The 273,288-nt window shown below is 47.4% G+C and overlaps 65 protein-coding genes across 65 annotated transcripts; 38 read left to right on the top strand and 27 right to left on the bottom strand.

Annotated features, from left to right (window-relative positions):
- Positions 1-4,204: 4,204 nt before the first annotated feature.
- Positions 4,205-4,643, top strand: SLD-1 (Delta 8-(E)-sphingolipid desaturase; the record flags this gene model as incomplete). The annotated part of the gene is made up of 2 exons (XM_036637626.1): positions 4,205-4,470; positions 4,517-4,643. 2 exons carry the CDS (start codon positions 4,205-4,207, stop codon positions 4,641-4,643), a joined length of 393 nt encoding a protein of 130 aa, XP_036498565.1.
- Positions 4,644-4,835: 192 nt separating this feature from the next.
- Positions 4,836-5,219, top strand: SLD-2 (Delta 8-(E)-sphingolipid desaturase; the record flags this gene model as incomplete). The annotated part of the gene is made up of 1 exon (XM_036637625.1): positions 4,836-5,219. The coding sequence occupies one exon, from the start codon at positions 4,836-4,838 to the stop codon at positions 5,217-5,219; it is 384 nt and encodes a 127-aa protein (XP_036498566.1).
- Positions 5,220-10,724: 5,505 nt separating this feature from the next.
- On the top strand, positions 10,725-11,555 carry CGCS363_v005775 (uncharacterized protein; the record flags this gene model as incomplete). Its single annotated transcript, XM_036637624.1, has 1 exon — positions 10,725-11,555. One exon carries the CDS (start codon positions 10,725-10,727, stop codon positions 11,553-11,555), a length of 831 nt encoding a protein of 276 aa, XP_036498567.1.
- Positions 11,556-18,303: 6,748 nt separating this feature from the next.
- On the top strand, positions 18,304-19,639 carry CGCS363_v005774 (uncharacterized protein; the record flags this gene model as incomplete). Its single annotated transcript, XM_036637623.1, has 4 exons — positions 18,304-18,378; positions 18,438-19,197; positions 19,252-19,575; positions 19,632-19,639. 4 exons carry the CDS (start codon positions 18,304-18,306, stop codon positions 19,637-19,639), a joined length of 1,167 nt encoding a protein of 388 aa, XP_036498568.1.
- Positions 19,640-20,701: 1,062 nt separating this feature from the next.
- Positions 20,702-22,875, bottom strand: dotC-6 (Efflux pump dotC; the record flags this gene model as incomplete). The annotated part of the gene is made up of 9 exons (XM_036637622.1): positions 20,702-21,011; positions 21,074-21,127; positions 21,183-21,248; positions 21,301-21,658; positions 21,707-21,906; positions 21,980-22,155; positions 22,209-22,458; positions 22,509-22,642; positions 22,699-22,875. The coding sequence occupies 9 exons, from the start codon at positions 22,873-22,875 to the stop codon at positions 20,702-20,704; spliced, it is 1,725 nt and encodes a 574-aa protein (XP_036498569.1).
- A 1,239-nt stretch (positions 22,876-24,114) lies between these two features.
- On the top strand, positions 24,115-25,987 carry cysM-0 (Cysteine synthase B; the record flags this gene model as incomplete). The annotated part of the gene is made up of 5 exons (XM_036637621.1): positions 24,115-24,500; positions 24,584-24,707; positions 24,759-24,849; positions 24,905-25,326; positions 25,391-25,987. 5 exons carry the CDS (start codon positions 24,115-24,117, stop codon positions 25,985-25,987), a joined length of 1,620 nt encoding a protein of 539 aa, XP_036498570.1.
- A 1,505-nt stretch (positions 25,988-27,492) lies between these two features.
- SANT (S-antigen protein) lies at positions 27,493-29,066 on the top strand (the record flags this gene model as incomplete). Its single annotated transcript, XM_036637620.1, has 3 exons — positions 27,493-27,561; positions 27,637-28,587; positions 28,665-29,066. The coding sequence occupies 3 exons, from the start codon at positions 27,493-27,495 to the stop codon at positions 29,064-29,066; spliced, it is 1,422 nt and encodes a 473-aa protein (XP_036498571.1).
- A 232-nt stretch (positions 29,067-29,298) lies between these two features.
- FUM6-1 (Bifunctional cytochrome P450/NADPH--P450 reductase) lies at positions 29,299-32,816 on the bottom strand (the record flags this gene model as incomplete). The annotated part of the gene is made up of 6 exons (XM_036637619.1): positions 29,299-30,719; positions 30,776-31,268; positions 31,331-32,186; positions 32,236-32,515; positions 32,603-32,683; positions 32,738-32,816. The coding sequence occupies 6 exons, from the start codon at positions 32,814-32,816 to the stop codon at positions 29,299-29,301; spliced, it is 3,210 nt and encodes a 1,069-aa protein (XP_036498572.1).
- A 1,659-nt stretch (positions 32,817-34,475) lies between these two features.
- On the top strand, positions 34,476-36,878 carry FUM8 (Aminotransferase FUM8; the record flags this gene model as incomplete). Its single annotated transcript, XM_036637618.1, has 2 exons — positions 34,476-35,245; positions 35,303-36,878. 2 exons carry the CDS (start codon positions 34,476-34,478, stop codon positions 36,876-36,878), a joined length of 2,346 nt encoding a protein of 781 aa, XP_036497626.1.
- A 9,803-nt stretch (positions 36,879-46,681) lies between these two features.
- CGCS363_v005768 (uncharacterized protein) lies at positions 46,682-47,995 on the top strand (the record flags this gene model as incomplete). The annotated part of the gene is made up of 1 exon (XM_036637617.1): positions 46,682-47,995. The coding sequence occupies one exon, from the start codon at positions 46,682-46,684 to the stop codon at positions 47,993-47,995; it is 1,314 nt and encodes a 437-aa protein (XP_036497625.1).
- Positions 47,996-51,753: 3,758 nt separating this feature from the next.
- Positions 51,754-53,294, top strand: CGCS363_v005767 (uncharacterized protein; the record flags this gene model as incomplete). Its single annotated transcript, XM_036637616.1, has 2 exons — positions 51,754-52,078; positions 52,135-53,294. 2 exons carry the CDS (start codon positions 51,754-51,756, stop codon positions 53,292-53,294), a joined length of 1,485 nt encoding a protein of 494 aa, XP_036497630.1.
- Positions 53,295-53,793: 499 nt separating this feature from the next.
- Positions 53,794-55,107, bottom strand: FAL1 (ATP-dependent RNA helicase FAL1; the record flags this gene model as incomplete). The annotated part of the gene is made up of 3 exons (XM_036637615.1): positions 53,794-53,852; positions 53,902-54,942; positions 54,999-55,107. 3 exons carry the CDS (start codon positions 55,105-55,107, stop codon positions 53,794-53,796), a joined length of 1,209 nt encoding a protein of 402 aa, XP_036497629.1.
- A 493-nt stretch (positions 55,108-55,600) lies between these two features.
- sap61 (Pre-mRNA-splicing factor sap61) lies at positions 55,601-57,148 on the top strand (the record flags this gene model as incomplete). Its single annotated transcript, XM_036637614.1, has 1 exon — positions 55,601-57,148. The coding sequence occupies one exon, from the start codon at positions 55,601-55,603 to the stop codon at positions 57,146-57,148; it is 1,548 nt and encodes a 515-aa protein (XP_036497628.1).
- Positions 57,149-58,304: 1,156 nt separating this feature from the next.
- Positions 58,305-59,300, bottom strand: sid1 (Serine/threonine-protein kinase sid1; the record flags this gene model as incomplete). Its single annotated transcript, XM_036637613.1, has 2 exons — positions 58,305-59,127; positions 59,179-59,300. The coding sequence occupies 2 exons, from the start codon at positions 59,298-59,300 to the stop codon at positions 58,305-58,307; spliced, it is 945 nt and encodes a 314-aa protein (XP_036497627.1).
- A 4,872-nt stretch (positions 59,301-64,172) lies between these two features.
- Positions 64,173-65,684, top strand: SLX1 (Structure-specific endonuclease subunit SLX1; the record flags this gene model as incomplete). Its single annotated transcript, XM_036637612.1, has 3 exons — positions 64,173-64,408; positions 65,475-65,612; positions 65,681-65,684. The coding sequence occupies 3 exons, from the start codon at positions 64,173-64,175 to the stop codon at positions 65,682-65,684; spliced, it is 378 nt and encodes a 125-aa protein (XP_036497634.1).
- Positions 65,685-72,122: 6,438 nt separating this feature from the next.
- Positions 72,123-77,787, top strand: lid2 (Lid2 complex component lid2; the record flags this gene model as incomplete). The annotated part of the gene is made up of 6 exons (XM_036637611.1): positions 72,123-72,539; positions 72,640-72,688; positions 72,737-73,549; positions 73,803-73,894; positions 73,952-76,605; positions 76,653-77,787. The coding sequence occupies 6 exons, from the start codon at positions 72,123-72,125 to the stop codon at positions 77,785-77,787; spliced, it is 5,160 nt and encodes a 1,719-aa protein (XP_036497633.1).
- A 3,521-nt stretch (positions 77,788-81,308) lies between these two features.
- On the top strand, positions 81,309-82,087 carry CGCS363_v005761 (Succinate dehydrogenase cytochrome B subunit; the record flags this gene model as incomplete). Its single annotated transcript, XM_036637610.1, has 3 exons — positions 81,309-81,348; positions 81,429-81,510; positions 81,643-82,087. 3 exons carry the CDS (start codon positions 81,309-81,311, stop codon positions 82,085-82,087), a joined length of 567 nt encoding a protein of 188 aa, XP_036497632.1.
- Positions 82,088-82,602: 515 nt separating this feature from the next.
- Positions 82,603-84,041, bottom strand: taf6 (Transcription initiation factor TFIID subunit 6; the record flags this gene model as incomplete). The annotated part of the gene is made up of 2 exons (XM_036637609.1): positions 82,603-83,597; positions 83,651-84,041. 2 exons carry the CDS (start codon positions 84,039-84,041, stop codon positions 82,603-82,605), a joined length of 1,386 nt encoding a protein of 461 aa, XP_036497631.1.
- A 1,077-nt stretch (positions 84,042-85,118) lies between these two features.
- On the top strand, positions 85,119-86,481 carry CGCS363_v005759 (uncharacterized protein; the record flags this gene model as incomplete). The annotated part of the gene is made up of 2 exons (XM_036637608.1): positions 85,119-86,248; positions 86,319-86,481. 2 exons carry the CDS (start codon positions 85,119-85,121, stop codon positions 86,479-86,481), a joined length of 1,293 nt encoding a protein of 430 aa, XP_036498752.1.
- A 120-nt stretch (positions 86,482-86,601) lies between these two features.
- Positions 86,602-87,507, bottom strand: CGCS363_v005758 (uncharacterized protein; the record flags this gene model as incomplete). Its single annotated transcript, XM_036637607.1, has 2 exons — positions 86,602-87,169; positions 87,233-87,507. 2 exons carry the CDS (start codon positions 87,505-87,507, stop codon positions 86,602-86,604), a joined length of 843 nt encoding a protein of 280 aa, XP_036498753.1.
- A 1,965-nt stretch (positions 87,508-89,472) lies between these two features.
- CGCS363_v005757 (uncharacterized protein) lies at positions 89,473-89,928 on the top strand (the record flags this gene model as incomplete). Its single annotated transcript, XM_036637606.1, has 2 exons — positions 89,473-89,576; positions 89,628-89,928. 2 exons carry the CDS (start codon positions 89,473-89,475, stop codon positions 89,926-89,928), a joined length of 405 nt encoding a protein of 134 aa, XP_036498765.1.
- Positions 89,929-90,825: 897 nt separating this feature from the next.
- Positions 90,826-91,998, top strand: vrdA-1 (Versiconal hemiacetal acetate reductase; the record flags this gene model as incomplete). Its single annotated transcript, XM_036637605.1, has 3 exons — positions 90,826-90,854; positions 90,916-91,423; positions 91,501-91,998. 3 exons carry the CDS (start codon positions 90,826-90,828, stop codon positions 91,996-91,998), a joined length of 1,035 nt encoding a protein of 344 aa, XP_036497035.1.
- A 674-nt stretch (positions 91,999-92,672) lies between these two features.
- On the top strand, positions 92,673-94,015 carry laeA-6 (Secondary metabolism regulator laeA; the record flags this gene model as incomplete). Its single annotated transcript, XM_036637604.1, has 4 exons — positions 92,673-93,015; positions 93,066-93,088; positions 93,153-93,907; positions 93,958-94,015. 4 exons carry the CDS (start codon positions 92,673-92,675, stop codon positions 94,013-94,015), a joined length of 1,179 nt encoding a protein of 392 aa, XP_036498650.1.
- A 1,308-nt stretch (positions 94,016-95,323) lies between these two features.
- GLX3 (Glyoxalase 3) lies at positions 95,324-96,080 on the top strand (the record flags this gene model as incomplete). The annotated part of the gene is made up of 2 exons (XM_036637603.1): positions 95,324-95,404; positions 95,469-96,080. The coding sequence occupies 2 exons, from the start codon at positions 95,324-95,326 to the stop codon at positions 96,078-96,080; spliced, it is 693 nt and encodes a 230-aa protein (XP_036498651.1).
- A 188-nt stretch (positions 96,081-96,268) lies between these two features.
- Positions 96,269-97,105, bottom strand: CGCS363_v005753 (uncharacterized protein; the record flags this gene model as incomplete). Its single annotated transcript, XM_036637602.1, has 1 exon — positions 96,269-97,105. The coding sequence occupies one exon, from the start codon at positions 97,103-97,105 to the stop codon at positions 96,269-96,271; it is 837 nt and encodes a 278-aa protein (XP_036498648.1).
- A 485-nt stretch (positions 97,106-97,590) lies between these two features.
- On the bottom strand, positions 97,591-99,207 carry CGCS363_v005752 (Non-reducing end alpha-L-arabinofuranosidase BoGH43A; the record flags this gene model as incomplete). Its single annotated transcript, XM_036637601.1, has 1 exon — positions 97,591-99,207. The coding sequence occupies one exon, from the start codon at positions 99,205-99,207 to the stop codon at positions 97,591-97,593; it is 1,617 nt and encodes a 538-aa protein (XP_036498649.1).
- A 532-nt stretch (positions 99,208-99,739) lies between these two features.
- fmqE-3 (MFS transporter fmqE) lies at positions 99,740-101,442 on the top strand (the record flags this gene model as incomplete). The annotated part of the gene is made up of 4 exons (XM_036637600.1): positions 99,740-99,851; positions 99,913-100,283; positions 100,336-100,526; positions 100,578-101,442. The coding sequence occupies 4 exons, from the start codon at positions 99,740-99,742 to the stop codon at positions 101,440-101,442; spliced, it is 1,539 nt and encodes a 512-aa protein (XP_036498646.1).
- A 5,872-nt stretch (positions 101,443-107,314) lies between these two features.
- ITP1-6 (Itaconate transport protein) lies at positions 107,315-109,344 on the top strand (the record flags this gene model as incomplete). Its single annotated transcript, XM_036637599.1, has 5 exons — positions 107,315-107,755; positions 107,810-108,050; positions 108,112-108,180; positions 108,239-108,688; positions 108,746-109,344. 5 exons carry the CDS (start codon positions 107,315-107,317, stop codon positions 109,342-109,344), a joined length of 1,800 nt encoding a protein of 599 aa, XP_036498647.1.
- Positions 109,345-112,698: 3,354 nt separating this feature from the next.
- Positions 112,699-114,387, top strand: CGCS363_v005749 (putative MFS-type transporter; the record flags this gene model as incomplete). The annotated part of the gene is made up of 2 exons (XM_036637598.1): positions 112,699-113,105; positions 113,184-114,387. The coding sequence occupies 2 exons, from the start codon at positions 112,699-112,701 to the stop codon at positions 114,385-114,387; spliced, it is 1,611 nt and encodes a 536-aa protein (XP_036497723.1).
- A 208-nt stretch (positions 114,388-114,595) lies between these two features.
- Positions 114,596-115,875, bottom strand: tauD (Alpha-ketoglutarate-dependent taurine dioxygenase; the record flags this gene model as incomplete). Its single annotated transcript, XM_036637597.1, has 3 exons — positions 114,596-115,152; positions 115,209-115,544; positions 115,590-115,875. The coding sequence occupies 3 exons, from the start codon at positions 115,873-115,875 to the stop codon at positions 114,596-114,598; spliced, it is 1,179 nt and encodes a 392-aa protein (XP_036497722.1).
- Positions 115,876-116,923: 1,048 nt separating this feature from the next.
- Positions 116,924-117,515, top strand: CGCS363_v005747 (uncharacterized protein; the record flags this gene model as incomplete). Its single annotated transcript, XM_036637596.1, has 2 exons — positions 116,924-117,345; positions 117,398-117,515. 2 exons carry the CDS (start codon positions 116,924-116,926, stop codon positions 117,513-117,515), a joined length of 540 nt encoding a protein of 179 aa, XP_036497726.1.
- A 1,393-nt stretch (positions 117,516-118,908) lies between these two features.
- Positions 118,909-119,247, bottom strand: CGCS363_v005746 (uncharacterized protein; the record flags this gene model as incomplete). Its single annotated transcript, XM_036637595.1, has 2 exons — positions 118,909-119,038; positions 119,153-119,247. The coding sequence occupies 2 exons, from the start codon at positions 119,245-119,247 to the stop codon at positions 118,909-118,911; spliced, it is 225 nt and encodes a 74-aa protein (XP_036497725.1).
- Positions 119,248-121,869: 2,622 nt separating this feature from the next.
- Positions 121,870-123,621, bottom strand: CGCS363_v005745 (uncharacterized protein; the record flags this gene model as incomplete). The annotated part of the gene is made up of 2 exons (XM_036637594.1): positions 121,870-123,369; positions 123,421-123,621. 2 exons carry the CDS (start codon positions 123,619-123,621, stop codon positions 121,870-121,872), a joined length of 1,701 nt encoding a protein of 566 aa, XP_036497727.1.
- A 1,647-nt stretch (positions 123,622-125,268) lies between these two features.
- Positions 125,269-128,831, bottom strand: cta3-1 (Calcium-transporting ATPase 3; the record flags this gene model as incomplete). The annotated part of the gene is made up of 3 exons (XM_036637593.1): positions 125,269-127,669; positions 127,719-128,327; positions 128,428-128,831. The coding sequence occupies 3 exons, from the start codon at positions 128,829-128,831 to the stop codon at positions 125,269-125,271; spliced, it is 3,414 nt and encodes a 1,137-aa protein (XP_036497160.1).
- Positions 128,832-149,412: 20,581 nt separating this feature from the next.
- Positions 149,413-151,847, top strand: CGCS363_v005743 (uncharacterized protein; the record flags this gene model as incomplete). Its single annotated transcript, XM_036637592.1, has 3 exons — positions 149,413-149,723; positions 149,782-150,067; positions 150,123-151,847. The coding sequence occupies 3 exons, from the start codon at positions 149,413-149,415 to the stop codon at positions 151,845-151,847; spliced, it is 2,322 nt and encodes a 773-aa protein (XP_036497729.1).
- Positions 151,848-152,299: 452 nt separating this feature from the next.
- CGCS363_v005742 (uncharacterized protein) lies at positions 152,300-153,387 on the top strand (the record flags this gene model as incomplete). The annotated part of the gene is made up of 2 exons (XM_036637591.1): positions 152,300-152,570; positions 152,618-153,387. The coding sequence occupies 2 exons, from the start codon at positions 152,300-152,302 to the stop codon at positions 153,385-153,387; spliced, it is 1,041 nt and encodes a 346-aa protein (XP_036497162.1).
- Positions 153,388-153,606: 219 nt separating this feature from the next.
- On the bottom strand, positions 153,607-154,053 carry CGCS363_v005741 (uncharacterized protein; the record flags this gene model as incomplete). The annotated part of the gene is made up of 1 exon (XM_036637590.1): positions 153,607-154,053. The coding sequence occupies one exon, from the start codon at positions 154,051-154,053 to the stop codon at positions 153,607-153,609; it is 447 nt and encodes a 148-aa protein (XP_036497165.1).
- Positions 154,054-155,566: 1,513 nt separating this feature from the next.
- Positions 155,567-157,366, bottom strand: qutD-12 (Quinate permease; the record flags this gene model as incomplete). Its single annotated transcript, XM_036637589.1, has 4 exons — positions 155,567-155,952; positions 156,017-156,096; positions 156,161-157,124; positions 157,240-157,366. The coding sequence occupies 4 exons, from the start codon at positions 157,364-157,366 to the stop codon at positions 155,567-155,569; spliced, it is 1,557 nt and encodes a 518-aa protein (XP_036497164.1).
- An 828-nt stretch (positions 157,367-158,194) lies between these two features.
- Positions 158,195-159,084, top strand: ALMA1 (Dimethlysulfonioproprionate lyase; the record flags this gene model as incomplete). The annotated part of the gene is made up of 3 exons (XM_036637588.1): positions 158,195-158,481; positions 158,544-158,967; positions 159,079-159,084. The coding sequence occupies 3 exons, from the start codon at positions 158,195-158,197 to the stop codon at positions 159,082-159,084; spliced, it is 717 nt and encodes a 238-aa protein (XP_036498750.1).
- A 2,485-nt stretch (positions 159,085-161,569) lies between these two features.
- On the top strand, positions 161,570-163,268 carry HGT1-8 (High-affinity glucose transporter; the record flags this gene model as incomplete). Its single annotated transcript, XM_036637587.1, has 4 exons — positions 161,570-161,594; positions 161,653-162,030; positions 162,090-162,556; positions 162,606-163,268. The coding sequence occupies 4 exons, from the start codon at positions 161,570-161,572 to the stop codon at positions 163,266-163,268; spliced, it is 1,533 nt and encodes a 510-aa protein (XP_036498751.1).
- A 393-nt stretch (positions 163,269-163,661) lies between these two features.
- Positions 163,662-164,040, top strand: CGCS363_v005737 (uncharacterized protein; the record flags this gene model as incomplete). The annotated part of the gene is made up of 2 exons (XM_036637586.1): positions 163,662-163,739; positions 163,804-164,040. The coding sequence occupies 2 exons, from the start codon at positions 163,662-163,664 to the stop codon at positions 164,038-164,040; spliced, it is 315 nt and encodes a 104-aa protein (XP_036498663.1).
- A 21,117-nt stretch (positions 164,041-185,157) lies between these two features.
- On the bottom strand, positions 185,158-188,314 carry CGCS363_v005736 (Satratoxin biosynthesis SC1 cluster protein 4; the record flags this gene model as incomplete). The annotated part of the gene is made up of 8 exons (XM_036637585.1): positions 185,158-185,597; positions 185,808-185,817; positions 185,868-186,115; positions 187,139-187,599; positions 187,659-187,840; positions 187,901-187,971; positions 188,028-188,064; positions 188,114-188,314. 8 exons carry the CDS (start codon positions 188,312-188,314, stop codon positions 185,158-185,160), a joined length of 1,650 nt encoding a protein of 549 aa, XP_036498665.1.
- Positions 188,315-189,955: 1,641 nt separating this feature from the next.
- CGCS363_v005735 (putative hydrolase) lies at positions 189,956-192,124 on the bottom strand (the record flags this gene model as incomplete). Its single annotated transcript, XM_036637584.1, has 4 exons — positions 189,956-190,226; positions 190,282-190,357; positions 190,415-191,834; positions 191,912-192,124. 4 exons carry the CDS (start codon positions 192,122-192,124, stop codon positions 189,956-189,958), a joined length of 1,980 nt encoding a protein of 659 aa, XP_036498666.1.
- Positions 192,125-194,638: 2,514 nt separating this feature from the next.
- CGCS363_v005734 (uncharacterized protein) lies at positions 194,639-195,809 on the top strand (the record flags this gene model as incomplete). The annotated part of the gene is made up of 3 exons (XM_036637583.1): positions 194,639-194,957; positions 195,019-195,218; positions 195,273-195,809. The coding sequence occupies 3 exons, from the start codon at positions 194,639-194,641 to the stop codon at positions 195,807-195,809; spliced, it is 1,056 nt and encodes a 351-aa protein (XP_036498667.1).
- Positions 195,810-196,337: 528 nt separating this feature from the next.
- Positions 196,338-198,519, bottom strand: CGCS363_v005733 (Trichothecene efflux pump TRI12; the record flags this gene model as incomplete). The annotated part of the gene is made up of 3 exons (XM_036637582.1): positions 196,338-197,622; positions 197,898-198,295; positions 198,352-198,519. 3 exons carry the CDS (start codon positions 198,517-198,519, stop codon positions 196,338-196,340), a joined length of 1,851 nt encoding a protein of 616 aa, XP_036498652.1.
- Positions 198,520-199,731: 1,212 nt separating this feature from the next.
- On the bottom strand, positions 199,732-200,437 carry CGCS363_v005732 (uncharacterized protein; the record flags this gene model as incomplete). Its single annotated transcript, XM_036637581.1, has 2 exons — positions 199,732-200,281; positions 200,340-200,437. The coding sequence occupies 2 exons, from the start codon at positions 200,435-200,437 to the stop codon at positions 199,732-199,734; spliced, it is 648 nt and encodes a 215-aa protein (XP_036498654.1).
- A 3,091-nt stretch (positions 200,438-203,528) lies between these two features.
- NpI (Extracellular metalloproteinase NpI) lies at positions 203,529-206,294 on the bottom strand (the record flags this gene model as incomplete). Its single annotated transcript, XM_036637580.1, has 4 exons — positions 203,529-203,885; positions 204,567-205,422; positions 205,475-205,872; positions 205,932-206,294. 4 exons carry the CDS (start codon positions 206,292-206,294, stop codon positions 203,529-203,531), a joined length of 1,974 nt encoding a protein of 657 aa, XP_036498748.1.
- Positions 206,295-223,412: 17,118 nt separating this feature from the next.
- Positions 223,413-225,440, top strand: hypBA2 (Beta-L-arabinobiosidase; the record flags this gene model as incomplete). The annotated part of the gene is made up of 1 exon (XM_036637579.1): positions 223,413-225,440. One exon carries the CDS (start codon positions 223,413-223,415, stop codon positions 225,438-225,440), a length of 2,028 nt encoding a protein of 675 aa, XP_036498749.1.
- Positions 225,441-226,272: 832 nt separating this feature from the next.
- On the top strand, positions 226,273-226,551 carry CGCS363_v005729 (uncharacterized protein; the record flags this gene model as incomplete). The annotated part of the gene is made up of 1 exon (XM_036637578.1): positions 226,273-226,551. One exon carries the CDS (start codon positions 226,273-226,275, stop codon positions 226,549-226,551), a length of 279 nt encoding a protein of 92 aa, XP_036497784.1.
- A 722-nt stretch (positions 226,552-227,273) lies between these two features.
- CGCS363_v005728 (uncharacterized protein) lies at positions 227,274-227,838 on the top strand (the record flags this gene model as incomplete). Its single annotated transcript, XM_036637577.1, has 3 exons — positions 227,274-227,462; positions 227,554-227,716; positions 227,834-227,838. 3 exons carry the CDS (start codon positions 227,274-227,276, stop codon positions 227,836-227,838), a joined length of 357 nt encoding a protein of 118 aa, XP_036497783.1.
- A 1,802-nt stretch (positions 227,839-229,640) lies between these two features.
- CGCS363_v005727 (uncharacterized protein) lies at positions 229,641-230,635 on the top strand (the record flags this gene model as incomplete). Its single annotated transcript, XM_036637576.1, has 2 exons — positions 229,641-229,946; positions 230,003-230,635. 2 exons carry the CDS (start codon positions 229,641-229,643, stop codon positions 230,633-230,635), a joined length of 939 nt encoding a protein of 312 aa, XP_036497782.1.
- A 627-nt stretch (positions 230,636-231,262) lies between these two features.
- CGCS363_v005726 (Lactose permease) lies at positions 231,263-232,600 on the bottom strand (the record flags this gene model as incomplete). Its single annotated transcript, XM_036637575.1, has 5 exons — positions 231,263-231,929; positions 231,985-232,082; positions 232,140-232,267; positions 232,381-232,401; positions 232,459-232,600. 5 exons carry the CDS (start codon positions 232,598-232,600, stop codon positions 231,263-231,265), a joined length of 1,056 nt encoding a protein of 351 aa, XP_036497781.1.
- Positions 232,601-233,676: 1,076 nt separating this feature from the next.
- hpcH-2 (4-hydroxy-2-oxo-heptane-1,7-dioate aldolase) lies at positions 233,677-234,827 on the top strand (the record flags this gene model as incomplete). The annotated part of the gene is made up of 5 exons (XM_036637574.1): positions 233,677-233,744; positions 233,841-233,961; positions 234,049-234,177; positions 234,266-234,605; positions 234,673-234,827. The coding sequence occupies 5 exons, from the start codon at positions 233,677-233,679 to the stop codon at positions 234,825-234,827; spliced, it is 813 nt and encodes a 270-aa protein (XP_036497780.1).
- A 613-nt stretch (positions 234,828-235,440) lies between these two features.
- galD (putative galactose dehydrogenase GalD) lies at positions 235,441-237,040 on the bottom strand (the record flags this gene model as incomplete). Its single annotated transcript, XM_036637573.1, has 13 exons — positions 235,441-235,494; positions 235,548-235,657; positions 235,708-235,835; positions 235,923-235,962; positions 236,024-236,030; positions 236,079-236,112; positions 236,168-236,279; positions 236,333-236,358; positions 236,425-236,464; positions 236,517-236,590; positions 236,647-236,719; positions 236,862-236,909; positions 236,959-237,040. The coding sequence occupies 13 exons, from the start codon at positions 237,038-237,040 to the stop codon at positions 235,441-235,443; spliced, it is 828 nt and encodes a 275-aa protein (XP_036497779.1).
- A 457-nt stretch (positions 237,041-237,497) lies between these two features.
- On the top strand, positions 237,498-238,752 carry CtBP (C-terminal-binding protein; the record flags this gene model as incomplete). The annotated part of the gene is made up of 4 exons (XM_036637572.1): positions 237,498-237,566; positions 237,619-237,827; positions 237,897-237,979; positions 238,031-238,752. The coding sequence occupies 4 exons, from the start codon at positions 237,498-237,500 to the stop codon at positions 238,750-238,752; spliced, it is 1,083 nt and encodes a 360-aa protein (XP_036497778.1).
- Positions 238,753-239,659: 907 nt separating this feature from the next.
- Positions 239,660-241,029, top strand: CGCS363_v005722 (uncharacterized protein; the record flags this gene model as incomplete). The annotated part of the gene is made up of 6 exons (XM_036637571.1): positions 239,660-239,737; positions 239,829-240,028; positions 240,094-240,200; positions 240,262-240,611; positions 240,685-240,739; positions 240,803-241,029. The coding sequence occupies 6 exons, from the start codon at positions 239,660-239,662 to the stop codon at positions 241,027-241,029; spliced, it is 1,017 nt and encodes a 338-aa protein (XP_036497777.1).
- An 8,266-nt stretch (positions 241,030-249,295) lies between these two features.
- CGCS363_v005721 (Na(+)/H(+) antiporter 2) lies at positions 249,296-250,817 on the top strand (the record flags this gene model as incomplete). The annotated part of the gene is made up of 3 exons (XM_036637570.1): positions 249,296-249,413; positions 249,511-250,676; positions 250,728-250,817. The coding sequence occupies 3 exons, from the start codon at positions 249,296-249,298 to the stop codon at positions 250,815-250,817; spliced, it is 1,374 nt and encodes a 457-aa protein (XP_036497776.1).
- A 403-nt stretch (positions 250,818-251,220) lies between these two features.
- On the bottom strand, positions 251,221-253,592 carry TRK1 (High-affinity potassium transport protein; the record flags this gene model as incomplete). Its single annotated transcript, XM_036637569.1, has 3 exons — positions 251,221-251,777; positions 251,844-252,041; positions 252,110-253,592. The coding sequence occupies 3 exons, from the start codon at positions 253,590-253,592 to the stop codon at positions 251,221-251,223; spliced, it is 2,238 nt and encodes a 745-aa protein (XP_036497775.1).
- Positions 253,593-255,030: 1,438 nt separating this feature from the next.
- Positions 255,031-256,292, top strand: CGCS363_v005719 (uncharacterized protein; the record flags this gene model as incomplete). Its single annotated transcript, XM_036637568.1, has 2 exons — positions 255,031-255,941; positions 255,992-256,292. The coding sequence occupies 2 exons, from the start codon at positions 255,031-255,033 to the stop codon at positions 256,290-256,292; spliced, it is 1,212 nt and encodes a 403-aa protein (XP_036498792.1).
- A 406-nt stretch (positions 256,293-256,698) lies between these two features.
- CGCS363_v005718 (uncharacterized protein) lies at positions 256,699-257,970 on the bottom strand (the record flags this gene model as incomplete). Its single annotated transcript, XM_036637567.1, has 2 exons — positions 256,699-257,087; positions 257,151-257,970. 2 exons carry the CDS (start codon positions 257,968-257,970, stop codon positions 256,699-256,701), a joined length of 1,209 nt encoding a protein of 402 aa, XP_036498793.1.
- Positions 257,971-259,144: 1,174 nt separating this feature from the next.
- On the bottom strand, positions 259,145-262,683 carry nit-4-6 (Nitrogen assimilation transcription factor nit-4; the record flags this gene model as incomplete). The annotated part of the gene is made up of 6 exons (XM_036637566.1): positions 259,145-259,691; positions 259,795-260,133; positions 260,181-260,220; positions 260,278-260,494; positions 260,541-261,124; positions 262,104-262,683. The coding sequence occupies 6 exons, from the start codon at positions 262,681-262,683 to the stop codon at positions 259,145-259,147; spliced, it is 2,307 nt and encodes a 768-aa protein (XP_036498553.1).
- A 385-nt stretch (positions 262,684-263,068) lies between these two features.
- glkA-1 (Glucokinase) lies at positions 263,069-264,824 on the bottom strand (the record flags this gene model as incomplete). The annotated part of the gene is made up of 3 exons (XM_036637565.1): positions 263,069-264,451; positions 264,500-264,621; positions 264,695-264,824. The coding sequence occupies 3 exons, from the start codon at positions 264,822-264,824 to the stop codon at positions 263,069-263,071; spliced, it is 1,635 nt and encodes a 544-aa protein (XP_036498404.1).
- Positions 264,825-265,926: 1,102 nt separating this feature from the next.
- CGCS363_v005715 (uncharacterized protein) lies at positions 265,927-267,381 on the top strand (the record flags this gene model as incomplete). The annotated part of the gene is made up of 4 exons (XM_036637564.1): positions 265,927-266,009; positions 266,059-266,461; positions 266,516-267,083; positions 267,137-267,381. 4 exons carry the CDS (start codon positions 265,927-265,929, stop codon positions 267,379-267,381), a joined length of 1,299 nt encoding a protein of 432 aa, XP_036498551.1.
- A 152-nt stretch (positions 267,382-267,533) lies between these two features.
- GNPDA1-1 (Glucosamine-6-phosphate isomerase 1) lies at positions 267,534-268,663 on the bottom strand (the record flags this gene model as incomplete). Its single annotated transcript, XM_036637563.1, has 4 exons — positions 267,534-267,902; positions 267,962-268,333; positions 268,391-268,539; positions 268,600-268,663. The coding sequence occupies 4 exons, from the start codon at positions 268,661-268,663 to the stop codon at positions 267,534-267,536; spliced, it is 954 nt and encodes a 317-aa protein (XP_036498552.1).
- Positions 268,664-269,361: 698 nt separating this feature from the next.
- HNM1-8 (Choline transport protein) lies at positions 269,362-271,137 on the bottom strand (the record flags this gene model as incomplete). Its single annotated transcript, XM_036637562.1, has 5 exons — positions 269,362-269,797; positions 269,852-270,150; positions 270,206-270,606; positions 270,666-270,974; positions 271,029-271,137. 5 exons carry the CDS (start codon positions 271,135-271,137, stop codon positions 269,362-269,364), a joined length of 1,554 nt encoding a protein of 517 aa, XP_036498482.1.
- Positions 271,138-273,288: the final 2,151 nt, after the last annotated feature.

Here is a 273,288-nt window from a genome sequence, read left to right as displayed (position 1 = left end):
TAATCTACCGTTTTAAGTGGAGTATTTGCAAGCGTCATGTCATTGTATTGAAAGACGCGCCTGAATACCGGTCCCCAGGGTCGCAAAAAGTGATTTTACTTCCATAGCTCCAGACGCTTCAGGGCTGCCGACAGCAAGGAATGCATCCACATCCCGCTGAGCCCCAATCGTCCTAAACATAATGAGCTTGACACCTAGGCCGACTGAAGCATTTCGATGTTCTGATTTGATGGAAGTATGCACGCTTACGCTGCAGCCAACGTGTGACAAGCCTCGAGCCTGCGCAGCCTGCCTTCTTTCTCATCCGTAACCAATGAGCTGAAGACGCGTATCCCGGCTTGTTTTCTGTTATTTCATTGGGGATGTTCTAAGAGGCCAAGACTCTAAGTCCCTAAGGCTGACTTCGTGACTAGTGTGAATATTGTTCAAGACACCTACAGGCTGCTGCTACCCCGCAGTTTATATTCCTACTATCGCATCCCTCAATTCATTCATGCTCTCAAACGCCAAGCGATTTTGGCCAGTTGCATGCAAGCTAGAGTGTTCCTTGTGACGAAGTGCATTAACACGTACTAATCAGAATCAGCAGTCGAATCATCGGGTCGCGAAAGCCAATGTCCAGGGTTGGTTCCGCGCTGTCGGAGGCGAATTACTGAAGAGCTTTGGGATCTGAGAGAAGATAGCTACATCCGCTCTTGTTCTTTGCAAGCATTCCCGTTGTATATTCCCTTCTATTGTTCTCTTGATTATCCTGGCCGTTATCCCCATCTTCGCCTATATCGTTCATATCCGGCGAGATAGAGGAAATCGCGCCATCAGCAATCCTTGTAACGTTCTACGAAAGGATGGACTCTGAAGAGACTGAGATCCATGGAGATCACACCCAGTCTCAGCTATTGAAAACACGGCGAGACCTAGCGCAGTTGGCGCAGGAAAGTTGTCCTTCAAGGTTCAAGAGGATTCGTAGCTATCAAGAGGAACATCGCGATTTACAGGTATGCATTATGAACGAGTACCGAATGCAGCTGCTGTTCAAGCCCAGTCTTCAATACATCTACAGGATCGCTCGGCAGTCGAAACTCATCGTACGATTTCCAAGAGGCCGGGAGTCTTTGGTTCTGCATGGAATGCAGTCAAACCATTCGCTAGTACATTGAGGCAGAAGCAAGAAATCCACGATGCTGCAGATAATGGATCGTCTTTTCCCAACTTGAGGCATCGTCTTCCACACCAAGCTTTGACCAGCAAGGTGCGGAGAGAAGGCACGGTCATCTTTCCAGTGTCACATCTCTCGCTGGAAGGTAATGAATACTTCGATAATGTGCTCAACATGACATATTTTGACTCGACGTATGCATTGTTCGAAGGCGGCACTTTCTGGTCCAGTGGGCCTGAGGAGGTGGTAAAGGGGCTCTATGGGACCCAAATGAGCACAGGACCAACATCAGAGACCTTCATTGTTCTGGGGAAGCTATACCCCAATCGATTCTGGGCTTTGAGGGGAACGAATAGCTCCAGCTTCAGTGTAAGTTACGTACGGTGTGATCCTTGTAGCAGATGAGTGGTGAACAGTGACGCAACATCATAAACCATCTTACCAACCAAGGCTGACTCTCTCAAAAAGTTTACCCTGAAACGCCTGAGCAAAGGCATGACTCCGGAAAGCTTTCGTGCTGAGGTTCGAGTACTTGAGCGCATCAACTCCGCCCGGCACCCTCATACTGTTGAGGCACTTGCGGCCTTTTCTGACTTGTTTCCTGAAAAGCCCGTGTTTATGATTGCCTTTCCCACAGCGTTGGGAAGTCTTGAACAACTCTTCCAAGGGGCCTTTGATAGGACGGACGTCGTATCATCCGTAAAATCAGCTGTGCGGCATCAATTCCTAGGACTCGCAAGCGCTCTTGCACATCTCCATGAAGTTTGTCACATAGCACACGGAAACATCGAGCCATCCAGTATTTTTATTTACGATGGTGGACAAAAAGACGAGCTGATCTTAAAATTGGCCGACTTCGGGATCGCTATTGATCTGAGCGGTATTATTGCCGATGAAGCAGCGACAGCGAGGTCTGGATTACCATCATCGGGTGTTACGAACTCTTACAGGGCCGACATCCGGAAAAAGCATACGGCCTCTGACGTTTGGAGGCTGGCCTATGTCTTGACTCAGCTTTCTGTCTTCGCGGACCGAGGCTCCCATGGAGTTCTTGAATTCAGAAATCGCCTTCCTGTAGGATCCGTCAGAAACCCAATTGTTTCCTCGGCCGAGAGGTGTAGCAGTAAAGAGATGCACCATTTCATGGAATCATTAAAGGATTGCGGTATGGATCTAGAGACACACATTGCACTTAGTGCCGGTGCTTTTCGCAACGAGGAACTACTCCCCTTGAATGCCATTCTCTTTAGGCTGCTGGGGAATAATCCCGCGGCAACGACCGCTCGAGAGTTCTGCGAGCGTTTACTCAAGGTAACTACTACCCTATAGGGATGGATCTCTGGCTGTGAGACTTCAGGCAGTTTCGTGAAGGTGCTGCCGACAACTTTCAGCTAACAGTATTTCTCACCTCAGGTCCAGGGGCAACGCCACTACGATGGCAGGCGGCTCGTTCAGCTTTACGCTTATGTAGACGAGCCGAGAGTATCTCATGTGGATCGCTTGCGGTTACAAATAGAGCAGTGGGCGGGAACCCACATAGACTGGTCGCCACTGCCACCGTTGTCGAGGCCATGCTGTCCGGGGGAATTGAGAGTTGACTGGAAGGCAAGTCAGAACTTGTTGTCTCCTATTTCACATGCAACTGGGAGCTAACCGATAATTTACTTATGTATTAGTATGGTGGAAGGACTCTGTCAGTAACTCTATCAGCCGACCAGGCTGATCGCTATAGAGCATTCTGTTTCCCGTCGCTGAGGGATGGAAACCCAATCCTCCCGATCTCCCAGAGGAAGGACTCGGGAAACAAAGATCCTCATCCAGTAACTGTCCAGCCGTCACAGAGACCGATTCTTGATGATCCGGAAGCAGGGCCAACGGCAGCCGGCCCTGTATCCAGCGACACAACACCACCCAGATCTGTAACGAACAAGCCATTGATGTCGAAAGAGGTTTACTGGTGCGTGGATAAGTTTTTCAGTGAACCAAAAGAGATGATGCGCGAACCAATATCTCTCACGGATGTCTCGACAGATGATCAGTTCTACAACCATACCAGACAAGCTCTTGGTCGAACAAGAGGATCGCTTCTGAGCGGCTTCATTGGTGGCTTTGACTGGCTTCGAAATCGCTTGTCTTGGAAGACCTGTGTTGGCGTCGAATTCACGCAGGTTAGCATTGAATACCCCTAATCATAGATATTATATGGACTCAGAGGCTCGTGGTGTACTTTTATAAAGGTGGTACATCATCTAGCTAACAATTAATGTTTTAGTTCTACATCATCAAGGACGGTCATGACCAGGTTTTGCTTGGCGACATAGGTCTTCCCCCTTTGGAGAACTTGGGGCCGGCCCGTGATTACGAACACGCCATTCACCCGGCAGACGATATACAGATGAAGTTGGTCGCCGCTCAGATCGTCTCCGGGCTAAGACACCCTGCTGGAGTTCAGGGGCAAACGGAGATGATATCCCTACTGCCGAACAAGAGGGTCCCTCCGGATTTCAACATGAAGATGAGGACGATGGGTTGGGGAATGCACGCGAAAATGGGTATTTCTGTGAAGAAGATGCTTTGGTGGCTGCTGTTCTGTATTGTGTCCCTGATCGTGTCTGCTGCCCCATGGCTCATATGGGTGGACCGCTTTGATCTGCAGAACGCCTTCATACCGGGAAGCACTATCCTCGCAGTGCTGACGATCGGCGTTGCGGTTGCGCAAACAGTCGGTTGAATGGAGCTTTCATGTATTGGACTGCGCCTGAAATTCTATGTTGATTAGTTTTAGACCAGAAGAAGTGTGTACCGCTCCGATGGACGAATAATTGATGTGTGTGGCGTTATGCAGAGAATTGACAGACGTCTGACCATGGTCCTGTTCCAACACCTAATGTAAATTTACCTAAGCACCCAGACGATCAAGGTGCCTGATGCATCCAGAGAGGCATTTCGATTCAGCACTCACCCTTACTCCCGTCAACCTCTCTCATCGGTCGCTCTGTGGTCTGCACAATCACACAACTTCTCTGCGGCACCGCCGGTCTGCTAGCCATGCGCGAAAACAACGGGAACACACTCCCTGTGCTGTCCAGGAAGGATGTGGAGACGCTGATTGCCCAGCGCCGCAAGCTTTTCATCCCCGACGACTTCGTCATTAAGGCAGACGCGTGGATTCCCTACCACCCAGGCGGTGACAAGTCGATCCTTCACATGGTCGGACGAGATGCCACAGATGAGGCCACGGCGTTGGTTCTCCCACGAGTTCACTCTCGCGTGCCGAGTTCGTGCCCGGATGCCACCGAGCACGCACTTGTTGAGTAAGATCGAGGGATGGATCACTTGCTGACTAGCAATGCACCACAGTCTTCACTCGATCGAGGCAAAACAACGTATGAGCCGCTACCGCATCGGGACTATTCATGGCAGATGGGAGAAATTCGTCCCGCCTATCCAGGGTGGCAAGTTCCGCGGCCATTCTGACAGTGGCTGAGATGCCTATCATCATGCCGACACCGCATAATCTCTCGCATCATCTCCCGCCTCTTCTTGCCGCTCGAATGTCCCTGACAGCGACAATTCCGATGGAGTCAGCTCCATGCACCGGAAGAGCCGCACCACAGGCAAGGCTTCCAGGTCATCCTCTTTATCGTCGGTTACTTCTACCCACACGAACGACGATGCCATGGCACACCTCGATTTCGTCACTAAGCAAAAGATCTCCCTCGACCTCGAGACCTACTCTCCCTTGGATCACGCTACCCAAGACGCCATCGTCGCCGCCTACCGCCGCCTCGATGACCGCTTGAGAGCTCAGGGCCTGTATGACTGCAACTACAGGACGTATGCCATTGAAGTCTCCCGATATAATATGCTCCTCGCCGCCATGCTGCTTTTCTTGCATTGGGGCTGGTACGTGGCCAGCGCAGTCTGCATGGGGGCCTTCTGGCATCAGATGTCATTTGCTGCCCACGACGCTGGCCACATAGGCATCACGCACCGCTTTCACATAGACAGTGTCCTTGGAATCTTCGTCGCCGATTTCATGGGCGGTCTGTCCCTCGGCTGATGGAAAAGGAGCCACAACATCCATCACATCGTCACCAATTCGCCCGAACATGACCCGGACGTCGAGTACCTACCCTTCCTGGCTGTTTCGCATCGGTTTCTGGCCGGTCTGCGATCTACCTAATACGACCGTGTAATGGAATACCTGCTCATGGGTCAGGCTCCTCGAAAGGGCCCGGCATGGTGGCATAGGTATCTAGAAATCGTCGGTCAAGTCTTGTTCTGGAGCTGGTACGGTTATTATGGCATCGTCTATAAGTCGATTCCTGATCACATGAGCCGGCTCATCTTCTTTATGGTCAGCCATGTCACCGTACTTCCTCTCCACGTCCTGGTAACCCTTTCGCAATTTGCTATGAGCACCGTCGACCTCGGCCCGCAGGAATCGTTTCCACAGAAAATGCTCCGGACCACTATGGATGTCGATTGTCCTAGCTGGCTCGACTTCTTCCACGGTGGCTTGCAGTTTCATGTGATCCACCATTTCTTCCCCCGCATCCCTCGACATAATCTCCGCCGTGCACAAAACTTGGTACAAGAGTTCTGTAACGATGTGGGCATCCCCTATGCCCTGTATGGTTTCGTGGAGGGAAACGAGAAGGTCATTGGCCCTCTGGAAGAGGTATCAAGGCAGTCTGCCATTTTTTGCAAAGTTCCAGAAGGAAGTTGCAAGCCGTGGTTATAACCTTTCTGCACATGGTCTTTGATGAGGATGCTTTGCGAGGGAACACGCCTCGTACCGGGAGGAACTATCATCGACATTTTCAAGACTTGCATTATTGCGGAAGAAGTGGGTTGAGTCAGTTTGTCACGTATGGAATTACGACTAAGATTTGGAGTTCTAATACCAAAAGAACACGACATATATCAGAGTCTGACGTCCCATCGACCAGACCTAACAAGATCTCCCTTAAGCTAAGGCAAGCTCATGAAGAGTTCGAACATCTCAGGAAACTTTGGAGTTCCCAGTCCGGTAACTGGGTCCCACCCAGGCACCGCAGAGAACCCTTTTGTGTTGTTCACGATGAACATCTTATACTTCAGCATTAACTCCTCTCTAATTACACATCGTCGTAGAGGGAGGCCTGGAATCTCTCTTGATCCAGTCGTGCCCTTCCCTGTCACTAGACCAGCCTGATCTTTGTATCGTTCTACCTATGGCAAAGTGATCATTCTAGCCGTCGCTCCATTCATAGTCCTTCCGCAAAGCTTCCACGTTGTAAGTGTCGCCCAATTTGATAATAACAGGCTCCCACACCACTCCTAAAATTGAACCCCCCTAGAGTCACAACTTGGATACTTAGTCACGATTTGGGTGTTTAAAGTTCCAAGAGCCTCATTTCCCATCAATAGCATGTGCTCACAGTGAGCCGTGTGGTTGTAGTTGCCAATGTAACTGTCGATAAAACCTCCCGCTCCAATAGCACGATGAAGTTTCTTCCACATGAAAGTACAGTGTGCCCGGTGGTAGGCGAAGGAGACAAAAAGGACGTCTGTCTCTCCCTTGAGAACGTCTGACTTTGCCACTTCCTGCGTCCCACCGGGGTCAGCGAACCACTTCCATGGCTCAAACATCTCGAATTCTTTGGTGAGTTCCTCATCGAAACATGCCGGGGGCAGCCAAGAAAAGCTCATCAGATCGAACCGGCAGCCACCCGTCCTTGCTTCTTGGAACGATGCACCGCATGTATTATTCGACTGAGTGGTGGGATACGCTGATGAGCGTAGTATGAAAATGAGCGCAGCAGCCCCAAGTGTTGTTGCTAAGGCCGACAACATCAATTTTCGCGACATCTGGGAATTCCGTTGGCGTCTTGAGCTGCCCGTGGTTTCAGTCGATTCATCTGGTTCGAGAGCCTCGTAGGCGATAGTATCGACATGTTGACAAGTACTCGACATTGCGCGTGAAAGAAATAAGGAAACGTACAGCCTGAGTAGATCTGATCAAGAGATGGTAAAGAAGGAAAAGCTGCAGTCTGCATATCACCGCGACACAGGGAATGATTTGCCAACAAGCAAGACTGATCTGCAGTGATGCGTGTTTCTTGAAAGAGGGCACGAAGTTGGAGTATCCGATCTTGCAGTGGCGTCGCTTTCGTGCCGACAGGAAAGTACTCTTCCCTGATTCGACCCCTCCCTACAATCTCCGATGCCGCATTAATTTCAGCTAAGAAAAGGTAGCATAGAACATAATATGTGTTGGTACGATGTTGCATCGAACTTTTGTCCCCCCCTGCGTTCAAGTTTCCCCGCAATCGTGCAGCTCACAGCCACCGGAAGGCTAGTGGAACTTTTGGGAACCCTCTACGAGGCATTTTCAAGTTCACTGGGCACTGCCGCCTAGCATTCTCGTTTTGGCAAGATTGTGTTTTCTAACTTCCCTTTTCTGGAAGAGGATTTTACTCCGAGGTAAAAGATGTTAGCGGAAAGATTCACACGTGAAGCTGATAGCTTGTTATGCGACGCCAACGTGAAATACATTACGTACTGAGAATGATGCCTTACAAAATGTCCCGTACGGTGTTTATGATACTGTTAGATTTATTTTGATCTGGCGCGGAGAGACATAGTCACCCACGGGAAGGTTTTACTCAGAAATCGCGAGCAGAAATTCAATTGATACTGAAGCGATAAGTGGTTGGAAATTCCAACTCAATCAGACCAGATCGTTAGGTACATAGATTGTCCGATCAAAGTGAATAACCTTTCGTTCCTTAGCCCAGTCCTTTACAGCCTCGAAATCCCGACATGTGTGCAACACCCGAGCAACTTCCTTTGACTCATGCTCGCTCTCAACCCAAACCCACGGAAGTGGTGTGATATCCTAAAAGAATGTTAGACGTCAGTATCTCCACGATCGAATGTCCTACGAACTGAAGCACACATAAGCGATTGGCGTATGGCATCGTAGCAGTGCTCGAGGTGTTCAATTCCCATGAGTTCGTGATCAGGTGGGTATTCCGTTTTATCGTACAGGCTTTTTCGCAGCATATTCTAGCGAAAATCAGCGGCCTTCCCCTTCTGCGAATCTTGTCTACTCTGTTGTGTTGGCTTCCGTTCTTACAAGGCAGTGGAGCTGGTGAAAGACGTTGAGTTCGATTACATAGCTGCCTTCCTCGCCGGGCAATGGGACAGTCTTGTTGATAAGCTTAGCAGCAGCATCGCGGGGGATTCGGCTGATGCCGACTTGGCAAAGCTTGTGAGACTCGGCAGCGACTTGGCAGGCGAAGGCACTTACACCCGTACAAATCATCCCACAATGCATTGCGTTCTGGGGTAGGCGGACCCTGATACTCAGTTCGTTCTTGACCAAAACCGCTGGTGAAAACAATATTTTTATATTGAATGGCCGATATAGCAGGTGCTGGAAACTTGTGAGCAACCTTGAATAACATAAAAAGTCCTTCAGCCTGCTTGAACTTACAGTAGACCTCTTCGATGACTGGGCTCATATGTCGGACATGGGCCACCAGAGAGATACATATGACCCCTAGGATAAGGTTTGCAACCCCGAATATCCCAAGGAAAAGCCTGTAAAGCCTCAGACAGCTGGCGTCTACAGCTGCCTTTGGAACTGGTTGATGATCGCTCGCAAGGAAAGGTTCATCCACACTTTGACGAGGATCATGCTGGAGAAATGATGCTAAAGGGAAAGACTTCATGTTTCGTGTGATTGAGAAAGTAATGAAGCTCAAGAGTGCCAGGCGACAAGTACTGGCCAAGAGAAAGCTAACAAGTAGATGTCAATGTTCTTGATGTCAACTGAAAAGTAGGTGGCCATGAGATGCAGTTCTTTCCCAAGATGACGTCGGACTCAGAAAGACTTCCCTGCGCGCCCAGGGACGAGTCAATTTCCTGACACATCAAATGGTTAGCTTGCCCTTATCTTCTGCGCAGTTGTACCCCATGCCTCCAGGCCAATTTTGGAAGAGCGGAGCGCCGGAAGCGATAACCAGGAGATCGATTGAATTGGCGATAGAACTTTTGAGAATTAATTCATCAGGTGTAAAGCCAATGGCACCAACCAGCCTCAAGAAGTTGGTAGAACCAAGGCGTGCGATTTCTGATCATGCAGTTGGTTTTCGCCAATATCCTAAAATGGAAGTTGTTCAGAATAAACTGATGCACAAAACTGACGACTCTGCAGTTAATTGTTGCGAATATCTCAAAAAGGAAGTTCCTTGAAATGAGTTGGTCCACAGAAATGACGACTATGCAGGAGGTTGTCGCTAACATGGATCCTAGAAAGGAAGTTGTTCGAAATGATCTGATTCACGAAAACGACGTTACAAGGGGTGTTTCGATCACTGTCACTCAGAGTATGGACTGACCGTGTGTGTAACTTCGCTCAGCTAGCCAGAGGTCTCGATTACTCACTCTACCTTCGATCTCAGCGCAGACGGCAGACGGCCCGCAGACCACGCGATAAGTCTCGGCTACTCATTTGCAGGTGTGCACCAACAACCGAAGTAATATCCCTGAGCATGGGCTGCCTGCCTCAGCTCCACAGCTAGACAAAAGAGCTTCGCGATCTCCGGGCGACTGATAATCTACCCCGCATGGTGCCTTAATGGACCGCGGCCAGATTTGATCCGGTTTTAATTTGGTTTCCCGAGCGCATGATGGAGCTGGTAAAACGTATGTACGTATGTGGCGGTGCATACGGGGCCTGCGGGTACACTCCGTTGCGTTGACAGCGTCCGCCCCCCTTTTTTTTCCCCGCTTATGCAAAAACATGAAAAAAAGCCAATTTTACGCTGTGACGCGCATTTCTCTGCATCGCACGCAAAACGCGTCAAAGTCATCACCAACACCTCAATTGCCGTCAATCACTATAGTCCCAGTAGTATTCAAACGTATAACTACACGATAGAGACATAAGGTGTGTATTTCATGCTTCCGTAGCAGTCAATCTACCCATCGAGGCATTGCCAACCCAGCTAGTCACCTCATCCCCATACCATTCGACCAACAAAAGGTCTATTTTCGTCATGAGAGATCAAGATGACATTTGCTGAGGAACAGAAGAAGAGACCTGCTGTATGACTTTATATATCTACTCAGCATACGGTTTGTATGGCTCTGAGTAATATATAAGCATACCAAGGGGCTTGATACGGTTCTTCAGAGCAAATGCTTTGGCAGTCAACAGGATTAATGACTCTCCTGATAGCTCAGCTTGTTCACGATATTGAGCAAGAGTCTACTGCTGTATAGATTGTGCCCTGTTACTTACAGTTTGCCGCTGGTCAGTACATGTCCGTGGTTTATTATATCAGATACATCGAGAAAGACGCCGGGCGACGACGACGATACAATGGCGCCCAGAATATCGAATCTACAGCTATCGACGATCGCGATGATACTGCCATTCGAAGACCAAAAGACCCACGAGCTGGCAAGTATCGTTGGCTGTACCGAACGAACGATTCGACGACATAGATCACGACGTAATATCACTGGCGAAGTGCAGAGATATAAGAGGTGCCGCCAGAGTCGACAAAAGATGGAAATATGGCATCGTACAGAGCTTCTTGAACTACTGCAGTACCGCAGCGATCTATCTCTTGAAGAGATGCAAGATTTCCTATTTGAAGCCTTCGAGATCCAGATCAGTCGTTCTGCAATCAGTCGACAGTTAAACTCAGCTGGCTGGACGAACAAGAAGTCCAAGATTATTGCTGCTCAGCGAAGTGACGAACTACGATACGAGTACTTGTACCGTATACGACGATATCGCCCCGACCAGCTGGTATTCGTCGACGAATCCGGCGTCAATAAGGATACTGGGATACGGAGGACTGGATGGGCGCCGAAAGGGCTTGCTGCGTTTCGAACTGCAGAGATTGATCGGTTTCAGAACTCTCGCGTACAGATCCTGCCAGCCCTCACGTTGAGCGGTATCCTACACTTGACTACGTATTATGGTACGACTGACGGCGATGGGTTCTTTCGTTGGCTACAGGAGTGCCTTATCCCGAAATGTGGGCGTTTTCCAGAGCCAAACTCTGTCATCGTTATGGATAACCTCTCCTGCCATCGTATACCTGAAATCGAGGGTTTATGCCGGGTATCAGGTGTCCATCTCGAGTTTCTGCCTCCGTATTCACCAGACTTCAACCCCATCGAAGAGTACTTCGGCGATCTAAAGCGATACATCAGGAAGACGTATTCGAAGTGGAACAACGATGAGAATGACACTCGGGATTTCATGGAATATCTACGTGACTGCGCTATGGAGATTGGGTATCGTCTACCCCAGATCGAGGGCCATTTCCGCCATTCGTTCGTCAACTTTGATGGGACAGAGCATATATTTGACGATATCGAACTATAAAAGGGAGGATTTGCTGCCAATATTGAACATCAGCAAGCAATCCAAATTTTCATCGTGCGTTCGCGCGCAATAGATCTTAATCGTGTCGTCATATGATGGTCAATCATCAAATCCATGATTGTAGCCAACAAGATTGCCAAAAGGTTAGCCACAAGCGCACCAGAACACAAAAAATATACCGTCGTCCATTGTTTTCGTCGGTAGCTACGTATACATATCAATTTTGCCTGTATAACGGCTGAAACGCGTTGTTGATGCTTGTGACGATGATTTGTGATGATGACACGTCATCACGATCAGAGACTTCAACCATAGTCAGAGACTTCAACTGCCCCTAACCAGTATCGGGATGGACCGAAGTGTATTGTTTGCAGATCCAAAATAACAGTAATTCTATTGCTTTTATACGTATAGAGCGGCAGTGTTGAATCTACGGCTATGGGTAGACTTTTCCGTGGTTGAACACGTCATGCAAAAAAATCGCGCATACAGTCAAACTTCACACCACTCTTGCTGTATCACTCTTCTTCGTTATCCTCCTCCGAGTAATACGTCTCTGTTGACGACGTATCACTCGAGATTTCAATCTGATTGTCCTCATCGCCTTGCTCGATTTCGTCTTGTTCGATCTGTAACTGCGTGGGCAGCATCTGCGACGCTGACAGCAGTGGTGACGAAACGAAACCAAAGAGTTCCGAAACGCCTACAAAGTTAGCCATATTCGACAGTAAACAGCTCTATATACACTCACCACGTCGACCAACTTCAACTGGCGTACCACGGATCTCTTGCTCGATGGATTGACGTGGCACTAGGGCGTCGATATGTCGGGATGACCCCAACTCGCCTGAAACTAGCGCCGCAGAGTTTTCAACTGGCGCCGCCGCCGTCCCTCCTGGCAATCCAGCGTATATTCTTGTATAAACATCTCCTTCTGACTCTCGATGGTTTGAATGAAGTTCAGAGTGAGATACCACGTCGGAGAGGGCGTCAGACTGCCCTCCGTAGTAGGCGCTGTTGTCTATGAAGGATTTGATCGAGTTCCTGACATCTTCGGTAAGATCTTGAGTAAAACCCTGTTCAGTAAACCAAATATCTGGTAACTTGCGAATTGCCCGCAAGCTACTGTCTACTGATCGCAGTTTCTGTAGCTTCTTTCTGAACCCTTCGTCGACGTTATATCGCTTGCCGCGGACGGATATAAACCACTTGATGAAGCTGGCCACTTGATCTAGAGCTTTTCGAGGCGAATCCGGTACCACTGGCGAGGACGAACGAATCGGGAGTGCGATACTTGGTTGACGAGTGCTTGGAAGGTTCAATGGCGGAAGAGTTGGCAACGAATACTGTGAGATGTTCGCATATGGCCAATATGCCGGCGGCGGCGGCGCCGGCGGCGGCAGCTGTACGTATGGGTTAGGATATTGAAGATGACGATCTGGCGCCCCCGCGTTGCCGTATATATTGACGATGGCGTTGCTGTTGGCGTTGGTTAGGCCAGATCTTGACCCTGATGATGGAAGTGCGGCATTTTCAGCCTTCTCTTCCGTCATCACTGTCGTCTCCTGGTTATCATCAACCTCCACGATATTCTTACTTCTCTTGCCCTGGCGTTTCTGATCCTCTATAAACTGGTCGTGAAGAATCTCACCAAGCAGTTCTTTAGGTGGTTCCATATTGTCAACGCCAGCCTGTCCAGTCATAATAGCCTTCGCCCACTTCTCTATATGGTGAGATTTGATCTTGTAGTGCTTCTGGCCTAGTATATAGCACCAGTTGAACTTCTCGTCGCCCGAACTATTCTTACATCTCTGGTACTCTGGGCAGATGTGCGTACGGAGAAGTTGTCTGTGCATACCCTCCTTCCGACGCTCGACGTTTGCAGGATCGTTAGCCTCACGATCGATCGCCTCTTGCATGCCGGCTGAAACGCCTGCTCGGCCACCTTTTCGAGGCGTTCGTACGCCAGTCACTATACCACCAGAGATTGGTACGGCGCTGTATTGCCACTTGACGGTGAGGTGGACTTCACCCCTCTCTTCAGCTTGTTCAAGAGAGGGGACAATATCAACCCATGGAATACTTGGCCAAGTGACCCCTCCAGTAGACGGATAGACCCGAGTGAAGATTGGTGTTGGTTTAGATGCGTTGGTGGGCTTCCTCCAAGCAACGACAACAGCGATATTGGCCTTCTTCACAATATACGAGTGAGCCACTTCTGCCTCAAGTTGGGCGCCGCTGTCTGCCTCCCAGTCTCTACTATTCGCATCTAATACAGGAGCAATACTGAATCTGTTATACGCGATGCTCTCGATGGTTAGATCGAGAACAGGTAAACCGTTACCCTTGAGCGCTGGGCCACGGGTAACCTGGATTTGTAGCAGAGTTGGTTCCTCGTTACCCATATCGTCCTCCTCTTCAAATACATCGTGGAACGACATAAACGTATCATCAGCGCTATGGCGAGGGGCCGTAGGCGTATCGTCCGCAAATCGAGTGGTTTGACGAGGGGTTGGGTTAACTGGGGTCGAGTCTGGTCGAAACGGTGGCATCGACGAAGGCAGAGTACTTCGGAGCCGGATCGTATGCGGCGGATCCTTCTTTCGCTTCCTCTGCGTTGTCGTTGCTTTTTGGCGAGAGGACGCTTTTGGAGCTCTTCGTGATGACGGAGGGGCTATAAGTACACGCTTTCTTCGCGATGTAGACTCAGCCGCCACCAAATCATTAGTCTCGGGTCCAGCCTCGGCGACGATAACCTCCTCGGCGGCCTCCTCGGCGGCCTCTTCGGCGGCGGCAGCCCGGCGAGCCCTCTCGGCGGGCGTAACGATCCTGATCGACGGCGAGGCAGAGCGTTGAGGAGGATCTCTGGCGGCGTCCTGTGCCAGTTGTTGTATACGTCGTTGTTTCCGCGTACCGTTGGCGATGGGTGACGGACGATGCCCAGAAGGGTCATCATCCGCCTGCCGAGCCGCGCGGCGGCGTTTAGGAGGCATCACGATGCCCTCAGATAATGAGATTCAATAGAAATAGATCAATTGAAGCCATCAGAATAGGTCAATTGCCGTACTACGAATATCTACGTGGCGTTGGGCAAATTTTCATGTATATACAGGGATTATGCGTGCGTAATTTCGGCAAAAAGGGGGGGCGGACGCTGTCAACGCAACGGAGTGTAAGGGATGACAGAAATTGCCTCCCGCGAGCTGTTATCCCAGACCCTCAATTTCGACGATCTTCACAAATGCCACCTACCCGTGGGTTTGAGAACACCACCCCCTCCCTCCTCCCCAAAGAAACTCATGAGCGTCTTTGGCCATTCAGTCTTCTTACTTGGACCCGAATTCTTTGAGCGACTGAGCGAAACTTCTAAATCATTATTTTCACCATCATTTCACTAAGATTTTGAAGATGAAGCCCCAGACCTCATCCAAGTACCAGGAGCTTCACGGCGAGCAAGAGATGTCTGACTTCCAACCGGAGCCGAGAACGTCTTTTGAGTCCTCGGAAACCCCATTCCTTGGCTTGCAGGACGTAGACTCGCTGGAGCGTAGCTCTGCTTCTGTGACAACAGTTTGGAAGACAGCGGTGCGGACAATTCTTGTTCTCCTTCTTTCGATTAGCTGTTTCATTGCCGGATACTTGTCCCGCCCGGGCTCTTTGGACGAAGAAGCATGTCTTGACACTGCTTGGGGTAAGTCCAGAGAGTGAAAACGACACATGCAACAGCTAATAGATTTTGCTCTTGTCAGACGAGGTGCGCGGCGCCATGTCTTTCAAGACTGTCGAATTCAATCCCAGATTTACTGGGCCGCCATCCCCTTATATGGGCCCCCCAACACCTGAAGTCGACCGGCTTTGGTATGATCTCTCTGAGCGTATGCAGACATCCTCCGGCTAGAATAGTTCCGAAAAGCTACTTGTGCTGACGCTACTTCAAGTCCGTAACTTTGGCGTTGATCGAGATACGCTGGCGAAGATGAACCGAACCAAGGGTGCTGTTGAGTTTCCAGGGACGAAACGTTTTCAAGTCGGCATGGAAGCATTTCATCAGCTCCACTGCTTGGTAAGTATTCAGTTCAGCGCATGAAGCTGAGAGGCTGCTTATTGTCTTCTTCAGAATTATCTTCGGATGTACTCATATCGAGATCACTATGAGAAGGTGGATTTTGATATGATCGCAGAGACGCCAGAAGAGCGACGAGATCACAAGGATCATTGCGTTGAAGTTCTGCGACAAAAGTTGATGTGCAATCCTGTTCGTGACAAAAATCTTTAACCCTAAGCTTATGAAGGTCAAGGTATTGAAAAAGAAACACTGACACATCACAGGATCTAAATGTATATTCGTACCACTGGGTCAACAGACATGAGGTCCCTTGGGGTAACCTTTACACGAGCCATAGATGCGTAGACTGGAACAGGTTCTATAAATGGTCTCAGGAAAACATTGATGGCTCAACACCGCTGTCAAAGCCTGATAACTCTGAGGTATGGGACTAGGAGATGCGTGAAAGTAGACCCGCCATTGGTAGATATGTGAGGATCGCCACGCCTGCTCGTTTGAACCACAGTCAGGAAGATTGTATTCAGACCTCAAACGGCTGTAAAGTAAATTCAGTACCTCCAACACGAATTTAGTGAACAAATGCAGTAATCTATGCTACGAGGGCATTCCCTTACTTCCTCGTTCAAGAATGTTGACCCTCATAAAATACTACGTCTGAATTTCTCGGGGTCTACTACGGTCCCGTGATAATTTTGCACTCAGAAGCCGCGCGAAATCTCAAGCGTAGAAAAGAAATAAGAATAAAAACCAAAAGGTCTCTGAACCCCCGTGGTCGTTTGGCACAAATGACGGACTGGGTGACTTCGACCCTGACCCTAGTATGCAGCCTTTTCTGGCAGCTTCCCTCCAACAGCTAATAAGTTACGTATACATGATGACAAAAGCCTTATGGTGTTGGTGCATGGATGGATCGGGTAAGGTTCCTGCGGTTGCTGTCTTGCTGTCTTGCTGTCTTGCATCGCATAAACAGGGATGTGATACGAAGTCAAAGGGAAAGTATTGGCTAGTGAACGACAGAACTTACGTTTCCCCTCCCACAGCCAGCACGTTCGTTATATCATTAGCTTTAAAATGGTTGGTAATCTGAAATGGCCAAGCAGGGCCCAAACAAGTATCAGTGCCTGATCAGGCCAAGTAACGTGCGGGCGTAAAGTTCGGAGCAAGCTCGCATGTAGTCCTAAGTCGCACAGGGAACCGAAGAGGTTGCTCAAACAGATATCGGACGCAATGGCGTGATGAGGCACTGCGCAGCGCATATAAATAGCCAGTCGTGTCTTTGCTTTGCTCCAGCAGCCTCTGGATTATCGATAACATCACTGGAAAGTGTCTTACTCGAGCATTGTCTGCTTTTCATCCACCTCCCGCTTGCCACATAGAAATCATTCATAACTCCCAAGCTCCTCCTCCACTGCATCATGAAGCTCAGCACGTCTCTTGCAGTCGCCATCCTGGCGTACACTGGCCTAGCTGCCCCAGTCTCTAAGGTATTTGATCCTTTTCCGCGAGACGTCCCTTGAGAACGAGACACAAGACACTAAGACTCGTATTCGATCTAGGACCTGAAGATAGTTGCTGGTAATGACAACAACGTCGATGCTGCTGCTACTCGCACCGGCTGGTACTACATCAAGGCACGTGATGGAGGTTCCACTGAAGGCAATGGGAACAATGTGGATGCCGCCGCGACTAGGACTGGATGGTACTACATAAAGGACAGGCGTGATGGCGTCGCAGAAATCGAGAGCTCCGACAACAACGTGGACGCCGCTGCCACTCGGACCGGCTGGTATTATATCAAGGACAAGCGCGGTGGCGGCGCTGTCACGGAGGCCCCGGATAACAATGTTGACGCTGCGGCGACTCGCACTGGGTGGTACTACATTAAGAACCGCGAGGCTGACGGCGAAGCCATTGAGGAGACCAAATAAACAGGTCTTCCTGGTCTTCGGATGCCGCGTGCAATCGTGCCTGAAAGCGCTTGAGGAGAGATAGGAGCATTGTGATTGGCCAGGTCGTTCTGAAGCTGGACGAAGAGGTCTTGCATAGCACAATTTTCTCCGTAATAATACGTATAGAATCTGTCTCATCAATCTGAGATCGCTTTCACTATTTCATGACAATGCGCCAGTTCAGTGGCCGCGTTCATAAAAATTCCACACGCTACGACGCTCCCCAGAAAATTAAAATGGGAAATTCGGATAGATCGGCGCCTAATTGCCCTTCACTGGCCTATTCTTGTCCAGCGTTTTCTTGTGCCAACATGAAGTTACAGGCAAAGTGGCGCCGATTGATGCAAGGGACTTTAGGAGCTTTGAACAACGGGCGACCAGCGTCTGGGTCTTCTTGGTCGCCGGGGTCAATCTGCGCTAATGGCACGATGGCGGGGATGATCTTTAGTTCCCCACCGGTATCATACGTCAACGGGATCTTTAGTGCTACTTGCCCCTTTAGGCAAGTGTTTGACAAATAAGCCCACGGATGTAAATTAATCATCCCGTTATCAAAACTTTGATCGGAAGTCACTCTGCGCCATGAAGTACATCGGGCTGGAGATACCCAACACCGTGAAGCCTATAAGTAGACATTGACTGCCATGAAAGAGACACAAACTACCAACCTCCTATACAATATCTGACGTCGATTTGCCTCTACATTGTTTTCTGCTCTTAATACGACCTGATCATGAGTGTCAACCAAGAAGGATACGAGCTCCGACTTCAAGTTGTGCAACAAATTCTTGCACAATTTGGCTTGAAGGTAAGCCTTTCCCATGATTGGTGTCGTCTCTTGACTAAAACCATCGTCGATACTTCTAGTCTACAAAAGTCACTCCGGTCGCCTACGTCGAGCATAGCCCATTCCATTTCAATAACTTCATCTACAAGATCGACCTGGCTCAGCCGGCATTCCCCAATTCTTTCCCTGGAAAACAGCCAGGAACGTCGGCTGCCCCTGCAGAAGGCATCGCCACTTTAGCAGTTCGCCTGAGTAACGCACGCGCCGAAGGCTTGAACAACACAAACAGAGTGGAGAACGAAGTGGGTGCACAATACCTGGCTCGGAAGTCCCTTGAAGCTGCCGGCCTAGCTCCTGTTGTTCCTGCCGTGTATGCGTGGTCACCTTGCCGATACCTCGAGGTTCCTAATGAAAACGGGTTTGGATGGTTTGTGAGCGAGTTCAAAGACGGCGAAGACTTGGACAGCCACTTTTCCTCCCTTTCAATTGCCAACAAGAAGGAAGTGATTGGGCAGATTGCCGACTTGTTCGCCGCCATTCAACGTGCTCAAATTCCAGAGGGAGTGACTGGCTTTGGCGCTCTTACGTTTGACGCCCATGGCAATTTGGTCAGCGGCGAAATGCCGTTATTGACCGGAGGGCCATGGCAGTCGTACGCTGAGGCGTGGAAACAAAGGTTGCAGTCTGAACTCCGGAACGCTGAGAAAAGTCAGCTCCTCCGAGGATGGGAAGATGAAGGCCTCAGGAAAGAACTAGATCAGTTCTTGGAGAGTAGGGGCGTCGAGAAGTTGCTCACTGGAGTGGATATCAACCAAAGGACGCTGGTTCACGGTGACTTCAGTACGTCCCAATCTTCTTCCTATGGCTAACTTGCCAATTGACTGACATGCCTAGCCATGAACAATATGCTTTTCGACAGCACTACCAAACGTGTAACCTCAGTGTTGGACTTTGACTGGTCGTGCGTGACGCATCCTGGTGAAGAATTCTTCTCCGGGCTGTGGGATTTAGGTGGAGGCTTTGATGATAGAACGGAAGACATCCAAGGCTCGATTCTGACTGGGAATTTTGACACCACCCATGAATTCGCATCTGGGCAAGATGCTGAGAAGTGGGAAGTGGCAAAGGCCTGGAATGAAGCTGCTTCTCGACGAGGGATCTTGAGGCCGAGTTCTATTCGAGGAATGGAGAATCTTCTGGCTCTGAAGGATCTAGAAGGTATGCTATGTCCATTCGCGTTGAGTAATGAACACATGCTCCGGCGAGCTTCAGAGCTGGATAAGTGTCAGCAGAAGGAGGACCTAGAAGAAAAGATCCGTGCGTGGCTAAAGGTGCATCAAATTTAAGATTTTAGAGTTGTAGTGCATTATTACGAATACATAAGGTGTTGTGTTAATTTAACAGGCTGGTTGATATAACTAGAAATAATGTAAAGTAGAAGCTTTAATAGTAATAAATCTAGCATTATTAGCTCCTATTATAGCCTCTAGCTAGCTATTATGAATTTTACTTAGAATCTATATTACAACTATAAAGTTCAGCCTTGATTCTGGTTCCCCGTATGGTCTAGCACGGATTTCCCCGGATTAGAACCGTGGTCGGCCGTGCCACCCTCCAGAAAAGATCTTTGGCGACAAGATACGTGTCGTATCAATTGGAATTCGGATTTCATACACCTTACAACCAGGTCAATTGACCCATGTAAGGTGGGTTCGCCTCTGGACTGGTTACACACTGTCAATAATCTTGTTGTCCCAATGGCATTCCCTCTTCCGCTGGAAACTCTTCCGGGCATCTCAGAAGAAGGAGACCCATGGGTCCGGGAATTGAAAGAAAGATTTGTAAAGCTGAACGTTATAAAGTCCACGTTTTAGCTTGCAAGGTCCCCATCTCCACATCTATTGCTGCGGCCAAACCCGGTCGCACTATTCACTTTGATGGACAATTGGATAAGGCTTCTGTATTGAACACATACATCGTGGCCGCAAGGGACTTCTCGGGCAGATCTGGGCTTAAGATCAACCGGGGCCTAGATTATCAAGAGGCAAGGCTGGCATCATGCCTGCCGCTAAAATAAAAGGGCAATGAGTATCAACATTGGGCCGGTCAGAATCATAAACTAATTCCATGCATCTTGCTCTGGCAATGTCTGGTATTTCAATTAAATAGAACGAATAAACGGAAACATCCCCATGTGGTATGATATCACGAACCACCGAGATTGTACTAGAATAAAAATATATCGTTGTGAAGCTTAATGACCCTGCATCCAATGAGGATTAGGCGAGTAAGCCATTCACATCAAGAATGCAACTCAAATTTCACCAAGTTGGTTAGTTAACTACTAAGATTCGGTCTTTTCGTCTTCCGTCCTCTTGCGTGCAGCGTCCTTCAAATCCTTGTCGTCAGGTCGGCTCAACTCTACTTGTGGCATCAGGAAGAATGCAACAAAAAATGCCACTGAAGCAAGCCCAGCCATGGCGAGGAATATGATGCGGAATGCTTTTCGATAACCTGGCAGAAGGACAGCTCTTGCCTGATCTGCGTCGGCTTGAGACATTTCTGACAGGACATGCTGGGGATTGGCAAGAAGTCTTCTGGCTTCATCATCTGCCAGACCAAGACCAGCGATGCTTGCTGACAAGATATTGTTACTAATTAGTTTCATTAGCCATCAGGTAAGCAAGAAGAGAGCCATCAGAATAGAGATACTTACATGAGTGTACCCGAGATTGCCAAACCAATCGTGCTTCCAAGGTTTCTGATAAAACTAAAAACAATGTGAGTATGCAACAGCATGCGATTCATAACGCATCATGACTTACTTGCGGAACGAGGTTACTACGGCCATGTCTCTGCGGCTAACGCCTGCTTGGATCGCAATCAAGGCGCTGTCGGAAATTTCAGCGAAGCCCAGGGTACGACACATCGGAAAAGACTTACGGCTGAAGAGTATTGCCAACACCAGCTCCAATGAGTAAGGAGTACCCTACTTGTTTGCCAACACTGGAGTTTTCATCCAGGGTAGACATCAGACCGACGCCTACAGCCCACATTACCCAACCGAGGAGAATGCATTCCCTGTATCGACCGATCTTATGAACAACGAGACCAGACAATGTGCTGAATAAGGTCTGTGTCAGAGTGACGGGAAGCAACATAGCGCCGGCTTTGGTTGCTGAGTAGTTGTACGCCAGTTGATAGAAGGCTGGGATGTAGTAGACCTGCACAACGAAGTTCCAGCCGTTGATAGCCATGGTAATACAGGCGCCGTTGACGATCTTAGACTTGAAAATATGCACTAAAGCTAGTCAGCGAAGATATTTCACGACGAAGGACAGTCACCTACAAGGAACGAGTGGGAACTTGGCCCCCTTCCACTGCCACATCACAAAAGCAACGCAGACGACGAAGCCAACAACAATTGTGGCTATGACATGCGCCGAGTTCCATGGGTACTCGCCGCCACCCCATGTCAGACCAAGCATCAGAACTGAAGTGCCAGCCAAAGCTAAGCCACTGCCGACGAAGTCCACTGCCTTGAGCTTCCTGGATTCGCACGGACGTGAGCGACCCTTCACAACAATGGACAAAAGGAAGGGTGACGCAATGAAGAACTCACATTTTCCAATCTCCTTCCACCTTTCTCAGTGGCATAAAGAAGATGACACAAACAGTGCACAGTAGGGTCAGAGGCATGTTGAGACGGAAGATCCATCTCCAGGAGTCTCGTGACTGCGAAGCTAAAGCACCGCCAATAACAGGACCAATACCGTTGGCAATCGCCACAACTGCTCCCTGGAGAGGTTGTTAGCAAGGAAGAATATCTACGCGTAGGTTTTGTTGCTTACCAGAATTCCCTGATACTTTCCTCGTTCTCTCAGGGGAACTACGTCACTGACAATCATCTGTGCCACAGTCATGAGCCCACCGCCACCAATACCGGTCCATGCTCGAAATACGATGAGCTGGGTACCGGTCGCTGCAACGGAAGAGGCTAGAGATCCAGTGAAGAATATCGCAAGACCAATCAAAAGGATAAATTTGCGAGACCAAATGTCAGACAACCGACCATACAGCAGTTGACCTGTAGTCGATGTTCTAACCTTGGAATTAGCGGTTGATGACGCCTTCGTAAGATCGAAACCCACATGAAATAGCCACTTGCAATCCAAGCGGTCTGGTTGCTAGAGTTGAGAGCATTGCCGATGATGTTCAAACTGGCGGCCAATGTCGTCTGGTCCATGAGGGCCACCAGATCAACGGTGGCACAAGCCAGGAAGATCTAAGCGTCGCAAAGCCATCAGCATAGTTCTCGAGTATTCTCTGCAATCAACTTACCGTAATGATTGTTCTTGGCCGCACATAATTCGTCTGCTCATTGAAGACATGAACGGTGCTCTTCTCTTCGTCAGACTGATTCAGCGTCTTGCTGCCATTGTCCGAGTTGGATTGTTCCATCGCCGAATTCCTCGGGTCGTCTGAAGCGAGGACTCCGCTCGGCTGTTCTTCCTTCATGATGAGGGATATTTTTGGCGACAAACTTGGAAGCTGATCATTCAAAGCATGAGCCGAAGAATATTTCGCATGCAGCGGCTGGAATCAAAGCAAAAGAGCACAGGAAATTGAAGTAGGAAAACACGGCCGGGATCGGTGCCAAACATCGGAGACCGAACGCTGGCCATCCGGGTAATCGGCCAAATAAGCATTCTCGCTACTGCTTGACGTTCTAGGGCCATTGAGAGGACAGAGACCCTTGTTTCCTGCCCTTAGACTGCCGGCCGCCAAGTCTGAACTATTGTTGAATCCTACGATCGTCATCGCGGTAAGTGGAGGCAACCCCCGGTCTAGAGGGTCTGATGCGCTGGGCAATTGACAGGGATTAGGACGGAAACAAGAACCCTTGCGGGTTGCTCCCGTGAAACAAGCTCAACTGGGGAACCTCCCGAAAAACCAGCTCAAACTCTCTCTCTTAGAGCGTTCAACTACAGGGCTTTCATATAACATCGTCGAATCAGCCGACTCCAAAAATGCCCCCCGCGGCTACGCGGCATCTTTGCGATAATTTGCGTCTGAAGCTATGAATTGCGCACGACACTCGACGTTGCAACCTTCTCATAATAGATCACCAGGAAAAAATTAGCGACGCGGCCCCCCCTGGCTGACCGACATGAGCGTTGCATGGTGCCATCGAGACGCCGCAGGCTCGCAGCCGACCTTGATGAGTGCTGCGTCGATCAATCCTCTTCAACGCCGCGTTTCGTGATGTCGACATGCTTAAAGCTCGGTGTTAGTTTCGGGATCACAAGCCAATCATGCTCAGAATGGACGCAAACCCCAGGCCCTAAAGAAGGACGGAGAAGCCCGCCCAAATACTAGCGCAAGTAATCGGTTCTCCAGCCTGCCGTAACGGGCGTCATTTGACACGTTTCGAGACTCCATCGTCAGAGTTATGTCGATTTCACGCATGTTTATCCCATGTCAAAGTGAGAACATTTACGGCAAATGTAACCCCACGGAGGGGTTTCCCCGATTCTCTTGTTCATCCGGTGTCGATGTGACTTCAGCTCGTGCGTCAGCCTACTTTGTGCGCCCTAGTGCGTACCAAGAATGCTGAATCTCTGCAGCAGTTGATCTTGCAGGTATAAATCTCCTTGTGCCAGACTTTCGTTATCAGATTCCTTCAACCAGATACCCGGGCAGGATCAATAACTTTATTCTTACTACTCCAAACGACTTGAGAGTAGGTCTTTAATCATGGCAGAGGTCAACCATCTTAACGTTTATAAAGGTCCTGACGCCGTCAAGGACTATTTCAACCCGGATATTGCTCCTCCTCTACCCCTTGTCGAGATCCCCGATTGTCTCAACCCATACCGCAACGATGGAGTCCGAATTTACGCCAAGATGATGTCGATGCATCCCGCCAACAACGTCAAGGCTATGCCAGCACTGAACCTGCTCCAGAATGGTGTTGTGCCTGGCAAGACCGAGACGGTGGTTGAGTATAGTTCCGGATCGACGGTCATCTCGATGTCATTGATTTCAAGAGTCTACTACGGAAACTCGGATGTTAGAGCATACCTCAGCAACAAGACAAGCCAGGCGAAACTGAGGTTGATGCAATTCTTCGGACTGGATATGTAAGTCACAAACCGCTTTCCCTTAATTACGCACTTCCAGGGATCACCACAGACCAGCTTAGCTAACTCGGTGCCTTTCCCAGTACTTTGTTCGGCGGCCCATCACAACCCGAACCTGCAGACCCCAGAGGCGGTATTCGAGCGGCGAAGGATATTGGCGAGAAGTCAGAAACGGCCATGAACCCGAACCAATATGAGAACGACGATGTGAGTGGTCAGAGGATGGCTTGCTCAGTTCACGACTGACGAATTTTGTAGAACTGGAAGTCACATATCCGTTGGACCGGTCCTCAAATCCTCAGACAGCTGCCTGAAATCAACCTTATCTGCGCCGGCATGGGAACTTCTGGTAGGTCAAACCTTTGAATACGAAACCACACTTCGAACTGACATCCAACTTCCAGGAACCATGACCGGTCTCGGAACGTACTTCAAGGACAACAAGCCTTCTGTGTATCGTCTTGGTGTTTGCACAGCTGCTGGCGACCGCGTGCCGGGCCCGCGCTCATACGCACTTCTCCAGCCCGTGGAATTCCCGTGGAGAGCTGCTGTCGACCACATTGAGCACGTTGGATCGCATGACTCCTACTCATACTCTCTCAACCTCACTAGGGAGGGCATCGTCTGCGGCCCTTCTTCTGGGTTCAATCTCAAGGGGCTCTTCCAGTTCCTCGACCAGCGCAAGGCTGCCGGCACGTTGAGCGAGCTTGCCGGCGAGAATGGCGAGATTCACTGCGTCTTCGTATGCTGCGACCTTCCATACCAGTACATCGACGAGTATTTCGCCAAGCTAGGCCCTGAACATTTCCCAACGATCCACAACGAGGTGAATACCCAAACTCGCAAGATTGGCGAGCCTCACGGAGTCCACATTGCTAACAGTCGCTCAGAATCTCCAAAAGGTGGACCTTCACCGGTATGATGAGGCATGGGAGAAGGAGCCTGCGGAGGCGTTCATGCACATTCCCGAAAGCGTAATCCCGAACGAGCTCAGCGAGAAGCTGCCGAGCACGCCTCGATATGTGGATACGAGCAGCGCGTCCCTCATCCCGAGGTCCCCCAACACCGTCATCGTTGACTTGAGGCGCCAAGAGGATTATCAGACACATCACATTCCCGAGTCCGAAAATGTTCCCGTTGTGGAGTCGAAGGACTGGGAGCCCTTTTCAGACGCAAAGGTTCTTGAAACCCTGTGGCTCAAATTGGAAGCAACATTCGAAGCGACAAGCGAGGTTGGGAAGAAGATGGAGCAGCATCGCTCAAAGCCGATATTGCTCCTCTGCTACAACGGAAACAACGCGCGGGTTGCCGCCAGCGTTTTGAGAGCGAAGGGCTTCGAGGCAGACTGCGTACGTGGAGGCTTCAGCTCGTTGGATGATTTGCAACAGAACCAGGCTGTTGAGCCTCCGTCCTTGGCTAAGACCAATGGACATGTCCACGTCCAAGAGTTGGTGGCGGGTGAGAAGCCTTACCTTAGGCTAGCATGAGAGCTGAAAAATGGATGGTGAAAAAGAATACGACGAGGTAGAAAAAATACCCAATTGCATGTGAACGTTTTGCTGAATAATTTCCTTTATGGTAATGGTGAGGTCATTATTTGTTCGTGTAACCCTTATCAAGTATGCGCAGTGAAACGATTGAAGTCCTCGAGAGTCTGCTCAAGGACGTTAGATCTTAGTACGGGCAGAATTTACTGTCCTTAAAACCCCTCGTTGTGGGTTATCGTACGAAGCCAAGTCTTTTAGCGTGAGTCATCCGCATGAGGCTAAACGTTGTCGCCCGAGACCCTTGGCGACGTCTCCGCGCTTCCGTCTGGAATGGTGGCTTCATGAGAATGGTGGCAGGTCTCGGGCTGAGCTTTCAGCTAACCTCCTCGGCCAGGGTGTTCTGGAATGAACGCTAGACTTTCATGAGAACAAGCAGGTCCTTGCCTAGCTTTCAAGCTGCAAGTAAGGCTACCAAGGGGGAGGCGCTGGAATCGTTGATTCAATCTCTCACAGCCTATAATCCTTCCCACGCGCCATGATGCCATCCACCGCCCGACATTCTTGATTCCCCGATGGTGCGGAGAACAGCTCCGGCTAGCTACTCGACATGTCTATACGAGACTGGCCGTCAGAAGTGGCAAACGCGATGTTGCAGAGAACATTCCGAGTGACATTCGGGCTGAAGTCCTCATCATGGAAACATCGGACCATGGCAATAACGCGTCTTCCGCGTCAATGTCTGTGTTTATTTCGAGAACGCCTTGCGGCTACTTGCGTGATTTCCTAGTTCCCGCGCGGAGCGAGCTAGCCACGAGGTGTTTTCAACTCCACAAGAGAGCAAGATCGTCAGATCGTGAGACAAGGGAGCAGTCCGGGTGGGACCCGCTTCCCCGGCCGCGCTCCGCTACCTCACCAGCCACCCACACCGGCCGGATGTCGCCGACCCGCATGCCGTGCATGCCCCTTCATCGCAGATGGTTAAGGCTGCGGAGGAAAATCCAAAATTTCAGGAAGCAGGAACCCAAGTGAATGCGTCGGCGGCTGGCTAGGGATATGCTGTCAGGTTCCCTGATCTACAGGGGGAACTCCGTAGATCCTCCGTGAAAGAACCACCAGGACCGTTGAAAACTTGCTTTTTGACTGCCATATTTTCGGGGCAACGTCTGTCTTGCATCCTTCTGTTCTGGAGAAGCGACAGCTCGTGGCTCTGAGTAACGCGCTCAACATTTGCTAGTCGTTTCATCCCACAGGTTTGGAATGTGACGATGTAAGACCAAGTGACTGAGGCGAGACTCTCACAGCTGAACCCAATAGCCTCCCCCAACTACGTGTGAATTGGAGGCTCAGAAAGAAGACTAGAGTTCAACACCGTTTAATTTTTCTATATAAACTGCCTTCGTGGCCCTCTGATCAGTTTCTAAGTAGCTCTTCATCACAACGACCACAGTCATTCACTACCCTAGCTTCAGACCCCAACACCCAAGCGTCACTCGCTCTTCGCTACAATGAAGTACCAAGTCTACCTCGCAGCTGCTGCGGCAGCCTTTGGCGCCGCCGATGCCCAGTGTAACGCAGTAAGTCCACAAACTCAACAATAGAACTCATGTCGTCAGCTTTTCGTCAGCTGGATACACTAACTCAACTGATAGAACAACTGTGCTCGAGCCGTTACGGGAACCCGACTTGGTCCCCAGACTCAAGCTTCCCGCAGGGCCGACTGCTCATCCTTCCAGAGGACTACTATCACCCGCTTTGAGACGACCACCTTCGTCACTGTCACCTCTTCCGCCACTTTTGACGTTACTCGCACATTCGCCCCTTCCACTGTGACCGTCACCACCACCGTCCCGCCAATTATCATCGATCCTTCTTTCTCCATCGGCCTCCCTGAGCCTCCTGTCGTCACCAGCTTCTCGGGCCCTGACCGCCGTGACCTTGAGGGCCGTCAACTGGTTTCCTCGGCTATCTTCCCCCCTGTCCCGTTCTACGCTTCTGCATGCAGCGGTGCGTCTGCTTACCGCTCTGCTTGCTCTTGCTGGGGTATCACTGCCAGCTTCGTCACCAACAGCTTCCCGGGCACCACGACTATCACTATCACCTCGCTTGATATCGATACTATCTCCGTCATTGGAACTGGTGTGACGACCACTACTGTCCGCATCACATCTACCCCAACCAGCTTCGTCTTGCCCTCGTCCACGTCGACTGATGACGACGTTTCCGAGACCGTGGAGCCAACTTCCTCTGAGACTGAGGGCCCCTCTTCTACCGACGCCGAGCCCTCCGTCACCTCTACAGATGAGCCATCGTCTACCGAGACTGACGAGCCTTCTGCCACTTCCAGCGACGAGCCTTCCGCCACTGAGACTGATGAGCCTTCTGCTACCGCCACAGACGAGCCCTCGGCTACTGAGACGGACGAACCCTCTGCCACCGAGACCGATGAGCCCTCGGCCACCGAGACTGATGGACCTTCCGCCACCGAGACTGACGAGCCGGTTCCCTCCACCACCGATGTCTTCCCAACCAGCGTCCTCCCGGACCCCACGACCTTCGCCACCAGCCTTCTTCCCGCGACCTCTGATGAACCCACTCCTACGGTAGGCGAGACCTCGATTGAGATCTCGCTAGAGACCTCGATCACCGGCCCCACGCTGACCATCCTCCCCTAATCTAGTCCTCTGACGTTGAGCCCTCCTCCACCGCCGGCCCTGATATCTGCACAACCTTCGGATCCAGATTCCCGTACACTCCTTCCACGCTCTTGACCTTCTGCTCTTGCAGCTACAGCAACCCCACCTGTGCCGAGGGCACCAGCCAGAACCAGCGCACGCTTCCCCTCATTCTCACCATCGAGATCTGCGCCAACTCCTGCGACCTCTTCGCCAACTGCGTCGCCTTCTCTTACAACGCAGTCACCCTGGAGTGCCGTCTCCTCGACGCCGACGGCTTCGGAACCACCACCGGATCCAGCGATTGGGTCCTGGTCGACCGTACCAGCGGATCTTGCAGCAGGGACACGTGCGAGCCCGGCACGGCCTCCCCCTCGCCTTCGGCTACGCCCTCGACGCTCCCTTAAGCTCCTGACTATGAGCCGACATCATGTTCAGCCTCTTCGGCCTTTTCACACCCACACTCGTTAGCCAAAAGCTGCTTTCTACATCGCTAGATATTTGACTTAGTTGGGGTCTGGGTCTGCAATACATGTCGTCGTTGTCTAAATCATCTCTCTCCAAGTGACTGTCGTGAATGGTAAAGTACCTCCATAATTTTAGTGCACTTTTCTTTTAAATGAAAATACACCATCATGTCTATCGTACAGAACCATTAGTTGAAATCTCGACTACATATCGATTACCCGGGATAGTCTTGTTCCAAGTGTCAATGTCAACGGCAACTGGCTGCCCAGGTTCCATCTCCGCCTCAAGCAGCATTGGTCGCAACACCTCGAACACCGCATCGGCAACTTTCTTTGCACCACATACATAGACGCGTGCTCCATTCTTCCACATTTCTGAAAGTTGGTCCTTGAAGCTTGGCAGCTGATCAACGACGTACTTGTGTGGTGCCCCTCTTACCCGACTGAAGGCGCGGACGACTGTTACCACGCCTTCTTTCTCAAAGTTGTCCAACTCATCACGATACATGTCATCCAGTTCGGGTCCGCGGCAACCAAAGAACAGAATCGCCGGCGCCAAGTAAGCCCCTTCCCGCAGTGCAATTGCGCGGTCCTGGACAAAACCCCTGAAAGGGGCGAGACCTGTGCCTGCTCCTATCATGATCACCGGTGTTGAAGTCCGGCTGTGAATATCAGGGAGAGTGAAGTTGAGTGTCGCGGGCATCAGAGAGATTTTCACCACATCCCCTGGACTCAACGATGCGAGATAGTTTGATGCAACGCCCTTCTCCTCAACGGTATAAGTCAGCGTCGCAAAGCCAGACTTCCAGAAAGGCGAAGACGAGAAAGAGTAGGTTCTAGGGCGCATCTGCGGCAACATGGAGAGAAACAATGTGAGTGAAAGCTTGATGTCGTGAAAGGTCATGAGTAGGTCGACGATGGTAAGACGCTTGTCGCGGATGTCGGAAGTCTTACTCGACAGGGTCCGCAATGTAGCGCGAGTCTCCCCTTTCTCAGCCACTTCTGCCAAGGTTTCGATGCTTCTGGGCGTTGCTGTGCGTGTGAGTTCAAGGTGGCTGGCAAAGAGATCCCAGGCTGTGATGGGCTTGTTGAGAGGCAGGCTGGATGAACGGCCCGATCGAGATGTGATCGTCAGTAAAGCGTCTCCGGTAATGTTGAACCTAGACAAGACTTTCTGGACCAGCTGTGGATCATTCTGGGGCAAAACCTGAAGATGACCGCCGGCTTGGTAGGTGACCCCTTCTGGCAGTCTGAGTTCAAGATGTCGCTTTTGAGGGACAGCTTTCGCTGACAACATGCAAGATTCTTCGACAAATGCTGGTATGAAGCCTTTGCGTACTGTGGGTTGGAATCCATTTCCAAGTTTGACCTCAATATCGACATCAGGGCTTTCCTGATCCACAATTCGCCCATGATTGTCTAGCAGTGCTGGCCAAAGGTGGTTATCGAGCCAGCTTTCGAGCTCAGAGAAGACATCACAGGTCGCAGTATCTGCGGTGCCCAGAGTGGCCAGTCTCTGAGCTCCAGCCGCACCCAACATTGCATCCAGCGCCATTGGCACTTTGAAAAGTGTAGCAGGCCAGTCTCTGTGACCTGAAGGGATGTTCATTAGCACGCGCCACAACAGAGCATCATGAGATTTCGCTCACCACAACCAAAGACGGCGAACCGGACGCCTTTCAAGTCGCCAGCTTGAAGACTCTGGGTCCAAGAAACAAACTTAGTCGCATCCCGCGATGGCAGTCCGTTGTAAGACGCGGTGATCATGATGACTGGGCCATCCGAAGGTAGACTTCCCGCAGCATCGTTCATGGACATCGACTTGGGGGTAAAGCCTCTTCTGGATGCTTCCATGACCAGACGCTGTGCCAATGCTTCACAGGTGCCTGTATCAGATCCGTACAAGACTGTCATCGGGCCTTTTTGAGACAAGACGTGTTGCATAGCCTGTCTTGAAGGCTCTTCGACACCACTCGAGCGAGCCCTTAGGCTTTTTAAGAAGTCAGTCGGCCTCTTGTCGTCTCTCAAGCCGACGCGAACCTTGAACCCGGCTGGCTTGATTGTAAGAAGATGCTTGACCTTGAGCTTGTATCCAGGATCATCCTTCTTGATGTCGAAGTTGCGCAAAAGCATCGCGATAACCTGCAGAAGCCGTGTGTGAGCACCCGTGCCTTTCTCTACCTATTTGTTGCGGTTTTACTCACTAGTTGCGCCTCCTGCCAAGCGAACGCTCTCCCAATGCAACCTCGCATGCCATTACCAAACGGCTTCCAGGCATGTTTTGGAATACTGTCGAGGTTCCTCATCCTGTCTGGTTTGAATTCTTCTGCATCTGCACCCCAAACTGCAGGATCTCTGTGAAGGGTATGCAACAGCACACATAAGGCCTCGCCAGGCTTGACGAGATACTGTCCCCCGATGATCTCATCCTTGAATGGGGTGACATAATACCCAGGCGCAGTCGGCATCAATCTCAATGTCTCCCGGAAGACTGAATCGAGGAAAGGAAGCTGTTGCAGATGCTGGACGTTAATGGGCCCATCTCCAATAACTCGGTCGACTTCCTCACGAGCCTTCCTCATTTCCTCTGGGTGCTCCACAAGATAGTAGATGGAGAAGGACAGGAGACCTGACGTAGTCTCGTGACCTGCGACCAGAAAGGTAATGATGTTGTGAACGATGGCCTCTTCACTCAAGGAATCCCCGGTCTCGGGATCGCGACCATTGAGCATGGCGTTAAGCAAGTCATTGCTCCGATCTTTGGTGGATGACTGACGGCGCTGCGCGATGATCTCGCGGCATGTGCCTTGCATCTGCTCAATGTTCTTCCTGAATCTGGACATTGCTCGTGGTCGAAATAGACTGACAAAGTCTGGGAGGACAGCTTGAAGATCGGCTTCTCCAAGTACGGCAATCATGCTCTCAACAAACGGGTGCGTCTTCTTGTCCAGGTAGAAGCTGTTGAAGCGGTAGTCCATTGAGCACAGCGCTATGGTGTCCAGGGTCAGGCGAGTGAAATCATCAGCGACCTCGATTGGCGCTGAAGGACCAAGACGAGCCCTGGAATTGGTAAGCTGATTGTGGGCGGACGTGGGACCGGATGACTGACCACTTCAGGCAAAGTTGTTCAGAGAGATCATTCATCTCGTCAAACATGCTCCTGATCTTCAAAGGACCAAAGACTGGCATCAAAATCCTGTGCGCGACACCCCAGGTGTGGTTGTTGTGCTGTGCCGTGAAGAGACCATCACCAGCAGCCGCCCGCATGGTCTCAACGCCACTGGTGACGAGCTTGCAGAAGCGAGTCTCATCGGAGACTTCCTCTACTAGTTCGCGGCTTGAGACGGTGATTTCTCTTTTACCAGCAAAGGTTAAGGAGAATATTGGCCCTGATATGAGAAGTCAGGCATCATCTTATTGGTTAAAATGGCCTCCTGCGACAAGGGCGAAGACGACCAAATGCGAAAACCACATACCATGCTTTGCCACGAGACTAATCAGGGAGTCCAAGGGACTGACGAGGTCGATGTCCAAGATGTTTCCTAGAACCGGCAACGCTAATTGTCCAGAGTCAGCATTGAGAGATAGGGTGAGGGATAAGCAGCACTAACGTCGCGGCCCTGGTATTGGTAATATCGTGTCAGGAAAGTTCTTCTTGGTATTGGATTGGATGCTTTGATCTTCTTCCATCGTGTTTGCTTGTATAGAATGAGGATTTTTCAGAGGCAAAGTTTAAGTCGCATCCACGCTCCGGATGTCTTGAAGAAGGAAGACACGCAAGACTTGGCGAACTCCCAAAGGAACATCAAGGGAAAAGTGCGCTGCCTGAAGATTGATGAATCGCGGCGGGCTTCGATGTGTGGTCTAAGCTGCGCAGTCATCCCACGTGGCTGCCGGTATCCGCAGAACGTTCCCAGTGGTTTCTCATGATAATTCCCTCACTTCCTGAATGCATCACTTGACCAGCAAGAGTCAAAAGAAGAAAACTTCTCACCGCTGCATTGCCGATGCCGAAGCGAGGAACCATTGTAACTTTCACGATGCGTACAATGAGGCTCCACGGTGTCGACATGAGATATCCCAGATTGCTGAAGGTTTCATTAGATCATTCGCAGAACTCGACGATACGACCTCAGTGGACTTCGCAAGCCAGAATTGAGTCCGAATCCAGATTTTGCGCCGTGATGACAATGGGGACTGGGTGGTTGGTTGCGCGCGTCTGGGGATCCATCAACGCGTGCGGCTTTTGTGTAAGGGATACAGAGCTGCATTGCATGTTTACACATAATATCCACCAAAGACAAACGAGGAAGGTGGCTGTGCCGTCAAAGACGAGAATAGCTTGGGGGGAAGAAAGGTATCGGTTTGAGGGGTTTTGCCATGTGACAGGTACACTCCCATCATCGTGAAAAGCCTTGTTTACATCCCAGAGGCCTCCAGATACACAACCAGCGTAGCCCACATCCTCAGAGCGGGAAGGGCACATGAGATTAATACCGCATTGCATATGTGCACAACGTCCTTGCCTTAACCCCAGACAAGGGAGTTGAAGGACGAATGGGAGCAGTCCGGGGAGACTAACATGGTCCCAGAAAAAAAGCTTGGTCCATTGCGGGAAGCGCCCGTACGAATCCCAACCCCAACCCACTAACTCCTGAGCTGCCAAGACAAATCCCTCATACAAAACCTCCGCAGATGCTCCCGTTGTACTTATCTAAATCTCCAGAGCTCATGATACTTTCACTCGAACAAATATTGCCCGTCCAACGCTTAACTCCCGCGCAAAACAGCCTTTTTCTTTTCTGGACAACCGCACTATCCCCGTCGAGTCATGCCGTGCGGGCGCAATGCTGTCGCAGCTTCAATGACAGATCTTTCCAAATGTGTCTGAAATCGCTCACGAGGATCCAGTGCAGCAGGCACACTGCTGCATGCGTTCAGTGAAGAGAGAGGAAGCAATGGAAAAAATCACGGAGATTACACAACGGAGCATGGTCTGGATGAGGCGGCTGAACGGGTGATACTCTGTAGACTGGAGGGTCTCGTGCGAGCGCTTACATGTTCCCATGCTGGTGGTCCTCGTGCTCATTCCCTCGTCCCATCACGTTCACCGCCAAGACAACGAGTTGCGATGGGTTGGCCAAGACTGCGGAGTCTAGGATGCAAGTCATCTCGCGACGATTAGAAAAGTCGCCCTGCTTCCATGAGGTCATTCCCAGCTACCCAAGTCGACTCTCTCATTCACTCAACACCCGGATCAACCTCCTATTCTCCCCCTTTTTCAACTTTACCCCTTGCAACTTTCTTGCCTCTTACCAGGGCTGAGTCCTCCTCGCTTGTTGAACTGATATGGGAAACGACAAAGCTGTCACCGTCACCGTAACCGCCGTGGCCGGGGACACAGAACGCCGAAGGACGTTCTCGACCCTGTCAACAAGCACCACCTCGAGCCTTGTCAAGTCGCGCCGTCCACCTCACGTGGGGAGCACTGAGAAAGTGCGCGAGCTCGTCCGACTTGCACTCACTCGTCTCCGTGTTCTTCTCAGCGAACGCAAAGGCACTCGGAAACCCATCTCCCAGAAGGGTCTCTTCGCTTACAACTACGTTGAGCCTCTGTTCAACTGGTGGGGTGCCAACTACCGAGTCCTCCTCACCCAGTGCCTTGGCCGTGTTGAAGCCCGTGACGCATTCGGATCTGCGACCAAGCTGGTGAATGGTGCCTCGCACAACTATGCCGGCTTCTACAAGGCCACCGCCGAAGCCGAGAGGCTGCAGCGTTTGTGCCTCGAGATGCTACCCGTCTCTGAGAGCGACGCAGTTCCCTTCCTCAGAGACGAGACACACCATGCCATTGCCAAGTTTCTCGGTGCCGACTTCTGCTTCACCACGAGCACGGGCTACGGCTCAAATTACATCGCCCTTCCGCCGCTCGTCGACTGCGCTACCGTCGTCATTATGGACGAGAACTGCCACAACTCCATGTTCACTGGTGTGTTTCTTGGGATCTGCCCCAACCTTCGCAAGTTCAAGCACAACAACATGGACCACTTGGAGACGCTGTTGAGCGGGTGTATTGATGCGACGGACAACATCATTGTGGCAATCGAGGGTCTCTACAGGTTTGTACATCTGAACACCATCGTCATGAACTGTTTACTAACTTTAAATGATGACAGCATGGAAGCCGACGTGCCACCTTTGGACGAGATTCAACGCCTGAAGAAGGAATATGGCTTCACATTATACTGCGACGAGGCGCATTCTTTCTTGTCACTCGGCAAGACCGGCCGAGGATGTTTGGAGTACTGGAACGATTACCATCCGGAGAACCCCTTACCTTGGGACCTCATCGACATACGCACTGGCACCCTTTCCAAGGCTGTAGGGGGTATTGGAGGCATAATCGTTGGAAAGGGCCAATTCCAGGAAAGTGTTAGAGAACGCATAGAGAACCTCGACGAACAGGAAAATGCCTCCCTGCCCAGTTCCACCATGGCGCAGACTCTCTGGGTTCTCGGACAGCCTGCCCGAATCAGCCGCAGTCTGCAGCGTTTGGCCAACATCTCTCGCTTCTGCCGGGAAGAACTGGAACGCTTCGGCATCTTTGTTTATGGCGACATTGGTACACCTGTTCTCCCCGTTTACACCGGCAGGCCCAGCGTCTCAGCCAAGCTATCATATGCTCTCCGCTGCGCAGGTCTCCTCGCCACGCCGGTTTGCACTCCGGCCGTCCCCTTCTGGGAAAGCAGAGTCCGCATCAACCTCTCAGCAGATTTCACCGATGAAGAAGTCAACCGCCTCGTCGAGGCAGTCATTCGTGCAGCCGCCAGCGTCGGTATCTGCAGATCCCCGAGCACCGTTCGCTTTCTCTTCAAGACCGACGAAGAATCTTTCACGGTGGAGGAAGATCCCGAAGAGGCGGAGAGGTCGTATGACTGGGTGCGCGGTTTGATCAAGATGGACGCGACGATGGGTCCAACGAGTCAGCAGAGACAGTTATTCGACACCACATGTGGCCCCAGGATTCTTGAGATAGGTCACAAATCTCGCGTGCAGTATGGCATCGGTGCCGGAGGTGCACGCTGGATCTGCGGGACTTTCCCTCCTCACCTCGCAGTTGAGAAGCTCATCGCCAAAGCAACTGGCATGGAGGCGGGCCTGACCTATGCGGATGCATCAATCGGACTCGCATCAACCATCGCTGCACTATCGCGACCGTTGTTGGGATACACCAAGCACTATCTCCTATTTGAGAGGGGCGCAAGCCAATTTGTTCGCGACGGCATCGTGATGGCACCAAAGAAGGATGCACCCACTCTGCTCAGCTACATCGACTTATTCCAGCTCGTGCAGCAAGTCAGAAAGCTTTCGCGCAGCAACCAGAGACTATGTCTCACAGTTTACGTTCGCGTCGGCGAAGACTCGGCTCATCACTTGCTTTCAAACGTTCTTGAGGAGATCGCGACCATCACTGGTCCAGAGTCCTCCATGACCATTCTTCTTCACTGCACCTCTCATTACCTGAACCCAAGGGAGCTCATCTCGTTCCCTTGCAGGTCTAACATCCATGTTCTTGTGTGTGGTTCTTTCAATCGCATCTTTGGTCTGCCGGCGGGTTTCCTTACTGGCCCAGAGAGTCTCATCAGGGAGTTGAGGTATACGAGTAGGGGGTACATGTTTACCACCTCACCACCCCCATTCGTGATGGATATGCTGCGTGCTGCGTTGGAGTGGAACTTGTCGACCGATTAACTTTTTCCTGGGCATCACAAGCGTAGCATTTCATGTTGCTGTCCTTCAGGTTAGGCGTTGAGGCATTCGTGATGTTTTCTAGTCCATCAATTTTATTTTTGGTTTGAGCGCAGTCCACACGTTTCCGAGTCGGTATCGATAGTTGGCGCGAGTATGTCTGAGATTCATAATGATAAGAGGCAGCCTGACGTAGCCACGACCTCCGCAAGTGTAGAAATGCCTGCATGTCACCACATGTACCTTTTGTCTTAACCGCCAGCCAGCCATCAGGCTGTTCCCGTCTCTGGCGAACCACCCGTCACTTATGGCGAACCACCCGTCACTTATGGCGAACCACCCGTCACTTATGGCGAACCACCCGTCACTTTTGGCGACCGTCCCCGTTTCCTTTTTGGCGGACTGATGTTCCAGACAGCAGCTTTCTCTATCCCACGTCTTTACTCGATCTTCAAGACACCAAACTCGTCTCTGTGCCGCATTCTGTCACGTCTACAGCTTTGCACAATGGACAAGGTCTGGTTCAAGCTGCGTCAGACCGACTACCCGCCGCCAACCCCGGAGTCGATGGGTACGGCCAAAGAGACCGGTCCCTTGTGTCTAGGCCATTTCATACCCGACCTCCGTCGGATCGATTTCCCCATCAATCGCGACGAGATTGAACCGTTTCCAGCAAGCATGCGGGTGTTTTCAACCAGCGCGGTTAAGTTCCAGTGGGAGGATACGCGAACATCTGAGCATGGCGGCGCCTTAAGCGGTGGCGCTCCTGTTCTGGCTGCGTTAGGTGCACCGGTTACCGCCAAAGCAGATATCAGTGCAGCTTTCAAGGCCTCCGTTTCAAACTGCGAAGCTTACGACAGGCTCGATACCTACATAGTGCAGGTGAATCCGCTGTACGTCGATGATTGCTTGGAAGGGAACAAGATCTCTCAGTACACGAAGCACAATGCCACATTGGGAACCTGGTCCATGTTTATCATCACCGGAATGAAGATTGCCCGGATAGGTTCGAGGTCGCTGTCCTCGTCTCGCAAGGTTGAGCAGGGATTCGGGGTCGGAGCGTGAGTTCATTATCTTCTGCCGCTTGCCACATAACTCTTCCGCTGTACCGTCGTCCGTTTTCAGGGCTAATAGCTAGGTCTGTATTGTAGAGACCTCGCAGGGATTGCTTCCGCCGACATCGGTACAAACAACAGTCGCGAATGCGAGACAACTATAAAAGCCGCCGAACAATCCGATTTCGTATGGGCTGTTAGATTGGCCAAGGTGCATAAGGGATTTCTTAGGACTGACTGGTCGATTGGTCCATACACAAAAAAGGCAACCTTCGAGGACACCGACGGCAAAATTGACGTGGAGAGCATCGTCTCTGCTGAAGGCGAAAAGATGTTTTACGTGTTTGAGGATGATCAGCTGGACGAAGCGTTCGTTATCCTGAATAATGAGACGCACGAAAAGGATCAGGTTATCTCGTTGAATTGAAGACTTGGGGATTTCAAACTAGTCATTCAGTAAGAGTTTCCCTGAGCTACCTACTAACTACTCTGCATCCTGCAAAGCCCTGATAATAAACTCGTGTACATGTGCTCTTTCAATCTCCCTTTCGCCGATATCTTCTTCATTGCACAGTGAGAGCAACTTCTTCGGGTGGATACAGTCGTAGTTCTCACTCGAAGACGCCATCGCTCTGAATACTGCTGACATGCCAGCCTTCGAATTCAGCATCCATGTGTTCTTTTGCTTCTTCTCAGGCACATAATACCTTTCGAAGTCAAGAATTCGACCTGCCATTCCCGCTGCCAGCGCCGTAGCTGCTGAAGTTCCGCTCACACGGCCGGAATGCCCCGGCAACTCGATGTCATGCCCAAGTAAAGCGAAGTTATCCGCATTACGACGCCACTCAGGATTGATGTCTCGATGACTCTTCAAGTTTCCCATGGTAGCAAACATGCATAACACGTGATCTTTCATGCGAGCAGGGTAAGCGACTCTTTCTGTGTTGCCCCAGTTGGAAGCCGCGGCGAAGACAATGATGTTGGCAGCATGTGCTTCGTGGATAGCAGAGCGAAGTCTTTCGGTAGCAGTCGTGAAACCAGCTGATATACTAATGATTTCAACTTTGTGGGATATAGCCCATTCGATAGCCTAAATTCTTGTATGAGATTGTTTCTTCCGGAACGAGTTTTAGTCAGAGATTCAATACCTTGGCCATGATGTCTGGCGCCGTTCTCTCATCCGCCTCATCACTTTCAAATACCTTCGCTGCAAATATTTCAGCCGTGTCATACATACTCAGAATGAGTCTTATCGATTGTGTTCCATGGAGCAGCTTCCCTTCCTCGGGGCGCTGCGGTTTTCCTGTGCTGTTCACGAAGTCCTTGTATCTCAACGCGATCTCTGAAATCGCATCAATGCCTGTGTCTATGACAGCAATCCGAATTGGTCGATAGGTTTCTTCGTCTTTGCGGACGCTCTTCGGGGTTTGCAGAATGCGCGCAACACGATGCCATTCATCGAACCATCTTTTAGAAGAGATAAGCCCCTCCCTAGAGCTTTTTCTTAGTCACAGTCGTTCTTGCTTCGGATTCGGAAGTCTGACCATAGGAATTCGAAACTCACCTTGAAGCAGCCGTGCCTGCGAGCGACTCAGGGGGTATAGGTGAGATCTGATGCGATTCTCTTCTGTCTTTCCAGTCCAATAGCTCATGCCACGTCATTCTTCTGATGACTGGTTGGGCTGATTGAGTGTACTTCAGCACCTGAAAAGCGCAATCAAACACTCCAAAAGGCTGTCCATCCCTTAGGTCATTGATCCATGATAAAGGGACTTGTTAGTGTTAGAATGGAACATGTAATCCCGAGTCAGTGGTGCTCAAACTGACACGTACCTGCCCAAGTGATAGTACCAGGATACCTGTTGTGACTCAAAATTATTCTTAATCCTCGGATCCCTTTGCTTGTGGCTGTTTCCTTCACTATGGCAACATGGGTTTCCGTCCTTTTCTCGTCCTGTGGCAATGCAGAGTTGGAAGGGCTAGAAAAGGGTGCGCAATTGGCTGTCAGTCTTGAGTATTTTGATGTCTGGTGGTCTCACCTCTGAAACAGAATACTTTCACCCAAAACAGCGCTCTGGGCTATCTTCTCGAGTAGGATATTGCGCATACTACGCATGCATGCCAAAAAGTCATCGGCAGCTATTTCGAGAAATATAATTAGTTTGACTGTTAAGAGGGGGGCCATTCCACCGTGCAAATGACTGACCAGAGATACTCTGAAAAGTGAGCTCTACTCGATTGCAAGGAATTGATTCCCTCTCTTTGCTATCGATGACTTCGAAACAGTCAGCTGCTTGAAAGGTTACCTGGCGGCCTTGAGATTCGACAACGGTGTCTTTGTGCACTGATTCTTCGAAGTCAGTCACGTTTTGATTGATTTCAACGATTCATTACCCTTGATCGTGAAGCTTTGGTTTGTTGTGTTCCCCGTGCTCGGGGAGTTGGAAAGTTCCCCAAGAAAAACAGAAAGATAATCCTCATCAATAAAGAGAGATGGGCAGTCAAACATTGATGCAAGCTTCAACCACCTCTCATTCGCGCAACGATAGTGAGAGATCTGCACATGACATCGTTTCCATGGAACGGGAAAAATGTTCTTGCCGACAGAAAAACGAGCACTCATGAGGCTTCCAGCGTGTTTGTTGGTGCTATTGAATGTAGTAGCTTCATGCCGTTTCGTTTCAAGTTTAACAGTAACAGACAGTGAACGGGTTTACATACGCTTTTGAGCACAGAACTGACACTCGATCTTTGGCCACTCGGAAAAGTCTTCCATCTGAGGGTGTGGTCTGTACTAGGTTTGAGTTCACATAAGCGAGAATGTTGCGAGCCGATCGGCTCCATAACGACCTCATGACTGCGCATTCTGAAAGAGGTGAGAAAGAACATCAATCTCGCATAGAACATTATATCACTTCGTTGCCGCACCTTGTATTCCAAATTGTCTGGGACGTATCCGAAGTAACACAGGCCTATCATTTGATCGGGAAGCCATGTACCACGTGTATTGCGAGTCGGCTTGTATCTCTAGAACCGGTACACCTTGACCAAAAGGCACTATCTCCTCAATTGTCAGTCTACCCGCAATTACAAGAGAAAAGGGGCTGCTGTCTTTACTTACACTGAAAATACAACGAAGCAGTATGGTCCTCGCACTCACAGAGACACATGAGCTTCATATCCGTCGTTGAGCTCTTTTCCGTAAGCTTAGCCAGCGGACAAACGTTTTGGTAAGTCGGTGGTTCCTTTCCCGCACTCCTACTGACTATTCCAGATGACATGTCGCACATGCTCACGTGACAAAGTGCGACTGCATCTTCGAGCTTCGAAGATGAGCTCTGCGAGTCTGTTGACACTCCGGCATTTGATCGGCGTACAGGAGAAGACAACAGCGTGCCTAGAATATCCTGCTCCAAAATCCAGTCACAAAATGCTTGTAGACCTTCTGTCATGCGCGGAAGTAATTCGATGCTTTCATTACTGCTGGCGCAGGTTGATCGTTAGTCTATATCCAAATTATATAAACGGCTGAGCATTGACGTTATACTCTTTGCACTCAAGAAAGTACGCGATGAGAGTGAGGCTGTTGATACTTGCGATCAGTCTCTCCCCAAGCGCGTGTATAGTCGTGATCTTTCTGTTTGTTTGCTGCTGCCTTTCAGCCATATCGATCAATACGCGATCATCATCCACGAGAGCTTCCCGGAGCCCGAAGAGTATATTTTGGCATGATGCGAGTGCAGCTTCGACCTCTCGATTGCCGTTTGGCGGACCGTGGCTTGTGTCTGGGGGCGTCCAGACAGGGTCCCAGTCCGACTTCAACGCAGCAATGCTGGTGAGAACATCCCTCAGGATAGTCAGCTGTTTCTGGTAGATGGTAGTATCAGCTTCGGTTGCCTTGCTGAATGTGACCAGAGCAGAAAGCAACTTCTTCGATATTGATGACAGTAGAAGAGGTCCTTGTAACGTCCTGGTGGTGTTCATTTTGATTTGCACAAATTTCTCACATTTGTCTTGTGGGGATACTAGCGGTTGAAACCGTCAGTCTTTTGTAGAGACATGCTTGATGCCTATTTGTACCATGAAGTCACTTCTCAAGCTAGCGTATGTCAAGTTCCCACGGCATGCAGGAGATTGTCGCCTAATGTTTCAGCATGCGTCGTAATACTGGGTAATAGCATGTAGGAAAGCTCGACATCGCCGTTCTTTGGGTCAGCCATGGCTCTTGATTGACTGGTCTTGCAGCCCGCAACGTTACATTCAGGCAGGCTGACTGCATAAGGCATCAAGCTCGTCCTACATGAACCTCCCTGCCGTCAGGCAACTAAGACAATGGCAGAAACATCTCAGCCACCGGTATTCTCGTGTGCTGCATGGCAAAGGAAGAGGCCCAATCACGATGCGTGAGGTTAGCGGCACAAAAATTGGAACTCGGCACGCGACCCCGCAAATGAGAACGGCGTGCGTGGACGGAGTCACTGTTGATTTTCGAATTTATACACCGCCCGAATGGCCTTTTTGGATGTTTGAGGCCTGATCTCTGCTTCCTTGATGACTGAAATTAGCAAAGTCTCAGCTAATCATGGCTCCCAAATTCCGAATTGAACGGCTTCCATCAGGGGTTCGCTATCCGCCTAGGGGGGACATCGCTCATCCCGCCGAAGAGAAAGGGCAATCACGTCGTTCTCCGCAAGTTTACGTTTTTAAGGGTTCTGTCAGCACGTCTTCGCTGGACAATTTCGATGATAGCAACACTCGCAGTACCCAAGGCCCCAAGCAAGAGCTTTGGGGGTCGGCCGCACCCAACTCTACCTATGGAGCTCCCAACCCCGATGTTTCCGAGGCTTTTGCTATCGCCATGCACGTGGGTGCACCAGCCCAAAAAGAACACAATCCTCAGTCGCCAGTTGATGGCTCTTTTTGGACACCGGAGAGCGGCTCCGATTATCCATTCACTCGCTCGTCACGCTCAACTTCACGACGACCGCCCCCACCGCCACCACCGCCACCAGAACCCCCGATGGAAGAGGAGTCGTCCGATGAGTGTTTACCATTACTCAAAGTGAATGCGGACGTTCTTGTCGACGGCAACATTTCTCGGACAACACTTCTGCAAAGATTCACCAACACCACGAAAGAGGCTATCGGCGAGGCACGATATACGTTTCCATTGTATGATGGCGCTGTCGTGGTAGGATTTAAATGTACCATTGGCGAAGACAGGGAGCTCACCGGCAAAGTGAAAGCCAAAGATGAGGCTAGGGCGGGTTACAAAAGGGCCGTGGAGATGCAAGAAACTGCGGCTCTGCTGGAAGAACACACACCTGAGATCTTCGAGACCATGATCGGAAACATTCCAGCGGAAACAAACGTGAGCGTACAGCTTGAGTACATACAGGAGATCAAGACTTCCATATTCGAAGATGGTGGGGAAGTTCTCGAAGTCATCATTCCGATGTCTATTGCTCCACGATACGCCGACTCTGAGGGGGTTCTGAACCATGCAGGGACCAAGATGGAAACAGATGGCCTTGATGTGACGGTCAAGGTCATAGACAGCAAACGGATTCAGAAGCTTCACTGCAACCACTACGCCAACATTCAGGAGAATGTTCCACTAGTATCTACGGAAGTTTCCAGCTTCTCTGACCTCGGCACAGCCAAGGAAAAGTTGGCTGAGGAGTCTCTTACACAAACTATCGCCACATTCACCTCAGATTCGGCGATCATGGACGAGGATTTCATTGTATCCATTGAGGCCCACCCATCTCATCCCATTCGTTCTCGTGCCATTCTTTCTCCTCCCAACGAAGATGGTCTCGCTGCTCTGATGCTAAGCATCAAACCTGCAGAGATATTTAAGGGTACAGCCTATGCAGAAAGATTCAACGGTGAGGTCATCTTTGTGTTGGATCGCTCTGGCTCCATGGGCTACTCTATACCATACTTTCAAGGGAGGCGTAAGACGACCAAAATATCAACTTTACGGAAGGCAATGTCTCTATCGATTGCAAGCCTTCCCAAAGGTTGTCGCTTCAATATTGTCTCGTTCGGGACTGACACTGAGTTCCTATGGGGACAATCGCAGAATTACACACAGGCCAATCTCGAATACGCACGAAGCTATGCAAAGGCCATCAAGGCCGACTTTGGAGGAACACGTCTTGCTTTTGCTCTCAAGAATGCCGTCGACTCACGTCGTGCAGGAGAGGCTTCCGCACAGATCATTGTTATCACAGATGGAGAAGTTGAGCCTGAGAGCATCCTGGAATATGTCTGGGAAACGCGTCAAGGGCTTGGAGAAAAGATACGCTTCTTTGCACTCGGTATTGGGCACAATGTCCCCCACCGTTTGATCGATAGGATCGGCGAGTATGGTGGTGGATACGGCGAGGTTGTCGATATTGGGGAAACCCCACACTGGGCCGGCAGGCTCATGCGAATGCTGTCAGCCGGAATCATGCCAAGTACCTGGAAATGCGAGATCGAGTTGGGCGAGGGATTTGAAAGACGAGATCTTCTGTCTCATCCTTTTGGATGCAGATCACATCAGCAGCAGCCCGACCGACCGAATGTTGTTCCGTTCATCCAGGCTCCTCATCCCACAGCCCCTCTCCATCCCTTCACATTTCGATCAACCTTTCTACTCTTTGACCTTCACTCTGGAGAGGCCCCGACCCACCTTATTTTAAGAGCTACAGCTGACCAGACCCGGATTGAAATGAGCCATACTTTGGCTATAGAAAAGTGCACAACTGGTTCTTCTGACATCAAGTACCTTGCAGTAAAACACGCGTTACTTGATATGGAAACTGCAATTGAGCGTCAGGGTCTTGTTCGATCTCGTGAAGACTTCGCAAGACAGAACGCCGTTAGACTTGGAACAAGGTACCATGTTTCAAGCCGATGGACGAGCTTTGTCGCTGTTGGAGAAACCATGACGAACCTGTACGAGATTGACTTTTACAAAGCCGGGTTTATACAGGGAGACTTCAAGGACTTTGCGTTCCCTCGGAATCAAAGCGTATCACCCTCGTCAACACAAGACAGAGGATTTCCAATCGCTCAGTGCTGTTTTCCAAGCAAACATTCAGGTATGTCATCAATAAACTTCCAATGGTCCTATTTCTACTCGCCCACAGGCTGGACTAAAGGAATTTTGCCAACAGTTCTAAGCTTCCACCTCAGCCCACCGATACCTGCTTCTCCGGCGGTTCGCATGCCAATCCTTTCGAATATGAATTACGATTCCGCTTCTCAAAGCTATCCATTGATCAGACCTGCACAATCCTTTCCATTCGTCAGTCGGCCCTCTTATGGTGGCTTTGGCAACGATGTCAATAATGGCCAGAGGACCAATTCTAAAGCTTCTCATGCCAATAAGTCTCAAGGCATAGCAGGTTTCAAAAAGGGACACGTCACTTTGGAAACGGTGGCTGAATCACAAAATGCTATTGGCCTTCTGGATCTCCAAGAGCTACCTTTTAGGAGGCTAGAGAGTCACTTCCATCAGCATACAAGAAAAGTGATCGCCCAGCTTCTGTTGAGCTCTTTTTCTCAATTACAAGGAGTGCCTGTTGAGAAGCACCTCGCTTTGGTGAAAACGGTCATGGTCATCGATTATGTTCGATCTCATCTGGCTTTGGAAAAAGGCCTCTGGGCGATGATCATCCTCTGCAAGGCAAAAGCAGCGGTATTGGACGCCATTGGTGAATCGGACGCGAGAGATTTTGACGAAGTGGAGAGCACTCTGCGACTTGCCTCCATTCATGAGCACTTGGACAAGTATGTGAACGAAAATGTGGCTCAAGATTGTTGTCCATTCTTACTGCCAGGAATGGATGTCTGTGCTTTCTGCGAAAAGCCGGCTCCATCGGATGATTTTGATGATGCTCAAGCATTCAAAACTCAGATTAGACAGTGTACTAAAGATGGGTGTGACTTTGCTGCAGAGGGAAGGCATGCAGTTGATCAGTTATGGGAGCACATGGTCAGTGAAGGACATCTATGCCGCTAGGAAATATGGGGAGGCAATTTTCATCGGGTTCTTTCTTCATTGCCTATTTCTTGTGCTTTTCACCAGGTTAGGTTTGCGTCCCGCCGCCCGCCCTTAGATTGACAGCAAGTGCTTGCTGTATCGGACAGAATGCTTGACTAGGAGATCTTTCAATTTGATTGCATTCAGAACCCAACTCTTCATTGGTTGCCTATAATAGCAAGCCTTTTATACGTTTGGAGTCCTAAAAGAGTCGCATCGCAATAAAACTCCTCTTGTTGACCTTCTGACCGCTTTCTTCCACGTTGGACGCCCAACTTCCCTTAAGAGGGTGGCAAACACGCGGTCGCGGCTGTTTTCATCACGCTTCGTACGCGAACTGAACAATTTAACGCCTCATGGCATCGAGCACGATGCTAACTTAGTCTTTCTCCGCGATGAGCTTATGTCGTTAATAGAGTTTGGGAAGATGCGGAGGTTCCAGACCTCCATTGGGCCATTTTCGCCGCTTGCGGAGCACGGCACATGGCTAGTCAATTCTTCATTTTTTCCGAATACCCATTCCCCATCATAAAGGGATTGCATTTAGAAAAATGCCATTGAACCGGATGCCACGTTCTCGGATGTCTCAGCGCCACGCCTCATCCAGGCCAGCTGAAGCTTAACTACGGAGTTCAACTGCGGCGGCACGCCACATCCGGATGCAATTCTCGAGCCTGTCTTCATGATATTTAAATATCAGCAATAATCTCACGATGCAAGAACTCATTCACCAGGCCACAGCACCATCCTTCCGAAGCACACAGCTCAACATCATGCATATCTCCATCTCCCTCATTGCCCCGGCGCTCTTGCAGCTTGCCGCAGCGGCATCGTGCCCTGCTTCAGGATCTCCGACCTATCCCGAGGCCACTGAGAAGAACACCGCCTTGATCCCTTTTGTCAATACACTTCCCCTGATAGACGCAACACCACTACTCGACTTCAACGTTGCCGCTGAAGTCGACTCGGCAACCAAGACGCTCTCATTCCCCTCGACTGGCATGGACACTGGTTCCACCGGGATCATGATCGGCGCCGGCCGGTTCGGCATCAACAAAGACTCCAAATTCAACATGACCAACCCCGGAACGGAGTACCTCTCTTCCAGCCAGAGGCTGTGGGAGGGATACTGGGTCGAAGCCGACATCACATTCCCCGTCACGCCTGCTACACGACGCGCGCTAAGCAAAGACGTCGTCGCAAGGGTGCCTATCATGATTGTGACGAAGGCCAGCATATGCACTACGTGGAAGGCGAATGGCGGCAAATGCACAGATGCACAGAAGACGAACATTGAGGAGTACCCGAAGGACATCACCGCGAGCGGTGCCTATGTGGGTGTCGGGTTCGGACGATCTAGCGACGAACAGCCTCAGGCCCTGCCTGATAAGGTCGCCTTGATCAACATTGTTTCCATCGGTGGCCAGGCGGTTGAAGATATGCACCAGGGATACATCCTTACCGAGAAGGGCGTTGAGGTCGGCCTGACGAGTGCCAACACCGAAGGCTTCTGCACCACGAAGCTGGGCCTCATGGCCTCCAAAGTAGACAAGGACTGGGCTCCGCCCAACGCGGCTATCAGCGTCAACAGCACGTCTTACGACCACGGCACCGCTCTCTTGGACACCGGCATCCCGCAGTCGTACGTGCGCGTAAGCCAGGAGATGTACAAGAACACGAGAACCATCAGGTCAAAGTACATGCCGAAGCACCCCAGAGTCCTGGTGAAGGGAACCCGGGTGCTTGTCGCCATCCCCGACGAGAAGAATCCGATTGCAATCTACGACGTCACTTCTCAGGGTGCTGGCGCGCCTCAGGCTGGAACAATGCAGCCAGCTGGTTTCGTCAGGGAGAACTACACCATCCCGTCTACCCCGTTCATCAACACTGGAAGGATGATCTACAGCAAGTTTGACGCAATGCTTGACGCCGACTGTGGCTGGTTCGGAATGGCTGAGCGTTCGGTTAGCACCAAGAAGATGAAGAAGAGGGCAGCGTGCCCTTCACCTGCATCAGGCGCTAAGTGATTGTTGAGGAAATGGATACTGGAAACCATGGAATTTTGGAGCGACGAAAAAGACCGAGGGGCTAATGAAAGTAGTTGTAGGAGTTATCATAGGTAGTTTGAAAGAATAACCAAGAAAAAGTAACTTTAATAACAATGATATTGGAAGCTGAATTGATAAGCACCTGCACCTCGTACATCTCGTTCTGTTGACTTTCGTCGGGCCGTAGTTGAGACCATCGTTGTCATTCGCTACTTCAAGCTCAGTCTCCAGAGAAGTATTCCACTATTTACTCGCGAATCAGTGTACTCGAGATCAATCGGATTTCTGTCTTTTCTCTCACTGTGAGGACTTCACGGAGACCTGCCGGACACTCGCAGCCCGGACCCACACATCCGGCGCCGACGCCCGGATTCAGCAGGAGCTTAGGCGGTGTATGCAGCAAAGCAACGTCCGGCCGGCGTGGTTGCCGAGAGCGGTTCGTCTGACCGAGGGAAAACCCACCGCCAAGGGTTCATCGTTTCTGATCTCTGAAACACTCGGAAAAACTCCACATCATCGCTTTCGAATCAAATTTCCGGCGGACCCTCTCTCGCGAAAGACATGCTTAAGACTCCAAGTGCCGCGGCTTAATTTTAGAGGGCGGTTAGCGAAGTGTCAAAAGGTCATTTTTGTGATCTTTCTGCTGCTGTGGTCGTACGATCGCCGTCAAGTGATCGTACTCTTTCGCAAAGTGTGTTGGATAGTCTCCTTGAGAGCAACCTTCATCTTTCTCTTCAGACTTGGTAACTTCCGCCTCCAGAGTCCGCCTCTGTATCCGATCATCGTGCTGCTTATTTTGGGAATCACAGCCTGGGAATACGTGTACACAGACATCATAGCCCCTCTCGTAGCAATGCAACGTATCGGTCGATTGACGAGCCTCCAGAGCCGAATGCAACAGCATTCTACCTGTAAACATTACCCGTGAACGTTTCTTGATTCTGCCGTCCTTCATCTCAAAAAAGAAGAAAAATCGGAAGAATGGGCGACGGGAATCTAGATCTTGTGCGGTCGGACGTTCCCAAGACAGCGGTTGCTGGAGCGTAATTAACCCAGCCTGCCAACGGCGGCAACGAGCTCATTAATCTCCCGCGGTTGGCGTCCCAGGAACGGTTTTGGAGCAGGGGTGGTGTGCGTCCCCGGCGACGGACCGGGGTCTTTTGTCGTGCGGCGCCGCTTTGCTTCCTCTTTCTCCCAAACAGAAATGGACCGATTGTGTGTGCTTGTGTGTGTGGCCGAGCCGCGAGAGTTCCCACTGCACGGATCACGGCGAGACATTCTAGGCGCGAAGGTGACACACGTCGATGAGGCGGCAAGGCTGATTTAAGTTCAACACTGCCATTCTTCCATTCTTCTAGACTTTGGGACCACGCGGCCGTGTGCTGTCTTAGTGGTTTGATGTCGTGTCAACTATTGCTTCTCGCTCGCGAAGGGTGCCCGGCGGCAGTTTTCCTTGGTAGCTAAGTCCTGACTGAGTCAAGACCACGAGTAACATGCGCGCGCCGAAACGGTTTAAGCGACATAGGGTATCCAGTCCGCCGGATTGGGAAGAGTCAAGGCAGAAAAATGTCCGTTCCCTTGGCGCTATCTCGCAACGTATCCGAAATGAGACGTAGCGAGAGGTGAAGATGCCCAGAAAGAGAAAAGGACGAAGCGCGGTTCTCACGGTTTTCAGGGGGGGCTGGGAACTGAGATGATACCGTGTAAGCGACGGTTCAAACCACACCGCAAAAACGGTGCTCTCTGCTCTGCAACAACAAAAACTCCCGAGTCCCAGTATCCTCCGACTTCATCGCCCTCTGGCAAATCCTCGGGAGATGTTATTTTGGGGCCAAACACCGCGCATGGAAAGCCTTTGGGCTGCCGCTTGAGCCCACGCGGAGCCGCGTCAGTCGGCTACTGGGCGATTTTCAGGGGCAACGGGCCACCTGCTGGCACCATTTTACTTCCGAGAAGGGGACCAGGGGAGTGTTGGGAAGGATGACCCCTACACGCACTGTGTCTCAGTTGACACTCGCTCTCTTCTCAGGTAGAGGCGGCGTCTCACTCACCCTCCATTATTGTCTCTCTGTCGTATTGGCGGCTTTCTCCATCGGTATCCGTACATGCTTTCGCTATCGATCTCGGGCTGAGTGTTCACTGATGGCCGCTGCTCTTATGGCTGTCGGCTGAAAGTCTAATGTATTACAGGCCTGCCAGATCCGAACAACTCGAGATGCGTGTCGTGGTGGACACAAAGCACAGAAGAGAGGTCATCCTCGACTGAACCGGACGAGGCTTATACCCTCCCAGCCTCTTCCAACTCGTCGGGACCCTGTGGATCGTGAGCTGAAACGGCCTCACCGCTCGAGGCCGCTGTCAGTCGTAGGCATAAACCATCAGTTGCCGCGCAAAATATCCCGACGAAGGGCAGTCCCGGGCGGGCCAAGCGGCTTCATGCTGGCGGTGCCTGCGCTCATCCAGCCCTAACTGGACCCGAAGCCGTCGGGAGGTCTCCGCGGGATATCTTCACTCATCACGGTCAAGATGGGACATTTCAGAGACGAGCAGATTCGCTCCCGGCATTCTCGAAAGTCCATCCGTCCGGCCTGAACTCTGTTTCCACTGACATGATTCATCGTTAGTGAGGAATCACGTCAACCAGAGCTGGGGTCTAAGCAGATCTGCACCACCAACCGGCGATGCTCATATCCCGTCATGCTCATCTCTGTTCTCTGCCAACTTTCATCCTGCAAGCGCGCCAAAAGAAATGTCTTATTGATAATCAAAAGACCTCCAAAACCAACACCCAATCGCACCCTCGCAGCCGCGCCGCATCACGGCAGCCCAAACATGGCACCACAGTCACATAGATGCAACCAAAGAGCGGCACATCAACCCTCCACATCCCTTCACCAACCACGCTTCTGTGAATCAATCCCCCTCCCCCCCTCCATGACCTTGGGAGCCGATCCATGATCCATCCCGCTTGGCCTGGACCACCAACCAACCCGTTCACCCCTTCTCAGCCGCGGCCAAATTTGGTCACGCCCACCAACCATCGCACGGGATCCTCTCCCGAGAAACCTGGGGACCCGCAGCGAAGCATGAACAAGGATCCTGCTGGCCTGTCTCCCGTCACAGCCAACCGAACCATCCTCCCCACCGATGGCCCCTGGCCGCAGGTCAATCCACATCGCGGGCCCCCTCCCCTGGAACAATGGGGAGAGAAAGAGTGAGTGTGAGAGGCAAAGAGGATGTGTGGCTTCGGTATATCTACGAGGCAGACCCGCCATGCGACCACCCCCTCCTCCGAGGTCGTTTCGATCTTGTTCCCCCTTCTCGTCTTCGGAGCCGGTCCATTACTTTCTCTAAAACCCAACTTTTCGATTCTTGACGAAACAATTTATTTGAACGAGATACGAAAAAAAGAACCATGACGAGCTAGCATCGTCTTTTCCAGGCGAAAATCAAAACGGAAGAAAAAAAAGGAAGAAACCAGAAAAACGTACCGATTCTTACGAAACGAAACGAGAGCAAGAGAGAGCCACTGGTGGCGGACGGAGACGATCACAATTCCATTCATTCATTCATTCACTTCTCACCAACAACGACTTTCATTCAGCAAAACACCACCGACGACTTCACAAACTCGGACCTCTTTCGAGCCAGACACAGCCAAGCCATGGCATCAAACTGAACCATTCAAACTACTTCACAGTCTTTTCATTCATTTATATATACTTTTATTGCACAAAATGCCTCCAACAGGCGCCTTTGCCCTCCTCGCCCTCCGCGCCACCGAAAACGCCGCCGCCGCTGCCTTCACATCACACACCAACTCAACCGACCAATTACTCAACACCACCGCAGCAGCAGGAGGAGGAGGAGAACCGGGTCACCGCGAGTGGAATGGCGGCTCCGTCGTGCCCGTTGCCGTCATCTCGGCCGTGCTGTCGACCGCCTTCGTGGCCATGCGCTTCTACACCCGCATCTACATCCTGCGCTCAGTCAAGTGGGAGGACTGGTTCATCCTCATGTCACTCCTCTTCGCCATCGCCACGAGCGGGGGTATGATAGCACGTACGTTCAGCCTCCCATATCACATTCATGAGCCCTTCAACTAACAAGAACAACAGAACTCAACTATGGCCTGGGCCACCATTTACGCTCCGTCGGCGCCTCGTTCCCCGTCTACATCCAAACAGGCATCCTCACAAACCTCTTCTACTCCATCTCCCTGACCCTCACCAAAATCTCCATCCTGCTTCTCTACATCCGCATTCTCACCTACGACCTCGTCCGCCTCCTCGGCAAGGTCCTCCTCGGCCTCGTCATCCTCACCCACACCTGGATCATCGCCTCCATCCTCACGACCTGCATCCCCCTCTCCGCCGCCTGGTCCTACGACCCCGCCAACCCGCCCATCTACTGCCACCCGGTTCCCGTCTTCTGGCTCAACGCCGTCCTCCACATCCTCACCGACTTCATGATCTTCATGCTGCCCCTGCCCGTCATCTCCAGCATGAGCCTGCCTCGCAAGCAGAAGACAGGCCTCTACTTCGTCTTCTGCCTCGCCTTCCTCGTCTGCGCCATCTCCATCCTCCGCCTCGTCGCCGTCTTCCACACCGACGAGTCCAACGCCCAGGTCGCAGACGTCACCTGGTCCGCCGTCCGCGTCGCCAACTGGACCTCCCTCGAGGTCCACATCGCCATCGTCACCGCCTGCCTGACCACCCTCAAGCCCCTCCTCAATGCCCTCTTCCCGAACCACGCCTGCGGCGCCACCGTCAACGACAGCCCGCTGCCGCTGAAGACGACCAGCCCCGCGGAGGAGGCTCGCCGCCGCAAGGACTTTGAGGAGAACTTCTCCACGGGTGATGTTGATGGGTACCGCCGGCCGCTGACCATCGGTACGAAGTCGAACAGGCCAAAGGTCAGGCGGGACACGTTTGCCAGCCTCGTCGCGGACCGCAAGAGCACCCTGGAGCACTTGGAAGTCGCGACGCCGACGTCGGCAACGAAGTTGTCTGATAAGGAGGGCGAGGAGTTCAAGCTGCCCGAGGTCCAGCCGCCGTCGCCTTTTGGCAGGTTTTCGAGTTGGACACGGGGTTCGAGGTTGCAGATCCCGGGTGTGACGAGAGGTGCCAGCGTAAAGCACGAACGCTTCGGGTCAACGGCGACGACGAGAGGGAGGCATGAGCGGTTCCCGTCGAACGTCACCTGGGCTTCGACTCACCGACGGTATGAGTCTATTGATGAAGAGGTGCCACAGGTGCCCGGGAGGAGGCTGATTTAAGGCGGGATTTTGTACGATGGACGAGGCGTTGAGTGCTTTTGAGCGAACATGTATACCAAGCGAGTTTATGAGGGGCCATTGAGCCCTGGTTTGGATTTCAGCGCGGAATGCGCCATCATGTATATATAGCATCACAGTCGACGGCGTTGAAGGGACGAAAAGGTGGCAAGGGTAGCATGCTGTTGTATACCCCTTCAGCGCGGCACGCGGCTGTTTGTAGTAGTACGAATAATGACATTTTCTTGCGTCATCCTCAATCCCAGGATCGCTTGTGAATTTCCATGCATCCGTACACCAATTTGGTTTATAACAATCTGATATCTTGCGAAGGATATGTCAGCATCATCGAGAATACAGGCTAGGGTGAGAATATGCTCACCTGCTTCGAAATAAAGCCCCCTTCCTCCACGTCTCTGGGCCAAACGACCCTTTCGTCTGCCTTTTTGGTTTTCATGGCCCGTCAAACTGACGGAGCCTCATCTGGTATCAATCTTCTTGCTTAAGAAATGAGATCGGCCACGTTCATGGGCATCTCATCAATCTGGGTAGAGTAGTACACTGCACTTGTTAGCATCCATGTACGAGTTATGGTTCGGGCAATACTGACACTCAATGTCTCTCAAGATGCGCACATCCTCGCTAGTAACGAAGTTGATAGCGACACCCTTCCTTCCAAAGCGACCACTCCTACCAATGCGGTGGATATAGTTCTCACGGTTGCTCGGCAAGTCGTAGTTGATCACCAAGCTGACCTGCTGCACATCGATACCGCGAGCCCACACATCCGTGGAGATTAACACACGGCTGTTGCCCTGTCGGAAGTCCTGCATAATGCTGTCGCGCTCCTTCTGCGGCATGTCACCGTGCATACTGCTGACCGTAAAGTTGGCCTCGCGCATCTTATCCGTCAGCCAATCGACCTTTCTGCGCGTGTTGCAGAAGATGACGGCCTGCGTGATGGTGAGCGTGTCGTAGAGATCGCACAGCGTATCGAACTTCCAGTCCTCCTTCTCGACCGCGATGAAGCACTGCTTCAGGCCCTCGAGGGTCAACTCGTCACGCTTGACGAGGATGCGCACAGGGTCGGTCATGAACTTGGTCGTCATGTCGAGCACGTCGTACGGCAGCGTGGCTGAGACGACGACGACCTGCGTCGCGGGGGGCAGATAGCGGTACACGTCGTAGATCTGCTCGCGGAAACCTCTGTTCAGCAACTCGTCCGCCTCGTCGAGGACTAGCATCTTGATGTGGCGGGTGCGCAGGTGTCTGCGGCGGATCATGTCGGCGACGCGGCCGGGGGTGCCGGAGACAATGTGCTGGCCGTAGTCGAGCTTGCGAATGTCCTCGCCGACGTTGGTGCCGCCGATGCAGGCGTGACACTGGACGTTCATGTAGTCGCCGAGGGCCATGACGACGGACTGGATCTGGGTCGCGAGTTCGCGGGTCGGGGAGAGGACGAGGGCTTGGGTCTCGCGGACGGCCGTGTCGATGACTTGCAGCATGGAAATGGAAAAGGTCGCGGTCTTACCCGTGCCGGACTGGGCCTGGGCGATGGTGTCGCGACCCTTGCAGACCTGGACGATGGCGCGGGACTGGACGGCGGACGGGGACTCGTAGCCGTAGGCGTAGATGCCGCGGAGGAGGTTCTCTACGAGGTTATCGTCAGAAAATGATTCAATTGTTCGTGATGATGGGGAGCCTTACCCTTCAGCGACATGGACTCGAAGGTCGGGTGGACGGTCACTTCCTTAGAGGTGGAGAACTCCATCCTCTCGTCCGCCTTACGGTCGATTCCGCTGCCGCCTTCAGCCATGATGATCTCTGTTGTATTTTCGGGGAGGTGTTAAGTGGTTGTAGTGGTTGTTGTTGCGACGTCGAGGTCGAGGGTCGTGATGTACAGGTGCAGGCAAGGCAAAGTCGAGGGCGAAATTTTAGAGGGGCGCGCCAAAAGCTTCAGCGCGCTCTGCTGCAGGCTGCGAGTCGCAAACCAGACGACAGCTGTCTCGGGCCGGAACATCCTTCTGCCGGCCTGTAAAAAAGACCAGACGCAGCGCATTGCACCTCATTAAAACAGTGCATCTAGCGCTTTTCTTACCAAAATTGGGGAGCTAAAGCAGGCCTTATTCAGTGGACCCGACAACACCAGGCACGCCGCGCCAGCCTTCCGCCGCGATTTTTCCAGAGGCTGCGAAAGCCGCGCCAAACACTCGATCTCGACAATCACCTACCTACACAACTCTCCTCACTCTCCCTCCCCCGCCCACGCCGCGCGTCGCCGACAGAAACACCCCCTTCGGACCGCGAAAATGGTCGGCATCCTCGAAGAACAGCGCTACATCCACGAGGACCTCGAGCGCCTCGAGCAGGGCATCGCAGACCGCATCGCGGACGAGCCGAAACACATCCGCGACCGCCTAAACCGCGACCACGAGGTCTCGCAGCTGCTCGACCAGATCCAGGCGCAGTCCGCCAAGCTGCTCGACATCTACGCCGACGCCGACGGCCAGCGCTCCCGCGAGATCCAGAGCATCGGCACCGGCGACCCGTTCGAGGAGTTTTACGCCCAGATCAAGGACGTCCGCGAGCACCATGCCAAATACCCCAATGAGCAGGCCGAGAACTCGGAGCTGCGCTACCGCATGAAGAAGGAGGACGACGGCGAGATGATGCCCTACATCATCGACCGCATCTTCACCGGCGAGGAGGGCTTCGGCCGCTTCTTCGACCTGCACACCTGCCACGAGAGCTACCTCAACCTGCCCAACGTCAAGCGCCTGTCGTACCTGCAGTACCTCGAGGTGTTCGACAACTTCGCCCCCGGCTACGGCGGGCTGAAGCGCAGCGAGAAGCTGACGGACCAGTACTTCAAGTACGTCGGCGAGCTGGCGGGGTACCTCGAGTCCTTCATGCGGCGCACGCGGCCGCTCGAGAACCTGGACAAGGTCTTCCGCGGCTTCGACAACGATTTCGAGACGGCGTGGGAGAAGGACGAGGTGCAGGGCTGGCAGGACGACGCGGCCGCCGCTGCTGCGAGGGAGAAGAGCAGCGCGGAGGCTGTCTGGTGCGAGGACTGCGAGAAGGAGTTCAAGAACGAGAACGTGTACAGGTCGCATCTTACGGGGCGGAAACACATCAAGGCCGCCGAGGCGCGGAAAGCACGGCAGGAGGAGGACGGCGGTGACGCCGCAGCAACATCAACAAATGGCGGCGGCGTCAGGGTCTCCGCGACGAGGTTGAAGGAGCGCGCCGTCGCGGAGCGCGAGTACCGCGTCAAGCGCCTCGCGGCCGCCATGTCCACGGAGCGCGGCGACACACGGGTCAACGTGGAGCGGAAGCAGGGCATGACGGAGCGCGAGCGCCAGCAGGAGCTCGAGAGCTACCTCAGCTTGTCCTCGGCACCGCCCGGCGGCGGCGGCCAGGTCGCGGGGGGCGACGACGAGGAAGGCGACGAGGACGGCGAGGACGGCGAGGAGAAGATCTATAACCCGCTCAAGCTGCCGCTCGCGTGGGACGGCAAGCCGATCCCGTTCTGGCTGTACCGCCTGCACGGGCTGGGCGTCGAGTTTCCCTGCGAGATCTGCGGCAACTTCGTGTACATGGGTCGGCGGGCGTTCGACAAGCACTTCAACGAGGCGCGGCACGTCCACGGCCTCAAGTGTCTCGGCATCACCAACACGGCCCTGTTCCGCGACATCACGAGCATCGACGAGGCGACGAACCTCAACGACAAGATCCAGCGCGAGACGAAGAAAACCAAGGTCGACGAGGGCAGCATCGTCCAGATGGAGGACGCGGAGGGCAACGTCATGCCCGAGAAGGTGTATTACGACTTGCAGAAGCAGGGTCTGCTGTAAAGGACCTGGTTCTAATCACGGTGAGAGCGGTCATGAGGAGAGCGGCGCACACGGCGAAGAAGCAAACTGTCTGCCGGGGCGATGCCCTGAGCTGCAGGCACATACGGAATCTGTAAATGTAGTAGACACAGCCGACATGGCTTATCGTTTTCGAAAAAGGCATGAGATTGCACTGTAGAAGGTATGATGGAGTCAAAAAAAGGGATACCATTTCATCAGCACTCGTTCCTCGTTCGTCCCACAATCTGCCTGTTATTGGGCGGCGTAGATCAGTCCGAACCACAATCAAACTCGACAAGCATCTACCATCGACAACGTACCCAGCTGAGCGCATTGCGACGACGCGATTCAGCCGGACCCGTAGATGCAGCGAATTTCCACAAAAATCGTTTTCTGGCTATCCGATTCATACATGCACCCTTCTGATGGAAAGAAATCTCTTCAAAAGGTTGCTTTGATAACACAAAACTCATCAATGTGGCAAAACTCAGAAACATGCGCTCTCCACCACTGATGTCATACCAAAACCCCGACGTCAAAGCCCCCCCTTTCACAAGTTTGCAACACGGGGTTTTCACATGAAGGTCGATTGAATGCAATCAGGTCCTGCGACGCCAGATGGAAGAAACTCCTGCAGATGTTGAACTAGACGATCACCGAGTGGGAAAAGGGGACAAATGATGCAGTAAATCGCGCCATTCTTTTTGATATGGCTGCATCCGGTCGGCTTTTCTCGCCAATCTCGGTTTTGTCTATGTTCTAGTTTCTATGTACAGTACCGCCGGGGCTTCTTTTTTGTAGTCTTGATCCTGTACCAAGCCGAAAACACGCCCAAATGACTTTTTGTGTAGTCTTTTTTCTGTTTCCTTGTATACCAGTAGAAAGCAATCCCAAGTGCCCAAATGCAGGGCTCGCTATATGAATCACACAAAACCCGACCGTTTGTTCCCTAAAACAAATGGAATGTTCCGTGGCCCTGTCGCCATTTTTTCTTCCGCATTAGGTATCTCTATGGTGTAATCATCCCCTGTTGTAAAAAGGCTGTCTTTTGTGACGCCATCAAGTAGTCGCTTGCTTTTATCCGTTTTGATCGGATCTTCTTAATCCCGTAGGATCTCATTCGTAATCGTAAAAGGAAAGGTTGGTGAGAGGTTTCTTAGTCCTCGAAGAGGCCAGACATCTCCTCCAGCAGCTGGTCGGCGGTGGGGCGCTCAGCGGCGTCCATGCGCATGATGCGGTTGATAAAGTGCGATGCGGTGCGGTAGTCAAGGGGCTCAACCTTGCGGCCGACAGTGAGAGCCTTTGCAGCCATGGCCTTACCGGGACGGGCACGCTCGAGGTAGGTCTCGGGGATGGCACCGAAGCGGCGGGATTGCTGGCGGAGGACCTCGAAGATGTAGCTGCGGTCATGGTAAGACGCGTTGGTCGGGCGGAAAGGGTTGTAGTCTCCGCCATGGAGCAGCGCAATCATCATCGATCCAAAAGCCCAGATGTCGCTGGCAGTGCCCCAGGGAACCTCCATCAACACCTCGGGGCTGGTCCAGATGGGAGCACCGATCAGGAAACCCTTGCGCGCGACATCGGAGTCGACGGAGTAGGAAGCACCAAGGTCGCCGATCTGGACGTCGGAGAAGCGAAGGTCCGGGTCGGCTTCGGATTCGGAGGCGTAGTTGACGAGGATGTTGTCAGGCTTGATGTCTGTGTGGACGTAGCCATCCTTGTGGAGGGTGGACAGGCCGCGGAGGACAGCGCGGGCGACGAAACGGATCTCGCGGTTCGTGAGAGGCTTCTTGACGGTTGCCTTCAGAAGAGTGTCGTCCATATGGCGGAGGACAATCATGGGTGCGTCTTGCTGGATTTCGTCGATAACCGGGCGGAGGAAGGGGTTGCCCTGGAATTTGCGAAGGACATTGTGCTCGTTCTGGGCGCCGGAGATGCCTTGAACGCCCTTAACAATGGACTTGTTGCCCAGAGGGTTTCTGATGAGAGTTAGCTAGGGAAAGACACAATGATATTCGCAGCTGACTTACGTAGCAATCCAGACACCCTCGCGGATCTTCTTCTGAATGGTGTACCTGCTGGCGTTTCCGAGCAAGATTTGGCCAATCTCGAGGGACGGGGTCCCGAAGGCGGCGAGACCTCTGGGGATCATTTTCGGGGATGTGTGAGAAAAGTCGTCGGAGTTTGAGAGTTGCGGAGGTTCGAAGTATCAGGTGTTCGTAGTTCGTGATATTTCACTTCCTTATGTGACAGCTTCGAGTGGCTGTCTGAGAAGGACCAGGTCGATAATGGTCATTAGGTATATACCGGATCCGATTCGTAATGGAGAAAGGTCTAGCACGCGATTCCGGTCATCTAAAGGAACCTTGTCGAAATAAACCCTCGAATAAAAGCAGGTTTATTAAAAAGACGGAGTCGTCGAAGAGATTGAAGAGTCGAAAAGGTTGAGGTGAGTTGGATGTCTGAGCAGAGTAGTAGAGCTGGAGCAAGTTGAGTCGGAGGAGCAACGCTTCTTTAACGGGCAGCCGGGTACTTTCCTGCGGTACCTGACCGACCTAAGGGCAGGGCGACGTGCAGGGGTGGCGGAGGCGTGGGTGTGGATGCGGTGTGGGTGGGGAGTGGACGCGGGAGTGGATGGGGGTCCTTTTAGCGTCAGCGGAAGGCAAAGTGAATTTCTAGGAACGGTACGTACCTCCAAGGGCGCTGAAATTGGAACACACAAACACCACACACAAACAGCAAGGTAGAACAGCCAGCAAAAGACAATGGGAGAAGCCCCAGCACCTGGAGGACAAGCCTTAGCGTTCGTGGGATTGGCAATGGAAGGTTGTGTGGCACCCAGAGCAGCAGTCCAGAGTCAGACTTGACTCCCCTGATTGCAGCAGGATTGGCAAGCCGGACGCCGGAGTTAATTAATGAGTAGTAGCATACACCGGCCGCTGCAGTGAATATGGCGGCGCCTTGCCTGACCGAACGACCATCCAGACCGAACATCTCGCTGCCCTGAGAATAGACGTCTCCCGCCTGTCGCGATGAGTGCCGGCTGGGCGCGGCTTGGCTGGCACTCAGCACTGGCTTCTTCTAGGTAGCTTTGGACCATGGACCAGCCATCGTCTTTGGGTATCAGCACTGGCACTGACACTGGCCGTGGCCATCGCCCGGAATAGTAGCTGGCAGCAGTTCAGCGAAAGAACCAGCGGCTGCCACGGGGCGTGCGCGACCGTCAGCGGTGAGGCAAATGAGTTCGCTCCGTTTAGTTCCAGTGGACTTGGGGGGGGGACACCAGTCATCCGGGTCCAGAATAATCAACAGCCCCCTCCGCTAGGAAAAAAAAAAAGATTTTTCTTCTAGTGCTCGTGTCGGACGGCACCCATGCCAAGGTACGTGCATGGTTCTACTGCATAGTAGTGATCGGACTGTGTGATGGAGGGTGGCCTATCGGTCTATCGCCGTGGCATTGGCCGTCGACAGCGGTCTAGATCGTCCTGCTGCCCGGCGGAAACACTTGCAACGCACAGTGTCGAGCTGTTCGCAAACAGCAGACGGTAAGCCATTGTTGGAAGGTCTGGAGCTGCTTCACCTTGGAAGAGGAGTCAAGACGAGTCCAACGAGCACTGATCTGCAAGGATGAACCACAGCGGGAGAAGCTTGCCGTAGGGGTCCCCTCCTCCTTTTCCAGGTACGCGCCCACCTCTGCAAGCTCTGCTCCAACCTGGACACCCTCTCACCACACGAGGACACCATCAGCGGCCACGGGTTGATAAGGTGTGACTCCGTCAGCCGCCCTGGTTGGCTGGCACGTCGCTGTCACCGACAGACCGGACTGCTTCCGTTACCCTGAATGCCTGTTGTGCCGGAGGCTGGACGTGTTCGGTGCATACCCGGATTTTGCGACTCGTTCTGCTGTTGCATTCGCTGCACCACCATCTGCATCTGAAATGCCCGGGAGGGTGGTGTGCTTCTTTCGTCGGCTCCGGCTCCTATCTGCCAGACTGCCATTCCAGCTGCAGGCTGGGTTCCGTGATCTTTAGGTCCAGATAAGGTGACTGGTCAAACGACGACAAAAGGAGGCTCTGGTGGACAGCAACCCGCGAATCGTCTTCCGGGAGCCGGCCACGTCCACAGCGGCCACAGTCATCCGCCATGGCTTGCATAGGTGGTAAGCCATGCTCCGCAAGCGTTACGCCAGTCAGTTGAGGAGGCTTTTTGGGGCGCTTTGCTGGGGGAACAGGCCAAAGGATGTGCTCGTTTGGCTGGTGCTTGATCTCCTTCGGGATTAGGAATAGAACAGCAAGCTCAGCTTGGCAGCATCTGCGTTCGCTTCTGCAGCTGCACTTGCACTCGCAATCTGCATGCCAGGGGCCCTGGTGTGTCCACAGCAGCATTGTCCACAGCGGTGTCCGCATCGTCCAGTGTCTCAAACTCGGTCAAGAAAACCCCAGACTCAGAGTCAATCAAGCGTGGGGGGGCCGGCGTCGGAGGCGAACAATGGCGACATGGCTTGTAGGTCAGCTCCAGAGTCGGAATGCTGCCTCCACGGCACACCTCATTGATCGGCAAGCGAGAAGCAATACGCAGCGAGAATGCCACTTGAGAGTGACAATCGCCCGTGCTCCAATCATTTGCGGAGGACTGGAGAGGATCGCATGCGGGTGAAGGTGGTTCTGTAGGGCAGTAGTGTAGGCCAAAAAATGATGTGCGCTGGGACACCATGATGCAGCTCCAGTGCCTATCGACAAGTTTGAGTCTGTTCCCTGGGATCTGATCTCTGGGGCTGGCAGAAGAGAAAGAGGGGTCAAGAGTTGCACAGTCTGTCCTCTTGGTGCTCCGGCTCGTGTTCAGGCTGTTCTTCCAAGCTGACCTCTCGCTTCGGTCTGGTCGGGTCTCTCCAGTCCGTGTCTCTGGAAGCCTCGATCGGTGCGACCGGCGGTGGTGGTGGTGGTGGTGGTTGGTATGCGTAGTAAGTGCGGTCGGGCACTGTAGCCGGCCACAACTGCGTAAGCACCAGATCATCAGGGCAATGAACAGCCTGTTTCTATTTTGTGAAGACGAGTGAGGCACTGCACTGACGCCATGCTGGTGGTGCTGGGTAGGACGGCTTTCCATGCTTGGTAATAATGGACAGGATGGTGTGATCTGAATTCATCATCTTGATTCCTGAGAGGCGGCCCCGTGCCCTGCCTGACCTGATGAAGCTGAAGTGAATCTGATGCTGATGCTGACCTGACGCTGAGCCTGGCATGTCGGCTGGGCTCTCGACTCGTCTCGATGAGCTTCGTTCGGTCACTTGGGCACTCTGTCTGTGGCATGCCATTATTGGATACTCATCAGGTGTCTGTCTGGCGCGAGTCTCGTGCGTAATTTTGTTTAACAACAGACGGCAAGGGGGTCGCTGATGTGAAACCGGCATCGCGGGGTGCATCCGCTTGGAGGTTGGACAAGAGCTTGAAGCTTGCACGTCTGGCTGGTTTTGCTTGGCCGTGTTGCTTCCATTTGCTGCTTTTGGGGGACAATTGCTGGCGACTGACTGCAGACGGGATGGTATGCTGTTCAGTCGGTGTGTCGGCGGTGTGCCAGCCAATTGGCAAGTGACGGGGTGGTGGTGCGGCGTGGGAGCTTCCCTTGTCGTGACCCCCGTGCCCCCCAAGGTTTGCTCATCACGGGACGAAGTGTTGCAACATGGGAATTTTAAAATAAAATCATAAAAACATGGGGGAAATGGATGGGGCGGGGAATCGGGGAAGACGAGGAACGAAGCCGGACCACGATGCCAACCCACGGGCAGTGGACACACCTGCCAACGGGAAGGCGTGCCTTGGCCATGCGGCAGGCGGTAGCGGTCCTACCTTACTTGCCTAGCAGGTAGCTGCCCGTAAGGAAGGAAGGAAGGGAGGGGGGTGGCTCTTTCTTACTCTAGACTGATCCAGCCTCCAGGCCAGGCTGGTCCTTCCTTTTGTCTCTCTCTCTCTTTCCCCTAGTGACTCTTTCCGTGGGTTGTGGCTTCCTCCCAAATTCTGCCCTTGCCCAAAATTGACCACCTGAACTGCCACAGCCCCCCGAAAAAGAACTAGCGCCGTTCAACTCCCGACGGTTCTATTTTGGATCCAATAGAAAACAAGGCCGTCACAAAACATTCCAACGGCAGCATTGCATTCCCTTCCCCGATTTTTCTCCCCTCTGACATTTTTCCCCCAAGAATTGCTTGTTTCCCCTATTTCGGTTTCTTTTCCCCTTTGATTCATCCTCATCTCACCCCCACGACAGCACCGAGATCCCCTGCTTCGCCTCCTCTGTCATCCAGCGTGCCAGTCACTGTGTCTCGCTGCCACCCCGGCCTGCAGCTGCATCGTCTTACCCCAAGCTCGAGATTCATCAAGACTCAGATGCGCACCTGACCATTGTCCATTTGTCGGTCCCCCTGCCCGAGTGCGACCCCGACGCCAGGGAATCCGAAAATCCAATTCCATCCCATTCCCCGGGGGCAGCTTTAGCTCTAGCTACCCGAGTCTCCGACGCCGACATCGCTAAGGCATTCGTACCTGCAGTGCTGCAGCACCTCTTTCCTTCTCCCACCGGACTGGCAGCTGCAACCGCAGTCGCAAACCGGCTTTCACACCGCTCACCGCTCACCTTCGCTGTCACCTTACCTCCCTCACCTTACCGTCACCTGGTCATCGGCTTCATCTTCCCCGTCGTCAGGCCCTGTTCGCCTCACCGCGAGCCACAAACAACACCACCAAGACCGACACGAGCACCACCGCCGTCGCTATTCACACCTCCTATGCTAGCACCAGCATAGGTAGCTAGCTCATCATCTGCATTACTTCCTCACCGGTCCCCGACCACGCCGACACACGCCCAAAACCGCGGCCACGTACGCTCCTCCAACTTACAGCTTACAGCCCGGAGTCTAGGCCCAGGCCTGTCCACTGCACAAGCGCAAGCACAACTCACTCATCCTCCCTCTAAAACACGTCGCACAATGTCCTGAGTCCTGACTCCGTCCCGTCTCCCCTGCCGAGTCATGCCCGTTCAGTCCAAGCCCATCCCCGCCCTTTACACGGTGTATATCCTCCGTTCCACCGTACGCCACGCGTCTCTCTACATTGGCTCGACTCCCAATCCCCCCCGCCGTCTGAAGCAGCACAATGGCGAGGCTCGCGGCGGTGCTGCTCGCACATCTCGTCTGAGCTTGCGGCCCTGGGAAATGGTTGGCCTGGTCTCCGGCTTTCCGGGTAGCATCGCTGCTTTGAAATTCGAGTGAGTACACTTTCCCCTCCCGTCCCGTTCGTCTCGCACGCTACTGCCGCTTATCATGCCTCCCTTCCCTTCGGACGAAGTCTCCCCGAACCACCCCTCTAGCTTACCTTTCACGATGCTCCCTTGCTTTTAGCATATGCTGGTGCCCGTGCTGATCAAAAGACAAACAGGTGGGCGTTGACCAATCCCCATCTCTCCTTGCACATACCTTCTGCGTCGCGAATCGCCGTTTCGACTGGAGTTAAGAAGAATGGCCACCCGCGCCGACCCCGCGCGAGCTTAGCCTCAATTCTCTCCAACCTGCAACTCTTATTAAGCGTTCCGAGCTTCTGTCGGTGGCCGCTGAAAGTCCACTTCTTCGCACGGGATGTATACTCGGCTTGGCAGACCGCCGCTGCGGCCTCGACACAACCCCTCCGGAACTCCCTTCCTGTCGTCACCGACTTCGGCCCCGCCCCCGCGGCATCTTCAGACGAAGAACCCGTGCCTTGGGGAATCCATGCCTTGCCGCTGGACCACGCGCCTATGAAGGAATACGTGGAAAAGGGTCAGTCGATGACTTCGTTTGAGAGGGAGGGGAGCTGTGTTATCTGTAAAGAAGACCTGCCGCATGGCGAGGGCCTGGTTGCCATTTGTCCCAACGACGGATGTGAAGGGGCCGGCCATCTCTCATGTTGGGGTCGTCATTTCCTCCGTCGCGAAGAAGGCGCCCTCCAAGCTGTTGTCCCTATTCAGGGTCGTTGCCCCCAGTGTCGGGGTGAGGTGCGGTGGGTTGATATGATGAAAGAACTGACGTTGCGGGAGAGGGGCACCAAGGAGATTGAAGCCCTTCTCAAAAAGAAAAGGAAGCGGGCGAAGAAGGCGTGAGCCGAATCTCCCACAGAAACTGTGAGAAATCATCAAAATTCTGGCCCTCCTCAGGCAGGTTTGCTTTCTTGAGTCGCAGTGTCAGCAATTCCTTATGCTTCTTGTGGAACAGAGAACAGCTTGTTCGACTGCAAGTTTGCGGTCGTGTTTGGCCTTGATGAACGCTCTGCTCTCAGGTTTGTTCTCAGATTCATTGCAGCAACGCAAGAACAATTCACCACTCCGCTCTTGTCTTTGAAAGTATCGACGGAGCTCGCGATCCGGACTCGATTGTCGGCGCCCACGTTGATCCTAGTACGAGTCTGAACAGCTCCCCGCCATTTGTTGGCACTGGAATGTACGGTCGGGTTGCTAGATGGAATTAAAACCCCCTTCCTAGCAGACCTGACCGATTGCCGGGTGTAGATGATATCCAGCGCTCGGTCGACAAGTGTCGCTCCAGCAAAGTCCGTCTACAGACAAGCTCGACAACGAAGTCAAGACGGCGGGGGATCTGCAACGTCGGTGAGCTTTGGCGCCACGGCTTAGGGTCTCCTAAAGCTAATGCCGCGAACGCTGTAAACGCTGCCACTAGCTGGAATGCGAGTGACGATCGGCGTCCGATAAGAAACATCTTTCGTAGAAATACAAATCAATCCAATCAAGAATAAACTTCCACAAGATTTACGCTTCCGGTTGACTGAGATGTGTCTTGGGAAGGGGAGGCTTTTCCCCGCGTTTCTGGTGTCTGGTTCACCAATGTCTCTTTTCCCCATCTGGGGCAGTCTTGCTTCGTGGTGTCTCGACGCTTCTGGCTGTTGATGGGAATGCTGGGTGACTCTCCGGATGCACATCATGAGTCCTTCGGAAACCCTCCATCTAGCACAGGTACCTGAAGGTCATGAAGTATCGGAAATGTTCAAGAATCAGTTTGACGTATAAAGTGTTGTCTTGGTTTTGTCCGGCAGCGGTGGTCTCTTAGGCAATTCAAATCCAAACCAACAAGTCACTGAGAGTTGTTGCGTCCGGGGTTGTGCTGATTGGCTGGTAGCACGGCCGATGTCTTTCGTACAGGTCTATTGCATCGATGGGGACTCTGTCGTGAGATGTTTTGAAGAAAATACTCAGGCGATGGGCGGGATGAAGGATGAGGCCTGCGCCTGGCGGGATGGTCCTCTCGCTTTTGGTGGAAGCTCTGACAGACGGTTTCCGCTGCTTGCAAAGCTTTAGCTCATGGAAGTAAGATTCCATGCGAAAGATGGCGGTTATTGTGGGCTTGTTGGTCATTCTATCAACCCGCAGATCTGACTTTTTATATGGCACTCAACACATTACCGGCCACTCAGCCAAGGGGCCATGTCCATAGTTCGGATCTCGGCAGTGCTGCCATCGCGATGATGAAGAGCCTCGTCCGGGGAAGCCAGATATCTGGTTTAAAGCGGCGCATTCTAGACCTCTGGAGTTCCGGGAAAACACAATCTCTCTACGCAGCTGAATTGCTCCATGGCGATCGCCCATTTCTGTTTGTACGTCGACGACGCCATAGAAGGGTGGCCGGCGGAAAGGATTCGATTCAGAGGAGTATCACTTCTGAGGTTCTATTGAGAATAATGACGAAGAGAATACACGCATGCCGACGCGGATGAGGCAGAGAAGTTGTGGGTTCAGGATTTGCCGTCCGTGCTTGCGACAACGTGTGGTTGGCTTCCATGCACACTTGACTTGGAGCTTGAGCAGAACATTTTCGGTCACTCTCTTACAGCCTCACATATTGCTGGCCGCTTAATGGAAGGCCTGCAAGCAGATCTTTATAGCTTCCGAGGTGGTTTTCGTAATGCAATGGGCGTAGATCTTCGGCGAGTGGCTGATCAAGCCTACGACAACAACCATGCGTGCAGCAGAAAGGTGAGCGACAGTCTTTGATTTACAATACGCCTAGACCTTGGATATGAATTTTGTATCAAGCATGCTTTTCGGTTGGTAAAAGCAGATGAACAGGGATGCTTTTTCTGGTCGCTTTCTCTCCTCGAACACATAGCTCGTGACCATCCCTCGCAGTTGAAGTCAGGGGGAAGAGGAGGAATAGCTTGCATTGTGTTCCTGTCATACTTATCACGATGACAGAGCATATTCGCGTACATTGTTTGTACAGAAGACCTAACACCTTGAACGCCTTTACTAATGGCGGAAAGGGTCATTAGTTGGTAACTCCGGGAAGCTGTGTCTACTTGTTGCGAAGCGACTTACCTGCGATCAACGTTTCAGGGACAGAGACGGGAACACTGTCATCCCTCCATGGACCCGACGAACTTGCTTATAAGCCATGCCGTGTATCTGAAGTGACTCTTCAACCAATGATGACATGGCGGTTATCGTTTTGATAACCCAAGGATGAACAACGAGGACCAGTTGCATGACCAGTTGCATGACCAGTTTGCTAAGACCCCATCCCCCCTACCACACGAGTACGCGTGACCTTCTTGGTGTTTGATCAAGGTATCTTTCCGGCAGTATTCATTTCTATTCAAGCCAAAGAACGACGATGTTATCAATGAAGTCACTGCATCCATACCTTGAAGGCTCTCATGGGGCTGGGTGATAGATGCCCTCATGCCGCGCGTGCCGATGCCAGCCTGAACAGCCGCATGAGATCTCGTTGTCTCTCATCGGTGTTTGCTTGGTTGCAAGAGAACGTTCACAGGATCTCGCTCTGTCTTTTATACGTAGACCCGACCCCCACCCCAGCACTTAAGGAGGCAGAAGTAGATGAGGCGTCTATGGTTTATTACTTCCGATCAATCGAGAGACGATGTAACTGAACAAGCAAGTTTACTGACCACCCGGTTTCTCGCCATGGCCCATTTGTCTTCGGCATCTCTTCTCGGTCACAGTACAGAACTACAAGCTTCGACGACATCTTTGTGGGCTTCTGAGACCTTCTGCTAAAACTGGCTGCATTCTATAACCTTTACCATGCACGAATGATTTCTCTGCCCGATATCTACTTGACTTCTCTTTAGTACCTGGAGCTCATGAGGTATTTATAGCTAATGCTTCTACAGACTACTACTTCTTCTTGTTCAACAGCGGAAGTGAAGGGGCTGAGCTAACTTCTACGTAGATGAGCTTTGCATCTGTACTGTCATGCCCTTGTCGTGCTTGAAGTGACTGTCCCAGACTCTACGCGGTACTTCGAAGATAATTTGAACGTCCATTGCGTTTGATGGTCACAATACACAATGGGTTCTGACGACGGACGAGGGCATGACAAGATCAACGTAGATGTGCCAGCCTTCCACACAGAGTGTATAGCGAATTCTGGATGGGAAACTGGGTCCTAGCCACAGCATGTACAGGTATGTATCAGTTTCATTCTGGCTGTTGTGGTCATCAAAGCTAGACAATGCTCTTTGGGTATTTATAACGCTCCGGGGGCGAGCCTGGAGCGTTGACACCCCTGGATGTACTATGCCGCTGGAAGCAAGCCTAATACGTATATTACGAGGCTGTCCGTGACAGTGTAATTGAACGCTCTGCAGTTGCCAGACCTCCAGATCGATTCTTCAAAGACTTGATACCGGTACGTGATGAAGAGGGTGACAAGACACCTAAGACGTCACTAGGGCACATCAAGCCGAGAACTGCGGATTATGCGTCGCGAATGTGGGTTTGACATACTCTGTTCCAGGTGCCTGGCATATAAGATGATATGCTGAAGACCCCAGCTAAAGATTTTCCAGACATTGTTTGTGTGGTCTGCCAGGAATTCATTTTCGAGTAATCAATATATCAATACCTATTGCATCTGCTGCCTCGTCCCACAAGCAAGGCACCAACACTAAAAAGCGGCTGTCGGCAGTTTCCTCTGACGATTCCGTAGTAATAGCCATCCGATAGCACCCCTCTGGTAGCCTAATGGAACACGCATGGCTCTACATTGCCCGCCGGGTAGATTCCTGACTTTTCAAGCCCGGCTGTTTATAAACAGACTGATTCTAGCTATCCATCGGCCATATATAGGCCATATTTGGCGAAAGGCTGACTAGTACTCCCATTGCGTCTTAAATATGCATAAAGACATGTGTATGACAGTAGTTGACGGTCACATAAGGAAAACACCACGAACCAAAGGACCTGATATCGAAACCGACTCCCTCGCGGCGGATGACTAAGCCGGGCCAATTGGATGCTTGAAGGCCAGAGATGAGGTGCAGGCCAGGTGTGCTGCAAAGATGAGTCGCCCGCCCCCGCAAACAGGGCTTATCCTCGGCCTTGGACCGATCTGGGACGCTAGGCGGGTTTCTCCAACGTCATACGGATATGATTGGTTCGCTAAGCGATTGATAATGGCTAATCCCTGTCGAGTCAGTGACGGATATCAGATGCTCACTCGGTTTTTTTTTGCTGCAGTTTTTTTCACCTGCGCGCGAGTGGCTCCCCCCCGGCAAGGGAGACTGGAGGTGGTGGTCCGTGGCCACCCCGTGGCAGCGTGGACGCCTGGCACCACCACGACCTGGTCGGCCGCCCCCCGCGAGCCTTGCTGTTGGTGATTTTGGTGGAGGGCGGAGAATATCGAGATGCATCACTGCAGTCACTGTCACAATGCTGACCATTTTGTGAGCAGGCCGTTCGGTATGACGGTGAATGCTGCGTAATCTTTGGATTATTGTCGCATGCTTCCCGACAGTCGCCAATCTGTCCCAAACACCATGGCCTCATCATTGCCGCAATTGACTCCGGCAGGCAGGGCGGTATCCAGGATGATCGCACGAACGGCTTCCATTGGTCGAGTCGGTGGCTCGGCCAGTAGCCGAATGAGCGTCGGACGATCAGCGCAACGACAGCCGGGGGGGATTGAACGACGACGGACTTCAGAGCGCGCACCTAGGAGGCTAGGAGGTGACCTGACCTCGCCGACGAGCCAGATTGAGCAAAGAGTGCTGCAGATGTGCGACCGTGCGCCCATGGAAAACGATTCATGGAACCTCCGCTGCGACGTCGTCGGCCCTGAGTGCGGCGGGTGTTTGTGTTTGTGTGTGTGGTGTGTCTGATGTCGCATGTTCCAAGGTTGGATGTCAGCTTTTGGGGGCGGATGTACCGCGGTACCTGGGCGGATCGGGTGTTTTATGTACCAGCATACTCAGCCTGGGGCAATTGGGGACGGAACTCGAGGGTTAATTTGTCTTTGGGCAGGTGTTTTCAAAGGGAAACGAATAATTATGTACTTTTGGAGGAGATCGATTATTTTGGCGCATGCACTAGGTGGGCTAAACGACGGCTCCCTTTGACATGATGCCCTTTGAATTCGATGCTGCTAGCCGGGTCTGGCAACTGGGACTCTTGTCTAGCTGGGTGATTTGCAAGCATAGCCCAGCATCTCAGAGGATGTTGTCAGGCACATACTCTTTGGATTGTCAGTGGATTGTCAGCGACAGTATACAAGTCGGGTAGCAATTGAAGATTTCCAGGTGAGGCTTCATCTGAGCCCGGGGAGAGGGGAAGGGAGAGAGAGGGAAGAGGGGAACACCACTCTGCAGTGGAGGAGTCGTCTGAGGTGGACTTGGTGGCTTCCATGTGGACGTCATGAAGAAAGTATCGGGTACCTCTTCCCACTGGCGGAGTGGAGACTTGAAGTCCAGTGTGGACCCACTTGTAGTGGGATTTTGCACCGACAGACGTGAGCTGTCCCTTCCGTTCCGCGCCCATTTTTGCCTTCCTGCCTGCCCCGTCACCACCGTGAATGGAGGAGGTGCACACTGCACCAGACCAGCACCAGGTACCCGCACCCGCACCTGCCCTGGGCTGTGTTTCTCCCACAGAGAGGCAGCACCTGCACCTGTGACTGCACCTGTTCTGCTGCACCTGCACTTGCTTTCTTCTGGCATGAGGAAAGAACTCCATTCTTTCTAGTCTTGCGCCTGTGCCTCTGCCTGCCTTGCCTTACTCATTCAGGTGCCCTTTCCCTCCCTTTTCCATTACCCTCTCCCACACACACACAATCTCTCTTGTTTGGTGCACTCTCCTGGTCTCTCTGCCTGTGCTTTTTGGCGCCTCACCTGTACTTTAGTGTAGTGTCCTTGCCTGACTTGTCTCCCGTAATCCATTGCCTTGCCTGCCTTCAATGCCCACCCGGCCCGGCATCCATCCACATCCACATCCACATCCACTTCCATATCCGCACCTGCACTGCACCTTCCCTCCGTCCACCCTTCCCTTCCCTTCCCTTCCCATACCTTATCCACACATCCCATTTCCACCAGCTCCTCTCCTCCCCCGGTTTCCCTCCTTCACACATACACCCATCTGACCTACATCTACACCAACACCACACCTTCATGACTCGGCCTGCCACCAAATCCGGCCTTTTCTCAAGGTGACCAACACACCCGCTCGCTCCCATTTCAATGATACGCACTGCGTCTTCTTGACAGTGAGCCACGTCCAGTGAGTTGCCCCCAATATTGCCTGGTGCATCCTCCACCTGCTGGTGGTACCTCTGTTCTGCGCTGCATGCTCTTTAAGCTTTTCCGCCTGTGCCAAATATCTGACTTGCCTCTCTCTTTTCTGCAGACGCGATACTTTCCTCATACACCTCTGTGGTATACAATCGACTTGTGGCTTCCAACATCCAGCATCCGCCGGTTTTGCCGACTGTCTTGTCCGAAAGCCATCCTCCTTACTGGATCTGTAATGCGACACTCTCCCTAGCCCACACTTCTCCATTCGCTCGCATGATCACCTCCGGCACCCTCCGCCTGCCCGAGTACCTCTGACCCGCGACACCACCGAAATCCCTCGAGTCCTCCAAATTCAACCAGATCGCCTCTGCGCCTGTTGAACAGGCCTCTGGCCCCCCAATCCAACCATCATGGTGTCTGCTGCAGCAACCTCCGCTGCCAACGGCACCGGCAGTGCAAATGCCAGCTCCAGAGCCTCGCCGGCCGTCGGAGCCACCACCGCCTCTGCCAAATCCAAGGCCGCCCAGGTCAACTCCAACGGTTACCACCCGACGAACCCCCAGATCCCCCTGAGTTCTATGCGAAGTACGCCCCTCGATCTGACCTCGGTCGAGCGAAGAGGCCAAGCGACCGCGATCAAGGAGCCCACCAAGAAGAAGTCACGCCCCCACGGCCTCGAAGATGCGCCTACATACTGTCCGACTGAGGAGGAGTGGAAGGACCCGATGGAGTACATCAAGAAGATCTCTCCCGAGGCCCAGAACTACGGCTTGTGCAAGATCATTCCTCCCGACTCGTGGAACCCCGAATTCGCGATTGACACCGAGGTGGGTTGGCAATTCTCTGGCGTCGATTGAGGGCGCGCTACGTTGCCGGTCCCAAGACGACGCTCTTTTCATGAGACGACGGTGCTGACGAGAATCACAGAGGTTCCACTTCAGGACGAGGAAACAGGAGTTGAACTCGGTCGAAGGAAGTGAGTCGCCGCGCTTGCGCTCCTCCGAGGCGACACTGACAGATGCAGGCACTCGAGCGAACATCTCGTACCTCGACGCGCTCGCTAAGTTCCACAGACAGCAGGGCAACAATCTGCACCGTCTTCCCTATGTCGACAAGAAGCCTCTTGATCTGTACAGACTCAAGAAGGCGGTCGAGGCTCGCGGCGGCTTTGATAAGGTTTGCAAGCTGAAGAAGTGGGCTGAGATTGGTCGTGATCTGGGCTACAGCGGCAAGATCATGTCTTCTCTCTCCACCTCTCTCAAGAACTCATACCAGAGGTGGCTTTGCCCATACGAGGAGTATCTCCGTCTCGCCAAGCCTGGGGTTCACCAACAGCTCGAGCTCGAAAACGGCGGTCCGTACACGCCCAGCCCGGCTGTGACCCCTATGAAGCGTTCCAACGTGAACACACCTTCAAGTGCACGCGCCGACTCGCCCGCTCGGCATGCCTCAGACGCCCTTCAGGCGAGCATCAACGGGCTCAAGAAGGAGGCTGACCGGGACACTCCCATGTCGGATGCGCCGCCCGCGCCAGCTCCGGCTCCTGTAACCTCGGGATTTAGAGCCATCAACTCTGGCGGCTTCACGGCTGTGAACTCGGGGTTTACAAGTGTCAACCGCCCCACGCCTCAGAATGATGCGACAAGCACGCCTCAAAAGTCCTTCAGCCCGCTGAATTCCGCCAAGAACACCCCAGAGTACAGACCTTCGAGTCTTGGACCTGCGGCCCTGAAGCGCCAGAAGTCCTGCGACAGTCTCAACTCCGCTAAGAAGGACGACAGCGCGGACAAGGACGACGCGGATAGCGGGAGCAGGCGGAGCAAAAGACTTAAGAAAGGTGAGTGGCTTCCCCTCATTTCTGCACAACCCCCGATCGGCAATCGTCTCATGTCAGCGTCTGCGTCGCCCAACGTGTGCTGCCGTCCCGGCTGGCTCTGAATGCAATCAGCTACCATAGCTGCATGCGCCGTGCAGGGGGTTTGCCGTGTACTACGATGAATCAACCCAACTGCGGCAGACTGCCCCGGGTTTTCCACCGTCTACTGAGAATTTATTGGCTGCGTATCCTATGCTAACATATTTCCTTACAGATACCGTTCCCACAGTGGCCGGATCTCACATGTCCCTGTTCCGCCCATCGGTTCCCAGGATTCCCCGAGATGAGGCAGCAGCCCCCGGCGAGGTAAGTTGCGATCAATCGTCCCAACTGTTGTTTCAAGGCACCGCTGACCCCCGGCAGAAATGCGAGCAATGCGGCAAGGCTGAAGAGGGAGGTCCCCTGATTGTTTGCGAATCGTGCGACCACGCCTACCACGGCACTTGCCTCGATCCTCCTCTCAAGCACAAGCCCGAATCCGAGTGGAACTGCCCCAGATGCCTGGTTGGCGACGGCCAGTACGGTTTCGAAGAGGGTGGTCTGTACTCCCTCAAGCAATTCCAGCAGAAGGCGGCGGACTTCAAGCAGGGCTACTTCGAGAAGAAGATGCCGTTCGACCCTGTTCTCAGCTGCCACCGTCCGGTCACCGAGGAGGACGTTGAGACCGAATTCTGGCGTCTCGTTGCCGATATTGAGGAGACCGTCGAAGTCGAGTATGGCGCCGACATTCACTGCACGACTCATGGTTCTGGCTTTCCCACCGTCGAGAAGCAGCCCAATAATCCCTACTCGACCGATCCGTGGAATCTCAACTTGTTGCCCCTCCACCCTGAGAGTTTGTTCAGGCATATCAAGTCAGACATCTCCGGCATGACCGTGCCTTGGGTTTACGTCGGCATGATCTTCTCTACTTTCTGCTGGCACAACGAGGACCACTACGCCTACTCCGCCAACTACCAGCACTTTGGCGCCACCAAGACATGGTACGGTATCCCGGGTGAAGATGCGGAGAAGTTCGAGGCCGCAATGCGTGAAGCTGTGCCTGAGCTCTTCGAGACCCAACCCGACCTTCTCTTCCAGCTGGTCACTCTCTTGACTCCTGAGCAATTGAAGAAAGCTGGCGTTCGAGTGTACGCCGTGGATCAGCGCGCAGGACAGTTCGTCATCACGTTCCCTCAGGCATACCACGCCGGCTTCAACCATGGCTTTAACTTTAACGAGGCGGTCAACTTCGCTCCTTGCGATTGGGAGCCTTTTGGTCTTGCTGGCGTCGAGAGGCTTCAGGTGTTTCGCAGACAGCCCTGCTTCTCGCATGATGAGCTATTGTGGACTGCCGCTGAGGGCACGACTAACGGCGGCCTCAACATCCAGACTGCGAAATGGCTCGCACCAGCACTAGAACGAATCAAGAAGCGTGAGGTAGCGATCCGGTCCGAGTTCAACGCGAAACATCTGGAGGCCCAGCATCACAACTGTGCCCTTGTCGATGGCAAGGGTGAAGACACTTGCCCGTTGAAGATTGAGATCAACGACGAAGACGTGCCCGAAGAGGAGTACCAGTGCTCTTACTGCAAGGCCTTCTCCTACTTTTCTCGATTCAAGTGTCTGAAATCCGGCAAGATCCTTTGCCTTACGCACGCGGGTTACCAACCGTGCTGCGAGATGACTGAGCCGCAACGCTTCAACGGCGAGAGACATGCCCTCATTCTCAGGCAGACTGAAGAGGACATCGAATACGCCTATGAAAGGGTTTTGGAGAAGGCCCGCACGCCGGAGGCATGGGAAGAGAAGTACAATGCACTTCTGGAAGAGGAGGCAACCCCTCCTCTCAAGACTCTGCGGACTCTTTTACACGAGGGTGAGAAAATACCCCATGAACTGCCCTCACTCCCTTTGCTTCGGGAATTCGTCGAACGATGCAATGATTGGGTGGACGAGGCCACCAACTACATAGTCCGGAAGCAGCAAAACAGGCGCAAGAGCGAAAAGTCCATCATCAACCGGAAGAACTCGCTGGACCAGAAAGAAAAAGACGCGCGAAATGTTTCCAACGTGTATCGGTTGCTCAGCGAGGCAGAGCAAATAGGATTTGACTGTCCTGAGATTACCCAGCTGAGGGAGCGGGCTGAGGCCATCGAGGCCTTCCAGAAGAACGCAGCTAAAGAACTGGAACAGATCCACAGCGCAAACGTCGCAAACATCGAAGATCTACTTGAGGAAGGCAAGACTTTCAACGTGGATATGCCCGAGATCGACAGCCTCTCCCGCGTGCTGGAGCAGCTCAAGTGGAACGAAAAGGCTAGGAACAACAGAGGCTCTACCTTGAACCTGAACGAAGTCCGCGAGCTTATCGAAGAGGGCAAGGTCCTGGAAATCCCGCCGTACAATGACCACTTGGCGTACTACATCGACCAAATGAACGCGGGACAACAGTGGGAGAAAAAGGCAAGGGAGCTGATCAACGCTGAGGTTGTTCATTATCCTCAGCTGGAGGCCTTGTCGATGCAGGTTCAGCAACTTTACCTGCCTGTCTCATCCGAGACCTTGGCTGCTGTTGACCAAATCCTCTACAAGCAGAGAGAGGCCCACAAGCAGATCGTCGACTTGACTAACCGATCGCGTGACCCCGACATCCGCAATCGTCCCAAGTACGCGGAAGTCGCAGAGATTATGCGCAAGTTGGATGAACTTAACTCGAAGCCCAATGGCACGCTTGACCTCGAACGCGAGCAGAAGCGCCACGAGGACTGGATGAGAGAGGGCAAGAAGTTGTTCGGCAAAACCAATGCGCCCCTTCACATTCTCAAGAGTCACATGGATTACGTCCTCGAGCGCAACCAAGACTGTTTTGACATTGTCAATGATAAGCCCCGTATGCCCGCGGAACCTGCCTCGAGAGAAGCCAGCCCGGATGGCAAGGTTCACCGGTGGGAAGATCCTCGATTCCGCGAGGTCTTTTGCATCTGCCGAAAGATCGAAGCTGGCATGATGATCGAGTGTGAGCTTTGCCATGAATGGTGAGAATCCCGTCTGTGACTCTTTTGTTCATTGCTAACACGTTCAGGTACCACGGCAAGTGTCTCAAGATTGCCCGCGGCAAGGTCAAGGATGAAGACAAGTACACCTGCCCAATCTGCGACTGGCGAGTCAAGATTCCGAGAGACGCTGCGCGCCCCAAGCTGGAGGAGTTGCTCGGTTGGTCCGATAAGATTTCAAGCCTGCCCTTCCAGCCCGAGGAAGAGGAAGTTTTGCAGAAGATCATCGACAACGCCCAGGACTTCCGGAACCACATTGCTGGGTACTGCAACCCTGTTGTGTCGACCGAGTCGGAAGCGGACACCCAGCGATTCTACTTGCGCAAGATTGAAGGTGCCGAGATCCTCCTCGCCTATGAGACCAACTTCTTCAGGCAGGAGCTGCACAAGTGGTGTCCCGTCGCGCCAAACCCACCCCCCGTTCTGGAAGTGTCCAAGAGCACCCGAAAGCCTCGTCCTACGAAGCTGCAGAAACTCCTGGCCCAATACGGCGTGGACGACCCCGAAGACCTTCCGGAGAATATGAAGGCCAAGGCCGCCAGCCTGAAGCGCAAGGCTCAAAACGCCGAGGCTGCTGCAGCGGCAGCGGCAGCCGCTGCGGCCGCTTCTGCCTCTGGCGCAACCGTCATTCCCGGCCTCCATCAGTCGTATAACCGCAAGTCGGAGCACTCGTCAGCCACGCCTCCTGGTACTTCTCACGGCAGCGCACACCGTCAATCCATTGGTAGCAAAGACGACCCCATGGATATTGACAGCGGTCCGACACTTCACCCTGGTCTCTTTGGTGGCCGCGGCCCTCAGCTTGTTGTCGACAATGCATCAATGTCCCTTGAAGAGCGCCTGCTCCAAGGCCAGGAAGATGGTCTTAACTTGCACACCGAGGCTGGGAAGAGTAAGGCTCTCGAGATCCTGCGCCGAACCGAGGTTGGTCGCAAGCGGGCCGTAGAAATGTTCGGCCCCGACGTGTTCAAGGGCGACGTTGGCATGTTGAACGGCAGGGAGGATGCTCCTCGGTCACGAGAGGACGAGGTGGCGGTCAACAGAATGTTTGACGATTTGACGAACCAAGACGACGAGAAGAAGGAATCCTTTGACGGACCGATCACAGCCGAAAGCCTTGAGAGCGAGCGAAATGGCATGGACGCCTTGCTCGACGGCGATTAGGATTTGCGCGTTGCTCCTCCCCCGCCTCCTTCGCGGGTGCAATACCCCTTCTCTGAGTGCTACCGCCCGGTATTTCGTTGGTGACGCACCGGACTGCATTGGCGTCGGGTGGCATTTGTTATTTGGGAGTTTTTATTCTAGGCGGAGAAAATCTGTATGATCAGGAGTCCCAAGGGTACGGCATACCACTTTGCATTAGATTAAGAGGCGTTTGAGATGCAAGATGCATCAGTTAGTTGGCGAGCTTTAGTTGTTCTTTGCGTGGTCAGAAAAGTTCCGACATGGAAAAGTAATGCGTTATAATGGGACCTCGACTTGGTGGTTCCGAGAATTGACATTTTATTCCTCAGTTTATGCTTGACAGGATGATGTTCAATATTTTTGTGACGGTGAAGAACCACTGATTGACTTGGCTGCCCTCGGCTACTCTCTGGTGCATCTGCACAAGCCTTGCAAACTGGCGAACGGGCGAGGACGAGACAGGCCTTGGGGTACAAAGCGAAGAAACAAAAACAAACAAGAGAATGCTTGAGAACTGACAGTGAAAGGCTGGGTGACTGACTGGATCGCGAAAAGGACGAAGAAGTTGACGGACGAAGCTGGGCCGGTGTGTGCAAGGCTACCTAGGGCAACAACTGAGCCATCTGTCCAACAAACCAGCTGGGTTCAGCCGCCCGGCTAGCTCAATCGGTAGAGCGTGAGACTCTTAATCTCAAGGTTGTGGGTTCGACCCCCACGTCGGGCTCAATTCCCGTCAGCGATTGGCATCCAGCATTTCTTTTTGCATTTTTCTTGAGTTTCTTCATCGGTGAGATTGGACGAAGAATGAAGCTGCAACAGCTTTTTGGGCGCTGATGGTATATAATGAAGGATTTGAAGCAAGGTTTTGGAGGTTCTAAGACGAAAATCGCATATTTCTTCGTGAACAATAGGTTAGGAGGACAGGATGAGACGCACAGGGAATCGATCCATGAAGAAGAGTATTTCTTGAAGTGGTGACCGAGTGGCTGTGTGTTCCTTGCTCTTCTCTGTCCCAACTTGCCGGCGTCTCCCGTATATTCCATCAGAAACTAGAGGGGCCGTGGGTGCGCTGGTGAAATCTGGGTGGAGAGCGCTGGCGGCGTGACAGGCAGCGGACGTCCTGGTGATGACCGCCTTAATGAAGCATGCGAAGTCTCATCTCCCTACTTGCCCGCAGATCTTTTGGGCAGAACAAAATCGCCTTCGGTGATTAGGAGGTTATGTTATATCACCTATATGAGGCCGACCAACGGGGCTTTTGCGCCGCATGTAGCGCGCTGCTGTTAATGGGCATAAAAAAGGCTAGGCCGGTACTGTGCAGGGAGCAGATTTTCGCGGGCAGGAACACAAGATCGTCGAGTATATCTTGGTTTACATGCGATGCGTCAGGCTAGGATACGTCTGCCTGTATGTATGACCGTGGACATTCTTTCGCTTTCGCGATAGTGCTGGCTTCCGGCGCCGATGGCCGTCGGCGTCCTCTGCTTGTTCCGATCACAGACGTCTCGGGGCCGCTGATGCCGTCGCCTGCAATACCGGGTTTGATTTTGCCTGCTGCGCTTGCGAACGCTGCATGGCCTGCGTTAATTTAATCGAACATATGGCGTCACTGTCGATTCCATTTGACGGACGAGGAATCCCTTTCTTCGGCGTGGTTATTTGTAGTTCTGCCGTATGCTCCTCAACTCGTCGCCGTGCCTCTTCCTGGTGCATGCCCTGGCTTCGGTGAGCGCACGACGCCATATAAGAAGGGCGCATCCAATCCGTATGGAACTCACAAACTAATTCCATGGTGCCCTTTCAAATAGGTAGTACGGATGATAAGGTTCGTGCCTGTCTGAATGGACGCAAGAGGCACCCGCTTCTTCGGCGGCCTACAGGCCCCCGGCCCCAAACTTGCCCACGGATTGCGAAGAAGGACCCGCGGCGTCCGTCATGGGCATCGTCCGTTGCTTATTCCACCCGATATCATTGGGAACGCGAGTGGAAAGTACATTAGAAGTATCAGAAGCATTACGATAAAACTGGATCTTCTTCATTCGCAAAGTTCCGCCAGGCAACTCGAGGCCTCGTTCCAACGAGGCACGCAGAACGGCTATATTTGGCGTGCAAAGTTCGAGCTTTCGCGCGACGGGAGGGGAATTTATACGTAGTCATGACATGATGATGCATTTTTCTGCCTGCCGTGGGTTCATCGACTGTGGTGGCCACGGCCTGATGGCATATGTTTGGCTGCGACCGTAGAAGGTATTTCTACAGGTCCGTCCTCAATATTGAATGCCCGGCACAATGAAGCCGATGGTTCTTGCGATGTCAATGTGTAGGGTCGAAGACATTAGCTGCCATCCACAAAGTCGATGCTCATCGCGAGCGATCCTTCCTCCAGAGGCGTCCGGAAGCCATGCTTGCGACAGGTCTACCACCGGCAGTGCTCTTTCCCGTTTATCCGGCCCGGAATACGAGACGGGCGACGATGGCTGCGACTTCACGCCGGAGACTCGGTGGTCTGGGATAAATCCTTTTCCTGGTCCAAGGGTCGGTACATTCGGGCATGGTATTTCGGATGTCGCGAAGAACGACACATGGAGAGGAGAGCTCATTGGGTTGGTCTACGGGTAGATAGACGTCCCAGGTGCAAGTGATTTTATACGTATCGCCTACGAACCTTTGTGTCGTCGTTCAGGCGTGTTGGCGCTAGTGCCTGCCTTACGCTGTGCCAATATTCCCGCGGGTTCGTGGGCAAACATAGCGTGAGGTACTCGTGACGAGCGCAAGCAACCAACGATTATTGACGAGGCCTGCATACTGCCGACAGCTCATCTACGACATGGAACGCACATCACAGCAGGGTCATCAGGCGAAAGTATGTAGATACCCATAAATGAAACGGTTTCCAGACGGGATTCAACCAGAACCGAGATCAACGAAAGGATCCATTCCCAGAATTACTCTCTGGTCCCCCCATAGCCCAAAGGCTTACCAGCAGCGTCTTTCATCAGCTCCAGCCCTTCCCAAGGGAAGAGCCTTCGCCATTAGATGTACTGCGGCGGGCGGCCATTATCTATCTGAGGAGAGAAAAAGAAGAAGAAAGGGAAAAGAACTTCTCCAGGTCGCCGGCGTTTTGAGGCACAGCCAGAATTTTTTCGGGTGGTCTGTGCTTCGATGCGTGCTTAGCTAAGATATAATCCACCCGACCTTGAGCAACCTTCCGATGACCAGGGATCACGTGGGCACTGCAGCTTAGGAAGTAGTCTGCGCTGATTGGTCGATCGCAGCCGAAAAGCCGAGGGGATTCCCGTGTCTGGTCGGGTTCCACTGGAGCGCCTGGCTGCTGCCATTGAATCCTTGGGTGTGTCTCTGGGAAAGCTTGACATCAACACTTTTTTGCAACCTCACCCACGCCCGAGCCGCTCCAATCCCCCGCGAAACGAACCACCCGCGACCGCGACCCGAACTTCGATCTTAAGAGCAACGAAACGACTCGAGTACATTCAGCCAACATGATTGCGCAGCGGGTGGGCGTGTCGGCCCTGCGCCGAGGTGCGTTTACATCATTGAAGTCTCCTGCGGGATAGTTCGAGAGGAGAACGAATTGCTGACGATGGCGATTGGCACCACAGCGGCAGGAAAGCCCTCCGTCTTCTTCAACTCCCAGATCCCCAAGGCCGTCGTCGCCTCCAGCATGTCCACGACGCAGATCCGGTACGCAAACTACTCCCCCCCGTCGACAATCCCTCGAAACTATTCCCTCAACCCAAACCTGGAACCTTCAAACCTCCAACACATGCACGTGAACCCCAGAAAGTCACGATACTAACAACCCTCCCCAAACAGCCCCGTCGCAACCGCCAAGGTCTCCGTCGCCGACGGCAACGAGATCCTCGCCAAGCAGCGCCTGCACCGCCCCATCTCCCCGCACCTGACAATCTACAAGATGGAGCAGACGTGGTTCGGCGCCTCCATCTGGACGCGCATCACCGGCGGCGGCCTCTCCGCCGCCTTCTACGTCTACTTCGGCACCTACCTCGTCGCGCCGCTGCTCGGCTGGCACGTCGAGGCGGCCTCGCTCGTCTCCGCCGCCGCCGCGGCGCCCGTCGCCCTCAAGGCCGGCCTCAAGTTCCTCGTCGCCTGGCCCTTCACCTTCCACTTCTTCAACGGCATCCGCCACCTGACGTACGACTTCGCGCTCGGCTTCGCCAAGCCTGAGATCAACAAGTGGGGCTGGGTTATCTGGTCCACGTCGCTTGTGTCGGCGCTCGGTCTGGCTTTTGCGTGGTAAAGGGGGAGAAGTTGGGTTTCGGGTTTGAGGATGGTGGGTGATGAGTGGTAATTGGGGACGGGGAGAGAGACGCAGGAGAGCGGAAAGTGTATGTGGGTGTTGATGGTGGGAGACGGCGATTGGAGTTCTGATCGGATGGCACTCTGCTGGAAGATTGTCTGGCGCAAGGCCCTCCCCCCGCTGCTTAAGGCGGGGGGATTGTATAGACTGGAAGCTGTAAAATGAGTTCCCTTGAGTATCAAACAAGTTAAACCATTGTTCCCGTTCACAAAACGTGCAAGTATTGGTGGCACGCGATCAACTCCGAACTTCGGAGGGTGAGGGCAGCAGGACAGAGGTTTAGAGACCCGTGATCAATTATCTACATCAGGTCGCAAACTAAAGTGGTATGCCTCCTAATCCTGTTTTACCATGTCCAGCCCAAACGCCGATGCGCCTCCCAGATATTTAATCACTCGAATGTATCCTCACATTGATCTCGGGGTCATCGGTTGACCGTACACCACATATCGATCCTATTCGATGTTTCGGGCATCCAAAATCTGTCGGATCACCCTCGAGTTCCCTGAGCTGAGCACACGAGCGCCAAGAATGGGACCGATAAACTCGTTGAGCTCGGTGGCGTAGTTGTCGACGCTGCCGTTCACCCCGTTGACGGGGGTCTTGTCGCTCTCGGCCATGGTGCTGATCGCTTTCAGAATGCCACCGACCAGCATCTCAAAGTCGATCCCCTCGCCCTTCTCCTTCAACGGCTGAAGGATGTTGTCGTGGTACGCCCTCAGACACTTAAGCACAAGTACCCGCACCGCTTCAGGACCGCCAGCTGACGCGACACCAGAGATGGCGCCAAAGTGCGCAGCAGGGGGCTTATCCGGGTCCATGAAGAACTTCAGACACGTGCGCACGAGCTTGGGTCTGAGGAGGTTATTGGAGGCCGAGTACTTCCGCGCAATCTCGCCGAGCAGCGACGCTGAGAACTCGCGTAGCTTGTACTGCTCCTTCACCGCATCAGAGCCGTCCTCGGCGCCGATCTTGCGGCTGAGGATGCAGGTCAACACGGGGGCGGCAATAGAATTGGCGTAGGGGTCGAGGAAGAGCTTCTTGTTTTGGATGAGGGCCAGCGTCAGCTCCATGGACTGGCGGAGGATGAAGACATCGTCGAGGCGGTGGGTGACTTGGTTCGCGACAAAGTTGATAAAGTAGGGGATCAGTTGGTGTAGACCAGGGTCGTCGCGGACGGAGGCAAGAGCGGCCTGGCGGAGACGCCCAACTTCCTCATCTGGGTTGTCGTCGAGGATGGCGTTCTGGACCTTTTCGAAATAGAGGATAAGTTCCTTAGAAACAACGTGCTTGACGGCGGGTCGGAAAGAGATGGAGTCGTTGCCGGCAAGGGCGGCCAGGGCGGGGTTAGCACCGGGGCCCTTGGGGACGAGTTCTTGGGATCGGGATTCGGCTGTCGTCGGGTTCTGGGGGATGGACGGTTGTACGCCTTCGATTGCGAGCCAGTGAGCTGTAATTACAGAGTTAGCTGGAGTAGGCACATATACAAAGAGGAAGGCGCACCCGTGAAGCTCATGTCGCGCGGCACCTTGGGCAGGGGCGCGTTGATGAGCTTCTCGAAATCGACCTCCTCGTCCTCGATGTAGAACAGCGGTTGGCCAGGGCCAAGGCTAGCCTCGCCGAATCGCAGCGGACGCGTCGAGTCGTATCCGTACAAAGGTTCGATGTTAAGAACTTTGAGAGCGGTACTGATGTCGTTGACGGTCAGAGTGGTGCGGCGGGCAGCGCGCATGAAGCGCAGGGCCTCGACGAGGACCTGGCCGATTCGGTACTCGACATCCTGGGTGAGGCAGCGCAGGGCTTCGTCGTTGAGGTTCGGGATGCCGACGGACTCGGCGACGTCTTTGACGTTGTCGGGATTCCAAAGGAGCTTTGGCGCGTCTTGGGCCGCCATCGCGTCGCTTGTTTGGGGTGGTTTCGACGGGTGGTGAGGTTGCGACGAGGCGCCGTTCGAGGTGCGGAAGTGAAGTTGGACGCGAGGCTGAAAAGTTGGGGTACCTTCCACTGACGAGGTGTGGTGGAGACCCCTAGCTGCGGAAGCTACAGTGGACGGGGTACCCTACCTACACTTGACAGGAAAGTGCCTGACTGGGTCGCACTTGCCCAAAGTTCCTGCATGTTTAGTGGGTTATCTACATTCACGACTCAATTTTGACAGCGCCAAGCTCATGCTGGCAACACAGCTCTACCTTCTCACCATTCAAATGGAACTTTCTGATTTATCAATGGGTATCTCAAAGAGGATGAATGCCGTCGCATTTCTTAGTCAACTTTCAGTGTCACGAGCCAAGCCAGATTGACAACAAGGCTGTACCTCGACCGTCGTCTCCCTCGGCGACGTGCTCGAAACTCGGGTTTGCTAGGCGCCGTTCTCTCATGTGAAGATGTGATGGGATTTGTAAAAATGCTGTTCAATTCGAACCGCATTTGGAAGATTGATCCATATCGCGAAAGCATTGCTTCAACCCCAATGGCAGGCTCCCCTCTGTATGGCATCTATGGATTACGTGGGGCTTGCGGCACCAAGACAGAAACGACACCAAATTCGCACCTGGCAGCCTCAAGTCTCACAAGAGGACCATTTGAATGGTTACTACAATGATAACAACTCGAGGCTGCATCTCCCTGCCATGCCTGGACAGCGATTCAGCCTGCGCTTGGCTTGAAAAGAACCGGGCTCAGCTGAACTTGTCCAGCCACAAGCTGCGCACCTCGTCTGATGGCGGCTTATCTTCATCCAACTGGTGGCGTTCAGCAAGACACAACATGGGCTGCTGGAAGCGTAGCCGATGATAACTTCCAAGACACGGCACAAGTGCCTTTACCCAATCGATAATCAGGCTGCGATGCTTCGCTAGTTATAAGTACTAGATTGATGCTCTTGGCTTGTGAATTGCGCGCTTATCTACAGTCTCTAAGCCCAATTACCAAGGAAATCTTCCAGCTTCTGTCTTCGTCATATCTTTTCACCATGGGTGGTGCTGTGTCATCTCTCAAATCTGCCGCCAAGGGCACTGACGATGCTGCACACGCCAGCTCGCCTGGCAAACAGGCCGACTCTGCTGTTGCGCACGCTGCAGGTAACGGCCTCCCTTCAAACGCCAAACCAGCAGGTGAAGATGGGCCTGGCTATGCAACATGGCTGGCCATAGGAAACACCGCCGCATATGGCATATATGGCACATCATCTGATCCAGGAGAGCTTCCTCCTGTTCCGGTAGAATGGATCATCGCCCCCAAAACCGTGTCAGCCGGGCAATGTCCATCCGTTGGCCACAATATCACCACATTTATTGTAACGGATGTCGTTGCTGGCATCATTGCTGCCGTCTTCTGCTGCAGACCAATTGTAAAGAAGATAACGTTTGGTCGTTTCGGCAAACTTCCTAACAAAACATCTCGGTGGTGCAGCTCCGTCTGGTGGACATGGCTGATAAGCTTGTTGCTGGCGCTTGGAGGGAACCTGGGTGTCACTCTCTTTGTGGTGAATGCTGAGGGATACACGCATCTGTCTAAGCTCATCATCTTTGCGCTGTATGCTTCCCGCCCGCGCATCAACATGGTGGTCGTGGCTCTGCTCCGAGTCCTTGTTGCCGTACGCACGAAAGACTGGTCCAAGGCCGCAAGCTACAAGCCTGTTGAAAAGGAGGAGTTGGAGAGCCAAGACACGACGTACTCCGGCTCTGAACCTACGACCAAAGAAGGCGCTGGTGACGGAAGCGACTCCGAGAAACTCATCATCAAGATTTACGATGGAACGGGAGCTTTGGAGAAGGAATACGTCTACATCGACTCCTACCGGAGCACCGTCGTGGCCGAGATAATACTGAATACCATTTCAGCAGTTTTCGTCGGCGTAACCTGGGGTCGCTTCCCCAACCAAACCATCAAAACCTACATGAACCCGAAAACAATATTCATGCAAACTGCCCCGGCAATCTCGTTCGTCGGCGCCATTTTCGCTATACCAGTGTATTGGAAAAGAGGCAGATATGTGGACGACAAATGGGTGAGGGGGCTAGCTGGGGCTGCTTCCTTTGGCACTGCTTATGCCGCGCCTTGGGTGTACTGGTACTACTTCTTGCAGCTTCCCGGGGCTTTGTAAGTCTTCGATTGCATTGCTATCCTGTTTGGATCGCAGTCGTAGATATGCGGACTAACATGATCACAGGTGGTGCCCTCCCAAACTTCCCATTCAGGCAATCATCTGGACTGCATTCTCTCTGGCCGGTTGGTGTCCGTTATCTCTCAGATATAACGAGCTAAAGAATATTGACAAAGCACAGGAAACATTCTGGCCTAATGATTTCGACAGCGATCTCAATGACAGCTAAAGATGGGTTGCTGGAAAAGCTTGGCGATAAGGTTTTGAAGGAAAAACGGGAGCGTTGAGCTGCCTGGCTCCGGGTATCAAATCTAATGGTATCAAAATACACGACTGCAATCAGAAACATCTATACCCTCCGCTCTCCATACGCTGTATTCACCGCCTCCCCGCTACTTCTTGGCTTAGGTCCAGGCCCAACCAACTCATCCATGCTGGCCCCCTTATCCTCGCCCTGTCCAACCTTCTCGTGAATATGTAGCCTTTCCAGACCCATGATGGTCCAGACCACAACCCCCAGAATCGCAAACTCCATCAAGACGGTCATGCCGAGATACGTCGCCGTATCCCCCTTCACAGCGCTGAACTTGTCGTCTCCGGTACTGACGTACGATATCGTGTATGCGATGCGGACGACCATGAAGGGGAAAGATGCGCCGAAGCCGATCATGGACCTCTTCTCGCCCTCGGGGACCAGTTTCCACTTCTGCGCCAACCATACGTAGAGAAGGACACCCCAGAAGTAGAGCGCGGCGAAGAGGCCCACCCCGGCCTTGGTCAACGAACCAGGCGCCATGGCGTTTTCCGTCTTCTTGCTGGCGACAACGTAGTCGGCGATGGATATGGCGAGGCCGGCCCAGCAGATGAGCTCCGGAATGCGGAAGTGCCACGGCGTGAGGACCTGGACGAAGTGGTTTCTGGAAGAAGCACCGAGTTAGCATGCGAGGGGCGTATCAACCAAAGATAGACGGGCAACTTACACTCTCTTTAACAGGTCCAGCAACACAAACGTGAGAAGCACAAGTCCCAAAGATTCGCAGACAAAAATGGTCGCCCAGAGGCCCCTCGAGTCGTTGAACATGGTGCCGAGCATGCAGCCCGCGCCGACAATGCGTATCGTCGAGATGAAGGAGATGCCGAACCAGCCCATTCTCTTTTGGAGCTTGAAGAGAACACCAAAGACGAGGAAGACGGAAAAGACGGCGATCTGGGCGATGGCGACGCCGTCGCGGAAGCGGAATGCGCGCTCTGCCATTGTGTGGGACTCTGGTGTAAGTGACGAACCGTCTATGTATCTCTGGGGGATCGAGGATGATTTTTCTGTATGTGTTGGTATTGAATATTGTCAATCAGTCGTGACTCTTTCATCATGAAATTCTGGCGAGGAAAGAATATAACTCTTTTAGCTTTGTTGAACCCCGATTACCTGGACGGGAGACCTCCCATCACCGCCACTCGGAGAGTCAGATCGGGCGGACCCCTTGATCGTTCGGCGCCCGGAGGCAGCTTGTGCCCCACAGAATTGGATTAAGCGAGTGCGAACGCCGGGGGTTCGGGTGCGAGAGCGTGTATGTCGTCCAATGAGACCGCCGCGCGGGATCAGTCCGACAGCAGATTGAATCCTACACCTCAGCCCTGCTGACGAGATCTGCGTGGCTGTTGTGGTACTAAGGCTTGGCTCAGTAGGTGTGAGAAAGTCCAGTAAGATTGCGTGCGTTGTGATGCTATTGAGTCCTACTTTAGGCGCTGAATTCTCACTAGCTGTCAATGGCTGCGGTGACGGTTGAACTGATAGAGAATAGTAGAAGGCAGCATAAAAACTCGGATTCTTGTTGGAGATACGACGAATGGTTCAGCTGAGAGGGAATAGAAAACGCGACAGTACATTCAGACTGGGTGACAGGGCTTGGTACCCAAGAGGAATGCCTCCCTAAAGTCTATTCTCCTGTCATCGCAAGTTTGAGATGAACCTCCGTTCGAACGAAATCACTTACATCATGAACCGGACACAAAGGACAGTAACGAAACTCCAGCTGAGTTAAGCACACGATACGTAACAAATTGTGGCAGTGGACCCTGAGATCTCACTGTCGACATGCTCTGCCCCGAATGCCAAGCCGAGGCGACCACGCTCTGCATACTCGACTCAGCTAATGCTGTGGCACTTTAAGCTTGTTGCCTGTCAATCCCGTCACAGCCACACTCATAATGTTTTTGCGGGTTTGATTCTTACCTGTCTGTCATTGGTAACTACAGCTCTTCGCATTCGCTTAACTCCTGAACTCCTGTAAAGCTGACAATGGTTATGGACGGCGAGAACCCGCCGAATACTTGCCCAACATAGCTCAAAGCCGCACACGGCAACCCCGGCACCTGTGCCGGACCCGAACAAGGCCCCACACCACCAGCATTTCGGAGGACCGAAGAATCTTTTCCATCTCGGTCCTCGGTGCCAATCCTATTATTATGGCTTTTGGAATTTTTGAGAAACCGGGATATTCCTTTCGTCCAATCCTGATTGAAGAGACCTTACTTACCATAGCGAATTCCAAACACTGGCTTCACTGGCTTTTTGTCTTTCGTCCCTATTCAACCTAATGGCTTGCCCCGCATTCACTTCTCGCCGACGCATGCAACCACGAAATGAAGCCATCCAGCCCCGCCATGCCCTGCCCTACCCACCCACAACACCGCCTGACCTTCATATTTTTCTTTTCCGCCTCGACCTCCAACAATCACTGGTTTCGTGGTGTAGTTGGTTATCACGTCAGTCTAACACACTGAAGGTCTCCGGTTCAAGTCCGGGCGAAATCATCCTTTGGGCGAATGGTTTAGTGGTATAATACTCGCTTAGCATGTGAGTGGTCCAGGGTTCGATTCCCTGTTCGTCCACATCTTTTGCTTTTGAGTGTGAAGGAGGCTTCCTTAAGCTGTGTTCTCCCTTTTGACACCTGGGAGAAGTCTTCAAACGGTTGGATCGCTGCGGTGTAGCATTTTTTGCCCGGGTGGACCTGCTGCAGTATCCCCGAAAACGCCGGTCAGCAGGCCCCACTCCCGCCCGGCCTCTCCTAACCCTCTTCAGCGTTCGCGGGGGGAGGCTGTTTCCTTCTCTCTTCCTTCTGGAACGATGTCAACGGATTTCGGTATGGACTTTGAGATTTTATTTTGCAGATTTATATAACAATTCCGCCACCCGTTGAATACCGAAACCCTTGCCATCATGCTATGCGATGTATGGGAACCCGCGGACGTCTGGACCGGCATCTCCGACCAGAACCGTAGAAAGAAGCTGCAAAACAAACTCAACCAGCGTGCTTATCGTCAGTAAGTCCCAGGGCCTCGTCACCTTCATAAGCCTTACTTCAAAGCAGGTAGAAGAAGGAAACAACCCACCGTAGACTGCGATGATCAGCACTCATCGCTGGCAGCTCCGGGCCAAGACAGCATCCTACCAATCCTCCTCGGCGGATGTGCTCTTATCAAATGCCCCCAAAGGCTTTCTCTTGCCCAAAGCCGCGTCAAAGAAGTCTACGAGGGCTACTCGCTCCACGCGCCGCGGCCGTCGGCACTGCACATCCTCATCCGCCTGCGCGTCCTCGCAGCACTAGCCCACAACGCTGCCGCCATGGGGTTTCCCCCACAAGGCCTCTGCCGCGACGACTTCGTTTCTCCATAAAACCTGAGCGGACCTCTGGGGCTAGAGAACTTTGATTTGACGACACCCGGCCGCGAGAGTCTTCGTCCGACGGACCTCCAGAGGAGAGTCCTCCACCACCCCTGGATCGACCTCTTCCCGTTCCCCGTCTTCCGAGACAACGTGCTGCTTGCGATGGAGTCGGGGTTGGTGGACGACGACCAGTTGTGTGCTGATATTCTCGAGGTGAAGAATGAAGACTTGGCTGGCAGGCCGTCGCTCATCGTCTGGGGTCAGTCATGGGATTGTATGGCGTGGGAAGCCAATGAGGCCTTCTTTCGGAAATGGGGGTTCTTGACGCGGGGGAGCCCTGAGATGCTGGAGGCGACTAATTACTGGAGATCTAGACGAGGGGAAAGAAGGATCATTTATGAAGTATGACGTATGTGTTTTCATAGGCCGAAGGTGAACATCCCGAGCGAGCGAACATTGAAACCGCAAATGCAGTCTTTGAAGGCCGAGCCAAGCTGCGGCAAGTAAATTACATGGCCTCTCAAGGTTCTCTAAGGATATACCTCGTCCTACAGGCGGGACACCCATATCTCGGGATGTCAGCAACCTTCCTTATCTCCAGATGCGGGGCCGGGGGCGGCGGGACGGCGCTAATGCACTTGGATTATTTTGTGGACCAGACCCGGAGCTGGTCCCGGGCATCGACCTGTGCTCACGGCATCTGGGTGGAATGTTTAGATGCCGTCAAGCTTCGTACCGAGACCGAGTCAACGACCTCGAAGGTCAGAAAGAAGACTTCTCAGCCACGTATAAATATGTAGTACTGGAGGGACTCATCTATCCTCGAGCTTCGTCTTCCACGCAGCCACTCAAAGCACTCTCGCCGTCTTTCTAAACGAACCTCAAGACTACACTCGATATCTCACAATGGCGGAACCATCAATGAAATACGTCCGGTGAGTAACTCCACCACCTTCTTAACCGTGAGAAGATCATTAACAGGTCGCCTCCGTCCAGGGTGGGCAAGTCCGGCCTCAAGGTCTCCCAGATCATCCTCGGCTGCATGAGCTTCGGCAACAAGAACTGGCAACCATGGCTCCTCGACCAGGCCGAAGCCCTCCCCATCCTCAAGTACGCCTTCGACCGGGGCATCAATACCTGGGACGTCGCCGACACCTACTCAAACGGCCGCTCCGAGGAGATCGTCGGCGCCGCCATCCGGGAGTACAACATCCCGCGCTCGAAGCTCGTCGTCATGTCCAAGTGCTTCCAGTTTGTCGACGACGCGCGGGGCCCCATCGACCCGGCCAATCTGACCAGCAACGACGGCCCGCGCGTCAACCAGGTCGGGCTGTCACGGAAGCATATTCTTGATGCTGTGGACCGCAGCGTCGAGAGGCTGGGGACGTATATCGACGTGCTGCAGATCCATCGCATGGATCGGGACGTGCCGCCGGAGGAGATCATGAAGGCGCTGAATGATGTCGTGGAGAGCGGGAAAGTGCGGTACATTGGTGCTAGTTCGGTCAGTCTTCACATCTTTATCTACCTGGACAATCCCCCACCACCCGTCGTGATAATCGCTGACTAGTAGATGCACAGATGGCAGCCTGGGAGTTCCAGATGCTCCAGAACGTCGCGAAGCAGAACGGCTGGCACCAGTTCATCTCGATGCAGGGCCTGTACAACCTCCTCTATCGCGAGGAGGAGCGCGAGATGAACCCGTTCTGCAACGCCGCCAGCGTCGGCCTCTTCCCGTGGTCGCCCCTCGCCGCCGGCGTCCTCGCGCACCCGTGGACCGACCGCTCCGACCCCCGGGAGCAGAAGGACCCGTTCCTCCAGATGCTCTTCCGCGGCGTCGAGAACGGCGCCGACAAGGCGATTGTCGGGCGGGTGGAGGAGCTCGCGGCCAAGAAGGGGGTCGCGATGGCTCAGGTCGCGCAGGCGTGGCTGATTTCGAAGGGGTGCATGCCGATTTGCGGGCTGGAGACGCGGGAGAGGATTGACCAGGCGCTTGGGGCGTTGGAGGTGAAGTTGAGCGAGGAGGAGGTGAAGTATCTTGAGGAGATGTATGTTCCGAAATTGCCCATGCCGTTTTAGAAGTGGAGAAGATCTGGCGCGGCAAGCTGTGGCTTGGGATAAGCACTGGCTTGGCTAGATCTGATCGATTATTGTTCTTTGGACGAGATCGACTTGGCACTTGAAGAATAGACCAAATAAACACAAGAGCGAAATTTCACAGCCGCCACAAAGACAGGAGGGCCAGGTCCCGTCAGTCCATATGTCTTGGGGACGTGTATGTTCATGCCTGAAGATGAGGGGTCACCCATGACCGAATGCACGATCAACTGAAAAAAGAAACAACCCTCCCAGCTACCAGGAAGATCATTTGGCACTACGTCTAGCGCGGCCAAGGAAGTGACACACTTCTCCAAATGCAGCCGACCATTCGCCCGCTTAGACACAATCCCGTCCCAAAGCATTGAGTCGATGACAGTCTGGAACCCAGGCTACGGTTGGACCAACAGCAGCTCCTCGGCTGCAAATGGCTGATGGGAAGATGGCATTCTGACGCCATGGCGTCGACCAGTAGCCCGTCTGCTCCTGAAGATGTTAGGTGGCGCCCATCGTTGCGGTCGCATTTCAGCCGCACGATGCCATCGCGACCCTCATAAACTGACGTGGAGCTCGACCTTTTATCGTCGGTTGCATTGGGTTGGAACATTGAGAGACTTTCGGAGCCTGTGTCAACTGAGAAGAGCCATTTCACAACGATGGAGAGTTTGAGTGCGCATGACGGGACCGACGACCGGGTCGCACCGGCGCAGGTGTCGGCGGATCGGGACGGCGGTGCGCCGTCTGAGTACCCGGCGGGACGAGACGACGTGCCAAGAACGAGCATAGCATCTTTCACGGAGCAGGACGAGGTGGAGTCTACGCATGTGCCGAGCACCTCTGCTTCGTCTGTGGAGCTCAGCATCGACTCGGACATGAGCGACGCCGACTCGGCTCTGGGGCTTGATGGAGGGCGGGCTTCGTCGTCTGCGTCGGTCGCTTCGAGTCTTTACCGATTCGTCGAGGAGTTTGGTCGGACGTATCATAGGTACAAGGAAGGGAGTAAGTTGTTCATTCTTGTCGATGTGAGAATGCCCGCTGACGTTGAGAAGAGTATTTCCTCCCCAACGATGAGGTATGACGAGTCTTGGTTTAGAAGATGTCTATCACGCCGACTTCTGACATGCGAAATCCTGCAGCAAGAGCAAGGCCGTTTAGACCTGCAACACGCCATCGCCCTCCGCATTCTCGACGGGAACCTCGGCCTGGCGCCCGTGGACAAGCCGCACCGGGTGCTCGACATCGGCACGGGGACGGGGATCTGGGCCATCGAGTTCGCCGACCAGAACCCCGAGTCGGAGGTGCTCGGGAGCGACCTGAGCCCGATCCAGCCCGAGTACGTGCCCGCGAACTGCCGCTTTGAGATCGACGACGCCGAGGACGAGTGGATGTACGGGCAAAAGTTCGACTACGTCCACGGCCGGTACATGTGCACCTCCATCTTTGACTTCCCCAAGCTGTTTGGCCAGATCTACGACAGCCTCAACCCCGGGGGCTGGGTCGAGTTCCAGGAGACCGTGATTGACTTCCGGGCCGTCGACGGGACGCTGGAGGGCACGGCGCTGCGGCGGTGGAACGACCATTTGCTGGAGGGTATCCGGCGGGCCGGGCGCGACGCGTTGTCGCCGTTTGGGTTCGCGGCGAAGATGACTGATGCGGGGTTCAAGAACGTCCAGCAAAGGAAGTTCGCGGTGCCGTCTACGCCGTGGGCCCGGGGGAGAAATCAGAAGATTCTCGGCGCGATGCAGATGACCAACAACCTCGAGGGGGTTCAGGGCATCACGATGAAGATCTTTACACAAGTGCTGGGCTGGACTCGGGAGGAAGCTGAACTGCTGCTGGTTGACGTGCGCAGGGATATGGCGGATAGGAACATCCACGCATACCTCACGATGTGAGTTTTTCTTTCTGATAACCTTGCGGTAATGAGCTGACCATTCGAAGTATGGCTGTCTGGGGCCAAAAGCCGCACGAAGGGGAAGAGCATGCCGCCATGTCGTGATTTGAGTAGCCCGGAAGAATGTCTTAATCGTTGTGTACATCCAGCATGGAGTTTGAAGTTAACGCTTTCGTCGCATCTTGTTGGTGTTGAACTCCGCCAGTTGCGGAGTTCATCTTGTTCGTTCTCGGGTCACGATCCACGTTGTGATAGCTGTCATCCCAAGAGTATCTAGATGAAATGCATGCACGACACGAATCATGTCCGACTGAATGCAAGAAAAGCGCAGGAACGCTGAGAGTGAGCAAGTGACATGATCCCGCAATAACGGCAACATTGCACTGCGCAATGCATGCGAACCGCGGCACGACCCGGTGCGGCTTGTAACCGCTCCCTTTATTAGAAAAGAGAAGAAAGATGCCGAGGCCGTTGTGCTAAAGATCCACACTTGATGGCGGCCTTGAAACCGATAATGATAGTCTCCCCGTGCCAAGTGTTCCGATGGATCGGCGAATGCGTGCCGGGAGCGGCATCAAATCCGCGGGGGAACGGAACACGGGCTCCTTTTCGAAGAATTTCTAGGCCACAGATCGTCGGCGTTATGACACGCCGCCCCATCGGCTTTAATCCTCGTGTTCCTCTCCCAGTTCCCTCTTCTGGACTCCCCCTCCGAGGTCCCCCACTCGCTCTCGCCGGTCCATCCACTCGGCGTCCTCCTCCCGCCCCCAGGTCCCTGGCCCTCCGGATGGCAGATTGCTGGTTACGGCAAGGCCATGGCAGGGCATGGAAGCAGCCGGAGAGTTTAATCGTCCGCATGCTTTGTAAAACGGGGTGTGGAGTTCGCCCTGGCAACCCGCTGTGGCATTGATGACTGAAGAAATTTTGCAAACCCGCGCTTGTGTTGTTTCTGGAATCGGTGGAGACTTACTGGTTGATGAGCGAGTCAATCATGCTCCATGACCCGACACATGTCACTGTCTCTGCCCATCTGGACCACGGAGAGACGCCAAGCGGGAAAAGGAAAACACATCGGTGTGACGTCAAGCTGACCAATTGCATGGCGGGGTGAAGCTCTCTTCCATGCCATGCCACTCTTACCAACACCTTAGAAGCTCCCCTGACGTTGGTGGGGTAAGCTGGAGAGCGCGGAATTCTACCGTGATGGCCAGACCACCATTCGAAACTGGATCGATGATTACGGGGGCGGGGGAATGCGAGTACAAAAGAGCTTGACACCCCGCGATGGAGGACATCTAGTTATTCTAATAATCCAGCAATATCTACTCTCTTACGCTTTGATACCCATCGATACCCCTATACACTCAATTCCTTTATTTCAATCCTCTCAAACAAACCACAATAACCGTCAAAATGGTCGCTAAGAAGGTCCTCGTCGTTCTCACCTCTTGCGACAAGATCCCCAAGACTGGCAAGCCCATCGGCTGGTACCTGGTAAGCTCAATCCCAACGTCATCACCGTCTACGCCGCGAACCCAACTGACTTTGCCACTTCCAGCCTGAGCTCGCCCACCCCTACGATGTCCTCAAGGAGGCCGGTGTCGAGATGACCTTCGCCTCCCCCAAGGGTGGCGTTGCGCCCCTCGACCAGGTCTCCGTCCAGATGTTCGGCGAAGACCCCTCCTCCAAGAACTTCCTCGAGAACCACAAGGAGATCTGGGAGAACACCAGGCCGCTGTCCGAGTTCGTCGGCAAGGCCTCCGAGTTCGACGCTATCTTCTACCCGGGCGGCCACGGCCCCATGTTCGACCTCGCCTTCGACGACGAGTCGCTCAAGCTCATCGCCGACTTCGCCGCCCAGAACAAGCCCGTCGCCGCCGTCTGCCACGGCCCCGGCGCCATCGTCAACGCCAAGACCCACGACGGCGAGTACCTGATCAAGGGCAAGAACGTCACCGGCTTCTCCAACACCGAGGAGGACCAGGCCGGCTTCACCCCCGAGATGAACTTCCTGCTCGAAGACCGCATGAAGGAGGTTGGCGGAAACTACGCCATCGCCGACGCGCCCTGGGGCGAGAAGGTTATCACTGATGGCGTTGTCATCACCGGCCAGAACCCCGCTTCTGCCCACGGTGTCGGCAAGGCCATTGTCAAGGCTCTTGGTCTGTAAGGAATGATTGTATGACATGATGACGACAAAAAGGTTACGAGGGATACAAAGTAATACCAATTCAAAGCGATTCTGATCATCATTTTGGTGCCTGATGAAGCCATTACTTTCAAATTCGTGACTGTTGTAATGCCATCTGAGGTTCACTTTTATGATACATGGAGAGGGTTCCGTAGCGGCCGTCCATCTCACGCCAATTCCTGAATTTCCATCTCCTCAATGTCAATGTTCCGCCGCGGTATGGTCCACTGGTCCATATTAGTGGTCATCGACACGCCATCCACATACATGTCCATCGCCTCCTCCGCATCCAACACCTCAAAGGCCATCCGCTGGGTATTTCCCATGTAATTAGTGTCCACGACACGAAAATCGAGAAAGACAACTTCGCCAACTTGTTGATTCAGACCTATGCGCTCAATGTACCGCTTCGAGATGCTCGGCCTCGAGCTGTGCATCTCAGCAGTGACATGCACCGAGCCCCTGGTGCCGTGCATGGAGACGGTCCCATTCGGCATGAAGATCTGCAACTGAACGCGGTTCTTGCAGACGGACTCGCTCCAGTGGAAGAGGAAGCAGTCGAGAATGTAGTACTTGTGGTAGCCGAGGTCTCTGGGGTCGTGGCCTGCGCCTCTGAATTGCGACACGATGTCGTCCCAGCTGCGGAGGGGAATGCGCTTCCTGACACACATGAGAGCGAACTCTTCCAGCTGTTCCTTGTAGTCGAATAGGCGGGGGCCACGGCCGCCGCGACGGATCGGATACTGTACATCGCGAGACGACCTGGGTGTTCTGTTGTGGAACCGGCAGTAGTATCGGAGATACTCGTCGATGATCTTTCCCCTATGACGGTCGAAGAACTCGGGGTATGTGAAGTCGCCGAGCTCTGGGACGGCGTCTTTCCAGCTGCGAGGCATGGGGCGGATCTCTGCTTGCATGACGGCCGCGCATATTCCGCGTGAGATCCGGGACATGATGTAGGCCGTCCGCTCGCGACTTTCGAGAGGTGGGCTGGAGAAAGGCATGTTGAGTTGACGGTGGCCTGGGACAGGTGGCTTTGACAATCTCTGTTGATAACAAGCTTCTCTCGAGGGCTCATCGTCTACTGCTGCTACCATGAGCACGAGAATGGACCTATTAAGGAGCTTTAAATACATTCCCTGGTGAGGTGATTCACCGAGGAAGATGGCGAATGCTCAATCTGCTTCAACATATTCACCTCGCAGAAAAGTAAACTTGAGATGAATTGGGCTATTCACCAGGTAGAGAGACTTTTGCAGACTTCGTATTTTCTGTCGTCGCGTATAGTGTCCTCAGAGGCTTCTCAAAGTCAAGAGGGCTCCGTCTGCAGTCATATGTCTTTGAGCCCAAGTCCATGGTTTCCACAATCAAGTCCTCAAACTACTCAACCGCGGGCACACCAACTCATGCAACCTTATGAGCTCATTTCGATCATTGCTAGACTCATTGATAAGTTGATCGTAATATTTATTGTACATGTTACTCCAGCTTACTCTACCCTAAAGTGCCTAAATTTGACCCAACTGGCCTCCCTTTTCTCGTTTGCACTATCTAAGGATGCGTAAATCCCGTACAAGGTGCCAGTCATATCATAACCTGAAAGAAGCACTGGATCTCCCTTTCCCTGACTATGCCATTTTCTCTCTCCATCACACATCGTAAAGCGACATAGGAACTCATAGCTGTCGGGCAAAGTCTGGATACGCAGGTCGATGGCGACTGTGCCGTCAGGAATCTCAGTCGATCCCAATTCGATGATCTCGGACTTTTTGTCCTTGATGACATTCAAGAAACCTGTAACCCTGGAACTAGGGCCATCGATCTGAATACATCCGTGGCGCAAGCTGTCCTTATAGATGGCCAAGCCGACCAAGGGGAGCTCTTGAATTCTACCAGAGCCCAGTTCCACGGTCGTGGAGGCCGACCCAGAGAGTGACCTCTGCCTTCGACCGACAAATGTCGACGTTCCGAGGGGATCTGTTAGAGTCGACGTTTGAGCGCACAGGGAGTAAGTATCTTCTGTGGCCGAGCAGGAGTAGTGATCGACGTTGGGAGTGCGGATGTAAACATCCTCGAGCTGTTCATTCATGATTTTGTACCCATGACCTTGCGCCTCACCAGACTCTCCTTCTGAACCAACCACCATCTCAAGCTTAGTCTGTGCTATACGAGGCCAGTCCCCAGAGGGCCATTCAACTGGTGTAAGGAAAGTCTCGCGACCAAGGGGATGCCGCTGAACGTTGGTGTGGTCGTGTCGTATGCCCAGATGGACACAGAACCACCTTCCCTCCACGTCTTGGAAGAGGTCACCATGACCAGCCCAGCGGATATCCTCATCCTTCTCAAAAGCAGTCAATAATGGGTTGCTTAGACAGCTCTCATAAGGCCCCCATATGTCTTTAGATCTTGCGATGTTGATTTGGTGGCCCTCGAATGTGGACGCTTCAGCAGTTAAAAGGTAGTACCAGCCATCTTTGAAGTAAACATGGGGCCCCTCAGCGTCGTCCTTTCCGGCTGCACCCTTCCAGAGGAACTTGCACTCTGACAAGGCTTCACCAGTGTCCACATTGATCTCGAACTGGCGGATAGAGCAGTCTGGGGCCCAAGGAGGCCCGGTCCGATAGGAGCCGTGCAGATATGCCTTGCCTGATGCCTCGTCAAAGAATAGACTGGGGTCAATCCCGGGGAACTCGAAAGGTACAGCGTCTGACCACCCGTCGTCGGAAAATATGGTGTCCTCATGACATCTGAGCAGGAAGTTCTGAAACTCATGCGTCCCGTCTGGCTTTTCGAAGGCATAGGTGCAGACGAGATAGAACCTGTCTTTGAAGTGTCGAAGAGTTGGCGCAAACAAACCGCCGGTTATGATGAGGGGAATGCCGTGGGGGAGCGGGATGAACTTTGTGAAGGCGTTTGATAGAGATAGTTGGGACGGCCGGGAAAGTGCATGCCCCTTGAGCTCCCAGTTGACGAGGTCCCGTGACGAGTAGATGGGAAGTCCAGGGAACACGTGGAAAGAAGAGTTGATTAGAAGGTAAGTGTCTTTGAAGACAGCTATGGTGGGGTCCGGGGCAAATCCGGGGATGATGGGGTTCGTGATCTTCATGGTGGTAGAACTTGGCGCACTAGGGTATGTCAAGCCAACAACCTTAAAACCTATCATGGCTCGGACGATAAATAGTATTAGTATCTGGAGATGATTGGGCGGATGTCTTTCATAACTCGGAAAGTCCGAGTGGGATATGTCACGCTTTGGGCAGACGTCCACCTTCATTGTTGACGTCCACCCTGTTTACGTCCACCCAGTCTCGCGACTACCCATGATCATAGCAATCACAAGTTGACAGTATCTCCACATTCATAACAATCATTATTCGCAGCCTGTTCTCTGGAGGGAATGTCGTAACGGATTTCCCGACAAGTATCAGTATTGGGCCCTTAATGTTACCCCGGATTTACCCCAGAAAACCCCCAAAAAGTCTCCCCGGATATTCCATGACCAAAACTGCTATCGCGGACATTTAATCAAGATCCCACTCCGCCTCCACTCAATGATTGATACCGGTATCCGATCATCGACAACATGGCTTCACCCGACGTTGACAAGCAAGCCGTTTCCCGAGTCCAGTCATCTTGAGATGGCGACAAAACCCGGGCTGGAGGGCCACGCCGGCGAGGCCATTGTCCGCGAAGAGCTCGCTCTCTCCATCAGCGAAAATGCCAAGAGACACTGGCGAGCCTTGCTAATCTGTAAGACTGCTTGCCCTCCGACTCCTAACATGACATGAGATGTAAGCTGACTCCCTCCAAGCATCTGTCGGGTTTACCGCCGGCATCGCGTTCGCCTACGATACCACTGCCAACGGAGCCTCCATCTCGATGCCTTCTTTCTTGCTGTACTTCGGAGACATTGGCTCCACTGGACCCTATCTGCCCTCGATCTGGACTTCGCTATGGACGGCCATGTCGTCTCTGACCCAGGCTCTCGGCGCCATCCTCGTCGGCTTCATCGCGGATAGATACGGTCGAAAGTGGCCATCTTGTGCGGCAGCGATCTTGACACTTATCGGGGCGGCTGTCCAATACATCGCTGTGCAACAGGCGACTCTGATGGGAGGGAAGATGATTACCGGCCTGGGCATCGGTGCAGTGATGGCTACAGCGACAACATACATTAGCGAGGTACGATTAAAGCAAGGGGATGTCTAGGGACCAGGACTGATATGCCACTCAGGTTGCGCCCTTGAAGCTGCGAGCACCGCTGCAAACTGGCTTAGTAGTGTTCGTCATCTTCAGCCAAGGCTTGGCGTTGGCCATGGTCCGTCTTTTCGTCCCAGACATTCGAGAGCAAGCATTCAGAACCGTTATTGCGATTCAATGGGGTGTGGGAGGTCTAGCTCTGCTGGCCTGGGCTGCGGCCCCTGAGTGGGTTCCGTTCCCCTGAGCGACTGACACCAGTAGTGCTAACAGCACAAGGTCCCCCTTATGGCTGGTTAGAAAGGGCAAAATCGAGGCTGCTCGGCAGGTCATGCGAAAGATTTATGGCCCTAATCAACCAGATGAGCGACTCGAGTACGAGATACGTGCCATCCAGGCCGAGCAAGAGTTCGAGGCCAACAATAAAGCCACGTACATGGCTTGTTTTCAGGGGACCAACCGGAAGAGGAGTCTTACTGTCGCGTTTCTCTACTCTACGGCCAACATCGGCGGCGCCTCGTTCCTTGCTCAGAACATCTACTTCCTCATCACAGCTGGTCTTGAGGCGGTGCACTGCTTCGATGTCGGGATTGGGGGCTTCGGACTGGCGGTCTTGATCATCCTGACGAGCGGAGTCTACCTGAAGTACGTCAACAGGCGCAACGTCGTGTTGATAGGCTTGGTTCTCAACCTGTTGGTGATGGTGATCATCGGCGCCCTTTACTGGGCAGACAAAAAGGGCGGCCTATGGGCTATTGCTGTTCTGATGAACATCCTCATCTCTCTGCAGTCCAGTCTGCTCCAGGGGGCGGGTTGGCCTATCGCCGCTGAAATCCCCTCGTATTCCCTCCGAGCAAAGACCCTCTCCATCGGCATTTGCGCGCAGACATTCACCACTTGGGTCTTCAACTTCATCACCCCGTACATGTACAACGTCGACTCTGGGAACCTCGGCGCAAGGACAGGCTGGATCTATGCCGGGACGTCGGTGTTTTTGTTCATTGGTGGCTGGCTTTGGATACCGAATACTACTGGGATGACGACGGAAGAGATTGATCATGCGTATGAGTCGGGAGTGGCGCCAAGGAACTTTAGGAAACAGGCGTTGGTTGCGCCAGATGGAGGCAAGCGGGATTCCGTTTAGAATCTCACGCTGGCGTTGTTAAATTTGCAGATAGGACATCGCGCTCAGAAGAGCTATCTACGTGCACCATACGCGTATTGGTTTCAAAGAAGTGACCAGATTAAGCGTCATGCAGGTGGTTTTTGTGATCTTTGTAACGGGAATGGCGTGCAAGGGCCTGCAATGATTCCAAGTTGGATTACTGGAAGTCCGTAAAGTTTGCGCTCTACGGTCTACCGTTTCTACTGCCTTTCGGTCGTGATTTACTGCTGTGAGGTTTACAGGCATGATCATGGCTTAGCACTGGATTCAAGGAGGCGATTATGGGTCGAAGTCTCAACAGGCTCTGGCTTGTAGTCGCCGATCAACAAGCTCCCCGCTGCTTCTCGAATAACGGGGCCATCGCTGCGTGGACTGGTAGCTTCGAACAACAACAGATGAATCCGGCAGTGTCAAAAGGAATGCAACTGGCCCCTGTCCTTGCCGACTCTATTTAGGGCGTTTGAACTGGCCACGGCGCCGGGACTGGAGAGCGATGGGTCCCATCAGGGATGAAAGGCCGGCCTGTAGATGCGATGAATCGTGCGCCACCGTTTGGTCCGAGTTATTACCGAGTAGTCTGTCATCGAACGAGTGATGGACGGACATGAAGTAGCCGAAAGACGTGACAGTCTTGAAATGCGAACCTCTGGCGTCTCAAGTCACTAATCATTCATCATGGCACAAGATTACAACGAAATACATGTGTGCTGTAGTAAGGGTCGCTGATATCACTACTTGCATCGCCTGCATAACTGACATCACTAGAAAGAAACAAAATCAGGTACAATTGAGCGGGGGAAGGACCTCCAGTTACAAGATTTGCGGATGCCTTCATTTACCGCCTCATCAGCCCGTGTTGAGAACGGCCCCAGTTATCCATCATCCATCTGTGACGGACGACTTTCAATCGATTCCAATACATCCATTCGTGACATGCCCAGTTCTCTCAGACGACCTGAAACCCGGCGCCGAGTTGAAAGTGTGCCCATGCCGGTGGTACAAGTAAGCTCCTGATGTTGATAGTGCTGCCGCAGATGTACGCGTACCTGATGAGAAACCTCGCGGCCCAAGACAACCTCATGGTTTCATGTGGGCAAAGGAGGAGTCGCAAAGCGACAGAGGGCCTTCTTTGATTGTGATGTGATGATGGAATTTGTGACTCCCGAAGAAAGCTGCTTGCGCATGTAGAATCGGCGGAGCGCGGTGAGAGAGAGAGGTTGCTCACGTGGTGCGTTTGAAAGGGGGGACAGCAAGCGGCGATGGGTGAGTATTTAAGTGTGCATTCTAGCGAATGCGAGAAATCGCAGTATCAACTAAAAAGCTCCTGGCATATCAATGAAGACATTGTTGACGCGTCGATGCCACATTGGCGAGAGCCTTCAGAACGCCGAGGTCATGAGCGAATGGTGTACAGGATAAATGGGATTACGCCGGTTGGAACCAAACCGGATAGGATGGGTAAACGCGGGGGGATAAGCTCACCAAGCCTCCAAGCCCCTTACTTCCCATAGCTTCGGAAATCGTAGCCGACTTGCAATCTGGGGCACAGCGCTCGGGCGAGCTGCCAACCTCTCCAGCTACACCCCCACGCCAGAGACATCGTCCCCGAAGGCCGATAGAAATGGCGGCACAAAGCTGGCTGCGCCTTCTCCTTGTTCCACACCAAGCGAAATTTGGATCGTTAATGATACTGGTCGTGATCGAATTAGAAATCTATCCACTTGTGTCACTTGTTCTCGAAGCCGTCGGATTGGGTCTCTGCCGGTGTAGAAGGCTCCAAGGGTCACGGAGTGCGGGCTTGACCAAGACGCCGCGTAAGTTTGACTCGGCGTAGTTTCGGCTGTCAAGTTCGAAGATCGACGCTCGAGTATTTACAGAACAAGCTTACCGGACATCACTGGCATCATGGTTGGCCTTGTTTCGTCTCATACGCTTGCCCAGTCAGTAGTCGCAGCGCGCCCAGCATTTCCGAGTAGATGCTGTAGACCCTCATCAATAACAACAGAGGCGGTACTAAAAGCTCACGTGCCTTGTTGTAGTACATTTACGGCGTTCGTGGGCAGCAATTGCGAGTCCTGACCAAGAAATAGTTGGTGTTCGGAGGCTAGACCTGAGCTGGTATTCCAGGTCGGACCTTGCTGTCGTAGATGAACAGCATCCTGTCAAACCACAGCACTGGTAATATATGTGATCATGGACATATTGTCAATGGCGAGTCATGCCGGAAGAATACGGAGAATACGCAGAGTTGCTCGGACAATGATGCTGAGAATTTGGGCCCTGAAGCACGCGATACCAGCGACTGTAACTGTCTACCTGTCACGTCAAGTTACAGTGCACTTGGCATCCAGAACAGCCCATTTCTGCCCAAGAGTACACGAGGCTTCATAACCGAGCTAGGATTGAGACCTTATCGGGAATTGGCATTCATGGCTGTTTCATCAAGCAGGGCGAGCTTTCTTTTGGCTCGGATGAGGCTACGCTGAAGCTCCCTTCGACGTGGACCCATGAAAACACAAGACGAAAATAACTAAAACGAAATTGTGACCGGGTCTAGAGAAAGCCAAAAGGGATGAAGGGAGATTTCAGTATCAGCACGGTCTTGTATAGCCCCCCGTACGGGTCTGATACCATCGTGTCGCCCTCGGAGACCTCGGCGGTACATGGATATCACCGAGCTAAGCCGAGTTTGCTGCCCACAACATAGCAGACTACGCAACAGAGGGAGATCACTTGGATTCGCAAACGTAATTGTCCAACACGTGTTGGTAGTAGATTTAGCCACTGGCGAGGGGCCCTGTCAATTGGATCTTGATTGTGCACTTCTACTGGTCCTTATGCTAGGAGAAGGGAGAACATTGCTCCACGGAGCAGAGGTCGGAGTAAACGCCGGTAGCTGGGCTGCAATTTTCTACCGTCTAGACTGCGCTCCTCGATTTGATCACGTCTTTCTATGTCAAATTTCTAATTTTAAGGGGATTTGATTTCTTTCTTTTTTGTGCTGCGGACAACCGAGCCCTGGTTGTTCTGCCATTCCTTGACATCCAACTACAACATCGCTCCAGTCCGAATCAAACCGTCTCAACATGAAAGCTGCATATCAAGTTGTTCTCGGTACCAAGACGGGTGGAAGCAGCATAAGTGACACCTGGGAAGGCACGTTGCCTTTCCTGGTACATCTCTTGGCTGGTCTACGCTCATGGTCTCGACAATAAACAGCCCCTGAAGATCTTGCAGGCGACATTGACTAGAACTGTGCTATAACCTCGCCAACGTTTATGATCTCTCACTTTTCTTAGATAGGAAGGAAGATCTTGGATGGTTGGTATCGTTTGCCACATGAAGCTCTAGATGAGATCATTGTTGGAACCTTCCACATCTGTCATCGGCACCTCATAGATGTCAGTTCGTCTTTAGTGTTCAGACGGGATAGGCTCAGATTCTGCAGATATCCACGTTCAATACTTCATGGGAGCGTACAATGACACGTGAAAAAGTCATGGGATGAGGCTTTCAGATGCAACTTGGGCGATGTGATTCTCTTACGTCCGACTTACACCCTGATCCGCTTCTCGAAGTTCACGCACAGTCCCTCTCACCAAGGTTCCGTGACACGATCCATGCCCCGGCTGTGCCGACTGATAGAATTTTCTTTTCGGATTGCCTCTGGGTTTCGAGTCAAGCGCTACTACCGCCCTTGCATGTGTAAAAGCTGTTCATCCCACCCGTGTCCTACAGTCGTCGGATGTCTGGGAGGGCTTCACTATTGCGAGGTGAAGTTGCAAGGCTCTTCCCTTAAAATGATGCTATAATAAGACTAAGATATGTTCGAGGAGGAAAAACAAGTGAGGATCTCCAAGCCTGGATACTAAGATTCCGAAGACTGTCGATCGGGAGACACAGACCTACTTACGATAAGCAATTTTCTGACGCGTCAAACTCTCGTGGACACTCCCCCGTCCATTAAACCGTCAACGCCTTCATGTGCCCACGCCAAGAAAGGATATTCTCAATTATTTCTTGGCAACGGCTATAAGCGATTGGGCACCTGAACCAACGCACCTTGACATCAAGTAGTGGGACGGTGGACAGCGATCTACGCCCGTATCCGCCGCACCGCCGCATGTTTACACACAAAGACTGGGATCTTTCACTTGACACATCATAAGTCTCACCGAGTTCGTTTTCAGTCTAGGAGGATGCATCTGAATGTACAGACCAGCGTCTTGAAAGCGCTGATACCCACATTGCTGCCAGACATTCAAGTGATCTGTGAGGGATAGTGATCTCCCGGGACCACTTGGGGTCGTTCGTCTCGGAAGAGCTCCATATATAGTATCATCGCTCTGTCACAACAGCTTATCTAAGTAGCGATTTAGGTTGCCCCGGCTGGGGTGTGGCTCCCATTGGACCCGCTCGGAAACTTACCCCCCAAAACGGAGCATGCTCTTAGCATCCCATTTGTGAGGGATTCATGCTTAACTCCACCACGACGGACTGTTCCATGATGTTGAATATGATGAGCCATAGGCCGGAGACTTATATTGCGCGGCTTCTTTACATGTGCAAGGTGTCTCCCTGATCCGTTTACATGTCGAGCAAGCTCTTGGTTCGCTGACAACCGTCCAAACTGACACATCAAGTATATTTCTCTCGCTATCTCAGGGGTGTCTGTTTACCATCGTACCAGGGTCAGCACTGCCACGGATATGATGTGTTCAAAGGAGTGAATAGATTACGCGCCTACCTGCTGTGTCTCCCTGCCATCCGTTTCCGCCACAACATGAAGGCTCCCGCAAGGATCGACGCTCCCGCTGTTTTCAAGGGGAATCAGAAACAGTAGTCTTGCAAATGAGCTGACCAGGGGGGGATATTTTACCAACACTGCCCAATATCACCACTAGCACAACACCCGTGCTGGGTACGTATGCTGAGCGCCTATCCATTGGCTAGACTGGTCGGAAGCTTTTCAACGGGTGTGGGAAACCGAGTGGAAACCGTGAAATCCTGAGATGTTGGGGCGGATCAGAGACCGGTGATGTTCTTGCCTTGTCCTCCACATTTGAATGACGTGCCGGCGCCGACTCTTACGGTTTAAGTACCCCTCATGAAAGTCCACATTATCTCGACTTTCAGATCCCGATGTCAAGCCAAGACTTCATGATCTATCAAGCCCAATCAACGTATGAGGGGATTCAGGCGCCAAGAGGGGGCTCGGCGGTGATCGAAACGATCTTGAGATACCGGGAGGATGCGGGCAGGCCGGTAGTTGCAGCCAGCGGGACGTTTCGGGGCCCGCACAACAAGGAAAGATATGAGCTTGTTTAACAAGACTCTCCACTGAGCATGATTGCACACGCTCAGCCTCTGGGTCGTCACAAGCGAAGATACGGTGCCGACCAATGGCGCGTGCAACCTGCAACACGAGAGAATATTCGCTGAGACCTGGTAGACCAGATAGACCTGCCCGTTTCCGATTAAGGCAACCGAGACTCCCCAGCAGACCCACGGAGGCCGCGGGTGGGACCCAGCCATCCCTGGTAAATACGGCGCCGGTCCGTTGAAGCGGCTGAAGACTTGCGTGGCTGCTACGCTACTACGTTGGCCCACTCGATGCCCGTGCTCCGTGAAAGCTTGTAAGACTGGAACGGTTACTTATCTTCATCGGCGTTAAGGAGGTTTAAGACGCCATATTAAGGGGGCTGTTGATATGAATTCGACATGCTGTCTCAAGATATCCTCGATCGTTACGCTTCGTTCTTCTTTCACTTAAAAGTTTGTGCTTGTTTTCTGAATTTCTGCATCTGTCTTTTGTTCATGCTCCTCATTAGAAATCTGACTTTAGACTGCCATGGCGCTCCCTCGATACCCGAGCGAGTACATGGAGATGACCGACAATGTGGCTGGTGAAGCTTCGAAGAATTCCAACGCCCAAGGCCGCCTGGCGCGGGACTTGGGCCATAGACCTGGCAAATCCGATGGTGTTGTCTTCCGGGAAGACTCATACATCCCCGGCGATAACAGCAAATACGACTTCTTTCCGCGAGCCCAGAACCGTCACAAGTCCCTACCGCCGCTACCCTTGGTGTACTTGTCTTCCAGCAACCGGCCAGAGAAGCTCTATGACTACGATTCGTCTGGCGCATCAACACCTCGCCCATCGCCCGATCCCCCCTATCACGTCTTTTCGAAAAATGAAAAATGGATGGTTATTGTGATCATTGGGGCCGCTGGCTTATTCTCTGGTCTTTCATCGAACATCTACTTCCCGTCTCTGGACGCGATTGCTCAGGTGTGTTGGAGAGGTGACATGAAAACAACTTCAGCTAATCAGTCTTCACTCCAGGATCTGAAAGTTAGCTTAAACATGGTGTCTCTTACCATCACATCGTACCTGATCATTCAAGGCATATCTCCATTGCTTTGGGGGTCCATATCTGATGTTCTCGGCCGACGCCCCATTTACATTGCTTCATTCGCTGTCTACATTGTTGCCAACATTGCTTTGAGTTTCTCTCCTAGCTTTGCAATCCTGTTGGTCTTCAGGGGCCTTCAGGCAGCAGGAAGTGCTTCGACAGTCAGTATTGGTATGATATGCAGAAAGAAAGTACAAGTCATCGAGTCCTCGGGCACTAATGCACTACATAGGAAATGGCGTCATTCAGGATATCTCTCCCTCTTCCGAAAGAGGAGGTTTCATAAGCTTTTACCAAGCGAGTAAGAATAACATATTCCTTGAGCTGGTTCTTGATCATTGCTCATGGGTGTGACACAGTTCGAAATTTTAGCATAGCCGTCGGCCCCGTCCTCGGCGGATTACTCTCCAACTACTTTGGCTTTCGTTCGATTTTCGTGTTTCTCCTCATCATCTCAACCATCACTCTCGCCGTCATCATTACGTTCCTTCCCGAGACCATGCGCAGCATTGTCGGCAATGGTAGCATTCGACTCGATGGAATGTACAGACCCCTCGCCCGATACATTCGCGGAGATCCTGAATACGTTGAACAGGGCTCGGTGAAGTCTTCGCCGCGAAAGAAGGTGACTTTCATGACATTCGTCGAGCCTCTAAGGCTCTTGATCCAGAAGGACATTCTTATCAACCTCGTTTTCGGCGGCATCATCTACGCCATTTGGAGTATGGTGACATCCAGTACCACGGGTATCTTCAAGGAAAGCTTTGGCCTGAACGAGCTCCAAATCGGACTCTGCTACCTGCCCAATGGTAAGTCTATTCGTCTTTGTAAAAGTCCCTAATAAGTACTCACCATCCCTCACACAGGCCTCGGAACTATTGTTGGATCAACAATCGTTGGTAAACTGATGAACAAGGACTTTGCTGCGGCCGAAGCGGCATACAAGTCAGCTCGAAACGAGCCATCCAAGAAGAAGCTATCATCGAAGGATGTGCCGGCAGACTTCCCCATTGAACGAGCACGGTTACGAAGACTTCCTTGGGCTGTGGTAATCTTCGTTATTACAACAGCTGGTTACGGCTTCAGCATGGCGTACCCCTCGATCACGAGCCTCGCTGGCTGGATCGCAGTCCCGCTAGTGTTGCAATTTTTCATTGCAGCTACCAGCAACGCTGTCTTCGCTCTGAACCAAACCTTGGTATCAGACCTCTGCCCAGGCAAGGGCGCGAGTGCTACTGCCATCAACAATTTGGTTCGCTGTAGCTTGGGTGCCGTGGGCGTTGCCTTTGTTGAGCAAATGATCGCTCTTGCGGGAGTTGGACCGACGTTTCTAGGCTTAGCGCTGATCACGGTATCCGTGACGCCGTTAGCTGTGATTCATTGGAACTGGGGCCAGCAGTGGAGAGCCGAGAGGATGATGGCTAAGGAGGTGGCAGATGAGGAGAATGCCAAAAGCAAGAACTGAACTGCTGGCAGACTTGCGTCTCGCGCTAAGATAGAGCAGTGAAGGCTTGGTTTACATCGGAAGATTGTAGATATGCGGAAAGGAAAAGACAACAAGGATAGACAAAACCATACAACACATTTTCATAGATAGATATAAACTACTGATAGAATCTAGAGCTCACTGAACATCTTTCAGGTGGATTCCACTTCGACCTCTACCACGCAAAAGTATCTTCTTCGTGATGTCCCTCTCCGACAAGACGTAGCATTGTGGGGCGACTTCGAGTGCCCGCAGTTGACCACAATCCGACCTCCGGACGAAACACGGCCAGCGAGGAACATATTTATGTACCGGCGTGCTGCACCACCAGGCGCACGAATTCGGTTCCGTATGGCATGTTTGGTCCAGAACCCAAATTTGTATGATTTCGGACAGATGCCATAAAAGTGACCTGCGTTCATTGAGCTTCTCGAGCCTGCTGTGACCATCCCATGACGACATGTCTTCCACCACCCAATAGTCAAGTCTGCAAATTGGGGCCGTAAGATTCCAGATTGCGCCTGTCACAACATTCTGGATGTTGGAGAACCAATCAAACTGGTGCGAAAAAAAAAGTTTAGGATCGAATGCAAAGTTAATGAAATCCGTGTTCCAGTTGATGCGAGGGTCGGCTGGGATTTTGCGCTGATTCGTCCATGGGACAAGGGCACCACGTGAAGGTACCGAGGACCATGTGCGGCAATTCTCATCATCATATTCTCGATGATTATATTCGTGGAATAAGGACCATGTGGGGAGCCAGAACCGGGGGCGAAGACGGGAGGCCACGGAGCTGGACACTCTATCGATGGTAGTGTCGATGTCGTTGTAGTGTTTGCTCGAGGAACTTGCTGCGTGGAAACACCATGTCAACGTGTTGAAGGTCCAGGTTGACCAACGGGTATCCGACTTGCTAGGCAGCCCTCTTTTGTCGCCGTTGTTCCACTGATACTCTTTGATCATGAAGTGACGAGGTTCGAGGTAGAACTGTTCCCAGACCAAGAGTTTGATCTCTATCGGAAACTTCGAGAATTGAGGAAATGATCTTTCTGTCATGCCTACGACAGCGCCGTTGAAGGCCAGGACAACTAAAAGAACGGACTTTGTAGGAATCGTGTCCTTGTGAACACATCGCTTGCTCTTCGGGAGGGGGAAAAATGGATTAGACACAGAGACTGCCTCAGGGAACACTTCGGAAAAAACTCAGTTTGTTAACTTTTCATTGAACCTCTGAGCTCTAGCTACTAGCAGCCGTCAAGGTGACAATGTCATGAGCCGAGCAGCAGCCACGGCAGCTCTTACACGCAGGAGTGGAACGTCAAGCGCGAAAGAAGCAAAGTACGCACAACGTCAATTGAACCCATCTTCGTGAAATCAAAAAAAAACCTCTCTCTTGAGTTTCTCAATCACTGCAACTCCAGACAACGCCATCCTGATCTTTACGAGAGTATATCTCTTGCGGCAAGTAGATGCTTCCGCGCAATGATCAGCCCCAGTTATCGCCAGTGCCGTAAACGCCACTTTGATTGAGATAGACCCGCAGCACCGTTGTGGACGGCCCGCAGCGTTAGATCTGCCCCGGGCACGCCACTAATGGCCCTGATAGCCTGTCCGTGAATTGGCGGTCTCTACCGGCGAACTCACGTGGCCTAAAAGGCAAAATGTCACTCTAAAAAGAGTGCTGAGGCGAAGAAGCGCATGCGAGTATGGGTGGGAAGGAATTGGGAACTACAAAAGCTAGTCTCCTGTATTAGGTACGTCGAATAGAAGGTCCAAGTATACCGAAAGTGGCTGGCAGGAATGTTCTGAGTATCGCACCCTTTCGCCGTACCTTTCTAGAGCATACACTACCTTAGGCTTGGAGATTCAATCCTATGGTTTCATTTCACACGTCGCTTGTGATGACCGATCGCGTGTCCAGCCCGATGGTCATTCAGACGTGAACATCTCACGTGGATACAACGCACCATGTGCTGATAAACCAGACCTCTCCGGCTGGCTCAATATGTCAACCATCGCCATTCTTTACCCCAATATCACCGACTCATATGTCACTGGCGGATGGAGCATGTTGCGAGAGTAGAATCAGTTCACACACTCAGATCTGTAACCGCCGAGAGTGGCGCAGAAAGGCCTCGGAGATAACGGAATACGATGAAGCAGCACAGTTGGACGGGTTCTGAAATTGTGACGAACCTTTACGAGCTGAAGTTTTATTGCTTCAATGGGAGAGTTACTCGGCTTAGCTTGAGTTTGTCGATCTTGAAGTAATATCCCGAAAAGATGCCCATAAGAGGATCTTGGTTGCCCACCTAACGTGAAATTGGACAGGGAGCTCCCCTGAAATAGCGTGTTCGTGGCCTTGAACTCCATAGCTTAAATCTGAACAAGCCTTGGGGCCTCTGCGGTGAGCAGCATCTTATATAGCTTGGAGGCGTGGTCAGTCAACCCAAATATGCCTTATCCCCAGCCCGGGACGTAGTCTGATAACCGCCTCGGATCTCTTGCACGAGAACTGAAGCACTCAAACACCAAGAAGCATGCTCAACTAGCCAAGTGGCTCTGTCCAAAACCAAGGAAAAGGAGAAATTGCAACGGCACATCTTTCATACAACGACAAAATCGCCAAGCTTTAGGGTTTCGAGGCAGCTTCTGGCCAGAAGAGGCGCAGGCATCACTCAAAGAACGAGAACGAGCAAGCAGCGGAGTGGCGATAGATTATAGCAAATCCAAGTGATTTTATGATGCAATCACAACTCGAGTGCACCCTTTTCCTTAATGAGGGTGCTACCAAGTGGCGGAGGGAATATCGGGATCATAAGATGAAGTGGTCATTTATGCCAGCGGTCTTCCAAGTAAGACACCTTCAATGTGAGCGTAGACGTAGTTGGTCGAAGAAACAACACCCACAAATAAATACCGATGGCCTCTCTCTTTCAAAATTTCTCGCTGATGGCGATGGCCCCCGCTCGTCCCAAGTTTAGAGAACTCAAGGCGGGTAAATCGGCGGCACTTGGGCCACGAACGGGTTGTTTTGTGTGTATGCACGTTTCAAAACGGACGTGTACACCAACCTTATCTGACCGACACACGAAGTATGCCAAAACGAAGACAGCCCCAGGTGAGTTCGGAAAAAAAGAGTTCATACAAGTGGCTATATTTGGCACCGTTTCAAGTCGGCATGTAGGGATAGTGACGTAGGAACGGCCTGTCAATGTCAGTCTTGCTCCCGCCGTTGTGATGGACGAGGGGCCGTGCCTCTTATAACGAACGGCCCGTCCAGCATCCCACAGCCATGGAAGTGTGCTCCCTCATCCTACGCTGCACGAGACAATGGACGCCAAGGACAACCAGACCTACCCGCGCAACGCCATCAGCCTGGAGTCCCTGCATCCAGCTGAGCCAAGCCCGGAGGTCGACAGCAAGAAGGACAGCCCGGTTACCTCGTCCGCGTCAGCGCCGCCTACCATCGTGGACGTTCCTGTTGACGATGCAGATACGCCAGCAGATGCAGATCCGACAAGTGAGGCTGATGCGAAGCTGAAGAGATGGGCCCGATGGGCTCTTTTCGTGATGGCGTTCTTCATGGGTGACGTTTCAGACGGTCTTGGTCCCTTCCTCGGAGTTTATCTCCAAGAACACGGGTGGGCTCCGGGGTTGCGCGGGTCAGTTCAGACAGTGAGCGGCGTGGCTACCATTCTGGCTACCGGGCCCATTGGTGCGTTGATAGACGCAACAAAGTGAGTTAGCTGATGCACCGCAATGCTGTGAGGATCGAACTAGACAGTGGCAAGTTGACTGATACTTGAACTCTCTAGATACAAGCGCATGATGGTAGCCGTCTGCGCCCTCCTTGTTGGTGTATCCCAAGGACTCAACCTCCTGTCTACACATCCTGCTCTCGTGTTCCTCACGCAGATCGTGTCCGCCGTCGCCGGCACGAGTATGGTGCCTTTGCTCGTCGCTCTCACACTGGGCATCTGCTCCGATGACAAGAGCAAGCACAGCTTCCGCACGCTCAATGGTCGAAATCAGGCGGCTAATCATGCGGGGAACATGGTCAGCGCCGGTCTGGCTGGGCTTCTTGGCTCGCATTTCGGATTGACGGCAGTGTTTTACCTGGTCATGGCATTTTGCGCGGCGACAATTGGCGTCGTATTTCTACTGCCAGAGCGAGCAATTGACCACAGAGCCGCAAGGGGAGGAGGACCTTCCCCCGATGATAACGGTAATCGAGAAGACATGCAAGAGAGGGGAAGAGCAGAGGCAGATGGAGAAACAGCCAGGGACATCAGTCCTCCAGTCGAGAGTCCCATGACCAGTCCGAAAGGCAAGAAGGAAAGGTTCACGAGCAAGTTCACCCAAAGGTTCAAGAACAGGGACCCATCGAAGCCTTCCAGAAGTGGGTTCAGGGGAGCCAGTATCCTGCTCAAAAACAAGCCTTTGGGTGTCGTTGCCATCACGATATTCTTGTTCCACCTCGGCAACGCTGCAATTCTCTTCCTCTACGGCCAGGCTCTCGTGGCCACAGGCCAGGGCGACCCCGCCGGAACCACTGGTCTTACTGTCATCATTGCACAGGGTACCATGATCATCATGTCATTCCTGACGGCGTGGCTCGCTGGCCGCTCCGGTTACTGGTTTGCCATTCTAATATCCTATGCTGTCTTGCCTATCCGTGCCGCCGTCGCCGGCCGGGTGATCAAGAGCTGGGGCGTTTGGCCTGTACAGATCCTCGATGGTGTTGGTGCAGGTATTCAGGGCGTCGCAATACCCGGACTGTTGGCCGTCATGATGGCTGGGACAGGGCGGGTTAACTTGGCTTTTGGTGTCGTCGGCGGTATCACCCGCCAGACGGGTGCATCTATCTCGCATTCGTTGGGAGGCTGGATAGCGCAGGAAAGGGGATACAGCTTTGCGCTGTACATCCTGGGTATCTTTCCGCTTTTCTCGCTGGCAATATGGGTAGGGTTTGTCAAGATGTTACGGCCGCTCATAGATAAGAAACCTGAAGAGGAGTGAGGACTAGACGAAGGGCAATTGGATCACAGAATCACGAAGGGATACTAGCCATTGTGCTTGAACTTCAACTATTGAGCCTGACTGATGTTGTCCACAACACTATCACCAGCACTTCCTTACTGCACCTCTTTAATACAAATGTATTTATCTAAGTATCCAATTACTAGTAGCGTAGTTGTTGATAATTGTACTACCCTACGTGAAGGCTTCAGGCCCCAGTCTCCTTAGCAAGAGCCTCAGCACGCAGAGCCTCTCGCCTGCTCAAACTTTGCGGGTCAAGGTATGGTCTCTCTCCAAGACTAACACTCCTTGAGCCAGACCTCTCGCCATAATCTCCTTCGAGGTAGTCGGGCGTAGCAGCGTGGTACACCGAGCGATTATCCCAGATTGCTACGTCGTTGACATTCTGCCAGCGGTGCCTAACTTGGAGGTCGTGGTTCTCCAACACGAGCTGCACGAACCAGTCCAGAAAGTGTTTTGATTCATCCTCTGACAGACCATTGATCTTCTCAACGTGATGACCAAAGGCGAAGACGCTCTTCCATCCGGTCACGGGGTTTGTGCGGATCACTGGGTGTATGGCCTCGAGGATCTCACCGACGTTCTCGGGGGCACCGCGCTCGGAAGAGAAGAGCTTGAACCCGTTGTTGTCAGCGGCTTGTTTGAATCCCGGCTGTGCGTATGTTGCCGTCAAGGTTTCGAGGAACTTCTGCAGAGGTTTAGAGATGCGATCGTACACCTCATAGCCTGATGCCCAGAGGGTGTCTAGGAATCTGTTAGTAAAGACCGCAGTCGGTGAGCGAAAGTGGGATACAACATACCTCCTCCCGTCTTTGGAAGTTGGGTAAGCCGTAACAGGGCGTAGTCACTTGGAACAGGTTCGAAGGTGATGTCGGAGTGCCATTGCGTCCTCTGGGTCTGCTTCTTGTTGTAGTTCAGGTACTTGTACAGGGACAGCTTCTTCGCGTTCGCGGATGAGATGACGCTGATCTCGTCGTCCTTGTCGTTTCCTCGAGCAGCATTGTTAACGGGATGGATGTGGAGCTTGGATGTAGCCGGCTTGCCCGAAAGCTCGCCGAGTCGCTGGACAAGTTCCTTCTGGAGGTCGTTGTCGATGTTGTCCTGCTTTCGGAAGAACACAACACCACGTTGTGAAACTGTAACGATTAGTACGAGGGCTTGTGGATGGAAGGAGTACCTACTGGTGATGGCGAGATCGCGAATGAGGTCATCGGAGTTGGGCGCTCTGAGGAGCTCCTTGATGTCGAGACTGGGGAATTCGCGACCGATGATTGGGGTGCTGTCGAAGTGCTCGTACTTATCCAATGCGCCACTCAGCTTTAAGGGCTCTTTGTGACCAGTGAGAACCTTTGGAAGCTCCTCCTCTTGGAGTTGAGGATTCTGGACGGCCAAAGACTCCTTGATGGGAATGGTCTTCGAGGGAGCCTCTTCGGGCTTCTGAGCTGTCGCTGTAGCTGCCGGCGCCATTGTCAATAATGCGAGAGCTGAAATTGGCTGTATCAATATTAAGGTTGCAACCGCCTCGCGCAGAAGAACGGGCGCTTTCCATTCCTTATAAACAACAGCAGTCGCTCCCACACCATATCCGCCGCGGCATTGCTCAGACTTGGGACGAGTTTACGCGATATCGCGCGATATGCAACTTAGATTTTGTCATGGCTACACATCAGACCTTGGCACCAATAGCTGTCTTCAGCATCTATCATCATGGGCGAAAACGAGCCCAGCGGAACTCGGCGGCACATGTCCACGCCGAGTCGGAGCCGTCAACCCGGCCCGCGACCCTCCATCTCGCCGCATCGTTGGTCTTGGCCAAAGTATCACGATGCGGGGAACCAATGGCAAGGCAATTGTTTCGAAAGGCATGTTGGGATACCGAGCAATCAGATGCGAGTTGTTTGCAAGAACCAGGGATCATGGGTGCCGCCGGTGGCGCAATTTTGGGACTGATCGCGAGCCGCGAGTGACCCCGCGACGGCTGACCAATACTGTCAAAGGGATTTGCTCGGGATGCGGAGATATTTCGTCTCAATTCTGAGTAACGCGACTCGTTGAAGATTGGAATGTGCATTGCTTGCCATGTGCGCGGGGTCGACAGCAACTTGGGAGTCTTGGGCGTCGTGGCTCAAGAACATGGTGGCTGGAGTGTGGCTAGCCCCTGGGCTCCGTATCTACTCACCTTGCTGAGATTTCATGACAATTGCTGCTGATAAAGAAGAACAATTGATTGTGGCCCGCGATGACGATGATGGGCCCGGCCTTGGGGATGTGGCCGCTGTCATTCAGATCTGCCCATGCGAACAAGCGCCGATCTGAAATCGCGCGCCCGCCGACGTCATCGATCTGTCACTGATATGAGCGCAGCTTTCGCAAGTTATACTGCACCAGCGTCATGTCTTCAGCGATTCATTCTGAATATATGTGCTTTGGTCATCTTCTCAAGACTTTCATATCTTAAGCCAAGAACTCAATCATTAAGAACCTAGTAAGACATTAGCACTGACAGCCCATTACGATGTCATCCGCAGCACCATCTCAACCACCCAAGGCCGAGGCCTACACCACTTCAGCGAACCCAACATCCCGTAATCCTGCCGAGAATGCAGCTGCACAGCAAAGCGAATCGAGCGCCCGCGATGCAGTCCTCGGCCGCACGCCATTCCCACAGTCGCAGTCGCGGTCCGCCGACGATGCGGTGCCTAGCTCCCTAGGACAGGGTGTGCATTCCTCTGGCCCCGTCGATGCCACGGAGCAGCGCAACACGGCATACAGCAGCACAGGCGCCAGCCAAGGGCCGGAGAACCCGAACGTCGAGGCCGAGCAGATGGAGACTCTGGCGGAAGGCAAGGTTGCGGATGCTGTCGATCGGAAGAGCGGGGCGCAGAAGGTCCCCGGGCAGGACGTGCAGTTTGACGATTACGCAAGTGGTCTCGAGAAGTGAGTTTACTTGGCGACTACAGGATCCCAGGATGTCGCTAATGATGAGCAGGAAGAAGCAAGAGCAGCAAGAGGCAAGGCAAGCTGTAAAGGATGCCAGAAAAGAGGGGGTCGACGTTGACGGCGGGATGGGGCAAAGAGATTGGAATGAAAGTGGCAGAGATGTCTGAGTACAATACTTCGCCCAGAACTTCAGGAATGAGAGCGGAAACATGATAGATGCCACTGTCACACCGCCAGCGAGAATGAGGGGCAATTGAGTTTGAGACCATTGCAAAGTCAATCGGACCGTCCCGGTCGCATGTGCTAGACGACAAAAGTGTTGAATGGTCATCGAAGACCAACAGCGGAGGAAGTTGAGAACCAAGTCAGCAAAAATGCAAAAGAACTGGTTCTCCCCTTCCAGAATCGAACTAGAGACCTTTCGATGACAATGATACCATTACAGTCGAACGTGATAAACCAACTACACCAAGGGGAGTAACGGGGCTGAGCCCCGCTCGGTGTGATTTGTTGAGCGTAAGGCAGAATTCAGACACTAAGTACCGCTGGGTCTAGGGCATCTTGCAAAGCCGCAACTCCTCATTGCTTTCCGCTCCCATTCTCTGCGCTTGCACCAAGTGGGGGAGCACAAAGTGAGGGGTTCCATTCCACTGCGTCGCGAGTCCACCCGCGGAATCCACAGAACCATTTCCCCGGCCGAATTCAGACTCGCCTGCAGCCCTCAAAGCCAGCACCTTGATCTCCAATTGGGCGCGGATTTCCCAACCGGTTCCGATGCTCCATCGAAGCCATCACCTTAGAAATGGGCGTGTAGCTCAGTGGTAGAGCGTCCGCTTTGCATATCCTCAGCGATGTCTGCGGAAGGTCCAGGTTTCGATCACCTGCCCGTCCATCCCAGTTCACAAACCATTGTGATCTGTTTCTTTTGCCTTTTTGCTACCTCAAGCGTGATATTTCGCAACATAATGATGCGCGGGTGACGATTACTCAGCCAAAGTCAATTGGAGTCCGGTCCACTTTTCGTTTTTTCATCCGTGGACCGAGATCCATGGATGTCAAAGCTACTTGACGGGGCTTGATAAGACAGATGCTATCCATGGATCGATGACAGGTGTATCTTAATTGCATCCTTTATCTTACCGTAGGTGATGCCCTACGTATTGGATCCAGAAGCAAATACAGCTTTGACAACCACAACCCAGTTGAAGTCTGGCGTTAAAATCGTTTAGAATACATAAGTTACCTCAGGTTTGGGAGATATTTTCTGCCGAAGAATGCCTCGATCACCTGGGATGCAGTTTCCACTAACGGTTCTGGGTTGTAGGACGTCGTGCGTGTTAAAGCATTCCCTGACTTCTCAAGGCCAGCAAATGCAAGTTGATCAGTGAACGCCGACAAATGCTGGTTTACGAAACCGGCATTTAGATACTTGAAAGACTCAGGCGAAAGGCAGTTTGATAGGAAGTTTGCTCTTTTGTCTGTATCTGCTCTGTACTTGATTGGCAACCTCATATTTAGCCCATAGACTGTAGCCCTCCATTTGGACATAGTCTGTCTTATTCACGGTTTACCCCCCTTCTTGGGGCCGTTGACATTGCCATAGTGGGCAAGATTATACACAGCCACATTTCCGCTATGGCCGTGATCTCCCGGATAATAGGTGCCCGTACCCATGCCGGGAACTTTCACGCTGGCACGATGTTAGATTTAAGTCATCTTGGTTAATGGAGAGCGATGGAAGATCCAGCAACTCCATTAGAACGGTACGGGCGGGATAAAAACAGGGTGAAGAAAAGAAACATACTGGATGGGCTTCCCATTGTGCTTCTGCTCGGCGACAGGAACCGCAGCTGTAAAGGGAACAGCGAGGAGGAGGAAGAGGAGACTTTGGGAGTACATTGTTCTTTGTGAGGGATGGGCTTTCGTTGGAGATCCTGTTTCTCAGAGAGTTGTCAGAGCCGTGCAGCCTGATCGCTCGTTCTCGCTTACGGGCGAGGAAGTCGCTCCTCTTATATACTTATCTGTCAAGCTTAATGAGAGCGGTCACGGCACACCTTGTCCGTGGCTGCTAGATCTCATGGCGTCGGAAGTTGCCATCGGGAGTTAACACACGGAGAGGTTTCCCCTTTCGGAGTGCTTTTGGAAGGAGGATGCTGGGGCCTCGATTGAGTTAAATCGCAAGATGCTTTCAGTAGTGTCTACCCTTTATCATGCGCAAGATAATCATTGTGGGTCAGCGGTTTCTCTCCGAACGAATGGTCTACGGCTAGGCGCAATTTTAGACTATACTATTTATCCGGCGGGCACAATTGGACCTACATATGATCATGACTTACGTTCGAAGCTTGGGCAACGCCGAAAGACGCCTGGGTGAGGGATGAACTTGAGTCAGGGAACAAAAGGTCTGCTAGGCTTCCTCAACTATGGTAACCTTTCGTAGTCGTAAGCAGTTCCCAACTGAAACGCGAATTGGCCAACAACTAACCAAATACATGCATGAGTGCTCCGGGTTATTTTGCATAGGCTCTGAAATCCGCTTAGTCCGTACTCTGTTTTCCGAAATACTCGCAACAGTACGCGCGCACTTTCGGGCAATTCCTCCTTAGTGCCGCCCGTTAACGAGTCAGAGTACTCAGATAAGATAAGACATGTCAGGTGATGTTAGGCGTCACTGCGATTGGCAAATTGGGATGTAGGAAAAATCGACTTATGTTTGTTAACAACGGCCTTTAATAAGCAACGTGCTCAGTTCCAGCTTGCTGCTTGATGTGGTCAATGAGACGTTGGCCATGCTAGTTGTTTCTGTTTTCCCGACAATGTACATTATAATGATCCATTGCATCATAGATAGCATCTAGATTATATCTTTAGGAAGACCCGCAAGACCAAAGTATCTATATTGTAAATTGAGATATCAACCTGTAAATGTGAAGAAATTGATCAGGGGAGCAGCCGGAAGCCCAACTGAGACGAGTAGAAAGGCAGCGCATTCCAGAGGCAGATTTCAAGTACTGACGCCTCCACATTTTTAATGCAAGATTAATTGATATTGAGAACCTTAAGAATCATTTCTTCCTACCTATTGAAAGCTTTCAGTGTTTTGGTCAAACCTCGCCTGCTGCCCTTTCGGCGGTCATGAATTCATGCTGTAATTAGGCTGTTCTCGCCAAACCAAGGTGGGATGATAGCTTTAGCTTGAATAGCAAAGTCCCCAAAATTAAACCCAAACCACAACCTCATATCGAATCTTTCAGAGTGCACTGTGTTTTTGCTTGTGGAGCTTTTCCCCGTTCACTCCAGCTGCCAGAGTTCTGACGCACGAAGACCCCATCCACTTCTCTCCACTCCCGAACCTTCGCGCCTTTCTTCTTTAATTGTCTTATGATTCTGCTCATTGTTCCTTTGCCGATGGCGTTCTCTTTGGCGTTACCAGCGCCGTCTTCCGAGCTTCTTGCACGCACCTGCAGGGCGACTAGAAGAACTGAAAGACGACTCCTCTCCGTGACACGTTTCGAGAAACCCTTGTAGTCTTCTATATATGCGTTTGGGTCTGCCCCATATGCTGATAAAGTCTCTAGGACTCGTGACAGTTCAGGTGTCAGATGCCAGTACCATGCCTCGTGCCACGCATTTTGCCAAGGACTGAAGCCGTTGAATTTCTCATTTGGATCCGCGCCGTGTTGTAAGAGAGCTTCGACAACTCGAAAGTCCCTACCTCTTAACCACACGTCATATGAGGGTTTTGGTCTACAAGCATAATCCAGAAGTGGTCGACCTGGTTTATCAATAGATTGCCGACCGTGGATCTTAAGCCTGGCTTGAACATAACGCCTTAGACCGTAACGAACTGCAAACGAAAAGAAGTTGTCGTGCCAGGTAATGGGCCTGATATAGTCCTCTTGGTAGGTATCCCACCAGTCCAGCCCACACCTTTTCGTCAGCGCTGTCTCCAAAGCATTTAGCATGTCTAGCTGATCCGTTCCACGCTCGTCTTCCAGAGTGCGAGCAATCCTGAGGGCTGTTGCCACCAGGTCCCATGGCAATCCGTTCCAAGAACGACATTTGTTGACTTCGTAGGAACATGCTTTGGCCTGCATGGCCAGACTTTGGAGGAAAGCAGTGCCGGCATGGAACCCTTCATGATCCGTCTGTTGAAGGATTTCTTGCCACACATCCTCTTTTGATATGTACTCTTTCACAGACCGGTGTATGAAATGTAGCTCTGAATCCTCCCAGTCATCTGCTTCATTCTTGAGGGCAATGGTGGACTCCATTATGGAACTCAGGTAAGGATTGTAATAGGCTTTCTCAAGAGGTGCTCTAAGCTCAACCAAGCCAGAGCAACAAGTTTTCAACTTTGCGTCGATAGACCGAATTTCCTGAAATGCCTTTTCTGCAGTGAGCTGGCCAATCTGGGCTTCCATGACCTCCTTTGATTCGAGAATCGCGAATTTCAGGCCCAAAGCGGTCAATGGCACTATCTCTGTGTCAAGCATTTGTTCTTGAAGATTAGAGTCGAGCTCAGACACTCAAAAGCTGGAATATCTTCGACATCGCTTGCTTATACCTGTGCGGAACTCGCTGAAGCATGAGTCGAAATAGATCCTCCAGGTCGGTGGGTAGTTCATGAAGTCTCTCGACCAAGGTACCTATGTCGTCATGATTCTGTAGGCCCTCTAAAAGTGATCTGACGACGACTCTCACCCAAAGAAACACTCCCTGGGCGGCTCCCACAATTTCCTCAACAAGACTGGCTGTCTTATCTGGGGCCTGAGATTCAAGCTGGATCATCCGAGGGTGGGCGCGAAGGTTCTCGTTCACATATTTGACAACGTCATTGTGAGTGAGAAGGTGCAGTCTCAGGTTGGGACAGTCTACGAACGCGTCCTCAAATGCGTTCTCAGGCCGGCTGGATAAAACAGCTTTAAATGATGATGAATTCTTAGCTGCTGTGAGTATTGCAGCTAGCTCCGCATGGCTCATTGAACCAGCGTCAAACTCATCAAGACCGTCGATGAAGAGGGCTAGCTTTATTGGAACCTGGGAGTCGTCTACCAAACCTGGAGCTGTTAAGGAGGCAAACGCTCGTGTAAGCTGTTGCATTGTCGGGCAATGACGGTCGCTGATACGGTGTTCGAAGCGATCCGGGAATATCTTTTCGGCCAGCTCGGGGCAGGCCTTGAGAGCTTGGGCAATGATGGACCTGAGTAGCCCTTCCAACGACTTCTGTAACGGCGTACCAGGGCTCCAGAAGTAGAATGAGAGGATTAGCAGACGGCTACCAACGCTCCATTTGAGGAGAGCAGCGCGACTTCGCTCATCCGTACCCAGAAGTTTCATCAGCGTGGACTTTCCCGACCCGGCCTTTCCTGAAATCCAGTAGATTCCGGCATGGTGTCGCAGCCAGTCGTCAAAGTTTGACCAGGTTGCCTTATTTGCTGCTGAGGGAGAATCCCTGAAAATCCACTCGAAAGTACCTTTATGAGCAGAGTTGATGTCGTGAAATCGGTCATATTCTTGACGGAAGTAGAGAGAAGCCAGTAGGTCATTTAAGACCAAATCCCTTGTTTTGCGATCACTGTCTCTCATTGGGAAGGTGCCAAGTCGCGGTTTCACGTCACGTATCTCATGAAGAAGAGAGACGATTTCAACGTGCCGCTTGTCCTGAACGGCAGCGTACTCTTCGTGGAAGGCGCGAAGTCGCTTCTCCATGGCGTCGCTTGCGTCTGCACCTGCCCTTATCTCGCTCAGAAGAGTCCGAGTCTGAGTGTTAATGGCAGCCTTGTCGGGGATGGTGTTGACTCTTCCGGCTATGGGTACAACAATATCGAATAGTAGCTGTGCACGAATTGCTTCCAGTCGAGTTTTCTTCGCTTCGATCTTGCTGTGGCTCCACATTGTACGAGCTGTGACCTTGACCCTCGTCACCAGCGCACTCGAGCTTGTGACGGAAAGTTCGTCTGCGAGGCGTATCAACTCCTCGGAAAGGCTCTGGCATTCCTCGACGAGGTCCTTGAAAACCTAATATAATACTTAGCTTGGCTGGAATAAAGGTACGGTGGGGCTCCTCACCTTATCATCACCATCAACCAGCGGGTGAAGTGTAATATTTGCGTTTGATGCCTGAAGGCTGCGACTGATGCTCACAATATTTTGTGTCGCAGCCGAGGAACCAGAATCTTTGATTTGCCCCAGAGTCTCGAGGAAAGTCTTCGAGAAGTCGACGACGGCCAACACGTTGACGGCCAGGCCGAACGCTGAAACTGGGTCCATTGTGTTGAGCGCAGGTTACGGCTTGCTATCCAGGGCTCAAGGTTCGAGACCCAGCGATGTCAGAGCATAAAAAAGTTGGAGAGGAGATGAATTTCGACGTGGATAAGCGCCAAATTGGAATGCCCTGCATGCAAAGGGGGCCTTTGGCCGCAGGCCTAGGCTGCACCGCGTCAGGTGATCACCAAGGCTGGAAGATAACCGGCTGTTGCGGTCTTCTAGGGTTGTCGACCAATCGATTGTGATACTTCCACTCAGGGATTGAAGCGTGTGCTGCATCATGCATGAGTGGCTAATGAGGCAGTGCCCGAAGCAGGGTGGCCGGCACAGCAACCTCAAAGCTTTGAGAAACGCCGACAAGTTCTTTCGGTACAGATTGAATGTAATTTTTGGTGTCTTTCAATGAATGAATTACTCTGTAAGCTTCACACTCGCCTGAATTATCGCAAGATTAGAACAGCTGGAGGAATTGAAAAACAAGGCTCCTGGTGTGACTGACGAACAGACCGTAGACGCCCTGCAGGCCTGCGGCACAATCAACCCAGGCAGACCACCCCAAAAGAAAGTCAGACAGGGCCCCGAATTGACGGGGCGTCCAAATAACATGGGAAATGTACTCCGTCCTTTCCCAAACCTATAGTCATACATCCTCGATGGGACCTCTAGCGCTGGCATATGCCATCGGAAATAATCACCGCCGGGTCTACAGGCCAAGAGACAGCCATGACATCGCACCTCCGCCACCAATATAAATGCAAGACTCAACGGAATTTCGCACCTACCAAAGAGAAATTAGAGTGCTTTAAATAACCGTTTGATACAGATTGTCTTCCGAACAGGACAATCTGACTATGCTGTCGACTCTCTCGTGGAGCCGCACCCTAGGCAGCGCCGCCGCGCCCGCATGTGGCCTTGCCACTCACCTCTCTCACCACAAAAAGAGCAAAAAATACACCGAAAAAAGCGACGAATAGATCGAGATAATGATATTCCGCGTCCCTCAACCTTGGCACAGATTAGGTTGGGTGACGAAGTCTAGAACTGTCGTTTCAGCAACCAACAACATCCTTCGTGGCTATGATTGCGGTTCTCCGTGAGAAGTTGGAAGAAGAAACATTAGATCCAGTACTTTATATATTTGATGAAGATATCAAGTCGGGTGCGACATCCGATGTTGAGCCCGCCCTGGTTTGCGTAGCAGGCATTGCGGAATTCCTCTGGGAATAGGTTTTGTCCAGCCTCAGATATGAGAGACAACGATAGTAGGCACACGGGATACACTGTTGTCACAGACGAACAGCGAATGGGCAACGGCAAGTACCTTATATGGGCAGAATTTGATTATTAGGTACATCCTATTAAAACGACAAGACAACCAGTTCCCTCCTCCACCTCGATGCAAATCTTCACGTCATGATGCGAGGCCCCTTCAAGGCCCGCTCGACTGCCCCTCATCTCTCAACTCGACATACCCTCCTTCACCTCTGGGTATCAGCCGTTGAATCATGACTCTAGCTTCTAGCTTCTTCTCATGCAACGTATCATCTTCGTGATAGTGGTATCATGTACTCTTGTTTCGCACAAACATGTCAACAAAACTTTGACACAAACTCGACAAATACAGTTTCGGTATCTCAAAATTCAAATAATTCAGACCTTGTCGTCCGCGCTGGTGTTGGGGGAGCCCTCGCCGGTGCGGGTGTCGCCCGACAGGTTGGTGTTGGTGCGCAACTGGGAGCGGCTGCGGCGGCCTGTGGACTCGCCGGTGTCCTTGCGACCGAAGGAGGCCCAACTCTTGAAGCTGGACATGGTCATGGTCTTCTTGAAGTCGCGGCCCTCGTCCTCACCACCCTGGCTGAAGGCGCCGCGGACAACCTTATGGTCCTCGAGCAAGTGGAAGGTACGCTTGACGAACTTCCAGGCCTCGACACCGACGACGTAGAGGATGGTGAAGCCGACAGAGATGCCCCACTCCCAGGTGATGCCAACGTGCTTGAACAACTTGGTGTTAAGCTGGGGGATGTAAACAACGGGGAAGACAGAGAGAGCGCCGAGGACAACAGCCCAGAAGAGGAACTTGTTGGCGTAGAGGTCCTTGAAGAGGGGGAACTTGCTCGGGTCCTCAGGGTTCAGGCGGAACATGGAGCGGCGCAGGTTCTTGAACTCCCAGGCGGAGATGAGGATGATCCAAGTAAGCTCGGCGAAGACGGCAGCACGGGCACGGAAGACAGGACGGCACGCCTCGCTGAACTCCTTGTTGCAAGCAGAACCAAGGTTGCCGTCGTTGGCTCCCCAGACGATGATAACGAAGGTGCACATGGTCAGCGCGCCCATGATGATACCGTAGACAACCATATCCACAAGAATCTGGTTGGTGAAGACACCGCGCTTCTTGTTCTGAGGGGGCTTGCGCATGACATCCGCGGCAGCTTCCTCACGACCGAGACCAAAGGCAGGGAAGGACGAGGTAACCATGTTGATCCAGAGAATCTCGAGAGGCGAGATGGGGAAAACAGAGAGAGAGTCACTGTCCCGGAAGGCAAGACCGCACACCAGGAGAATGACTTCACCAACGTTGGAGCTGAGCAAGTGGAGGATGAATTTCTGGATGTTGTCGAACATGCGACGACCCTGGCGAATGGCAGCGACAATAGAGTTGAACTTGTCGTCAGTGAGCACGATCTTGGAGGCAGACTTGGCGACGTCGGAACCAGAACCCATGGCAATACCAACATCAGCACGAGCAAGGGAGGGGGCATCGTTGACACCATCACCAGTCATGGCCATGAAGGCATTGCGACGACGGAGGGCGTCAATCATGCGAGTCTTGGTCTCGGGAGCGCAACGAGCGATGACGAGAGGCAGTTCCTCAAGAGCATCGATCTCAGCGTCGGTCATCTTGTCAAAGTCGGTGGCCTTCTGAACAACAGCCTTGGCGATACTATCGGGTAGGACGCCGAGGTTCTTGGGGATGATGCCGACTTCTTTCGCAATGGCCTTGGCAGTCTCGGGGTGGTCACCCGTGAGCATGTGAACCTTGATACCGGCAGTGGAGCATTCGGCGATGGACGGCTTGGTCTCGCGGCGAGGAGGATCGTAGATACCGGCGAGACCGAGCAAAGTAAGGCCCTGCTCAACCTCTCCGCGGAGCTCCTCTTCCTTTTCGGTGGGGACAGTAGACTGGTTGGTGGTGAACTTGCCGTTCCAATCACGGTAGCCAATGGCAAGAACACGCTGGCCCTGAGAAGCAAGGTTGTTCATCTGCTCGAGAACTTGTCCCTTGAGCTCCTCAGTAAGCTCCTGCTTAGCGTCACCAAAGCCGAGATGGGTGCAAAGATCCAAGATACGCTCAACGGCGCCCTTGGTGAAGACGAGGCTGTTGTCGTGGCCCCAGATGTCGGCAGTCTCATCGTCGTGGGGGATATCGTAGATAACTGACATGCGCTTGATGGAACTGTCGAAGGGGAACTCAGCCAATTGATGCCAGCCCTTGCCCTCAAGGAACTTCTTGCCGAGCTTGAAACGGTGGGAAAAGACTTGAAGCGCAATCTCGGTAGGCTCGCCAGTAGTTTGCCACTTGGCCTCGTCCTCATCATATCGAACGGTGGCCAGGTTGCAAAGAGCGGAGGACAGAAGGAAGGCCTTCAGGGGTGGAGTCATCTCAGCATCAACCTCAGGCTCGGGTGCCTTGGCGGGCTGCTTGTTCTGGAGCTTCTCCTCGGGGACGTCGAACTTGAGAACGGCAGCAGAACGCTCCTGGTCATAGTCACGCTTGGGTGCTTCGTCAATCTTCTCCTCCTCCTTGGACTCGGTGTAGGTGACCTTGCCCTTGGTAGGGTCGGAGGGGTTCTGGGAATCGCGGACAGTGTAGGTGTGGGACATGGGGAGCCAGGCCTTGCGAACAATCATGGCACCCTGAGTAAGGGTACCGGTCTTGTCGGAGCAAATGTTGGTGACACCGCCAAGGGCTTCCAGGGCAGACAAGTCTCGGACAACGACGTTCGCCTTGCGCATGACAGTGACGGCAACAACCATGGTGATGGTGAGGACGCTGTCGGATTGTTAGACACGTTTCTTCGAAGGCTGGCAGGAGGACTTACGCAACAAGAGATTCGGGGATAATGGCAATACCAAGCGACACGGCGTAGATGATAACTTCACCAGTAACGTCAAACTTGTGGGCACCAAAGACGATCATGGCCAAGATGATGGCACAGCCGAAGAGCAGGTAGGCCAGAGCAGCAAGCTTGCGCTGCAGAGGAGTACCCTCGGTGAGACCCAAGAACTTGCCAACAGCATCGTAGACACGCTTCGTAAGGCCGACAACAGGCTGACGCTTGCCGTACTTCTTGTAGTTCATGGAGCGGCCAGGCTTGCGGACCTTCTTCTGGGTAGAGGCAGCGATCTTGCCGACCTCGGTCTGCATTCCAGTAGCGATGACAATGCCGCGACCACGGCCCTTTCGGATAATGGTGGTGGCATAGCAGATGTTGAAACGGTCGCCAATGCCGACTTCACCCTCCTCGGTGGCGGGCTTCTCGGTGCCGGGGACCACAATGTTGGCTTCGGTGGTCTTGTCGACGGGAGCGGCTTCACCAGTCAGGGACTGCTCGTCGCAGGACAGGTTCATAGCCTCGAACATGCGCATATCTGCGGGCACGGTATCACCCATCTTCAGCAGGATGATGTCACCGGGAACGACTTGAGCACTGTATCACGGGTCAGCCGTGCGCCAAGAGGAAGCCAAGATGGCCGAAAGCCAAGAAGGCAAAGTGGGGGAAGTGCGCGCGTGCGCATGGGTGTACATACTTGGGGATAACCTGCGTCTTGCCGTCCCGCAAGACATTGGCAGAGGGTGCAGACAGAGAGCGCAGCGCGTCCATTCGCTTTTCAGCGCGATACTCTTGCCAGAATCCGATGGTGACGTTGGCGACAATGACGAACGCGAGAACGCCGCCCTCGATGTAGTCGTTGATCGCGAAACTTAGAATCATGGCGAAGATGAGGACCAGCACCATGGCATTGAAGATCTGCTTGCTGAGAATGGTGTACCATGGCACCGAATCGCCGACTTCGAACTCATTCTCGGGGTACTTTTGCTGAGCCTCCTGGACCTGCTGGGACGACAATCCCTTGTCGACGTCGACTCCCAGGGCCTTTGCGGTCTCGTCGACCGACAGGAGGAAGGGGTGCTTCGGGTAGTCACCAGACATGATGTCGAGTCTCTGCTGGCGACGACGGGAAAGGCGGTTCAATTGGTTTCCATGTACGGGGAAGGTGTGTGGTCGGAACGCTTGAAAAAAAGAACGATGGATGTCGCGATAGAGATTGGCCTCGTGTGGTGGGTGAGGTCAAAAGAAAGATTGGCTTTGAAAACCAAGAAGCTTCTTCGCAGTGGAGAGAAGTGTGTTGACGAGAAGTCTAGACCCGGACGTCGAGAGCAACGGGGAACAAGGCTACCTTTATAGCACGACAGCGACGCGATGGGTAGACTTGGCTGACGGGGAAGGTTTAGAAACCTTCGGAAGCTTCAGACTTGTGGCTCACAAGGTTTCTAGGATTGGGAAAAAAAATCTGGGAGACGCCAAGGCTGGGCAAGATGATAACACGCCCCCCTTCACCCAGCCTCTGGAGGCGTGAGAGGCGTGAGTAGCGAGGCATTCGGTCATTGTGCCGACTGGAAGGCTATGATTGGGCATCAAGACGTTGACCAAGACGGTAGACAAGGGATTTCAACTTGGCAAAAGACCTCTGAGCAAAGAAGTACGCAAGGGTGGTGAGCTTCTTGGCTTTGGAGACGGTTCCAGCGCAAGAATTTGGAGAAGAAAACAGAAGACAGAGACGGACCGGTTGGTGGTGGTTCTCGGGTGACGATGACCTTGGCGGAGCTCTTGGCGGAGGGAAGCGGCGTGGACGGGAGTGGGGCACCGCAGAGGAAGTGGGGACCGGCTCGAGGTGGGTCAGGAAGGCGCGACCTTGACTTGGAGGAAGGTACCTCCTTCTCGTGATGGGTACTTTCTGTGATGGACGGGAAGGCGCTGCTGCCGTATCAGCGGTAACTACCTACCCCAGGGAAAGAGCGAAGGACGGCAGCCGGGGAGAAGGGAAGGAAGGAGCGGGGAGGAGAGGACCAGCCCGGGGAAGAGAGACATGCATGGCCATTGAGACGTGCCTCATCAAATGATGGGAGACTCAGAATCTGCCTCTTCCACTCTCATTGCTGCGGTTGAATCCGTTTGCTTTTTTCGGTGACACAAACGACGAACGAGGGACCACCGTCCAGGCTGACAGATGTCGCACAACACTGAGTTTGACACCGAAAGTTACCTACGCCACGGCCAGCGACGGGACGAACCACAGGCCAGAACGGCATCTCCAGACGGAGCATCAATCGATCTGGAACCGAACGGAGCCCGGAATCGCAGCTTGCAGAAAACAGAGTGCCGCGCTGCAGGACGTACGATATGACGGCAGCTGCGACAGTCTCTGGTGACGCCATTGGCTCCTTCTCAGCGAATAAGGTTATTTGACGCGAAGAACCAATGGCAAACCGCGACTGCGCCATGGGGAAGGTCCATCACGTGCAAGAGCACCTGCTCTGCCTCGATGGCGCACGGACGGTCGGCGATACCGGCGGGGTCTGGGGGCTATCTGTGTTGTGTGATTGGCTGCTGCCTCCACCTGCTGTGATCCCTCTGCTTCTTGGCTTAGGCTTGGGAGCTCCAGCGTGCATTACAGTGGGTGGAAGGTACCTTGACAGCCAAGAAGTATAGCCACGGTACTTACGCACCTCAGCGGGCTGGCCGCCTGTGTAGACGTCGCAAGGGGCGATGATTAGCGCCTTGGCTGCTGCGAGAACCCACAGCAACCACTGAGAGCCGCTGGACGAGGTGCTGTGTTTTTTCTGTTTGGCTGTTTGCGTTGCACCTTCTCACTTCTCAGAGTCAGGAAGGAAAAAAAAATGGAACAAGTTCCATGTTGCATGTCGTCGACTCTTCCTCAACAAAAAGCCCCCGAAACACAATCGACCACCTCCTTGCACACCAGATGCCTGGTTTCGGTGGATTGCCCTTGGAGAACTCAATTTGCCTTGTCTGACTCTTGCAACAAGGTTTGATATCACGTGTACGCGTCAGCTGACCCAGACGGCGTCCCATTCGGGACATCTGACAGGCTGACGGAGCGGCGATAGTTTACGGTCGTCCAAGATTGAATTTCAAATTCCGCCCGGCGGAGCGACACCGGACAGCCACCGGCACGCCACTATTCAGTCACTTTTCGCCTGCTCCGTCCGCTGCCAAGACCTCACCTCAACACACCACGCTGTCATACGCGCGACCGCAACCCGGTCGGGATTCACAAGTTCAACGCGACGAACTCCTGGGGCCTGGGCAGCCGGGCGAAGCAGGAAGCACATGGTGGGCAGAAATTTCACAGCTCCGGGTGACAACTACCGACGGGCACCGCCGTGATTCCGGGGGTGGTTCGACGAAAAAGAAACCGCCTTCCGGTTGACGGCGATGACTATCTCGATTATCGCCGACTTCCTTCATTACCCGCGGATTCCTGCCATGCCCCGCGCAAGTTACGGATCAAGTGTCGAATCCCTAGAAAATACGACGCACACGACCCCTCGCTCGTCGCTGCGCGTGCGGCCTCGTATGGACATGATGGCCACCCACCGCTGCGACTTTGCCTGCGCCGGCTCTACTTGGCTACTTGGCGTACCCTTGGCAAGTCTTGTCCTACGACTCAACAACGTTGGATTCGCTCCAACGTGGGATGACGGTTGCTGGGGCGCGGGCTAGACATTCCAGACTCTGGGTTTTCGATTTTATCCAGATGCCATCATGCCATGTCGCAGGCGCCGCATACGGGACCCCGACGACACACGGCACCAATTGACCACTAATGACGCTCCAATTCGGACCAGACGCACGGAAATTTTGAGCTGCTTCTACGATTCGAACCAAGCGACCAACTGCTCCAGGTCACACAGACGTTATTGAGGGGATTCGGAATACGGAGGGGCGTGTCGACGATCCAAGCGCAATTGCTGATCCCAGCTGTCGGTTTCCCTCATTTGAGCCGCCCGACGGTCGCCGGCTCGACGTGCATTGCCAATCACCTTCACCTCCCGCCTACCGCGCGACCACCATCCCGGCCGCCTCACACAGAATATTGCTCCCGGCGGCTGTTCGTTTCTTTGATCTCAAGATTCTTCGCCCTCCATCACCAAGCAACTGGCCCAAATTCCAGTTCTTGGTCGTCCTCGATTTTTGTTCTCCGCATGGTCTGACACAATCACAATCATTGTGGTGGAGTCGCCAAGCGCTTGGCTCTCGCGACCGCGCAAGATGGTGTGGACCAGCCAAGTGACGTAAGAACCCCACCTAAGCTATGGATCACCCCCCACCTCAGATCACCACTTTTACATGCTTTTAACCTACTAACGCTATAATTATATTTTTACGTTCTATATAATTTCTCTATAGTTTTATAATAATAATATATAATTTTATACTCTCTTTATTATTAGGAGATTTACTATTAATTAATATTATTTCTAACTTAGTAAGATAGTTTTATACCTCCTATTTCTTCTTCTAAATATCTTTAATTACTATAAAGTGTATATTTAGCTTTAACTTAACTTTACTACGTTTAATAAGCTTATACTTCTTTAGCTAAACTTCTAGAGATTAGATAACTTATTAGTTATTTACTATAGCTATATTATTAAGGTCTAAAGTTTTCCCTAACTTTTTAAAAAAGAAGATCTATATTATAAAATTAATAGGATAATCTCTCTATATTATTAACTTTAACTTATTACTAAAAAGCTATTATATCTAATATAAATTAGCTAAGTTCTTTAGTATTTTAATTATAATACTTTAAGAGGTTTATTTATTATTTATAGGTCTTAAATACTATACTAATACTTATAGAACGTTAGTTAAAGTAGAGATATAAATAAACTAGTTTATAAGAAACTTTATAATATTAATAAGTTATATCTTTATTATTTTCTATTTTAATTTAATAATATATAGTTATAAAGTATCTTAATATATATATAAATAATATTATAAGAAGTTCTATTTACTAATTAGTATAGAGTTAAGTAAGTAGTTTTATTCTATAAAATAGGTTTTATAGAACTACTTTAGAGGTATAAATATTAATATATTAAGGAGCTATATAATATAAAATAAATAAGTAAATAAGTAAGCTAAATAAATATTATTAATATAATATTTCTATATAAAGTTATTACTAATATAGTTTTTATAGCTATTTATAATAAGTAGATATTTAGAATATAATCTTTTTACCTCTATTACTATCTTTAGTATAAATATATTCTTTAATTAGTTAATACTAATATTATTAGATATCTAACTATTTATAGTTAATATAAAGTACTATAAGTTAAATTTTAAGAGATCTTTAGGGAACTATTAGTACTAAACTATCTTATTCTTAAAGATAACTAAAAGTAAGAGATAATTACTATTAGTATTAATATATTTAACTATAAATATCTAAATATAGTTATTAGAGCTTTAAATAAATATAGAAAGCTTCTTAGAATATTTTAATACTAAATTATTATACTAAACCCCCTCTATAATACCTATTTTATCTATATTATATTATAAGCTTATAGGGATAATTTTAACCTCTAGAAGATTAAGTATTATAAAGAACTCTTTTATATCTTTAACTATAATATCTTTTATATATTAAGTATTAATCTTATATACTTTTAGAGTTTTAATAGATAAGTAGTAATATAAGAAAGCTTCTATTTAGTATATACTAAAAGGATATATATTACTACTAGTATATATAATCTATATTATAAAGAGATAGATATACTTATAGTTAGGTATATAGCTTAAAGTACTTTACGTAAAGATCTAAGTAGTTAAAAAAGCCTCCTATTTAAAGCTAAAGCGTTATTAAGTAGCTTTTACCTCTACTATTATCTTACTACTATTAATACGTTATTATAGGGTTATATATAATATACCTTAGTCTTTAGTAGCTTTTTAGAGAGAGTAGCTATTATATATAGCTATAATTACTATAATAATATTAGTAGGGGTATATAAAGGTATAAGATATATATTAGTATTTTTAAAAGAATTTATTTTATGCGTTATAGCGTTAAAAAAGTAGTGTTAACTAGGATAATATATAATATAAAGTATATAGAAGATGTGTTTTTAAGCTAATCTGAGGTAGGAGGTAATCTATCCTATTAACTATTAAATAATGCTAAAAACCCTAACCTATAAAAATATCTACTTTTTCCCTTTATAGAGGTAGTATATCTAGAGATATTACTTTTCCTTATAATTTTATCCCTATTTTTATACTAAAATTATTATTTTAATTAATATTATAATAAGTTTAAATAACTTTAATACTTCTATAAAGTTTACTTTATTAGTCTAAAGCTATATTACTATTATTATCTTACTAGAGGACCTTATTATTACTTATACTTTAGAGTATACTTTAAAGTATTATAATAATATTATAACTTAGCTTTATAAAGCCCCTAAAACTAAAACTAAAGCTTTAAGCTCTTTCTAACCCTTTAAAATACTATTTTAAAATATTAAGATATAAGATCTACTAAAAATACTATTAAACCTCTTCTTCTACTTTATCCCCTAAGAGCTTATAGAGTAATAAGCTAAGTAAATAAATAATATATTAGTACTAAAATCTTAAAAGTATTACTTAAAAAGCTATAATTAATACCTTATTTTACTAAAAGAGATCTATTTATACCTTAATATTCTTCTTTATATAGGAAGCTATATAGAAACTTTAATAAAGTAATATTAGTTTAATTAAACTAAAAAAGAAGATCTTATCTATTATTTTACTTAATATATCTCCTAAAACTAATTCTAACTTCTTTTCTAAAAGCTTTATATATTTAATATAACTAAGTTTAAAGCTATTAACCTTATAGTATTAATAGAAAGTTAAAGTTAAAGCTAAAGCTAGCTAGTTAATATAGAAATACTAAAGATATATTAATAAGTTAATAGCTAATCCTAATATATTTAAGAAACTAAAGATAACTTCTACTATATTAAATTAAACTTCACTATTAATAAGACTATAGTTTAGTTTATAAGCTAGTTACTAGAGATAATAATAATACTAAATAAGCTAATTTTAATTAGCTTTAAAGTTTAAGTTCTAGCTTAAAAAGGATACTACCTCTAGTAACTATAGTATATATATAATAAGAAGCTATATAGATTAATCTTATAAGCTTAGCTAGCTTAGAATAATAATACTATAAAATAAGTAGTATTAACTTTAATATAATAAGTTATAATAACTCTTTTAACCTTACTTCTAGCTAATATCTACTATATATTTCTTAATAATTTCTTTACTTCTATTTAGCTTCTCTAAGCTTTCTAGAAAGTAAATATTAAAGCTATAAGGATTTATTAGAAAGATAGAGGTATTAATAAGATCTTTATAGCTAAAAAAGAGGATAATAGTAAAAGTATTCCCTAAAGTAAAATTTATTATATCTCTACTTTAAATAGCTAAATATAATTATAAAACTACTACTTATATATCTTTTTATATTAATTAGCTTATTTATTATTTTCTAAGTTAATTAGTTTACTTAAAAAAATAATACTCTTATATTATTCTTTATAATAGTTTATTAAGAGACCTTTAAAGTTATTTAGAAGTAGTATTAGCTTATTAAAAACTCTATTATAAAAAAAGCTATATATAAGGTCTTTAAGCTTAATATCTAAAAGGATTTTCTAATACTTATAGTAATTAATAATTATAACTATAATATAAATAATATTAATAAGAGTAATTAAATAAAGTTATACTACTTATATAGTTATCTTATTTATTATAGTAGCTAATAATTATTAGCTTAAAACTTCCTACTTAAAGTTATTATTATAAATACCTTCTTATTATAGCTATAAAAGTAAAATAACTAAGATATAATTAAGAGCTAAATATAATAGTATTAAATACTTTATACTTAGCTATTTTAGCGTTTTAAGTTATTAGTAGAAGTTTATAGAAAAGGTTATCCTTATAAAGTAACTAATTAATATAATAATAATCTTCTATAGTAGTATTATATATAAAGTAATTATAAGGTTAACTCCTCTTATATAGTTTATAGTAAGGTCTCTATTATAAAAAATTAAATAGTTATAGCTAAGATATCTAGGAATAGCTTCACTTAGTAGCTTTATTATAAGTATATAAGATCTAGCTATATTTATTATAATATAGTTCTATATACTAAGGGAGATTACTAATATAACTTCTATACTTAGAATATATAGAGAACAGAAGTACTAAATATCTAGCTAGTTTAATTAAGTAGAAAAAAAAGAAAGCAGGCCTCTAATTAGTACTACTCTGCGCGAGGGGTTTCTGGCGTTATTCGGCAGTCAATGGGATAGCTTAGGTGGGGTTCTTAGGAGGTCCAACCTAGCCGCGCTCCCGTCTTGCTCTCTCACTCGACTCGGGTTTCCTGGTCTACTTTGGCTCGGACCAAACCGCCAGACAGGTTCGGTCGAACGCTCTTGGCAACGAAACATTTCGCCTCCCGTCGGCTTGGCCCCTCGAACCGTCGATACCCAGGTCGCATCTAGAAACCGTCCCCGTGGTCCTCTTACGAGATGATTCCAGTTCCCTCCAATGCCGTCACCGATCTTACACCCCGCGCTATGGCCTCCGAACCACTCCCTCGGAGCCGCCGTCTTTCGATATCGTCAGACCATCAACGCATTCTGCGATTCTAGTGGCCTACCCCCGTTTGCGGTAATCTGGAAAATGAGACAAACCACCTGCTGGCCACATGTCGCCGGCCGACACAAACAGCCGCCTCGAGACACGGCACACCACCAAAACGTGCCTGCAACGATGATCAGCGCCGGCATCACGACCTAAGCCTTCCACCATCCTCCATTATCCGTCTTGTCCGTCTTGTCCTTCCGAAGCGTTTGCTCCACGGCTTCCCATGAGCTTGAATTACGGCACTACGCATGCACCCAAGGCTTGGATGATGGCATATGCCCCTTCGCGTGGTTGGGGGCGGCACCTCCAGAGTCCACTCCAGCCTCTACCATTTGTCCGTCGTCGGTTTCAACGCCGTCATCCTACAGCAAAGGAGAGAAAACCCCGCTGGATCTGTATCGATGCGGTCAAAGAGGGCCCAGGCCGCATTTCTCAAGGGTCCGTTTGCTTGGTTTTTGCTTGTGTCTGCATTCTGCATCGACGCCCTCCTCCACCCGTGAAAGAAAGGCTTGGGGCGCTTCTTGGCCCTTGGCATATCTGACGTGCTGACCAACGGCTCGACCTCACACTTTTGTCCCACGCCAAGCAAGGCGATCAGCAACAATGGCTGTCAGCTGAAAGTTTCAAAACCAGCTCGACCGCTTCAGATCGACGTCCTCTGCTTGCCACACCTTATCTCTGGACAAGCCTGGGATGTCTGGGTTGCTTCAGATTCATCGCCTGATGTCTGATTGATGCTATTGGTGGTCCATCGCAGCCAAGACTTTGGCCGAGATTGGTGATTGAGTAACGGTGATGATGCCCATTGGTCAATGGAACTGAAAATCGCAAGCCGCGATACTTCATAATGCTGGCTGTTTGTTGACTTTCAATGTTTAAGACTTTTCCGTAAAGCTGTGAGTTGACAATAATGACTGCCAAAGCCTGGGCAGAAGGTTAAGATGAATAAGCCTCACTTTATGGAGATCTCAGCTGTTTATGACAGAACCCACTGCATGCCATCCAGGTGTTTCTTTGGAAGCATACCTATCCAATATACTCGCAAGCCACCATCCTTGAATGGCTTGATTATCGTGCTTCTGACATGTTACTTGTGGCGACGAAGAAATTGGGAAGCAATAAACCGTGATCAAGTGCCTGCTATAAGACTGCTCTGCGGCAGTTTTGATTCCCATTACAAGATTCCGGACATGTACCGTGATGTCGCCACTCTGGTACGAGCCGCAGCCCCTGCAATATGGCTACGGTGAGTTCATGTGGGTGCAATATTCGTGTGATGCTGCAAATCTGTCACCTGGTGTATTTCAAGAAGGTGGTTCAGCAACACTTTTTATTTACGTTATTGACATAGATGCGCACGTGGCACTTGACTTTTCGGTGTTGGACCAATATATGAAACCTTCAGCCTGGATCGGCAGCTCAGGGGCAGACACCTTGACACGGGCTCGACTTGGGTGACAACGTGAGTCGCTCAGCAAACAGTTGAACAAGCGTCCTAGTTGAGATGATCATCCAACCCGTACCGGGGCATAACGTCTAAGTTACTAGGGTTCTTATATTGACCTCTTTATTGAACCTACCAGTAAGGAGGGCCTCAGTGTCAGCTATGCCGTGTAAGCCACCCAAACGAACCATTTCTCCCCAACCATAGAGCTGAACCAAAGAGGCTCTCATAGTTACAGGCATAATATCCTGCCACCTGCACGCTCACTGCTGTGTCAAGTTATCATCAAAACTACCCACCACGAAGCCGTTTACCAAGACAACAGCCGAGAATGCGCGCCGTTACACTCATCGCGTATCTCTGCGCCGCGGTCGGGGTGGCCAGTCAGCCGGGTAAACCTCTCCCCCCGAAAACATCACTTTGGCTGGTTTGAATGAGGAGGTGCTAACGCCGCGAAACCCAGTGAATGGGGATGCCTCGATACCACCGAAACTACCTGCAACTAACTACCAATTTTGTAGAAACTTGCAGAACGGGAAGATGCCCGTGGATGTGGAGTCGTGTGTCTGCAGAATCTCAGCGATAGGTATGGAGCTGTGCGAAGTCAAACCGCGGATCGTCACATACGCGAGGCCTTTGCCTACCACGAGGCGTAGGTGTGTTGATCTTCGTCAGGATAACCGGAATTGCGGCAAATGCAATAACGAGGTATGTGTTCAATTGTCACCCTTTCTGGCCTCTGCGGAGGGGCAATCACGACACGACGGATGTTTGGAGGAGATCCAGGAACGCTGTTGTGGCTGACTATGGATGATGCAGTGTGGGCTACGGGAGTCCTGCGTTGATTTCAAGTGCGTCCCGAAAGTCCTCGAGAAGCCGGCGAACCAGACCGCGCCCGCCAACGGGACGAATGCCGCGTAAGAGGCTGGGGTCAACCTGCCCGAGCCCTGCAGTTATTATCACTGGGATCAGAAAAAGAAGGGCAGATGCAGACCTGAATTATGCCGCGACAGATTTCCCTACTAGAGTCATACAGCAGTCTGAACGGTGTGCCCACAGGCAGCAAGCTGTGACAACGAAGAGTTGGAAGGGCTCAAAAAGGCCGCAACGGGAGAGTCTGTCTGTTTGGAGGTTTGTGTGGCTGGCTCTGAAGCGCCTGGATGATTGCGATGTACGGAATACTGCTGTAGACCAGCCTAACTTACAAGGAGGCACGTTGCCTCTTTGGTTTGGTTACGCCTTATGTCGGTCTGGCAATATAGCAAGGTATCATTCTAGGGCGTATGAGGCAACTGAATAGGGATCGGCATGGCCAGCAGACAATATACGAGATAGCAATGAGGAGACTAATGGTTACCAAAGTGTGGCACCTAGAGCTTTGTGTTGTGTCTCTTGACTTGTATTACACTGGATCTGCCAGCACTGGGATATGTCATGCATGGGGACGTTGAACCAACTATAGACCCAGGGAAAAGGTCTTCGGCATCCCTTGAGCGAACTTCAACGACCGCTGCTTACGATATGTCCAAATGTTACCTGCGTTGTCCATCATCCAAAAAGGGCAGGTGAATGGTGAAGGAAGCCGGAGCTTTCCTACATGATTCAACCATACCCAAGCTGATGAACTCAAGTATCATTCGGGGTTTGAGTGGCTTGCTTCAAACTTTGCTCCGGTCCAATTCAAAACTACCATCATCGCCACCAAGGACCGGCCGAGACGCGGAGATGCGGCGACTTTTGTGCACTTCAGCGGAGGACCAACGAAGCTTGAAGACAGGAGCTCTATCCCAACGGGGCGATCCCACGAGAAAATAGTTCAGCTAAAGAAAACAGCCTTTGGCGCCAGCAAGGGAAAAGAAAGCAGTCAAAGCAACACCACGCCATTCCCAATCCAGGGATCACGATCTTCACCGTCTCCCTCCGCAGCCTGATCGATCCGGCAAGAGCTTAATTCGCTGGACCGCCGCATCGGAAGCTTTGGCCTGACGTGGTCTGCACCAAGACCCGGACCCTGGGACGGTCCCTTCGTAAAGTCAAAGTGGTTCCAGCCGCGCGCTGGGCAAAGTGTGGCCGGGGCGGAGGCGGAGGCGGTGGTTGGGCTAACGGGGAGTTCTGTCCGTCCACCAAAGCCGCCCGCTTTGTGGACCGGCTGGGCTGTACACTAAGGAAGATAAATAGATTGCGGCAAGGATATTGGATGAGCTTAATCTGATGACATGGAAAGAGCCGGGAGGGGCTGGTTCGTCAAATCGTGGAGGCGTACGTGGAAGTGAGAACTTTGCTTGCGGATGAAGCATAATGTGCATAACTGGCAGAAGCTTGAGGGGACGATGGCAGCTGGACACCCCATTTGAAGAGCTGCAGGTCGATCATCCGCGTGAAGGCAATCTGTCTGTTGGCGATGTGTCAAGCGGCCGATTTCACGATGATGGACTTTCAACGGAAGTTGACGGCGGCGGGGGTGAAACCGCTAGCTCACGATCGAGCCTCCGCCGATCATGTTTCCATAGAAAACAAGCTTATGATAAACGAAACCAGGGCAGAAAAACATGCGCCGCTTCGTCAATACCCGAGAAAAGCCCAGCTCAACGCCGAAACCTGGGGTTCAATTAGGGTAGTCGGCGATGTGGGCTGCAGGGTGGGATCGTGAGGGGGACCCTCCAGGCGGACCGCGCACCAACACGATGATCGACGGCTTCCCGCGCAGCCTACCATGCCGTCGGGATCGCCGGTATGCCGCAACCTCTCGGGTTCGTTTTCTTCCTTGCCCTACTAGGAAAGTTACGATTGCCGACTGCACGCAAGCTGCGGGTGGGATGCCGGTTCCACCTTGACCCGGATGCGTGCTCTGTTAAAGTCGTAGGCCCTTAAACAAAAGTAAACTTGGTGGCTATGCTTAGAATATCGGGAACATCGACCATGGGGAGTCTAGCGCGTGTTTCTAGAATTGTCTGCCGCGTATGCCTGTGCGCCCTGAAAGGAAGAGGTAGACATGTGTGATGGAGTAGGGGGGAGGGGGGAGAGGACGGAGTAGTTCCTCTTGAGCCCGAAGTTTCCGCCTCGTTTTCTCTGTCCCCCCCAACATAGCCGCCCGTGTGTACGTGTCTTATCTGCCAAGTCCAAGCCAAGTTTCGTTTCCCACGCGTCGGCGGGAGTCATGCACGGTTGTCTGCCGGCATAGTGCCTGAGTCGTTGGCTGTCGTCCTCCAGTTTTAATGTTTGCCGGCTTGGTGGGTAGTCGTCACCCTACTTACCTCAATCAGGACGACCCCCAAAAAGCTTAACCCCTCCCGCGGACCTCCGCTGGTGGGCGATCAAGAGCAAAAGACATGGGAGCCTGCGAAAACGGCCTCATCCGAACTTGTGAATGGCAGACGGGCGGACGTTTGTATGAACGACAAGAAAAGTGTCCGAGCGGGCTGGACAGGAAAGAAGGAGACACACACGGCCGAGCGTCCCGACATGCCTGACGGGCGAGATTTTGGGCAGAGCGCAAGGCGGACATGGAAACTTTCGTTGTCGCTATCGCAAAATTTTGATCTGATAGTCGAAGGGCGCGGGGAGCTGGTGGTGCGGTTTGCCGCTGCCGACTGCGAAGGGGACGCGGCCGAGTCTGTCGGCGTCTTGGTTGCTTGGTTGGCTGTGCATGATGGCGGCCAACGATGTTTTGCGAAATCGAAAGACTATTTAGCGGAGGTTGCGATGGTGAGGTCTTGGCGGATGGTCTGGACTTGAAGTCGACTTGAGGTTGAGATCTATTAAAGGGGACGAGAGATTCCTTTCCAACCAGGTTACCTCCTTCAGATCAGCAGTCTCAAGCTTCTCAGTCTCAAACATCCACATCTTCAACATACTTCAACTTCCTTGAAGATTTCACGATCTCAATCAACCACCTCGAATTCTCACGATCCAACAATCTGAGGTCATCAACCCACCAATCAAAATGTACTCCTTCAAGGCCATCTTCCTCACCGCCCTCCTCTCTACCGTCATCGCGACCCCCCTCAAGGAGCGCACCGTTGAAGACCTCGATGTTGATGTTGCCCCCGTGATCGAGACCAGGGGCGAGGCAACCTTCGGCGGCAACGTCGGTGGTGGCTTTGGCGGCGGCTTCGGTGGTGGTGCCGGCACTAGCGGTAACATTGCTGGCAGCCGTTCAGGCAATGGCGATTGCGACTACGGTGACAAGAGCCGCCTGGACAGCGAGATCCGCAACAGGCAGCAGTTGAAGGATCGCCTCGACGATGAGATCCGCCGCCGCCAGTCGATTAAGGATAACCTCGATGAGGAGATTCGCAGGAAGCAGAACGGTGGATGCAAGGGTGGATGGTAGAACGTAACCATCACCAACACCAAGTCAGGAGTTTGGATTCAATGTACGGAGTTACAAGGTGGCGTCAATCGGCACGGGAACAATAGGCAGGATCTTGACTTCAATGGGAAAGTCGGAATACCAGCAGCCTCGACAGGCAAATACCAATTTTCACTTCTCAAGGGGGGGGGGGCATTTGGAGAAATGGGGTTTAGATACTAAGTTTTATAAATCAATACCAATCCTTCATCATAGCACTGATAAAATCTTTTTCAAATGCGCCTCATGTTTGGTTTAAGCGTCGTATGAGAAATCCTAAGAGATTTTCAGAAGCTGGTGAGTGTAAGGAAGTTCAATTGATCATGTTGAACATCCAGTTTTGTCTTCCCAATCATCACTCTCTTTCGAGAAAAGTCGAAGTACCAAGACGTAGTTTTTATCTATATGGAGAAGATTGAACAGCCCTCTTTTACCTGGGGTCCAACTGTTTTTTGTGAGCATTATCCGAACGCAGACAAAGGCGGCAGGGAGCAAGCATCCTTCTAGTGATCAACTGCTTTGAGCTACAACGAGACTGCCATAAACCTCACTTGCAACAAATTCGTAACACTCAGCTGGTGTTGTCTGAGCCAGGTGGCATGATCGACCTGTTGCGTTTGTATGCATACCGGCATCCTGCAGGTGCCCGAACGATGCATCCGTCTACTTCCATCCAGGGATGGGTATCATCACCTCTGACTGGCATACTTGCAGTGGCCTTGCAAACGGAAAAAATAGAAATTAGAAACATCAAGTGGGACCCCAGAGTACTTTCCCGAAATTGAAGACGCGTCGAGTCGCTTCCCGCTCAAGGTAGCCACGGCCGTGCCTGCCTGCTTCCAAACGCTCCTGCCTTGAGGTGAGTTGGAAGCGAGAGCTTCGATTCGCCCACTTCACCTGGATGAAAGTTTCTCTTCCCCCCAGCTCATCGCTCACCTTTCCTTTTCCTCATCTTCCACCTCTCGTCTGTCACCTCCCTCTTTCCCTCCATTTCTTGAGAGATCGCATCGACTGCGCCGACGATGTCTCCCCCTCAGCACCTGCACAGCTCCTTGTCGCGAGCCGTCCGGGCGTACAAGAGAGAGACCGACTACTTCCTCGAGTGGCTCTGGTGTCAGTGTCGCATCATTGATCCCGGTCGAACAACCGGGATTTCCTTCACGTCATGTGCAGAGATTCTCAACGCGGTGAAGGCTGTCGCCAAGGCCGAAGTTGCTGTCCCTCTTTCGGTCATTGGTGCTCTGGAAAACGCCATCGATAAGCGGCGCATCGCGCTCGCGATTCACCAGCAAAAGCAAGCTGATGACATCGAGCACGAAGCATTCCTCGAGAAGTCAGTCCATAAACCGCCCTACAAATATTTCGCTTTCTGATCCAGACCCAGACTCGAAACCGCTTTGGAAATCTTAACCCCTCTGGAGGCTGAGTCCGCCGTATTTGACGATCCCAGAGTCCAACAAAATGTTCCTTCGTCACTGAACCGATACGCGTCTCTGTCCAACCCTGTGATAGATCCCGAAACGGATGCTCCCGTCTCCAATATCTGCGAGAAGATGGCGTCCGCGGCACTCGAAGAGAGTGTTCCCAAAGCCACAGCCCCTGAGTCCCGCAGCGAGTTCCTTGTGGATGACGACTTTCTGCAAAAGTTCCTCGGCGTACGGTTTGAGGACGTCGAGTATCTGAGGGTAAGGTTGGTATTCAACATGGTCTCTTCTGTTACTGACCATTGTAAGGAATACGTCGCTATGAGATGGACGCTTGACGAGTACTGGACAGAGGCAGCCGAGGGAAGGCTTCCCCTCCCTGTGGCCGCATGGCTCACAAGCGAGGCTATGCGAAAGATCGAGATCACCATCCCTTCAAAGTTGGAGTTGAGAAAGACTGCAGGATTCGTAGTTCGGTTTGGGGTCTCGACAGAGATTTTCGATCTCGTCCCAGAGGAACACAAGACCGACAAGCCTTGGTGGAAGGAATGCGCTTTCCTTTTCGAATGTGAGAAGGCGCTGAACGGGCTCAAGCATTGTGACGAGGCCGCCAACGAAGCCACCAAGTCGACTCCCAAGCCTGACGAGGTACAGGGTGACGCCGACACAGTTTCCAACGTCGTTTCCCAGTTATTTCAAGATATGCAAAGAGCTAGAGGAAGTAAACGCGCAATCAACGCCGTCGAGGATATCATGTTCTTCGTGGAGCCTCGTAACGGATCGTGCGAACCATTCTACCAAGCCGCCTCCGAGTTCACCAAAGGAGAAGCAACAACGGCACCCGGCACACTCGTCCTGGGATTAGATCTTTTCTTGTCCGCATCCGGAGCTTTCTTCTGGCGAAACGGAAGGCAGCGCAACAAGGATAACTGTCGTCTGCGGGCACTGCGCTTGGCCATGGATATGAAGGCAAGTGCCAAGAAGGTCGCTGACATCTTCCAGAAGTTGCCGATCTGTCTCAGTGGAGAGAGGCAGTGGTTTGAGATGGTCTCTTACTTCACAAACGGGATCGACACCTACATTCGCGAGCGAGTCTTTGACGACTACCACTCAGCTCCGTGGACGGCTGGATGCCATATGGCAGAGATGCTCTACCAGGCTCAGTATCTGGGCAACCTCCTTCTTCAGCATCAGACGGTCATTCCAAGCACTCTTCACCTCTACAACGCCCTTCGGCAGTCCCCAGTCGACCTTCCTCGCATTCGCATCATGGATGAGCTCTGCGAGATGTTCCTTGACAGCGTCTTCCTCGGAAAGTTGCCTACGAACAACTTTCTCACATGGTATCGTTACTGCATCTACAACGCCAAGCGCGCCAAAACCAGCAACTGGCCGCACTACGGAAACTCTGGTCTCAGCATTGACCATAGCAAGAAGCCCCGCACACTTTGGGTCAACTCGGGCTTCAAATGGCAGCATGGCAACAACCACACTCCCCACGTCGAGTTCATTGGACCGTTGTACGGCGTCCCGCCCCCTCCCAACGTACCCACTCCCGCAGCATTGATGACAGAGCTAAGCGACATGTACTATGAAATCGACGACATCGAGCACCTTCAGCTTGTCAAGGAGGCTGTTCTGAAGGATTTCGAGGGTCCACGGGCTGTTATGGCAGTCGACTACTTCTCCCTGTTCAGGTTCTGTGCAGACATCATGTCGACCTTTGCCAAGTCTGCCAAGCGCGAAATGTTTGTGGTCCTTCCAGAGCTTGCGGATATGAACTGGGAGAGTGACCTTGAGCTTGCTCGCCACTTCGTCGACGCTGCGATTGGCAGCCTCGTCAGGATGACTGATCAGAAAGAGCTGAACAGTGTGCACCGAAGACCCAGAGCGGTTCATGAGTTAGCAGCGTTCAGCAAGATCGACAAGGAGATGTCTTTGGACAGCATGAAGTGGAAGTTGTGATGGAGCTGGCGCGGATTTTGAGATGGAATGATGTGGTGTCAGCGCATTGAGGTCAATGACGGATATTTGAACGTGATGCGCGGCATCGTAATTCATGAAAAATACGTCAGGATTTCAAACTCCGGAGGGAGGCTTCATACCGTGATCCCGAGTAATAGACCCATAGGTTAGCACAATATACTTGTTAATAGACATAACGCTCCATAACGCTCCCTTTGGTGAACATTGGTGACTCTCAAAACTTCAGTCTAGGTGAGGCATCCTTCATTTTGTGTCTGGAAATCGTATCATCATGCGCCCTTCTTGTGCCCACCACTGCAACGGCCGCTCAGCTGTTGAGCCGAATTCCAGCTGATGATAAGAGCACAAAGAGGCTTGACACCACTGGTAACGTGTCTGAGATGTCCATCTGCATTTTATTTGCCGAGAAACTCTTTAGGTCGGGATCAACATCCATGGATGCCAGTTCTCTTTAGGGAAACCGCGACTCCCTGCTCGTTCTGCCCTTTCCTATTACTCCCACCCCCGCCCAACTGTTCGCCCACAACTTCACCTTCGCAAAAATTGCCTAAACTTCGCCAACGCACAAAGTTTCGGTTTTTATCCAGACTTTCCAACTCACTGCCACCTCTTTCCATACGCCCTCATATTCACAAAGAGGCTTGTCTCAGTTGCTCGCGGGGACCTTTCGACTCACCTACCCTCGGTGGCCAAGATGTCGTCCGATGACGATGGCGCCATCTCGGAGGCTTACAAGGCGTACAAACTGTCGACGAACTACGTCCTGCTCTGGCTGCAGTCTCAATATCAACTCCATGTTCCAGCACACGCCGCTTCCTTCACGTCGACAAATGACATCCTGAACGCTGTCCAGGTCTTGCAGGAGAAGAAGATCGGTGTTCCTTCGTCGGTGATCGCGTCCCTGCGCAACGCCATTGCGAAGCGCCGAGAGGTTGCTGCCATCTACCAAGGGCTTGGCACAGATGATCTCGAGCACGAGGTTTTTCTTGAGAGGTTTGAATCTTGACCCAGATTTTTGTGTTAACCAACTGTTTTCTAATTCAACGTCAGACTTCAAGCGATACTATCCATTCTCACTCCCTTGACATCTGCTTCTGCGACTTCTCAGGTTGATCCGCTTCCGCAAGACAGCTTTGCGACGCCAAATCCTTTCTCCTCCCTCGAGCTTCTTGTCGATGAATGTGACGACAAACCGTACTTTCCGACTCCCTGTGCCCTGCCGGAGGAGTCTCCTGCGACGCAGCCTCAGAGCAAGGCCCGGACCTCGCTAAGTCACAGCAAAGTACTAGAGTTCCTCCTCGAGGACGATGCGCTCGGCATGCTTGTCCAAATCGTCAAATTCATTTACGTATGCATTTCCTTGTCAAGTGAACTTGATCAGCAAATAGACTGACTCGCGATGACAGGAATACGACGCCGTGCAATCTCAATTGAAGGAGTACTCTGCCGACGCCGCTAGAGGTTTTGTGCCTTTGCCTCTGGCCGCAACTCTAATGAGCCTTGCACTTCATTTCTTCATGAATTGCTTGCCGCCTTTTCTTGCCAACGACAGCCCAAAGTTTCATGCTTTGTGGAGAGAAGCTCACCACCTTCATGTCAAGCTCCCTCAGTTCACTGCCAGCCTTGTCAAACAAGATGGACCCATCTCTGGGCCAGCCAGAATTCGGAACCTTGGTGAAACCATTCAGTCATTCGAAAGCTTTCGTCAATTTGTTACCGCAAAAGAGGCAAGAGGTCTTCATCGCATCGTCGATATTGTGCACCTACTGCCATACCGCAGACCCGAAGCCCGGTTTTCCGCCGTTGAGCCGGGTCAGAGCATGCGGGACCCATCTGAAGAAGAAACTGTCCTTGATGTTTTAATGACCATCGAGGACATGATCGCTGAGACACCCAGAACTCCTAAGCCGAAAGACTCCGTGCCCCGATCTTTCAACCGCCTGGACACATACACGCCGATCCGCCTGGCTGCCGAGGAATTCCTCAATGACCAGTCTCTACCTCCCAAGGCTGGTCTTGTAATGGGCATGGATCTTTTCCTGTCCACTTACGAAGGGTTTCTTTGGGCAGACGAAAGACTCAATGTCCAAAGCTGCCACGAATTGGCCGTGCGGTTGTCAAAGGATATGCAGGTTGGGATTCTACCTGTTGTCACCATTGTGGAGGCTATGATACAGCAAGATCATCTCGATGGCGAAAAAACGGTCCTAGAAGGTTTGAGACAACTTCATGAGGATTTGAACACTTACCAACGTCAAGAAACTCCCGAATTGCTGTATCACCAAGCGCCGTGGACTGCAGGCCACCACATGGCCGAGATGTTGGCACGAGCTCATCTGCTTGGCCACCGCATCACCTGCGAGTGGAATGTAGTGCCATCTACGTTGCACATGTACAACGCGCTTTGCCGGTCTGACTTCAATCTTCCCAAGATCGGGCTGATGGAAGAGCTATGTGAGCTTTTCAAGGAAACCCTTTTCCTCGGCAACCGTCCAGATCGGAATTTTGTTTCGCATTACCGCCGCTCTACATTTGAAACCAGCATCTCCAGCGGGAGTCTGAAAGTCACAATGAATAAGAGAGCAACCCACAAGCCGTCTCCTTCGTTTCGACAAAAGCCTGTGAGTTCAGCACTTACTGCTCTTCACCTGAATGAGCACCAGTTATCCCCAATCGTTCTTTGCAAGCTGTACGACCTGCCAATGAGTGCCGACCCAAGCCCTGCGACGAGGGAGGGGGTTCGAATGGCGAGGGACAGCCCTTTTTATAGCTACATCGAGAACGCTAAGGACAAGTTACTTCCAGAGTTGCAGGGCCCTTGTCCTGTTGCACGAGTCAACTACTTTGCCATTTTCGTGCTATGTGCTCGAATTCTCAGAGACTTCAGCAGACAGATCCACCCAAGCACTTACCGAAACCTTCGCAGTACGGGCAACCCCAAAAGCCCAGCAATCAAAGGTGCGATAATGGCCGATACCGTTCTCCAGGCTATTGTCAGTGAACCAGAAATGTTGAAAATGGGGAAAACCTTGCAGGACGTCCAGATGCTCCATGCCGCCGCCGAGGCATTCGAATCTGTTGATAAGACGGCAACTCTCCAATAGTTTCTTTGGAAGGTCTGATCGTGGAGGACTTTGCTTACTGGGGGCCTTTGGATGAGTCGTTCTGGAGGTAGACAGTTGAGGACATGCGTACACCAGGAAGGACTGGGGAAATGCTGTTGGACTATAGATTCGCTTTTGTACCAGTAACTTACGAAGAATGCAACATGACCCATACTCTGAAGATATCTGCCGAGAAAGATGTGGATCAATCTGGGCTGCTGGCATTGATTATGAACAAGGTGTGGGTGGCTTTGTTTCTTGCATTTGGGATTACCTTAACAAAGACCCAGGACGGACATGAGAAAGACTGGATAGATGCCTATTGTGACACATCTCTGCGAGTTTCTGTCTCATTCCCTGTCAGTGTTACAACCTTGCTCAACTGCTGTCGAGATCCCGGATTTTGTTAGGAAGGCACGGCCGAGGACTTCCTTCCCGCTCTGCTGCCGGAGAAATTTTCACCTGGACCAAACTTGGGCACACCATTCTCACGTGCCCAGAAATCTTTCACCCTCTTCCACATCATTTGATCTGCAACAGCTCCGTAACTTCCTTCGCCTACAACTCGCCATATCACTTGCACTTCATCACTTTCTCATCACTCGGATGTGGTCCACGATTGTCACCTTCCCCAATCACCGCTAGCCAGCATTCGAGATGTCTTCCGAGGAAGACGACTCTTTCGCGGAGACTTACCGATCTTACAAGATCTCAACCGACTACTTCTTGGACTGGCTCTGGTCCCAGCATGAAGGCCTCATTCCGAAGCCAGCCAAAGTCCCCAGAACCACGAAGGGCATGCTGACAGCTGCGAAGGCTCTATCGCAGACTTTGAAGAAGAACAAGCACAGTGTCCCCGCCTCCATCATCAGTTCACTCCGCAACGCCATCTTGAAGCGTCGGGAGGCTCTTGCGATTTACGAGGAACTGGGTGCCGATGATGTCAATCACGGAGTGTTCATCCAAAGGTCAGGTTCTCTCAGTTCAAATCTGATTTCAACTTTTCGTGCTAACTGCAGACAATAGGCTTGAACAGACCTTGTCAATTCTGACTCCTTTCATGGCCACGTCCCTTGCCCCAGCTGCTGTGGCTATCGATACCGACAAGGGCCACAGTACCAACGCGTTTGCTTCACTTGCCACTCTCGCCAACGAACTTGATAGTGATAGTGATAGCCTCGACCCTACCTCAACAATCTCCAAGCGCGCCTTTTTGCCGCCCCAAGGTCTATATGCCGTCGTGGCACCATTTGAGTCTATGCTCGAGGACGACGAACTCAGTGAGCTTGTGGAAGTAATTGCCATAGTTCAAGTAAGCCATCGTCCTTCTGCTCTTTTGGTCTACATTTAGCTGACCACTTTGCTAGCATCTGGAAAAAGTCAAGTCTCAGGTGAGACAATATTGGACCGACGCTGCCAAGGGAATACTTCCGATTCCACTTGCCTCCTGGCTCACCAGCTTGATCTTTCGGCAACTTCAAAAACGGTTCGAAGGCAAATACCTTGGCTCAAGCCGCCGCTTCGAAGCTCATTGCAGGCGGGCACACAAATTATTCACCGACCATCCCAAACTCGCCGCCGGTTTCGGAATCTCTGACATGTCCGGCGCAATCCACTTCTGCATCATTTCGAACGCTATCAACAATCACCACAGCATGTCGAAGCTCTCTGAAGATCTTTCGAATAAGCTGAAGGTGAAGCTGGGTACGGACCATGAACTCATGTCACATGACCCGTCTCTTCTCCTTCCGCTGAGAGACCCACCAACCGAGATGCTGAAGCCTGATCGTGATGCTGAACCGCTCCGGATATGGGCTGTCGTTGAGATATTCAAGAACATCAAGAGAGACGTCATTCAAGGGCGCGCGATCTCGGGTTTAGAAAGCTGGGATCAGGTACTTGACTGTCCCTCTGAACTCATTCTGCCCCTGGCTCTGGAAAATATTTCCGACCCGCACAATTCCGCATCTCTGGAGCTGGCTCTCGGTATGGACATATTTCTTTCTAGCTATGAGGCATTTCTGTGGCCGGACGGCAAGCAAAACAAGCAAAACTGCCGTTTACAGTCACTTTTGTTGGCAAAGGACATGCAGAAGAGCATCCTTTCGTCCATCGGCAGCTTGGAGAAGCTAGCTTGTGACCTGAGCTACTACAGCATGCCTATTGTATTCCAGAAGGAGCTTTATGACCAACTAGGTGCATACCTCCGCGAGAAAGCATTTGACCTCTATCACCAGGCCCCCTGGACTGCAGGAGGTCACATGCTGGAGATGCTTTACAAAGCCGGAAGCGCAGGCGCGGCACTTTGCTTCACCACAGAGTTTGTCCCAAGCACTCTTCATCTTTACAATGCTCTCACACGGTCAGCCTTCGGCATGAAAAAGATTCAACTGATGGAAGATCTTTGCGATCTTACCGTCAACACAGTCTTCCTCGGCAGCAGACCCACACATAATTACGTTTCTCACTATCGCAGAGCTGTGTGGGGCACTAAGAGGAATAACAAAGGGGTTCCAGGCGACGCCCACAATGCTGGATCCCAGTTTCATCGCGAGCTGATCCAGACGGTCAGAGTTGGAGAACTCGAGACCGTCTTCCGACACCAGATTGCCAACGACTACGTCATGCATCCCGAATACTTGGCGATGGTCTTCGGAGAAAGTCCTGACCTCGCACGTACCGAACCGGTGCGATCAAGGATCAGAGGCATGGCAGGCAAATCGAATGTGTTTGACATCATGGACAAGTCCAAGAAACTCGTGCTACCAGAGTTTCGAGGTCGTCTTCCGACGGCGAGGCTCGACATGTTCAAAGTCTTCACTACTTGCGTCGCAGTACTGGAGAGATTCAGCATCATCGTGCAGGGACAGCATAACGGCGGGGGCGTCGAATTCCACTTGGTTGCAGACAACCACATTGTGAAGGGATCTGGCTTGGTTGATGTCGTGCTTGGGTTCATTGTACAGTTCTCCGGAGACAAACACAAGGAGAAAATACTTCAGAATCTCTCGCTTCCCACGGCTGCAGCATGGGCGTTCTTTATAGAGGTGGATCAAGGCGCCAAGCTGGAGCACTATTTGTGGAACATCTGATTTTCTCTGGAAAAGCTTTCTGGAAACAGGAGCAGGGAGTTTACGTGGCATTTACGTTGTGTGTGTCTAAGCTTTGGACCGCTTCAGCCGGCACCTGGGTGCGGTTTTCAGGATTTCAACGACACGGATACATTTTTGGCGTTGATCTTGGTCATCATGAAGTACAGAAGGCTATCACGGTCTTTTCATGACTCTGCATAAGGGGGAATCAGTGGTATATTGGGTTTGATGCCACCTTTGTTGCTCGCTGGTGGAAGACATACCAAGCAAGCTCTTGACCAGGAGAAATGCACAAGCCCACTAGCGGAGAAGCAACACAGGCGGTTCTCAACCCCCAGCATGATCTCCACACTCTGAGCTTAAAAGCCTCCTTTCGATATGTTGAAAAAGCTCCACGTTCTCTAAATTGTTATCCGCCAATTGGTTTTTGTCAATGTGAATAGGGACCAAAAATGCATCCCAGCTGCAGCTTCCCCCCCGCCGACGACTCCTCGGAGCGAGGTGCCCTGATTCATGGCATATCCAAATCCATCAAGTCCATTACTCGCTTTGAAGATAGGAATGCTGCTCTAGTGCAAGCACAGTGCTGGAGTGTACTCTGGACTATCGACCGATGGAGGCTTGAGAAAATTGCAGGGGACCTGCGGCAACCAGAGGCGTTTTCAGGTGTGCTCCTACACCTCCCAGAGAATGCCTGCCGAACGGCAAGGCTTGCTCTGATCTGTATGTCTTTCCTGGTTCTCTGTCGGCGATTTGCTAACAGCGCACAGTCATTGACCAAAGTCAGACACAACCTGTACACAGCAGGCAAGCCATCAGCGCCTTCGATCAGGTAAGCATCCGCGACGGCTCCGCCTGTGTGGTGACTAAGACCCCCGCCGCCTCGCCCTGCTACATCTTCCCGCCCAATGCCTTGAATGCCAATCCAACGCTCCCCAGAGCTTTAGAAAAGCTTTACCATGCATGGGATTGGAGGAGGCTGTACCGCACCAGGGACAAGATTCAGAACACTCTAATTAGACCAAGTAACATACTATGTCTTAGCAAAGAGCTCAGTTCGTTGTGGGACCAAGGTCTCTTTGCGCTAGAACCACTGGACGACAACATTGACTTCGTCGTATATGAGATGACCGAGGACGGTGGGGAGACATTGCCGAGTAACGTATACGGGGCCAGATACCGCTTCCACTGGCTCCCAAGCACCAATCTTTCGGGACCAGAGAGCAAGGTTGACTTTGCGTTGCATCCCACCGCGATTTTGGCCAAGCCCCCTACAAACGACACAGCCCCCCGTCGCGTTCTAAGTCAGATTTTCAAGAAGATCCTGTCATTTGCAGGCAGTCGTCAGGGCGCGGACATCGAAAATGGGCGCATCGTCGACATCTTCGCCGACAACAGAGCTCTTCTTCCCGACAGATACCTCATGCGGATTCGATTCGACGTGCTTAGGGTGCACGCTCTGAACGGCGGACGAGGACCTGAGGTATACCGTAACTTGGTTGATCCTGACGCCAAAGAAGCGGGTAAGCTCTTGTCATGAGGGAGACAAGCTGGAATGTCGAAATGGAGGGAGCTAGGGAGCGTGCGACGATGCAGATGTTAATGTCACGTAGTAAGCATTGAAAATCCAGCCTAATATCTTTCAGCATAGCGCCCCTGGGGTCTCATGAGTCGAATTTTGCACATCACTTCGTATCGAATGGCATAATGTGATACAAGCAGTCAAGTTTCTATGCTGTCATCATCAAGGAGAAGCAACTTAACCACGGCGTACGTATTGTTCTACAGGGACTCCCTCGTCAAAGCTATCCCGATAAAACTCGTTCAGTTGCGTGATCAGCCCGTCTTCAACAACCAAATGCACCATGGCAACGAAAGACCAATTCTTGCCCGAAGCGACCTTTCTTGGCAGCGACTCCATAAAGGTCCCGGTGTTGATGGTTCTGAAACTGCAGCTCGTTTGCTTCCTGTCGTTATCGGAGTTATTTCTAGCCCACCAGATCGGCGTCGACGGATCGACAATGACCTTGAAGTTTGGGTTGGCGTTCCGCCAGACCCTGTGATGATCCTCCAGCTTGGTCGTGATGAGCTGGTGCGCGTGGTCGGTGTACACGGCTTGTGGGGCAAACAACTTTGCGAAAGCGGCTGAATCGTTGTCGGACCAGGCCGCAGCCCATTTTTCGGGGATACTCTCGATGCTGGTCATGCTCGCTGACTCGTTCTTAGGAAGTGTAGGGGAATAGAAGGCTGGGGATAGTGCGCCCTAAGATGCAAGTGCCGAGTGAATTACACGAAACTACTCAATGCAATGAACGAGATTCTCTTGAAACAAGCCGGCCATTTATGGGAAGTTTGCAGTGCTTCATAAGCGGCGTTAGGGTAGGTCTTTGGGGAATCGCGTAGTCCGGAGCTCGAAGCTCGATGGTTTCCTTCCCAGTTAGGATTACAGCCCCCGAGTTCATCTAAAGTGTCCTCTCTAGTTCGAACCTTCGATACCTCACAGCAAGTTGATACGTACAGCACAGTCCAGTCCAACTTCAACAGCCCCGGTTCGTGTTGGATACTGTAAATGCATGGCTGCTTCCTCTGTAATTACTGCACTTTGGTTTCGGTAGATACTGGGCTTTCGCTGTACAGTTGTTTCGTCTCATGTTTTAGCCGCCGGACGCGATCCCAGAAGCTCGGTAGTGAGCTTAGGAAGTGAAAGGTGCGACTCGCGTGCGTGGTAATAGAGTTTGTAAGACCCTCTACGAACGGGCGCACCCTTAGTATCCTACGGGGAAATACGTGATGGGTTTGCCGTACGCGAGTGCGACTACCTAAATTGCGTTTTAAGATAGAGTTTAGGCAAACTAGTGAAAGCTCGGATAAACCACGATCGTGATTAGGCGCGATTTCTTGCTAATTGTTACAAAAAGAGCAAAGAATTGCTGATGCTGAAATTGTTTCAAGTGTAAGCAGACTGATGGTTCTGCTTTCGCATCACGAATCGTGGCCACATAGCTATGTATAAAGCACTCACGGAGCCACCAACGTGAGCTTACAATTTCCACGTTTGACAAAGTCTGTAAATACGTTACGGTCAAAATTCGAACGCTTGAACAAGGTCAGATCTGGCAGGAACCACTCGATTCAAACACCACAATGAAGTTGCCCTCCATCCTTCTGCTCGGCCTCGTTACCTTCAGTGCTGCTGAAGCAATTGCATCTAGGTTTGCCCTTAACCTGGGCCTAAGCTTGGTAAGTATCATGACCCCACCAAAGTTACAGACGCTGAAGGCAGTAACCCCAGGCTCCGGCTGTGGTTCTGGGTGCTCCAGTGATGTCTAAGGAAGGCGTAACTCGGAAGACTGGCAAGGAACTTCTAACCCGCGAGGCTCGAGGTCCACCAGGATGCGGACGCGATCCCGATAGTTGTGTAACCGATAAGACAAGACCAAAGAAGAGCCCAAGAGAGCTTGAGGATGAGTAGATTACGGATGCATACCAGCAAGAGGGTCTCTGGATAGACTTCCACACTCGAGAGTATAGACGGATGTCTCTTCGCAGAGAAGCTGACAAAACACTGATTTGTGTCCCGTCGTGATATGAAAGATGAGATCCATTCATATTTGTGACTTGGCCATTTTCTTCCATTAATTATGAATATGACGGTCTCGGGATGCTTTCGTCTTTCTGCCAGTGCTGTGCAACTCCCTAACGACAACACTCCCGCCAGATCACTTCTTCCCAGATGCCAACACATCAACGCCTTCGCTCTCGCTTCGCGACTCAACAGACTCGAGTACTTCCACATCTCGGCCCATCGCCTTGGTCCTCTTGTATTGATTGAACCATGGGCCTTGGAACAGCTCGTCAATCTTCTCGAGGTCCACGCCCGCAGTCTCCGGCACGGTGAAGAATACGTAGAGGAGCGCCAAGAAACACCAGCCGGCGAAGAAGAGGAACGCGCCCCACTGGTCGGTGCTCTCGAGAAGAGAAGGAACCCCCTTGTTAACTCCGAAGAAGAAGAGCCAATGGAAGCATTGCGTGAGGGATGCGCCGAAAGACCGGAGCTGGTTCGGCCACAGCTCGCTGACGAAGATGTACGGCAGAATCAAGAGGCCTGGAAGTAGGAAATTCGTGTTAGCACGACTATTTCTCTGGAGAATTCACAGTGCATGACGTACCAACAGCGTAGCCGAAGCCATGCAAGAAAATAGCCGCAAGAGCACCTTGTCCAGCACCTTGCGAAACTGGCCCCTCGTGGCTGAACTTGATGTAAACACCAATGGTAAATGTGCGAGAGCATCTGCACAATAATGCCAATGAACAAACTGTTCCTCCGCCCCAGCGCATCCACGAAAAAGAAACTCGCAATCAGCGTATAAAAGAACTTGGCCATCGAGTACAGCGCCGCATACAGCAAACTATGCGTCGTTCCCCCCTTGACCCCAATGAGACTCAGCACCGGCACCAGATACGTCGTGATACTATTCGCACCCGACAACTGCGCGAGGGCATACGACAGAAACGCCTGCTGCGTACGCCGCAGATTCGCCGGAACCAGGAACGTCTCGCGGCACACGGCCCTTAGTCCCTTCAGCGAGTACGTGCTCGCCTCCCCAAACGCAATTCTTTCCTTGGCGACGCTCTCCGTGATCTCGCGCAGCTCTGACTGAATGCGCGGGTGCTCGAGCGGCAGCCCGCGCAGCGAAACCAGCGTCTGCGTCGCCTCGTCGTCGCGCCCGACAAGGAACAGCCAGCGCGGGCTGTCCATGACGAAGAAGCTCGCCGCGACAACGAGGGCCATGGCGACGCAGGGGATGAAGAAGGGTACCTGCCACTGCACGTTTCTGGGGGCCATGCCGAAGCAGCCGAGCACGACGAAGGCGGCGACGGTGAGCGAGAGCAGCATGATGACGGAGAACCAGGAGGTGATGAGCCCGCGGGTCTCGGCGGGCGCGATCTCGGTGAGGGTCACGGGGCCAATGACGGTGAGGGGCCCGATGCCGAAGCCGGCGATGATTCGACCGGCGTACATGGCGGCGAGGTTACCGGACGAGGCGACGGCGATGAGCTGGCCGATGATCCATGTTACGGAGTAGATGCGGAGAGCCCAGAGGCGGCCCCAGCGGTCGTTAATGAAGTAGGTGAGGGCCGCGCCGACGCCGGCCCCGGTGTAGACTAGGGAGACGAAGTTGGAGACCTGGCCCGGGTTCGTGGCGGAGGTTATGCCGAAGGCATGCTGGAAGCCGGGGAGGGAGGGGATCGTTGCGGAGGAGCCCTGGTCCCAGCCTGGATATTGCGTTAATAACCTGGTCTTGAGGCCTCACTGTTTTGTCCCGTAAAGAGCTTCGTAAGGAATATGGGTTTGCACATGAGGCATGGGAAGAAAATTCCGAAAACTCACACAGTGGAATGCCCGCAAAAGCAAACACCAACGAAGTGCAAATCAGCTGCCTGTTCGCGATGAGAGACTTCGGCGACGTCTTGATATTCCGTATGTACTTGGCGAGCGCCGAATCTTTCAGACCCATTTTGGCTACGCGGTGCTGTGGCAGCAAATTCAATTGCGAGCTTAGACTGTGAGCTGCAAGGAGGAGCCAAAATCGCACAGACAAAGCTGTCCAGAACCATCAAAGTGTTCATCCCATGAACCGTCAACGCCGGTGGGCGGCGCTCTTAACACAACCTCCCATACCCTGCCTTATTGCGTGAGGTCAAGATAAGACTCGGATGAACCCGACGACCTTCAAAAATTGTGCACGTGAGGGGAACTAAACAGCCATGTTCCCCGGGACAAACCGAGCCTGGTAGAATGGCATACAACCCCGCTTCCTGAGTCTTGCTTGTTGAGAATCCCTCGTTGCCATTGTACCACACAGGAGCGTGATTGGCCCAGCTCCAGATAGTGAAGACGGGCTATCTTATCCAACCCATGGCGGGAGGAGGGTAGGTGACGGATATAAGAATCCGAATTGTCCACCGGGAGAGGTGGTCGAGATAAGGTGCCGTTCGGATTGTGGGGTCTTATCAACGGCCGACCTGGCCGATCCCAACATCAACTTCCTCCAAACTGCAACCCAACACAGGGGGTAAGCATGGCGATTTCCGGGGTTTGGCAGTACCATGATAAAAGCGTCGAAGCTGATTTGGCGGTTGCTCGGATTCCTCCGGTTGAGTGGTCGCTGGTTTGTAGGAGCCACAGCACCATGATGCTGTATAAAACCAGCCTCCTTGATAAAGACGCCCGATAAAGGTAGAATGGTCTTATCGTCAAGCCAACAAAACATCCAACGGGCGGAATAGAACACGTGACTTTCTCATTGCCACACGCCAGTCTGTTCCCCAGATCATCGGAGACAATGACGGACTACCGCCCCGAAGACCAGGCCTCCCTGCCGCCTATCGGCTTCATCGCCGTCCAGTGCTTCTTCTATCGCCCGGCCGGTGACGCCTTCAACGAAAACACCTGGGCGTTCCCCGTGATTCGCGAATTGGCGGAGGGATCGAGGGAAGATCAGCTCGTGACGAAGGTGGCATACGACGATGCCTTCATCGACAACTTTGTCGCCGCGGGGAAGAAGCTGGCGGAGCGCGGGGCCGTGGGCATCCTCACCAGCTGTGGCTTCCTAGCCATGGCCCAGCCATTGTAAGTTGGCATGACATTTCCTACCTGAACGTATGTTTAATGAAGACTCACAAATATTGCAGATTAGCTGAGAGGCTACCGATTCCAGTGGCCACCTCCTCCTTAATCCAGATCCCCAGCATTCTCGCCTGGCTGCCGCCATCCAAGAAGATCGGCATCATCACCTACAACGCTCGCGAGTTGGTGTCCCTGCACTTTGAGCGTCTCGGCATATCAAAAGAGCACGCCGCGCGGTGCCACATCGCCGGCGCCCCCGACGGCGGCTCTCTGCGATTGCTAGTCACCGGCAAGGGCCCGTACAATTTCGACGACATCGAGAAGGAGATGATTGCCGCCGCGAAGGAGTTGATGGACGAACACCCTGACATCGGGGCGTTCGTGCTCGAGTGCACGCAGATGCCGCCGTTTGGAGAGTCTGTGCAGAGGGTGACCGGGCTGCCGACCTATGATGTTTACACCATGGGAACGTGGTTCTACTCTGGGCTTGTGAGGCGGAGGCCGCGTGGTTGGGGAGATTTTGAGAGTCAGAGGACGGGACCGTTGGTTAAGAGGAATATTATGTAGCTTGATATCATAGGCTCGGTTGCAAATACTGAGGATTAGGATATGGAAATCATCCGAGCTGTTTTAATTCTTGACAGAACCAGGCCTTCATCGAAATGATACGGCTGACTGTGAATGGACGGAGTGCGGCCAATCAAACTTCAACACCACCAACTTTTCAAACCGAGCGCTCAAAACCGAGCTAATCAGAGCCGACCGCCGCCCTCCCTGCGGTGCGCCGAGCCGGGGTGGCGCCGATAGAGCCGAGCAAAATGCGACGCTGGTCGGCAGTGGGTCCCGAGGCCGGACGCGCTCGATGGGAGATCCCGGGACGGCTAAATTCTCCACGGCGCCGGGCCAGACACGCTAAGCGCGGGCGGCGGCAGTGAATCCAGAGCATTAACAGTACAACCGGCGACCCGTCGACACGCCATTGGAGCGCAAAAACATGAGGCAAAAAGAGTAGCCGTGCAGAGCGTCTGTTTGATCTCTTCAAAGTCAGAATTATGGGTGCCTGGTGTGGTGGTTCCTGGTGTGCTCCGGCCCCACGGGGGATGAACCGCGACCAAGTGCCGAGAAGAACGCATTGCCGCCTGTAGAGTTGGATGCAAAAGCTTCCTCCGCACCGCGCGGCGTTGTAGCAGTTGGGTTCTTCTAGACTTGAGGTGAACCTTGGGGCGAGACCGGTCGTTGTCTATCGTGTGTCTTGGGGCCCATAACATCGGGAACAAGCGCGGTACAGTGCATTCAGGCAAAAGAAGATCGCAACCATTGAACCCCTTTTCTCTAGGATTGGCACAGAAACAAGCATTTTTTATGGTTCCGATCTTTTCTGCCTGAATGTTGCAGCTTGTCTTGTCGTGAGTTTCTGACAGAGATGTAGACAGCTGCCAACCGACATATCGCCACACACCCTCTCACCCCAAGGACGAAAGTCTGTGCCTGCAGGATGCGACGACGAGCCGTAGTCAGCGCCAGGAGCAATATGAAGGGATTCGGACAGATGCCGATCCTGCGCAGGAACGTATCACCGTTATGCTTGCAATTGCACGCCGCATCCTCGCCAACCGGAATCAACCGGAGCAAGCCAAGCAAATGGCAGTCAAACAGCAAAAAAAGCAGCAAGAATGACGCCAGGTTTCGCGCTCCAGTTGCATTCTGTTGGCGTGGTGCCCTTCGCAGTGTTCCATACGAACCCCGGCAGCTGTTCCTGGGGAGCCACAAGCGGACATCACAGGTGCGGGTCGCGGAGGGCGCCATGCCTCTCTGGGTAAAGGATGACGCCGATCGTGCCTTTGAGCCCCAATCTTCCCGAGGCACCCACGGCATCTGGTCCACCACACGATTCCTGCCCGGGAAGGCACACCAAAGGGGGTGAAGGGTTACTGTACATAGTGACTTCTCCAACATTCTGAAGACGTCCAAGACACCAAGTGATAATTGTTAGTAAGTGGCACTAATACGAACTAACAGCCATGAAATGCCCAGCGAAACACCATCAGAAACCTGAAGAGATGACTGGTTCGGATAAAGCGTGTCAGACAGAATGTCGGGCGCAAAGGTCGCCATTTGGCCTCTTCTCATCGACAGTGTCCGAAGTTCTGTTTCTCGTGTTCCCCAATTTTCCCCAAGTCCATCCACTGTTCCCCCAAGCATTTCCCCTCTCCATAACCCCGGCCCCTTCGTTTCCCCTCACGCTCCACTCTACACACTTCACATGGCAACACGCAGAGAAAACATCGAAGGCACTTGGAGGCGCTGAATCTGTGAATCTTGTCTAAATTCTCGCTGTTTGCTCCCGGGAACTATGGCCTTTTATACCTCGCTTACATCCCAGACACATGGACTTTTCCATCAGCAATAATTCAAATCAGCACTAACAAGAGAAAAAGGGCAGACTCCATGCGTCAATTGCCCCAGACCGAACCCCCCAACCTCAAAAGCCGGACCAGGCCATGTCCTTGGCTTCCTCGCCCGTACATGACGTCGTTCGCGCCCCAGACCCGCCCACAATCCCGCCCTCTCATACGTGCGCTTAAAGAAACCAGATGATTAAGCCCGTTCTACCGCTCCCTGAAATGGGCTTCAGACAATGGGGCTCTGGCTCTTTTGTTCGTCCCCCATGGCGCGACGGGCCATGCCTTACCGTATCCGCCTTAATACCGTCTGCGCCTGATGCCGGCTCCACCGCCGCCCGCGTGCGACAACCAACGACATGCTGGTGAGCAGGGGTGTGGCTTGTGTTGGAGAGAGAGAAACGCCGACTAAAGAAAACTGGCTCCCGGGACTGTGCTGTCGGGCTTGATTTGGCTCCTCGGTGATATTTGTCGGTCAACCGGTGGTATTACACCGGGACACCTTCAGTTGTCTATATAATCATCCGTCCCCCTTCTCATACCCCTCTGAATTGATCTCGTGTTTGAGCAGACACGGCCTCTCGTCTTCGACAGCGTTTCATCGCGCTATTCTCCCGTCCACCTGACCACTTCGACAACAAAGGAACCACCTAGCGTTCTCAAGACCTCACAGAGGCAAACAACCCATCATGTATCGCATATGGAACATCTACGGTAAGCACCACGACCCAATCTACACGTTCAGTACGTACTAACCTGCCCCGTCTTCTAGCCCTCGCCGCCTTCGGCACCATCGGCGGCATGCTCTTCGGCTTCGATATCAGCTCCATGAGCGCCTGGATCGGCTCCGAGGCCTACATGGAGTTCTTCAACCACCCCTCCTCGACCATGCAGGGCGGCATCACCGCCTCCATGTCCGGCGGCTCCCTCGTCGGGGCCCTCGTCGCCGGATTCCTCGCCGACGCGTTGGGCCGTCGCGGTGCCCTCAAGATCGCTTCCGTTATCTGGATCATCGGCGCTGTCCTCCAATGCTCGTCGCAAAACGTCGCCCACCTCATCGTCGGCCGCATCGTCAGCGGTCTCGCCATCGGCATTACAAGTTCTCAATGCTGCGTGTACCTCGCTGAGCTGGCTCCCTCCCGCATTCGAGGTAATTCATCCCGCATACCATCATCCGTCTAAAGTCACAGAAATCTCACACATCCGCAGGCCGTATTGTGGGAATCCAGCAGTGGAGTATCGAATGGGGCATCCTCATCATGTATCTCATCTCCTACGGCTGCGTCGTCTCCATGCCCAACGACCCGAAGGCCTTCCGCATCGCGTGGGGCGTCCAGGGCATCCCTGGTCTCATCCTCGGCATCGCCCTATTCTTCTTCCCCGAGTCTCCCCGTTGGCTGGGCCAGAAGGACCGCTGGGAGGAATGCCACGAGGTTCTCGCCCACTTGCACGGCGGCGGTGACCGCGAGTCACCCGTAGTTCTCGCCGAGTTGGACGAGGTCAAGGATGCCGCCCGTGTCGCCGCCGAGTCCAAGAACATCGGCGTCTTGGGACTCTTCGGACCCAAGATCTGGAAGCGCACTCTCGCCGGGTGCTCGGTGCAGGTGTGGCAACAGCTGCTCGGAGGCAATGTGATGCTCTACTACCTCGTTTATATCTTCAACATGGCCGGCATGGTAAGCGTTCCCTTTCATCAATGCATCCTCTTCTCTAACACTTTCACAGAGCGGTAACGTCGCCCTCACGTCCTCGATCATCCAGTATGTGATCTTCCTCGTCACGACCGGCGCCATCCTCCCCATCATCGACCGCCTCGGCCGCCGTCCCCTCCTCATCGGCGGTGCCATCATCTGCTGCATCATCCACTTCACCACCGGCGCCGTCATGGCCTCATACGGACACGCAGTCGACTCCGTCGATGGCAACGACATTCTCAAGTGGTCTATCCAAGGGCCCCCGGCCAAGGCCGTCATCGCCCTCTGCTACATCTTCGTCGGCGTTTACGGCCTCACGTGGGCGCCCATCGGCTGGATCTACGCCGCCGAGGTCTTCCCGCTCAAGTACCGCGCCACGGGTGTCGGTCTCGCGGCGGCTTCCAACTGGGCCTTCAATCTTGCCCTCGCCTTCTTCGTCCCGCCGGCCTTCACCAACATCCAATGGAAGACTTACATGATCTTCGGCACTTTCTGCTTTGCTATGACGTTCCACATCTTCTTCACGTACCCCGAGACCGCCGGCAAGACGCTGGAAGAGATCGATGTGCTCTTCGACTCAGACATCCCTGCCTGGCGCAGCCGCAGTGCTGGTGTGCGCTTCGAGGACCGCGTTGCTGCTGTGGAGGATAAGAAGGATGGCATGAGAGAGGCCACTCACTCTGAGCAGGTCTAAGAAGAGATACCCTCGGTCATTTAGATTTTCGTATTAAAAGTAGTTCTTTCGCTGCAAATCCGCTGCAGGATTTAATGTCAACATTTTGAGTTATCCAACATGATCGAACTGTGATTCCCGACGGGATGAACACCATCATAGCCCATTGTCCGTGTACTGCTAGAGTTCTAGCCTGGCGGCTGTCAGTAGCTCAGCTGTAGCGCGAACATCATGTGATGCAGCCACCCCGAACGATGACGTCGATGTCTTGACGTCATTGGGTCAAGCCCCCTTGCACCAATGTATCACCATCAACATCATTCAAAAGGCGATCAAAGTAGCTTTCATTTTAAAGGTTTCCCAAATGAGTTCACTGCGATCGATTGAACAATACTCTCAAAAAACCATTTCAAGATGTCTTCCGATAACAACAACAACCAACAGCCCGGCCTTGTCGCTGGCCACGCCGAGTACATCAAAGGCGCTGCGGAGGTAAGAAGCCTCCCTTTTTCACAAAGTGACATCATTGCGTCGCCAGATGTTGACATCTTCCCAGGCTGCAATTGGCAACATCACGGGCTCCCACGCCTGGCAATCCTCAGGCGAGCAGGATAAGGCGCACGCTGCATCCACGATGAAGGCTGCAGGCCAGCAGCGCGACGCATCAGCACAGGGGTATGGCAAGGCCGAGGAGACGGCGGGCAAGGTATTTGGGTGTGACGGGATGAAGGCTGAGGGCGCGGCGAGCAAAGCACCCGAGGTTGAGGATAACCGCGAGATCAGAAGGGCGTGAGGATACTGAAGATACCCCATTGATGGCAAAGCTCGGTAGGAAATAAGACGCCAGATACATCAACTGAAGACATTTACTGGAAATGCTATCATTCGTCAATTTCACCCTCTCCAATTCCTTATACCCGCGGCTGTTTTGGACCTTCGTCTTCGAATGTGAAGTTCTTCGGCTCAACCCCTGCTGCCATCGACCAAGCCGAGATGAGACGATGCCGGATCTCCAGAAAGTCGCGGTCGGGGAGGTCAAGTCGGTTCTTGGCTTTAATGGCAATAACTTCGCCGTCTCGAATCAACGCACCCGTCTTGGCGCTCCAATGGTCGTATCTGCCGAGGTGCGGGGGAAGCAAATCGCGGAGATTCTGGCCTCTCCCGTCCCACTTCTCTTGCATGTTGATCGTGGTCTGTCTCATCCAGTGGAAGCGCACTTCCTGGCACCACAAACCGCCAGTGCCTGTCCGACGTCTTTCTGTCGTCTCTTGATAAGGTTCACCCCAGGGCTCCAGAGAGAAGCGGCCGTTTGCCCAGTACTGCCGCATTTGGGTATTCATGGAGAGGACGTTGCGAGTTGTGCCCAGAATGTTATCATCGGACTGTACCTTGTTGTGGACTCTATGCAAGAGACCCGCCGGAAACAAGTCAGGAATGCGGGTTAACTCTGACAAGAATGTTTTGATTGCGAAGGGGGCTATGTGGCAAGCCATCGGGTCCGCCGTTCCAAGTAGGACGCACTTCCCGTCGTCGCAGTTCAGGGCCTGTGGAATAATAATGTTAGCAAAGAAAAACAGGGTTTGGCCACTGAGATAGGCCTAGGGGAAGGCATAAGGAGTACAGGAACGGAGACAGAGACACAGACAAAGCCAGAGACAGACGGAAGTGGGGACGGAGCGGGATGTAGGGGACGGAAATGGGAGATGAGGCCTGGGGAAGAGGAGACAGGGAAAGAAGAGATGGGAAATCACACTTACATCCCGTACCGCATTGGGGTCACAGCGCTTCTTCTTCTCATCCCCATTGAGACTTTCGTAAAGGTCATGTGCCTTATGAACTGGAAAGCTCATTAGCATGATTCGGGCAGCCACCAGGCAAGAGGTTGCTTACAGATGTGAAGCGATCGTTCGAAGGCAATGGAGGCTTTTTCAAAACGTCCCATGTAAAATGAGATTTCCTTTATATCCTTACAACGCCAGAGCTCTCGCAGCTCGTCGCATACTCCACCAAGCTGGTCAGAGTCCATTTAGTAGAGGACACACCACAGAGATGCGTGGAATACTGCGTCGTTCCGATTAACCTCCTTTAAACAGGATTAAAGGAGTTCATAGATATCTTCCATCGTCGATATCTTGTCCTCAAGCGTCTCGAAATAGCTCTTCGCGCTGAAATCATTATCTGCTATCTCTATTATTATCTCTATCTAGGCTTTAAACTATCTATAGATATCTATATAGGTATATACCTATATAGTCTATAAATATAGAGGGATACTTAGGTAAGTACTAAGTAAATATAAGTAATAAATAAAACCTTCTTATTTAAGTATTAAATATATAAATAAAGTAGAGATTATAATTTAAGTTCTAAGTAATAGTTTATTTTCTAAATATAATATATTAAAAGAAGTTTAAAGAGGAGTTAAAATTTAAATTAAAATATTAAAACTATATAAGAAATAAATTATACTATTATAATATATTATTAATTTCTAATAATAAAAGATTATTATAATTTATTTTTTTTATAGTTTTTTAATTATTTAATTATTTTCTTATTATCTAGTTATTTCTCTAATTTAATAATAATAAGAAGTTTCTATAAATTTATAAACTTTATTATAATATCTATAAACTAAATAATAATATTTAAGAAATTTAATTTAGTTTATTTATAAAATTTAAGATTTAGCTAAATAGTTTAATAAGTTTTAAATCTAAAAACTCTAATTCTATTAAGTTTTAAGTATTATTATAATTACTTAAAATATTAATAATATCTTAAGTATATTTAATAATAAGTTTATAGATAAACCTATATAGCGTAGTAGTATATATTTAGTAGGCTTATATATTACCTAAATATATAGGTGTTAGTTTAATCCTAGCTATAGGAACCCTTTTTCCTTTCTTCTAATTAGTTAAAAACTTATTATAAAAAGTAAGTCTCTCTCTTAAAGGACCTATATATATAGTAAGGCATTAATAGCCTCTAGCTAATTATTATATAGTATTATATATATATACTATCTGCTTTATTATATACTATGCTTATAGCTTAAGTTTTCTTCTTATAAAGGGTTTCTTAGTAGTATATAGCTTAATATTAAGTATTAGTATAAAGTATTAAGGCTTTAAGCCCTCTAGTATAAATTAAATAGAGGGGGAAGTACCTTTAAACCTCTAAAAAAAAAAAAAAAAAAAAAGTTTATAGATAATAATATAAAAATCCTTAACATTAAAAACTTTATATTTAAATATTTAATAAATTAATATATTTTAATTTTTATTTAGTTTATAAAGTATAAGGTTTTTAGAAATAATAAACTTTAGATAAAAGAATAAAAGCTAATCTTAATACTTATTATAAATTATAAAAAAGAGTTAATAGAAAATTATTTTAGGTTTTATATTAGAATATATATAGTAATAAATATATTAGCTAAAGTTAAATATTTATTTAAAGGAAATAGAACTTAAGATAGTATAAAGATAGTTATAAGCTATATTATAAAAACTATAATATTTTAGATTTATTTTTAGGTTTTTTTAGAAGTCTTAAATTAATTACTTAATAAATAAACTTTATATAGATTTAATAATATTTTAAAAAGAAAAGTAATATAATATTTATACTTTATTAAGAAATTATAAATAATATTATATTTATTTTAAAATAAAGATTCTATTTATTTCTAAAGAAGTATATTAATATAATAAATATAATAAGATTATTATATTAATTATTATAATAGATTATTATAATAATAATTATTATAATAAGTTATTATAGTAATATAAGAAGTATAATAATATATATATTTCTTAAAGTTTGAAAATATTAAAGCTATTAAATTATAAAAAGATCTATAAGTATTATATAAATTAGCTTTTAAGTTTTATAAAATATCTTTATAATAATTCTAAATATAAATCTAAATAAACTTTACTTTAATAATCTTTTTTAATAAACTAAAATAAACTTTTTAAATATTATAAAATCTTAAATTATTATTTAATATATTTAGTATTAATATAAAAGAGAGGAATAATAAAGATATATAAAGGAATTATTATTATTTTTATAGTAATTAATACTTCTTTAGTTTTATAATTACTATTTTTATTACTTCTAAAAGAGCTAAAACTTAAAGTAAATTCTTATTATTATTAAGCTTTTTAATAGTTTTTAAATATTTTATTAAATAATTATTATAGATCTTTATAAAAGTTATTATATAAGTAATATTAATAACTTAATTTTAATTTAAAATATATATAATATTAGTAGTCTAGTTAACCTATATAAGTAGGTATTATAGTTCACTCTATACTTTTTTTTTATAGTACTAAAACCTAATAGTAGCACTTTAACTTATACCTAATCTTAATAAAATAAATAAATAAATCTTAGTATAACTAGTTATTAACGCTTAGCTTAATTTATCCCTAATAGAAGAGGGTAAGTAAATAAGTAATAGAGTAGTAAAATATACTAATAAAAGTATTATTTATAACGTAGCTAAAGCTTAGTAATAACTTAAACTTATACTTAAAAGTATAAACTTAATAGTATAACTCTTTACTACTATAGCTAAAAAGGTTCTTATAGCTATAGTATAAGAACTTACCTATTTAAATAAAGCTTTAAGCTTATTCCTTATATCCTCTTATATATATAATAACTTTATATAATATCTTTCCCCTTCTTTAAATATATATATAAGCTAAGTAAAGCTAAACTAAATAACTTAATCTATAAAACTAATATTAAAGATATTAAGGACTTTAGCTATAGCTTATTTATTTATACTAATAAGATAACCCTTCTTAAATTTACTTAGTTATACTTATATAAAGCTATAACTAATAAAGATAATCTATAGTAGTTATATAGCTTTAAGATTAATATAGATATAGTTAAAGCTATTAATAATAATCCTAATACTTATAAATACTTTATAAGTTTCCTTAAAATAGCTAAAGTAGTTTAAGTAGTTAGTAAGTTAAGAAGAGTAAATCTAATAGTAAGAGTATAGCTAATAGTAGTAGGGCTCTTTATTAAGACTATATAGTAGAGTAGAAGATATTATAATAGCGTAATAGTATAGAGGCTTTAGGGCTTCTACGCTTAGTAGAGCTTATAGTGTAGACGTCTAAATAGTAGAGGAGACTTAGAAGATAAGTGTGGATTAAATATAGCGTGAGAGATAGAGGAGACTAATAAGAGATAGAGGAGACTAATAGAGATAGAGGTAGCTAGAGGAAGATAGTTAACTTAGCTTATTATAATAGTTAAAGTTAGAAGAGCGTAGAGGTAAAGAAGATATCTAAGTTTATAGTTATATAACCTAAAGGTTATTAGTAGAAGGTGAGAGGACTAATCTAGCTTTTGCAGTTAATATTAGTTAAATCTTATAATATAAGGCTAGCGGCCTAAAATATATATAATAACAAAGAAATATATAGAAATATTAAGAACTATTTAAATTTAGTACTATTTAGTTATATTTAGCTTAAATAAGTAATTATTAATATAATTTTAAAACTAAATTTTAATTAAAGCTTAAAGTTTAAAAGTATAAACTAATATTAATATAGTTAAGTTTTAATATATTTTTATATTAATAATTAGATATTTAAAGTATTTTTAGAGGTTTTTATTTTTATTATTCTTCTAAAAGTCTAAAAACTATATAGATTATATTAAATTAACTTTAATTTTAAATATAAAGTATTAAATTTAAAAAAAAATAAGTAATAATAAAAATAAAAAGTAAGAAATAAAGTAATATATTTTAGTAATTATTACTATAAATATTAAAATACTTCTTATTTTAATTTAGTTTTTTAAGTTTAATATTTTATTTAGATATTAATTAATAAAAATCTTATTATTAAATTAATCTTTAAGATTATTATATTATAAAATAAAAGTAACTTATTACTTTATTAAAATTTATTATAATAATATAATATCTTTAATAACTTCTTTATTATTAATATATAATATATATTATATAAGATTACTTATTATAAATATATAAATAACTTTAAAATAGTTATATAATTTCTAAACTATAAAGTTAATAATATAAATAAAGTATTAAATATAAATAATTATTAATAATATTTTATTAAATATAGATTTATAGAACTTAGATAAAATCTTAAGTTTAAAATTAGAAGTATTATCTATAGAAATATAATTAAATTTAAATATATTTTTTATTAAAAACTTCTAAAAAGTATTACTAATTATATTAGCTATATTCTCTATAGTATAGTTTTTTATAATACTAAATATATTAAGAAGAATATAATAGTATTTCTAGTTTTTATTTATAAAATAAGCTATAATACTAAGTAATATATATTTCTAATTTAGTATTATTTATATATTAATTATTAAAAATATTTTTAAACTAAAGATAATCTTATTAAGAACTTTTATTTAAATAGTTATAGTTTTAGCTTTAAGATTCTTAATAATTATTATAAAAGATAGTAATATCTATTTTTAGTTTATAAAATTAGTAAAAAACTTAAAAGTTAACTTTAAAATAAAATTAAAAAATATATTACTATTAATAAGATAATAGAGAAGTATTTTATTTAGTTAAGTAGATTTATCTCTTTTTCTAATAAACTAAAAAGTAAAGTATAATTATTATAATAATTATTATAATAATTATTATAATAGTTAATATAAATAACTAAAATAGTTTTTATAGTTTATAAATAAATTATTTCTTTATTATATTATATTCTAAAAAATACTAAAATATTATATTATACTTTAAAGTATATTAGTTTATAATAATAGTTATTTATTAAGTTAGTTTTAAAGCTAGTTATATTAAGATAAATAAAGAGAGTATTATATATATTATAAATAAAATAAAGAATATTATATTAGATTTTTACTCTTTTATAAAAATTAATTTAAGTATTTACTTATTTATAACTTTTATTAAATATCTTATTTATTCTCTTTAAATATATATTAAAGCTAAATAAAAACTAAAAGCTCTTAATACTATTTTTTATTTTCTACTTATAGTATTAAGTTTATTATTACTATTTAATAAAAATAATATTTTTATTAAAAAGAATAATTAAACTATTATAAATAAACTTATATTTAGTAGAGAAGTCTATAGAGAAAAGAGAAAATATATTTTTAAAAAGGTTATTTATAGTATATATATTTATAGTATATTTTATTTATATAGATAAAGTAGTAAAAAAAAAGAGAAACTAAATTAAGAAGAATTATTATAATAGATTATTATAAGTATAAAATATTATAATATTTAGTAATAAGTCTAAATAAGTATTAATTTATTTATAAATATAACTAAGCTATAAGTATTTATTATAATAATAATAAAATATATATTTTCCTAATTCTTTAATAAATCTTAAAAATAATAATATTACTTTAACTATTAAAAAAGATTTTATTAATATTAGCTTTATTAAGTTAGTATTTAATAGATAATAAGATTTCTAAAACCTTTATATATCTATAAATAAAGTTATAATAGTAATCTTTTAGTTTAGATATAATAGAAGAAGTTATTAATAAACTTAAATTACTAACCTTTTTAATAATAAAAACTATTATAAAAACTAAGAATAATATATTATTATATTTAGTAAAAAGGAATATAAAGAAAAAACTTATAAATTATATTATAGTTTTATTAAAAAAATAAAAAGTATAAAAAGTATTCTAAAAAGATATTATTATTAATAAAAAGTAGTTATATTATTATTATCTAAATAGTAAGTAAATAAATAACTATATATAAATAGAAGCTAAAAGTTAATATAAATAGTATAAATACTTTAAGAGATAAAAACATAATAGAAAATAATAGATAATATAATTTAAAAGTAGCTATCTATATAGTTTATAAAGGAAATATTATAATCTATCTATTTAGATCTATAGTTTTAATTAAAAGTAATATATATATTATAAATAGTTATAGGGTTATATTTAATTATAATATTTAAAAATATATAGTTTTTATTATAAGAGATATATTAATTTATATAAATAAATCTAAGGCTACTAGCCTTATATTATGAGATTTAACTAGTATTAACTATAAAAGCTAAATTAGTCCCCTTACCCTCTACTAATAACCTTTAGGTTATATAACTATAGTTTAAACTTAGATATCTTCTTTACTTTTATGCTTCTCTATTAGACTTTAACTATTATAATAAGCTAAGTTAACTATCTTCCTCTAGCTACCCCTATCTCTATTAGTCTCCTCTATCTCTCACACTATATTTAATTTACACCTATCTTCTATTAAAGTCTCTTCTACTATTTAGATATCTATATTATAAATAATATCTTCTGCTCTGCTGCGCAGTCTTAATAAAAAGCCTTACTACTATTAGCTATACTCTTGCTATATATTAAATTTACTCTTCTTAACTTACTAATATTCTGCTTAAGCTACCTTAGCTATCTTAAGGAAGCTTTTAAGGTATTTATAGGCGTTAAGATTATTATTAATAGCCTTAATTATATCTATATTAATCTTAAAGCTATATAACTACTATAGATCGTTTTTATTAGTTATAGCTTTATATAAGTATAGCTAAGTGAATTTAAGAAGGGTTATTTTATTAATATAAATAAGTAAGCTATAGTTAGAGCCCTTAATATCCTTAATATTAGTCTTATAGATTAAGTTATTTAGCTTAGCTTTACTTAGCTTATATATATATTTAAAGAGGGGGAAGGATATTATAGTTATTATATATATAAGAGGATATAAGGAATAAGCTTAAAGCTTTATTTAAATAGTTAAGTTCTTATATTATAGCTATAAAAACCTTTTTAGCTATAGTAGTAAAGAGTTATACTATTAAGTTTACGCCCTTAAGTATAAGTTTAAGCTATTACTAAGCTTTAGCTAATAATAGTATTATAAATAATACTCTTATTAGTATATTTTACTACTCTACTACTTACTTACTTACCCTCTTCTACTAAGGATAAGTTAAGTTAAGTATTAATAACTAGTTATATTAAGATTTATTTATTTACTTTATTAAGATTAGGTATAGATTAAAGTACTGCTATTAGGTTTTAGTATTATGAAGAAAAAGTATAGAGTAAACTATAATACCTACTTATATAGGTTAATTAGACTGCTAATATAAATAAATCTAAATCTATATACTATTTATATAAAAAAAGTTATATTATAATTAAAAGATATAAACCTTATAAAATAACTTATAAAATATATAGGTTTATAAGAGATATAAATATAGAATTAAATATTCTAATATAAACTATTATAATAGATTATTATAAAAAGTTATTATAATATAATATTAGTTTTATTATAAAAGAAATATTAAGCTATAATAAATTAAAACTCCTAATATTAATTTTATATTTAATTTATAATATAATATTTAACTTAAAAGTATAAATACTTTTTATTATATTTTCTCTTAAAGAGAAACTTAAAAAAGAGTAAGTAATAAAAGAAATAAATATTAAAATCTTTTTATTCTACTAAATAAGAGTTTTAAATAAGAAGTATTTTTAGCTAAATTAAAATTAATATTAACTATAGTTTATAACTTTTTTAAAAAAAGCTTAAAAGCTCTATATAATTAAATAAAATATTATTTATTTTATTTTAGATTTTAATAAGATTAAGAAGTTTAACTTAATTTATATCTTTTTTAGTACTAACTATTTTAATAATATCTTAAATTTACTTATAAATTAAGATATTTTATAAATATTAATAAATATAAGTTAAGTTACTAATTATATATCTTAATAGATTTTTAACTTAAGTTTAAATTATATTAAAAATTCTAACTTATATTAGTTTAACTTTTATATAAGTTAATATTAATATATTTAATTACTTTATATATTAAAAAGAGGTTTTTAAAGTTTTAAAATATAGTTTTCTTAATATTAATATTTTAAAACTACTATAAGATATAAATAAAATAGATTTCTTTATTTATAAGAAAACTTTAAGCTAAAAGGAGCTATATTTAAAATGAAATAATACTTTTAGTTTTAAAAACTTCTTTAGTTCTAATAAAAAAGTAATAGAAAATAAATAGCTTATTATATAAAACTTCTAAAATATTTAGTTAGTTTAAATAGAATATAAAGAAACTATATATTATCTTTATTTAGATAATATATTAATATTAAAAAGCTATGAATAAAAAAGAGAATATATATATATTTTTTTATATTACTCTATTTAAGATTATTTATTATATTAGTAATAGTTTTAATTTTAAAATTAACTAATTAAATTATATTAATTATTATTATATTTATTACTTTACTTTAGAAGTTATAGTTAATATTATATATTTTAATATTTAAGTTCTTAATATTAATATCTTAAAATATTATAAATAGGTTTAAAGAGAAAGCTATAATATTATATAAATTAGTAAAATAAAGAGAATTTATAATAAAATAAATAATAAGTATAATAATAGTTAATTTCTATTATAAATATTTTAAAGTTTAATATATACTTAAAAATATAAAAATAAGAGTAATACTTAATACTATAAGAATTATAGCTATAAGTTTAATAATTATAAATAAAGTTAAGATAAGTAATAACTTAAATATTTCTAAGTTAAATAGTAAAAAATACTACTATTAAGAAATATTAAAACTATATTAAAATATTATATAAATTATTTAAATAAATAAACTTATACTTTAATATATACTTATTTTACTATAAGCTTTATATATACTTCTCTCTTAAATATAAATAAGTAATTTTAGTTAGAAATATCCTTCTTAACTTTATTTTTAATATATAATAACCTTATTACTAGCTATTTCTACTTTTATATAAAATTAATTTTAGCTAAGTTAATATTTTATAAATATTTCTATACTTTTTAAGTATTTAGATTCTAAAAGTAGTTTATTACTACTTTCTTTTTCTTATTTATATTATACTTAATTAGCTAACTTAAAAAATAATTATTATAAATACTTAAAGGATTATTATAATAATATTATAAATATAAACCTTATTATTTAAGTTAATCTACTATCTTTCTAAATATATTTAATATTATAATATATATAATATTTATAAATAATAGATTATTTAAAGTTATTAATATTATAAATAAAAAAAAGTAATAATAGAGAAAATAAAAGTATTTAAATATATTAATTTAATATAGCTTTAAAGTAAGTATAAATAGAATAACTTAAAGAGAAGAAGAAGTATATAAAATAAAATATAAAAAGAAATAGTAATTACTTTATATATTAATAATAAAAAATATTATTAAGATTTATTTTTATAAATAAAGAACTATTTTTAACTTATTAATTCTCTTTCTGTTTATTATAATTATATTTTATATAGTTTATAATAATTCTATTTATATTGTTATATTTTTATATTTAAATTTTATTTAATTATTAATTCTTTCTAATTATTATTAAAATTAAATTTCTAACTATTATTAAGATTTAATTTCTAAAATATACTACTTATTATTACTTAAAACCTTCTCTAAAAGAAAAGTTAAGAAATAGTTATATTTTATAATAAAAAGAAAGCTATATATTATAAATATAAACTAAAGAGTAAGTTTATTTATTTTAATCTTATTTAAGTTATATAATATTAATATATTAAAATAAGCTGCTAGCCTTATATTATAAGATTTAACTAGTATTAACTATAAAAGCTAGACTAATCCTCTTGCCCTCTACTAATAACCTTTAGGTTATATAACTATAGTTTAAACTTAGATATCTTTTTTACCTCTATGCTCTTCTAACTTTAACTATTATAATAAGCCTTAACTATCTTCCTCTAGCTACTTCTATCTCTATTAGTCTCCTCTATCTCTTATACTATATTTAATCTATACCTATTTTCTATTAAAGTCTCCTCTACTATTTAGATGTCTACACTATAAGCTCTACTAAGCGTAGGGGCCCTAAGGCCTCTATACTATTACGCTATTTAGATAACATCTTTTGCTCTACTATATAGTTTTAATATAGGAAGAGCCTTATTACTATTAGCTATACTCTTATTATTAGATTTACCCTTCTTAATTTACTAACTACTTAGGCTACTTTAGCTATCTTAAGGAAGCTTATAAAGTATTTATAAGTATTAAGATTATTATTAATAGCTTTAACTATATTTATATTAATCTTAAAGCTATATAACTACTATAGATTATCTTTATTAGTTATAGCTTTATATAAGTATAACTAAGTAAATTTAAGAAGGGTTATCTTATTAGTATAAATAAATAAGCTATAGCTAAAGTCCTTAATATCCTTAATATTAGTCTTATAGATTAAGTTATTTAGCTTAGCTTTATTTAGCTTATATATATATTTAAAGAGGGGGAAGGATATTATATAAAGTTATTATATATATAAGAAGATATAAAGAATAGGCTTAAGGCTTTATTTAAAGTAGTAGTTAAGTTCTTATACTATAGCTATAAGAACCCTTTTAACTATAGTAGTAAAAAGTTATACTATTAAGTTTACACCCTTAAGTATAGGTTTAAGCTATTACTAAGCTTTAGCTATATTATAGATAACACCTTTATAATATTATAAATAATATTCTTATATATAATAGCATTATAAATAACGCTCTTATTAGTATATTTTACTACTCTGCTACTTACTTACTTACCCTCTTCTATTAGGGATAAGTTAAGCTAAGTATTAATAACTAGTTATACTGAGATTTATTTATTTACTTTATTAAGATTAAGTATAAGTTAAAGTGCTACTATTAGGTTTTAGTATTATGAAAAAAGGTATAGAGTGAACTATAATACCTACTTATATAGGTTAACTAGACTGCTAATATTAATATATTAAAATATAAGTATTATAAAAAATTAAGTATTACTAAAAAATAGCTAATTTATTTCTCTTTAAAACTATATTTAAAAAACTTATTAAAGAGATTATAAGAGATTATTATAAAGATCTTTAGTTTTAAGCTTTTACTATTAAAGTATTTTAAGAATCTATAAAAAGTTTACTTATTATATTATTTTAAAATATATTTTCTTTTTATTTTATTTTAATTCTTATTAATTAATTTCTAATAACTTAACTTATAACTATTTTTATTAAGTAAATTATAGTTAATAATAATAATATTAAGTTTTTAAAATAAATTATTAAGATATTACTCTTAATAGAAATATTATAATTTAATTAAAAATATATAAAAGAGATAAATTTATAATATATTTTAAATTTATCTTATTTTATTTTAAGTATTTAGGAACTTTTAATATAAATTCTTTTAAAAAGAAAGTTATTATTATTATATAAATTAAATTCTAATATATAAAGATATTAAGTTTATAGTTATAATGCAGCCCTCCTATAAAAAAACTATAGTAAAATTCACCCTATATATAAGCATAATTCTAGAAACACTATATAGGTATTTTAACTTATACCCTCTACTAATTAAGGAAAATAGTATAGAAACCCTATATATTCCTACTAATAAGTAAACCTTTATATAAAGTTAAATATATACTTTAGCTAAATAGACTAGTAGAATAATAATAGCGCTAGCTACGTAATATAAAGCTAGCAGTATTATATATAGTAAAGCTGATTATATTAAAGCTAAAGGGGTTACTAAGGCTTTTATAGCTTAGTAATAGCTTTATTAAACCTTCTAATAAAGTAAATACTACTAAATAGAGATAACTACTTAACTAAAGAGGTTATTATAAGAGGTTCTTATAGCTAAAAGCATAAAAAGCTCTACTATATAAAGCCTTATATCTATCCTTCTTCTTCTTCCTCACCCTTAAACCTATATTAATAACTTATCCTCATAACTTATAAGAAACCTTTATAATATTAATACTTAACCTTATATATAGATACCTTAAGCTTAATATATCTATTAATATAAATAATATATAAAGGCTTACTATAGAGTTTAATATTAATCTAATTAATAAAAACCTCTCTTTCTTTATATAGTTTAATATATATAAAGAGTATATAATTAAGATAATACTTAAGAGAGCTTTTATTAATACCCCTATAGAGGACCTTAAGATATATAACTTAATTAATAGTAAGTGTATAAACTTAGCTATAGAGGTAGATAAATTATTTATATACTTTATAGAGTAGCCCTTCTTTAAATAAGCCTTCTATAATACTAAAGTAGAGGCAGCCCTCTAAGGATTAGTAAGTACCCCTTATACTAAATAGAGAGAGCGTTACTAATAATAATATAGATAGTAGATAGTAAAGAAGTAATAAGGATAGTATTTAAAAGTAGTATAAGTAATATATAAGAGAGAGGATAAGTTAATAGTTTAGTAGTCTATAGTAATTAAGTAATTAAGTACTTATAAACTATATTATTACTAAAGTGAAGTTAAAAATAGTGAAGTTATTAATATATATATATAAGTATAGCTAAGGTTAAGAGAGGATTATATAACTGAAAGCTATATATATTATTAGGAGGCGTAAAGTTAAGAGGTCTATTGCTCTAAGTAGGTAAAAATTATAGTAAATAGCTAGAAGCTATATATAAAGATATATTAATAGTCTAGTTAACCTATATAAATAGGTATTATAGTTCACTCTATACTTTTTTTTCATAATACTAAAACCTAATAATAACACTTTAACTTATACTTAATCTTAATTAAGTAAATAAATAAATCTTAATATAACTAGTTATTAATATTTAGCTTAACTTATCTCTAGCTATATAAAAGAGGGCAGGTAAGTAAATAATAGAGTAGTAAAATATATTAATAAAAGCGTTATTTATAACGCTATTATTTATAAGCATATTATTTATAATATTATAACAGCGTTATTCTATAATATAGCTAAAGCTTAGTAATAGCTTAAACTTATACTTAAGGGTATAAACTTAATAATATAACTCTTTACTACTATAGCTAAAAAGGTTCTTATAGCTATAGTATAAGAACTTAACTATTTAAATAAAGCCTTAAGCTTATTCCTTATATCCTCTTATATATATAATAACTATAATATCTTTCCCCCTTATTATATCTATATATAGGCTAAATAAGGCTGCCCTAGACGACTTAATCTATAAGAATATATAAAGATATAATATATAAAAAAAGTATTATATAAGTATTATTTAGAAAGAATAAATTTATTAGAAAAAAAGAGATTAAAAATATCTTATTAAATAAAATTAAAATAAAAGAGATATTAAAAAAAAAGGGTTAATAAGAGATATATCTATAGAGGAAAATAAAATAAAAAATATATTAAGAAGTAAATTATTTATAAAAAAACTAGTTATTAAGAAAGTTTTAATAAAAAAAACCTATATAAAGAAAATATTAATAAGAGAGAGTTTAGTTAAATAAACTTTTATAAAGAAAATATATATAAAAGATATTTTACTATATAAAATATAATAAAAAAAAACTTTATAAATATTAGTTTAAAGAAAAAAAACTATAAAAACTATAACTTAAAAAATGAAGATTTAAAAAATAATAACTTAAAAGATAATAACTTAAAGAAAGAAAACTATAAAAATTATAACTTAAAGGATAATAACTTAAAGAAATAAAACTATAAAAATTATAACTTAAAAATTAATAACTTAAAAAATAATAACTAAAAAAAAGAAAATTATAAAAATTATAACTTAAAAAATAATAACCTAAAGAAATTAAACTATAAAAATTATAACTTAAAAGATAATAACTTAAAAAATACTAATTTAAAGAAAAGAAACTATAAAGATAATAACTTAAAAAATATTAACTTAAAAGAAAGAAACTATAAAGATAATAATTTAAAGAATATTAACTTAAAAAAAAGAAATTATAAAATTAATAACTTAAATAATTTAAAATATAAAATATATATATTAATACTATATAATATAAAAAATTAGAAAGTAAAATATAAAATAAGAAATATAAACTTAAAATATAGATTTAGTAATCTAAAATATAAGAATAAAGAATTTAAGATATAGATTATAAATATTATTTTTAAAATATAAACTATAAAGATATAAACTTTAAGAATTTAAACTAAAGAAACTTAATTATAATAATCTAATTATAATAATTTAGTTATAATAATCTAATTATAATAATCTTATTATAATAATCTTATTATAATAATTTTAATAAATATTAAATAAGAGATTTTATTTAAATAAGTAGTTTAAATCTATATATAAACTTATTTTAAATAAGAAATAGCTAAATAAGGGAAATAAAGATATTCTTATTTATTTTATAATATTTTAGCTATTCTATAAAGCTTATATAAACTTTAAAGATTTTTAATATAAATTAAACTTTTATTCTTTTTATATTATTTACTTTAAACTTTTTTATATTACTATTTTTTAAAACTTTATTTTAAAATATAATTTTAATATATTCCTATCTCTCTATTTATTTATCTATTTAATAAAAATTAAAAACTAAATATATAAAGAATTATACTTAAGTTAAAATTCTATTATTCTTTTAAATAAGAGTTCTAAAAAGCTAATATCTTAAATTAATATAGAATAAAGTTTAGCTAAATCTTATAATATTATTATAAAATATTAATAGTTTCTATATTATAATAAGAAATATTATTTATTTTATTTTAAATTCTAATAAGATTAAGAAGTTTAATTTAGTTTATTTTATTTATAATATTAACTACTTTAATTATATCTTAAATCTACTTATAAATTAAAATATAAAATAAAAATTATTAGCTTTATATATAGTTTATAAATAAATATCTTTTTAAAATATAAGTATATTTTATTTTTAAATTTTATTTTCTAATAAACTTATTAGATCTTTCTTAAGTTCTTTTTTATATTATATTTATTATTTCTATTTTTAGAAATAGAAAATTTTCTTTAGTTTTTTATTTTTATTTTTATTAGATCTTAAACTTTAGAATCTTTATAAAATAATTATAAGAAATATTTCTTTTAATATAATAAAATTTTAAACTTAAAGAAAACTCTTTTTATTATAAAGTTTATTAGCTTTTTAGAAAATATTAAATATTCTTTATAAAAAGTAATTAAAATAAAATAGTTTTAACTAAAATAGTTTTAATATTATTAGCTATAAAACTTAAAACTTCTAGAAATTAATTATTAAAGTTTATTAAGATTAATTAATATAATAAAAAGTATTTTAAACTAAAAAAAACTTATATATTTAATAATATCTAAAATAATTTTTATTTCTTTTTAGAAAAATATATTTTCTATTTATATTTTATTTTTTTCTTTATATTTATAATTTAAAATATTTATAAGTTAATTAAGAAATTCTTAGTTATTTTTATTTAATTTATAGAAAAAAATAGTTTTTTATATAATACTTTAATTATCCTTAATAACTTTATCTCAGCCTCTAGCTATTCACTATAATTTTTTACCTACTTAGAGCGATAGACCTCTTAATTCTATGCCTCTTAATAATATATATAGCCTTTAGTTATATAATTATAATCTCTAACTATATCTCTCTCCTAACCTCAGCTGCACTTATATATATATATTAGTTAATAACTTCACTATCTTTAACTTCACTTTAGTAATAATATAGTTTATAATTACTTAATTACTATAGACTATTAAACTATTAACCTATCCTCTCTCTCACATATCACCTACGCTACTATTAAACACTATCTCTATTACTACTTTACTATCTACTATTAGTCTTCTTATTTAATTAGGCTAGCTAACACCTTTATAATAGCTATATTATTATTAGTAACGCTCTCTCTATTTAGTGTAAAGCGCACTCACTAATAAGCCCTACTAAGCTTATACTAAGGCTTAGGCTATATTTACCTTAGTATTATAGAGGGTTTATATAAAGAAGGGCTACTCCTTAAGATAGCTAGAGATATATATAGCCTCTACGCTAAGGCTATTAGGTCTTCTTATTACTATAATCGCTTAGTAAATAAGGTCCTCTAGAGGGGTATTATTAAGAGCTCTATCTAATATAACCTTAATAAAGCACTTCTAATTAAAAATAGAGTGTATACTAAACCTAAGGGTTTTATCTAGTATATAGATATTATTCTATATAGTAATATTTCTAGCTATATTCTTAAAAAAGGTATACTTTATATAAGGTTAGTATTTTTATATTCCTTATATAGTGTAGATATTATAAAGGATTTATTATAGGTTAATAAGGAAGAGAAAGAGGGAAGGGTATAAAGCTCTATATATAGTAGCAGAGCTTTTTATACTTCTAACTATAAGAACCTCTTATAATAACCTCTTTAGTTAAGGAGTTATCTCTATTTAGTAGCGTTCACCTCACTAAAAAGTTTAGTAAAGCTATTACTAAGCTATAAGAGCCTTAGTAACCCCTTTAGCCTTAATATAATTAGCCCTACTATATATAGTACTACTAACCTTATATTACGTAGCTAGCGCTATTACTATTCTACTAATCTATTTAGCTAAGGTATATATTTAACTTTATATAAGGTTTACTTACTAGTAGGAATATATAAGGTTTCTATACTGTTTTCCTTAATTAGTAGAGGGTATAAGTTAAAGTGCCTATATAGTATTTCTAGAATTATGCCTATATATAGAGTGAATTTTGCTGTAGTCTTTTTGCAGGGGGGCTATATTATAACTATAAACTTAATAACTTTATCTCTTTAGAAATTATAATATTAAATATTTATATTTTAAAAAGAAATTTAAAAAAAAAGTAATTAAGGATAATAAAATAAAATAGTAAGTTAGTATAAATTTTATAAATAGACTTATTAAAGCTATATATATATAATATAATAAACTTAAAATAAATACTTTTAATAATATAAGAAGTTAATTTATTATAGCTATAGAGATTAATATTAATAATAATATTATAATTAAAATATATAAAATAAATTAAAAGTTAAATTAAAAAAGATATTAGCTTTTATTTATTCTAAGTAATACTTAATATATTTAAAATATTTTTATTTTAAAAATATTTATATTTTATAATATATTTCTATTTTTATTTCTTAAATAGTAGATGTTTATTAATCTTTATTAGAAAAGTTCTAATTAAACTATTTCTTTATTATAGCTATTTTAATATATAATATTCCTATATTTACTTAGATTTATAGTTAGTAGATTTAAATTTATAGTTAAAATAAATTCTTAATATACTTTTAAGCTTTTTAGGTATATAAATTTTAAGAGTAATCTTTTATTACTTTTTTTTTCTTTTTAATATTAAACCTAATTAAATAACCTAAGATATAATTATTATAATAACTTTAAGGATTATTATAATAATATTATAAATATAAATTATAGATATATATTAATAGTAATATTATTTAATTAATTTTCTAATTAAAAAGTATAAATATTTTATAGTAGTTATTTCCTTAATAGATTTTATTTTATTTTTAATTTATTTATAATAAAGAGAGAAAAAGCTATATATTAATAAAGTAAATAAAAGATTTCTCTAATCTTTCTATATAAACTACTACTATATATTATATATAATAATTATAGTTAGTTATTATTACTGTAATAATAATTATTATTTTATATTTACTTATAAAAAGTATATAGTTTATATATTATATCTTCTTTTTAAAATCTACTCTTTTTCTTCTCTATATTGTTTTTCTTCTTTTTAATATATTATTATTCTTAACTTTTTTTTATATTACTTTTTAATATAATATGTTTTATTTCTAACTTTTATTATTATATACTAACTTTTTTTTTTAGTTATATAAAAATATTAAGCTTTATTATATTTATTAGTAAAGATATTATTATAAATATATTTATTATACTTTTTAATTCTTAAAGTAAAAAGTAAATACTTAAAGTTTATATTTAAAGTAGTAGCTATAAGAAAGCTTATAAATTTAAACTTAATAATAAGTTTAATTATTATAATTCTCTCTAATTATTATATTATTAATATTTTAAAGTATATTTAATCTAAGAGATTAAATAGTTCTAAGTAATAATAAATAACTTAATCCTTAAAGCTATATATACTTAATTTATTAAAGAAGTTTTTAATATTTCTTTTTTTAAGTTTATAATTAAGTATTCTTTTATTAATACTCTTAAAACTATTTATTATTCTTTTAAGGATTTTCTAGCTATAATTTTTATTAATATATTTCTCTTACTTTTCTTTTTAATTCTTATTAATTAGTTTCTAATAATAAATTATATAGTTTTATATACTTATTATATTACTATTAATATTACTAACTTTATACTTATTAAATAACTATATTTAATATCTTAAAGTCTTAAAACTACTTAGCTAAATATAAGACATAATAATATTTTTAATAATAAATTTATCATTTTCTATTTAGTTTTTTTTTATTAATATTTCTTAAGTTTAGTAAAAGAATATTATAACTAACTAGAAAAAATAAAAAGTATTATTATAAAAGCTTTTATAGATTACTTTATTTTTAAGCTTAAAAAATATAAATACTAATAAATTAATATTAATAAAGAAAAGCTTAATAAATAATAAAAACTTTTAAATATTATTATTAAATTAAATAGTAATACTTTTAATAATAAGGATATTCTTATAAACCTAACTTTTATTTAATCTAAAATAATAAGTAACTTAAATATTAACTAAAGAAATTAAAATTAAAAATATATTAACTTTAAAAATAATATTATAAGAAATCTTTATATTAATAATACTATTAAAAGTATTTTTAGTTTAAATAAAATAGATTTTAAAAACTTTTTTTTATTAATTTAGCTATAAAAAACTCTTTAGAAGAAGATATTACTTTATTTAAATATAATTATAAAGATATTATTTTTTAGAATAATAATATAAATAATATTATTTTAAAAGATTTAAACTAATAAAATACTAATCTTTAAACTATAAACTTTTAAAATATAACCTTCTAAGATATTATTTTAAAAGATATTAATTAGTAAATAAATAATTAAGAGGATATTATCCTCTAAAATAATAACTTTAAGAATACTATTTTAAAAGATTTAAATTAAGAGAATAATACTCTTAAAATTAATAACTATATTAATACTTCTATTAAGAATAATAGCTTATAAAAATCTACTTCTAAGAATATTTTATATAATTCTATAAATAATAATTATAATAAAAATATAACTATTACTTTATAATAAAAGTATATTTCTCTTTTTAAAAAAAAGCTTAAAGAAGTATTTAATAATTATAGCTTAAATAGATAATTCTTTTCTTAAAAAATAATAATAAAATAAATAATATAGTTTAAATAGAATAATAAAATATTAGAAATAAAATAGCTTTAATAAGAAAACTAGTTTTTATTTTATATTAGAGATAAATATAATAATAATAGATAAAAGATAAATATAAAATTTTAATATAACTTATTTAATTATTATAAGTAGATTATTATAAGTAAATTATTATAAATAGATTATTATAAATTAAGTTAACTATATACTTATTAAGTATTTTACTATTAAACTTTAATACTTATAACTTATAAATATAAGTAAAGTTTTAACCTATACTTAGCTTTATTTCTACCTATATACCTAATAAACCTATCTATTTATATTCTAGGTATACTTATAACTTAACCTATTTAGGTAAGTACCTATAGGTATCTATAGTATAGGTAATTTAAAGCTTATCTCTGTTGTTATCTCTCTCGCTATCTCTGTCGTTTCTGTCGTCTTCTGCATCTCGCGCTGTCTAGCTTTCTTCTTAGCTAACCTTTTGCGTCAAGCTTCCTAGAAACAGTCTGTATCATAATCAAAATCGAAATTGAAGTGTTTAGGCTCTCACCCTGCGGCCATCGCCCAGCCCGTGATCAGCAGAAACTGCAACATCAGGATATCCTGGTCTGGCAGATCGAGCTTGTGCTCCGCCTTTATAGTGACAATCTCCCCATCAGGAGGGCCGCAGGGCATTCGAAAATGAACCGGAAGGAGAGTACATGGATCCGTATAGGGACTAATTTCCTTCATATGCTCCATTTTCAAGCTCCGGATCTGCCTCATCCAGTGAAAGCGTATTTTCTGGCACCACAAGCCGCCCGTGTCGACCTTCAGTCTCTTTGTACGAGGCTCGTCCTGCCTGGTTGACTCTGGCGATGTTTCAGCGGTCGAAGAAGCTTGTACGCTGCCTTCTTCGTCATGGTCAACGGTCTTCTCCTGGTATGGCCCGCCCACGGGCTCCAGGGCAAGCCGCCCTTCGCACCAGTACTCCCGGAGCCGGGCGTCTATGCAGATTAGATTACGAGTTGTGTCAATGATGAGGTCTCCACAACACAGCTTTAGAGCAACACGCGTTTCGAGCTCCTCTCCAAGCCATGCTTTCATTTCATTTAATTCCCTGAAGAAATTTAAAAGCTGTGGGAGAAGAGAATGCGGAATTATGTGGCACGCTTGAGGGTTTGGCGTCCCCAAAAAGACGCAACTTCCATTGTCACGAGTAAAAGCCTATGTAAAAAAGGTCAGGGGTGCAAACGTATCAGGCACGAAAGACTTACGTTCTTCATCACAGTGTGATTACGGCGGACCCTAGGCTCGGTGGGTCGAGTGCGCTTCGTTGCTGGAAACAGCCCACTGCAACTTTCCCACTCATTCTCAACATCGTCATCTTCATCTTCATCGTCATCTATTCCGTCTTCGCTATCGTCGCTGTCTATTCCATTCGTGTCGTCGTCATCGTCATTTCCGTCATTGTCGTCACAGCTCTCTTCGTCATCCTCCTTGTCTTCGATATGACCTCTCTGGACTAGGATTACAATTAGTATAAAGTTTTCACTGAGTCAAGAGGACACTTACATGCTTTCAGCGCTCTCCTAAATGCTTCTGGGAAGCTGGCAGAAAATTTCAAGGGACAACTCGAAAGATTCCCTTCATCAATACCACTCAATACCCCTTGCAGATCTTTCCGCATCTCCTGTAACTGTTCAACGGGAGATCGATGAAGCATGCTCCACAAAGCCACGGACACCCTTTCGCGAGGTGCCCCTCTAGTTCTCTCGTCGCAGGTCTCAAGAAGTCCGAAGATTTCGTCGACTAAAGGCTTCCTTAGCTCCATTTTGCAGGAATTGGGGAGCAGCTTGACTTCAAAAGAATAGGCAGAGACGGGAAATAAACAAAGAAACGATGTAGATGTTGACGACAGATACCTTAAATTTGAACATGAATGTGGAGAATACATCGCAGGTCCCCATAACTTCGAACTTTATTTATGGCGTGAGCTTGATGAGAAGCGGCCGAAAGTATGATGCTCACAAGCAGGACAGCAAGGTTCGCCCCTCTTAGCTGCGGCGATTAAACCGAGGTGGGCGCTCAGTGGTCAGCACGGTTCTTGGGCAGGTTGGAGGCAAACCGTATTGAGGGCCAGGTTGGGCATGATACACTGTTCAGCTGAAGGAAAGCAAAAGGAATACAAGTCAACTCAAAATGAGTTCTAACATGCATACTATGCGTTAGGTTGTAGCGAGAACCGTAATCACCTGGAAGCTTAGGGGGGACATTGCGGAAGGGCCACCACATTGAGATAGCTGGAAGATTGGAAAATAACCATAGCCAATGGTGTGTGGTATTATTAGATGTAATGTTAATGACAATAAACTTCTTCGCAATCATAAATGACATCGCCTTCCCGGATGGGGTTCTTGCTGCTTCACCCACGAGTCCCTTATCGGAGACCAGCCAGGACTATGGACTGCCGGAGGCATTGTGGGTGACTCAACTACCGCGCAATAGTGCACGGTGATCTGATGCATTTCGTGGCCATTTGCATCACGCTCTTCGTCGTGAAGCCTTCGGCGCCACTTTTCCGCGGACCCGATTGTCGGCGGAGAAGTGCTATCGGCCGCACTTGAATCCGCGTTCTCCGTCATCGAGGGAAGTAAGCGGCGGAGCACCGGTACGCAGCCGCAGATGATGGCAAGGTTGGCCTCCAAAGCTGTCCAGATCCAAAGCTCGAAGCCGTCCCATGTGACATCGTACGTCATCTCCTCGACGTAGTACGTCCACCACGTCCTCATGATACCCGCCACAACTACTACTGTGCCGAGGCTGAAGAGAATGATCAAGACGATTCTTTGGAGGACAGGAAGCCTAAGTCGGAAGAGTGTGGGCATCGGGAGGAGGTAGACGATGATGTCGGTGATTACGGTTGTGATGGTTTGTCCTGCTAACGGTGGCCATTCTGCCATGCAGTTGCGGTCTAGGACTGTGAGGTCCCAGTAATGCCAAATGGGACTGGAGTTTCACCATATTAGATTGGACCCAACAAATATGTATCCAAATGCTTCGCTTACATGCATTGTGTCCAAAGTACCATGAGAAAGATGATAATGAGGGCAAGTACCGCTCCAATAGTGACTTGCGTGACTCGCTGGAAGGTGGACCCGAGGGGGGCTATTCTCAGGTAGCTCGTAAGAATAGAAAGCTTTGAGAGACCAGACGCAAAAATAAAGAGTGTTTGTCCCACGATCGAAATCTGAGCGAGAGCTGTCAGCACCAGGATTCAAAGTCACACGTCTGGGCTTGCACTTCTTACTTGACGGCCCTGCATACGCTGAACGAATGTCGTGTCCCATATATGGAGGTTCCATCCATATAATTGGGTGGCTGCGTTGAAAAGTGTCAGTCATCGGTATGAGATATTCTTTGCATGAAGCCCGTACCTAGAATGACACAAATGGTCACAGATATTGAGAAAATCTGTACTTGTATGTCAGCGTTGAAGCGTGGAGCGGAGCAGTCCACATACAGCAGCGCCAACCATAAGCCAATCGTCCCACCAACTCTTCCGCATCATGAATATTCTCACATACAGCCTGAGCAGCAGGCAGATGAGAGCAAAGCTGAGTGAGATGCTCTCGATGATGAGGAGGGCCGGCCCTCTCTCTTCGGGATCAACGTGATTTGGTGGCGGCCATGACTTGACAACTTCGGGCGGTGGGAATCTCATGTTGTGCGGTGTTCAGGTTGTTGTCCACTCCTTTCGAGCCCCGTCATAATCTGATGAGTTGTGGAGGCCGAGTTCGTATCTGGAGGACACCTACCACCGTGAATATCTGGAGGTGGAGAGTCGCAGTGGAGAGAGACGCCAGGATGAGGTCTCTGTCGAGTTTTATCTCATTCCCATGGATGGCTCAGATACATATTTGATCCCAAAGAAACCCCTGTTTCTTCAAGCATCAGGGCAAGACAATACAAGGAGTGTTTCTGCAACGCTACCGGCCGCTAGAGCTTAAACCCACCGGGGCAAACCCACCACGCTTGTCTGTATCAATATGGCGGACGAGCGCATCGTGTTTGACGCTTCGCAACTGGCGGTCTAACTGCCGCGCGACTAACCGCTTTTCTTCACCTGTCTCAGGAAGAGTCTGAACAAAGAAGTGAAGGCGTCACGGGCAAGGAGATTTCACAGACTTCTACGTTGTATCACGATTCCGTAATAGTGGGGTGGGCAATTCGTGGGCTTGTCTAACTTGAGTCAAAGTCACGGAGCTATTTCAGTTGGAGGAGGCGCTAGTGGACGCCATTCACCTGTACCGACACCGTCCCGTCATGACCCTGCGTGAGCTAAAGAGACGATCGAGCCCTGATTGAGATGGCGCCGCACAAAGATCGCTCAAATTTTGCAGGATCAAGAAGCTCTTAGAATGTCAGACGTTAGGTGACAGCTAATTAAGGCGACGGCTTGGAAGGTTCTGTCAAGACGTTGACAAGCTGGGAATGTCTCACTCCCTCGCCTTATCATGAAATATGTCCATGTCAATACAAATGTAGAAAACCATGCTGAAGAAGCGAAATGCTTAACGAGAATGTGAGACAATTGTCTAATCACATGCTCCCCAGCCCCTCTTGGGCACCGATGATCGCCCGGGGCCTCCTCCGCGATGTTCCACTCCAGTTCGGCATCTCGAGAGCTCTCCACTGATCGACACCAGGAAATCTTCATAGGGCAGGAAACCCGCGAAACTAGTTATCCTCGTTTTGGACCGTCAAAGCTGCGAAAATACAGGGAGCTCCGGTCATCCGAACGATTGTGCTCCGAGGCTTTGGCAATGGAATTTCAGAGTCAGAAATCTCACGTGGAAGGCTGAGGCATGACAAAGGGGCGATCGCCGCTGTTTGGATTCCGCCCTTTGCTACAACGACTCGCGGCCATCGAGTCGTAAGGCAGCGGGAGCAAAAACGTCCCGTCCGCCCTTCCGTCCTGCCGTACACAAATGCCGCTACCGTTGGGCATCGCCAAAGTGCCCATGTGGGACTTGTGGCTTCGACCATCCTACTCATGAACGGCCTTGGCCAGAGTGTGCTCCTGCCACTGAGGCTTGGCTCCACGATGAACAACTCAAATTCCGTCGTGGTCTCGAAGAATGCCTTTTACAGAATAGCGGGTTGCTTTTTGAGTTTGCCCTCGATCAAGGGCTCTTTCTCGCTGGCATGCTCGGCACAACGGCTCAGCCCCTTTCCGGTTGCGGCGCAGAGTTGATTACGAGTCTACAATGCGCTCAAGGGCGCAATTACCTCTTCGCACGCAACGATTCAGGTTTTCGTAATTCCAAAGTAGCATTGACCATATGTTATCTTGTTGGCAGCACTAACGGTAGTTTTGGTTCATTCCACTCAACGCCTCCCACAGAGCCTGATCTTCGTCACTTCTCCCATCGCAGCCATCAGGGTTCACACATCCGATCCACGCCCGGTATTCGGGCTCACAGACCGTGTCGATCTCCGGGAGAGTCCCGTCTTGGAAGTATGCCCGAACAGCCTTACCGGTACAAATCGACGGGGAGGCATGCAAGCCGTGGCCTTCCGTGTTTTGGTGGAGAACAACCGATCCGGGGAACAAGGTGGATACTCGACGAGCGCTTTGACAGGAGTTAGCACCATCACAGGGTAAAGACACATCGACGGACGTCTTACTTTCTTAGTGGCGTTACGGGATCATACGTGTTGCCAATTATAAGAAGTGGGTATGAGGTGTTTGCCGTCCACGGGCCTATCGTTGAGTCAGAGAAACGTTCTATGAGGCAAGAAATCTCGATGTCGTACGTACCCTCAACTCTCCAAGCTGGTCTTGCTTGCCAGTTTATACAGAGCATGCGGTGTCCGCTCCAGGCTGCTCCTAAAACATCGCTCTGGCCCCGAACCTCCTTGAAATATTCTCGAAATTCTGCCTTGCTCGTGTTTCTTAGGTCCGGGCCATCGCCACAGGCAATAGCTGCAAAGAATCCACTAGGCCCCTGGTCCCTCACACAAGCGGCGGAGTACGACCCATCCTTGATGCAGTCAGCGTTGAGAGATAAAGGGGTCAAGTCCCCTTCCATCTTAAGAGCAGCTGTTGAGGTTCCGTTGCGATCCAGAAGAAGGTCACTGAACAGCTCAAAATAGGGCTCAACCAGCTTTTGATCGTACACAGAATCGGCAAAGAGTTGCATGATATCAGCGTAGTCGATGACAGTTGGGCCATGCTCAGCGGTGCCAAGAACTGGAATGGGCTCTTCAAGCAAAGAATTCGCTAGGCGGGCCAGTCGCGCGTTGATGATACTTGACGGAGTGTGAGGAGACGCAAGAGGGCAAGCTTCCGGTGCCTGGTTGCAGTAGCTTGCCCATTGTTGGAGGATCTGGTCAGTATCTTGCAGGTTCTTCAACCAGTCCGCGGAATAGTAATCGTCAGGGTCTACAACCCCATCTATCAACACCCGAGATACGCGGTCGGGGTGCATCACTGAGAATGTCTGTCCAAGGATCGTGCCGTATGACACACCCCAGTAGTTCAGTTTCTCTGACCCCTTCTGCCAGCGTGTTTTATCTAGAATTCGCTCACGATCTGACTCTGAAAACTTGGAGCCGTTACATGAGCTGATGATACGCTGAGCTTCAACCTCTCGCCATTCGGCATGTCGTTCAATCATCGCAACGATATCTTCGACGACCTGGGCAGTGTTGGCGAATTCGGCCATGTTTGGCTCATCGCCTCGTCGAATAGCACAACTCTCGCCAAAGGCACGGTAGTTTGCCCAGGCAAGGTCGATGTAAGTGTTAGAGATCCCGAAGAGAAAATCACTTGGCTGTCGTGCCAGAAAATTCAACTCGGACTGCTTATTTGGGAAGCACGTCAGGTGAGGCGTGGTATTGTTAACAGCACGCGCGTCAAACCCGATGATGTCGAAATATTTGCCATCCGAAAGACCATCCGGGGCAAAAGCAGGATGTGCCGCATCCACAATGGTCTGCATGTGGCGCCCTTTGCGGAGCACTTGACCGACGCCGGAGTTTCCGGGGCCGCCGGGATTCAAGACAATGGCGCCGCCGTAGCGGGGGTCCGTGACGGGTACCTTTGCCGGGACCTTGATCACGGCGATGGCCGCCCTCGTCGGGTTCGCAGTGTCATTCCAGTTAATTGGGACCGACAGACGGGCGCATTGATAACCGTCGAAGCAGGGATGGTAGACGAATTGCTCCTGGGGCACAATCTATAAAGCGATTGGATGTCATCATCCAGTTCGGACTCGCACCTCAGCTGAATGTGGGTTCTCAATGTCAGACGCACCTGGAGCCAATCGAACTCTGGATCAGCCAATGGTGAGGATGGCAAACTTGGCGGCCTGTCGGCGAGCGAGATGAAGGACGGAAACGAGAAATAAAAAATGAGTCCAGATGCGATAGCGGCAATCCTGATCGCATTCTTCTTCCGGGGGCGAGGTTGATGGGCGTGTCTAGGCTCGTCGGCCAGGCCAAGGCCAAATGGGGAGGACTTGTCCATTACACTTGTGTCGAGCAATTACTCGTGCAACAGGCCAAGAAGCCAAGAAATGGTCGAGAGAAATGTTGCTGAGACGTGAGGGTCAGAGTAGAATTTAACAGGCGTTTCGGACGCCGGTGAGTGCGCGCAATGGATTACCAGAACAGGCAGGTCGTGTTGATTCATGGTCAAGTAGTAAGGCGGCGTGCGCCTGTAGCGCCGTTGTTAGCAGGCGTGTAAGCGACGCGGATGAATTGCTGCCAGTACCCTCAGCGAGCTTGGTTGTGCTTAAAGACCAGTGGAATAAGCGAAGCAGTGTCTGACATATGCGACACTGAAGCAGAATCCTTCAATGCTGTGAAGGCATCCGATGTAGCCGATGATCAGCCTGGCCATTGGTTTGTCGGCAACGAATCTAAATCTTACTCTGAACATAGGATGTGAGAGATTAGAGCGTCAGCAAGAGAGGGAGACAGGTGCTGTCGTATTGGAGGACAGGCTTAAAATGTAGAAGACTGGTGCTATTGCAGACCGGTAATAAAACGGAAAGACGGATGTTCAGTACTCTGTATGATCCCCACCGCAGCTGAATGCACGGTGGACCTAATTGAAGTCGTTGTCTGGCATGGTCGACACCGTCTGGAGAGTGCTATTCACATTTTAATTCAAGACCGAATACTACTGAAGGTCGATGGAATACAGAAGACAGCATGCAAATGCTAACTGTTGCCGCTCAAGCCAGTACCCCCTCAGCTTACTCAAGCTCTACGACTTTGAGAAACACGCACTCAACAAACACATACGTATCGTCTTCACACAAGGAAATCACAGTGCCTCGTCTGTTGTGAATTCTCCGTGGTGGCTAGAACACCGTTTTTCTTCTTCATACGTTCCCACCCAGTCACGCTACTGGGCGCTAGGTAGCGCTAGGTGAATAGGTCACGAGGGCACGAGGGACGACAAAGGGGCATCCAACGAATGTCTGCTGTGCCCATTTGCGAATAACGGCCCTTCTATCCGTCTAATCTAGTAGGGCTGGCTCTTCATGTCAACTTTAGAGGCAGACGCAAACACGTGGAATTGCAAGCTTTCGTGTCACTATCTGGTATCAATGAGTGACCCGGTAATCCCCTCCGCAGACCCTCCTGTTTTTCTTTTCATTTAGGCATAGCCAAGAGTGTTCATCGGATAGTTAAGTCCGAGCAGACTTATCGCGTCCGAGACCATGACCGGGGAACAGGCGGCCGACGCGCGCTCTGCCCCCAGAGCGATCAATGCAATGTGATGAGAATGACGAATAAGAAGGGCATCCCCTGGCGTCTGCTTGGGCAACAGAGTTGCGGCCCCCAAAAAAGGACAGGGCTGAGCTGCTAGCGCTTACTTTCATTACCGCGCCCACTAATTAGGTGTTTAGCTTTCCCGGTCTGTGGTCTCCCGCTTCTAATTTTCGAGTGGCGGCCACCGCCCTCGCGCTGTGTGTCCAAGAGTTTTGTTTCAATCCTGCTGGCCTCTTTCTATCTTGCCGAGTGAGGTGATTGCTGCTGGGCTGCTCAGTCACACAGACTAAGCTGGAAAGTTTGACTCCAGGCGAAGGATTCTGAGTTTTGCGTCGGTCGTGGACTCGCGCGTTTCTTGGGGCTTACCGCTGAGGCTGGAGATGTTGGATTCTGTGTGTTTGTCATGGGCTACTCCGTCTCTATCACAGGCATCGCGTAAATCCTTGCTTCTTGAAGCCCAGTCAACCCACATTAGAATGACGCCCAGATCTGCCAAGCGCTGCCGGTAGAGCTGTGGGTCGAAGGATTCTGTGAAATGGGGCCCTCGGTCTCGCGGCCTGGCAGTCACGCAGTTTCTGTCCAGCGTCCAGTCTTGTTCTGTCTCACCTCAACGGAACTTTGGTGAGCTTGGTGTGCTTGACATGCTGTATGATGTTCTTTTCCTCATGGGTTTGCGACAGGCTGCCACAGCGTTGTACCCAGCTCTCCGTCGACCAATGATACAGCATCTCGCTGCTGCGAAGCCACCTCACTTGGCGATGATCCTTCAGAAGATGAGCGGGAGGCGTTAAGGGGCTGAGTGTCAAACAGCCAGTCTCAGCCCACGACGGTGAAGCTAAAGGCTGCTAAGCTGTGCCTGTCCCTCCACATTCAAGCCCATCCCGCTCCTCCAAAGGCTGCAGCCCGACGTGGTGTAGCCCATCTCACCCCTTGCCGCGCATGGCTGCTCACCTTTAAGATTGGGGTCGGCACTTTCGACTAAGACCCCTGTCACGTTTGCCTGGTTCTTCGTCCTTTTGATCCTTCTATCCCCCTTCCGCATTCCACTGTCTTTCTTCCCAGTGAATTCCTTCCGGTCTTTCCTTGATTGATCGACCTGTCGCATCGAACGATCCTCGAAAATCTGCATTCTGGCAGTGGGCTTAGCGACGATATCGCCGACCAGAACTCAGGGCTATTTTGATCAGCTAAGCTGCAGCAACGAGGGGCCATCTCAACTTCACGATAACCACGAGCGCCGAGAGATTAGCAGGTGAAAATGGTGGCCGCAAAGTTGGACGCGAACGCGTGGTACCAAGTGTCAGAGACGCGAGTCACGAATGTATCGGCGCCGATCAACAACAACTTGCAAACTACGAATGCAGGTCTTCGAGTTTTCGCAAAAACAGCGCAAGCATGGCAATTTCAACCTTTCGGAGATGTAGAAGGACGCTATCTTGCGAGGTTGAACACTTCAGGTGTCGGACAACAGCTTTCAGTGTGTTACAAGGAGGATGAGGTGCACCCAAGCAGGACCATCGGTTGCCTGAGGAGAACGGAATCAGACGAGTCTCAGCAATGGGATATCAGCGAATGGGGTAAGCTTGGCCTTTGTGAAAACGGAACGGGGAGAGCAACCAGCTGACGGAATACGCACAGGTGATGGCTCATACAAGTTCACCAATGTGGGCAACGGCTCAAATTACGTGCTGGATGTTCACCCAGGATCCAACCTGTTCATGTCCAGCGAAATCGAAGGAAGCGATGGTGTTTCTGGCAAGCAGGTTGCCCAGCATTGGGTCATGACGAGTGAACGTCCTGTTGACGATGGCGCCTACTCGACCATCTACAGCGCGGGAGTAAGCACAACTCTAGACGAGCTTGGGATTTTACTGCGATGCTGACTTTCGTAGACCACCCCCGTAGCATCTGCAACGGCAACCGGTACCAATACTGCTGCAACCGCATCCGCCACCGCAACTGGATCCGGCTCGGCTGCGGCCGCTACCTCTACCTCCGAAGCAGACTCATCCGCCGGAGGTCTATCATCCGGTGCTGCCGCTGGCATCGGAGTGGGTGTCTCCCTCGCCGCAGTCGCCCTCATCGGCGCTGCAGTTTTCTTCTGGTGGCGTCGTAGGAAAGCTTCCAAGGGCGCCGCTGTTCCTCAAAGCGATCACCCCGAACTGGGAGGAGACCAGCCCGGCATGGCCAAGCTCAGCCCCGGCACCGTCAACTCGACCGTCGCCTCGTCTCCCAACACACCTCACAACGGCTACTACGGCCAGGAAGCCAAGACTCTTGGACATCTTCAGCCCCATGCTCACGCCACCGAGGCCGGTCACAACCCCATCTACGAAGCCCCCACATCCGAGACTCGCTACGAACTAGACTCCGGCCATACCCAAGGGGGCAATGGGCCAGCACAGTTAGACGACACGGCAAGACGATAAAGATGGGAGGCGTAGTAGTGGGGGTAATGACACAAGAATGGGTTGGAAATGGAGCAACAAGAAGGTTCAAGGCATTCGAGTCGGTCTTTATACCCTTCAATGCTGCTTGGAGACAGAAGCCAAGTGGTCGACCTTGAGAACTTGGTGCCAGGAGTTTGTAAAATTTACCGGGAATGAAAATAATGAGTGGCGAACCAAGGCCTGGTCTTTTGTATATAACTCTCGTTCTATCAAAAAGTTGACAACACGAATTAGCCTGATGACGGCCCGTCTTGTCTACGTGCATCGACTTCAACATCCGTCGCCCACGCGACCGTCCCAAGAGACTTCTCACCGCAGACTGCCAGCATTGGAGTTCGCACTATTTATCGTCATTGATACAACGCAATGGCTCCATTCACTATTATTATATGCGTTGCAAAGACACTCATGATCTACATGCAGCCAATTGATCCATGCCCTGAGAGACAGGTTAGGCTTCTTGAAGAACATCAAAGCAGTTGATCGCTACTTTCATGTCGTTGTAGCTCAACTCTTTCCAATGTGTTCCTCCACATGGATTGTCCTGACATTGTCGAACTCAATACCCTGGCCTTCAGGGCTTGGCATCACCTTCCCGCGTTTCGGGCCCATCTGATCTTGATCCATCGCAGATTGGATGTGGTTAGTCATGTAGACGGTGGGGTCCTCGACGAACAGGGAACAAAGTAAGGCGACTACACTGAAAGGGATGGTAATGTAGAAGACAATCTTGAAGGCATGTCCCGCCGCGGTGCGAACGGCCACCTTGAGTGCTTCCTGGATCTCTGGCGTGATGCTTGGGACGTTGAGCAGCGCTCGCGGGTTGCCCAAGTTGTACTCGATTGATGCTGGAATTATGATCCCAAGGTCTGCCGGGTTGAGTCCGTTGCCGATGGCGGCTGCAGCAATCTCTTCGCCTGCGAACTCACGGAATTTCTCCTGGAAGATGGTGTTGAAGATGGCGTTACCGACGGCACCTCCGCCAGATCTGAAAGTGCCGAGCAAGCCCATGGCGACACCTAAGTTCGAATGAGGCACGTGGAGACTTGCGATGGCGTAAGAGAGGATGGTAACCCAGACGAACATAGGTACCCCGAATGCCGGGACGAAGGCATACGCGAGCTTCTCGTTAGGATAGACGGTCGCGGCGCTTGCGCCGATGAAGAGCGCCTGGAGCGCCATGCCAATAACGAGTTGCCACTTGATGTAACCGACCTTGTGAGCGATGAGGGGTGCCAGCACACCAGTGAAGCCAATCATCAGGGTATTTGGAAGCGACAAGACCCCGATCTGAATGCCATCTGGGGTAAACATGTAGAGAGTTCCTTGGGGTAGTAGCGCAGACATAGCGTGGAAGTTCATTCCAGAGACAAAGAGAACAACCAGCAACACAGAGTATTGGCGGAACATGACAAACAGCTTCAAGGGGAACATCGGGTGTGCGGCAATCTTGAAGTCGTACCAAAAACCAAAGGCCAAGACTCCAAAGCCGACGACGATGGGAGCAATTGCACCGGCACTATTCCACGGGTATGCAGGTGTGCCGCCCCATGTCAGGCCGATGAGGGCCACGGCCAAACCTGTGGTGAACAGGAACAGGCCAATCCAATCGACATCGCGAAGCTGCTGCAGACGAGTCTTGTCGTAGTCGCCCCGCGGCCTGGCGGTGGGATGGTACGAAAATGCAGTGCCGATCAAACCGAGGACCTCGATGATGATGCCTAGGTAGAAGATCCAACGCCATGATGCATACTTCAGCAGAGCATTGCCGAGGAGGACGGAGAGGATGCCCCTGGATGGTTTCCAGAACGGTCAGCGTGCTTCCATCTTGGCTTTCATCGGCAGTAAGACTGGCAGTAGTGCCGTGCGGGGATTCTCCAAGTTCACGACAAAGAGGGTGTGGTGTTCGGTCGGCACGTCGCCTTTTTTTTCAGGTCGGCCACCAGAACTGGGTGCCGAAGATTTCCAGGAATCGAAACAGAGTTTCTGACTCAGGGAAAACGTTCGAACTATGCGACGCGGAAGACGGGAACGACAACAGGAAAAGGGTCATATGTTCGGACTCACCAGGGAACCGCGATGCCAGACTCTAATATGCCCAGGCCAAGAGATCGCCACTTGTTTGGGAGCATTTCGGGGACACCGGCGTACGAGACAAAAACGAAGCCAGTGCCGATGCCGATGAGAGTCTCGGCTGCGATGAGACTGGAAATGTTGTTGGCCGTGGCTGCGACGATGCATCCGACGGCGACAGTCGCCTGGCCGCCGAGTACCAGCAGCCTGCGGCCGAAAACGTCGCTGAGCGGTCCAGCGAGGGAAAAGGAACACGCCGTGGAAAGAGACCATGATCCCACAACCCAGGCCAGAGATTCCTGCCCACCGAGCTCGTTGGTGACTGGGACAACGATCGATGCAACTGCGAGGAAGGCGAGTCCGACAGCTGGGCCGAACGAGAAGGCCATAGACTACACAAGATGATCTATCAGCAGAAGATTCAAAGAGAAAGTTTGAGGGTTCGTACGAAGATTGCGATCCAAGTCTTGATGCTCACGCGCGCTTCCGCTGGATTGTCCTCCAAAGCGGCGCGATGAGGATCCTCCTCGTACTCAATAACCGCCTGGGCCTCTTGGGCCATGCGAATCTTCATCTCCCTATCGCGCCCCATCCTCGAAGACTCGTTGTAAGACATTTTGACGATGATGAGATCACGATAATTGAGGAATTGCGATCAAGAAACAGCGTAAACGTGTCACATTCCTCACATGCAGCTGCAAGTTCACGGACATGGCTCGAGCCTTTATTATAACCACTGAAGTGATCCAGACGATAGGCAATGATCCGAGCTCTGCTCCTGCGGGGAACACTCAAAAGCTTAATGATGAGCAATGGCACTTTGCAGTACGTGCCGTGTGATTGGGGACACCACGAGACGAGCGCCTGCCAGGGTTGATCGACTTTTCTGGATGCAACATGGCGGGGATTAAGCTGCCATCGACTAGCGCGGCGACGTCGTTCTTGGAGAGGAGGGGTCGGCAGATACGACTGCTGCAAAACCACGACTGTTACATGAAAACTTTCGTCAAATTAGCTTTCGTGCCGCGGACGGCAGCCGCGTTGGAGATTGGGTGGTTGGTCATGGCTTTTGTTGGCAATGTTGGCCATGTTGGAGTTGGATCGCATGGCACGTCAGGGGTGTTATTGGTTGATGCTGCCGTGGTAGCAGTTCAAGTCGGCATGGCGAGGGGCTTCAATGGGGTGCCGACTGCTGTTCTTGGTTACGCCATCCCGTCTTTCCCGAGCTAGGTTGCTGTGGTTGTGAGTAGCATTCGAGGGAGCCATGACACCCGTGTTGCTGAGTTTGGACAATCGCATTTTCCCAATGCAAATAAAGACCAGAAAGTCTAGGCTCTACAGACACCGGATTAGGCGTTGAAACTGAGTCAGTCTGATACCAAAGATTACTGTTGGTGTTGACAAAACCTGTGATAATACGAAAAGCCAGGCATCTGGGGTGGTTATGGCTTTGTTTCAACAATACCATATTGTAGTAAAGACCAATGTGGCCCTCTCATCAATACTAATGTTCTGGTTGAAAATTCGGAGGGTTAAAAGCCCAATTCCTATTCGTGCCAAACACTTCAATCATCTGGATCATCACGCAAAAGGGTCGCGATTTATAGGAAACAAGGAAAGTTTTTACATTAAATGCGTATCAGCGCCGTGTCAAACACCGCATGATACTGACTATGGAAATACAAAATCCAGATAAAGAAAGACCCCTAGAACCCCAGTGTTGAAACCAGCAACCATTAACCCTCTTCCTCCAGTACAATTTAGCTCCTAGCTCCCAGCTCCTGCTCTCCAAACGCCAGCGCTCTTAGTGTAAGAGAAAGTCTCCGAATTAGGCGGCGAAAGCCATAGCTCGCTTGGGGGCGGCGGGCTTGGGAGCGGCAGGCGCAGGCGCCGGGGCACCAGGTGCTGCGGGAGCAGCGGGGGCTGCAGGTCCGGCGGGCTTCGGTGCGGGAGCCTTGGGTGCGGCGGGAGTTGTGGCTGCCGGGGCAGCTCCGGGAGCAGTAGCGTTGGGAACAGGAGTGGCAGGCTTAGGAGCGCCGGCAGCGGCGCCAGCGGCAGGAGCTGGAGCAACACCCGCAGCTGGGACCGGGGCGGCTCCGGCAGCCGGAGGTGGGGCCACGGCGTCGGGCTGCTCGGCCTCAGCGGGCTTCTTGCCCTTCTTACCCTTCTTGCCCTTCTTGCCCTTCTTTCCCTTCTTGCCCTTCTTCTTCTTCTTCTTGCCCTGAGCGTCGACTTCGCCATCGTCCTCGACATCATCTTCCTCGAAGGCCTCCTCTTCCCACTCATCCATCTCATTCTCATCTTCGGGTTGAGGGGCCGGAGTCAGAGCCGAAGGAGGCGGGACTTGGCGGCCGGCAAGATCGGAGATCGCCATATCACTGTGTAGATAGGTAAGATTCATGTCGACGAATTAAGGATGAAGGTATGATTGCTTACGTGAAAGTGTTGTCTTCATCGTTGGAGACAGAGACAGGAAGAGCGTTGATGCTGACCGCCAGGGCCGACAAGGCGATGATAGAGTTGAAGAACTTCATTTTGAAGAGATGAGAAGTTAGTTTCGAAAGACCGAGTGTGGAATAGAAAGAAGAGTAGATGATTGAAGTGAAGTGTGAAGTAGTAGATGGTAGAAGTGAAGAGTGAAGTGTGTGATGATGAGAGAAAAGAGAAGTGATATAGACAAGATATTCGCCATGATTTTATATCACTTTGCTCGTAGGAAGTAACATGGAGATTATCGTAACGAACCACACCTATACCGACCGTTTGCTGTCAAAGCATGTCGCCGGTTCCTCGGTGACGTGAGCCTCAATCATCTCAAATCAATTCATGAAAGACTTTCGGGGCTCCGCAATTGCACCATAACTCAATCAGGGAGTGCAAACCGAGACCCGGATGCTCCGTGTGGGTGTTCGTGTCTACCAGCGAACCCGAACCTTCCGCAATGATCACGAACATCTGGCCACGGCTCTTCCGTGAGGCTCCTTCTGACTTGGGCAAGTCTTTTCGAGGTGGACCCGGCTCAGATGTTTGGACCAAAGCGTGGCATTCCACCGGCGGCGATGGTGATTGGCGCTGTGACCCATGGTCGATGGTCGGGATGGCTACCTACACGGACATTCCTTGAGTGAAAAGCCGTTCGTCCAGTCTCATCATTCACGTTCAAATTGACAAGCCGGTTTTCTTTCAAAGTTGCTTAAGCCGGTGGGCGGCCAATCTCATGTACAGCGAGAGGCTTTTCACTTGGTCCGAATTTTCGACGGTCACGTATGACGAGTACGAACACCGCGCACAGAGAACTTTATAGTCTGGATCAGCGATCATCTTGATCATTGTGAGGGTGACGTCGTGCAGAGGGTAGCTCCGTTGCTTCTATGCAGCGTTCGATGTCTTCTCTTGCATGTTTCTTGAGACGCGCACAGCCGATTGTAGGGCGTTCCTGCGGGCAGCTCTGGTCATGTTCAGTTTTACGGCACATCTAGGTATTAAACACCAGGTCGACAGAAAAACGTTATGGGAAATATGAATACCGATCGGCAGCCCCGCGATGTCCGTGTCACTTTAACCGTTGGCCAGAAATGAGCATCGTGATGAAGCCCAGGCCGCGAACCCAGAGCGTGAGTTTCCTCTATCACGGCCTATCGGCCAATTCGCGATATGAAAAGTACGCCGATGGATGGGCAAAGATTGAGTTCCTGGCGAAAACACAGTCTGAAAATGAAGAATAGGTGCTTATCTTTGCTGAAGTCTCCAGGGTAGCTCTAGCTTTGCCATTTTCCAAATACCCCTGAGACACTCTAGACTCGCTCATGTAATGCTTCGCACCACAACTCCGACATCGGAAATCGTCAAACTGGAGATCAATCATAGTATACGTGACAGATGCAGCTTTATGCCTGCCTTCTGCACACTTTCTAGCTCGTCTGTCACGAAAACCTTGGCAGGTTCACCGGCAGCACCCACGAGATTTCCATGGTGGTGGGAGGCCAAAGCAATTTTGACAGTAAACTGCCCGTCTACATGTTGTCGTTCTGGACTCATTGAGTTCTGCTCGAGCCACGGAGACCACGGGCTGTTTCATAGCATCACCCAAAAGAATCACCCATATCGTCCGCGCTCGGCTCCGCCGGATAGCCCAGCATCGTCGGCAGGAAGCCGAATAGCGGCTTATGTCCCCTGAGATGGGATCAGATGAACTCGACGTCGATCAATAAGAACGCAACCCTTTCTCTGAGATATTTTCTGTTCGTGTCAAGTCGAGTCATTCCTGCATGACGCTATGTCTCCTCTAGCTTTCGTCCCCGAACGCCCCTAGTAATCGGTGTTGTCAACATGCACGGTTCGGCCCGAGACCAGGCGTTTGAATCGTTCACAACGTGGTTCCCATAAGGTTGTCAATAATCTATCTCATGCAGCCACGGTGTTTACCAGAGAAAAAGAGCCTCATTTTACGTTCAAGTGATAATCACGCGGGCTTCACACATCTTAATTCGTCCTATTCGAAAATTCTAGAAAAGCGGTTGCAGTTGTTTCCGTTCTGTGCGTCGCGCTACCCGCTCCTTGTATATCGGATAGATCTGGCACTGACAGGTGCATGTCCAAGTAAGCTTTTGAGGCTGACCTAACTTTCGGTACAAGAGAGAGTGGAGATAGCCAGCCATATAACCTAGATGAATGCGCTTTGCGTTCCTGGTTCACTGCCGTCGATGACGTCCCCGACATCTCATCTCTACCTTAGGTGTTCACCCGTCGGCTTCTCAAGAGGCCGCCGATTGATAGAGTCTGTTTTGCAATGTCGTTGAACTGCCAAAATATTGCCGCCCAATATTCGCACCTTGATATTAACCTTGCCGATTAAATGCACGATTTTTCATTCGCAGCATTGACTCAGCAAAGACCGACGCGCGGTTGAATCTAGTCTCTTCACAAGAATTGGGCTCTTATGAGTTTATTCAAAGATTATTTACAAGGCGCGGGGTTCTCAGTCGATAACAGCAGACTCCGCGCTCATTGGATGACCCGGGCGGCGAAGGCCTTTCGCTCCCCGAGTGCCAGAGCCAGAGCCTTGATCAACTAAGGCCTTCTACAGGATGGTGTCCCCCTCTTGGCCCACTTCACGTTTGCTCTGTCCCAAGTTTCTTGTGATCATTCCCTTGTCTCCCACCTCATCATGTACTTTTCTACCTCGTGCGTGCCGGCGAACCGTTCAGACAGTCTCTCATTCCCAGCGAGACCAAGATCACGTTCATGCTGGACTATCTCCTTCGCCCAGCGGCCATTGTCAATTGTCCAAGTACCTAGGTCCTCAAACCCAAGCGTCTTGTAGAGACCGTAACCTTCTGCTGATGCCACAAGGAAAGTTGGAACTCTTTCAGAATCACTGATATCAATCACCGTCCGCAAAAGCTTGGCTCCGATACCCTTCCGCTGATATTTTGGATCAACCATGATATGCTTAATATCTGGACAAATTCAAACATCAGCAACTTTCACCAAAGGTCATGCTCCCGAAGCTAGGGCAGGCCTCGATCCAGGCTCCCAAGGGGTCTTACAGTTGTGCTTTCGCCCGTCCACAGCCTTCTCATAGCACGCATCCATCTGGTCCTCTCTTGGATGACCAAAGCGTTCTCATAGCTCCTTCATGTGGTCCTTGATGGCGAACAGATTTGAAGCTGGAGTTGTGACCGTGGGAGTTTCGTGCGCTTCCACCGTTGTGGTTGCATCGCTCGGCTCCGTCGCATCCACGACGTGGTACCTGATGAAACCGACCACAGTGTCCGACTCATCTACTGCTACGTAGAATTGGTTTTTGGGGGTTTGCACCACGCTCCTTGTGTTTGCTTGTATGATCTGTTCGATCGGATGTTCATAAAAGGCTTGGTAAAACTCATGGAACTGATTGAGGGCCTCATTATGAACCTTGCCGATTGCGTCAGCGTCCGATGACTGAGCGGGACGAATTTGAATTTCTGAAGCCATGATAGGCTAAATTTCCGTAAGCTTGAGAATAAGCAAGTCGAAGACAAAAAGCATTGAGCCTGGAGGCGGTAAGACGCAGGTTTTGTAGCATGAGCTGCTGAGGCGCGGGAATATGTTTAAAGCCGGAGGACGCGATTCGGAGGGTCGGACGGTGCTTAGCTGTAGCGACCTTTCCGTTCCGGTGATCAAATGGGGCCGCGAATGTGGAGTTCAGCGGCGGCGTGACTCATCCGGCTGGGCTAACGTGATTTGAAGATCCTGCTGGCATATTTAAATGATAATGAGAGAAAGTTCTCAAAAACAGCTGAAGGAATAATCATCTTGACCGATTAGCCAATGAGCAAGCCTCTTGTCACGAAGGTTATGTCTCGAGACTCTATACATGAACGACAGGTCGGACTCAATAGGCACCTAGCAATCTGATGGCACAGCAAAGCCATCAACTCGGCTTCTCGTTCCAGAACCGTACACAGCATCCTGTCCAAAGCCTCTCCTAGCAAAGCCTTTCCAAATGGAACACTTGTTTGCGCCCCCGGTCAAAATCTGGTCAGCTTCCAAGAGCGCGTCTCGAGCTTGGAGATGATGCGCGCTGCATGGCATCAAAGCTTCGCTGTCCAAAACAAGCTTCAGCAGCAGATACCGAGCTCCCTGCGGCACACCATTCGCGTCAAAGCTGACAGCGCTCACGTCTCCAATTCCGTAGGTGTCTACCATGTTCCAGAACACGTCGTATAGCACTGAAGCCCAAACAGTAGCCAAATCAAAGCCTCCCGTGCTGACCAGATCATTCAAGGACGAATATGTCAGCGGAGTCGTCTCCAGACTGGTCGAGACATAGTGAGATCTCAGCCCGATCGGCTGACCAGTTGCCCAATCTGCGATTGTGTAATCCGTGCTCCTAGTGTCACCCTCCTTGACGCGCAAGAGGGTAGGTATGAAGTCAGAGTATCCCTCATTGATTGAAAGCCCGTTCATGTCTGAAAGGCAGCCTGAGGTAGCGGGACCACCCACAAGACGCCCTGTAACTCCGTGCATGTACTCGTGCAAAAGAACTGTCGCATCGAACATGCTGTCGCGCCGAGGAGTACCAGACCATACGCCCATTGACAAACGAGGGCTCCTTCCATCAGCCGGCACATAAATCTGCGCTGAGCCTCCCGATGCTTGCACAATAAGCTCAAGCGGGTCGCCGCTAGCACCGCCTTTGCCGTTGTTGTTTGTTTGAAAGTTTCCCGCATCTTCGTCAAAGCCAAGCTTGTAGAGAATATCGTGAAATCTGTTTACGACGTAGAATCCTTGGGTGGCTGATGCCTCGACGTATGATGCTGGATCTGTCGTGGCTGGAGAGTAGGGATACGAAAATAGCAGGGAAGGAGAGCTGGGATTGTTGCCTGATGAAATGGTGACAAAAGCGTTGTTGCCGTGGAGTGTTGTGTATTCTTGAGTACCATCGGAGTGCCAGCCAAAGGGCGAAGTAGCCGTGTCTTCCGGGTTGGCAACGGATTGCCTCGCCGACTCATCTGGGTTCATGGCTCCCCATGGACTGAGGGCCGATTAGTCCAGGAAAGACGAATTGAGTCAGAATATTTACTCACTAGACCTCATACGTAGCCGTATTTGTGTAGTCAACCACACCGCTGATGTCTTTACCGGTTGTGGCATCAATGTACGTGTGGAGCCAGTTAGTCCCAATGTCGGTCTCAACTCTCCATGCCAGCGCAACGGAACTGTTGACTTGAACATATGCCAACTTTACTAATGGATCGGTCACAGAGCCCCTAGCGCCTCTAATGACATATGTGCCATCATCATCAATAGATTCCGCTGTAGATGCGGCGACACCTGTAATCGGAAGATCAAGAAGCTGAACTGCTGTCTGAAAAGCTCCAAGGGGAGTCGTTGAAAGACCGAATCTCTTGGAAATGCTTGGTATCTCTGGAGTGTGTTCAGAGAAAGAGCTGCCGAACGATAGAACGGTTCCATCTCCCAAGATCTGTCGTAAGATAACAACTTAGCCATACAATTCAGATATGATAGATGAGGAGAACGAACATTCACATTGAATTGTGCATTGTCCACGTCAATGCCATCAACGGTTTGTTGAAAATGCACATGCGCCACGCCATTGCTTCCGACGTAAGAGTCGTCGACCAGCCGAAATTCGGCTTGGGGCACAATTTCTCGGAGTTTGAGCGTCGCAATCTCAACGTAATCTGCGGATTCGTCTCTTCTTTCGGTGGTAGCTTTCGGGTCGTGGAAGATCGTATTATCCCCCGCAGTGTAAGAAGACACCGTATTGAATCGATAGCTGTTGAGTAGCTGCGTTCTCTTGCTGAGTTGCCGTGGTCCGTGAGCAGGATGTCCCACAGCTCGGCTTGCTAGCCCCAGGAGCATCAAGGCGCCGAACAAAACCATCTTGAGGATGAAGAATTCGGATTGTTGTCATTAGACCATTTGCATGATCTTTCCTCAATTTGCGACGTCGCGCTCTTTAAGGATTGCCCATGGGACTCGATGAAAACGACGCGGGATGCTCGTACTTCACATCAAGGCAATTCAGTGGGTCGCCCGGACATTGGTGCCAGAGTTGGAAGGTTCATTTCAAGCCAAGAACCTGAGAATGGAACCTTCCTACTGAAGGAATACCCGGTCGTTCGAACATTAACGATGTTCAGTTGGCTCAGCCTGGAAATAACATGACCAGGTCGATCTGATTTTTACTTAAACTTCGTCCCCTCCGTCCGGTGCCGTGCGGGAGCTCCCGCTCTAAAACGCCCGGCATTTGCCCCGGTCGCGCTCTGCGGAAACCCGAGGATCGACGGCACGAGAGGCGGCGCTTCCAGGATACGGTCCACAAATTTGAACTGTTGTCCTGCCGCGACCGAAGTCTGGCCCTTCGAATTTCGGTGCGTAAAGAGTCAGTCAGATCTACCACGATACGTATTGGAACGGGGTTTAGTGGGCCCACTGGATTTTTTCGGCGTTTTCAGCGTTTAGAGGCCAGATTACTAGCCCCCTCAAGGGGCGAGAAGTTAGCTCAGATATCATCATCCTCACAGAGATAGGAGGCTTAATTCACTTATTTTTCAGCAGATTTTTAAGCTTTTTATCTTATTCTTTTTATTTTAGATCTATAAAAAATATAAAAAGTCTTTTCCTTTTTCTTTTAAGATTATAAACTTTAAAACTATAGAGTTATATAGTTAAAGTAGCTTTATACACCTTTAGGTATATATATACTATTATATTATATAGCTCTTAGCTACTTAGCTTATAACTATTTTAATAGTACTTAGAAGTAGATTTATTCTTCTTTTAGATATCTATATAAAATACTAGAGGAGAGCTTACTCTTATACTAAGTAAATAGATTAAAGTAATATATATAATAACTATAACTATTATTACTAAATAGATAATATTAAGAAATATAATATATTAATAAAAGTTAAGTAGTTACTTATAAACTTAATTCTTAGTAAGTAGAAAAGTATAATAGCTAAGTATAATTCTATTAGTAAGAATAGAGGGGATATAAAAAAACCTTAAAAAAAACCCTAAAAGTATTATAGTTTATATAATAAGGAGTATTAGATTTTTATTTATTTCTACTTTTATTATTCTTTAATATTATAAGCTATTAAAGCTAAATTAGATCTACTTAATAAGCCTTCTAAACTAATAAGAATATAAAGCTTTATAATATTTAGGTAAGATAGCTTTAAGAACTAATAAGTTTATTATAGAAGAATAGGATAAATCTGCTATAAAGCTATTAGTAGTCTATATAACCCCTAATAGATTAACTAGTAGAAGCTTAAAAGAAGGAATATAAAGTTAACTATAAAAACTTAAGATAATATAGCTAATTAGGCTTAAAACTAGCATAAATAGAAGTATAATACCTACTTACTTAGTTATACTCTTTTCTCTTTTCTCTTTTCTTTTTATTATATTTTTAGAAAAGTAATAATAAAACTTAAGATTAAATAGATTAATACTTTTAACTACTTAAAATAATAACTTATGTTTTTACTACCTTAATTATTAATAATTACTATAGCTAAAATATAACTTAAAATAATTAAGGAGATATTATATAAAGACGTCCTAACTCCTTATAACTTTACTACTAGAAGTAAGCTTATTAATATATTTAATATCTAAGCTAGGGCGTTTAAGAATATCTAAAATTAAGCTAAAGTAATTCTAGCCTCTAAAGATAGCTTACTTAATAGCTCTTCTAGTTTATAAGCTTAATTTATTAATATTAACTTTATAGAGGTTAACTATACTACTAATAATACCTACCTCTATATTAATATTAATAGAGGTAAAGAATAAGCCCTTAATATTAATCCCTATTACACCTTAAGTAATAACACCTATAGAGTTTAATAGTAGCTTATAGCTCTTATTAATAATACTTATTATATTTCTATAGATTAGTTAATAGGAATTATTAAGTAACTAATAGAGTTATACCTCTAATAGTTTATACTAATTATAATAAATCCCTTTTAGAATAAGAATACTCCTATATTTATAGGTAATAATATTATAGATTTTATTAAGACTTATAATTCTTAGTCCTATAAAGCTTATTAGATTAATAAAAATAAGCTAATAAAAGTTTATCTCTACTATCTTAAGAACTTAAGGTAAAATATTAAATTACTAGTTAAGGACCTTAATAATTAGGAAGCTACTAAAGCTACCCTTATTAACTAATATAGTATTATAGATAAAAACTTCTATTAAGATCCTAATAAAGAGCTCTAAGTAATTAAAGATAAGCCTCCCCTCTCTAAAACTAACACTATTAATATTATAGCCCTCTTTAATTATATTAAAGGCTTATACTATAAAGCTACTATAAGGGAACTCCTAAAGTATTAAGACTAAGATCTTATTTACCTTATTTATAGGTACCTACTAAAAGAAGCTATTAAAGCTACTATAAAAGCTCTCTCTTATAATATTAAGGATTTACTCTAGAAACTTTAGCTAAGCGTTAAGCATATAATTATTAAATAAGCAGCTAAAGAGAACTCTTATATATATATTAGCAGAAGGAAGGCTATAAAGATAGTTACTCCTCCCCTAATTACTAATCTTATTAAGCCTAATAACTAGCTTATATAAGTTACTTATATCTAATAGTAATATAGTAACTTAAAAATAGTAGACTCTAATAAGGTTATTACTTTTTAAGAGTAGATATACTAAATATCTCTTAATAGTATAAATACTAAAGAGAAGATAAAAGCACTTATAGTTAATATTTAGAAACTAAATATAAATCTTAGCTAATAGTTTAAGTTAGTATAAAATAGTTATATTATAAATATAAACTAAATATCTATAGTATAAAAAAGTTATAGATAGTAAAGAGAGGCTAGCTAATTTATAAGCTTAACTACTATAAATTAGATATAATATAATATACCTAAGATTAAAAGTTACTACTCCTATAGAATAAATAGATATTATACAGCTAAATATAATATTATAAATAAGTTAAGGAATATTAAGGTAGTATACTACTTAAAGGGATAGTATATTAGCTTCTATACTAACTATAATATTATTTAGGATAGTATTATTAATAAAGGATAGAAGAACTTAATACTTAACCTAATAACTATTTAAGTTTATATCCTCTAAAGTAAAGTATACCTCTAGCTAGAAGTAGTAGTAAAATAATTTTATAATAAATACTACTTAGAGTAAATATTTAGCTTAAAATTATTTATCTATTATTAGAAAGCTATAATTATTATAGATAAAGCTTAGAGAGAATAAGAGGAGGCTAAATAATAAGTATTAATAACTATTATTAATTATATTAATATTAAGTATATATATAGCTATATAGTTAATATTAACTATATAAGAGATAAGAAGCTAGTAGAGGTTAATATTATTACTAGAATAAAGAATAATAACTTCTAATATACCTTATATAGTAACTCCTTAGTAAAGAAGGCTTACTTTATAGACTAAATCTTAACTTAATAAGGCGCTATACCTATAAGAGGTGCTTAAGTTAAAGAAGTAATTAAAAATAAAATAGTTATATAGGTCCTTTTATAACCTTAACTATAAGAACCTACTTACTATAAGGAGACTAAGAAGCTATACTAAATAACCTTCTTCTAAGACTTAAAAGAAACCTACTCTTAAGCTATAGCCCTTTATAGCAAAAAGCAGACTAATAATATCACTTTATTAGAATAGTTTCTCTTAAATAACTAGCTAAAGTATAGACAGCTTAAGTTCTAATATATAGCTATATATATAAAGTAATATTAAGACTAAGTATATAGTAATAATATAGTTACTACTAACCTAGCTTTAGTTAATACTTATGTATAAGTTAAAAGCTAAAAAGGGAGTATTAAGGAACTTATAAGGTAATAAGATAAAATATATAGAACTAATTAGTAATAGCTTAAGAATAGTAATCTTAAGTCTGCAAAAGGTAATGCTAATATACTAATAGAAGAGCTATAACCTATTAGAGGAAGTTACTATATTAATATAAATATAGTAGATATATTAACATTATAAGGCTTTAGACTAACTAATATTAAGGTTTTAACTATAGAAGACTCTTAGTAACCTTAACTTAAATTTAAGCCTTATTTAAGTAGAAGGTATATAGTTATAGTATGCAACTTTATTATACCTTACTTTTAGGTAGCTATTTAAATTAAATACTATTTAGTAGAGAAATAATTAGGAATTATTAATACTAGCTCTATAGTAAATATTATATCTAAAAACTATATTAACCTTAATAGACTTTAAAATAGAGTTATATTAACCTTAATTATAATTAGAGGCTTTATAGATATTACTACCTTAGAACTATAGTTTATAAGTATTATTATAGAGGATATATATATTAATAGTTACTATATACCTAATATAGGTTTCTTTATCAGCCTATCTAATAAGACCTTAAAAAGCCTAATTCTTAGTAGCCTTTTTATCTATTAAACTAAGATAAGACTTAGCTATATAGATAAATAGATTAATAATAACTTTTACTATTATACTATTTAGTACCTACTAAAGTATACTTTTAGTTTTTTTACTAACTAGTCTATAGCCTTTCTTCCTTATATTATCCCTAACCTAGATATATTTAATAAGAATTAGAGCTCCTATTATATTCCTAAAAAAGAGGAAAACTAAAAGCTACTACTATTATACTTAGCGTAGTAGCTAGTTTATTAGAATTAGGAATAGATAGAGCTCTAAATCTTACTATAGAGGAGGATTAGAGAACTAGTAGCTAGGAAGATATTTAAATACTTAATATTAAGTAGTTATCTTTAGATATAGTAGTATAAGTTAAGTTTAAAAATAAAGATAAGATTAAAGGTATCTTTAACTATAAAAGTAAGCTCTTTTAGTAAATTCTTAAAGTATTAATCTAATAAGCTATTACTCTTAAGGTTACTTCTATAACTACTAAACTTATTAAACTTAGGAACTATAGCCTAAATTATACTTATAAGAACTAGAAGATATAGATAGATTATTATAGATCTAAAGTAAGTCTAAAAAGAAAAAAAGCCTTATTATAAATAGAGGAGGTATATAAAGCTAGCCTTAATATATTAACTATAACTAAAGAGATCCTAAATATAGTAAAGATACTAAGTAATATTATATTCTTTAATAAGCTAGAGAAGTCCTATAAATAGCTTTTAAGTTAATAAAGTAGTAACTTAGTAAATATTTTATTTCCTTAAAATAATATTACTATATAGTTTAGAACTATAGAATATACTATACTCTACTATAAAGCCCTCTTATATAATAACTTTGCTATAGTAGATACTATTAAGGCCTCTTAGATAGTTTAAAAAGCTTAATATACTACTTATAGCTTTAGCTCTATAGATAGGTTTAAATAAGATAAATATTAAGAAAGGATTTTATATAAAGTAGCTCTTATTAAGTTTAAGTCTAGCTTTAAGCTTCTAAAATAGCTCTTACTAATTAAGGTTTATAAACTAATAGCTATTTCTAAATCTAATAATAAGTAAGGTATTAAACTTACCTAAGAGAAAGCTTAAGTTTTCTATTATTCTTAATAAAGTAAGAACCTTCTAAGTAAAGCTATTATAAAAATAAGAATAACACTCCTCTATAAAACTTTAAATAGAGGTTAAAACTCCCCTAATATAGTTAAAGTTAACACTATATATAAAACTAAGGATAAGAAGATCCACCCTATTAATAATATACTATTAGATAGTACTATCCTAGAAAGAAACCCTAAATAGAAGCTTAAAGTATAAGCTAAAGTCTAGAAAAAGCTTAAAATATATACTAAAAACCCCTTTATAAACCTAATTACACCTAAGTTCTCTAATATTCTAATAAGAGAGCATTTTACTTAAGAATAACTAAATAAACTACTTAGTATTATACTATACTTAATTAACTAAGAGAAAGCCCTATTTATATAAGTCTAAAAGAATAAGGAGATAGCTATAGCATAAAAGTTTCCCTATTATAAATCTATCTATCTATTAGTAGCCTTATTATAATCTATTTAAATTATTCTATATAAAGCATAGTAAGTATAAAGTATACTAATCCTAAAAGTACTTAAAGTTAAAATTATTTAGATACTTAAGGACTACTTATAAAAAAGTATTCTAGAGGAAAGTTATATATTATATTAGAACCTCTTCTTCTTTATAAGAAAGAAGGATAGAAAGATATACTTAATTAATTTAGCTACTTAGATTAATAGAGTTATATTTTAAGATATAGCTTTACCTCTAGCTAGAGATAAGTTCTTAGAAGACTTCACTATATACTAGCTTCTCTCTCTACTTAACTTCTTCTTAGGATATAACTAAGTCCTACTTAATATAAAGAGCTAAGACCTAATAATATTTACTATACTAATTAGGTTGCTATATATATATACTTTACTATAAAGCGTTATTAATTCTATTACTTAGTTTATAAGGGTAATAATAAGGATCCTATATAATTTAATCCCTTACTATTATAAAGCCTTCCTTAATAATATTACTATAAAAGGCCTTATAATATAATATAATAGTAAAGAAGTACTTAGTTACCTAGGAATATAGAGATTTATCCTTAAGTACGTCTAGAATATTAATAAAATACTGCTTAACTTTAAGTTAGTAAAGTACTTAGTCTTAGTAGATAAATCCTAATAAGCTTAAACTATAGTAGCTATTATTAAGTATATATATAGTACTAATAGTTAGCGCCTAGAATAGTTAAAAATCATTAAGATAACTAAATAAGAGGCTTATAAAGGACTTATAAAACTTTATACCTTCCTTAGAATTACTTTATTTTACTAAATATAGGTAGTTTACTTTTTAATTATTACTAAACCTCTTATAAAGCTCCTAAGGAAGGATATTAAGTTTATATAAGGTCCTAACTAATAAAAAGCTATAGATAAGCTGAAATATAAGCTTATATTATCTCTAATTCTTATTAAACTTAACTATAAGCTTAATAGGGGTATTATCTATTTAGTAGTTAATACTAATAGTATAAGATAAAGAGCTATACTTAGCTAATTTATTAATAGAAAAAGGTATATTTTATAGTATAAAAGTAGCTTATAAGTAGGAGTAGAGCTTAATTATAATATAGGAAAGAAAGAACTTTAGGGCCTTCTAAAAGTATTAAAATAAATATATAACTATCTCTTTAGCTACTATTTTATTATTAAGATAGATATAAAGACGTTTATAGTTTAAATTAATAGTATAGCTTCTAATCTCTCTAATACTCTTATTATTTAATAGATTATATAGATCTATATATTTAACTTTAAAATCTAATATATACTAAGTGTGTAGAACACTACTACTAATAGCCTCTCTAGGAAGCTTAATAAGCTTTTAGATAAGTAAGATAAAGAAGTAAAAAGAGAGATTAATAACTAGATTAACTAATAGATCTTTTTTATAGATATATAAATATATTCCTTCTTTAATAAGGCTTAAGACTATAAAGATACTTATATTACTATAGATATTATAGCTATAACTATTAGTAATAATAATAATAAATAAGACTCCCTCTTTATAATACTACTATCTATATTAAGTGATTTATAGATCTAATTAACTAAGTTTTAATAGATTATATACTTCTTTAATACTCTCTACTACCTGCTAAGTATTCTTATAAACTAATATAAGTAATAATAAGTAAAAACTATTAGCTATACCTTTTATAATAAGCTTTTATTTATACACCTAAATGTTTATAAACTAACATTATAATATATTATTAATAATACTACTAAGAGAAACTATCTTATTACTTATACTTATATTAAGAGTAGATATAGAGGATATAATATTATATTTAAAAAGCTTACTAATAACTACTTTTAGCTAAGCCTCTATAAGTTTATTATAGATACAATCTTAATATACTTAGACTATTAACTATATAAAGTATACTAAATTAATAATATACACTCCTTTATAACGCTTACTAAACTCCTATTTATAAAAGTAGCTTTAAATATTTAGAAAGTAAGTAAATATAATATAATTAAAGCTAGAGACCTCTTAATAAGATAGGTTAAAGTAAGATAGATACTATAAGCTAATTTAAAGCTTATTATTAAATTTATCTAAGAAGATATTATCTATCGCTATAGGTTATATAGAATACTAATTATAAATAGAGGACTAGAGAATAAAGGTTATATTATTACTTTTAATAAGAAATATACCTTTTACTAGTAAGTTATAGTAGCTTATAATCCTTACGCTAATAAGACTATTAAGAAAGGTTATTAGCTTATTACTTATACTTTATTAACTTAGCTTAAGGATACTAACTATAATTTTTAACTTTACTTTTATATTATACTCTTTATAGACTAAATAACTATTTAGGTATTAACTAGCTACTTCTTTTTCTACTTTCTTTATAAGTATAACTTAGTTATACTAATTAAGACCTTTACGCCTATATAGAGAGTTCTTAATTAAGCTAATATCTCTACGCTAAAACAAGAAATTACTATATATATATAAGCTTTTAGCTAGTTAGATAGAGATAGAAAAGAGGCTTAAAAGATAATTATAAAGTAGTATAAATATATTACTATATAGTTTAATAAATAGTATACCTATACGCTCTAATTAAGCTGCTTAAATATAAGCGACTTAATACTATCCTTTAATATTATAAAATCTATTAATAAGTTATTAAACATTAAGTTAGACTATAAATAGAAGGGTTCCTTTTAAATCTACTCTTATGCTCTAAAGAACTCTTTATACTAGCTTATTATGCTTACTAAAGAACCCCTATAGGGTTTAATATATATAGGGAACTACTTAAAGAAGTTTATCTAATCTCTTAAGGGTTTTTAGGAACCTAATAACCTTATTATCCTCTAAAATAACTTTATAAACTATATTAAGCGTATATTCCTACCCTTAGAGCAGCTAAATATAGAGATGCTAAATAATAATTCTAAGGATAAAGAGTTAGAGTAACTGCTTATATAATAGGATATAGCTTAAGTAATATAGCTATTATATTAATAACTAAAAGTTATTCTACCCTCTTTTAATTATATTATTACTTAAGAATAGTTAATTACTAAGAGGATACCTAAGGGATACACTATAGCTATAACTTTATAGCCTAACTAATATTACTAGATAATACTTTATAAACCTGAATTATGCTGGCGTAAGCTTAGTTTATACTATTTCGTTTTGTTTTTATTATATCTTATTACTTTTATGCTTTTATTCTATTATACTATTTATATTATTTAGGATTTAAGGGGATACTTCTGCTTATAACACCCTTACTCTATTTTACTTTATATAAACACCCTCTCTTCTTTACCTTAGTAGTATAAATAACTAGTGTTATAAGATAGGTATTATTACTTCTTCTCACTTTAGTTTATTAATATTACAGCTTTATATACTTTTTATAAAGGTGTATTATAGTATTAGCCTAATAGAATAAGGTTTACCTTTATTATAGCAGTATATTTATCTCTTATTAGATCTCCTTACTTAAACCACCCCTTATATTCTATTATTTTTGCCTTATTATTATTATTATAGTATTTATATTAAAAAGAATTAATATAAGCGTTTTTGCTTTCTAGCATATTAATACCTTACCTCTTTCTTTTTATTCTTTTCTTTATACTTTAGCTAAAGCTATATATAATTATTATACTAGCTCCTATCTAGCCTATTTATACTATATCTGCTATTTTATATACTTCTTTTAATAAGGTGCTTTATAGACCTAAACTATATATTTATCCCTCTTTATACTACTTATAAGGTTCTATTTACCTCTTATAGCTACTAATATAAGTTATTTAGTCTGTATAAGTATGCTTTAGTCTAATATTACTTACTACTTATTATAGTGTGTTATACGTATTATTTAGCTATATTATATCTATAAAAGATACTTACTAGCTAACTATTTTAGTCTTATTATCCTAAGAAGCTATTCCCTTTATACACTTTATTTATTCTAATAGTCTTCTTTTTTTATTTTACCTTTATTACTTTTAAGGACCTTAATTAGCTTACTTTATATCTACCTCCTTAAATATTTATTTCTACTATAAGATAAACTATATAGCTAAAATAAATAAGGATAAGAAGGAGCTAGCTTTATAGAAAGCTCTTATAAAAACGCCCTAATAACTATAAAGCTATTCTTTAAGCTAATATTAATAATCTATTATATATCTCTTAATTTATAATATAATAGATAATTAAAGCTTTAGCTAAATAAAACTACTTATAACTAAGAATAGTAAAAACCCCCCCCCTCTTTTTAAGCTAAACACTTTATCCTATATTACTTTAATAGGATTCACTCTATTTATTCACTCTATAAGGATCCTAAAGATAAAAAACTTATAAAAAGAGACTAAAGTAGCCTAATAAGTTCCCTAATAAATCCCCTTAGTAGGCTAAAAAACTATCTTATTAGTCTCCTATTCTTCCCTATTAAAGTAAAGCTCTATTAACACACCCCTCCTTATTTTATACTTACCCCTAAAGCTTTATACTATAGAGTAAAATTATTACTTTATAGATTAAAATAAAATATAATAACTGCTTTAATACTATTTTATACTACTAGCTACCTATTTAGCCCTCACTACTTATATAAACTACTTTTTTATAAATAAAGTTATAAGAAAATAACCTCCTTATACCTCTAATATATTAGTAGATATAATAGTATTCTTTTCCCTAGTTTAAATAAGTTCTCTTCTATTTAGATTATTTAGCTTAACTTATATTTAGATTTACCTCTACCCCTTTACTTTTATATATCTTATTTAAATACACCTAAATAAAACATATATCTTATATCTATAATAAATAAAAATAAGTTAAATCTAACTAAATATAAAAGCTTATTATTAAAACTAAATACCTATCTCCTTAAGCTAATAATCCCTTATAGTTCCTCCTCTACTTAAGTTATAAGTATCTAAAGCTATAAGCTAAATAGAAGCTTTCACACTATAGGTAATTTTAGCACTATAAATAAGAAGTATAAAAAGTATATCTTTAGCTAAATACCTATAAGAACACCTATAAAATAATAGTATAGAATAATAAATAAAAGATTATCTAATGAAATAGCTAGGCTAAGATAGCTTATTCCTTTATAATTATAATATAAAATAATTACTTTACAGACTAAAAAGATAAAGTAATATAATAAAATTAACTTAGTTATATAGCTATAAACCCTCTAGCTACCTTATATACCCCCCCCTTTATTCTACCTCTTAGTAATAGAGCCTTTTAGAAAGCCTTACTATAAACGTAAAAAGGAAGTTCCTCTATCTTATTATAGTTAAAATTAAGAAGAAGCTTTACTATAAATAAGTAGTTTATAAATATAAATAACTTAAGAGTAGCTTTATACTTATAGATCTACCTCTCTACTATACTTATAATATTCTCTATGAAATCTAATACTTATATATAATGCTACTTTATAGTCTGCTAGTTAATCCTTAACTTAGTAACCTTAACGCTAATATACTTACTACTCTTCTAATACTTCTTCCCTTTTCTTATCCTATAGCTAAACTCCTTATAAACCTCTTTATTACTATATAAGTACTCTTTTAAAGTATCTTTATAATAAATATAGTTTATATAAAGCTTACTAAGTATTAAAATATATTTAAAGTATAGTTTATAAACTTAAGTACTAATTAAATTATCCCTAAGGGAGTAAGTATAAGCCTTATAGTAGTTATAAGGGATAGTATTATAACCTCTAAAGGCCTAAATAAAGAAGCTATAAGATATTACTAAATAATTAAGATTAAGAACTTTAGTTACTTAAAGTTTATAATAAGTTATAAAGCTACTTATAATAAACACCTATTTATAGAGGAGGTTAAAAGAAGCACCTAAGTAGCTAACTATATATAATAAGTATTTTATACTTATTATATTTTATTAGAATTATTTTATAACTTACTTTATAGATATAGAGGGTATAAACAAACTAAAGTCTACTTTATAGTATATATTATAAAGCTATAAGAGTTTAAGTTTATACTAAATAAAGCTTATAAGAGACTATAAAAAGACCTATTAGCTAAATAGCTAAAGATAATAAAGATATATAGTAAGAACTTACTACTAAACTTAAGTTATTTAATATAATATAAAGAGGAGAGTTAAACTTTATATTAATAGGGCGCTTCTTAGAATTAGTTAGTAACTAGAACTTATAATAAACTAGAAAGTATTACTCTTAAAGCTAATTAATATCTTTAACTATAATAAAGAGAAGCATAAAAAACTTATTAGTTATTAAAAATATAAGCTTTATAGACCTAAAGTATAATAATTATTTACTTAGGGGATAATATAGATAGGTTATTAATAAAGGAAGGAAATACTACCTTAATAGCTTATAGAAGAGATATAAATAGATAAGTAAATAAGGTAATTAAGGTTACTAATTTAATAGTAATTATGCCTACTTTCTCACTTTAAGCTTTAATTTACCTTAGTAGCTATTTTTTATTTTATCTTTAATAAAATAAATAATTATAACTACTTACTTATATCTATAAATCACTACTATTTCACTTATAACCCCTACTTATAAACTTTAAGTAAATAACTATATAATTATTATTTATATCTATAAACTATTACTAAATAACTATTACACTAATTACTCTTATTTTCTCTATTTTCTAATATACTTTCTATATACTACTTTAATATTATTCTCTCTCTCTTTCTTTTTTTATCTCACTACCTATATATTACGCTATAACTAATTATATCTATAAAGTATATATTAAACCTTTCTTAAGAACTATTATATCTTCACTTTTATTTAACCTAATTAGTATAATATCTATCTAAGAAAAAGCCTTTACTAAAAGCTTTATTAAGGCCTATAAAACTAAGTAACTTATTAAATCTAAGTAAACCTTTAGAATTCTAACTTAATTATACTTCTAAGTTAATTATAAGAGAGATAAATTAATTAAATATATTAATAAAATAGCTATCTAGCTAAAGCTTATATACCTTAATAATACTCCCTCCTCTTTTAATAAGAAACCTATTTTAGCACCTATATAGCTATAACTAAGAGATATTAAGTTATAATAATATCTTCTAAATAAATAGAGATTAGTAATAACCTACTTAAGATATTTATAGTTATACTTAAAGATACTTAAAAGTATTATAAGTACTTATAACCTCTAAAGCACTATTTTTATTACTATTATACTAAATAGTAGTAATATTACTAAAAGCTTTACTATAGCTATATATTATATCAGCTAGAGAATTAAGCTAACTTTAAGATTACTTAAAGGCCTTTTATAAGTAGACTACCTTATAATTAAAAATATATAATAATACTATTTTACTTTCTTTATTAAATATTTTATAATACTATCTAATAAGATAAATTAAGTATAAGCTAAAATACTACTAAACATTATAATAGAGTAGATATTTATATATAATAACTACTAAGAAGATAGAGAAGCTGAGAATAAACTTATTATAATCTCTAGAAATATTAAGTACTTCTTTATTAGCTTCTTATTATATTCCTAATAAACCTTATTCTAATAGCTTACTATCTTAAATATCCTATAAGTTAGTTCTATCTAATATTTTAAAGTAATTATACTTAATTATTTTAAGTACTTTAATAACTTTAATAACTTTAATAGCTTAAATAGAGTAATTAAAGATATATTAATAGAATAAGTTTAATATATTATAGCAGAATTTAATAAAGTCTTATAGTTATATAAAAATATAAAGTTTAGACTTTAAAAACCTACTAAAAAGCTAAAATTATTATAAGAACTAGTTAGTCTATTTACTTTAGATGCTATTATAAGGTATAAAATACTATATAATAAATATTTAAAATATATTAATAAAGGAAAGCTTTTAAACTTATTAAGTGAGGAATAGTTAGTATTATTAATACTAACTATTAGGTTTATACTAATAAATAGACCCTCTAAAAGTAGTTATACTATTTAAGCTTAAAATATAAGAGAAGTAATTATTACTAAACTTAGAGTAGTAGGAGGGTAAAACATAGCTATCTCTTATATAAAACACTTTTTATAGTAATTTAAAAAAATAAGGTTAGTATATTAATCACTTTACTTTACTAAAAGTACCTCTTTATAAACCTAATTTATCTTTAGAATTACTTAAAGTAAGCTTATATACCTTTATAGCTTTATTAAAGCTCTATAGCTTAAGGAAGTTAGATCTTATTAAGCTATAGAGTATTATAGTAACTTAAATCTTAGTTTAAAAAGTTCTTTATAAACCTAATTTACTATTAGCTTTAATAATTCTAGAAGATAAGCTAGCTAAGACCTTATTATATTATTTAAAATACTAGTTAATCTATATAATACCTAAAATATCCTCTATAGAAGACTTCCTCTAAGTTAAATATCTTATTATACTAATATATTTTATTATAAAAGATACTTACTATAAGGTTTAAATTTACCTACTAAATACTATATTATAAGATACTAACTAAGAAGAAGAGGGAGCTATTAATATAAACCTCTTTATAAATAAATATAAAGATAACTTATAGAATTTTAATATAGTTATATACTTCTTATAAGTTAAGTAAAGCTATTTTATCTACTTAGTAGTAAATTAAACTAATAAGAAGAGCTACTTTATAGACTTAAGCTTTAGCTAATAGAGTAACTAAGAATTTATTAATGCTATTAAAGCTCTCACTACTTAATATAAGCTGCTTAAAACGCCTAATAACCTTATTACTATCTTATTATAATATACTTAAATAGTTAATTTAATATAGTAACTTAATAGTTATAGCTATAAAGTTTATTATATTAATTAAGTTTACTATTTTATTATAAAAGAACTCCTTAATACTTACTTTAATAATAATACTACTACTAATAAGAGCTTTTATTACTAAAACCCTTTACTTTTAGTTAATAAGTATAAATTATAAATTATTATTAAGTTTTATAGATATAAATTAATTTATAAGAATCCTCTACTCTACTTTATAATATAAATAGTAATAGCTTATTTAAGTAAAATAGCTAAAAATAAAACTATATAGCTATCTCTAAAGTAACTTTTTAAGCTACCCTTATTAATAAGTTTACTTTAAAATCTTATAATAGTAATCTTACTTCTATTAACTACTTTATTCTTATTAGAAAGCTTAGCTACTAGCCCTCTAATTTTAGAGGGATATAATAATTATAATAAACTTATATTTATAACTCCTTATTATAAAAATCCTATCTTATTATTATATAAATCTTTAGCTTTTCTTTAAAGCTTTATAACTATTAATAACTATTTTATCTACCCTTTTAAGTAGTTTATCTTAAAGCTAGAGGTAGTTAGTTAAGTAGTATATATTAACTAGTATATTAATCCCTAAACTTAGATAGAAGCTTATATATTACTTAAGACTTATATTTATAGATTTTTAAGATTTAAAGAATAAGAAAGATAAATATATTATAAACTTAGACTTAAATAAAATACTATTTATATAAGAGAAATAAGAAAAGAATAAGATTATAAGAATATATATTATAAGTTCTATTAGTAAGTATAGCACTCTTATATATATATAAAGATATAAGGAATTATCTTTTAGCCTAAAAAGCTAAGAGAAGAAGATAATTAGGAATAATTAGAATAAGGTTTAATAAGCTTATTAGATTTTTTTAGTATTTTTAGTATTTAGAGGCTAAATTATTAGCCCCCTTAAAGGGTAAGAAGTTAGCTTAGATATTATTATTTTTATAGAGATAAGAGGCTTAATTTACTTATTTTTTAGTAGATTTTTAAGCTTTTTATCTTATTCTTTTTATTTTAGATCTATAAAGAATATAAAGAGTTTTTTCTTTTTTTTTTTAAAATCGTAGGCTTTAAAACCATAGAGTTACGTAGTTAAGGTAGCTCTACGCGCCTTCGGGTGCGTACGCGCTGCTGTGCTGCATAGCTCTCGGCCGCCTGGCCTACGACCATTTCAGTATATGCTCGTCAACGTGGCTTCTCACTTCAACACTTCATGTGGCTGAGGACACGTCGGTAGGCGGTCGATGTTTGTCGCGCCAGGCTTTTCTCTTATTCCTGCAACAAGACTTGGTCAGACATACAACAACCACTATGTAGGGTCATTTTATACGCTCAAAGCTCCAGCATTCTGGCCTCGATCAGTTGAGCTCGCTTGGTGCAAGAGCCGTAACACGACCAGGGCGAGGGGCTTCACCATATTCAAACACACTACCATCGACGAGACTCGAACCGTGACACAAAAGGCTCAACTGCTAAATCTGTCATCTCGTACCTGAACCACGCTTAGCATCTTACATGAACTGTTCATGCATAGCTACAACGCTAAATATTCGTATTCTCGATTTCCCGTCGATCTTTCCGTCGGCATATCTTAATCATCTACCCCCTGTAAATCACGACTCGAGTCGCGGGGTTCCATTCGCGCGCTAATCGACCGAACATGCGGGGACCCCAGCCCCTATTGTGGCCCGAACTCTTCCCCGCGCAGTCGTCATCGTCACCCGTTAGGACGCGGTAGTTCTATGACATCCCAGCGGAAGCGGTTCGGTACGATTGGCACGGGTGTGCTTAGCTCAGGGCATTATGCAGGTTCCAAGAAGCGCGCATCCGCGATCCGCTCGCGACGGAAATTGCTGTACGAAGCCAAGACGCCGGGTCGGTTGTTTGTGATCATGAACCCGTCGGGGCGACCGAGTATGGTAATATCCGGGGACAAAGCTTGCCATCGAATCACGCCAGCGAGGAGTTTTGGTAATATAAAGTCGTCTAGCTGGTCGCCGCAAATCACCATGTCAACAGACCGAGGATTCACAAGCTCTCAGCCATCATTAGCTGCCCACCAAAGGCCCAGCAGTCCGACAAAATGAAGCTTTCGTCAACTCTTGCGGCGGTCCCGTTGACTGCGCGCTTGGCCCAGGCCGCACTGGACGTGGACGCTGTTACCGAGAAGTACTTCGGCAACGATGCGCCCTGGTACCATGACCGTATTCCGCTGTTCGAATCGAGCGACTCGGAAATCACCGAAGTCTACTACTACCGCTGGAATGTTTTCCGCACTCACCAACGCGATGTCGGAACCAAGTACGGTTACATCACTACAGAATTCATCGACAACGTTGGCTGGCAGACGCAGCCGTGGGCTTCCAACAATTGCGCCGCAATCTTCCATCTTTCAGAAGGCCGATGGTGCCGCGACCCTCGCTTCAAGCAAGATCATGCGACTTTCATGTACAGCGCCGACAGCAACCCGCGTCAGTACTCCGAAAGCTTGGCAGATGGTGTCTGGAGGAATTATCTCGTCGACGGAAACCCCGAACTCGCCATCTCGCTCCTTGACGACATGCAAAGGGTTTACAACGAATGGGTTGGAGACCATTACGATGAGTCAAAGGGGCTTTTCTGGATCGAACCCCTCGCCGACGCGACCGAGTATACTATCGCCAGTATTGACGCGTCTGGTGGGTATGATGGCTTTGGTGGAGGCCAGGCTTTCCGCCCTACCATCAACACCTACCAATATGCCAATGCGCGGGCTATCGCTAAGATCGCCGCTTTGAAGGGTGGTCTTGACGACGTTGTTGCGGAATACAACAACCGCGCCGACGCCATCAAGGAGACTCTCCAGAGAGACTTGTGGAACTCCACATTCGAGCACTTCATCGATCGCTTCTTCGTCAACAACGAGAACGTGACTTACTGGGACTTCATCCGAGGACGTGAGCTCGCTGGTATTGTTCCCTGGGCGCATGATCTTCCCGATGATGATGCCAAGTTCGGCGAGGCGTGGAAGCACGTTCTTAGCTCTGATCAACTCGGCGGCCCCTTCGGACTGCGCACTGTCGAACCCTCGTACGAATATTATATGCGCGTGTGGCGCTACGAGGGCACCCAAACTGAGTGCCATTGGAATGGCCCTTCTTGGCCCTACCAGACGACCCAGGTCCTGACTTCGCTCGCCAATGTTCTCGACCATTACCCCAACTCATCCTCGCTTGTCAGTGTTGGCGACTACACCAGGCTGCTCAAGCAGTATGCCAACCAGCACTACAACAAGCACTTCGACAACATCTTGGACATTGAGGAGAACTACGACCCTGACACCGGTGAGCCGATTGTCGGACTGGGACGCTCGCACCACTACTTCCACTCCGGCTACGTTGACTTGATTCTGTCCGGCTTCGTCGGTATTCGTCCTCGCGCGGACGACGTTCTGGAAGTTAACCCCCTGGCTGACCCATCGTCCATCTCCTACTTTCGCGCCGAGCGTATTCTCTACCACGGTCAAGAGATTGCTGTCCAGTGGGATGCGACTGGTGACCGCTACGGCGAGGCTGGTCTGCGCGTTGAGGTCGGCGGCCAGGTGGTCGCTTCATCCGACAAGCTCGAGCGCCTGACAGTCGACATTGCTCGCTCAACCGTCTCCGTCTCCCGCCCCTTCGACCAAGCGATCCAGCTTCAGGCTGACATCACTCCTCCTATTGTCAACACTTCCGTTGTCAACTACGACATCAACCGCCTCCATGACGTCTTTGACGGCCGCATCTGGTTTTGGACCCAGGACACCATTGCTAATGGTCTCGATACCCCTGAGGGCAGCACAACTGAGGAATGGGTCAGCACAGAGTTTGGCGCAGCTGTCACCATTTCTCGCGCCGAGATCGCTTTCTTCGCGAACGAGGAGAAGGGCCTCGATGTTCCCGCGAGCTACAAGCTGCAGGTTTTGAGCGGCGAATGGACCGATGTAGCCGACGCAACGTACGACGCGCCCCTGGCGAATGGCATCACCAACGTAAAGTGGACTGGTGTCTCGACTGAATCCGTCAGAATTCTCGTGACTCCCAAGGAGGGCAAGAAGGTCCGTTTGGTGGAACTGAAGGTTTTCACTGAGTAATCGATCGATAATGATTCATCGGGACACGCCGCGTAATTTAACTCACTCCTTTTCTAGACGACGCACGTAATTCATAGAAGCTGGAGACTATCTCCATTGGAAATAATACCTCTCATCAGCCTTCCATTGGTTGAAAAATATCTTTCGTCCCATGATTTTCATGGTTCCAGCCATCGTTCCCGCCATCGTCAATTTCGTTTCACGTTGTTTTTTCTCGACTGATTTAGAACCTGTTGATAACCTATCTTAATTCGCCGACACAACGCAACTACTTTGATGTGATACTACCCATTGACTACGATAGTCTGGTGGGTTTTTCCCCATCAAGTTCAAGGAAGGTCGCTTAACCCCGAGCGCAAACCATTAGGCTCGGATGTAGAGGCCTCGGGTTTGTGACAAAACACGCAGAATGAGGCCATTCCCGCGGCCTCCGATGTTGCGCTTGCTCAACCTCATCAAAATATGGTGAATGACAACAATAAGGCAGATCCCAATACTTATGACGACGAAACTTCAGCCAAACTATAAAAAGTACGCTGGTAACCCACAACATCCAGCGCATTAATTTCTGTAAGGCTGTGCATAGCCCATGCGAGTCAGGCCGACGATCTCGGGCGACGCCGAAACCCCTGAAGTCACCAGGCCTACCATAAGTATTTCAAAACAATATACACACATCACGTCCCCAACATAGCATACTTAAGTCGCCTGGTCCGCTTTATCACTTCCTGCGCTTTGCCATCTGATTACTTACAACCCTCATATCAGCCGTTGGCCGTGTCATCTTATCTGCAACAACACAAAACCTCGAAAGCACCTTCGATCCACAACCATGAAGGTCTCATCAATTGTACTCCTTTCCACCCTCGCCTCCACTGGACTGGCTTTCACCATCGACACCCACATTCTTCAGAGCCTCCATCGCCGCCTAAGCATCGAAGATCGATCCGTTCAAGAAGCAGCACCAGCCATCGCCCCGGAAGACATTCTGAACCCGGTTGTGAAACCAAGAGAATGCGAAGAGCCCGCCGAACCCGCCGAACCTAGCGAAGCAGAGCGCAAGAAGGGTGCGAAGCGCCCCGCTAGGCCTTCTCGACCGGCGAATTGTTAAGGGGTGCCAAAAGAGCGAGGGGCACATTTTAGTCGGCATGTTTGAGTATCAGCGACGTTTTCTTCAGATGACCGAATAATCCTTCTTTTCGCTTTCAACATATCAAAACAATCGAGAAAGGAAAGGGTCTGGTTCGTCAAAGGCCAGTGACGGCTCGCCATTGTTAATCTATTGTAAATCATTTGCCATGAACAAAATGCTTATTCATTAGTCAAATTCAACTCATTCGTCTTGCCAGACAATCTGAGCGCGTGTCACAGCCCAACTAGCCCGCCTGAAGTTGACGAGCGGATAGACGAGCCGAGGCGCGGGAAGCAATCATTCTTCACAACTGACCTCGGGATCAGCTCCGGGTCGATCCGCCAAGCCGCTAGGGAACGATTGATGCTAAAAGGGCTGACAGCGCATGCAGGTTGAACACAATCACCAATGACAGGGCGGGTGTGACTTCATCGGCAAACGCCACCGTTTTGCCGGCGCGGTGTCGCTCTCGCCAAATTGGTAGCCGATCTTCCATGTGTCACTGGCACGGCAAATGCATAAAAGGGTTGGGGTTCGCCCCGACTCCATTCCGCGACTTTTAAGTTGGCAGTTTCACGTGCGCTAACAGGGGCAACTTCAGACGGCAGCTCAAGCTTGTCCAAACCTATTGATTCCGCAACCAAAAGTCATCGCTGGACGCCTCGGGATTTAAATCACGATTTTGTTGTTAGTCCCGCATGATGAGCAGCTCCGCGAGCTCCACCGAATCCGACGCTGCGTCGCAGCAGCCGGAAGTTCTCGGCAGAAGTCGGGAGGGGATGATTGCCGAGTCGATGAAAAATGGCGAAGACATTCAGAAACAGTTTCCATCAGTAGATTTCAAAGGGGCGGTTATAGAACCCACTGTCAATTTGACGTTTGACATCCAGGTACGCTGGACGAATTCTAGGACCATTCATGCGAGCATCAGCAGTGTGATTCTCTACGTTTCTGAATCCTAGTATCTAACAACGGTCGTAGCAACATGTCGATGAGGCAAATCAGCGAAGATACAACACCTTAATGGCCGAGATGCTCAAGAACACCGCTGATCCTGCTTTTGCGGAGAGACTATTATGGGAAGCAAGGAGTTGTCTTCGGAACTACCCCGAGGTGCTGGGGCAGTTTGATTCCATCTTCATCAGTAAACGGCCTGTTCCAGACATGATCAGGGAGTTGCATGAGGTTTTGACGACAAAAAAAGAGACAGTCAGACGGATGAGCTTACAAAATCCCGAGCAGGGAGTCGCCACTGGGACAGCTTAAAGCTGAGAAGACTTTGACTAGGTGGGCGGCATGATCCAACTGGCTTCTTTATTTGTAGCGTATTTGTGTAATATCAGGCTTTATGATTGAGTGTATAATGGTTACCACCACCCTGTCAAATATATGTATTGTCGTTCCGTCGGTTAACAAGGCTACGAAGTCGAGAACTTGTCGTACATGTCTACTGCGCCCATTGATGTACATTTATCATGCGTTATTCTGAGGATATGTATGTTCCACTCACATCGTCATTTTCGGATAGTCTCTTGCCTAGGTTCTTCAAATGAGGTAGCGTGCCAAGGTACAGCAAACGTCGTAGTGCTTAAGTGACCAAACAGCTAGACCGCCTTCTGGGTATTGCTAGGTTACCTTTCATACGATTGTATCACGTATTCTCTAGCATCTACACCAGCTTGGCACGTGTTGCTTGGCACCTCAGACCAAGTTCTTCTTCATGGAGGGATGACAGGCCATGGACAATGGATTCAGCGGACAATTACATTTTCAGAGCAAACCAATAAACATCAACTATTGCCGTGAGCGATTAACAAGTATTGCAACTGTTAAAAGAAGCTGGAGACTTCTCAAAAATCAGGGAACAGCGATTTTGTTCTCCTTGGTGTGAAGAAATTGTCGACGTAGATACCTAGTGTGCTTGTGAAATGTGATTCTCATAGCATAGAAAGAGCCTGCACTATTTCAGAGGCGTCACCAACTTTGCTCTGACGCGCATTGAGTCAAAATTCAGAACATCTCTGAGTCGGTGCGACGCTGTACTCAATTGACAGCTCCTCAGTGCCAAGTAAGCTGACCGGTGCGATAGCCTGATCACAGAATTCTGGGCGAATCGCCTGTGTGGTCTGCCAAGCCAGGTGGCTTTTCAATGATCAACATGGTGTAGCTGCAATGGAACATTGCCCATGGGATCATGATTGGGGGATAATTCAACTCACCTGTTTCTTACATTAGAATGTGATTGGGGGCGGTGCTAAATTTTCAGAGCGCAGTTTGTAGAGACGTTGTGATGAGGCCGACTCCTTGTACCTACTCAGACGCTGCATGCAAGATTAAAGGAATTATCTGATGAGATGAGAACGATCCTGGCGCAGACTAAAGAAAACACTCAGATCCGTAAATAATAGTTCACAGATTCATTGACGAACCCCTCAATCCGACGGTGCCAATCGGCCCATCCCAGCGTATCATTGCGTCCGGTGGCCACCCTCACAATGTCGGTTTGCCCCGAGCCCCCTCATTGTGCCCCTCCCTCTCGGACACAGCCGCCCAGTTTTGGTGAATAATCCGCTGTGTTGGTTGTCTTCAATTGTGTGTTGGAAAGGTCTTTTCATTTGGCCGAATGCTGCAGCCTGCTGCCATCCATGCCTCTGAGTGGCTCGGTTGAGCAGGGGTTCACAGCCATTGCATCTCGCTTGCCTATTTCAGACAGCTGACGGGCTTGTTGGCTGCAGGTGCTGATATCGTATGTTGAGCTACCAGCATTTTCTATGCGTGTAAGATGGAGCCCACCCCGGTCATCTGAGGTGAGATGCAGCGAGGCTTGAGGAAAAGAGCGAGGAGGAGAGTGGGAAGGATGCGCCGGATATGCAGGCAGGCGGCGTACAGGTGATCAGCTCTGTGCTACTGTATTTCTCATAAAGACAGACAGGCCCCCCATTTTGATTGATTGAAATTGGTCTGGTTCGGTTTTTCTTCTTCCGTTCTCTTTTCTGTCCCACACTCGATCGCTGTGCGCCATCGCCCGGTCTCTCGACGGATCCGAACCAGCCGAATTAATCGCCGCGATGTTGGTGCCATTACTAGCAGTGGCCGTGAGCCTTGCTGCTACAGTTTCAGCACAAGAAGTTGCCTGTTACGCGCCAGACGGTTCAGTTGCCAACAATGAAACCTACGTTCCATGCAACAAGCTCGGAATCACCCAGTCCGGCGTCTTCTCTAGCTGCTGCGCTCTCGACGGCCCGGCCGACGAAAGAGATATCTGCTCATCATCCGGCCTGTGTATCAACAAGCAACAGCAACCACAGAGAGGGTTCTGTACGGACAAGACATGGAAGAGTAAGGCTTGCGTCAACATCTGCACGGATGAATCTGTACGGTCTTAGATCTTTGGGGAATTATTCAACTCAGATGTACTAACTCAAGACAGTCTGGCGGAAGCGCTTCCAACTCGACTATTCTGACCGCTTGTAATGACGGCACAGCCAAGTATTGCTGCGGAGCATCCAACACAACCTGCTGCGGCACCGATGCAGCGATCTCAATTCAGACCCAGGAATCAGTCTGTACTGCGAACACCACGGACGGCAATGGCACCGGCAACGGTGATGGTTTTAAGGGAGCCACTATTGGTCTCGCTGTCGTAGCTGGTGTCTGTCTCTTGGCCGGTCTTATCTCAACGTTTTGGCTGTGGAAGCAGAACAAGTCGCTTAAGCGTCAACTGTCTGAGAAGCCGGACGTACCACCGCCAGCAGAGCCTCACACACCTGCCCAGACCCTCGTCGAGCCTCAGCACACCGGTACAGACCCCCGAAGCTCTTACATCACCTCTTCACCAGGCCTGTACAAGCCGCCTTACAGCACATCGCCCCGAGAGTCAGAGTTCCATTCTGGGAACCTTCATAGATACTCGGAACTGGATGCATCAGTCGCGACAGCGCGAAGTGAGATGGGATCTCCGACACCATACGACCAACAGCATTTCCATCAGCAAGGACGCGACTCCCCCGTCCCCGAAAACAACACTACACCCATGGGCTCCCCTCACATGCACCATCGGTAATTTGCCACGTCAAATTGTACTTTGTGGGTGTTTTCATGCCCGATTTCTGTGGTTTATCACTGGCTATAATGAGCCACTCAAAACTTTTGGGATGCTTGATAGAGCTTTGGCTCCTTTATGAGGCACCTATCCAGGCCTCGTTGGAGGTATCCGCTACACTATAAATATCCTCCATGTTCTTCACTACTATTCATGTGCTGAGAGGTGTTCGGCAATGCTCCTTGCGTTTTCGCTACGAGTATCAGACAACCCGTGAATGTGTGCAGGTGCTCAATAGGACGACGCATTTCTTTTTTAAAATTTCCCACATCCTCCCTCGAGCTATGATATTCCGAGCAGAGGCAGCTTCCATATCTTTGCGTGCCCCTATTCATCCATGATCCCAGCTCAACCACGCAGCGATCACGTAGAAGTTCTCCCCTTCAACACACCCTCAGACTGCAAGCTTCCTGGCCTGTCTCTCTGTAATGAAGAACATATTGCATCTTGACCTACGGTCTCAGCCAAAACCGACCCTTGGACCGATTCGTAATCCATTCTTCGACGCAGGCTGCCAGGATTTTCGAGTCTTACTAAAAGCATATACAAACAGTGAAGTACATGTACATGGTTCGGTGTCCAACCAGCTCACATCTTAACCATCGTAGCTTCGACATGCTCAGAAGATCCTGTGGACGCCTTGGCTATGATCGTGTGATTTTCGGAGGCATTTTGCAAGACTATCACCGCTTTTCGACCATCCCACCCATGATCAAAAATCATCGAAGCCTCCTCAATAGACATCTTCTTTGTCTCAGGGAAGCAGAAGTAGATAATGACGACATAGAGGCAGTCCACCGCAATGTAGACGGCGTAGTAGCGCCACGTCAGCGCCTGCAGAGCAATCGGGTTGACGAATTGGTTGAAAGTATTGCCAAGCTGCTGGACGCAAAGGTAGATGGCAAGGCCTTTGGTTCTCAGGCTGAAAGGCATTAGCTCGGCGACATAAGTGTAGTTGAGCGTCGTCCAGGCGATGTCGTACGAGCCGAAGAAGAGGAAGAGGAAAGGGACAGCGGCCACCCCAAGGGCTGTTGTGCCAGTTTCAGCGAAGCCGGCAGAGAATCCCATCACAAATGAGTAGCTAATTATCATGCCTATCATCGATACAAAGAAGATAGGACGGCGGCCAAAATCTTCGACGTATAGGCCAGCGATCTCGGCCACGATGAGATTCCAGCCGGCGAGTCCGGCATTGACGGAAAGAATGTTCTGGGGCTTCGAAATACCGACAGACCTCAGAACAGGCGCGAGATAGCTATTTTCAGTTAAACATGTGTGGCGAGAATATGGAAAGATCGTAGTTTACTTACTATCCAACGATTCCATTTCCAACCCAGTTGACGCCGATTGCCATCACTGCAGAGACGAACAGACGCTTACGGTTACCGGTTGTACGGAAGAAGTCCAGCTAGAGAGAGTCAGGTTAATGAATACAGACACAAATCTTGGAATGTCCACGACTTACATAAGAGGTCTTGTGACTTGTTGCCTCTGCTTTGATGGCTTCCTTCATCTCTCGGAACTCCCATTGCACGAGTTCATCGTTGATGTCGCCGTTGGCATGATCGCAAGCATTTGCAGCGCCTTGTCTTCCTGGCTCTTGAGTAGCAGAAATCTTGGGGACTCGGGAGCTGTGGCGAGAACTGATAGAACAGCAGCCGGTCCAACCAGTATCAAAAGGCAGGGAAACCGCCAGCTCCAGTCACCTGGAACACTGAGACCGATGACTAACGAAACAGAATAATCAGCAAGGTGTCATCTTTGGGAGGACAAGGAAGCCTTACTGCACATGATCGAGCTAAGGAGGGAGCCAATGTAGTAGCAACCATAGTACAGTGAACCCACGGTGGGACGTAGGCGCGGATGGGCCGTCTCTTGCAGAAGCGCCGGTGCGCTGACTTTGACCATCGCGCCACCGATTCCCATGGTGACTCTGGCTGAATGATTGTGAGAACGATTGAGAATGAGCAGAAAGTCCGAGTAGTCTTACAGATTATGAAATGGGTAACGTTGCGCGACAAAGCATTCCAAATGGCTCCCGCGATCACAAAGATGGAAGCAAGCAAAATGCATGTTTTCCGGCCCCAATGATTACAGATCCAGGCAGATGGAAATCCCATCACAACACCAGGAAGAAAGATTGAGGCTGAGATGATGCCTAGCCATTGTCCCTGGGGATGATCAAAGTACTCGTTCCACGATGGTAAAGCTTGGAGGCCGGTTAAGAGGCCTTGATCATCTGAACAGATTGGTCGTCAGTCATACAAAATCACTCGAGATATGGTGCAATGAGCAGCTTACAGCCAAGATAGAACGGGCATAACATGCATCCAAAATTGTAGAAGACGCTCCATCGTAGACCTGAGTCTTTCCACCAGCAAGGGTTCGTGTTATCTGCGCGAAACGGAGTCAACCTTAATCCGACCTGTTCTAGTCATATCAACGTACTGCGATGGGCGGCATATGTAGGACTTTCCGATTCCGAAGGCATGTTTGAGAACGTTGCAGATGGTAGGCCGTGGACGTGTCTCCGGCATTGGCTGTTCTCCAGCGAGTTACCATAACTTTATGTACCAAGTACGACGACAAGCTAAGAGGTGATTGGAACTGTGGAAACATTGGTGTTTTCCCCACGGGGCAATTGGAAAACCCCACGGGGGCATTGGACCGGCACTAATTCCTGCCCAAGCAATATTTGGGATGGGCTTTCCGGCTGAGCCTTTGGGACGAGTCGGAGTTTAACCGCCGGCAAGAAGACGAACGGTTAAAATCACATTCGACTGCCCCAACGAGAAGGGAATCCAGGCAGCGAGCCTTGCCTTTACGTTAAAATCCAAAGTGCCGCCGGCTGTTATTTTCCGAACGTGTTCCGGATATGGCTATGTCGTCACGCCGAAACTGTTCGCCATCATTTACATAGTTGTCGTCTTGATTAGACTGTCCGACGTACATTATCAATTATCAAAGAAACTTTGTCATTGAAGATCGCAAACTTGGTCAACATGTGCCAGAAGATTGCCATCAAGTCGGTCCTCCAAAGCAAGGTTCCCGCCTTTGGGTTTTGGCTCACGTACGTGGAATACCTACTTCACTACTGCATTCACATTTTATTTCTCTTTGCAAATTTGCAGAGGAAAAAGTGATCATGTTTGACGCGCCTAAATAGTATTCCGAGCACTGCTGTTGCGAAAACAATTCTTCGTGGAGACTCCGGGGTTTCTGTGCCCTTCACATGGACACTGGTTGACGCCGAACACGGATTGATTTCTGATGTGCACTACTATGATGTAAGTCGGGCGCTGGGGGCTTTCGTTGCACACCCACCCACAGCCACGGTGGGTATCTTCATGCCTGCGGCCTAACACTTGTCATAGCTCGTGAATGCCGTCGGTCACGAAGGCGCTAGTCCTATCATTAGGGTTCCATCAGGAGAAGAATGGATGATCAAGCGAGCTCTTGATGCCGGAGCACATGGTGTGATGACTCCAATGTGTCATTCAGAGGTAAGTGGCTATGGCTATCAATTCCACATCATGAGCCATTTCTTGATCCACAGCCTTGAATCTGTGCTGACGCGAGATTGACCTTCAGACCGATGCTGCGAAAGTTGTGTCGTATGCCAAGTACCCTCCTCTAGGCACTCGAGGTTACGGACCAATGTTTGCTCCTCATGCTTTCCCGGGCACGGAGCCTGGAGCTGAATACGACACTCTCGCTCAAGACGTTCTTGTTGCTGTGCAGATTGAGTCTCGCGCAGGTGTCGAAAATGTAGCAAAGATCGCCGAAGTTGACGGCGTAGATGTCATTTTCATCGGTCCGTTCGATCTTTCGAAGCAGATGGGCGTAGAGCGCGGTGGTCAGGAGCACGAGGCGGCGATTCAGAAAGCACTGAATGCTGCGCACGCGGCCAACAAAAAGTGCGCCATTTTCTGTAAGTTATTACATCTCACACTGTTCTCTTGAGGCTACGTGGGCACCGCGGCTAATTACGTTCCAAGGCACCGACGGGGCTGATGCTCTCACACGCGCCAAGCAAGGGTTTGATATGATATCTGTCAATACTGATGTTGGTGTGCTCAAGAGAGGCATGGCAAGCGATATTAGGACTGCGAATGCGGAGGGACAAAAGATACACCAGAGGCAGGGCTACTAAAATTTCTCACCCCTATGGCCAAATGAAATCAAATGTCATGTCTGAGCTTCTTCTGTTCATCAAAATATGAGCGGATTCTAGCCATAGAGTTTAGCGATAGAGTTGTGAGACCTGTCTAAAAGCATCGTTCGTGCTTATTGCAACATGAAATCTCACGTCTGAAAACATTCACGTTTGAAGGTTCGACGCAAGCTTTGGGCAGATGTTTTATTTACGGTCCAGAATGTCGTGTGAATATCTTCAAGTTACCGACTTTTACTTTCGATGACAATCAGCAACATTCTAGCGATTTCATCCTGACGATGGGCGAGGGCTTTTAAGAGTGATGTATGTAGAATCGGGTGACTCATAGAGGGGTACAGAAGATGAACCATCTTCACGCAACTTTCGTACTAGTTGAGTTCTCAAGCCATTTTCCTCGCAAGTCTGTGATTGACGTTCAACATGAGGGTAGGCTGTGTGATGGAGTCGCAACTCAAGAGTCACAAAAGAACGGTGAAACGAGTCCAAGACAACTGGAGCAAGACTGAAATCTGATAATCAGTTTCTAATACTAAGAGTATCGTTCCCCTGATCCATGTCTGGGCAGTATTTGCCGTACACTCTAAGCACTCTAATAGAAGTACGTATCCTCGGGCATACGGATGCCGTCATTGATCGATCCTCCCTATAGAGCAGGTCAATTAGAAGCCGTAAACCCATCGGGTCTTTAATACGTACCATAGCTCTTCCCCCATCTACCATGATACAGCCGCCGTTCATGTATCCGCCTGCCTTGGAGGAGAGCATCAGGCAAGGCCCAACAATCTCCTCCGGAAGTCCAGCGCGTCCTACAGGAAATCAGTAAGAGAGCTAATCCAACTGATGTGCACCAACTCACCAGCTGTGGAACGCTTGGCCGCCGCGGTGGCAAAGTGATTCAAAGAAGCAGAAGCGCTTGACTTGTTCGTGGTGGTCATCTCACTCGGGAAGATGCCTGGAAGGACGGCGTTGACCCGTATTTTCATTCTAAGATGGAGCAAGAAGTGTCAGTGATAAGTCTTGCGAGGGCATTCTGTTTCTTTCGCCTCGGAGAATGACGAGCAGTCGACATACGGATGAAAGCGGCCAGCGAGGAGCTTAGACAAATGCAAGGCTTATCAGGGTTAGATTAGAGTATCGCTCTTTATGATGCAACTTCTTGAATCAGTACTCACCCGCAGCCTATTCATGATGTAAGTACAATGCATCACAATTTTAGGGTGTACTCACCTTGGAAGTGGCATAGGCCAGAGTTCCCATGGCTCTGCAAGCATTTCGTCAACGTCGAATAGTAGGTTGCGGCATCATTGAGTACACACCGTTGATTCATGACTGCTGCCAGGGATGCAATGACAATTACACTCGGATTTGGAGATTTGCGCAGAAGTGGCACAAACCCCACGGTTGTGAAGTAGACGCCGCTGATGTTGACTTGAATGGTGTTTAGAAACAGCGCTGAACTAAAACTTGGGTGGGTGTCATACCGCTGTTTGTGCTGGCGAAAGAATCGCTGGACATTGTTAATTAGCGATCAATAGCGGGCAGTGGAATGCACGAAATCGTTGTGAATTCATACTCATCGAGACTTTTCCACAGACCCTCTTGGACAGCATCCGCTGGAGAAGTATGTCAGTGTTTGCAAGTCGGGCGAATTTTCAGTGGGCATACCATCATTAGGATCCCAGGCAGGATAGGTGATCGATCCTGGGAGACCAGCATTGTTGATGAGAACTTCGATCTTGCTATGTTCAGTGGCAGAACTCCAGACAACAATTGGGTCCAGTGGTACTCTTCTTACATGTTTCTCTCTCTGTACAATCTGTTCCACCAGTTGGGCACATCCATCCTTTGTCCCGACATCCCCTGGAATTCTACATTTTGATTAGTTTTTTGGATCTGGAAGGTAGTCAACCAGCGCTGAACCGGCGTTTCTTACGGAATCACTTGGCCGCCTTCAGAGGCTGTGGAAGAAAGATTCCTTCGCAGCACGATTCAACACCTCAGCACGCCGACCAGTGATGTAAACCTTAGCGCCATTTTGAGCAAAGCCTTCAGCAAGTGCTGCCCGTGCTGGTCAGTTTAGTTCATGTACCTTCATGGAGCCACGGACCTTTTCCAAGGCCAGAACCTCCGCCAGTAATAACGACAACCTTGTCTTTGACACTGAAAATGTTCTCGATGTGAAACGCCATGGCGACCTGGTAAGCGGACAAAGAGCAACGGTGGCAGCGGTTTGTCGAAAAAATGCTCTTGTTGAGATACTTCTGTCTAGAGGGGAACAGGGCATTAGATGCTACTGAACACCTTAAAATCAAGCCTGATTTTTTCCATGGCCAGCGGCCTTACGCCGGGAATGAGACACTGTTAGGCCGTGGCTCACTGGGTTTAACCGCGGACGCTGGCTTTAGTTTAACCGGCCCTCTGGGGCTTGGTGAAGGCCCGCTTTAGGTCGCGAAACTCCAAGCCGTCACTGAAATTTAACCGAATGATCGGAGGTGTCCCTGTGCAATGGCCGATTTAAAGGACAGTGGGAAACTGACAGTGACATATGATGTGCTCGTTGAGTGTAATCTGACTGGGCACGGTGACAATCTGCCTCCCTGCAAGTATTTGACTTTCGTCCAAACCGCACCAGGTTACTTGGAAAACATGGGGTCTCAAATTGCGAATGACGCGCGTCCGACTTACACAATCCTTCACGCCGATGGACTCTACCCTGTAAGTTGGTGTTTGACCTCACATTTGACAGCCGCTAAAGCTCACAAAACAGGACGACAACCTGGAGCAAGAGATTCTCAGGTCGAAGGATCAATCTTACACCGTGAACTATCATCAAGGGCATCTTTCGCCTGCAGGAGTGCCGACTTACAAACCATGGTCGACTATCGACAAGAGCCTTCGTGATAAGGTCGATGGAATTTCAATACTGAAGCCAGAGTTCACCGCTGCAGATCTGGAATTATTCCCCAATCTCAAATTGTGAGTTTTTCGGCAAGTGCTTTCAACTAGTTATGACCCAGGTCTGACGCAAGAATCCTGGGGACTCAGGCTCGTTCGCATGGGCGTCGGCTATGACAAGGTGGATCGCATTGCCCTCGACAAACGAGGCGTGGTGCTTTGCAACATTCCAGGTGAAAATTGAATTCGGCAGTACCTTTGAGCGCTGGATCTGACATGCGCAGATTATGGGACGGGTGAAATTGCTGACCATGCAATGGCACTCGCGCTGTCCCTTCGTCGCGGTGTAATCCACCACCATGATCTTCAACGGGGAAATCCGCCTGCAGCTTGGAGCCCCATCGACACTCCCCTCATCTCCAGGATCCAGAACGCCACCTTCGGCATTCTGGGACTTGGTCTGATCGGCACCGCAGTTGCTCTCCGGGCAAAGGCATTTGGTTGGAAAGTCCTTGCCTATGATCCTTTTGCGCCAAATGGAATCGACAAGGCCTTGGGCATAGATCGGACTCGCGATATCAATGAGCTCTTCCGGAGGAGCTCCACAATTAGCGTGCATTGCCCAGCAACTCCGCAAACCATCAACCTCGTGAACTACCAGTTGCTCAGTCTCATGCCCAGAGGCGGATTACTGATCAACACCGCCAGAGGCGAGGTTGTCAATCTCGACGACGTAGAGCGATGTCTGAGAGAAAACATCCTCGGCGGCGTGGGTTTGGACGTCGTTCCAGACGAGCCGATTCCGGCGGAGGGTCCCATTCACTCTCTTCTACAGGCGTATCGCAACCATGAACCATGGCTTGTCGGACGAATGGTGGTGACGCCACACAGCGCTTACCAGAGTCCGGAAAGTTTGCTGGACATCAGGATCAAGGCTGCCGAGGTGATGCGGGACAATCTGATCAACAAGCTCAATGTCAATATTATCTCGCTGAGAAAGGTCTAGGAATTAGAGCTAGGCTGGCGAACGCGCAGTAGAATTGACATTATTCTTGAAACATAAGACTCCGGAACAATAATCTAGCTTTGTATTATGCTATATTGCAATGAAATATGTCTTGGGGATCCCAGAGTGAAAGAATTCAGACATTGAAGTCGGCCATGGATGCATGATGTGCCATATTTGCTGCCATTTCAATCTGTCAATCAAAGCATCGATTCTTCCGAGTCGAGATTCGCGACTCAATATTTTGACGAAGACCCTTTGGAAGATGTATTTGCCTGTACGCTGTTGTATGCGGGTAATGGTTGGGAAAGATCAACGGCAGCTAAGAACTTTTCACGAAGCTGACTTTTCGATGGCTTCAGTGAGACATACGTAGTAGCCCACTGTCCGAATCTGTTCACAAACTAATCCTTAGGCGTTCATCTCTGCCCATGCTCTTTCCCACGGGAAAATGGCCATGCATCTGAGTCCAAAGATCCCGGGGACAGGGCGCCAGAGAGAAAACGCATGAGATCACTGCCTGCGCTCGGTATGTGATTCGGCGACTTCTCGTTACAGTGGCGGACGCATTAGAGGCCGCGGAGCGACGAGTCTTGCTGTTAAATCGCCGGCTAAATCTTTTTGTGTTGAAGTTCGGTTAAACCTGCTAAACCTGCTAAACTCGACCCACCCTTTCGAAGCCGGTAGTCACCACGCCACCAACACTGGGCGAGAGAACGGGTGTCCTAGCATGAATGCATGTGTATCAAGTCGCTAATTGATTGATCAAGGTCTTTCTATCATTTTAAAATATGAAAATGCAGCACGAGTGTATTTTGGATTAAGAGACATTGCCGTTCCGCAGCTCACAGATTGCTCAATCTTGTGCATCAAGCCCGTTTCCATTGTCCCCACTAGACCTAACACCATGTCTTCTACCGAAGTCCTCGTTTCTACCGCGACATTGCCGTCGACTGCCTGTCTTGATAACAGCCCGAATTCTCAGGTATGCGAGCCTTCCACGTCCTCGGTCGAAAATACCCGCACATGAGCAAGCTATGTCCACTTTGAAGACGGCCATTCTAAGCATCGTACAGGACCTGGAATGGCTCGAGACACTCCGGACGAAGGGCTGGACCATTGTCCCAGAGACCATCCCTAAGGACAAGGCCTTGAAATACGCTGATAAGGCCTACTCCTGGCTGGAGGACTGGGGTTACGGATTTAACAGAACGGACCCCGCCACAAGAGGGCCCGCCCACTTGCCCTTCACGCACCGTGCTGGTATCTTCAACCGGTATGTTCGTTTGCATTGATGTTGAGCCATTCACAATCTCGCTGACAAGTCAATCATGGAATTAGCTTCGGAGTGGCCCATGAGCAGTTTATGTGGGACTTGAAGTCGGAACCGAGCCTCATTGACAAGTTCGCGCGTGTTTGGGGTACGGATGAGTTGCTCGTGTCCTACGGTAAGATAACTATTATGTTCTCTGTTGCTGCATTTCCTGACGTAACGTTTCATGGACTTAGACGGTATCAATCTCTCACTGCCTGTCTCCGAGCGGCCAAAGACCGATCCCATCTTCGCACCATGGTCGCACGTGGACCAGTCTCCTCTGCGAACCGGACTACAGTGTGTACAGGGCATTCTGAACCTGCTTCCTAATGGGCCTGATGATGGCGGCCTCATGGTTTTGGAAGGTTCCAGCAAGTACTATGCGGAGCTGTGGCAGCACTTCGATCACAAGAAGGGCGAAAATGGCTGGAATACCTGGGAGCAGCAGTTCCTGGACGAGGAAATGTGCTCCTGGCTCGAATCCAAGGGATGCAAGTGGGTGAAGGTTTGTTGCGAGCCGGGTGACCTTCTCCTCTGGGACTCGGTGAGTTGTTCCTTTGCTCGACATCCCAAAACTTTCATGGGTGGCAGTCACTGACCATGAGTCTGCCACATAGCGAACGGTTCATTATGGCGCTGCTCCATCTTCAGCTGACGACAGATTTGCTGCATGTAAGTTTGAGACATCACCAGGGGCTCGGTGTCACGATACATTTGCTAACACAATGGTTTAAGACGTTTGCTACAAGCCTGTTTCCATGGTCTCCAACGAAGCCAAGGAGAAGCGAAAGGAGGCCTGGAAGAATAAGGACTGCACCGCCCATGATCCTTCCATCATTCGCCTTACCCCCCGACTTCCCCCGGACACTCACCATAGCTACCAGCAAGCCGTCGAGAGACCTCTTCAGGAGCCCGTTCTAACGCTTCGAGGAAAACAGCTTGCTGGCCTTGCATCATACTAGGCATGATTATGCAGATTACAAGAATATGGCACAATTGCTACAAGATGAGCCGGTGGATTTGGTTGGCACGTAGTAATTAGCTTAGATCGACGTCGTGTTGTCCTTCCTGTCATTTTCAATGGAAAATAGCCCAATCTTCCGTTTCAATGTAATTTCCTTGATGAACTCGCTGATAGTCGCATGAAGATTCAAGTTAATACATTGCTTTTTCTTGAGGTTGTCATGGTTGTCAGACTTCCTGGTTATTGAGCATTGGACCAAGTCAACGCCCCTCAACTGGCTGATCGCAGAGGCATACCGCCTAGAAAACACATCTTCGATCACGCACCGCCGTTTCGGATATAGCAAAAGTTTCAACCTAGAAATGTTTTGACTGCACCAAAATTACTGCGAACCTTTATGCAGAACTCGGATAAGAACATGAATTGTAGAAGGACGGGCAGTCATCGATGTCAAGGGAGCCAGCTGTTTCTCTCGGTAAGAAGCCAATTACGTAATCGTCAGTAAGCGGGTCCGTCTCATATTTCCCCAAGAACCCCAGGTTAGGTCCCCGACTTCCCCTCATGTTTCTTTCCCGGCATCGTCTCCGCTCGACCCTATCTCAAATATCACCACCATTTTATACTTCTTGTGTCATGCCGGCCATGCAGGCACTCGCAGGAGACGTAGAACGAGCCAGGTCCTCTGTCCTCCAGGAGCTCCCGAGTCGACCGAAGCGCAAACGGAATTCTGTCAGTCTCCCGGAATACTTCTCGAGGGTTTTGATGATCCTAATCCATCAGTGTAGCGTGCCTGTGATCGATGTCACAAGAATGCTTCGAAGGTATGCTCCCCCTCGAGTAACACAGGGTTTCATCTTAACCTCATGAGTTAGTGTTCTCCAGGAGTAGAAGGCATAACATGCATTCGCTGTACCGAGATCGGTTCCGAATGCACATACACCAGGCCCAAAAAGCGACGCGGTGTAAGCCACCTAGCATTTTAGTACTAGCAGTACATCCTAGCAGTACTGACCTGTCAATATTTAGCCATCATCGAAGAGGTCCAGACCTGCCGATGATGATGTCCAGAGTGCGGAGACTAATCGCTTATCACCAGAAGACGCTCCCGTTGTGCTCACCCCAGAAGATGAAGGCATCGGGAACGAAACGCGGAACCTTACAGACAACGACGGAGATTCCTCCCCACAATTTCAAACCACACTCGAGCATGAAGTTATCGAAGGACTCGTAGATGTGTTCTACTACGTTGGCTATCCTCTGTAGGTGCAGCGTCCCGGTCATGCAAGGTATCTCCTAGGCTAGACGCTCAACTAACCTATTGACGCCAGACGGCCGTATTTTCATTGGCCAACTTTCAGATCCCAGGTGGAGCAAAGAAGTATCAATCCGAATGGGGTGTGTTCATCATGACGATGGCAGTCTGCTGCTTTGCAGCTGGGCGGCTGAATGACGGAATTTCAATACCGTCCGGTCTTCTCGATCTGCGCGCTGAAGCTAGCTTGAAGTCCACCGAATGTTACGACGCGGCCATGAAGGTCATACCACAAGATCTCACGGAAGTTGCTGATTGGTACTCGTTGATGAAAGCAAAGTCGCTGTTGGCTTCAGCGTGTCTTCACAATGAACAACTCAAAAAGGCGTTATTTCATGGAGGAGACTATGTCTCTTTGTCGGTGAGCCGCGGTTTCCATGACGAAGCAAATTGGCCACAGGATCTGAACGGATGTGAGAAGCAAGAGCGAAGGCGTCTGGTAAGCATGATCCCGGAGTACAATCTCCCAATAAGGCCAGAAGTTTTACCACTGACCTGTTCCACCAAGTTCTGGGGTTCTTATCAGCATGACCAACACTTGGCCAAAATGTTTGGCTTCATCTCTAGACACAGAGAAGCCAAAGCGGCTGTACAATACCCCTCCGAGGTATATGATGACACAGATATCACACCGAACGGGATACAACAAAGGCCAGCGGAAGCAACATCGTTTCTCCAGGGCTGGAACTTTTGCACCGATCTTTACCGCATTTTGGAGCAGATTGATGCATGCAGCAGGTTAAATAGACAAACATCTGTGGACAGTCCTGGGAGCAAAGTCACAGCCTTCCTGACCTGTCGCCAGTCGCCGAAAGTGTTAGCAGCAGACAGCCTCAGGCTTCTAGCTCAACTATACGAGAGCCTTCCTGATGATCTCAAGCGTATCAAAGCCATCACAGGAGATCCCCAGAAAGATCGGCTGGGATTCATTGGTATGGATCCCATCCACCACGGCTCTATATACTACCTACCGATTTGTGAATGCTGATACATGTGAGGAAACTTTCGCAGCTTCCAACATCTTGCTCACGCTTCAAACGCCGAGGATGGTACTGGTGGGGAGCGAGAAGCCAAGTGTACACTTGCATTGCGCCATTGCAACCGAGCTTCTCGACGAGATAAGCATGATACCCCTCGCATTCTTTCACGCCTCAAGCACAGTAACCGTAAGTCCTCCTCGTGAGAAGTGAAAAGCCTGATGACAATCTGACGTCAGTTTAGCTACATCATCTGGCCCAAGTCGGTCATATGCTCGCCGGTGTTATACAACAGCCTGTATCTGCGTGGACCTATTTGCACGTCAGAAACATACTTCTCGTCTTGGCCGAATTTCTTGAGAGAGTCGAGGCAACCAGATCTTCATCACCCGGACTGGCTGCAAAGCTTCGTGTTCAGATGCATCGAATCGACAAGTGCATGCAACAACTGTCCCAAAGAAATCCTGAAGGGGGCCTTTCTATGATAGGGCGGACGCTGCTATCTCAGCGCTCCAACATTCTCCAAATGAATCTCCCCGATAATGTAGAGGTAATGCCAGCGTCGCTTATATCGTGATTGTATTCCTCCAATCTTAAGTCTGTTGATATGGTTCTGACCGGATATCTCACAGTCTCCATCTTCCAATCTGGACTTAAGAGGCATTACTTGGGAAAGGCCAGACACACTTTTCTCGGGCCGAGTCGATTCCTCGTTCTTGCAGAATTTACAAACTCCATTCAACCAGCAAAGCGGACTGTCGTATTCAATGGATCAACCGCTGGCCGACATGACGGGGCCTCCTTTGACAAATGGATTCGATCTCTTGGCGTCAAGTTTGGCCATGAATCCGCAACACGATTTGAACCTTTTGAATACTGCTCAGTATACACTTCCAAACGATTTGTTCAGCAATTGGCCGCTTTACCTTGGGCCAGGCGACGTTTGAACCCGCACAAATCTCCAGATCCGGGCTACCTCGTCTGGTTATCCGGGCTAACGAATAACACTGACTGTTTGGGTGCATCACTTTGGCCAATGTCGAGATCCACAGTATCATGCTACGAATTAGTTACGGTTCAGGACCTGGTACGAAATGCACCCAGCTTGTACTGCCATGAGCTTCTTCTTGAAAAGCCACGGGTTTCCCCGACAGGCGCTGTAGCAAAGAAAGCCCAGTCATACGCAGTCGCACCCTGCAAGTTCGTGCATCTGAGATGGACAAGACTAAATAAACCTTATCCCGTCCGATACAAGACAGGCATTGTGGGACCTGCATCGCAAGAAACCGGGGTTCCGTAGCGAGGTTGCTGTCATCTACTACCAGCCCACAACATAGAGTTTTGATCCAGCTGGCTCAAGTCTACCAATTGTGTCCAGCCAAGCATCACCCTTCAGGAACGTGCAATTCAACCAGTCGAAGCCGTATGTTACGGAATATCTCATGGATGCAAGTCTTGTAATGTAATATCACGGCGATCTGGAGCACGCCTCATACATTGCCCATGTTCTCAACCACTAACAACTAAACGTATAGCTGGGAAGTCTTCGATACAGTATTGATTAACTTTCTTGTCAGTCACTTGTGTCCAATCTGTTATCAAATGAGCACACGGTAATGCCACACCATCTTGGCAATAATCTAGAGACATTGACCGCCGTTGCTAGTTGGTGGGTACGGGCGAATCGGAGCGAGTCATCCCCGTTTTTCTCGGAACCGGTAGAACCAAAGGAGCAAGTTCTTGCCGAACTCTTATGTCTCCGACGACGATGTAAGGCATTCTCGAATAAGTATCCGGATGAGAGAAAGTGTATAAAACTCAGCTTCAAGACTTCCCAAGTTGAAAAATCTCTTTCTAGAGTACAGTTCCTCAAAGTCATTCAGTGTCAATACCTTCTTTGTCATCAACAACGCCAGCACCCAGCACCCTTTGCCCAAGTTCGAACACATACTCGGACTTTTACGATCGTTGCCCAAGATGCGTGTCATTGCTCTCGTTTCTGCTGCGCTGGCTCTTGCCATGCCTATCTCCGTGAGTATTTCCCTTCTACATACATAGGTTGCCGGAAGCAGAGTGTAGGTTTAAAAAAATTGACAAGGTGTAGGCTGGGGTGTGTGCGGCCTTTGGTGTCTGCTCCCAGAACGGAGAAGTTCACAGCTGCACTTCTGGTAGCTGTGTAGGAAAGGTTGGAACCAAATGCACCGTATCACTTGCAGGACCGGTTCTTTGCCCCGTCTAAGCCCTTGGCATGGACAAGGTGCCAAGGACATCAGAATCCTGACTGTCTTGGAGCAAAACTTCGGTAGACTTCTGTTTTAAAAGAAAGAAGAAAACTGTGCTTCTTACTCATTCATTCCTTCGAAATTGATCAACATGGTGTATTTTAGTGAGAGCCTCGCAGAAAGCCCAGTGCGCCACAATCACCAGCTTGATTCACATCGCATGTGTCTCACCCTGAAGTGCCGGAAAAGCCACAGTACCAAACATCACCAGTCATCCAGTCGATGAAATCAAGGCAACTAGTCACAGGACGTTGCAGACGGCATTGTTTCACCTGCAAGACTGAAAGACCAAACCTGTAGAGTCGAAGTGATCGGATATCCAAACATTCGAGTTCAACAAGTCCATGCCAAGCTTTCGTCATCACAAACTTTCTGTTGAAGAAGTATGACCAATAGCCCTGATCTTGATTGCTTGATATGAGGCTGAGGCCCTGTACAGCCTACATTTTGTCTCACATTTTATAGACCACGGCAGCTGAAGATCGCCAAGATCTGTGGCGCCACTGACTTTCGGCACTTGTTTTGCGCAATTACTGGCGAATAGACCTTTTTGTTGGACCATCCCCGACAATTCATTGGTGATCAACGTCTCATTACATCGGCGTCGCTCACCCAATTGTTGGGGTGACCAGAAAGTGCAAAAAAGCAAATCTTCCAATTAGATATCCCGAGTGATCAACTTGGAAAAAGAAAAGCTGAAGGAAGATGCTATCTTTGGATGAAAGACTCATGTGGCCCGACCGAAGAGTCTAAGTAAGGTAGACTGCGAGGCGTTCAAAAGCACGCTTGCCCCAGGTGATGGCGAGATCCATTCTATCTCAACTTACCTATCTTCTACCATCACCGTCTATGGCTTTGAATTTTCAGTTCCACTCCGACGTTCAATTGATTTCACAATGGCTACCAGAGGAATGCGTTTGTTCGAAAACCTGACCGTGGCGATGCTTGAAGATCATCACGTCGATGGATATCACATACCTCGTGTTTGGCTGCAGTGGGAAAACGCATATTTAACCCGCCCCTACGCGATTATCCGAAACCCCCAAACCCCTGCAAGACTCATTGCCGATGGGTGCCAACTTCCCAATGGTACTTTCAATTGTCGAGAGGCGCGCAGAGACCCGAGCACCATGTTCGAGACTCCACAAACTCTTTGGAACTGCATGACTCTGGCCACCTTGTCAATTCTCACGAGATCGCATCATATTGACCCAGGAAATGACACCATCAATGAAACTCAAATGGCCAGCGCGAATAAAGTGCTCAACTTTGGCAACTTGAACACCTTCGATTTTCCTTTCGCATTATATCGCCCGTGCATCTTGGAATCATGCTCCGACCCCCGGTTTGGAGGTTGCTCCCCGAATGTCACCGAATTCCTATCACATCCAGTCAGTAACTCCAGGATTCGCAGCTTTGCCAATGTTATGAGCACAGACTACTGCGGGTTTTCTGATCCAGGAATTGACTACGACATTGCCGGACCAGGAGTAAGTTATCACTCTTCCCTCCCATTCTTTGGCTATGAGAAACTGTGAGAAGAATATACCACGGAACCTATCACTGCGATTACGCAAGTATAACGGTTCGCAGCCGGAGATGGCCAGCTGACAAGTATTACGTAGATTATGATTGCTTATTTCTTTCAATTCGGCCTCGCGTTCTTCTTCTTTTTTGCCCTGAAGACGACAACGAGCTGGGTCAAGAGTTGGGCCTACGCAGCTTTGCTTATATCCAGAGATACTGAAAAGCACTCTACTGAGCAGTCACACGCTTCGCAGCAACGCTTATCGAGTACTTCGTTTGCTAAAGCTATCCGACGTGCAATCGTCGATCTCCAAGAGACCCAGGCTGCCTTCTTAGTTACTATTGCTGTCGCAGCGATCGCCACCTTCCGGGGCAAAGAAGGAACAGGTCTCGCAAACATTCCCACCGTCGTTTCTTGGATAACGAACGATACCATTCTCAGGGGAATAGTCGCAGCAGGATCCTATCCGCTTCTTCTCGTCCAGCTCGCCCTTCATGCATCAGGAAAGCGATGGTGGTACACTCTGTTGTTCATCGTTGCTAACCTCATTTTGGTGCTTATCATGGATCTTCCAAAGGACATCGACCCGTCAACTCTACTGCCACATTTCCAGGGTGCCGCTGAGAATCTTGGAAGCTGCGGAAGCCATGCTGACCCAATGACCTTTTGTCAGAGATTTCGTCAGAGCAATACGGTACGGAATCCCATTACGCAACCACATCATTTCTTCTTCATCAACTCTAGGCACCCAGAGTTCATATATGTAATCTCGGGCTGTCTCGTGCTTGACTGGACTTCAGATACCATTATCAACCGTTGTGATGACCAGCTTCGTTCTCGTATACTCCCCAAGAAGATGGTACCTATTGTTAAGCCAATGTACAAAGTCTTTTGGGCGCTCTTGGAGCTCGCTACTCTCGCAATGTGCGTCTTATCTCTTGTGGAAATCAAGGTCTTTTGGGACGTCTTGAAAGCGATTGGAGAAGGTCCCAAAAGCGAAACCAATATCAATAATTGGGGCTTTGGTCAGTTGATCGCGGTTGCGGTCTGGTTTCCTGTCATACTGAAGCTGTGCTGTTACCTTGTCTGTAAGTGATGATGCTCATACGCTACGAAGAAGTGCATACCTGTGATGAATTGTCAAGCTGACTGGGGGCCAAGACAATGAAGAAGACAGAATGGTCAACACGAAGAAGAATCGGGTCACATCTTATGGCAGGATACAAACTCCTGCCGCCTCTCGGGAAAGTGTGGATATGCCGGCCGTCGAACTCGGATATATTGCTGGGAAAACGTGACAACGGCTTAAAGCTCTTTGGATCTTGCCCTTAGACCGATTAAATCGGAGGACTTCCTGGACCTAATTGGTGTCTTGTAAGATGATGTTCAGTCATATTTTCAATTGATAATTTGCGCCTTTGTTGCAATAGAGTTGCATCCTGGATCTCCACAAGGTTCCTAGGAGGGAAGAATGGTTGATCAGGCGCTCTCCGCGGCATCATTGATTAATACATAACCCCGCATAGCTGCACAGACTAGGCCGGGGATGTGGCACATGCCGACCAGTCTGGGGGGTCAGGATGACCTTGGCTTGGCGCGAGTAGAGCGCCCGCTACAGGCGTCCGACCCACTGCGTTGTGCCAAGGCCCAAAATACCTCATTGCAGGCCGTCTGAACTAAGATCTCACGCGCTGAATCTATCCGGAGCCGGGTTGCCTCCCCTTTCACCAACCAACGGCGCCTACACCGCCCGCACCGCATACCAAGTATGGATATCTCGAGCCGCAAGTACCGCGAAGGAGGCGATGCACGTGCTGCCCCCAGATTTGGTGAAGTGACACCGTCATTTCTCGTCCCATGCCCCCTCCTGTGATCCAAGTGCCTATTGTTGGTTGTCTGTCAGGCGGTGTCGATTTGTGTCCTCTTTTCTTTCCCCTTGTTTTCCCCGCGTGAGTGTGTGATTTTCCCGTTTGCGTGAGCAGAGGAGCGAAGATTCAGCCTGCTTTTTCCTACGTTTGTTTGCCAACATCGAACCTCGACAGCCGGACCCTAGACCGTGAGGCATTTTCATTTCATGTTCCCGCGACCCGAGCACCCCGATCCCGTTGTCCATCCTAAGGCCTTCCGACCCAGACGTGAGCCGATCCGCACTGTTGGCAGAAGACATGGACTGGTCCGCCGTAACGAACTTCAACGTCGTCATCAGCGTTCTCGGCGGCTGGCTCGTTCTCTTCGGCACCTTCTCCTACCTCATCAAGGAGACATGTTACCTGTCTGAAGCCCGTAAGTCGAAGATATATTTCGCACCTTCTGTGGTCATCTCTTCTCATGCGGCAACAAATCGGAGATTAAAGATCCATGAGCTAACCCGCAACTCAAGTCGTTTCCCTCCTCGGAGGTGTCGCCTTCACTCATGTCGCCAAATGGATCAAGCCCGGCGAATACGCCGTGTCCGAAGATGCCGTCGCCTCCGTCACCCTCGACTTCAGCCGCCTCGTCCTCGGTGTCCAGCTCGTCCTCGCCGGCGTGCAACTCCCCAGTCGCTACCTCCGCAAGGAGTGGAAGTCTCTCTCACTGCTTCTCGGCCCTGGTATGATCGGTATGTGGGCCTTCACGAGTGCCATCGTCTGGCTGCTCGTCCCGGACCTGCCCCTCGTCCACGCCCTCGCCATCGCAGCGTGCGTCACCCCAACTGACCCAGTCCTCTCCACCACCATCGTAAAGGGACGCTTCGCCGATGAGAACGTCCCGGAGGACCTGCAGCAGATCATCGTCGCCGAGTCCGGAGCCAACGACGGCCTCGGGTACCCCTTCCTCTTCCTGGCGCTGTACCTCATCAAGTACACCGAAAGCGACGGCAACCCCGTATCGGGCGAGGGCGGCTTCGCCGCCGCGATCCGCCTCTTCTTCGGCCAGACCTGCATCTACGTCGTGCTGATGAGCGTCTTCTACGGCTGGGTCGTCGGCTGGCTCGCGCAGAAGCTGCTCCACTGGGCCGAGCGCTACAAGTACGTCGAGCGCGAGAGCTTCCTGCTCTTCCCCATCGGCATGGCCATCTTCATCCTCGGCACCTGCGGCATGGTCGGCAGCGACGACGTGCTGGCGTGCTTCATCGCCGGCAACGCCTTCACGTGGAACGACTGGTTCCGCCTCGAGACGCTCAACGACCCCATCCAGCCCGCCGTGGACATGATGCTCAACATGGCCATCTTCATGTGGCTCGGCGCCGTGTGTCCCTGGGAGAGCTTCTGGACGTCTGAGCTGATCGGCCCGGGCCGTCTCGTCGCGCTGGGTGTTCTGGTTTTGTTGCTCAGGCGGTTGCCTGTCATCTTGGGCCTGCACCGCTACATCCGCCAGATCCGTGGCCCCGGGCAAGCTCTGTTCGTTGGGTATTTCGGCCCGATCGGCATCTCTGCCATCTTCTATCTGTACGTCGGTCTCGAGTTCCTTGAGACGTTGACGGATGAGGATGGTCAGCGGGCGGATGCGAAGAAGCTCGGCGACACCATGTTGATCGTCATCTGGTTTTTGATCATTTGCAGCGTGGTAAGTTTTCCCCCGTGCGCTGGCCTGACGGTATGTTCTGACGTCTTCAAGGTTATCCATGGCGTTAGCGTGCCCATTGGTAAAGCCGGAACGACTCTATATGCCCGACTTCGCCAAGGCCGCATCGCTCTGCCTACGTGATGACGATACATATTCCCAACGACATTTTGCATGAGTTCTCGTGTGACACGCTATCTTTCTTGCATTTTTATCATCTTTTATCCATCTGGCATTTCATCATGTGCGGGGTTCAGCACTCTGGGACTGGGGCATGTATTCATTGATCTGAGCAATTGGTCCGGCTGCAACGCATTGTTTTATTTGTATCTAGCGAACATCGTTCTTTGCGGCTTGTCTCTTTCGCTGATTCTGGATGATATTCCCCAATACATATTCTGTCGTTTTGGTCAACCTGCATACTGTCTTCGCATCTTCATCATTATCATCATACGAGGAGGTTCTCAGCTATGATTTGATTCATGTAAAGTCATTGATACTATAGGTCCATGTTCTAATCATAAGTCATCTTTCTGGTGAAGTCGCTCTATCTCTCAATCTCAATTGTCCTGCTCCTCCGAATCTGCTGGTCCTCTTCCTCGTCTCGGTGCAGCTGACGACCTGGGAGCCGCACTGCATGGTCAAGTGCAACCGGCAGCCCTCGATGCCTTCCACGAAGCATGACAAGACACAATATGAGCTTGCTGCCTGTGTGCCATGCGCCGCAAAAGCTGAAGGCATCGGTCGGGAGCCCCACCGAAATTCCGACGCAGCCATAGGCCGACACGACTTCGAAGATGATGTTGAAAACAGAGAACGTGACAGGATCCTTGATGAACTTGGATGTCTCAATAATTGTGATGATCAAGGTCGCCAGGACCAACCACCAAAGGTCGTGTGCGAGCTGTCCACGGACTTGCTGACTGATGAAACTGATGCGACTTTCTGGCTGGTCAGGTCCTGGGATGCCAGATCCCCCAGGTTTCGGAGGCGCAACACCAACACCATGGAAACTCATAAAGGTGCTCCTGAACGCACGTCGCGCGTCAGAGACCGGCCCAGAGCGACTTAGACGGCGAGCCAAAACTGAAGGACGGGCAGATGCTGCACCAAAGCTAGTGGTACGGGCTAAAGTTGGTGGCCGGCTTCCTAAAGGAAGCAGCGACATACCTGCCTCTGGGTCGGGCTCTGAAGTCGATTCCAAATCGTCCCTGTAGATGCCGAGTGACCGCTCTTCGTATACATTAGAGTGTCGCATGGTAATGACCACGGGATATACGGAAATGTACATCATGATGACATAGAGTAGCTGGAGTCCAATGAAGAGCCCCGAGATGGGTACAACATAGAAGCCACCAGACCGCACAGCTGAAAGGTAGGTTAGTACATGTCTCTCGACACCTTTGATGAAGCTTTCTGGAGAAGTTCGAGCTTACCTAGGGCTTGGAACAAGCCATCGAGGATACGAGAACCAGTTGAGATCTTCTCGATGACTGAATTTCCAATATTGAGAAGCTCGAAAGCTACCCAGTCCACGGAATTAAGGCATAAAAGCATAAAGAATAGCCACCAAGACGCTCTGGAAGGGAAGAGGTTTGTATAAACTCGACGAGGATATTTTAGGATGAATTCCAAAGTGGCCTTAAGGTCAATGAAGGCGTCTTGCGGCGTCGCAAGATTGAGGATTCGAAGCGAACTCCAGATGATAAGACGGAGGAACAGTGGGTATGCGGTATTTCCTGCTAGAATCAAGAGACCCATTGTAATCAAGACATAGTATGCATCTTGAAAGGGTATCATGTTGGCGTCCAGCAGTGACATGCCCGAGTTGTTGAAGGCCGAGACGGCGTTGAAAATGCCAAGCCACCATGGGTTTATTCCATTGGCCCTTGCCGTATTTGGCATGTAATTGTTCATCCAGGCTCCGAGGGCGAGTGATGTCAAAAACTGCCACATGAAGAAATAGGCAGGCACGATGGTGGCAAGAACCTTGAGAGCACGGTACTCGCAGCCGCCGAGATGATCACGCTCTGCGCTGCTGAGGTCGTGGAATTGACCGTTGCGACTAGCGGAACGGTGCTTCAAGAAGTGCCGAGCGTCGAGGTCGATATCGGCCGAGTCTGTGGGAGCCTTGGCAGATCTCCTTGATGAAAGGGCCACTCCATCGCCGTGCACAGAGACACCAGTCGAGGTGGCCTGCGTGGCATTTGGGTGTGGTGTGTCGTCGAACGTAATATGACCTGGGTTTTGGGAGTCTGCAACATCTTCAATATCCTTGGGCGTGTTCTTGTCTCTCGTGTTGACGTCTGGCGAAGACATGGCCCGTCGGAACTGCGGCGACGGACCTTCGGTGGCGTCTGAGTCCTGGTAATCCGGAGGAGGGTGCGTCTCTGGAATTCGGCTTTCAGTCCCTTTGAAAGCCTGATCTGGAGGCGGCACAGTCTGGGCCTTTCCGAAAGAAAGTGCGAGCTGAAGCTTTGGCAGAGTCAATGGAAGCCGTGGCAATGCCAGCGATATCGTGCTGCCTTGGCGGCTGAGTTTGCGGGCACGCTCTGCTCGGACGATTTCATCGAAGCGTTTCTCGAAAACATGTTTGCGTGCCAAGATTGTCCAAATGGAAACCCATATCGTGCTTCCGAGTAGCAGCAGAAGGAACAGGATTGTTTGTTGCCACGTCGTCAATTGGCTGAGGTTGACGGTGTTGAGGCCAGCTTCGGTCATGGCAGATACCACGAGGAAGAGGCTGTCGGTGTAGCTCACCTTGAACTCGGCATCGGATGAGGCCCAGAAGATGACCGACGACAAAAGACAGACGATAATGAAATATGCATAGTGGAGAGTGATGAAGTTGAGCGGCGGGAGGTATCTGCTTAGGGGGTTGCGTGCGAGCAAGCGCTTGGCGGCGGCAACGGTGCCCATGAGACGCTGCTCGACGGAGATGCAATGGGGTTGAGAGACTGAGGATAAAGCAGGTTGTCTGAGACCCTAGGAAAAGACGAGGTTGCGCTGCATGTCGATGAGATCTGACCAGCCAGTCTTGTTGATGCGCTGGCACTGGATGCAGACGCGACAGGACACCGGACGGTCAGATGACGTCTGCCAGTAGGCTGTCTCAGGCCCAGTGGGCGATACGTACCCCAAAGGCATTGATAAACAAGGGGCAAGAGCCGGCCTTCCCTCACTAAACTTGGGACGAGCTTGCCTCGAACCAGTTTAGAAAGGCTAAAAACGGGCAGGTGAGAGGCAATTAGCAGCAGCACCTTATGGCTATCTTCGTGGAGGTGGCTGTGCGCTGGCGCTGACTCGATGGCTCTTTTAGAGGCATGCGCCCGGTTACAATCAATATGCGCTAATCAGCCTGTTGATTGTGGGATGATGGTTTACAACCGCCGATCAAACATCGCGGTGATATAATTCGAAGGCAATTGCTTAGAATGAAAGTCTCTTGTGGTTGAAGGTTCTGAGTGCATCAAAGCATTCAGCAGAGCAGCATCACGCAAATTGGTATCCTTGGGTAGATCACCTAGAATCTTACGTCGGGTTTTCGTTTAGCTGTAGTGGAAAAAGAGAGTGACACAATTGAAGCCTGAAGGTGACGAAAGAACTACAACATGTTGCTAATCAACCGCCAGGGAGACTTTTTGAAGTTTCAGGTATTCCATGTTATCATCAACTCACTTGGAAAAGGTGGTGATAACGATACTTAAGCTGTATGATGGATCTTGCGACTTGTGAGCTCAAGCACATCCAGAGCTACAGCTTCAGAGTAATGTTAGCTGCAATTGACGATCAATTTCTAGCCATCGAGATATGCAATCTCATTCCATTGGGTGCGAAAATATGTTTTCGTAGGCAGGCATCATAGAACGATCACTTACGAACAGTCAAAGTTTTCCATACACCGGGCCATTGCCCGGGGCCGGCTCCGGTGTTAAATGAAGTTCAGGAGGGCCGAACGGGATCGGCAGTGGGACCTTACCCCGGCCCACCTCCTAAACCTTGCCTTCAGCTGACACACCCCTTAAATCTCGGATGCGATAGACTTTCACGGCCTAGTAGGGAAACAATCAAAATTCCCATGGTTTTCTTCAACTGAGATGCGAAAACCATCCGGTACTCTGCTTCACCATGGAAATTGTCTGCCGACCGAGCAAGGCGGGAAAAGTCCCGGGCGGGGCGGTTACGACATCTCCATCATTTCTCATTTTTCGAGAAACAGCGTGGAATTAGATGTCCGAAAGGGATGAGGGTAGATAAAGGTCTTCTGTTTTCGTCTTCCATTTTGGTAATGAGCGACCTGCCACCACAAGTCGTTCAGGTCGTTGAACCCCACAGTTTACCCCTGTCATCCGGCAAGATGAGGTTCAACATTCACTTCACTTTCCTTTCTTGGGCCCTCGCCCTGGCCTCGCTGGCGAGTGCATGTGTCACTCGCGATGTCAATGCTCAGAAAGCCTTCGCTCACCCGGGTCTCCTCCACACCGCCAAGGACTTTGAACGCATCAACGGCTTCCTGAAAGCCAACCGCGCGCCATGGACAACCGGCTGGGACAAGCTCGCCGTCCGCGCCGTCGCCGATTACACCCCTCGACCGGTGGAGACGCTCTGCCGCGGCTCTGGCAGCGACTGCACGGAGAACTATTCTCTTCTCTTCCGCGATGCGGCCACCGCTTACGCCAATGCCGTCCACTGGAAGATCAGCGGCAACGAGACTCACGCGGAGGCAGCTGGTCGTATCCTTGACGCCTGGAGCAGCACTTTGCTCCGCATCTGGGGCTCCTCGGATAAGTTCCTCGCCAGCGGCATCTACGGTTACCAACTGGCCAACGCGGGGGAGCTTCTCCGCGACTGGAGCGGATGGAAAGGCTTGGATGCTCTGTCTAGCATGTTGACTAGCGTCTTCTACCCCATGAACCACGACTTCTTCGTCAGACACAACGGCGCCGCGATCGATCACTACTGGGCGAACTGGGACTTGGCCAACATGTGTACCATGCAGGCCATCGGAATCCTCTCGGACAACGCCACTATGTACAACGAGGCGGTCGACTACTTCAAGAACGGGGCTGGCAACGGCCAGATCGAGAACGCTATCTGGAAGATTCACCTGGAAGCTGGCTCCAAGAAGCCCTTGGGTCAGGGACAGGAAGCCGGCAGAGACCAGGGACACGCTCTGCTCGACTTCGCGTTCCTTGGCGTTTTTGCCCAGCAGTCGTACAACCAGGGAGATGACTTATTCGGATACCTCGACAACAGAATTCTGGCAGGGTAGGTGTTGACGTTGGGATCGAAGTTAACATTGGCTAACATGATCTTAGTGCGGAATATGTGGCTAAGTACAACCTAGGATATGATGTCCCATTCGCAAATTTCACAAACAGCCACGGGACGGCTACGGTCATTAGCGAAGCCGGCCGCGGCGGTCTACGACCCATCTGGGAGCTCATCTATGCCCATTACGACTCTATCAAAGGCTTGAACGCCTCGTGGAGTGGACAGATGCGCGACCTCGTCAACAAGGACGCCGGTGGTGCTGAGGGTGGCGGTGGTGACTATGGTCCGAACAGCGGTGGTTATGATCAACTTGGATTCGGAACTCTCCTCTACAGACGCGAGTAGGAACGAACGTTGTTCTTGTGGCACATGAGTTGGCTGTGGACGGTTTCTTTTCTATTCACTCATTCACATCACTTTCTTGACCTTATTCCACGTCTCATAGTTGGGTTATCAGGAGTGCACGCCTGTTCCCATTCGTACATATTCAATCAACAAACCTTGCAAGTATGTTGAACATAATCGGACAGTGTTGTCTTCAGCGAACATTAAACAATCTGCTGGGAACAAGCCGCGTGACTATGGCTAGTGAAAGTTTCATGCATAACTTTCCAACCAGAACCTCATGATTTCTGAATCGATGAAGTTATAAGCTCCATGGGACACGAATGGAAGAAGCAGCTTGTTTTTTCTCCGGTAAGGTACCAACAATCATGCAGTTCTTATCTCATATGTACATCTTGGAATCTTTTCAGTAAGCCCAGATGAGGCCGCCCCAGCTCGGATGGTCAACTCTGCTCAAAGGCCCCTCATGTCCTGCAGTCTGTTTCGCCTTCGTCGTCCACGGGGCCTTCAGTCCTCTCTTCACCACGTACTGGTAATAGACAATGTCCCACATTGGGTTGTCCGCAGTGACACCCCGCTTCTCCTGCGAGATGGCAGCCCAAGGCCCGCCGACGAGGACCGCCTCGCAGCGGAACCACTTTGGGTCGTACTCCACCGTTTCATTTAAGTTGAACTTTGCCGTGTACTCGGCTCCTTTGAGGATCAGGTTGTCACCTTGACTGTACAAGTCCGACCCCTGACTTTGCGCAACTCGGGCAGCTGTGGCAGCCCAACCAATGCCTGTCATGGTGTGGCCTAGGACATGTCAGTTATTCAAATCGTCCTGAACGTGATGTCTGGGGCACGTGCTCTGATCACGACCGGACTCGGATGATTGTCCGGTCTTCTGGTCGAACATGGAGTACAAGCCCGCGCAAGGGTTGTTCAGGTACTCATTGATGGCATAGTTGTAGAGCGTCACGTCGTCCAGGTACACTGCGAAGCTCAGCAGAGCCTTGATACTCGCCATCCCATAGTTAGCCTGCCCAATAGCGACAGATTGCCGCGAGAAGAGCCAGTACAACTGGATGCTGAACCCCGAGCCGCCTTGCCACTTAGCCCCGGCCTCAGTCCAGTTGCCTTCCCAACGCATAATCTCCGCCGCATTCACGAACAGGTCGCCCTCTAAACCGATGAGCAGAGATCGATCCGTACCAATAATATCGACAAGCGTAGAGCCCCAGCTGTCTAGGATCGTGGTGCTCCGGTTCCAGTGCGCCTCGTCGCGGGTGATGTACCACATCAGCGCATTCTGCCATGCCGCACGAGAGTCAGAAGTGAAGCTGGTGTGATTGCTTATGCTTCCACGTGAGAGCACCGCCTTGGGTCCTTTCATCTGGTAGGAGGCCTGGCTGTAGCTGTCGTTGCTGAATACATCGAAGGTGGACTTCCATGGGTCTTTGCCCTCAAGTACACCATTCCGGATACGTTCGAGGTCTTCATGGGTATGCCAGATTCCGGGGTGCACAAAGTCGCTGGGGCGGCTCTTGAGAAACTTGGAGATGTCACCTGCGGGTGACGGAGTGAGCGGGTAGACTGGCCCGAATGCTCCTGGTATGTCGGCCACTGTTGCGACGCATGGCGGGGTCAGGAGGCCTGCCAGAGACAAGGTGATGAAAGATATCAACTTTGGTTTCATCGTGTCAGCATTGAGGGCACGTAACAATACAGTATTATCTGAGCAGTTACCTTCATCTCAGTCGTAGCAATGCAACAATGGCAAGAGGATCAAGCCGTGAATGGTGGAAAATCAGAGGGAAAGCTTGAGAGACAAGCCGGAGCGTGACATATCACTTTATTAACCGGCCAAAAGGTCCCAAACAGGCCTTCAAGACACTCGCTCGGATCAAAGCGGCCAGTTGAAGCCATGATCGGAGCCGGGATAGGTAGCGGGCCGAAAGAAACGTGTGACGCCAATTTCAGCAGTCGTGGTGTGTAGGATCGGCATCAACGCCGAGAAAGGGAGACATCAAATCGCGGGGAAGTTTGCGGAGAAGCTTGTTCATCCTTCAGTGATCAGAGGCGACCGCAACAGTGGGGGGTTACAACACCAGCGCCAAATTTGGACGAGCTGACGGGGAACCGCTGTAATTTTAGGCGGAACATCTCCCGGGAAATGGTGAGCCAAAAGCCCATTGGGCTCAGAGATTTGAATTATGAAAACCGAATTGGTGGGCTCTCACGCCCGAGATGTACTGCGCATCGTCCGTGAGCCCATAGAAAACGGATGATGGCTAGTGAAGACGAAGATAGTAAAGGCGGTTTTCTTCAACATGGGAAGCAAAAAGCCAGACACAGATTTGGTGTGCAGAGGGGAATGGAACGATGACTCATGACGTGGTCGTGTGGGGCTCGGCGGTAAGCATACATGAATATGATTAGTGCTTGTCGGGGCATGAACCACCCGGTTGTGTAGTGTAGTGGTTATCACTCCGGATTTTGATCGTATCAAATCTTCCGGCAACCCCGGTTCGAACCCGGGCTCGACCTCACTTTTTGATGTTTTGTTTAGACATTCAGTCAAGGTGCGATTTTGCAATTGCTGCTTTTGATTCTGAAGCCGTTTTTGAGATTCTGATGTTACTGCCCGGCCCTCCGACGTATAGGCAACTTAAATATGGACAGAAATAGGGAGGACCTTAACATAGGTAGTAAGTGGTCCGCGGTCTTCCGTCATCTCAGTTAAATATTGGCTCAGCTGTTCTAACACAATCTATGCGTCTTCAACTCCGGAGAGAGTTGGGATACAGTAAAACTATTCACACTATCAAACTGGAACGGATACTTGCAACGCGAGCCACGCCCGGAGTTCATCACCGTGCTGTCTCCTCCAAGTTTAATGACCCGTAACTCTCAACAAGATGTGTCAGAATGTGATCGTCCACTTCCTCCTGCGTCTTGACAATGCTGACTGGCCAGTGACTGCGCACCGCCTGCACCATGTCGTGTTTCTCCATCTCCTGGTCGTCGTCAAAAGTCATCGAACTTCTCAAAAGGACCACCTCTTGCGGGCGCATCCGTCCTCTGATAACTCGAAACAGTGCTTCAGCCAAGTAGTGATTCCGGCGCTGGTTCTGCAACCCTTTTGCAACTAGAATAAGCGTAGACCGCAGGATTTCGATCTGATGTTCAGACTTCTCTTCCAATATCGCATTGATGCAGTCGTATCCGGTGAGCATGAGGGGTATCACGAGAAACAGGTCCATAGCTTCGTAGCCATGCCGAAGATAGTAGAGGCGGATCAAGGTTTGGAGATATTTCTTTGCATCAGCAACGACCTTTTGCAATGTCGCGTCGCGACCTTTGCTGGCGGCAAGCAAGGGTTCGTAGATCATAAGTAGCAAATGGTAGTAGTATATGCTGCGATGAACAATTATTAGAATATCCGTTTTTTTGTTTTTTTTTGTCCATAGATGACGAGGGGTGGCAGAGAAGTAGCGTTGCCTCCGGGCTTGACACTTACTGCAGTTGAAAGTGACCTGGAAGTGCGATCGTCTTGGGCTGAAGTGGCTCTGGCAAGTCACTATACCACCTTCGCAATTTCTCATGAAGGCTATTGGCTTTATCGAGACTAATAACTCCATTCGGAGAAAATGCTGCGTCGCAGTACTCATTCATGATGACTCTAAACTTGGCCCTCGTTCGAAAGATGTGACCAAAGTGAGTTGGCTGAAGGCCTGGAACCAATGAGTATTGGAGCCAGATCTCGCCATACCACCCGCCCTCTCTTGTCGGATCGGGCAATGGCCAGTCCGGAGGCTCTTTGACTAAAGGCGGTATCATGAAGGAAAATGCAACCAGCCTGTAACATTTAGATGCTATCACGTAACCTTGGGTTAGTGCACTTACGTTTCCCAGTTGTAGAGAGCCCAGGCGGTGTATGCCCAGCCTTTTCGTTTCGAGTCATTATTTCCACATGAGCTTTTAGAAAAGAGACGCAATTTACGTGCCAAATTAACGCCGTGAATTCTGTACGGCTGGCCAATCTCATCCAGACCGCACAGATTGTGGAAAACGCTGAAGAGGATGCCAGCTTGTATAGTAGTGACCCGCGGCTCGGAGGTCTGCAGTTCCCAGAGACGTTTGGCTTCTGCAAGGAAGCGGTAACCGAGCGTATCGGGGTTCCAATACTCGACGCGATTTGAAAACTGAGGATAGCAGACCTATGCCTAGTTAGTTGAGTCGGCTTTGGGGGCATGATTAACATACACAGGCATATGCAAGCGTTATATTGACAAGTAGTGAAGAGCAAAAGTCTTGCTTCTGTGCGACCAAGTCTTCGAGGAACAGGTCTTTCTGGAACGCCGCAGAAAATTGATATTCGCATCTGAACAAGGCCCTGAGGAGGTCTCGCATAAGTGAATCGTCATCGCACACATTAGTCCACCATGATACCTTGGCGTCGGACAAGCGAGGCTCGACAACTTGTGCTGCGTGAAAGGGTTTGGTGTACACACTTTGGAGTTCCTGCGATCCACTGGCGGTGGCATGCGAAGGTCTCCCTTGCCCGTGTGCAGAGTACAGTGATGCCGCTTCGTAGATGAACGAATTCAAATAAGGATTGTTTTGGATGTAAATCTCAGGCATCTCGGAACGGTAGGGGAAGTCATATCGTAGTCGCGTCTCGGGAGTAACAGCCATCTGGAGCAACAGATCTCCAGCCTCAACATGGTTCACGATGGTCGTAGCATCGGCCCCGGACCTGATCCTCTGGAATACATCCTGGGCAGCCTCTTCGGGCAAGTTCTTCAGTAGCGCTAAAACTTGCTCGTGGATCGTCGCTCGGCCTTGCACTTCATTGTGTTTCCGATTAGTGGCCTGCTGTCGAGATTCACCAGGTCGCGTGGTGTATTCGCAGGAGCTGCGCCGGTAAAGACACACGCTGCACGTTGGCCTCTCTCCAGTACACTACAGGTTAGATGAGCATGCCGTCGCACTTCTCAGGTTGTATATAGTTCAGAGACAACGTACCCTTGACTTGCGCTTACGGCATGCGTTGCAAGCAGCTTGCACCGGCCTAGGTCTTTTCTTTGGGAGGTTATCGAATTTTACTGGTTCAGTACCGCTGTCTTGCGCCGGCAGCAGCGGGCGCAAGGGCTGCATGTTCTTCTTCATCGGTTGCATGTGTTGTTGTTCAATCATACTGCCAAAGCTACTGTCGCTGGGCTTGAAGTATATTCTGTAAACACTGTCGTGCCGCCAGGAAATGAGTACGCAGCCTGGGCGAACGGCACGGAGCCACGTGACTGTTGGAGGAGGATTGGTTTGCGGCGTCGGAGCTTGCCCCGTAAAGACCAAAACATGAGAGACTCGTGCAGGATGATGTCAGCAATTTGTCATAATGACTCTCATTCTCTCATCATAAACATCGTATTACGGCAAAGACCAACCAACAAGAGTGAAGGATAAGTGGTGAAACTCACAGAATAATATTCACTGGTGCTTTTTTTTACTATGGAAGCTGCATTTTCACCGGTAATTCAGAGACCTTCTTTGCGCTCACATGAAGCTAGCCCCCTAACAGCCGTAGCGCCGCATGCAGGCCGAGCGCGACGACCAGACCCCAAAATAAGAGAGCTGCTTGCCGAGGGCCCACTGCAACTGTCCTCCCGTTGTTGCAATTGAACCCCTGTGGCCAATCGTTGCCAGGTTTGTACGACTTCCCGTCCTCATCATCCCCATCTTCACCAACCCCAGAAACCTGCCCAGGACGACACCCTGAGCCTGAGCCCGAGCCAGAGTTAGAGTCAGATCCGCCCGGAGCTTGAGCACCTGGGCCTGATTCGCAATCGCCTGTTGGCGGGACCGCGTTGGAGCTGACAAGCTCGACGTTGCATCCGGGATTTGGGATCATCACGTCTGCGTTGTCGACGGTTCTGCACCCATTGCCGACATTGGCGCGAAAGATGTCTGGTTGGGAGCCAAAGTTGTTGCCGCTGCCGCCGTTCCCAATTCTGATGACAGCACAGTTCATGTACATCTCCCTGTTGCCCAGATTGTTGAACCACGACCAGGCCAAGATGGCTTGGTCGGATGAGGGAGTATCGTCAGGCAGAGTGAACGAGATCTGGTAGCCATCCCCGGCAGGGCAGCCGCCAATGACGCTTCGAAGGACTTTGAAGGTGTTTCCGCCATCCACAGACATAGAAACCTGGCATGAACCGCCGTTGTGGGTGGTATGGCCTGAAAGAGTGATCGTGTGATCCTCGCCAGCGTTCCAGGTAGCGACGGGATCTGCTTCTGAGGTGCCCAGCACGCTCAAGTGGCCCTTACAAGGGTAATCGGATCCGCTCGATGATAGAGGGTTTGCGTAGCTGTAGTCGACATTTCCTTCGACGGTGTTTGGGTTCATCTTGGCTTTCAAGGGCCGTGGATCAGACATCATCATGTGCGCCGAAGAGAGGTGTGCGAATGTTGAGACAACCACAACAGCCGCCCAGGATCCGAAACGCATGACTGGTTGATTTCAATAGTTATGTAACAATCGATGGTGGACTTGTTGGCATTGATGTTGCTGTTTTCTTGTGTTGCATTGCGAAATATTGAGGGTGAAAGCCTCAGGGAATGGATCATGTTCACGGTTCACTCGTTAAATAGTCAAGGTTTGGCAACTGCGTGAAGCAGTGAATCATCTCTCGGAATGTGAGCCGTGGAAGCGGCGCAATTTCAGGTGAATGTTTCTGTTACCTGGCACCGACAATTGATTAGTTATTTTTATCCACCGAGTCCCCAAATGATCATGTCCTCGCCGCCCATGCGATTAATGCAGCGCCAACACCACTGCCATCTCTTGCCATGCCGATCTTGATACGCTTCTCGCCTTCACCGCCGATCTCAGGTACTTCCCGCAGAGCTTCTCTGATGTTTTCCTCGAAGTTTGGGAAATGCTCGATTAGAGAACCATCAACGCCAATGTCAATGACGTCTTCTTCCGCATCGTGTGAGACCGCACCTTCTCCATGCTCTGACTCCCGGAACGTCGGTGATGAATCTTTGGCTGGAAACTTGATATGAACTTTGATGCGTAACCACTTGGCCAGCACCTTCCAAGCACTTCTCATGCCGTAGAACAAAGGGGCCAGAATATGAATGCCCATGCCCCACGGTGCTGCAGTTGGTTTCACAGTCGCCTTCGAGACGAGCATTCCGGACTGCAGCGCAACACCCGCAATGGCAACCGATGACAGTCTCGCGGCGCGAAGTCCAATTGCCTCGGAGAGGATACTGATAGCTCGTGCATCTGACTTCGATACATTTGTGGCGCAAAGGATTGCCGAGATCTGTTCACGTGCATTCTCCAAGTTTTCGGTTGAGTCCTTCACAACTGAAGATAGCAACGAGCTGTCGATACTGTCGGCAATATGAACAGCGGATTCAGGCGGTACTTCCATGTCGAAGGCATCTTTATGTGAACTGAGAAGGTGGACCAGTATCCGCCTCAGCAGCTCGCCGAGATACATGCCCGAGATGCGTTTCTCGAAATGTTGATCGTCTGGGTTGACTGATTCTTGGTCAAGCTCTCGGTCGAATCTCGTTGTCGGCAGCACTTCCAGCTTGTTGTCGAATCCACCCCACTCCGTATTCAGAGCCATCATTGCGTCAGGCTCGTACTTCGAGGTTCCTTGGCGAGAATGGAGCTTCGTAATCCGAGAGAGGCGTTCCATGTACGCGCCATTTGTGCCCGTTCCAAAGATGGCGCCGACAACGGTACTTGACCTCCCCGGAGAGGTGTAAGCACGCGCTGCCAATGTTCCGACAGTGTCGTTTGCAAGCGCAGTTACCAGCAATGGAAGTTCTTGCTCGTCAAGTGCTTCTTGGAGCATGGCACAGGGATCCCGCCCAACAGCATCAGGTATGTCGAAAGACTTTGTCCAGTACAGCAACTCGCCTTTATTGAGTGCGTGCTGGTCGAAAGTGAAGCTGAAAGTAAATCCCAGACTCTTGGAATGCGAGCGTCTCAGCTCATCCGTGAGGCCACCGTCTTTCACGAGAGTTTCCCAACTCTCGAGGTCCGATACATGATACTTCTCCATAAAAGCTTTAGTTTGCAGCGCTATGAATCTGAACAGATCCTTATATGTTGGCGCCAGCATTAGATGACGCGGGATAGTCACCTTTGACTGGGTGAGAGAGTAAGTTGAGTCTCCATGCAACTCAACCGAACATACTCTCAAGTTGGTCCCTCCCAAGTCGATGGCCAAGCAGACGCCCTTTTCAGAGCCATTTGGTAGTTTGGTGACATATGATGGAATCTGGCACATTGATGTGCCGTCCTTCTGAAGGCCTTCATCTGTTTCGTGTGAATTGGTGTCGCTCGAGTAATGACCAGTCCTGGCCGTGGGTGGTTGATATGATGGACTTACTAAGCTGCTTCAAGAAGTGGGTAGTTGCACGGCGAACATCTTCCGCAGGGAACTTGAATTCTTTGGCGATTTTTTGAGCCTCAGATATCAAATCCGATCTCCGGGCCTCCTTGAGGCTGTTGGAAGACATTGGAGCACCAGCACCCACCAAAAGATCTTCGATAACGAGTGTGTCGGGACAGAAGCCAGGTTCATGGGTACCGCATCCCAACATTCAGCAGACTACCCGATCAAGTATGTAACTAGGGACGCCAAAAACTGGCGTACTCGCCAGATAATCAGTAAGTCGCATGCAGATTCGGAATCCCGTCTTTCCCGTCATAATCATCTTGTTCAACATGGCCGTCGGGTGGCTGAAGGATCACGACCCGGCAAACCCGGACCGGGTGGAACCGGTGGATCGGTCAAATTTCCCCCTCACTTCCCTCCAATGACAACTGTGTCGCCTATCTGGGGCCTAGTCCAGGCTCGCTGAACATCGCTAGCGTCCAGCTTCCTCATAAAGTCCGGCCACCCCGGCTCAACCGGTGAACCAGAGTCTCAACCCCCGATCCCACATCACCTGTTTCACCGGTCCTCCGCTGAAAACCAGCACAACAGTTGATTGCAACCGGGCAGAGCACTCTGCAAACACCGGAAGCTTTGAGCACGCAAAGTGGATCTCCTTTGAGAAACGTTCCGAAAAGCTTGTCACTTGTTAACCATGTCTCTGCAACATGCGAGAGACGGAGCTTCGGTGGATGGGCCTGACGATGCGGGCCCGTCCAAGGCCCGGAAGGCATGCGGTAAGCTCACAGGTATGCGTCTCATGCGTGGCTGTGGAGGCTGACCACTGCCTGCGCAGTCAATTGCAGAAGACAGAAGATGAAGTGCAGACTGGACAACGGGTCGACATGTCGGAGATGTTTACGCGCCGGTGTCCCATGCGTATTTGTACCCAGAGCCAACGTATGTGTTCTCGTTCCTGATCCTTCGTGATCATTTCTGACGCGGGATTTGCTTAGTCCGCGTCCCATCGTGAAAGTCTGTCGTTGGCTTCAATTCTACACAGTAATGAGCAAAGTTCTTCTTTCAATAAATCTGTGCTCTTGAGATTGAAGCGCCTTGAGGAACACTGCGGACTGTCTGGCCTTGGCAGTCTTGAAGAGGTGGAGTCGCCTGCTTCGCCAAACTTGCCTGATGTTGAGCTCGAAAGTCCCGGGGATGCGGCACTCAGCGCTCTGTGGAATGCTATGGCGGTCCTTCGAAGGACATGCCCCTCAAAAGTCAGCTCAAATATTTGGGAGAAACACATGATCAAGAGATTATGGCTTTCGTGAGTACTTCTTTCCTTCGGCAAGACCTGTCTGGCTGATTTGACGTAGATTCCATGAGAGCATGCCTGGACTGCACTTCCTTCCAAGCAAGCAGACGTTCTCATCCCCTAGGCCACTCATGCTTGCATCGATGCTCTATTGTTCAAGCATACGAGGATCGCCAGATGTTGCCGTGCTAGCACCCGACTATTTCACCGTCCTATGCAGTGCTATCTCACAACTCTGCATCCCCGATAGCGAAATCGGTCAGCCACCAGACGATCCCGCATCAGCGGAGGAATGGGCTTTTCAGACCGTTCTTGGTATCATACTGGCCGGTCTCCTTCGGGAAGCCGTAGTCAAGGAGACGGGGCTCTGGATCTCAGTTGCATATCGGCTGATACTGGAACACTGCCCCTCTAACGTCGACGAGAGGTCCCGTGAGTGGCGGCGTCTGTTCTCTGGTCTACAGGTACGATTCTCCCATCATCGCAAGCATTCACTATCCCTGCTAACCTCAGGCTAGATCGTGGATCTCGAGCACGCCTCGATCCACCTCTCGTGCCCTGTCATCCCCATCGAGGCGCCGCTATCTCGGCTCAAGATCGCCATGCAAGATCAGCTGTACCGCCTGTCTAGGATGATGCATACGGGCCTGACGCACTTCACTGGGCGGGGCTTACCGACTATCTGGTCATGCTTTGCTGGCGAGCCTAGCGCAACGCCTGATGCAACCGTCTCGTTCAGCGGTGTCGATGGGGCGGTGATCCGCGATTGGGCACGTCAGCTAGACGACTGGCTCGTCGAGTTCAGCGATAGGGAATTCGAGTCGGAGCATGAGAAGAAGCTCGTCTTTAGGCAGTACATTCTTCACCGTCTGCTGGTTTTGTCCATCTATCACCCTGCGAGGGGGTGCAACTTGTTTTCCAACACCACACCGAAAGAACAACATGAGCTTCTGGTGTCGGCACGGGCGGCTGTCAAGCTACAAATTCTTGACTCGGCTATTTGGTCCAACTGGGACCTGGTGATGATCACTTGGGCATGTCTTATCGTGCTCCAGGGTGTGGATGGTGGTGTGGGAGAACCCGATGGTAAGTTGTCTGCAGCCTGTTCATTGAATCCTCAACTAAAGGTTACGACGCAGATCTGGAAAACGTTGGGGTTCACCTACAGAAGTTGAAAGAAATGCACGAGCCAAAACCAAGTCTCAGAGGCATCTTAGCCACACGGCTTGAAGAAAAGCTTCAAGGGCTGCACACCCCTGCTTCGGGTGATGCAGAGATGTTCGAGCAGGAAATACAGAACCTGGACAACTCTTGGTACATCTTCGACCAAGCAAGTCTGCAGGCAGGTTACGAATTATGGTCATACGAAAACCAAGGAGGCTAGCCTTCACTTTTGGAACATCCAATAACAGAAAGTTTCCATGCTTTATACTTTCTCGACGTGACATTTGTAATCCATGAAATCTATTGCCATAACCCTTTACCGTACCAAAACCCATTCTTCGTCAAATTTCAAGCCCCTTTCTGTACAGATCTTCAGATAACGGGCCAAGGTGAGATGCGAGAAGACATGCTGTCTGGTGTCAACTCAACCAGGTGATCGTCGTCCAAGAACGGCTTCGTGTCTGCTGGCGTTTGAGGGGGGCTGGCAAGTGACACTGTCCTGAGTCTCAGGGGCAGCTTCTGCTCGAATCCCTTGCCAAGTCCAACCTTCTCAATGCTCTTGAAATACTTGACTGTCTTGACCTGAAGCTCTAATGTCGCGTCTTCGTCTGCAACAATCATGGAGTAGGGGTGCAGTTGTAGGCATGACAGAGTCCACATGTGGTTGACGCCGCCCTCGATTGCCTTTTGCAGAGCAATGGACTTGGATGCACCATTGACGATGATGACAACCTCCCTGGCCTATTTGAAACATTGTTAGTCGGCTCGATCTATGTTGATATGTTTCAGTGGGAACACACCTCCATGACAGTTTGAACGCCAACAGTCAAGGCCATCTGAGGAACCTTCTGCAAGTCTCCGCCAAAGAACCGGGCATTAGCCCGGATCGTATCCATGGCTAGTGTCTTCACTCTTGTTCTCGAAGCAAGACTTGATCCTGGCTCGTTGAAGGCGATGTGACCATCGGGACCAACCCCGCCGAGAAATAGATCAATGCCGCCAGCAGCCTTGATCTTGTCTTCGTAGGCAGCACACTCGGCGTCCAAGTCTGGTGCGTTACCATTCAAGATGTGCACGTTTTCGGGCTTAATGTCAACATGGGAGAAGAAGTGACGGAACATGAAGCTGTGGTATGATTCGGGATGGGATTGGGGAAGCCCAACGTATTCGTCCTACGTCTAGTTTAGAACTTGTTCCTTGCCAGCAGGGACGCGCTTATTTTGGCTTACCATGTTGAATGTGATGACATTCTCGAACGAGATACGACCGGCCTTGTATTCTGTGACAAGGATCTCATAGATCTGGATGGGGCTACTTCCGGTTGGCAGTCCCAATACGAAAGGCTTCTCGGGTGTTGGGTCGAAGGTTCTGATACGATCTTTTTGGTATTAGTCCGAGGCCGGTGATACCACATTGCTTTTCAAGCTAAATGACGTACCCAAGATGTAATGGGCAACATGCGCAGATGCAGATCTGCTATCGGGTCTGATGATGAGTCTCATGGTGTAGAAGTATCGGTGATTTTGTTAAGACTTGTTCGTGTCGTTTAGCAGTCGTAATGAACAATTTAGGTATCAGTCGAAAGGTGGAAAGAATGATGATCAGGAGGCAAAGTCTAAAGGCAGTCAAGTTCCAGGTGGTTGACCCTTCTGTATCAGATACTCTTGGGGACTTCAGGTGCTATTGAATCTTCAACACCAAGTGTAAGTGTCAGAGATACTTCGGCAATTTCTCCCGGTGCCGGCATTACGTTTCCGACATCACCGGTAGCTCATTTCAAAGAGACCCGTTAGAGCCCCCACGCGGCTAAAACCCAAAGATCGGAATAGAAGGCAAATGCGGCCAGGAAGTGTCCCGAAGATCTGGGACCCTCTGGGTCACTAGACAGCGTGACATGCCTTCCGTAGAGCCGGTGCTGTGTGGGCCTGTGGGGGAAGGGCTCGTTACATGCATCACGAGTACACGCACGACATATTGCGCATTCATTCGCTTGGAAAGATTGGTTTTGGTCTAAGCTAATTACAATGATCCATGCAATGTGGCTGCCAGTACCACCCTCCTACAAAGAGTCTGCAACTCGGGGCTCTGCTTCCCTGCCACCTTTTGCTAATTACCGAAAATCTCATTAAATGGCGTGGAGATCGTTGCAATAACTCGAAATCTCTCGTGCACAATCAAAATCGTCTAAACGTTCCGTAGTTCACTCCTCCTTGGCCTGAAGCATCTTCTCGCTGTACTTCGACCCAGCCTTGAACCACCATGCGCCAACGAGAACAGTCAAGCCACCGACGACAACGCAAGTGTAGTTCATGTTGGCGGGCTCAACAGGCATGACATACGGGAACGAGAAAAACACGATGGCAAAAGTAAGCCAGCACACCGTGATAGTGTTGATGATGGGTCCCCAGGTAGCTCCCATGTGGAATACTCCACGGTGCATGTTCTTTCTTCTCGTGAGCAAGTTGGTCAAGATTGGAAACATGTAGGAAATGTTGTTGATGGTGACCGCGGTACCCAGCAGGGAGTTGAAAGCCGTCGATGAACCGAGGTAAAGGCATCCCAGGGCGGCGACGATGGCAGTCACGGCCAGCTGGGAGTTCAAGGGGATTTGCCACTTGGGGTGGACTCTTGACCAACTATGGATTCAGTCAGCACAACTGCTCAGAGCTTTATGATGAGAATCCGCTTACAGTCTTGAGAAGGGCATCGCTCCATCACGGGAGAAGGCCCAGAAAACACGGCCAGTGCTCAGCTGAGAGCTGACGACGCAGGGGCCGAGAGCAACGAAGAGGATGAAAGTCAGGCCAAAGGCTCCACCGGCACCCTGAGTGACCTGGCGGAACAGCTCTGCAAGGGGAAGACCAGTGTTGGTAGTGGAGAGAGCATCGAAGTCCTGCACGGAGAACATGAGGGTGATCAGGTAGGTGATACCCGTGACAAACGCAATTCCAAGAGTGATGGCGATGGCCAGGGGCGCATTTCGGGAAGGCTTCGGGAATCGTCAGCATGCAAGCAAATTGAGTAAGATTTTCAGTGATACTCACGTTAGGCATCTCCTCCGTGATGTGCGTCACACCATCAAGACCGCCAAGACTGTACAAGGGGTTGACCAAACCCGTGATGAAGCAAATCACCTGGTTCTCCCAGCCAGTGTTGTTGATCCAGGTCTTGAACACAAACTCGGCGTTGCGATGGGTCGGCGCGCATGCAGCAACTGTAACCATGACCACGAACCAGCCAATCTGCAGATAAAACAGGGAAAACTTGTTCAGGCCAGGAATGATCTTGTTGCCGAACATGACAATACCGGCGGTGATAAGGTTCAGGCCCTGGTAGACGATGAAAGTCTGCCAGGCCTGGATCTCAAGAGTCTCGTGGTAAAGCGCGATCAGCGCCATGAGAACTTGAGCGTAGATTAAGTTCGTCGATGCGGTTGTGAAAATCCCTGAACGTAAGACTCGGATTAGCAAACATCATGGCGTCTCAGGGGTGGTTGGAACTTACAGCCAAGCACACTGAACCATCCGGTGAAGAAACTCAAGACGCCCGTCATCCTCCTAGGCGCTACAGCAGCAATCCAATGATACATGCCACCCTCAGTAGGGTACGATGATACGAATTCCGCCAGCGACGCGCCCAAGAAACATTGCAGCAGCGTTACGAGAATGAAGCCGTAGATAACGGCACCGGGTCCACCAGCATTGATCTCCGTGATGAGGCCCAGGCCCAGACCCGTCCAGGAGATGGTTGTTGTTGACGCGAGGCCGATGAGACTGAGGGTGCTGAAATGGCGCTTCAATTCCTGCGTATGGCCTGGACCAAATGGTCAGAATTGGGTGCTGTCAATTCAAGGGGCATGCGACTTACCCATCTGCGCCAGACGCATCTCGTCGGCGTCGAGATGCTTCTCTCCAGAACCGTCCATGCTCTTCTTAGAGCTCGACGAGATGTCGATCGGTCCCTTTGATTCGGCCATGTTGAGTTTCGCGGATTGATGTTGACGATAATCCACTCAATTGTACGTGATCGCGTGCCATCTCCAGCTTCATCGCGCGAGTGGGCGCTGAAAGAAACATATATCCATCGCGAATCACGGAAAAAGCCCCGATCCGGCGTTCTGGCCCTCCGCTCCCGTTGTCGAAATCCACAATTGATAGCGGTCATAAGACGAACATTAGTTCCTCAGCTCATGGACCCTAGTTGAGGCGACAAAAAGGCGGATGTTTGCCGCTTTCCGATTGCTACGGGGCCCGATAAAACTACGGGGAAAACACACACCCGCGAAAAGAAACAGATACGATAAAAGCCGCGGTTGATAGAGAGGGCAGATAGACCCGGTGAAGTCCGGCCCGGAGCAGGGTATCCGTCTATCGGACCCTGCGTGAAGTGGCTTGATTAATCTAGCTACGAGCGCCGGGCGCGACTGGCTACAAAGTGGTGTGGCTGATCCCTTATATAAAGGTGGGATTTAGGCTAGGTTTTAGGCCTTAAGCTTAGGCCTAGCTAACTACTATCTTACACCCCCCTTTTAGCTAATACCTCTAGTGCTATAATTAAAGTTATTCCTATCTTAAAGTAGTAATCTAATTAATTATATATTAGTTTTATATTATTCTTATTTCTATATATTATTCCTATCTTTCTATATTATTATTATTATCCTATCTTAACTCTAAAATACTTCTTAACCTCCTCTAGTTTTTATATAGCTAATTAATATTAGTATTACTACTTAAGTTATCTCTATAAAGATAATTAAATAGCTACTTAGTGTAGTTAGTATTACCCTCTACTTTTAATACTTAATTAGACCTCTAAATTAGTAATTTAGAGGTTTACTATTTAATTCCCCTTTATAAAGTTAGCTTTTAACTTAGATAAATCTAAAAACTATCCTCTTTAGTTTAATCTTAGATCTTATATTTTAAGTAACTCTCTCTCTCTAAAAGTAGTAATCTTTAGGTTATTAATTAGCTTTATAATATTTCTCTTCTAATTTACTAATTATATTAAGTTAAGTATTAAATATAATAGTTCTTAATTAATATTACTTTAAAGATTAATCTTTTTATAATACTTTTAAAGCTTAGTTAATTAATTTTTTACTTTTTTAAATTTTAAACTTATATTAATTTTATCTAAATCTAAAGTTAATTAACTTTTATTAGTTAAACTTAGTATAATTATAACTTAGAGAAATACTAATTAAGATATCTAATTTAGTAATAAATTTATAACTTAGTGAAGTTAAAGTCTTTAATTACTTTTTAAGCTTTTATTATTAAATAACTTCTTATATAGAAGATTTTTATAGTTAGCGATTTAACTGTTAAATAGAGTGAATTAAGGTGATTAAAATAATATAAAGTCTAACTATAAAAGTTAATTAGTTAGTAAGATATAAGGGAATAAAGTTATTATATATAAAAGAAATAAATAAATAGAAGAGACTTAATTAAGATTAAGTCTTAAGATATTATCCTTAGATTAAGACTTATTATTAGTTATAAGTAGTTTAGATAAATTTAATATTCTAATAAAGTTATAATATTTCTCTACTATTAGTAGTTTAGTGAAGCTATTAGTAACTATCTTATAAGTTAAGATATAATTAATCTTAAAATCCTTATTATTAATATTATTAATAATTTAGTAATACTTAATTTTAATATAGTGCAGTTTAGGCGACTATTTACTTAATAGATAATTATTAAGGGTATTTATAGAATCTATATATACTTAGAGGGGTAATTAAATAGAGATATTTATCTTTTTAAAGAGATCTATAATATATAATAAAGCCTTCCTTCTAAGTATTAGATTTATTTACTTAGCTTTATAGGTTAATATAGCTATAAATAATTATAGTGCTAATTTCTAGGTAATTAATGCTCCTCTATATATAACTATATAACTAGCTGTTAACTTACTTATTCTTTTGTAATTAGATTAGCTAGCGTTATAGAATACTGATAATTTAAGGTTATTAATAGAGTATCTTAGACTACTAAAGTAGAGTGCTAGTTATTATAAGCTATAGAGATATCTCTATATTAATCTTAGTAGTTTATTATACTTTTTAGAAGTATATTATTAATCTTTAGTAACCTTACTTATAGGTATTATG

Source organism: Colletotrichum siamense, assembly GCF_013390195.1.
Source record: "Colletotrichum siamense strain Cg363 chromosome Unknown KSG_Cg363_contig03, whole genome shotgun sequence".
In the NCBI taxonomy this organism is placed as follows: domain Eukaryota; kingdom Fungi; phylum Ascomycota; class Sordariomycetes; order Glomerellales; family Glomerellaceae; genus Colletotrichum; species Colletotrichum siamense.
The sequence above is the reverse complement of the archived record's forward strand: the minus strand, read 5'-3'. Positions and strand labels throughout refer to the sequence as shown.